The 207,104-nt window shown below is 52.1% G+C and overlaps 10 protein-coding genes across 17 annotated transcripts; 2 read left to right on the top strand and 8 right to left on the bottom strand.

Moving 5' to 3' along the window:
- Positions 1-4,597: 4,597 nt before the first annotated feature.
- Positions 4,598-42,205, bottom strand: FAM222B (family with sequence similarity 222 member B). Of its 2 annotated transcripts, XM_054166635.1 has the most exons (3): positions 42,035-42,205; positions 14,104-14,231; positions 4,598-7,450 (listed from the first exon to the last, which is right to left on the bottom strand). In XM_054166635.1, exons 2-3 carry the CDS (start codon positions 14,183-14,185, stop codon positions 5,865-5,867), a joined length of 1,668 nt encoding a protein of 555 aa, XP_054022610.1. In that variant the 5' UTR covers positions 14,186-14,231; positions 42,035-42,205; the 3' UTR covers positions 4,598-5,864. The 2 variants fall into 2 exon arrangements, with proteins under 2 accessions (XP_054022610.1, XP_054022611.1); XM_054166636.1 differs by lacking the exon at positions 14,104-14,231.
- Positions 42,206-43,651: 1,446 nt separating this feature from the next.
- ERAL1 (Era like 12S mitochondrial rRNA chaperone 1) lies at positions 43,652-50,459 on the bottom strand. The gene is made up of 11 exons (XM_054166864.1): positions 50,297-50,459; positions 49,895-50,047; positions 49,667-49,794; positions 49,502-49,579; positions 49,284-49,330; positions 48,856-48,917; positions 48,368-48,480; positions 47,470-47,862; positions 46,322-46,471; positions 45,966-46,046; positions 43,652-45,641 (listed from the first exon to the last, which is right to left on the bottom strand). The coding sequence occupies exons 1-11, from the start codon at positions 50,382-50,384 to the stop codon at positions 45,519-45,521; spliced, it is 1,416 nt and encodes a 471-aa protein (XP_054022839.1). The 5' UTR covers positions 50,385-50,459; the 3' UTR covers positions 43,652-45,518.
- Positions 50,460-55,880: 5,421 nt separating this feature from the next.
- On the bottom strand, positions 55,881-76,378 carry FLOT2 (flotillin 2). 3 transcript variants are annotated; one of them, XM_054166295.1, is made up of 11 exons: positions 76,284-76,378; positions 68,118-68,199; positions 63,428-63,518; positions 59,043-59,166; positions 58,510-58,628; positions 57,969-58,082; positions 57,767-57,886; positions 57,139-57,353; positions 56,766-56,949; positions 56,445-56,594; positions 55,881-56,277 (listed from the first exon to the last, which is right to left on the bottom strand). In XM_054166295.1, exons 1-11 carry the CDS (start codon positions 76,330-76,332, stop codon positions 56,239-56,241), a joined length of 1,287 nt encoding a protein of 428 aa, XP_054022270.1. In that variant the 5' UTR covers positions 76,333-76,378; the 3' UTR covers positions 55,881-56,238. The 3 variants fall into 3 exon arrangements, with proteins under 3 accessions (XP_054022270.1, XP_054022269.1, XP_054022271.1); XM_054166294.1 differs by lacking the exon at positions 63,428-63,518 and adding an exon at positions 65,332-65,422 and having other exon boundaries at positions 76,284-76,369; XM_054166296.1 differs by lacking the exons at positions 63,428-63,518; positions 76,284-76,378 and having other exon boundaries at positions 68,118-68,202.
- Positions 76,379-77,021: 643 nt separating this feature from the next.
- DHRS13 (dehydrogenase/reductase 13) lies at positions 77,022-79,645 on the bottom strand. Its single transcript, XM_054166655.1, has 5 exons — positions 79,484-79,645; positions 79,279-79,397; positions 78,662-78,785; positions 78,265-78,576; positions 77,022-77,445 (listed from the first exon to the last, which is right to left on the bottom strand). Exons 1-5 carry the CDS (start codon positions 79,608-79,610, stop codon positions 77,141-77,143), a joined length of 987 nt encoding a protein of 328 aa, XP_054022630.1. The 5' UTR covers positions 79,611-79,645; the 3' UTR covers positions 77,022-77,140.
- A 1,914-nt stretch (positions 79,646-81,559) lies between these two features.
- Positions 81,560-112,722, bottom strand: PHF12 (PHD finger protein 12). Its single transcript, XM_054166322.1, has 15 exons — positions 112,266-112,722; positions 111,743-111,924; positions 97,534-97,606; positions 95,677-96,064; positions 94,993-95,113; positions 93,810-93,942; positions 92,956-93,120; positions 92,158-92,319; positions 90,253-91,069; positions 88,274-88,396; positions 86,921-87,064; positions 84,909-85,007; positions 84,291-84,373; positions 82,504-82,642; positions 81,560-81,946 (listed from the first exon to the last, which is right to left on the bottom strand). The coding sequence occupies exons 1-15, from the start codon at positions 112,329-112,331 to the stop codon at positions 81,612-81,614; spliced, it is 3,030 nt and encodes a 1,009-aa protein (XP_054022297.1). The 5' UTR covers positions 112,332-112,722; the 3' UTR covers positions 81,560-81,611.
- A 1,281-nt stretch (positions 112,723-114,003) lies between these two features.
- SEZ6 (seizure related 6 homolog) lies at positions 114,004-128,022 on the bottom strand. 4 transcript variants are annotated; one of them, XM_054166620.1, is made up of 17 exons: positions 127,863-128,022; positions 119,608-120,183; positions 119,402-119,535; positions 118,344-118,536; positions 117,815-118,000; positions 117,572-117,740; positions 117,174-117,340; positions 116,897-117,091; positions 116,451-116,589; positions 116,171-116,367; positions 115,891-116,085; positions 115,617-115,808; positions 115,340-115,534; positions 115,201-115,239; positions 114,986-115,106; positions 114,801-114,903; positions 114,004-114,282 (listed from the first exon to the last, which is right to left on the bottom strand). In XM_054166620.1, exons 1-17 carry the CDS (start codon positions 127,927-127,929, stop codon positions 114,250-114,252), a joined length of 2,901 nt encoding a protein of 966 aa, XP_054022595.1. In that variant the 5' UTR covers positions 127,930-128,022; the 3' UTR covers positions 114,004-114,249. The 4 variants fall into 4 exon arrangements, with proteins under 4 accessions (XP_054022595.1, XP_054022596.1, XP_054022593.1 ...); XM_054166621.1 differs by having other exon boundaries at positions 114,004-114,266; positions 127,863-128,020; XM_054166618.1 differs by having other exon boundaries at positions 115,340-115,537; positions 127,863-128,019.
- A 3,971-nt stretch (positions 128,023-131,993) lies between these two features.
- PIPOX (pipecolic acid and sarcosine oxidase) lies at positions 131,994-134,433 on the top strand. Its single transcript, XM_009903322.2, has 8 exons — positions 131,994-132,146; positions 132,458-132,606; positions 133,031-133,232; positions 133,311-133,493; positions 133,559-133,711; positions 133,779-133,937; positions 134,055-134,130; positions 134,224-134,433. The coding sequence occupies exons 1-8, from the start codon at positions 132,021-132,023 to the stop codon at positions 134,352-134,354; spliced, it is 1,179 nt and encodes a 392-aa protein (XP_009901624.2). The 5' UTR covers positions 131,994-132,020; the 3' UTR covers positions 134,355-134,433.
- Positions 134,434-136,444: 2,011 nt separating this feature from the next.
- Positions 136,445-173,689, bottom strand: MYO18A (myosin XVIIIA). The gene is made up of 41 exons (XM_054166738.1): positions 173,626-173,689; positions 167,695-168,788; positions 159,723-159,758; positions 158,375-158,462; positions 158,128-158,237; positions 157,875-158,051; positions 157,537-157,747; positions 157,170-157,312; positions 156,498-156,598; positions 156,349-156,412; positions 156,084-156,228; positions 153,967-154,143; positions 153,797-153,887; positions 153,519-153,711; positions 152,922-153,008; positions 151,983-152,124; positions 151,742-151,901; positions 151,474-151,660; positions 151,144-151,384; positions 150,129-150,238; positions 149,962-150,027; positions 149,585-149,713; positions 149,004-149,147; positions 147,881-147,970; positions 147,666-147,785; positions 147,477-147,588; positions 147,218-147,345; positions 146,900-147,054; positions 145,634-145,757; positions 145,354-145,554; positions 144,948-145,058; positions 144,524-144,628; positions 144,265-144,411; positions 144,060-144,173; positions 143,765-143,881; positions 143,580-143,663; positions 143,222-143,359; positions 142,378-142,563; positions 142,156-142,295; positions 139,417-139,539; positions 136,445-138,481 (listed from the first exon to the last, which is right to left on the bottom strand). Exons 2-41 carry the CDS (start codon positions 168,706-168,708, stop codon positions 137,299-137,301), a joined length of 7,194 nt encoding a protein of 2,397 aa, XP_054022713.1. The 5' UTR covers positions 168,709-168,788; positions 173,626-173,689; the 3' UTR covers positions 136,445-137,298.
- Positions 173,690-178,254: 4,565 nt separating this feature from the next.
- On the top strand, positions 178,255-183,045 carry CRYBA1 (crystallin beta A1). Its single transcript, XM_054166665.1, is given in 8 exon segments — positions 178,255-178,272; positions 178,274-178,286; positions 179,068-179,132; positions 179,721-179,840; positions 180,088-180,206; positions 181,768-181,909; positions 182,449-182,591; positions 182,736-183,045. Coding segments are annotated over 8 exon segments (768 nt in total). The 3' UTR covers positions 182,884-183,045.
- Positions 183,046-192,483: 9,438 nt separating this feature from the next.
- On the bottom strand, positions 192,484-206,299 carry NUFIP2 (nuclear FMR1 interacting protein 2). 2 transcript variants are annotated; one of them, XM_054166877.1, is made up of 5 exons: positions 206,015-206,299; positions 201,323-203,032; positions 194,017-194,049; positions 193,414-193,468; positions 192,484-192,694 (listed from the first exon to the last, which is right to left on the bottom strand). In XM_054166877.1, exons 1-4 carry the CDS (start codon positions 206,193-206,195, stop codon positions 193,416-193,418), a joined length of 1,977 nt encoding a protein of 658 aa, XP_054022852.1. In that variant the 5' UTR covers positions 206,196-206,299; the 3' UTR covers positions 192,484-192,694; positions 193,414-193,415. The 2 variants fall into 2 exon arrangements, with proteins under 2 accessions (XP_054022852.1, XP_054022851.1); XM_054166876.1 differs by lacking the exon at positions 192,484-192,694 and having other exon boundaries at positions 193,151-193,468.
- Between the last annotated feature and the right edge of the window lie 805 nt (positions 206,300-207,104).

The following is a 207,104-nucleotide window of genomic DNA, read 5'->3' as shown; positions in this document are numbered from 1 at the left end:
CCAGTAAACAGGAGCTGCAGAGACAAACTCTCCTGGAAAAGCTTTGCAGAGGGATTCCTCCTTTTGGAGGGGGGGGCAGATGAAGAAGCCAGATGAACACACCAGACATCAAAGAAGCTTCAGTGATGCTGAATCAAAGGAGCAGAGTATCCCAAAGATTGCCAGCATGGAAGAATGGAGAAGCTGCCCTTGGCATGGTGTTTCCAGCAGCTGGAGCCAGGATGTGGCAGCATCTGTGGGCAGAGCTCTTCCCAGCTAAGCTCAGCTGGGCTAAGCTGCCCACTTTAGCCCAAATTCCTGGAAAAGCATGTGGGAGCCTAATATGTTTCTCAGTATCTGGGGAACACTGGAAACAGTATGAAAGGTATTAGTTTGGCATCTGAGGGATTCAGACACTCAGATGTTTGCAGCAGGCACTGAGGAGATGGGTTTGGACTTGCTGCGTGGCTCTTGGGGATGAGAACAGGCAGGTTAAATTAGATGTGTGATCACTGGGAAGGGCAGAAAACCCTCATGGCTCCTGTCTCTGGAAGGGGTCCACAAATGTTACCAATCCCCTTTAAAATTTTGTATGCAGTTTCATGTTCTAAAGCAAAACTCTGAGTTTGTGGCACACACTATTAGGTCAGCACTTTGAAGGGCAGCAGCTTCACTGCCCAGCTTTTGGAGCAGCTCTGGTTCCCTCCTGGCCAGTGACAGCATGGGCATGGGACAGCACCAACGCTCAGGCAGTACCAAACCCCCCTCCAAGTTCACCTCAATGGGACTTTGTTTTTTTTTCCCTTTATAAATCATTATTTCAGCACCTTGCTGTCTTTCAGATTTTGTCTGTTTCCCCAGACCTCAGTGTCCTTATTGGAGAAGAGCAGCCAGGCTGTGCCCAACTCATCCCTACCCCAGAAAGAGGTGAGAGGCCTTGAGCACAGCCCTGTGAGGAGAGGCTGAGGGAGCTGGGGTTGTTTAGCCTGGAGAAGAGGAGGCTCAGGGGAGACCTTATTGCTGTCTACAGCTACCTGAAGGGTGGCCAGGAGGGGGTTGGTCTCTTCTCCCAGGCAAGCAGCACCAGAACAAGAGGACAGAGTCTCAAGCTGCACCAGGGGAAGTATAGGCTTGAGGTGAGGAGAAAGTTCTTCACAGAGAGCGTTGTTAGCCTTTGGAATGTGCTGCCCAGGGAGGTGGTGGAGTCACCATCCCTGGAGGTGTTCAAGAGGGGATTGGATGTGGCACTTGGTGCCATGGTTTAGTCATGAGGTCTGTAGTGGCAGGTTGGACTTGATGGTCGTTGAGGTCTCTTCCAAGCTTGGCGATTCTGTGATTCTGTGAAGCCAAGAGACCCTTCCCCAAATTCCCTTCGGGACAAGCACCCACCCTGTGGCTCCCCACGCTGCTGGCCGCAGCCACGCAATCCCCACGCGCTCGCGCTGCATGAAACCAGCAGAAGGGGCAGAGGGACCAGGCCTCTCTTTCTCTCTTTTTATTTTCTTCCTGCAAACAAAAATCAAGAAATAATAAAAAGCAATCCTCGTTGGTACCCGTAGCACACAAGCAGCAGCGTTTATAATCAGTCTGTGGTTTAATGAAATACAGCAGCAATTCCCAGTTCTCTCCCCAGTGAGCCCCAGCAAACATTTCTGTTTGGTTTCTATGGGAGCGGCCGAGTCCCACGGAGACATCTTTCACATCATGAGCTTAAAGAAAATTCATCACAAGTGTCTTTATAAAATGTTAACTTTGGGCTGTAACAAACTGGGCTCGTGGTTTAACAGCTTCAAAGCTTCTGCTCGAAAAGACAAGACACGGCAGAGATGGAAGCTTCCTCCTGGGTTGACACCATTTTCATCTTTCTCCCTCCTAGGAGCTATCTAACGTCCACCTCTGGCTGGCAAGGGAGCTGCCAGGAACCATCAGAGCAATGATATCCTGCTGAATCTCTGTGGTGCTGGGAAGGGAACAGATTTCAGTGGTGATGAGGCAGCATTCATAGTTCAGGAAAGCATCTGAAAATCCCTTTCTCCACTGGGGAGACCCTCCTGAAAAGGAGGTTGTAGACAAGAGAGGGTTGGTCTCTTTTCCCAAGTAACAAGCAATAGGGCATGAGGAAACAGCTTCAAGCTGCACCAGGGGAGGTTTAGGTTCAGTGTTAAGAAAAAAAGTCTTCCCTGAAGACATTGCCAAGCCCTGCAACAGGCTGCTCAGGGAAGTGGTGGAGCCTCAATTCCTGGAGAGATTTAACAGATACGCAGATGTGGTGCTGAGGGACATGGGTTAGTGGTGCCCTGCCAGTGCTAACAGCTGGACTTATCTCAAAGGTCTTTTCTAACCTGAACAATTCTGATTCTGCAACAAAAGCTTTATGCTGGAGCCAGAGCTCAGGAAGCCACTGACTCACAGATGAAGAGACAGGGAGGCAGCCAGATGCTGGAAGAGCAGCCCTGTGAACCCCAACAGCATGTGACCATCTTCATGAGGGAGGGCCCAGGGCAAAGGGGGGTCCCTGGCCTTTAGGTTACTCTTATTTCTGGCCCATGAAATAAACCTGCACACAGACAAACCTCTCTGGGAGAGGACAGCTGCCATATCCTAGAGCACCAGGCTCTGCTCACCTGCTCTCTTCCCTTTGTCCTCTCACTGAGTGACAGTGGCACAACTGGATCCCCGTGCTGGGCACCTATGGTGCATGCAGTGTCTGCTCTCAGAGGTTGTCTCTGGGAATGAGGCAGGTCAGTGTGTGTGTTTCTCTTTAGAGAAGATGTGGTGGGGAAGGACAAGAAAGGAGAACAAAGGAGAAGGAAGGAGAAGGAAGGAGAGCCCACCAGCAATAGGTTGCTGCAGAAGTGAAAAGGGTTGGTTTAAAGAAACAAACTCTCACTCCTAGGACAAAAGGAAGTATTTCAGTATAGTTTAATAGTAAAATGATTTCTCTTTTTCAAGCAATGTCCCACCTGGCTGAGTCTCAGGAGTATTTTTGCTTCCCGGTCCTGCTGCACCGGGGCAAAGTCTGCGAGGCTGTAGCTCTCAGAGCAACAAACCCCAACACCAGCACCTCCCAGGCACCAAGCCCACCTCCACAACCACCACAACACAGGATTCTGCTCAGATGCTCTCTCAAGAGAAGAGCAGGAGTTAAAAAAAATCAGCTTTTGGTAACAGTCTGGGTTCAGGTTTGTAGCAGGCTACCGCAGAGGGGAGCTGGCAATGGTGTGTTGAGTAAAAAGGTCTGTGTTCAGGTACACCTTACAGGGACTAACGCGGCAGGACAGGTTAAAGTCACAGCACGGCCCTAGATGGACTGGGGACAGCAGGGAGGCTGTAAGGGAAGCAGCATCAGACCCAAACCTTGGCTTCCAAGAGAACGTGTTCAGAGAAAAAATATTGCATGAAAAGCCTCAGGATTTTTCCTTCTTTCATAGCTGTATATTTACCAGTTCTTCACAAAGACTGCAGGAATACGATAATAAACAATAAATTAGGACTTCATGTTGCTATCATTTTGGCATAACACAATCAGGCAAGTTTCTTCTTTGTTTTTTGTTTTTTTTTTTCCTTTTCTTTTTTTTTCCTTTTTTTTTTCCCCCTCCTTTTTTTTGCTGTTTTTTTTTTTTTTAAACATAAGGCAGCACAAGCCAACACATCATTTAATCCCTCTTCAGTCAAACTGCTTCACTTTGCTAACCAGAGTTACCACTAAAGAACGGCTTCTAGTACACTTTAAAAAAAGAGAACTTAAATAATGACAGAAGTGTACTCAAACTCACGTGAGGAGGCAGGGAAGGGACTCTGCTAAGCTTTGAAACCTAAAAGATTTGTTACAGCCCAGGACTACACCTCTAAACTTAAAACCAAAACCCAAACCGAAAGAAAGGTTTCCTAATTCAAAAAAAAAAAAACCCTTTTTAAGAATCTCTAAGCCAACTATGACATCACTTCAAAACTTGTTAATTAAATTCTTCTTCTTGATTTTTTCCTCCCCTCTCCCTTCTCCATTTTGGATGATGTCTTGTTAATATTGTTTGTTGTTGTTCATTTAAAACCACGCTCGTTAAGGAAAGTTCAAGGAGCAAATACTTAAGGCTTTGTTTTTTTTTTTGTGGGGTTTTTTTTTTGTCGTTGTTTTGTTGTGGTTGTTTTTTTTTTTTTTCGTTTTTGTGGTTTGGGGGTTTTTTTGGCTTTTTTTTTTTTTTCCTTTTTTTTTTTTTCTCCTTTCTATTTTTTTTTTTTTCCTCCAAGGGCTGTGAGGGGAAGGCCAGTGGGGTGGCAGAGGCCAAGTGGGTTCACCCATACACAATGCTACTCAAACCCACACTACCAGGCGACATTCATACAGAAATATTACACTTAAAAGTTACAGTGTAGAGCAATAGTTTTTTAGCCAGTGTACATAGAAAGAATCAATGCTTTTATAGTTTGTGGTTTTTTTTTTTTTCTCTCCTCCATTATTTTCTTTTGTTTTTAATTTCCAAACTTGGTTGTGATCATTACGTTCAAGTATTAAGTCTCGTTAACGGAGATGAGGAAAATTTCTACTTGCAGCGAATTCAGCTGTCAGAAAGGAAAGGTGTGTTTGGGTACACTGGGGGGTTGGGGGGGGAGAAAGAGATGCTGAGGTCACCCAATGGTTAGTGTCCTGTGGTCACTGACTTGTCTAGCTGCTGGAAGTGACGTGGGAAAGGAACAGGAATTAGGCACCGAGACCCTGGGGAAAAAAAAGGATGTTATGAATAGCTCTGCTCTGTTCAATCTGTGGCGTTTGGATGGAGAGGAATACGGGATCCTCTGCCCCACAGCAGCTTGTGAGAGGAGCTTCACATCAGGTTAACTGTGTCCTGTCAGTGCTACTGTCGCAGCAGGACACTGCTACTTGCCCCCCCACACCCTCTTACTGCACTGCAGATGAGCTCCAGTTAGGCCTCCTCACCATGAAATCAATTTTAGCTACGAGAGAAGCAGCTGAACCCTTTTTGGAGTTGTCAGTGGGTCTGGATTCCCTTCACATCAGGACAGCCAGACTCCTAGCAGCAAGGGGGTCCAGGCAAAGTTAGCTCTTATGCTGTTGAAAGAGGAGAGGGGAAGTGAAAGACGATGCAGAAAAAAGGCCGCCCCCTGTGGCAGCTACACTGCCTATGCCCCTAAGTTGCCAATCTCCCCTTCCTCCATACCCTGTCTGCTTGGGGGGGGTAGAAAAAAAAGTGTCAGAAAAATCTGCCAGAGCCTTTTGACTTTGGACAAAGTCTAAATGATAAACACAGGCATCTCAGTAAGAAACAGCTGAAATGCTTCCCTCTTATTAATGCCTAAACACATACCCCCAGCTAGCTCTTCTCAGACGTAGGCTTCTTTTTCAATTAAATAGGCCTCTAGACAGTGCAAATGGTCAATGTTTAATGCATTAATGAAATGGGCTTTCGAGTTGAAAATAAGCCCTGCTTCCTGACAAATTCTGGTGCTCTTAATCTTCAGAGGAAATTGAGATGGAAATGTAAGCAGCTACACTACCTCGCTCTTGACAGAGCCGGCGAACAGATGCGAAACCCTGCAGCAACTCAACATCAGTCCAGCAAGGAGCTACGAAGCAGAAGGCAAAAGCTGCACAAAGGGGGGATTCTGTGGTGAGGAAATAGCTGTGGCGTGAAGTAGTGTAATGAAATTCTCTGACACAGAAGGCATGTTAAATATTTGATGCACAAAGGAGACAGATAACATGTAAGCAAAGCTTTGCAATACACAGGATGTCGTCTTCCAATGGTTACTATAATGATCACACAAGTTTGCAAGTTAAAAATGCCTTGCTTATTAATTAAAATTAAGACTAAACCTATATTTTTTTTATGGTGGTGGTTTTTTTTGTCTGTGAAAGTGACTGCAGCCTATCTATACCCTGGGTGTTGAATATGAAGATTTCGACTATCGGTTGGTTCAGGTGCACGGTTCATGGGAGGCCGATGGACTTTTCCCAGCACGGCCATGCTCTGATCTCTGAAGCAGGACTGCTGGAAGTCCCCACTTAGGTAATCCATGGTCTGCATCACATTATTCTGGCTGGATGGACCAGCTCCAGCTCTGTAATGAGTTCCTCCTGCACAATCTAGTGGTGCTCCTGCTGGCTGTCCCCCATGGAAAGGCATGGCAAGGTCCTGGGACCCAGAGCTGTCACTGTTGGGTGTGGGCAGAATGTTATTCCAGATGGGTTGGAAATAGTGCCCGTTGGTGTATGGCAAGGGTCCCTGCAAACCATTCACAGGTGGAGAAGGTGTGGGCTTCTCGATGGGGGGCTTCAAGCTGAAGGACTGGCCCATGCACAGTTCTTGAGGGTAGTTAGAAGTTTTGCCAGGGAAACTCTGCCCTGCCATCTCTCTCTGAGGGTGCTTCCCTGCGAGTCCAGCAGGCCCACCAGCATCCCCACACATTTGCTGCAGATGTGCAAGCTGGTGCTGGTTCCAGGCGACCGGTTTGATTTCGTTCTGGTAGGCGGGCGGCACCCTGTTGATATTCACCATGGGCACGTTAACAGAGGCAGAAGGAATAGCAGCAGCAGCATGGTCGACAGGGTTTACTACACAGGAAGGCATGGGTGTAGGGACATTGTGAGTAGATACCCTGGTACTTGCATTGATAAGCAGGTTACGACTTATAGGGCTGGGGTTTGCAATCTGTCCCTCGCACACTGAGGTAGTGCTAATGCCAGCTCTGGCCTGGCAGAACTGGTTAATCTGGTGCACAATGCTGCTCAGGTCCGGTGGCTGGTTCTGCTGCAGGGTGGCAGCCATAGAGAGGGGAATGGTTGAGGTAGACACGGTCACATTCGGCGGCGCGTCTGCATCCGGCATCTTTCTGCTTCCATGTAAACCTGGCTGCAGCAAAGGATTCGGGGGGTGCTGCAGAGTCTGGTGTGCCATGGTCTGAGGATGCTGCAAGCCCTGCGGCTGCTGCATATTCTGAGGGTGCGGCAGCGCCTGCGGCTGCGGTATCCCCTGAGGGTGCGGTAAGCTTTGTGGCTGTGGGATCCCCTGAGGGTGCTGCAGAGCCTGTGGCTGCGGGATGCTCTGGGGGTGCGGCAAAGTCTGTGCATGCTGGAGAGCCTGCTGGCGAGCGAGCGCCTGGGGGTGGGTTAAAGTGCTAGGTGCAACGTACGGCGTGGCAGGGGGGTTCATCATTGCCTCCGGCAGCAGGCGTGCGCGCGTCCCGTCAAAGTCCTTGACGATTCCCTTCGCTGGAGATTTGACTATGGCCAGCAGGCCTGTCTTGGTGGTGGCCTGGGACGGGTAGGGACTGTACCTCTGGCCCGAAGTATCGAGTCCGTTCACAGTACGGCGAATGTGTTTCCTCTGGGGAACCTTGACACTGTTTGGGAAAATCTTTATAGTCAGTGGATTGTTGGCGACCTTCTTAGCATAAGCATCCAATTCTGCTGGGGTAGGATACTGTGCAGATCTCATTTTCCGTGTAGTGTCCCCTGTGGAGAAAGGAAATTCGTCAGTATGGATTCTGGGAAGCAAAGGGATCAACCTCAGGGCGAGACAGTTGCACAACAAGGGTAGAAAAATCTCCAAGGAATCAAGAGGCAAGAACTTCATCTTCCCAGACCAGTGGATGGTGTACCAGGTACCTCATTCCCTTTATTACCTGGTGAACAACACAATCCCCAATTCAGCTTAAGGCAAGACCTGCCCAGGGAAGCAAATGAAAGCAGTGTTTTCACCAGAGGATGTTTATAGTTGGACAGAAATAGGTAATACACTAAGAACACTGGATTGTCTCCAGCTTGGATATTTCTTACAGTGGTGGTGGGCTAGTTTCTATTCTCGTCATTTAAGGCTGCCTCCCCAAGGCTCCTCAAGTCATTCTCAGTAGCTTCAATGTGTAACTCGGAATCAGAAAGTTATGAATTAAACATCAAACCTGTGTGATGCTAAAGCGGGAATCATACTGCAGTGGGCAGACCCTGGCTGGATGCCAGGTGCCCACCAAAACAGCTCTATCATTCCCCTCCTCTGCTGGACAGGGGAGAGAGAACAGAATGGAAGGTTCACAGGTCAAGGTAAGGATGAGGAGATCACTCACCAACTACTGTCACAGGCAAACCAGACTTGACTTGGAGAAAGTCCTTTCATATATTACAAGCCAAGGCAGGATAACAAGAAACAACACTAAACCTTAAACCCCTTCCTCCCAGCCTTTCCTTCTTTCAAGGCTCAATTGCACTCTCATTTCTCTACCTCCTTCCTGCAAGTGACAGGGAATGGATGTTGTGCTCAGTTCACCACACATTGCCTCCGTCTCTCCTTCCTCCTCAGGCAGGAGGACTCCTCACTCTCCTCCCCTGATCCAGCATGGGGTCCTTTCCCACAAGAGACAGTCCTCCATGAACTTCTCCAGCCTGAGTCCTTCCCATGGGGTCACAAGTCCTGCCATCAACCCGCTCAAGCATGGGCTCCCCCCTTTTCATGGGTCCACAGGTTCTGCTAGAAGCCCTCTCCAGTGTGGACTTCCCACGGAATCACAGCCTCCTTCAAACATCCCCCTGCTCTGGCTTGGGGTTCTCTACAGGCTGCAGGGGTGCAGCCTGCCTCACCATGGACTTCACTAGGGGCTGCTGGGAAGTCTCTGCCTCCTCCTCCACTGGCCTTGGTGTCTGCAGAATTGTTTGTTTCACATTGTCACTCCTCCCTCCACCTACAGTTGTGCAGGTTTTTTCCCCCCTCCTTCTTAAATATGTTCTCCCAGAGGTGCCGACATTGTCACTGAGGTCTTGGCCAGCAGCAGGTCCATCTTGGAGGGAGCTGACATTGGCCCTATTGGACATAAGGAAAGCTTCTAGTGGCTTTTCACAAAAGCCACCCCCTGTGGCCCCCCCTCCCTTGATTACCCAAACCTTGCCACACAAACCCAATGCACACATGAGGCACTTCAGCTCAAGCCTCCATTTACATCAGAGTTCTTTTCTGGATGCTGACATCTGAGAGCACTTTAAGTGTTTTTTTGTCCATTAGGAAGCCCTTGTCAGTCCAAGTTCAGCAAATGGAAGGAGGCTACAGGCACATTATTTTATGGCTTGCAATTATTTCTTCAGCTGAGTTTTCAGTGTGGCACCTTGATAAAGACAGCATCTTTGTATCACACAGGAAAATTACCTGATTACCTCCTAAGATTAAAAAGACCCCATTTCCCAGACAGACAAAAGATTTCTGGAGACAGGGCTGTGGTCTCACTCCAATTTACTGAATACTTACCTGGACCACAATCTCAAACTGCTTCTGCAAAAAAACTTCAGAAATCTAGGGAAATGCTTGTGCCTCTCTTGCTATAATCCTGTTCCACACAAAGAGCTGGGCAGTTTCCCTGCCACAGCTCTGCTGCCTAACTCCTACAGGACTGCTGCTTTAGAAGTGATTCTATAATCTTCAAATATCGGCTTGTGGCTTCGGCAATCTGATTTTCATTTTGCTTGATCCCCCCACCTCACATCCCTTTGCAAACAGTTTAATGGGGAAAACCTGCCCATCTTTTTCCTAAACTTTTTAGCATCCCTGAGAAGTTTATTAAATTTCCATCATCTGCTGCTGGGCTGAGAGAAGTGGAAATGTGGCAGCCAGCTCCTCCAAAGCCCAAGAGCACCCTGGCCCCACATCTGGCCCGCTGACGCAAGGAAATCTAATGCTCCAGCAAAGAGGTTGATGCTCCCAGGCAAAAAGCTCTTCCTCTTGAAAACCCACCTCTGATTTTTTTAAGCAAATTGCCTCTGAAAGTCTCCTGAACACGAGGAGCAGCTCTCTCTCCCTCTGCATCCTGCAGCTTCCCGTCTTCCCAGGTGAGGGATGGCAGCACTGCTCTAAAAGCACTCACTTTCAGAAAACAAGGGTCAGAAAATGGAAAATAGGATGGATACCCAAAGGAAGGGTAATTGTAGAAATAGTAAAAATACCTTTTGTGAAATAAGAAGCTTTGCAAGAAGGTTGGTTGGCATCTCTAGCACAGCATGTGCCACAATGGTGGTTATACTCTCACTTCCCATGCTGCCCAAACATGGGCACATACCACTCTTTCTCTTAATCAAAGGAAATGCTCATTGGATACTAACCTCAATATTCTCCCTGTTCCTATCCCTGCACCTGCCACTGCAGGCAGGTGGTTCCTATCTGTCCTTTTGAGCAAGCTGCTACGCTCTTAACAGAGAGAACCACCTCAATAGCCAAGGCCTTTGTAAACTCCCAACCTTTGTTTTTCACACTGCCCACGCTCATAAGTTCTGTTTCCTCCCCAAGAGATAACCCTTAGAAACTCACCATGAAACAGAGAGGAACCATCAACAATGAACAAAGGAATCCACACCTGTCTGTAGTATGGTTTATGTTACGCTTATAGCCATTGTCGCATAAAGCTTTTCTTTTCAGATGAAAAATGAAGCAGATGTTTTAAAGACACCTTTACCATCAAAACTTTCCATCCTGGTTTACATTTCCATAGGCATATCAGCTAACTGGCTGGTAAATATAACCACTGAACAGATACACTAAACAGTCTTTTACCCAAGCATCTACTTTTGTGTTATATGGGAGCTGCGATGGAAACTTTTACAAAGCAGCTAAACCACTGGCGTTTGAACAGGCTGGGGCTATCAGTTACAACACATCTGCAAATCCAAATCTGGAAGAACTCCTTCCTCTGACAAGAGAAAATAACCCCTCAGTCCAGCTTAAATGACACATCAGCTTCAAGCTTGGCATCCTATCAAATGGCAAACCATCTTTTAAATCCCTTGGGCAGGATCTTCTGAAACCAACCACCATTTCAAACAGCACCTGTTTTGCATGCAGCCAGGATTATGCTCCTTTACTATGGTCTACCTTAGCCATTCTACTCAGGCCTGAAGGTGATGTATTTTTTACTGCCCCAATGAGCTGCTTAAAATGTGCTTTGCTAGTAGCTCCATAGGCAACTATAATAATTAAGGCAGCAGAAAAAATTAGGAGAAAGGCATTATGGGGCAAGCAAGAGTGAATATCCCATACAAATATCCTACAAACCAGGAAAAAAACATTTACTTCTGGTAACTAAGTGAGCTGAAAGGCAGTTTTAACAGACTGAAAGCAAATGCTGGTGTTGGAACACATTCGTCATTTCTGTGCAAGGATTCTAGGTCTGGCCATGAGATGATGAGGTGGATGGCAGATGAAAGAGTCACGTTAAGAAAACAATGAGATGAGCTCCACAAAGCTACCTAATAGTAAATGTGAGGCAGAGTAGTTTTGTTGAAAGGTAATTATTTTGTGTTTACTATAAGGCAAAGCTGTGCATAGGAGCAATTATCCCAATAAATTGGTGAGCTGCAAGTTCACGCTCCTGCTAATCCCGTGGCAACCGATTCCTCTGGTCGCATTCCGGTGCGCGTCTCACTGCTGGAGCTGTTTTTATCATCAAATGAGATCATTCCCTGTCTCACCTCAGCACCGCTGCAACATCTTTTGAGTGCGTTTCACATGAAGGCTTCAAGGCCCCCCCTGATTTTAAAACTGCCTATGGTTAGATTTTCATTAATGTTAAACAAAACGCAGAGAGGCCTTCAGGATTCCAGCCCTAATGAAAGCATCCACGTTGGGATGAGTGAAAAGCAGCTGTGCCCATCTTCTGCAGGAAAAAAACCCTTCAACTGCAGCACTTTCTCTGCAGGCTTTACAGAAAGAGCTCTCACCCCTAGAAAGAACTTGAGTTCACCAATGACCCCAAATTCAGTCCCAACCTGCTCTTCCCTTTTTGTCCTTCTTGTCTCTTCAGTAAGCACCTTTCACCTTGACTTTACAGCACTGCCACAGAAATTCACCCCTTGTGGCACTGTTGCTCCATCCAACAGTGGCTGTGGACACTGCCCAAACAGTCTTGCCTCAAGTATCCCAACTGACTGGCCCGGTTTATATACTGAAGTCACTGGGAGGAAGAGAAGCATATCCATATGGAGTCAGTGAGAAATCCCCTGTGTGAAGAAGGATGAATTTCAGGGTCAGCCTTTCCTGTGCTGCGGGCTGGAATTCAAAGAACAATACTGAAAACCAGAAGTCCTGTAGTGATCAGCTTCTGAAGGAAAAAATATGTGCATATTAATCTACAGAATTCCTACTGCACAGACCACCCTTCAGAAAAAAAGCCTCTTATTTGAAAGAGAATAAAGAAAGGGGGGGGGGGGGGGGGGGGGGGGGGGGGAAGGAAGATAATTGAGCTAATGTGGATTTTAAAGCATTAACAAAAACTCTGATCCGGAAAGCGACACTTAAAAATTATTAATACAAACACTGTTAGTTTGAATAAAAGCTATCACGTGGAGTTCTGTGCCTTTGATAAGAGCAACAGCACTATTATTAAAGCCTGCTTCCAACCCCCCATCAAAAGTCACAAGTCACTGTTCATTAAAAATGCTCATTAACTCAGCTTTCCCTTGGCCAGGGGGGAGACTCCTTGTGCATATACAGTATGGAGAGCAACGCACCAATTAATCTTACACACATCTGCAGCAGGGGTGAGAGAGGGCTGCACGAGCAGTTTCATTTTCCATATAAATCAGAGCAAACTGGAACAGCTGAGCATTACCACTGCCAGCCAGTGCCTGCCAGCTACTTTATGTCCTAAATTCCTCTAAACGCACTACCCGGAGCTCTTCACTAAGCAGGATACAGCAATGCTTTCAGTGCAGGGATAAGCAGTTCTGAGAAACAGCATCAGGTACCATCAGGTTCAGGAACTGCCCACATACCATAATTCTGCCTCATAAACGTGCAAGGAGCAAATACCTGATCTGTCCACAGCTACCCTCCTATGAACCTCAACAATTTGCTTTCAGAACTAAGCTTTCCCGTTCACCGAAGACACTTCAGGTAACGCAAGGACCTTGGTACCTTCTCACCACAGCTGCCTACCTTTCGAACGAGCATGTGTCGGTCAGCAAAGCTTGAACTGGAAATGGGAAAGAGAAAGGAGGGGAATGCCCAGTTTCAAGTCATCTGTGGAAGTCCTTTAGTGAGTAAAGTTTTTTACTATTACTGAAAAAGCTGTTACAATTAGCAAGCCCATGAAGCCCATTGCTGCACAAGTGGCACGGGGAAGCACATGTGTGTACACAAACCAGCATCATTTGCTTCTGGCAGGAGCAGGGCTTCAAGCATGTCACCCTTAATTGCAAAATTATCTCACCTATTTTCAGTAGCATCACAAGGCCTTAACATCTTAACAACGTAGCCAATCCCTTCGACTGGGAATTACTTGGTTTTAGAGAGCAATGATCTATCAGCAAACTGAGGGTACAGGGATTTCCCAATGTACATTTCAAATACAAAAGGCAGGTCACAGCCCTAAAGAGCCAAGTCCAGAGACCTTACACAGAAATCTTGTTTGTTCAGCTGAAGGTTCAGGAATGCCCATGTGATAAAGAGGAGAGACAGAGCATGATTTAAAAAAAAAATGATCCAGCCAGTAAGTTACATTCCCAAGCATAAGTGGCTCTTAAATACCAGTACAACTACCAAAAAAGGGACTGAAGTTATCAAAAAAGAATTATCAGAGGACTCTGCAGATGTATTTTCAGAGGCACCAAAGAAACACCAGGAAGAAGACAGAAACTTTGAATTTTAGTAATTTGGTCTAGATCACTAAATGTTTGCAGTATATGCCCCAGGTATGTGGAACAACAGAGCCGCTGACCTCAAAAGGTTTACTTCAGCCTGATCTGACTTTTATGGGTGTCTACAAGTAATTAAACAAATGGAAGTGAAAGAGAGTCAGGAAAAAGTGTTAAGAAGCAAGTCAGCTGGCACACTTTTAGCACATGTTTTCAGCAAAGAGGCACGAATCTGACAGAAACCTCACTTGCATTTCATCTTGCTGTGGTTAAAATTAACCTTTATAAAGCCAGGAAGCGGGGGGAGAGAATTTGCTGTGTGCACACAAAGCTCCACAGCGATTTCTCAGAGCCATTATTGATGGATGATGCCTTGAAGGCACAACAAAAGAAAGAGTCTAACATTAAATAGTTTTTCCACCTTATCCTAAATGTTTGTGTCACAGCTGTACCAGAGCCAGATTTAACAGTTAACCACATCCTGCAGACAAAACGTCACTCACATTTCTGAAGTCCAGTGTTCATCTGCGTGTAAGAAAGAAGCTGAAAGGAGAGGTCACCTGGTCCTGGCAGACAGGCCAGCATGGCAGACAGGCACTAACACAACATGGGGCATTCACTCCTCTGCACACTGCAACAACAGAGAGACAATTCAAAGTTATAATACAAGGAGGAACAGAGAAAAGAAAGTGGCAGAGCGCCAGCCCTGGGAGAAGGCCTGACCAAGCACAGATGCACAACCGCTGCTCTGGCCCTCGCTGCACCTTGGAGCAGCAACGGAAATACTTCAAGAAGTGGGTCAGCAGCAGGGTTAAAACTAACCCAGCTGCCTCGCTCTCCTCTGCTGCTTGACACGCAGAGGATAACCCATAACTCTGTCCTCAGATTTCAGAAGGTGGTGGCTGTGACTGGAAAAGAAACCACCAGCGTTCATTTTACTATATATTGAAATGTGCTGGCTATCTACCAGGTATGGCCAGAGCATGGCCTCTGGAGAAATCCTGTCAACTGCTCTCTTACGTTTAATAAAAAGGCATGGCATGCAGAAATGGAAGGCAAAGCATGCAGCACTCTGCCTCGTGGCAAGATTAAGCTGCATGCTACAGCTTGTAATTTCTGTGGTCCATTAGGCTGAAAGATGAATGGCTACAACTTCCCCCATGTCAGAGGAGACTCACTAACCTGCATGGCTCTGGGTTAGACAAACAGCAAGATGTGTCTCCTGCACAAAGGAGATGCAGAGGTGCCACCAGCCTCTACTGTGGGGTTCAGCATTTAGGACATCAAACTGTGAAATGAATGTAGGGAGCACTGAAGCTCTTTACATCCAAACACTGTACAGCTACCCTCAAATCCCATCACGGTGTGTGAAGGGGGGTTCCCAGCACCAAAGTTAACGCAGGCTCCAAGTCTCCCCATCATTACTAGCATGACAGAGAGAAATGTGAGATGGAACAAGGTCTCTAGAGGGCTCCTAATGCAAGCCCCTGCTCAAATCCCCTCTGCCACAGCTACTGGGGCAAGCCACAGCCAGCCATGAGCACTTCAGAAGGTTCTAGGAAACAAAGTGTCTGAGCCAAGCTGGAAAAAGCAGCGGACTTTTTCTCCTTGCCCAGATCTCTACAGGATCAGTGCTGCTACACATGGAGTGCTTTTGCCAAAACACCTGAGCAGCAGCTACAAAGGCCTTGGGGCTTGTGTGTGACCCCCAAAAGATGGGAAGAGTTGAAGGCTTCAAATGTTATAGACTGATCTAACTTCAGTCATTGTTTCACAATCCCCAATAAAAACAGAGATCAGAGGAGGCGAAGCAGAAAGCTTGAGACCGACATGAGAAGCCACGGTTGCAGAAACCCTGCTGAGGCCACTTCTGAAAGAGTCACACTGCTGAGGACTGCACAGGAGATGTGAATGAAACCTTTGGATGACACCCGACACGGCAGCGCTGTGTCCTGGATAGCAGCACCACTGCCTTCATGCTCCAGAAAGCTCTGAAAGCCGATTTCTCTGCAGGGACGTTTTAAAGACATTAATTTGAAACCTAACCTCAGACCATCGTCACAAGTCAGATTGCCCAAGGAATAGCTGCACCACTACAGTGAACAAGCATGGACTTAAAGATTTCCACAGCACAGCAATCACTGGGCAGAATTAGCTCCATGTCTGCCTGCATCTCTGTGGTTCAGCACACAAAGGCTGATGAAACCAATGGCCAAGAATATTCAGACAAATATTAATTTGCAAAAACTTCTTCATCTTCACTCTGTGAGTGCCCTCAAAGGCTGAGTGTTGCTGAGTGAGCTCATTAAGTGCCACTGTGACTAACAATTAAAAATAGTTGTGGGAACTGAATGTCAGCTTGACAACTCCATGCTATTGCCCATTCATCCTACTCACTCGGAGCAGCAGTGACACAGTGCCAGGAGAAACACTCATACAATCCACCACGCTAGAGGGTCTACAATGCAGCTACCAAAAGAGGTTGACATCATTCTCCATTTCAGCCCTAGGAGACAGTAATGATCTGCACTACCAGAAGTTCAAGAGAGGTATTTGCAAAACCTTGTAAAATAAATCCAAACTCTGATTTTTTTCCTCGCCCTCTGTAGGAGGTGGAGTTCTTGGGAGTCTTTCAGAAAGGAGTTCAGAAATGATGACACATCCAGAACTTAAAGGAATTGTTTTAGGAACTGAAAAGTTGCTTGACCTTTAAAGAGGATTTTCATTTGTGAATATAAGCATGCAATGTTCAGTGAAACTCTGCAAACAGCCTGTGGGCAGCAGTTTCTTGCCCAAATTATGCCCAGCAAGACCAAAAAGACAAAACAAGAATCCAGTTCCTTTTAATCAGAGGACAAAACCACTGTGAGTTGCCAGAGCTTTACCTGAGTAAGCAACATAAACACTCTCAGTCAGCAAGAAAAAAACCAGTAATTGTATTTTCCTTTTCCCCCTCATTTCATCAACTTCAGAAGACTGGCAAAAACAAGCCCTATTTCTCAGTGAAAAGCAGACAAACAAAATTAAGAGCCTTCACTACAGTCAGAAAAATCATCAGATCACACACCATTCCCACCTTCACCTACTTTTTACTCCAGTAACGTCTGATGGCAGCCCAAGATTACTTCCCACCTCTGTGTGCCCAAAGGAGCTCAGTGACCAAAACATTACTTAAGTGATGGCAAATTTGTGTGCAGCCCCAAAAGAGTGAAAAAGGGCTCAGCACTGAGCTCAGCATGCTCTGACTGAACCAGAAGCATGTCTGACAGCAAGACACACAGAGGGTTTGCTCACCTGACTCGTCATTAACGCTCATTACAGCCTGAACGCTTCGACTCCTGGAGTAAGCCTCTTGCTGAAGTGCCACAGAGAGGCTCAGCAATAAACAGGATAATGGCACATTAGGAGAGAGAACAAGTGATTAAGCGCGGTCACAGCATTCAACTCGGAATAGCCAGGCTCCTGCCACAGACAGCAGCATTTCTCTGAAGGTCAAAACAGGTATTTACAGAAGCTTTAGCTCCAATACAGAGAGAGATGTTTTAGAGAGGGCTAGAGAGGCAAGATCTTCCCGCAGGCAGATAATCATTTTAGGCAATGCCAAAGGTTCATAAAAGACTGGGTGGCAATAATCATTTTAAAGGAAATCGTGGACACAGAAAACCCATTTTAAGTAGAAGCATAAAATAATTCTTTTAGCTTGATTTGCAATAACCAAATTGATGCCATCTAGGTCACTACTGAGCATTAAAAAAGGAAATTCAGACTTCTATAGAACTGCTGACCATAACTCCACTGCTGGACTACATCTCATAATTAAAATCCTGCTCCACTTTTTCTTCTCTATGAAGTTAATAGTTTCCTGAAATTGAGACCCCAGCATTTGCAAACAAACCCATTTGAAATATATTTGCAAATAAGCCTGTTCATTTCTTCTGGTAGAAATTAATTAACATTTATTCCCTCTGAGACACTCAGCATCTGACTGCTGCTTTCTGACCTGACTCTTCTTTGGCATAAGCCAACACAAACACCACCAACTCAGCTAAAATGAACTGAAATCCCCCCATGGACTGCATCTGGGACTGGGGTGGGCATTAATGGCTGACTCAAGCTGATGTCACGCCGGGGCTCAGATCTGCAGCAGAGGGGTCCTGACACAAAGGCAGCTGGGCACATCATCCCCTCCTGTGCTCTGCTTTACTGCTTCTAATTAGTCCAGAGCAAGAGATAAACTGAACTTGGCACATCAAGACTCCTCACCAGCAGACTTGGCTCCACAGCAGCAACTTGTGTGGGCACCAGCACCTGCAAAGCTCCCCATGGGACTGCTGGCCCAGCCCCTTTGAGGATGGGTAGCATGTTACTGAGGGAACTGGAACAGACACAGGGAATGAGAAACAGAGGGATTTTTTTTTCCACTGTAACAGGCGCTGGAACACTGAGTAACACATCTAAACCAGTCAGCTGCAAACTGGAGAGCAAACTGACCAGTAGGCTTTGACACCAGGGCAGCTGTAAAAGCCTTGAAGATTTTAAATTGTATTCTAAACTGATCCTGTACACTGCCAAACACAGCACAGAGAGCTTTGTCTTGAGAATACATATAAAAGATAAAGTACATTCCTAAAGGAAAACAAACTTTAGACTGGAATAAATAAATAAATACCTCCCTTTGAACTAATTTTAATCTAATCTGGCTGCAGGATATAATCTTAACAGCACAGGTACTGCAGGATGCTCTAGGAAACAGTCAGCAGGTTTAGACACATGAACAGATTTATCTTTTTTTTCCCCTCCTACAATTTATTAATAATTAAATGAAAGCATGTTAAGCTTAAGAAGGATTTGCAGTGCTTGGGATCTGGGGGTAACTGTCACATCCCCCATAATGAATGTTATGTTCAGCCTTACCTGCACATCAGGGTGGTTTTTAGTCCAGGCAGCAGTGCCCCCCTGCACTGACTTTCAGATTAAGTCCTGCCACCACCCAGGCTCACTGGTGGTAGGTAGGACAGAAGAACTCACCTTCACTCATTACCCTGGGAACACCTTCCCTGTAGAGCTAAGAATGACTTCCAGTAAAACTTACCATGATATTGCCTTTGCAGACCAAAAAGATATATACTTCCTGGCTGATATTCAAGGTTTGACTCTGCCAGACTCAGTGCTCCTCAGGCCAAGGGGTATTTTTTATGAGCTAGAGTAAAACCTGGGTGTGAAGCAACTCAGTACTACTAGGAAATTTCTAATACTCTAACAGAGCTTTATCATTATATAAACAGACCACATATGCAGAGTTATTGCCAAGCTTTTAAATACACCAGTCTCTGAAGCTCCCAAGAGGCTTTACACAGTAAGCACACAAAGGAAACACTCCCCACAAACCATGCCTGGCCACTGAAATATGGGAAACTGAGCTGGTTCAGACAAAAGCAAGCTGGTGAAGTCTAAAGTTAGGTCCTGAAAGTAAACATGCATGTTTGAAATTCCATGAAATTCCACGATTAACTGCAGGCTTGTTCACAAAGCCTGGGGCCAAGAGGAAGCAGGAGCATCCACCCACACACAAAAGAAAAGCTCCAAACTATTCCAAGTTTCCAGCACCCTGGGGTCCCGTGAGCCGTGCGCGGGTTGTTAAGCGCTTGTGGCTGGCTGCTACGCCTCGCTTCTCCTCCTTATTCGCCAGGGAGCCCCCGCGAAGTTCCAGAACCACTGATGGGATTTATGGCAACCCCCAAGCGCACGCTGCACATTCCAAGTTCAGCATATATAAATGCTGCAAACAAAAACAAAAACTAACTCGGGTTGTGAAGTTTCTCTGGTACAAATGTCTGTAAGAGCTTGCCAGGAAACATAATTGAATCCGGGCCAATTTTCATGCTCCAAGGGAAACTCAGTGTCTCATTTACCCCCTGGCAGGCTGCTCGAGACCAAATGAGGCTCATTCTTTTCCCCCCCTCTCTTAAAGTAAACGAAAATCTAGGGGTTTCAGAAATTTGTTCGTGTCAACTGCAGAGGCTGAACCCCTGCCACCAACCTCCATGGTCAATATGACTCTTTGCAGGCAGCCGTGCCTTGCTTGACAGCGTCTAGACTGATCCTGCAGGCTTCCTGCCTTTTTTTTTTCCCTCCAGCCCTAAAACTTCCCTTTATTCTTTGGCACTTACCAGAATGGCCCTTTCCCAGGGCTGCTGAAGAGCCAGAGATAAATCTTACTGTTTCCTGGAACAAAATTTCCAGAGCAGCAGTTTATTCATCACCGGCCGGTAGCGCATCCTCTTAATGTAGTATAAATGGAAAACTGCAAAATAACGCACGGAGGGGGGGTGTCTCTGAAATGGCAATAAATCACACCAGCACAGAGTGGACTTGGGGATAAATAAATAGGAAGAGTGAACAATAGGAAGTCGCCTTTTGTAACAAGCAGAGTGCAGAGTCAGCATCTGCCAGCACAGGACCTTTTGGCTTTCCACGTTCAGGTGGACCTTTTGTAAAGCCCCGCAACAGTTTCGATCAAAATCAATTTTTGCTTCTTGCAGTTTAATTAACTATGATTTTGCTTGTAAACCATTTCACCTTTTATGGTGACCTCCATTTAGAATGTTACTGAGGCAACCAAATTAAATAGTTGGAAGGGAAAGGCAGAGAGAATTTAAATGTACGTGGGGTGCTTTGGGAGAGAAGAGGCACCTGCTGCAGCACAGCTCTGCTCCTCTCCCAGAGCTAGGATGGCAACACTCAACAAGGAACAAAATGAAGAAGCTTTGGGGTAGCAGGACTTAAACTGTTCATATCACACTCCTCGTGCCCAAGGGCCACCACTAAAGGCTTCTAGGTGAGCAATTTTGAAGAGGATGTAGTGCAGTAAGAAATGCCAAGGTGGCAGCTCTGGGTACTGCCACGTGTGACAGCAGCTCCATCCAATTTGCTCTTCAGATAAAGCAGCAGTAAGCTCAAGGTTATGATCTTTGAGTTTAAAAAGCCTTTTTTTAGGTCAGCCCCAAGAGATTGTTTTAAAACACAGTACTATGCATCTGCTGAAGAGCAGAACAGTTGGCTTTAATTGTAAGATGGATTTTTACATAGCTTCTGACCTTTCATCTAATTGAGGCCTAAAGAAGAAAAAAGAAAGAGGAAAAGCTATACGTCACTTCAGTTATTAAAATCCATCAAGCTCAGGCTTTAGCCTTGGGATAACCACAGCCAAAAAATTGACTTGCAAGTAATTATCACTGCTATCTGCAATAAAAGTTAATTGGACATAATTGAACTAAAGCCCTAATCTGAATGAAGCTGTTGCTGGCAAGAAGCCTGCTCCTGCCTGCACTCTGCAAATGAAACTGCTTGCAGTAAAATGGACAAACAAGAGGCCAGTCACACAGTCCAGATTCTGCAAGCAGCTCCTCAGCAGGCCAAGATAAAGCCATTAAGAGGAACCTGTCCTCACCAAACACACCCTTCAACACTACCCAAACACAGCCAAGGTGTAGACCTTCAAAAACAAGTTTCAGTTTTACTGACCTCTCAATGACATGGACTGAAACATAAGATTCGTGTCACAAGACGCTGGTTTCATCAGCCCCCGAACACTGCAAACACCAGTACAAATAAGGTACTTTTTGAGCAGGTTGAGACACCAACTCAAAAGGTTTTCAGTGCTGACAATTCACCACCTTCAAGCAGTTCAATAGCTGTTCCTGTTGTAGGACCAGCTTCTTTCATCTCCGCAGCAGAGCAGACAATTAGCTGCTTTTTGTGCTCAGCCCATGCAGGTGGCTGGGGGAAGGGAGTGTTAAACTAAATTCCTGCTGATACATCCATTTATATTTTGCATTTTTGTTAACTAACAGACCAGAAAGCGTCCATCATCCCCAAACTACTTTAGAACTTCCTTCCAATTTTAATTATTAACACTCTGCCCTTCACCAAAGCATATCAAAGCACTTAACAAACATCACTGAAGCCACATAACCACTCTTGAAACGGGCAAAAATTGCAGATGACTCCTTTTATAGTGGCTTCAGGCTTTTTGACCAGATTTATGTTAGGAGACTGGTCTCCTGATTATGGGCTAGCCTATGACAGAAGAGGCTGAAGGAAGTATCTGGCTCACCACAGGTTCCTGACGTAATTTTGGATGAAGCATTTAATTGCCCGATGCCATGGTCGCTCCTTCTTAAAAGGACAGCAGTGGGTGACAGGTTCCTACCACCGAAGATAAATGAAACTGCAGAGCATTCAATACCACCTTGACGTCTCATGTCTGGCTTACAAGGTCATGGTCCAAGCAGTCTCCCTGGGAGAACTGGAAGCAGACCATTCTTCCCTCAGTGCCATTTGCTCACCACTGCTCCTCCACATTTTCACGGCTCGGAACAGAACTCTGTAGCTCAAGAAAGCTTGCAACGGAGAACCAGTGACATCAATTCCATTTCATGACCCAAATCAGTGGCTTATTTTACTTTGCTCAAAGCCCTCACCTCTTTTTAAGCCTATTTTTAGATTTAACTCTGTATTCTGCAGCATGGCAGGAGCTGACAGACAGCACAGGCATAAGTAGGTCTTGCCAGGTGTTGTGGACCACTTCTGAGGCAAAGAGAAGATGGAGAAAAGACAAGTCAGGACAATTATAGGGCCTGGCCAAAGCTTCAAAGGAGCATTTCTGGCTGTGCTTGAAACACATATACTAGTGGTCAGTTATGAGACAGATGAGATGCTACTTTTACCATGGGAACGTACACAAGAAGTAGGAAAATGGACCTGCCTGAAGTCAGAAGCGATTTGAATAACTTTGTATCTGCCTCCTCTGAATTTTCACTACACTAAAGCACCCTGACCTTTAATTAATTTTCTTTCTCCTTTTATATGGTAACTTCCAACTCCAAATTTTTAATGCTCTACTGGGATGAAGAAACAGTCTGGGATGTATTTTAGTTATGTTTCACAGTGCCTAAACCTGGACAGTCATTTCAGAGAGGGAGAAAAGGCAGATGTAGCAATTAAGAGCAGAGGCCAGGTAAAAACAGCATTGTCAGCAAAATCCTAACTTTCTCAGGATGTGAGGCTTAAATCTCTATTTTCAAAATGCAAAACAGACTCTACTACCCATCACTGCAACAGTCACAGAAGATGCTGTTTTCTTCAACAAGACACCAAGAGGTGCAAACAAACATTCCTTCCTCCAAAGAATCCACTATCCTCAGGGCAAACTTAAACCCACTTTCTTCCTACACGCCTGAGCAGCGTTTATAAAATCACAGCAGCTACTATAAAACAGAGAACAGACTTACAGAGATGAGTGTGCATGTTCTCATGTGAACATGATGGTATTAAGGTTAGCTGAGATGACTTCCATCCAAAGCAAACCCAGATCAGCCCAGCGACTAACAAACTACAGGATGCTGCTAACACATACCCCGACTGAGGCACCATGCATTCCCACTAACTGACGTTCTCCATCCTCATACGCAACTTCCTTCTGCCTTCAAGTGATAAGAAACCAAAATACACATTGACCCCTTTCCCACAGCAGAGTCTGCAGTTATAACCTCACCATCAGCAGCAGAAACATGCACTATGTCAGTGCTATGTGCAGCTTTCCTACACATTTGATGTCTGGGAGAAGCATGAGGTGGCAGATCTGGGGTTTACCTCACCACAAAGGGCATGTAAGAGCTGTGAGCTTCCTCATGCAACTCTTAGCCAGAATTCCTCCTTCTTGACTTTCTTGCCTTCCTGCATCTGAAAAGGAAGCTTAAGTATAGCAAGCAGCTGCCCAGGGAAAGGAAACATGAAACAGTTCCCTCTCCAGTGGCTGCTTTGTACAGATCACCATTATCTTCTCTCATTCCACACTTACTCTATAAAAGCCCAGAATTAAAGTCTTAATCATGACTTACAGAAATCCTTGTGGCTGCACATGACAGAGGGATGACAGTTCTTCCTTCTAAAACATCGTTAGAAGTTACAGATTATGACAGTTCCCCGAGTAGAAAAAGTAGCTGTCTTCCCCTGTTTATTACAAGCTGATTATTTCAAAACACTTTTTTTTTTCTCCTTCTTTTTTTTCCAGAGCTAACTTTGAACAAATTTTACCTCTGTGCAACACAGGAACAACAAACCAGACATTTGCTAGATATTGAAAAAATACGCTTCCAGTCCGATTTAAAAATAGATTCACTTGAAAAAGAGAAATATTTGCAAATAAGATGAGGCAGAATGAATTAGACTTCATACAAAACAAAACAAAAAAAAAAGAACTTGCATGTTAAGCAGAACAACAGAAAAAAAAAGTGACTCACTTGTGGAGCAGGTGTGCGGGTGGTGCGGGCAGGCTCACGGTGGGGGTTGAGTTTGCACTGGTTATGCATTGTGCACCACTGCGATCCGTACAATCACGCTGAGAGTTCTTGGGTTTAGTGTTTAGTTCTCTGGATACTGAATTAAGGTCTCATATGTGGTGGAATTTCAACAGCCCATTTACAAAGCAAGTGGAGAAACCAACAGCAGATTTTTATTTCAGACACAGAACTGGAGATCTCTAATTGTGCACAGCCATGGTGCTTCCTGTTGGGCCACAAACACCATCAGCTCTTGGACACACATTTTACCACTTGTAAGTGCAAGATAAGACCTTCTTCTACAGCTGGAGATATTGTGCAGCCTACTGTAAAGATGAAAAGCATTCAAAGAACCTCAAACAGAAGCTGCAACACAAGTAGAAAACACTCACCAGCAGAAAGCACAAGCCATCAGGTGAATACCAAAGAGCTGGACCAGACATTTGGGGATAGTGTTTTCCTGTCAACCTTTAGAACAACACGCTGGTGCCCTGCTGGCTTGTTCTGACACAGACCTAGTGTCCTTATCAGCTTTCCAAGAAACTCAAAGACCACCTCCTAACAACTCAGGACAAGGGAGGACAAAAGATACATTAATTGTGAACTACTACAAAAAGGTCTCTGCTATTCCTGGTGCTTTCTGAGAAGCACGAAAATCAGCCAGTTGCATGGCTGGCAGCTCAGAACAGCCACAAGGAAAGCAGTGTGTTTTCAAAACCTCTACATACCACAAGCACCAGAGGCCTGATAAAACATTTCAGCACGTTCTCACATGATCCCTTCAGAAGCCACCAACATACCACTTTTATCCAAAGTTTACATTTACAAAACATTTTTCCCCCCCTCCACAGTAAGTTTCACTGGATGCAGGTGAGCAGATTGTTTTGTTTGCTTTTTTGCATCCTCTGCATTTGCCTTCTTCTTTTAAAAAACCCAACACACACTCAGAGCAATAGATAAATTGCATGGATAGGACACAGAGGCAGCTGTGGCTGTACTACAGTCAGTGAGACATCCCTCTGCATGGCAAACACAACCTGTCTGTGTGGGCAAGAAGAGAACAAATACTGCTACCACAGCCTGTACCTCAACAGCAAACACAGAATGAACCCTCCTGTACTAACACTGAGCTCAAACTAACCTGGGCTGGAACACCTCTGACCTTCATGGGGCATCTTACACTCAAAGGCAGCACACCCCTCGAGCACTGTGTGCGAGGCTGCTCAAGTGCATACTCCAGACAGTTACTCAGGCAATCCCCAAAGTATCACTTGATTTTCATTCCCAGCCAATTTGTCTTTCCAACCACGGAACTGCTACAGTCAACAAATTCAAAAGGTGAATTTTTCTACCTTCAATTAACTCCATTAGCACTGTTTATAACTACGTGATTGATAAATGCTCTACAGAAGCTCTAATTGATGCATTTTTTTTCCTTGGAACCCATAAGGAACCCCTTGGAGCTCAGACACTTAATGAAAAGCAATTTATCAGCTTGCTTTGAATAGCTGAATCTGACGCCTTAGTGCAGAGAGAAACACACTTTGCTTTAAGCACTACTGCTCAGAAAAAGTAAGGCACACCATGACATTGCGAATGCCATGAGACGCAGTTTGGATTTTGATCCGGGTGACAGTGACCAGAGCGCTCCTCTGGCTCACAAACCTCGTACCATTTAGTACAGCTTTGCTGGCATCCTCTCCCCCAGGAGATTTGCAGATGTGCTTTTCCAGGACAGAGGTCAGGAGTGCTGGATAAAGTTCCAAGTTCTCCTACACTTATGGGGCTGGCAGCCTTCTGACTGCTCCTTGTGCCAAGCGGTACTGGGGGGGATGTTCACTGGGAAGCAGCAGCTCAGTGTTTCAGCCTGGACATGTGTTCAGCTGCTCACAAAGCGGACAAAAATAAAGTGCTTACGGAGTGCTGGAATGCTAATTTCTCAAATTGAGTGTTGCTTTGTATAGTTGACATATGCAAAAAAAAGGCATTTAGAGGGAAAGGCTTGACATCACAGAAAATGTTATGTTGGTATTAACTGGGGGGATTAACCAACCTTCAAAGCCTAAAACCTAAACTCCCATTTCAGGGAGTATAGGCTGGAGATTTCCAGTATAGAAACTGGTCCCTGCTCCATGTGGCAGACTGAACCTAAGGATTACATATTTCCATTGCACACGTGAGTCTGCTTCCCATTCCTGCAGCGCCTTGCTCTCTTCCATTTGTCTTTTGATGCAGATAAAAGCCAATGCAGATTGCAACTGCTGATACAGAGAAAGGCACAAGACAGTGCGCCTTTGGACTAAGGGAAAAAAAGGACTCGGGTCCAGACTGCTCAAGCATGTCAAGAGATTGTCTTTGAAACTACAAAACTCGAAATGAAAGCACTGCATTTTTATTTGATTTGATCAAAGAGACTAGAAGGGAGGGGGAGAAACCACATCCTACAGATGCAGGCTAAAATTTAACTACTTCACACATAATGTGGGACCAGCTCATCCCATACAGACATAAATAAAGAGACAAAACAAAGAGGTAAAGTCGCTCTCGCTCTGAATACGCTGCTGCCACAGATCGCTGCTTCAGAATCTGCCAAAGCGCAACAGGAGCCCATTTCAAAGCCAGAAGGACAGAGGAAGCAGATACCCAGCACTCTCACCAGGGGCACACATTTTCAGTCTCCAGGGAAGAGCAGAGGAGCAAGCAGTCACAGAAAACAGACTCCAAAGTAATGGCTATTTAAATAAATCACCAATTACACCCTGTGTGACACTGCTCCACTGACCTGACTGGGATACAGCAAAACTGTGGCAATCTTCTGGAGCAGAGCTTTGTACTGCAAGCTGCAATGGGACAAAACTGCAATTCTGCTGGAGCGGGGCATCCACTTCAACGTAAGCTCAACATCAGGAGGATGAGGCTTTGCAGAGGTACAGATACAGGTAGCAGCAGCCTTGCAGATCCCAAAGAGGAGCAGAGAAGAAACAGATACCTATTGCTGCCATGCTATTTAAGATAAAGGATTTTAAATACCTGCTGGATAGGCTGTATGCTCCTGGAAATTTTGAGCAGCAGAAGGTGAACTATTTAGGTTGCCTCTGGGCTAAAATGATCTAGGTCTTTGCCTTTCACTAAAAATTAAGCAGAAGTCATTTTAACGAGTGAGGCAGACAACAGCCTTGCACAGGAGATCAAAAAGCTCTCCAGATGTTTATTTTAAATGACATTCAGAAGCCAGTACAAACCAGATTTTAAACACGGAATAATCCTTAGCATCATTTGCATGAGAAAAATGGAAAAAAGGTTCCATCCTGCTGCTCTGAAACTCTCCAGGAACGTGCAGGGTTAGATTTTTCTTCCTAGACTCTTCAGATAGGAATTTGGAACAGAACAGCTCCACGCTGCAATCTGATGGCTGTTAAGTGTGTTTCTCCCCTGCACTATATGCTTTGATGGATGCCTAACACACACACACACACACACACACAGAGGGGCACACCTTGTGATGGGAACCTTTGACCTTCCTCACCAAGACTATTCAAAATTCCAGACTGAAAAGTGTCTAAAAATGTCAGTCCTAAATCTTGAACCTTCTTCTCATCTTGCTGCTTCACTGAATGCCTCCTGATTGCGCCAAGGCAAAATATTCAGGCGTCAATCTAGGTAGCTTGGGTGTTACACTGACAATGTCTGGAGAGAGGAAGAGAAGACAGATTTCCAATAGCTCAGACACTGCTCTGTAAGTAAAGCTGCTACACATCAAGAGAGATAAATAAAGAGGGAAAGTAACACGCTAGAGAACTTTTACCAAGGTCACTTCAGGATGCTGAACACTACCCATCTGCAGGGGAAGATTTAGAAGCCCATTCCACTACAAATATCCATTCACTTGCTGGCAGCAACAGTCCTTGTTAAACCAAACCGGTTCCAACCATCGGAGAAGGACGTCAGGAAGATGATATTAGCTAACAAACAGAAAAGGAAAACCAACAGATCCAGTCCTGGATGGGTGTCCTCTGCAGCAAACCACAGCCCCACAGCCTGTGCAGAGCCCCTGCGTGCCTCAGAACAGGCAACACAGGTTATGCCAGTCAAAAGGATGGACAACTCTGCTCTACCCAGTGCTAACAGCTCCCGGCTTGCAGCATTCCGCATGGTGCAGATTCTGCACCATTTGGGCACAAGCAGAACCAGAATCCCACCAGAACAGGAGGTTTTATGGCTCCACTGACCTACACGTTGCATTTCCTCCTTGCTCCGAGATCAGGGCTGTGGACACATGGCAGATTCCTGCACAGACTGTGCCACGAAGAAAAGCGCCCTGCACCCAAAATATTTTATCAGTCAGTGCTGTGCCCTTAACAAGAGTGTTTCTTGCCTGTTTCAGTGATCTGAAAGACATGCTGGGCAAAATTTCAAGCTACGACAAAGTGATCTTATCAGTTCTGTGCTGTTCTCGCTACACAAGCCCCTGATTCAGCAGCATGTAATAAAATCTTCATTTGCATGAAAAGCACTCTCTGATCACAAAGTCTTCTGTTCAACAGTCCTCTTCCCATCTACAGTGTGGATGTGCGAGCGCCACAACCATTTTGCTGGTGACTAAGGTGGAATAATTTATTTATGCTTTATTTGGAGAGGCTTTCAACATTTTAATACACTCTTTCCCCAAAATTCTAACAGCATTTCTGAGCGACACAAAAGGTGCACACATCCAAAGCCCGCAAGCACTGCAAAGTCCACACACTACACTTTCACCTGCGCTTTTAATAACCATGTCACGTAAAGGACATTTCCTATCAGCACACAGTGACCATAATGTCTCCAGCATTCAACAAGTCCAGTTTTTTCCAGTTTGCATTTACAGTGTTCAGTGTCATGACACAGAGCACTCACAGAGGATCTGTTTCAAAAGGAAGGAAGGTGTAGCCATGCAAAGAACAATGCTCTGCCTGCAGTAAGATTAATCGCTGTCATGGGAAACCAATAAAAACAAGTATCTCGTTATCTTTCTTTACAAAGAGACTGTTAAAGCTTAACTATGTTAGGAAACTTTTCTCCTTTGGACTAAATCATGAGTCTAATGTATGTGGGCCACACACATACCAGCACATGCAATTAACTGGATCTCCTGATGCTGCAGGAGAAAGTCCACTGCTCCAGAGGCAGGTTGAAGCCTCCATACAACCAGCCTGCGCCTTCCCCTGATTAGGGATCTCTCACCAAGGCCAGGCCCAGCTCCCTGCTCCAGCTTAACAGAACTTCCCACTTTCAACTGTTTGCCAAAGTTAATCACATCCCACATGTACACCCCAAAACCACACCAGGCTCTGAGAAAGCTCAGTCAAAACAAAAATACCTTTCATCGCGTCAGCAGCGCAGTCCCCATTTAGAAACGTTTTCCTTCACACTAATCCAGTACCAAAATGTTATGATGTGTGCTGTGCTGATCAAGGAACAGTGCTAATGATGCTGCTGCCTCCTGTCTATCACCAAACATCTAATCTAGCGCGTGGCCACGCAGTGATGGCCCTGTGACAACAGGCACTTGAAATTGGGCAGCTCAGCAGCACTTGTACACTGAATTTTTGAACGAGCTATTCTAAGCTGCTTTGCTTGCAATTTCTGGCCTGTACAGTTTGAAAGCACACGGTTCTGGCCCTCACAAAGAGCAGACCTGTAAATGACATCTTGAGGATTAAGCTGATTGAGATGCAATTTGCCTAGCAACCATTCATTAAGCAGAGTTCAGAAACAGGCCAGCAATCTATTCCACCTCCTTATCTGAGCAGTAAACAGATAACAGTCTCTACTGTGTCCTCCATCCTCCGGTTCAGACACATTGTAAACAGATTTTTCAGAAGTTTAAACTCCTACAGTAAATCTCAGAGAACAATCCTGCCCTCCAAACACGAGGGATTCGGTTTCACCAAGCGCCTCACAAGCATGAAACAGCTCTAGAACGAGGGGAATGCAAATCAAATTGTGAAAGCATCTGCAGTTCCTGCGCCTCTAACATTTTCTCATCTCAAACCCATCCTAGCTGTTAAATAAATACAAAAAAGTAGCAGTTAATCACGCAAGCATTTGGCATTGCTATTCTGATCACTGGAAAAACACTCAATAAAAATCTTATTCCCTTCCTTCATCTTCTGGAAGGAATCGATCGGCACTTCCAAAGTCTTTGACAGAGATTCCCCCCTTCAGAGAAGAAAACAGAAGTCACGTCCTCCCTCCCATTAAGCATTTTTACCTCATAAAATAAGCAAGATAACGTAAATGTCATCAGCCAAAAATCAAACCAGCTATCTGGGCTGGAAGAATGTAGCTGAAAAGATTAAGCAAAATCACGCTTTTGCATAACTGTTTCTCCGCGAGAAACATCTGATAATATCCCATTCCGCTCCAAAATTAAACAACAAAGATTAGCAGGGACATGTTTAAGACTATATACCTGAATGATTTTCCTTTGGTGTACAGTTCTTCTGGGAAATCACTGTGACATACAGCATGCTATCGCAATTAAATATGCAAGAAAGAAGAATTAAACTGACTATGAATAATTAATACCCTATAATACTACTTCATAAGGAAAGTCTGGCTGAGTATTCCCGCAGATGAGCTATACCTAAACACCAGGCACATCAGAGATGGGAGCTTTACTTTTATGATGGAGTCTAAAGCATTGAGTAACTTTATGGCTGCTGCTCAATCCAGGAGAAGGTGCCAGCCATCCGTGCCTCCCTTTCTCCTGCGTGCTGCATGCTGAGCTCCAGAAAAGCTGGAAGAAAGGCAGTGTTGCAATAGCAGCTGCACTGCTCACCTACACCTCAGAGCCAAGAGGCTTCCTAAACTCTTCCCATTAAAAAGCGATTATCTGACGTCCCAATAGAGAGAATAAAGCAAATATGATGCAACAAATACTTACATGATAAGATCGAGCTAACGTGAGAAAAAACAGTTAAAAAGGTTTGCAAGAGCTAAGGAATGCAGCTTACTTTCCCAGAATCTATCTTAACAAGAAAGATACCATCAATTCACAGAGTAGACCTTCCTGTTTCACATTTTCTGCTTTGGAGACTGCAGAACACCAACTGCAGCAAAGTCACAGTTGGGTGGCTGGCTGCAAACTCTCCCACCTCCAGCACAACTTTCCATCTGTAAAGAGCAATCAAAAATATGTTTGGGTTTTCTTCACCAATAGAAAACCTTAAGTCACTTAATATTTGCTGAAGTCCTCATACAATTGGTATTCAGCTCTTGGCATTTTCCACCAGATGGTGGTGGTCAGGTCAGCCTCTTGCTAATTGACACACAGCACACTTGTTGCACACATTAGGCTGGAAATCCCCAGTTCCCCCCAGTTTATCCAAGCAGCACGGTGTACAAACAACACCCCACTGCAGAGCGCTGCTTTAGAGATAAACACTTGAAATCCAACCAACATCTGTGATCACCCAAGTGGAGCAGGGCACCACTGAAGGTATTTGCTGAAGGTGACAGCCCTACCAAGATGTGTCCAGCAGCTCAAAGCCCCATACTGCTCCAGCTACCAGCTCTGCCACAAGGGTCTTGGCTCCTGCAAGATCCACCACTCCTCCCCTCCAAAGCAAACACAAACCAGGGGTCTTTCTGCACACAAAGTCATGCTGGAAGTGTGCTAGCTCAATATTAATTTTCTATTAAAAATTAATAGGATTAAATGAAGCTTGCAAGCCAGCAGGCATCAAGACACTTATTTTGCTGACACACTCATTGCCTGGAGGAGCTGGAAGAGAAGGATGGGCTGAGTGTTTCTCCATGATGGTGGCTGCGAGGTCCCATGTGTCAGCCCGGACAGGGGAGCAGGAGGCTCTTCTCCACACCTCCAATGGGTCTCTGTGTTCCACCAGTGCCATGCCACTCTGCTGGTGAGTGGCTTGTCCTCCCAGTCAGAAACTGGTGGAGAAAGTGGAGCCAGCTTAAGACCGTTCTGGTGAAAACTCCAGCATCTTCTCACTGGAGATCCAGTCTTCTGGGCACTGGCTCTGACCCTCACCCATGTGCATGCATGCCCCTTCCTCACTGCCAGAATTAATCCCCTCACCAATAAGCACCCTGCAAATACCCTGAGTTTACATAAGCCAACTTTAACCTTCACTCCCTATTAATGTTAACAGAACAGAAAAAATTAACCATGTTGCAACAAAAAAACCACTGTATCTGCATTTCTAATTATACAACAAAACACACCACATGGCAATATTTCCAAGCACCTTGCTGGGAATAAAACAGCCAACAGACTATGGCTTCCATTTTGAGCAGTGGATAAAAGAGCAACCATCATTGAGGTCGTGAGCATTCAGGGATGAGGACATGAGAATTAAGGAAATGAAGTGAGGTACACAAACAATGATAACAGAAATGTTAATAATTAGAAAAACAGTCACCTTAAAAAATTCTAAATTTCAAAACCTCTCCTACTTTTTAGTGGCTTAGCCTACTTTTCCCAACCTAATTTGCATGATCAAAATAGGCCTCCTGCCAGGAAGCATTAAAATGGCAGCCCCCCATCGAGACAAAACTCCCTTCACCATACGAGACTGAAGGACTAATAACTATTCCCAAAAACATTTTAAATCCATTAATGTTGTTTAGTAAACATTTATTTAGAATTAGTGCAGCTATCAGAATGGTTTTATCACGCTCTACTAAAGCATTTCATAAAAGCTTTTGACAGAGGAGCAGACAGCCCCACAAACACTTGTACCCGGTCCAAAAAGCCAAGCACCCTCCTGCTCTGCAGCACTCTGAATGTTTTCCACTCAAAACCCCCAAAGCATTGTCCAGTATCAACCAGACAATTCCCAACAGCTCTCTGGGGTGCCTGGCTGGGCAGCTGGAAGCACCCCACACCAAGATGTAGGGAGCAGCCAGATCAGAGTACACCAACCCTGCTGACCTCCACACTCGGCAAATAATTCTATATGCTGAATAAAACCCAGGCTGGTACAATCATGTATAAATCTCCTATTACTGATGTACTGAAGATTTGGATTCTGGTACTAATATACAGTGCTTTACACAAATTTATCTGAGCTATGTGTTATCCTTTCAGTGCCATCTGCACAAACCCAGAGTTTTATCTAAGCGCTGGAAACTAAAATAAATCATTTTCTCCTTAGCTGTGATTTTGCTGGAGACAGACGCCACAAACCTGAGAGTTGGCTAGTGCAGGCTTGTCTAGTTAGAAATAGAATTATATCTGCATCAATATGATATATTTTTAATAAAAGAAGAAGGCAAATCAGACCCTTGATATGGAAACAGTCTTAGCCAGCACCCTCCTCGTCCACGGAGGACATAATGTACAGTGCAAACTGTCCAAATCAGACCAGGATTGGCATTGTCATTTCCCCTAATAAGAATCAAGAGATAAACTTTAATTGCCACACAACATGAAAAGTACCTGCTCATTCTCCACTTGCTGTATTTATGGCCAACCCAATACAGGGCTGGAAGGCTTGGTTAGCTGTTTTCTGGGACTGTGAGCTTTTCAGCATGTCCATGCCCCACCAAATCACAAAGACTGAACGTGGTTCACCACACAACATTGACACATTGGTATCCTTCCTGCACCCACCATCCAAGATTTTGGGATGCATTACCCAAAGGATGGTGACTTGCTGGAACGTGTCCAGAGACAGGCAACAAAGTTGGTGAGGGGTTTGGAACACAAGCCCTATGAGGAGAGGCTGAGGGAGCCGGGGTTGCTTAGCCTGGAGAAGAGGAGGCTCAGGGGAAACAATATTGCTCTCTACAACTATCTGAAGGGAGGCTGTGGACAGGTGGGGGCTGGTCTCTTTTCCCTGGCAACCAGCACCAGAACAAGAGGACAGTTTCAAGCTGTACCAGGGGAGATTCAGACTGGATGTTAGGAAGAAGTTCTACACAGAGAGTGACTGCCCATTGGAATGTGCTGCCCAGGGAGGTGGTGGAGTCACCATCATTGGAGGTGTTTAGGAGGAGACTTGATAGGGTGCTTGGTTGCATGGTTTAGTTGATTAGGTGGTGTTGGATGATAGGTTGGACATGATGATCTTGAAGGTCTCTTCCAACCTGATTTATTCTATTCTATTCTATTGAAAGCCTCTCACCCTGTGAGAGCATCCCCTGTGAGTGGGACACCTCACAGTAATTAGCACATTCTGATACTGGAAGCTCAACTAATAAAGCCCAGGACTTCAGAGATGTGAGTCCTCAAAGACTTGCTGTTTACACATTTTATAAGTCAGTAGTAAATGAATGTTGTTCTCCAAAAGCACTGCAAGCAAAAGAAATTCTATTCTCTTGGCTGAACACATCCTCCAGCCCAGAGCTGCAGCTAAAGGTTCGTGGAGGATCCCTGAAAACACCAGAAGTGCTCTGTTTTCTTATACAGAGCAACTTCTAACATCTGAACTCGCTGCTGTGGGGCTTGCAATGGATTTTCTTTGGCAAATCAAGCTGTCTGAAGCACAGATTATAAAAAATAAACACTCAACATTTTTAGATCAAGCTTTCCTCCACAGACTGCGTTTTATGCACTTTCCCTGGAAATGTTACATCAGAATAAAATCAGATTTAATTGGCTCTTAAATAACTGAACAGCCACTTTAATTTTATTTCAATAGCAATAATTCATAACTCAAGCAGCTGAAATTCCAGCAGAGAATGACAAGTAAATAGAGCAGAACACACTGAAGGAGAGTATGAAAGCCACGCAGTGAAAGGTGATTTCTCTTAAACTTCATGCGTCGCCATTTTATGGGCATCTCAAAGCCACAGCCACATAAATACTCAGAGCTAAAAATCTGTCAGCCCTGGGATGCTACACAGTTCATCAGCAGAAACTGCTCAAAGACCAAGAAATGAGGTGATCCTTGCCCAACTGGAACTGCTGGGAGAGCAGCTGGGATTTTAAGCAGGGATGCAATTTCCCTCGCGCACACTAGATGGAAGTGTGCAAAAATCTTAATTCTTTCCTGTCTCAACTTAATTTTAAGGGGTTGAAACATTGCTTCACACTGTCATATGCTGAGAAATCCCTTTGTTGTTTTTTGTCTCCTCATCAGCAACTTCACTCATGGATAATCAGTATGTAAGGGAATGCCCTAAAATAGCCGTAGAATGGCATAGGTTGGAAGGGACCTTAGAGATCTACTCCAACCTCCCCACCATGGGCAGGGACACCTCACACCTCTCAAGGAGACTCAGCTGCTCAAGGCCTCATCCAGTCTGGCCCTGAACATCCCCAAGGGTGAAGGCATCCACAGCCTCCCTGGTCAGCCTATTTCAGACTCCCACCAGTCTTGTACTGAAGAACTTCTACTATAAACCCACTCTCCCTCAGCTTCAAACCATCCCCCCTTGTCCTACCGCTGGACACGCTTATGCTCTGTTGAGACTGAACAGTGAACATGAGAACATTCATCAGAAATATTAAATCCAGGCTAATTTCTAAAGTACACACACTCTATTTCTAGAGTGCTTAGTAATTACTGATGATTTGTTACAGGTTCAGGATATTTTAACAATATAGCAATTCTAAAAATACCACTTCCTCAATGAATACAAAAGGTGTTAAACACTTCATACACACTGGTGCAGTTTTGGCTGGGAAGCAAACCCCACATTCTGAAGAGATACTGGGAAAGGTATAGGAAGAAAGAGCAACTTGAAGTCTTGCAAAACGAGCTAAACACAGATGAGAGCAGCAGAGCAGCAAACCTGAATGGGATTAAATTACACACAAATCTTCTGGAAACTCTTAAAAGTGACTTGTTCCAAAACAAGCCATTTCTAAATTTAAACACTGAAGAGTTCACAGACAGGAAAACTCAAAATCAGGCAATGGTGTGATCACCAAGAAGGCACTGGAAAAGCTGTTTTCCCTTGCCTGCTCTGGCCTTTTCACATATTGATTTTCCTCCAGGCTCATTCACAAATGCTCAGCATAGTTGTGAACAATTTAGAGTAAAAGCCTGCATGAATTACCAGCTCTAGGAACACATCACCCATTCCAGGCAAAAGCTTTTCTGTAGCTGAAGAAAAAAAAAATAAACAACCACCCAAGAATCAGAACAGACTGATGAGGTAGAAGGGAAGGGCAAGCACATACCTCTTTCCCTGTCCACAATGAAGGCAAATCACACAACATTCCTCTAGCTCAGAAGATTAAAAAAAGCAAAAAAAGAAGAAAGCAGTGAGAGAAAGGAAGGCTGAATGAAGAGCAATGCCGGATAGAATAACCAAGTAGGCATGAAGGGCTCCCCTTTCCAGATGTTTAAAATGTATGCCTTTTCCATTCCAGATTTTAAAGAAAGATTAGCAGAGGGGGAAGTTTACTTTGGAGAGTGGGAGCATCCGTGTACATTTTTTGGAAGAAGGCTCATACAAGGCTGTTTCCAACCAACACAATTTACACTGTGCATACACACACAGCACTGGCTCCAGACAAGGAACTGCAGGGCATTTTTCAAAGTGTGCAAAAACTGCCTATGGAGAGGAACAAACGAGTGGCCAGGCAGCTGAAACAGGAAAGGGCAGGACTGCGATACGCAAGCCCTCCACAACGTACGCTCCGAGTTGCACACCAGAAGAAGAGGGACAGCAGGATGCAGCAGGGGATGCAGCAGGGTCAGGAAATGAGGAAAATATACACAGCACTCAACATCAGCTTATGCAGTATTTCACCAAAGAAAAACATGCACTATTTCCCCCCCCCAGCCCCACCTCTCTTTATTTGTCTGCCAGGAACCCCACACCCACCATACAGGAAGAAGTCACCTGGGAAGGCTGTGCATGGCTCCCATCTTAGCTGCGAGGCACAGGACAGGAAGGTTGCCTGAGCAGGAGAAGTGACATTACAGAAAACAACTGGATACCAGATCCACTCCGAAGAGCCAAGCCTGTCATTTCACCTATTTCCACTTGCTCTCACGTGGCTCTGAAATTAGAAACAATCAGAATCCTGCTGGAAACAATATATGGCACCTTAATTGGGTTGGCTGCACCACAGACGTCAGCGACGTATCAATTGGTAGATCATTTTTTGACTACCTTTTTTTTTTTTTCAAATACTAAAAATAGCTTCACTTTCATGGTTCACCTTTTCAGCATCACATTACTACAGACATTGTAAGAAACAAAAAAAAAAAACCAACCACCCCTCCTCGCTCACTGCACACCCAAGATGCTACAGAGCCTGCTCCCGCTGGAGGCAGGGTCTGCCACCTGATTCAAGAGAATTTTACTTAAAGGTTTCTCTCAGCTGCACTGCCATTTAAAGAAAACTGGTTTTCTAACACATTTCCCTATAGGACACCCATCATTGCATCTACTTAAAAGCCTGCAGCAGTCGAGTTATTGCTAAATACATCAATAACCCAGACGTTCAACTCAACTGCTCCACGCATTCCAAGCACAACCCCGTGCCCAGACTCCACAATGCTGCATGGGGCATCAAAACTGACAATAAAAATCTATCTCAGTTTTCATCCCAGCACACTCCAAAGCACTACACCCCTGCTATTCCATACCCAAGACAGACTACATCCAAACTCCATTCTTGTGAAATTATTCCAGTCAGGAAATGTCACCATTTTCTTCATGAACCCTGGAAACTTGGACTAATCATGTCATATATCGTATCATAGGATAGAGCAGGTTGGAAGAGACCGTCGAGATCATCATGTCCAACCTATCACCCACCACCACCTAATCAACTAAACCATGCAACCAAGTACCCTATCAAGTCTCCTCCTAAACACCTCCAATGATGGTGACTCCACCACCTCCCTGGGCAGCCCATTCCAATGGGCAGTCACCCTCTGTGTAGAACTTCTTCCTAACATCCAGTCTGAACCTCCCCTGGTGCAGCTTGAAACTGGGTCCTCTTGTTCTGGTGCTGGTTGCCTGGGAAAAGAGACTGGCCCCTGCCTGTCTACAACCTCCCTTCAGGTAGAGAGCAATAAGGTCTTCCCTGAGCCTCCTCTTCTCCAGGCTAAGCACCCCCAGCTCCCTCAGCCTCTCCTCATAGGGCTTGTGTTCCAAACCCCTCACCAACTTTGTTGCCCTTCTCTGGCGCAGCTTGAGATATGAACAAGTTAAGCGACGGGGAACACGTAACCTGTGCGTAATTCCTGAGTACAACTGGAGAGTTATACCAACAACACACCAAACTGAGCAGGGAAGCATCACAAGACACCCAGACAGAAGGTACTGAAAGTAGGAGAAGAGTCTATGGGTCTATGAAGCCAGATCAGCCACAGGTCACAGTTGTTTTTGTTTTCAGTGCCCATTTCAATGTCATTACGAAGAACCTGGAAACCAGCAGCTGAAGCCACTGGTCTCTGTCAGCTCCAGGTGCAGGCAAGACTGAGGCTAAGCTACACCTATTTTGGACAGCAAGCTTGGCTTTTGAGGAATAAAGCTCGTTAGCAAAACATCTTTGGACAAAATTAAACCCATCTCTTCTGGATGTCAGTCAGCAGAAGGCCTTTTCAGGATCTCTGCTCCTCAGCAGCTGAATCAGGATTTAGAAGGCAATTTTATTTTTTGGTGGGTTTTTTTTTTTTTATAGAAAGCCAAAAGATGAATAGTGTGACAAACTCATTTCAGCATTCATATTCAAACTAACGATCTGCAATTAAAAGCAAAATTGCTCAAAGAGCGTTATGGTTACGAGTCACAAAATACAATGGGAAAATGGGAATATGGCACACCACACAGGGAACAGAAAATTTAACTGCTCACTTATCTCCCCAGTCTGAAAACGTTTGAAGTGCTGAAAATTGAAAATGGTGGGGGTGATGCACTCCATTACAGATGCAGAAAACTGTGAAACCTTTACTCATGGTCTGGAGCATCTTACCCCATGAACAGCTGTAGAGGAGACAGCAGGCCCTGGTTAACAGGCTACAAGATGAAGGAGCGCCCTGCTAACTCAGCTGAGTGAACGTCGTGTTCTTAAAGCAATTATTTAAACGTTCTTGATCATCAGTGAAATAAATCAAGGAAGTCAGGTTGTGGCTATGTTCTTGATGTATTTAATAATTCCATAAATCCCAGAATCCTGGAAGTCACTAAGCTTTAAAGGAACACAGAATGGATGTTACTTCATCTCCCATCTTCATAAATCAGCGACTCCCCTCACTATTACCTCACTGAAGATTAGTGAGACAGCAATATATAGGATATAAAACATCTCAGTGATGGAGGCTTTGGGGAGGGGGCAGTCAGGGCAATCCCCTTCTACCTCCTCCTCTCCCTCTCCCCACCTCCACATGCTAGCCAGTAATGAGTAGAGGTCAAAACCAAGGAACAGTAAAGATGAATGGACAAAACAAGATGAAAACAAGTAGAATTGCACTGGGGAGGAAACACCTACAGGAGTTTCTATCCCATGCTCAGGCTTTTCCAGGAGTGCAGGTGAGGACACAAGCTGAGGCTCCCATACAGCGTGGAGGAGTTGGTGTTTCTGGGAAACACAGAAAATCCAGTCCTGACAAAAAAACCTGACTCCATCTCTTGATCTGGTAACAGTTCCCAGATGCAAACGTAGCTATAAAAGCTTATCTATCAGAGGACAACTTGAAACAAATACAAATAAAGACCTAAATGAAGGCAAATACCCAAGTTGCAGAGAACATAAGGGTTCCTCAATTTTACATTTGGAGAAGAAAAAAAAACAAAACAAACCAAAACAAAAAAACAATACTACATGGACATTCTCCAATGGATTTTTTAATGTTATTAACAGAAATAGCACCCCAGGCTGTGCTCAAGCAGAAAAAGTGTGAATCTCTTTTGCAGTGTGAAGCAAAAGGGGGATCAAAAATACCATCTTATTAAATGGATACTTATTTGGTGCCAAGCACATTATTTATTCAATTGAGAAGTTCAGAAAATGACAGAGGGAGAGCCACAAACAAGGTCACTACTTAATGTCAGTATCAAAGCTGATCCTTAGCGGAATTTAAACACCTGCCTTTTCTTTTATCTCAGCACAAAATGAGGCTTTTTCTTCCCCCCCCCCCTTTTTTTTTTACACTTCAAAAGCCATGCAACACAACAAAATAGACGCCAAGCATGAAGGAACAGAGAGCATGCCAGCATCTTTCAGCAATCATCTTTCCCTTGTCATCCATTATGTCAGATTTATCTATTTTTGCTTAATTCTTGTTCCAGCAATATGCATCCTTCCTCCCTCTAGACTATCAGGCTGGCTGGGCTTGAACTCAATATGGCTTCTTAAAATAGTTGAGAAATATTGAAAATATTTGAAGCAATGCTTGCAAATTACAGCCTATTAATCAGCCCATCTTGCAGCTCCAGCTCGACCTGCAACTCCCCCCAGAAAAGGGGCAGCCTCTGATTTCTTCACCTCAGAAATTCTACTCAACTGCACACTGCAAAAACCACTTTAAAAAAGAAACAATTTTTTTTTTCTTTTATGGAGGCATTTTTTTTTTCCTAAAAGGATGTATTTACTGCAAATCTTAGCCTGTTTGTTCTGGCACCTACTTGCTTTTGACCCAGACAACTAAAAATTATCTATCAGTTAGTTCACTGTTGCTTGCTTTCTGCTGTCGCTCCTTCTTTCCACAAGTTTTCAGACCCTGTGGACTGGCTCTACAGGACACCAGACCCACCTGGAAGCTCTCCCTGTGTCTTTCACCCCTCAGCAGGCTGCTGGTTGTGAAAGCCTGTTCTCTCCACCTCTAATACCTGCAATATGCTTCAACAGCATCTCTTCTTACTGCTTTATGCATTTGCTTAAATGAACAGACTCCCAACAAGTTCAAACTCTTTAGGTGAAAAAAGACCTGACCAGAAATACATGTGCTGAGAGGAAAAAGCAGCGATCATCACTATCTTCCCTTCCTGCCTACGCTGGCACCCATCACAGAATTTTCTCAGCTGGCTGCTGAATCAGATGAAGTTTCTACAGCTCACACACACACACAAATCACAAAGCCTGACACGTCCAGTAGGATTTATTCAATCACAAAGTCATCACCGTTGCTCCAGCACAAATGACATCACTCAAGAACCCAACCTCACCTACTGAGAGCGTGCTCTCTCCTGCAGCTACCAGGGCAACAAAGAACTGGGTCTGGGCAAGAAAGAGGCACAGGTATCGTGGCAAAAAGTTTTCAACGTAAACTTATGTTTTCTTGAAACGCTGTGATTAAAGAGAAGAAATAATTAGGGCTCTGAGAAAGAGTGAGTGCAGCAAGTTGTGACTGAACTAACTAACCTGCCTCTGTGATTTATGCTAAAACTTATAGCTAGCAATTAGAGGTGATACCAAGAGGAGGATAAAACACATCCGTAAGCCCTCGCAGGTGCTGCTCTGGGAAGATCATCTGCTGCATAACCAAGAGCAGTGAAGTACTCTGCTTGCAGGAGTGGACTGAGAACAGAGAAGTCAAGCTCCGCAGCTTTCTTCAGGCTTTAAGATGCTTGGGAAAAAAAAATGGTCGGTAGGAAATAAAAACGACGCGTCATTTATTAACGATACCTCCTGCAAAACGACACTTTTCCTCGGGAAAAGACTTACACAAAGGATTTGCACACATCGCAATCGCATTTCCAACCCTCCCCCCTTCATTTTTTTCCTGAAGGCACTTCTCTGTCGCGACGGCTGACGTGTTATCGCGATTCCCGCCGGGTATCTGATATCAAGGGAAAGGTATTTCACAGCTCTAGGTGGCGGGGGCAGCCTGCTCCCCACAAGGACAAGGCGTGGAGCTCGGGACTTAGGGGAAGAGGCCTCCAGGGAGGCGGGTGGGCCGGGACCGCTCCCGGGAGGGGGATGAGAGGACGGGACACGGGGACAGCTGAGTCGTACCCACGTCCCGTCCCCTCGCCCACCCTCCCGGGAGCGGCCCCGCAGTGCTATCGCGACAGAGGGAGTATCGCGACAGAGGGGATACCTCACACTGCCTCAGAGAATGGCGGGGAGGGGACACCCAGGAAGGACAATAAGGAAGGGGGAGGGTGGGGGGGTGGGCCGCCGCCGGTCCCGCCACCCTTGTGTGAGAAGGTGGCTACCGCTCCTCGTACTTACTCTCGGTGCCCCTGCCCGGGCCTCATGGCGCCGCCGCCGCTGTGCCCGTGCCGGCCCCACCACCACCGCCACCAGTGCCGCCCGCCGTTGACTCTCCTCGTCCCCGTCCTCCTCCTTCTCCTCCTCCTCCCGCGCCGCCGCCGCCCGCCCGCCCGCTCTCGCCGTGGTGGCTGCGCCAAAGCCGCTCCCGCGCACGCGCGCTGCCCGCCAACGGGCCCTGCCGTCCCGCCCACCGCGCACGCGCGCCGGCCTCCCAGAGAGGAGGGGGCGGGGAGGGAAGGGCCGCGCCGCGTCACACCGCCCCCTGGCGGTGCCCAGTAGCGCGTACAGTACAGCGCCGAGCACCCGTGAGGAGCGGAAGGGCTGAGCAACGGCTGCTGTGATGGCTGCGCCAAGGCGAGGATGGACAACCCCCTCCACAAGCCTTCCTGAAGTCAATTAAAGCAGAGCGGCCGTTTCCACTCAGGCGATTGGCTCGGACTGGGTAAATTAACTTAGTTATCAAAGCTCATTAGAATCATAGAACCATTCAGGTTGGAAGAGACAGAGTTCATTATTAAGAGATCCATTTAAGATCATCAGATCCAACCATTAACCCAACACTGCCAGGCCACCACTAAACCACATCCCTCAGCCCCACATTTACCTGGTTTGTCGATACCTCCAGGGCAGGGGTCTCCATTACTGCCCTGGGCAGCCTGTTCCAGGGCCTGACAAACCTTGGGGGAAGACATTTTTCCTAATGGCCAACCTAAACCTCCCTTGATGCAACTTGAGGCAACTTGTCCTATCACTTGTTCCTTGGGAGAAGAGGCCAGACCCCATCTGGCTCCAACATCCTTTCAGGGAGTTGTAGAGCAAGAAGGTCTCTTCTGAGCCTCCTTTTCTCCAGGTTAAACAACCCCAGGTCACTCAGCCACTCTTAGAATCTGTGAGTTTCAGGTCAGTGCATGGAGACACTTAACTTCTTCCCATCTTTGGAGCATTTCAAGTGCTCTGTGTGCTTGGCTCCATCCCTCTCCTGCCTTGAAGAAAGCTGGGACCAGGCTCAATGCTGGCAGGAGGGTGTGACCTTGACCTTCCACATGCCAAGGAAAGAGCTTCCCCTATGTACCCCCACCTCATGTTGTAGGGAGGTAGGGGCTGGTCTCCCAAGTAACTAGGGACAAGATGAGATAAAATAGCCTCAAGTTACAGCAGGGCAGGTGTAAAGTGGGTATTAGGAAAAATGTCTTTTCCTGAAAAGGTTATCAGGCATTGGAACAGGCTGCCCATCCCCAGAGGTTTCAAACACACCTAGACATGGCACTTCAGGACACTGGTTAATGGCCACGGTGTGTTGGGTTTGACAGTTGGACTCCATCCTAAAGGGTTTTTACAACTAAAATGATTCTGTGATGGAATGCCCCCAACCCCCCAAAGCTCACCTGGCTTTTTACTCCAGCAAGGTGTAACCTTCAAAAGTCACAGCTCAGGAAACAGGATCCAAGCTCCACTGGGAAGGAGGAAAGACATAAAAGTGTCCTGCTTTTAGCTGGAATAAAAGGGATAGAAGGTGGCAGCAGCAAGGTCCAGCTGACAGGGAGGAAGAAAGGAGATGAGAACACTTGCTTCTGCTGGGACCTCATTTTATTCCAAAGGAAAATACAAATTCAGGTAGCAGCAATCATAGGACCACAGTGTCCCCTGCAAGAGGAAAACAAGGCAGGGCACTCCATGGAGGCTTCTCACCCTGGCTTTCAGATGACTCCTGACAGAAGAATCCTTCACAGCTCCAACATAACCAGCAAAACATTTCCCTGATGTTGCACTGGAGAAGAACAGTGAACTCAGGATTTGCTCCACAGGTTTGGGTTCCAGGCAGGAGCATAGAGTCCCCAGCAGCCCCTACCAGATCACTTCAGAGGGAGCAGCAGCCCAGCCTTTCCTTGCTCAGGGATGTCCATTTCTAACAGCACAGAGGGATTTACCTGGATTCCTGGCAAGAAGCTGCTCAGTGCTCCAAGCACCTGAGCATGGCCATGTGTGGAGAGAAAACTCAAGCACTCCAACACCAGGTCCACATGTGGCACAGTCACACACTCATGATGCCAGGCTCCACTAACACTCCATGCCAAGGGCTCCAGAGCAGCACAAGGTGCCCCTGCCTTGCTCCTTCCAGCCTCTGAGCCTTGCTTGCACCCTGACTTGTGCCAGCTGCTCTACAACCCCAACACCCCATTAAACCTGAACTGCAGAACCTGCTGCCATTCTCATGTTGGGCTTCCCTTTAGCTGTGATGACCTCTTTGTTTTCATTTGTGATCTTGGTGCAATAAACTGCTCAAATTCCTAACAAAGGGGGTAGACTGCTTTTTGCATGACAAACAAGTCATTCTGAAGAAGGAAACATCGGTGAGATTCTACTAGTGGCATCTTCAGGTGAAACCACCCCACACTCATTCATTAGCCAAACATCCAGAGGGATGGACAGGAAGGACCTCACTGGGCAGCAGAAACAAGATGTGTAGAGGCAGAAAGATACCTATTCCCTGCTCCAGTTCACTTCCCAATTAATACACTCCAGCAAATGCCATTCCCTGACCTCCTTGCTGGTCAGGGAAGCAGCTCATAGACACACCTAGACTGGACCACAGCTCCATTTCTCACTTCTTCAGCAACCCACTTGGATGAGTCTGTGACCAGACCCAGCTCCCTGGAGTGAGTACCACAAGACAGGAAAGGAGGACAGGGAAAAGAGAAGAAACAAGCATTTCTACAAACTGTAACACACAAGTGGTCAGAATGAAGGCAGCAGCTGGCAGTCGTCTAAGAGGATGGTACATGGCAGCCTGCAGGAAGAGCTCCAACACTGGAGCTGGAAACAACTGGCCTTGACTATCTACAGAGAGTCTGAGAGCTCCCTCTGTCACACCCAGTCATTGTGGGGGTGTTTCTGCTAGCCAGCAAACCCCTTTGCTCAGTCTACCTGGGCAAAACTGGCTCCCTGCACAGCCATCCACTCACACTCCAGATTATCAACAGCTGACATGAGACACCATGTGGGCCAGGGTAGCCTCTTCCTCCTGCACGACCACTGCTGGGGTGATGCAGCCTTCAGAGGAGATGACAAACATGCTGATAATCCTTCACTGCAGAGATGCTCCTGAACTTCCAGGTACAAACACTTGACAGCAAGGACTTGGGACACAGCCCAAAAGTCGATGACAGCTCTATAACTGCAGTACTAGAAGCATGTGTGTAGCTGGTTCTCTCATGTCCATCCCCAGCTTCCACAAGACAAGGTGCCACAGGAGGTCTGAAGATTTTATTTCAGTTTGGGCCATTCCCACAAAGAAGAACACATTCTACTTCAGCCTGCCTTCCATCTTCCTCTGTTTCTGGATTGGACAATGGTTCAATCAAGATACCCCTGGAGGAAAATGGGGCCAGTTTCTTCACCTGACCAGAGTGTTCAGGAGCTGGTAGAACATATGCAAAAGGGCTCAAGTCTTCAAGTCCACCTTGAGCTTCAAGCGAACATCACACAGGAAAGCATTCATCAGGTCCTGGCCAGCCTCCTGAGCAATCCTGCTGATAACCTTACCTCCTCTTCCAATCAACATCATCTGCACAAAACCCAGAGAGAAGATGATCATGTGCACCCTTACATCACTTAACTGCACAGAAGGATCACCCAAGAAAACAACAGTGCAGCCACAGCTGCAGTTCAAGGGATAAAACAGGTACAGAAATCCCAAGATCAAACACAGGCCACCTCAGAAAGGTGCAAGCTCTTACTGAACAGCCTGTGACTGTCTCAGGCACCCTGCTCTTCCCAGCAGAGACCTCCCCAGCTAAGGGAGAGCTGGACACAGCAAAGGTGCACACAGCTGGACCCAAGGAAACTCCTTTCACGCTCCACAGCATTCAAACTCCCTCTTGTTACTCACCATATGAGACTTTCTGGGGACTAAAAGGCTCTGCACAATGAACAGCTCCCCACTCGGTCCTTCCTCCCACAGCTCTGTCACCTGCAACAGCAAGTGCACACTCAGCACTTCTCACAGCACCTCAGGAACCACAACCATCACCCCCTGAGCTGCCAGCTCAGCTCCCCTACATAAGCACACAAGGGTGGCCCCCTCCAAACACACAAAGGGTCACAGCACCCAACATGCAAGTCCCAGGTCACCTCATGGGGCCGGTAAAGAGCCTTGCAGATTGCACAGGTTCCCACGCAGGGCTCCCCTCCCAGCCTGGCATTTCTCATAGAACAGCTCAAAGCCTGCTTGTGCTCACTTCCCACCTGAGTCACACCATAGGGCACTTCCAGTGGCAGGTACTCCAGGATCTTCTCCCTGATGAGATTGTCACAGATCTCCTGAGGTGACTGGCTGGTCAAGACCCCACTGTGAAACTCCCAAGGCCCTGGCTTGGCTTGCATCAGGAGGTACCTCTGTCAGCACAAAGCACACATTGCACCCATCAGCTGCCACAGGCCACTCTGGCAATGCCACCAACCCCTGTGCTCAACATGCAGTAAGTTGGTACAAGGATGCTGCTGCTGGTCAGGCATCAGGGCAGCAGTTTAGCCTTTGGCAGGGTAAGAAGAAAGGGAAACTTCTGCGACTCTGCTCTGCCCTGGTGAGGCCGCAGCTGGAGTACTGTGTACAGTTCTTGGCTTCCCAGTTCAAGAGGGACAGAGAACTACTGGATAAAGTCCAATGGAGGGCCACAATGATAATGAGGGGACTGGAACATCTCTCTTATGAGGAGAGGCTGAGAGACCTGGGGTTCTTTAGCCTGGAAAAGAGAGGACTAAGAGGAGATCTTCTCAATGCAGATAAATATCTGAAGGTTGGAGGTCATGAGGATGGACATGGGCTCTTTTTAGTGATGGCCAGTGACAGGACAAGGGGTACAAACTGGGAGGTTTCATTTCAACTTAAGGAGAAGCTTCTTTACTTTGAGGGTGCTGGAGCACTGGAACAGGCTTCCCAGAGAGGTTGTGGAGTCTCCTCTAGACACTTTCAAACCTTGCCTGGATGTATTTCAGGCAACCTGATCTAGACAAACCTGCACTAGCAAGGGACTTACACTCTGATCTCCAGAGGTCCCTTCCAATCCCTAGCATCCTATGACTCAAGCCCTGCCAAAGGGTCAAACCTCCCTAGAGCTGTTTCTGTGAAGTACAATAAACCACAGTGTCCCTTGTAGCTGATAATGCATTGGGTGCACTCATTGCTATGAGCAACCTGCTACTTGGAGAGCCTCAAATGAGAGTTCTGTACAGAACACTCTGAAGATACCACATGAACATGCTCCACATTGACAAACAACACTTCCCCCAAGCATCCCAGGCCAAGAACAGCAGCTCAATGAGAAGTACCAGGGACCCCCAAGGATAAGAGTACACCAAACTCAAAGCACAACAGAAGTTCAGACTGCAGTTACCTTGAGCGTATCCACCTCCTCCCCATGGAGAGCTGCCAGCATGAAGATCTCCTGGAAGCATGGCCAGCCTTTCATATCTTTTAGATCTCTGGGTCCATAGTCCTTTGGCCCTTGTGCTTCTTCTGTGACCAGCCTAGACTCAGAAGCCCTTTTATCACTGCTGTTGTCCAAGCTAGAGCCTTCTTGAGCTTGATCTGCTTCATGCAGACAGTGGGACTCAGGGGCCCTGTTCTCAGGTGGAGAAGCCCAAGTGATTTGATGAGGAGACTTTGCTGAAGAACTGGAATCCTGTTTAAATGCAGATCTCACTTCCAGTTTCTTTCCATTCACAACTCCCTCTGTTAGCTCAGTTACTAACTGCAGCAGAAGAAATTTATTCTTTAGCAGATCCACCTAAAGTAAGAGAGACACACAGAGGGAGGTGTAAGAAATTTGTTCTAAATGAGGTTGGCAGCTGGGGTCTGGATCCAAAGGAGCCAGAAGAAACCATCCAAGGCAGGCAGCTGCTGGAGGACAATGCTTCTGCAACAGAACCATACTGTTTTCCAAGCAGAGGCCAAGCCAGAGTGTGTCAGCAGCTCCAGCACAGTTTGTCCAAATACTGTCAACTTGATAGTAACACCTTCTTTGGCAGCTCTGCTGAGATTCTTGCCAGCCAGCCCCACTGTGGTGCCAGCTCCTCTTCCCAGGCTGATTTAAACCCCTGTTTGCAGCATAGAGCTTTAGAGATGATTTGCACTACACATACACACTTAAATACTGTGGAGCACAGGGGCAAACTGGTATCCCTTAACACACCCAGACTCAGGGGCCTAAAATCACATCACTGCTGGTGGCAGTGACAGTTTGAAGACAGCAATTTACTGTAGAAGGTAGGAAGAACAAGCTCCTCATTCACCTTGTTCAGAACCAGGACACTGGGGATCTGAGGAAACCGAGAAAGACACTTCAGCACCTCCCTGCTCAGAGAGTTTCGTGTCCAATGATCCGACACATCCACCAGAACCAGAACTGCCAGAAAAGAATAAGGGAAATAAAATGAACCTGCATGTTCCACAACATTCATTTCCAGGTTATGGTCCTTTTCCCCCTGCTGCTCTCTCTCTTCTACAGGAGAGCACACAGAGCATTTTGATAGAACAAGAAAACGCTGCTTAACTCGTCACCCTAATGACATCACACACATGCTAAAACTTAACATCCAAGACCAATTACTATCCCAGGCTGCCTCCCCTAGGCACCAGCCAATTTTTATGCCCTCCTCAGCTCAGTACTTCCAATTTTTTATTGCCCTTCTCTCCTCATCCAGATACCACAGCTACAGGGCTGTAAAATTCTGTGGCAGATAAAGGGTTTGGCTTGATCCAAGAGGAGTCATGTACCCACCTAAATCTGCATGTTTCATGCTGTCCCATGGGTCTGTCAGCATGGCTTTATCTAAATTATGTCTGAAAAACAAATGCAAATGAGTAAGCCAGACACTTTTTCACAATCATCTTCCTTCCCCACACAAAAGGGCAAACCCAGTGTTTTCCATCATCCCAGATGACACAAAGCTGCCTTATGGGCTAGGACATGCTTCATTACATGCACAAATACAGAACGAAACATAACAGGGCTTGAGGGATGCCAAAGGCTCTACATGCTACTGAAATGGCAACAGTAAGAAACACAGAGACCCAAATAAGGCTAAAAATACATGTTCCTGTCACTCTTGTTTCACAGACTTCCCATGCTGGAAATTGTTCTCTGCATTTATCAAACCTCAATGGGCAGAAGTCCCCCCTGCAATCTCCCCAAAACAGAGGTAATACCTTTTGACTTTATAAGGAGTAGTGAGGCCAGGAGTGTCCAAAATTACCTAGAAAGAATAGAAACGGATCTTTTAATTTTGCCTGCAGTTAGTAGTCAAGATAAAACTCACTTTGATGAAATTAAAAGGTGAGCCTGTGGGATACAAGTGAAAAGAAACACCTCACTTTTTGGCTAACACTCCCCACTGCCCCAGGCAGGAGTAGGTCTGAAAGCTTACCAGCTGTGTGTCTTCATATGTGACAACACCCCGGGCTTTGCATCGGGTTGTGTGCACTTTCTTAGAGACAGGGAAAACCTGTAAGAAATCAAACCCATTACACAACCAGAACACATCAGAAAAGTAACTTGGCTGCCTGAACTTACTGCTCCATGCCAGCTTTACCTTTCTGCCCAAGAGCTGATTAGAGAGTGTGGACTTCCCAGCATTAGGTGCTCCAATGATGGCAATTCTTAAAACCTTGGGGTTCTGGGGCTGGTCAGGCTGATTCCGTAACAGGCGCTTTTGTTCTTCTACAAAGGAAAAGAAGAAGCTTCAACACTTCTAAACCCCCACAGGTTCAGGATCGTCAGTCCCAGCGCTGGGACCCAGGTGGCAGCTGTTACCACTCACCTTCGCTGGTGGCAACAGGCGGTGGGTGCTGACCCAGGGTGTCGCCCGGCTTTTCAGCTGGGATGCCCAAGATGCTGCCCAGCGCGGAGTTGCTCCCACTCCAGCGGGTGGGGAGCGCAGCGGCCCGCAGGGCGCCGCTCTCTAGGAGACGGGCTGTAAGGACAGCAACTATTAAATATACTAAAAACATCCCGAGGCCGTGTCGCCCCCTTCCTCCTCGTCTCACTGCACCCGCACAGTATTCCCCGCTTACCCAAGGCCTCTGGGCCAGCCCCACAACACCGACCTCGGCCCGCCCCGGCCTCACACCCGCCCTCCGCTGCGGCCCCGCCTTAGGAAAGCGCCCGCCGCTTCACAGCCCCGGCCGCCCCCGAAGCAAGGCCTCTGCCTCAGCCTCTTCACCTGGGCCCAACAGGAGCGGTCCCGCCGCGGCGACCCTGGCGACCCACCGCACGGCCCGGGCCGCCGCTATAGCTACGGGCGCCGCCATGTTGCCCTGCCGCGGGGCAGGCTGGGAGCGGGAGCAGCGCCCACCCTCATCAGCACGAAGTAGGGGAGCATAGAGAGGAGAGGGAGGGACCAGAGCGTCGCCCTCCGTCTCAGGGGACTGTGGGGAGGAGGAGGGCGGGAACGGGGCGGGAGGGAGTGGGCGACGGGCGGGCGTGCAGCCGCGGGGGCGCCGCCTGCCGGCCTTGCAGTGCAGTGCCACTACTCACACACCGGTTCCAGCAGTGCCCCTGCCACGCAGACCCGAGCGACCAATGCCTTCCTCACACAGACCAGTGCCTTCACCGCACAGACCAGTGCGACCGATATCCCTAGCAATCCCGCCACACAGTCCGAAGCTCCCAATGCCCCCATCACAGACCAGCGTTCCCAGTGCTCCCTGTACTCCTAGTGTTCACACTGCAGACCAGTGTTCCCAGTGCTCCCAGTGCCCTCACCACACAGACTAGTACTCCCAGAGACCCCATCACCGTGAGCCCCAGTGCTCTCTGTAACACACCGCGGTGCACCCAGTGTGTCCCAGTGCTCTCTACAACACTCTCTAGTCCATCCCAGCACACTTCAGGATGCCCAGTGCACGCATGTCACACCTATGTATCCACCTGCTCCTCTGTGCTCCCCAGTGAGCCCCAGTGCTCCAAGTTTTCTGCAGTGCAACCCTGTGCATTCCAGCGGTCCCCCTGCAATACAACCCAGTTCTCCTCAGTGCCCCTTGCGGTACACTCCAATGCTCCCTAAGTCTCCCCAGTTCCCTCCACAACATACCCTGGTGCCTCCCCGTTCTCCCCAGTGCCCCCTGCAATACACTCCAAGCACTCCAGTGCCTCTTGCACCCCTGCCCTGCCTGCACCCTGAAGCTCCTCTACACTCCAATGTTCTCTGCCCCACCCTGCACCCCAGTGCACCCCCTGAGCCCCCTGGTACACCCAGTGACCTAGCCCCACCATGGGCCAGAGCCCTCTCGTGACGCAGTGAGGAAGAAGAGATGGAGCCATGGTGCCTTGACCTCTTTTATTGACCTGTGCCCAATGCCTGGGCTCCATTACCATGTCCATGCTGTGCCTTGCCATGCTGTGCCATGCTGTGCCATACCGTGCCATGCCTTGCTGCGTGCCCAGCCGTCAGCAGAACCGTTACCATTACTAAACTCAGTAATGGTAACGGTTTCCCCGCCGGCCGTGGGTCTCTGGCTGCAGCTGCTTTTCCCCCATCTTGGGGTGCCCTGTGACCCCCCAGCTGCCCCATCCCCCCCCCCCCTCCCCGTGTGTCCCCCAGCCCCTCCGTGCGCAGGCTGTGGTCCCAGGCGGCGGTGGCTCCGGGCGGTGGGGGTGCCTCCCGGGGAGTACATCATCTATACTGTAGTGTCTCATAGCCAACTTACAGTATATGATGATATCCTGCCCGGGGCAGCGGATGACCGGAGAGCAGCACCTGCCTGAGGGGAGAGGACAGTTAGGGAGCACAGAAGCAGGGCTGTCCCCTCCTCACTCCACCATCCCACTTAACCCATCCCGGCCTCTTCGCTCCCTCCACCCCAGAGCAGGATGAAGGTTTCTGAAGACCTCCCCACACCAGCACCCCTCTCATGCCCCCCAATCCCAGCATAGTGGAGGAGGACAGAGGCTCTTGATAGATTTCCCACCCCAATATGCCCCTTACTCCCACCTTGTCGCCCAGGTCCCACCACCACAGAGTAGGATAGTGGCTCCCAGTAGCCCTCTTACCTCAGTACCCCCTACCCCATTTTTGTCCCCTCAGTTCCACTGGCCCAGAGTGGGATGAAGGCTTCTAATAGCCTCCCCACTTCAGCACCCCTCTAACCTCTCCTTATCTCCCCCCCAGTCCCACCACCTTAGACCAGGACAGAAGGTTCCAACAGTCCTGTGAACCCAACATTCTCCCTACCCCATATTTCTTGCCTATAATGCCCCTGGCAGGCCAGCAGCTCCCCAGCAGGTGGCACCTACCTATGTGGGTGGCACTGGGGCTTTGCGGGGTGCTGGCTCTGCACCCGCCTTATAAAACCTGCTCTGCCTCATCTGCATATCTCACATCTGCACTGCACAGCTGGACCAGGCCCCTTAACCCCTTCCTTCCCAGGCAGGGCACAGCCCCAAGCAGCTTCCCCCGCCCCGAGCTAGCCCATGGGGCACTTGGGCACAGGAGGTTCCCACAACCACCCCCCTCCATCCTCTTGCTTTGACCCCTGTGGTCACCAGGGTGGTTCCTCCCCTTAGGTGATGAGACCCCAAAATGGAAGCTACCCATTGCAAACTGTTTTTTAGTTGCTGGACCAGAGCTTTGGACATGGCAGGACAGCAGACACGTGGGGATGAGACCTGGGGTGGTGGGAACATGAATGCAGGAGTTCAGCCTGCACAGGCACACCTAGATGAGGTACATGCATATGGTCCCCTGGCCATATATGGTCTCCTGAGGGACATGTCCCCTAGAAATGTGTCCTCTAGCAGTGTGTTCCCCCCAAAGGAGATGTGCCACTCAGCCTGCAGGGACCAAGTCTCCCCTGACTGCATGTGCCCCTTCCATTGGGATGTGTCCCCTGAAAGGATGGATCCTCCAGCTGAATGTCCCCTAAGGACAGGCCCCAGTGGTGATGAGTGCCCCCAGGAGGGACATGTCACCTCATGGAGCTTGTCCCCGGCCACTGTGTCCCCAAATGGCTGCAGGCCCTGGCTGTGTCACCAGCCTCTGCATGACCCTGGTCATATGTGTCCCCCAGCCATGTCTGTCCCCACAGGGTCACAGCCTGCAGTGATCCCTGCCATCGTGCCCTGTTGTTTGTGCCAGGACAATGTTCCTGGAAGCCGCCTGCACAGAGGTGATAATCCCCTGCCAGGACCATCTGCATGGGGACCTTGATAAGCAGCAGTGTCCAGCTATTAGGGATCCTGCTCTGCCATGTGAGGTGTCCCAAGGCTCAGTCACCTCTGGGGAACAAGAACAGGGGCAGCATCACCCACACTCCCCTCAGTCTGGCCAGATCCGGTCAAGATGTGGCACAGGGTCAAGCCCTGGCACCAGCCTGTGCCCAGTCATTCGGGTTCCAGGACTTGGGGGCTGCAAGGGACCATCACCTCCTGCCTTTGGCCCCTTCTGTGACCCAGAGTTGTCTTATGAGAGCCTGCAGTGGTTCCCAAACTGTGTCACAGGCACCACTGCATCTAAAGCAGGGAAATAAGTAAAGTGTTGCAAAGAGATGCCCTGCCAGCCCCAGATGGACCCCATGGGATTGTCCCCATCCCAGCCTCGCTGCCTGCTGGGCACCTACAGCGCCCAAGGGTGTGGACTGTGGCCTTGCACCCCTTGTGGAAAAGGGGGTGGCCTGAGTGTTCCCTAGCTTGTCATGGGGAGTGCAGGAGGTGCCACAGGGGACCCCTGTGTGCTGCAGCCCTCTGGGCAGCTGTGCTGCTCCAGGGCAGTATCTGGCCACACATAAGGAGGTTCTGGGGGCTGCCAAGCTGTATCTGCAGGGCCTGCTGTAGGGCATATGGGACAGGGGACTTTGTCCTGCCCAGGGGGGATACAAAGGGTCTTGAGAACGCAAGGGAATCAGCTTTGCCCTGGGGAGAGCAGAGCAGTGAGGCTCCCCACATGAGCCCCACTGAAGACTGACCATAAGGACAGGTACCTCCAGTGCCACCCTGTGTACCCCATCACAGGGCTGGTGTGGGCGTCCAGTGGCAGGGCAGGGACACAACCAGCAGCAGAGCAGGGGGGAAAGGACAGTAGCATGACCTGCTGTCTCCAGCCCAGCTGCTGGGACAGAGCCTTTGGCCCACATCAGTCATGCTGCAAAGCCTGGAGTGCCACTGGTTGGGATGTCCTTACAGTCAACAGCTCCCTGGGTTAACATAGGTGATGCAGCTGGATCTCACCTGCCACCCCTGGTGTCTCCTGGCTCCCTACTCACCTGTACTGGGAGCAGGACAAGGCAGGACAAGGCTCTCCCTGCATCCAGGGCCAGCCAGGAGTAGCCCAGGGATGGTGCAAGGAGCTCACAGGGACATGGTGACCTTGGGGAGGCCACAAGTTGCTGGGAATTCTGCAGGAGCAGTGTGAACCAGGACCTCATTGCCATGCACCCCTTGTTGCCCCATCCCACTGGGAGCACCTGCCCACTGAGGGGCCAGCAGCCTCCAGCCAGCCCATGCCACGGCTGGTCAAGCACCAGCTCTGGCACTTGCTGCAGCAGAGGAGGTGGATGCAGGAGGCACAAGACAAGAGGCCAGGTGGGAGGTGACAAGGCTTTATTATCACACAGCAGTGGGGACAGCAGCAGGGCCGGGGCACACAGGCATGCACATGCAGATAGGACCTTGCCCGGCACACCCACCAGCAAGAGCCAGATCTGTGCCGGTGGCCCCACGGCCTGAGCACAAGCTGGGGGCTGATAAAGCTGTTCCTCCCCGCCCTGGCTGCAGGGAAGGGGGGCATGGGGTGCCAGCAGCCCCATAGCACCCATCCATCCCAGAGCAGGACACTCCTGGCAAAGGGACTGGCCAGTACTGGGGGCACTACCAGGAGGGGGACCTGGATCTCTGCTTCCCTGTAATGGCAGGGGTGGCACCAAGCTGTGGTTGAAGGAGCCATTGGAGGAACCCTCACCAACCCCCAGTGCCTGAACAGGTCACCACCCCTCAGCAGCCCCAGGCTGACTTTGTATGTGGGTTTGGGTGCTGCAGCCACACTGAGCACAGGAGTAGGGAAGGGGCACATGCCAGTGCAGGGACCTGGTGGCACCTGTAGGGAGTACAGGACACAAGTAGGGGACAACCTCTTTCACATTGTCACTAAGGGCAGCAAAACCACTGGCCACAAGGGGGACAGAGTGAGGTAGGGGCTTCTGCACTGCCCGCTGGGGTATTCCCTGGTCAGCACTGAGGGCCATGGCACCAGTCCCAAGAGTAATGGTCCCCAGACAGTTATACAGGCCCTGGGTGTGGAGCCTGTCTCAGCCACAGCACCCTACCTGGTCCCTCTGACCCATGGCTTTGGTACTTGTGGGCAGCAGGGCACTCGGGAACAGCAGCCTCCTTCTCAGAAGATGGAGTGGCTTTGGCACAGTGCTACTTTGGCTTTCTTGGTGGTGGGACCTCATCAGGCCTGGCTCAGACCAAGACTGAGTTGGCTCCCTCCATTAACAGCCTCCCCTGAGCTCTCCCTGACTCCAGACCTTGGGTGGAAACTTCCCCAAGTGAATGAAGCACAGGAGTGGGAAGCACCCACTGGCAGTGCATGATTGTCACCCAAGGGAGGTGACTGCCACCTCAGGGAAGCCCAGTTTGGGCAGGACTGTGAACACTGCAGGGGCTCTGTGGGCAAGAAACTGGGATGAGGAAAGCCAGCCACAGAAACGTCTTGTGGGCAGAGGCAGGACTTAGGCAGTGCCAGGAGGGTGGCAGCAGGAGGGCAGGGAGCCCAAGGAAGGTGGGTCCTGGCTGTTCTCTTCCTACACACTCCATGCTCCCCATCCTGCTGAGCTCCTGCTCTGGGCACCCACCCGAGGACAGAGAACAGCAAGGCACCAGGATTGCAACACCAGGCAGCTGCCAGTCTTAACTGGGGATCAGATGCAAACCCTGACCCAATATACACTTAATTACAAAATAAATCCCCTCCCACCCTTTGCAAGAAAGGAAAAAAAAAAGAGCAGCTGACTGGACATGCACCTTTCTGGCCCTACAAAATAAGGCACCAGAGCTTAAAAATGAAACTTCAGTTGTCTCTGATATAAAAGGAATTCCCACGTGTTGAAGGCAGTTGATGTCTGAGTGCATAACAGGGAGTGATCTTCACTAGCTTTGGGTTGGCCAGCCTCATGCTTGGGCCCCGGTGGCTTTCTGGAGCAGGGGGATCTGTAGGAGGGGAGGAGAGAAGCTGTTAAAAGGAGGCAGGGAGCTGCCTGTGCTCTGCAGCTGGGCAGGGCTGGAGAAGGAGAGGTTCCCTAGGAGGCTGAAAGGTTTCATTAAGCCCCTGTGCCCTAAGAGCTACAGGAATTGTTACCTGCTTGTGCCTAGCTCACCTTTGTGAGATCCACACCAGTGATGGCACGCACGGAGGCAGGGATCTCTGCCAGCAGACGGTTCACCTCAGCTGTTGTACTGCTGCTCTCCCCACTGAGAATAACGATCTCATCCACTTTGGAGAGGGGAGCAGCCACTTTGGCAGCAATCTGGAGAAGCAGGGAAGGAAGGTGAGATGAGAAGTGCAAAGGAACTGCTCACCAAGCTGCCAGGCAAGGTCCCTCACACACCACACAGGGACCTGCTGTAACCCCAGGAGACCCGGCCCAGCCTGGGAACTCCTCACCACTTGCCCAGAGCAGGGAAAAGCTGCTTCTCACCTCAGGCAGCGCATCCAACACTAGAGCCAGCTTGGCAGCTTCTCCATACTGCTGGAGAGCTTCAGCTTTCAGCTTCATCCCCTCAGCCTCCGCCATGCCAATGGCCTCAATCACAAACGCCTCTGCTTCTCCGATCTTGCGGATCTTTTCTGCCTCTGCTTGAGCAAGGAGGACTTGCTTCACCCTGGAACGGGAAACCCAGCCCTGCAGCAACGCAGGTCCCCGCAGTGCACTCAGCTCTGCTTCCCTCCCTCTGTCAGCCCCGTGCCTACCCTGCAGAGAGTCCAGGAGCTGGGTCTCAGCACGGCACGTGCTGCACTCTGCTCCCAGCTCAGCCCAGCCCAGCACACAGCGGGGCTCAGGGCTCACTCACTTCTCGCCCTCGGCGATCTGCTGCATGCGGTAGGCTTCGGCCTCGGCCGGCCGCTTCACGGTGGCTATCAGCTCCTTCTCCATCCGCAGGACCTCTTTCTCCTCCACATCAATCTGTTTCCTGCGCTGCACCACCTCGATTTCAATTTCCTCCTGGCGGATCTTCTGCTGCTCACGGGCGCTCTGCAGCTCGTAGGCCAGCTGGGCCTCAGCAGTCTGCACACAGGAGAGACAAGAAGAGGGGTCTTGGCCAGGATGTCCTGTGTGCAGGTATACAGACCCTTGGCAAGCCCTGAAACCAGCCATGGCTCCAACTTACAAACCTTTACCCAAGGGTGACACCACAGTTGTCCACGTTGTACTTTTTGTCCTTCCCTGTGTGCTCTTCCCACAGCACTTGAATCCAACCAGCTCCAAGCTCCCCACCCTTTCCTCTCTTCCTAATTCCAAATAACTGTTGCAAACGGGAGGAATCTGCTGCAGCATGCTCATACTGTGACACAGAAACCTGGGTTCTCCACTTCCAGCTTTATTAACACGCAGAAGGAGGAAGCTGGCGAGTCCCTGAGCTACCAACACCAAAATAAACCAAGCCAGGGAACAGGGCTGGGCTCTCAGGTACCTCTCACCTTAATGTTGACCTCTTCAGTGAAGGCAGCTTTCTGCAGTTCAAAAGCCCGTCTGGACTCTGCTATTTTGGTATCTGCCATGAACTTGACATTCAACATTTCTCTCTTGCACTCCGCCTCCTGCAGAGAAGGAAGAGAGAGCAGAGCTGCAGGGTGTAGAGCTGGAGCAAAGCCGGGAAGCCCAGCACCTCTCCAGACTCACCCGAATGCCAGCATCTCGCTCGGCTTCTGCCACACCGATGTCTGCATCCCTTCGGACAGCTGCAGTCTGAGTCTTCCCCAGGGAGCTCAGGTAATCCACTTTGTCATAGACATCCTGGAGAGGGGAAGAGAGGTCAAAACCACTTCAAACCAGTGACTCCATCTTACTCCCTTCCCACTGAAGCTCAGAGACACCACTTGTGCGGCAAGGTCAGGGTCAGCCATGCTAGCCTGCTGCCTAACAGAACCAGCTGAGGCAGGGAGAGCTGGGCCCTGCCGACATCTTCCCGTCAGCTCCCGAGAGCGGGGCCAGCAGCGAGCTCTCCACAGCCCCGTGTGCAGAGGCAGCTCCGCGCCAGCTGCCTGGAGACAGGACATGCTGCGGCGGCTGTCATGGCAACTCCCCGGGGGGCTGGGGCAGGCTGTCAGCCGTAGCCTCCCAGCAGCTGCAGTAGAGGAGCCAGGGCCAGGCAAGCTCTGCTGTGATGCTCCTACAGAGCTGCCGGGTGCCCCACGGCACAGTGCCCTACACCTGGGTGTACCTTGATGGTGAAGCTCAGGATCTCGATACCCATGCGACCCACATCGGGGGCTGCCACCTCCCGCACCAGCTTGGCAAACTGGTCCCTGTCCTGGTAGATCTGCTCCACTGTCAGGGTACCTGCAGAGGGGAGGAGGGCAAAGTGCTTTATTTGGGACAGATAACACACAATGGTGTGAGTCTAAGCTCTACAACATCCTTATTGTCCTTGAACTCTTCAGGTCTGGGCATGAGGGCAAAATCCTCTGCCCAGACCCTGCAGTGCAGATCATCCCAGTCCCACAACCACCACACCTGTAACCCATGGGGACTCAGACATCTCTTACTGCAGGCCCTGAAAACTCACTTATCTCAACACCCAGCAACACAGCAGAAACTGCTGTATGGGAGGAACAATCTAAGATACCACCTCTGCAGTCAGCAGAGGAAGGAACTGTTGTGGCTGCCACAATGGCAGCAACACTGCTGGGACCTGTCAGCAGAGAAGGGAGAAAGCTACTCAAGATGCCTCCAAGAGCATGAGCCCCTCCGCACCTAGGATGGAGCGCAGGTGCCCCTCCAGAGTCTGAAGGACCACGTTCTTCACATCCTGCACGTTCTTCCCCAAGAACTGTTCACAGGCCACAGCCAGGAGCTCCTTCTCAGTCATTATCTTCACCTGGAGACAGGAGACAAAGCCAAAGGGGCTGAAGGTGCCTGTCCAAAGAGGGACAGGTACTCAACAGCAGCAGCAGCAGAAGCAGCAGTACCACCATCAGGCTGCCAGTTTCCTGTGCTACCGATGCTTCCAAGGACCATACTGAGCTGTCACCACACTGAGCCAGGCCACCAGACCTGACACTGAGCCCCTGCTCACTGCTGCTGGGGAGAGCCCTGCAGGCACAGAGCCAGGCCAGCATCCAGGGCAGACACCTCTCCAAGTCCTCCCTGCAGCCATCAATGCCACTACTGCAGCCACTGGATGATGTGGAGACAGACCCTGGCCCTACGTATGCTACCTGATGAGAACAATCAAAGAGCCCTGAACTAGCAGTTCAGCCACTCCACCGACATCAGACCTAGGAGGAGAGAGGGCTTTTTATTACTACCCCTGGCCAAGAAGCCCTTTTGTTACCTGTCTCTTCCTCCTCCTTCACTGGAATTATTTTTTCTTATATGGGAAAGGCAGAAAACAAGGAAGGGTCTGAAATGCCCAAGCTGCAGCTTGAGAACAGGGGTTCCATTCACTGGGACAGATGAGATGGCCATGCCACAATGGTTTGTCCTGCTTGTGGCTGGGAGCTCCCAGCCACCCTTTGTGGTGACCCCAACGTGCTGCAAATAGGACCCAGCTGTCCTGCTCCACACAGTCAGTCTGGTAAACAATCCCCACAGGTGGGACACAGCTACCCCCATGCCACTTTCACCTCCCACAGCCAGGGCCAGGTGTTAAAGCATCCCCATATCCAGAGAAGCCAGGGCCTTAAGATGGTCCTGCTGGTCATGGGGCTGTTTTTTAAAGGCAAAATGGGTTAAAAATCCATAATGGGGTACATTAGACAGTGGAGATGTGTGCTCATGGAGGTCTCTATAGGACCCAGATATGAGGAGCTACAACCCACCAGAATGACAGCTCCTGGTGACTGGGTACAGTCTGAGAGCTCCAGCAAAGCCTGGACACATGGACCTCCGTTTTACAGCACCAGAGAAGGCAGCAGGGTCATACCAGCCACACACTAGTGCTGAGCAGGTCCCACAGCACCCTCTCATGGAGACAGCTGGGCTGGGCAGTGACTCCTGTGCCATGAGGTGCTGCTGGTGGTACCCTGCACCCTGCCCCAAGGGCCCTGGCTGGACCTGGCTGTGATGCCAGCATGATCATAGCTCAGAGACTGTCAAAGCTTCAGGTGCTGCCCAGGGGCCCTCCGAGGGTCCCAATTCACACTCTTGATGGGCTCTCAGCCTACAGACATCCTGACACTACAAAACTGCTTTTCAGGGTCAAAGTGATGGCACAAGCAACAGACCTATTCCTTGAGAAAGCTTGGTCTGATAGCCTGAGTCCAAAATAATCCCACAGCCTCATCTCAGTACTGTCAGAAGGACAACTGGGACCAGTCACTGCCTTCTAAAGGGACTGGATGTGGTGAGCTGAGCAAGACTCAGCTGCCACAACCCCACCTCTGCTCATGTGAAGAAACACCAACCTGGGCTGAGCCAAGTTTCTACCTTTACTTCTCAGGCTGGGTCCCCCAGTCAAAATGTCAAGCTGAACCTCGGGCAAGCATGGCAATTCTCTTCTGATTTCTCTGGGCTCCTTACACAGCCAGGCCACTGTGGCTTCTTGCCTCTGCACCCTGGGCCAGCAGTGTGCACTTTCTACACAAGGGGGAGTTGAGAGAGCTGCCTCTGGAGCTTCACCTGGGAGTGTGGGCCCTGCACAAGGCTCATCTCACAGCAAATGAGAGGCTTTTGCAAATACTAAACCAAATTAGACTCAGCAGCACTGTTTGTGGTGTGCATCTGCCAGCAATTCCACTTCCTTAAACAACTCCCACCCTTTGGGAGCCACGAAGAGGACAGAGCATGAAGTGGGATGTTCATTAAGAGATCCTGGGATACTTAACAAGAGCAAGGAAGGATTCAGCCTGTGTGACTAAAGGCAGTCAGCCTGTGCAAGTAAGCCCCAGGCAGCCCGAAGGAGCCTGGCTGTTCCCCGACTGTGGGTGTCAGCCTGCAAAGCCAAGGCTGCACAGAACAAACCAGGGCAATTTGCACTCAGCTGCTTCCCAGGGTTTCACAGGGCACTGCCATGCTTGGTGCTTCTTCAAATGTCATCAGCATGAGAAAGAGAGTTCAGCTGGCAGGAATTCAGAGAGTCAACACAAAACCATCCCATCTGGGGCATCAATAGTGCTGCACCCAGCTCCAGCCAGCTGCAATCCAAACAAGGGGTGAGCAAGGACAATTCAATTAGCTTGAGGCTCAGTAAACTTGTAGGCAAGCATACAAAGCCCAGCATGGCCCAGGGCAGCAGCACCCCAAGCACTCAGCCAGCAGAGGAAGGAGGCTACTGGCGATTACTCATTAAAATCCTCTTCAGAAATAAATACCTTATCCTTATGCACCTCAAACACTTCTGGTCTAGAGCAAACATTTTAAAAGGTGTTTCTCTAATCATAATTTCTTTGGGTTTTTTCTTTTTTTTTTCCCCCTTTGCATAAGCCCTTAAAAGTAAAATGTTTGCCTCAAAAGTTCTGCAGGTAACCCTGGCCACTCATGTCACCAATTGCCTCATGCCTGCTTTCTGCATGGCAATTCCTCACTTCTCACAATCCTGAATCTTTTAAATTAATGGACAGTGAGAAAAAACAAACAAACCAGGAACAGTGAGAAGAGAGGATAACATGAATGAGATGAACTGGGAGCTTCATTTTTAAATCAAAGCATCTTGGTGATCCAGGCTTCTGCCACCACACACCAGCCCATTCTGCAGGCAAGGGAAGGTTGTCTCAAAACCAGGGTAAAAAGGGAACACTGGCTTCACAAAAAATACCTTTTCCAAAGGAAAAGTTTATGGATTTATGAGATGTGTGTGTGGGGAGACATGGGTGTGTGCATTCTGCCAACCACACAAAGACCACTGTGGTTATGTGACACATTAGCAGATAAATGGATGCAAGAGCTGAAAAGCTGAAAATGAGGATGCTGGTTCACACCATGAGAGCCAGGATGAGCCCAGGAAGCTGTTTCCTGTGCTGGTGCTCTTGCCCATAGCCCTGCTTCCCAACAGCAGCAGGGCAGTGGATTATCTGCTGGTGAGGCACCACTGTGCCCAGCCCTTCCACCATGTGCAACAGCCCAGAAACCGCTTCTGGCTGAGCTCCTGTCCTCACTTACGCACAGACCCAGCACACAGCTCCTCTGCAAGGCCAGTTCAGAGCAAGCCAATGAATCCAGGGAGGAATCTGTTGCTCTGGAACGCACTGGATGACATCTGTCAAGCACTTGGTCTTAAAAGGGCTGCAGCAGCTACAGTGCTCTTCCCTGGGGGAGCCTTCTGACGCGTGTGGGATTTTGTTTGCATCACTCAGCAGCTCCCCTTGTCTCCACCACTCACTGCAGGGAGCATGGCAGTCACCTCTCCTGCAACAACAGACCTGGACACGCCTTGGACACATGGTGATCACAGCCTTGAGTGCACTGAGAACCACTGTCTTGGTTTGAGAACGTGCTGTCAGGAGTAATTTTCAATCAAAGCATTCAGCTGCCTAGTCAAGGAACCAAATTCTGTTGAAAGCCACTAACATTTTCTTCCCAGCATCCTCCCCAGGGCCAGACCTGGTCACAAGGGCAAACTGTATCAGGGCAGCAGAGTCTAAGAAATGCAGGTGTTGAAGTCACAATCAGCAAGAGACATTTTTCATGTATGAAGAAGGCTTTGAGTGAATTGAAATTAAATTCAAGATAGAAATTTTACACATAAATATTAGTGCCTGGAGGGACTAAGTTCCTTCTTTAAACTTTAACTCACCATGAAGAATTACGAGGTCCACATGCTGATGATAACAATCCACAGCAACATCATGCTTGGTACCATCTCAGGAGTGAGTGGCTCAGTCCCACAGGGTCCCACACAGCTCACAACACAACAGCGTTTCACAGACCGAGCAAGTCAACCCCACACCCCCTCATTTGCCACATGGACAAATGAGACACCAGGAAAAGAGGAATGATTTTGGAGAGGAGAGGTCACAACCCCCTTCATGACATGGGGCATGCTGCAGTGTCAACCAAGGAGCACAGCATGTGTTTGCGCAAGAATTTATCTCAGAGCAGTTGGCTTCTGTTCCTGGACAACAGCAACCTCTTAAGGGGGGGAACACCAGATGTAAGTCAGAGACATGCATTCCTGAAATGATGTTTTGGAGTTACTGTACCTGTGCCACACCTGTGACAGTTAAAGCTACCCCCTCCGCCGTCTCTACGTCCTCACACCTGGGCTGTAACGTCATTATCTCTAGGGAAATCCTGCCAAAAAACGCAAAATATTTGCACGTTTCCAGGTAAGACAAACTCAGCTCTTCCCTTTGCACCTCCTGCCCCGGGCTGCCTGGGGGACTCATCACAGGTAATGCAAGACAGGCACGGAACACAGCCGAGGGACTTCATCTGTGACTGGAGACAGACACTTTGGCCGAGAAGTGGATTTTCAGGCAACACTTAAAGGCAATTTATCAGTGGAGAAAGGCTGGGAGCCGGACTGGAAATGATATCATGACCCTTTCCCTTCTGCTGGGCTAGTGAGGTGGCCAGAAGCTGGCAGCTTTGGGACCCCAAAAGGCCCTCTGTCAGAAGCTGGCTGTGCTGCACTACCCAGTGCTGAGGCAGGGAGTGCTCTTGCTGGCTGCTGTCACCAGTTTAAAAGCACAGCATGGACCTGGGATGCTCCCACCTGCCCTGTGCTGCCACCCCCACAAGTTGGCAAAACCTGGTACTGATGCTGCAAGAAGTAGTCCTGACTTTGCCCATCATTAACACAGACCTACCTCCTGATCTGGTTCACCTCTCCCTCTATTTTTCCTTTGGGTCCTGTGACTCAAAGGCTGCTAGAAGTGAGTCTCTAGCTCTTAAGGGCTATGCCTGCATAGTATCAGGCACCCAGGAACAGATCCTGCAGCTCCAGGGCTGTCTTTGTTGTCCAAGGTAGGCTGAAGGTACTTTGGTCAGACCTAGCAATCATGATTTGGTAAAACAAGAGATACACCTGTCTGTGGTGGGTTCTGCTTCAGGAAGTAAAGCCTGGCTCTTTTATGTCAGCCACAACAAGCCAGGAAGGCGTTGGGAGTCAGGACAGGTTGCCACAGGGCAGGAGAGTTTGTGTCAGTGAACATTAGGTCAAACATCTGAACCACAAAGGGGCTGTGCTGGGCTGTGGCATGCATGTGGAATAGCTCCAGGACTGGCTGGAAGGGTCAAAACATATCTCTGCAAGTTCATGCCTGCCTTGGCCACTGTCCTAATTAAACTGGCACGCAAACTAGGAGCTGCTAGAACTGATCCCACTGTCCAGGATGTGGAAGGCATTTTCTGCCATATGTGTTCAAAGCTTTAATCAGCTAGTGCAGGACTTTAGTCTTCTGGAGACCTAATCTATACTTGGAATTTAATTTCAATACTGTGCTGCTTCTTAGCTGGCAAGTCACAGGGATGGTTGGTAATTACTGATACACCAGTTCATAACTGCTCACAGTGTAAACACTAGTCCTGCGCACTGCAACTCATCCACGGTCTCTATGCTGTGCTTTTGAATGTGACAACATCCAAAATGGGCACTGTCTCTATGAGGAGGAAGAAGGACTGAAGGGAAACCCAAATCCAAAACTGCAGAGCCAAATGCAGTTGCAGTTTCCCCACAGCTGTACAGGTTTCCTTTTGAAATGACACAAAACCTGCCTTCCCACCCACCCCAAATCCCAGACTGAACCCCATCTGCCCTGCTTGGGGCTCCACATAAAAGCAGCTGCCCTTCTGCTCTCCACCAAACAACAGTGCTGTTGAGGAAAGGGTTACAGTTGGAGCAAATTTATCAGAGGAGCCAGTACAGCAATGCTGAATTTGGATTTGCCAAGCACACACCTGTCTGCATTACCTACAAACTGCGGAGTGCACCCCAGGGCAAGCGCCGGAGAAGGGGAAGGAGAGGAGGGGATTGAAATTTCAATTGTCCCATTAGAAAACCATTAGTTTTAATGTTCTCCTGCTGCTGCTGCTGCTGTTGCTGCTGCTCAAAACAGAGGGATAAACAGTCAGACACAGTGTTAGGAAGCTGGTGGATTATTACCTGTGCAACCCCTGTTACGTACAGTGGGACCCCCTCCGACGTCTCAATATTCTCACAGCGACAGAGGATGGTCATAACCTCCAAAGACAGTCTGAGTAGCGAGGAATAAGGGCAGGACAGCAAACACACAAAGCAGTTACCAGAGAGTTAGACACTCATTGCAAAGGACAGACAAGACTTTCAGGTTTCAGCTTTTCCCTGTTCCATTTGCCTTTCTCCCACTGCCCATAATGCAGGGCCTGAGCAGCTTCCCTGGTCATCCATCTGCTCCTGTTAGTGAAGATAAAGAGGCTGGAGGCCTGTAAGTCCCCACAGATGAAACCAAACCGTGTATCCCACCTGGACTGCCATCCTGGAGTCAGCTGGAATTCCCTGTTGGAGTAATCTTCACATGTAAAATTTCCCTTTTTGTAATAAATGAGATGCTTCTGTGACAACATTCAAGAGGGGACAGAAAAATTAAATTGCCAGGGACCTGGCTCCCTACTCCTGGCTAAGGCATTGATGAGAGAAGGTGCTTCCAAGAGCTGTCCTGAGAAGCTGAATAACACCATTTGGTTCCCTCAGAGACATGTGAGACCACACTGCCTCTCTCACCACTTTTAATTCTGACCCTCAAACAGGGACAGGATTTTTTCCCCCCCCCTTATTTTTTCCCAGTTCTCAAGGTTGCATGTGGATAAAAGCCCAGCAGCCTGCCAGCTCTAACTGTTCCTTTTGTTCCCAGGTTAGTGCTACCTGGCGGGATGCCGCTGACAGCAACACAATTGCTCCTGTCTCTCCTGCTCTCAGCACTGGCAGTTCCAGAAAAGATGTCCTAATTTCAGAGGAGGAAATCTGCCTCACTCTTCATGTTAATGAAGCAGGCTCCATCTGTGGCACAGCTTATGGTATTTGGGAAAGGCTCTGATCTCAAGAGGAGAATTAAGCCCCCTATCCCATGGCACGAATCAGGGGGGTTGATTTTAAAGTAAAAGATTAGTTTGGGTGCTGGCATTCCTGTCAGGAGTCTCCATTGCTAAATAATGCACAGACCTCTATCATAGGACAGCTCATTCCTGGCAAACAGCTCTTAGCCCTGGGTGAGTCCTTAACTTAATAAGTCAGCCTCCTGACTACATCTGTTCTCTCCTCCACAGGGCAGGTCAAGGTCTCGAGCTGTTCTCTGGGCTTCTCACACAAGAGGAGGAGCAGGAACCACCTGTTCAAATCAACAGCTCTCCCAGTGAGATGCTTCATAAAAATCTGGGAGTGAAGCTTGTCTGGATCAAAGGCAGTTCTTAAGCATGGAGCCCACAAGCTTCCATCCCTTCCCCCCTCCACAAGCACTGCTGGAGAGCCTGGGTTAAAGCCGTGGGTGTTAGCTGAGCCCTCTTCATGCAGCCAGAGCTCCACAGAAGGCTTTTGTAGCAATCCTGAGTGCCAGCCACCTGGGAGAGGACCAGAGAGCTGATGTCAGTAAGTTGCCAGCAGCAGGCAGGACTCCTTGGAAGCTGCCTGACACCCAGGTGAAGAATAGCTATGGCAGTGTGTCACCGGCAGAGTGAGGGCAGCAGCGTGCTCACTTTGTGTGCTGGTGGCAACACATGAGCAGGGAAAAGAGGTCCAAGATAAGGCAGTAAGGGTTAACTACAACCTCTGGCCATCACTCAGTGCAAAAACCCAAAAGTCCTGTCTTCATCCTTTTCCCCTATTTCTTTCTTTTTCTTTCCTTTTTTTTTTCACACAGCTGGAGGAACCTTGCATTAGTGAGCATGAGGGAGGTGTCAGGAGAGAGGAGCATTCCCAGAGATCCGAAAGACAAACAGCTACATTAGCAGGACAGCAGCACCATCACAGCACGTTCATTCAGAGACCAGCAGGGTAAGAAGCAACAAGCCAAATCCACGACTGAGGAAAGGGAAGAGAAAGAAAACCCCATGGTTCTGAACAGGAACACAGTCTGCTCCCAAGGTGACAGCAGTCAGAGTATCTTTAGAGAGACCTGGGGAGTGCCCCACCGCATGCCACAAGCATGCTTGTGATTGGGTGAGGATTGGGCTGAACTCAGCTCCTCTTGTGCACTCATGGATGAGCCAGTCCCATCCTAATGCCCAGCACCTCTGTGAGAGCCTCGTAGCTGTGGAGTGCTGCAAAGGCAGTGGAAGAGGAGAGCAGGGCTTTTGCCTTCTTCAGCAGAGGAAGAAAAACACTGACCAGGCAGCCTACAGCCCTCTCTCAGCTTGGCAGGGTTTGTGTAAATAAAAAACAACCAAAACCAAAATAAATCTGATTGCTTTGGGTTTGAGGAGAGGACAGGGTGGCCACTTCTAAAGTCCTTCAGCTGAAATCAAGGGATTTCTCTTTTTTTTTTTGCCTTTTGCACTGTGATACCCAGCTGTCCCCACACAGTCAGCACACAACTCCCCTGTCCTGTGACTGTATTCTGCACAGTATTTCCTGCCAGGCAAGCCTGAAATGATGGCATTACCTCCTGCAGGGCCCTGGACATCATCAGCCCCCATCACTCAAAGCAGAAGATGGCCAGAAGCTGTGTGGTTGTGAGTGACCCTACACTCCCCAGGCTTCAAGGCACTACACAGGGCACACACTGCTCCTTCCAGCTGCTGTGCTGCACACACAGAGCCTGCTATGCAGGGACCAGGAGCTGGGCCTGGGCCAACACTCATCCATGGTTACATATGCAATGCTCAATCCCACATTCCTAAAGATACTGCTGACAGCCCCACTGGGATAATTTTGCCTAACTCCTACTCCAAAACATCAGTAATGGAGGGTCTCCTTACCTTTGTGTGTCAGTAATGCACCACCAAGCCCAGGCCCAGCCTCCATACACGTACTGCTTTACATCTGAACCACAGCAGCCACCTGCATCACAGCAGAAAACAGAGATGGGGTCGGGGACCACACATAGGATTTTGGAACCAAAGAATTGTTTTGGATCCAAGAGACCTTTAGGATCTTCAAGTCCAACCATTAACCCAGCACTAGACCACGTCCCTCAACACCACATCTACATGGGTTTTAAATCTCTTCAGCAATGGGGACTCCACTGCCCTGGACAGCCTGGGCCAGAGCTTGACAACCTTTTCAGGGAAGACTTTCTTTCTTAATGTCCAAACTAAACTTCCCCTGCCACAACTTGAGATTGTTTCCTCTCATCCTGTCACTTGTTACTTGAGAGAAGAGACCAACCCTTACCTCACTCCAATTTCCTATCAGGGAGTTGTAGAGTGAGAAGATGCTGTCTGAACTTCCACTTCTACGACTCAAACAGTAAAACACCTTCTGCCTTTTCAGAGAGCACCCTGCCAGTGCCCAGCCCTTGGTTTCATGCCTGGCAATGGAAGAGCTCTGCAGCTCCCTGGCCTGGCCCCTGGTCTCAGGCAGATCATGCCAGCAGTTCCTCCCTCCTGTTATTCAGAATCATGCTCATTACACAGTGCCCGAGGGCCTCAGCAAGGCAAGTGCCAGAGACAGTTTCAGCCCTGCAGGCTGTATCTGTGAAGGCAAGAGAGAGGCAGGGCAGAGGAAGAGCAGGGAGAAGAGCATGGCTGTGGTGCTGTGGGCACATTCCACTAGGCAGGGGAAGGGGAGAACTGTGAAGGGCAGCCACAGAAGAAGCTCTTTCTAAGAGAGTGCTTAGCAAGTGAGCTGTAATGGGTCAAAAATGTAGCACACATCCAGGCCAGAGCGCTGGCAGGGCCCTCTGAACCACAGGAGAGGCCTCTGTCCTCCCCATCTTCCACTTCCTGCTATCAGCTGAAGATATCACCTGCTTCACAGGCTCCCATGCAATGGTTGCTAAACCAGCAGACTGGCCCACAGTTCTTCACCCTCTGATTTCAGCAGGAGATAAACACAAATGGGAGATGGATTTAGATGCTTTCTCAGGTAGCCTGTGCTCCACAGCTTAGAGGAACATTCTGTCACCTCTGGGACAGCTTCTGGATAGTTTCTTCCCATAGTTGGGATGTGATTTCAGCCAGGCAAGGAGTTACAAGAGCTGCTGATACAATAGCCTGCAAGACACCAAATCACACCACCTTTTAACATTTCTTGGAGGACATCAGCATGGTTAGCTCAGCTTTTTTGCTAGGCCTTTGTTTTCCAAGAACAGGAAGGGAGGTGTTCCTGGCAGCTGGGAAAAGCAGCTCCACATGGAAAGGTATTTTATTTCACAGGATCTGAGTGGTCTTTACCAAACCTCTGGTAATTGTTTCATAATATCATCCTGAGAAAACTCCACACCTAACCCCACCAATACCATGCTTCTCCACACAGATGGTTCTTCAGCAGGCAGTGCAAGGAAGCACCTTAGTAAGTATCACACCCACAGCAAGCCTCATGTTTGCTTCCCAGTGCTACACAGCACAGTTGACTAAGCTAGATTATGTCAGGAAGTGTTCAAAGCACAAGAAAAAAGTGGCAAACTAGCACATTAAAGAGGAGCAGGGTGCCAGCTGGTTGCTTTCATGCAAGCTGGACGTCTGAGAGCAGCAAAGCTCTGTCCTGGTAACACAAGTCAGATGAGCTGAGGGCTCATTTTCCATTGCAGCCCAGAAGCCTCTTTCTCAAGTCTCAGAGAACAAGTGAAAAAGGAACCAACAAAGCAAAATCTTTGCAAGACTGAAGAATAAACCCTCTTGCACAATGAGATTTGGCAGGGAAGTTGCCTTTTCCAGCTATAATACACCCACTGTTCCAGCAGCCCGGGTCTCACAGCCGCTTGGCCGTCGCTTCCACAAACATGCTCCCTGCCTCTTCCGGGGCAGTGTAGGGGCCAGGCGAGCCACAAATGGAGGATTCATAGCCAGGAAGCTTCCATCCAGCTTGGCCTCTTCCCAAACAAGGGGGTCCCACATTCAAGCAAGTGTTCCCAGAGCCAGAGCACGTCATCTATTCTGGGGTTGGGTTTTTTTAATGAAGTGAGATTAATCGTTTGGGAGTTCGTAGATAAATGGAGCTCTCAGCTGACGCAGGAAGCTGCTGCCCTGATGGATGGCACACAAGGAAGAGCAGAGGCCCCAACAGATAGGAGGACACAGGGCTAGAAACATGAAAGCTGGGACTATCTGAGGTCATGAAGAAGCTGGGTGTTGTTTGCTCTCCCAAGGTAAGTGGAGGTGTGTGTTGTGGCAGGAAGTGCTGAGCCTTCAGAAATCAGGTCATGGTAAACAGCCTGCTGCAATAACCTGATAAGGATATCCCTGCACAGACTGTTGTGGGTTGAAGACAAGAGCAGAGCTGACACTGCTGCCTTCACCTGCACAGCACTGCCATCTTCTTGCCTTGCTTCAGGGAGATCTGGTGCTGCCCTCTCCCCACCTAGGAGGGCCCACCACCCACTCTGGAAATAAACAGCTTGGTGCAGTCAGACACAAGCTGAGTTTGTTTGAGAAACAGCTCTGTGCTGGGAAATGTCATGGGGTGCTCACAAGTGACTGCAGAAAGACAAGGAAGGAAGTGGTAATTGAAACCAGTTACTGACAAAAGACATAATGGAGAGGAGAGGAAAAGGCAATGGCATATATAAAGAAAATAATGTCACAGAACAGGGTCTAGACTAAAATCAGTGTCTGGTTCATAGGCCCCACTGTGCATATAAATTAGGCTTTGTCCACATGCAGAAATGGCATGAGCTTAATAAAAACTAATTTAAAATGATGCAGGGCTCTGAGCTGAATCCACAAAATCCTCTGATGGTCACCACAGAAGATGAAAGCAGATTATGCTGGCTAGCTTGTTTTGGATGTGATCTACACCAAAATGACTTGGTTTGTGCTATCAATGTCACAGAGCAAGTTTAAAACCACACATTTAGTTTAACTCTTCCTGTAAACAGAAATCCAAAGACAAACTGCAGTGAAGTTACACAACAGAACTCCAGAGATACCACCCCAGAACTCCCCTTGGAACCCAAAAGGAAAGTCCTGAGGCTACTCTGTCCACCTCTTTCTCCTGCTATGCTTTCTGAACAGTAACTTTGCAAGTCCTAGAGATTTACCAAGCACTTAACAAGGGAAACCTTGAGCCCTACCCACCAGCAAAAAGCTGAAGAACTACCCCAAGAGGGTAACACCACAGAGGAGCTGCATAACTTTTGTGCAAGTGGTGAGTAGCTGTCAGCCTCATGCTACAGATTTGAGACAGGCTGCAGTGCTGCACTTTGGACAGCAACCACCAAGCATCACAAGCAGCATGAAACCAACTGCTGCAAAAAAATTTTGGCTAGCCAAAAGGAAGCTCCTAACCCTGCAGAAACACTCACTGAACCTGGGAGATAACAATCAGTGCTGCTAGAAGTGTTCTGCACAGCTTGCCTGGTACTAGAGGTCAATACCTCAGGCTCAACCCTGGGGAACAGTTCTGAACTCTGACTCCAAAGGCATGAGTGCAGACAAGGGCAAAACTTCACCTGAAACCCAGGTGAGGCTGCCCACTCCTTCCCACAAAGTCACGTTGCTTCTAGGACTGAAGAACTGCACCTGCAGTGAGCCAGCTCACACTGACCTGTAACAGGAAGTGGAGGAATGACCCTGCTGGAACCAGCCCCACCATGAGCTTCAGGTCTTCGGCTCTTGCTGCTCACCAAGGACACAACCTGGACCATCTCCTCCCATTCTATTTTCATGCAATTGACTCTTCTCACTTAAGTGGAGCTCTCTGCATTTCTCCTTACTGAATTGCATCATATTTCTTTCAGACCATTTGTCAATCTGTCAAGCTTGTTTTGATTCTAAGCTGGCTCTTCAAAGCTCTCGAATCCATTCCCAGCTCAGTACTGTCTGCAAATTCAATAAGCACATTCTTGGTTCCATTATCTGAACCAGGAAAAGAAACTTACTTGATAAATCCTTTCAGTTGAACAGTGAGCCACTGTCAAGTTCCCTGGCAATGGTTCTCCAGGCAGTTTCACGTTAAATTTATAGCATCTGAGAATCCAGTTCCTCTTTGCACTGTAGGCCTTTTGCAGGAAGGGTTTATGGAGCCTCAAGAAGCTTTTATTTTAGGCTCTCAAAATGTAGAGAAACACCATTAGAACAGATGAGCAGTTGCTCTGCAGAAATTAAAAAGGATGCAGGAGAGGAGAGCTTAGAGCAGCTCCAGAAGGGTTAACTATCCCTGGCTGCTGGGGTGCAGCAGGAAATGTTTACACCAAATTGGAATTAACTGCCAGCTCTTCTTTTATTTTGACAGAGACCAAGGAGCCCCAGAGAGTGAAGCCTGAGAAGGTGGGCTGGACTTCAGAGAAATCTGATGACTCTAACAAGCCTTAGTAAAGGCAAAATATGTAATTCTGCCACTTCCCTTCACCCCCACCAGAGAGGGAGGCCAGATCAGCTGGGCACAGTTCACACTCAGCTAACAGGTGCAGTTGTTTTCTTCCAGACATTTCCAAATGATGGATTTGTTTCCATATTCTCCTAAAAACACGGACAGGTTGATTGGGCTGCAACTCCTCTAACATTTTTTTTCTCCTTTTCACACAGTGAACTTTTGTTAAAACAGCAGTTTGCTCTGACCCAGAAACACAGTGGGATGTGCCAAACCTTCCCCTGTCACCTATCTCCAAGTGCTCATCTTGAAACTCCTCTGGGCCACTGCTGTGTGCTGCCAGCCGGCAGCCCTCAACAGCCAGAAGGAAAAGCTCCAGCTGTGGAGATGCAGGCAACACAATTAGCTTACAGGAACCCCAAGACAAATGCAGCTGTTAGAAATCATTCTCTTCATAATGAGACTGCAGAAGGATCCCAGCCTTGTACTTCAAAACTAGCCAATCCTCAATCCTCAGCTGTGCAAGCTGCACTCAACCAGGCTGTAACCCAAAACCTGCATCACATCCAAGACAACTTATTCAGCTGTTGGGAACATTGGGATATCAGGACCAACAGGTACTTTGTGTGTCTCCCTGAAGACCTTAGCAACTCCAGATGCACTTGGGGAGGACTCTGTGATGGGTCAGGGACCTGGCAAAGCCTCCTCAGAGCTTGTACCCAACTTCACCAAGAGCTTGTACCCAACTTCACCAAGAAGCTCCCAGCACCACTACTCTCCAGCAAAGTTAATCCCACACTCCAGAAGGACCATCACCACCTCTGTAGGACTTTGTCTTCTTACAACACCTAGGCTCTACATTTCACAGACAGGTTGGCCAACTGAATGCAGTTTCTGAGAAGGAGATAGGTGTTGCTCAATAGGGGAAGGATGCCAGTGAGAACACTGACCCATGCTTGGGAAGGAGCTTCCCAGATAAGGCTACAAAGCTCCTGCACACACAGAGGTTCCCAAGGCACGGCTAGCTGCTCCTTGAGCACTGAAGGAACCCAAGTGTCTCACAAGAAAGCGAAAAGAAGGAACACCACTTCTCAGAACAACCCCCCAAGGCAGGGGTGGCTTCCTAATTTGGAGGAGCCTTCCCACAAAGGGAAGTGTTTCACCCAACCATAGCATGACTGCAAGCCAAAAGCCTGCTTTTCATATTGTTTGCTGTTGGTTTATTCTTCCCTTCACCCTCTCTCCCCAGATTCAAACCAGTATCACACAAACAAATGCTGGCTCCCAAGATCTTCTCTGCTTCTTCCTGAAGAGATATGGTTCAAGTTCCTGGATCTACAACAGTTGGTAGTTAGCTGCCACCTCCCTCTAATGCCCTGGCATTCACTCTGCACATCAGCAGAGTGGAGCTCTGCAGCGTTCCCATAACCTCTTGGGCTGTCCCTGAAGCTCACAGAGGGTGCTTTCAGCAGACATGACCCTCTCAGGAGTGTTTGCAGACCACGTTGGGCATCAGCAGAGAAAAGCCACATCTGGTGGCAACACCAAATCCAACTCTGACTCACAGGGCCTGGCATGATTTGCACTCCAGAACACAGCTGTACATCAAGGAGTGTCCTTGGCTTGCTGCTTCCAGCTGTGGGAAAGTGTAAAGCTTGGAACTGCAAGCAGATACCACAAATTCCTGCTGGCTCATTCTGCAAGCCATGGGCTGAACAGAAGAGAAATTAAGCATTTAAGGCTGAAGGGCATCCTGGCAGACCTGAAGCATAGCTTCCCGATTCCTCCTGCCTGGACACGGCATTTCACCAGCTGACACTGATTTTGAGAGAGGGGAACACAGCATCAGCTCTAGATCCCATCTGACAACTGCAGAGATATGCAGAAGGCCAGGAAAACTGCAAGGAATACTGCTGCTCCAGGCAGCTGCTGGGTGTGGTTTGCACCTCCTTAGAAGCTGCAGCCAGAGCACATGGGTTTGTTTCCAAAATTGCAGCATGCTTCTGGCGTCTCCTCAGTGGTTCCTGTAATAGGTCTATGACCCCAGAGAGATGAACTGATAACAGACCAGCCATAAACAAGCCTGAGGCCCACTGGAGGCTTTGGTTCCAAAACTGTAACAACGTAGTTTTACTTGCAGGGCAGAGCTGCGATCGCACCACAGCCTTGACATTCTCTTCCAGGTGAATTTAGGTCTGAGCATCACAGTGCCACCAAACTAGCCCAGTGCTTACTGAAAGGATGTAAGGTGATTGAAGGCACGTGAAACAACAAACACCTGCACCTATTACCTTGTATGTGGCCCCAGCCTGTCACACAAGCAGAGTATCCAGCCCTTACGGCAAGTTGTTACATCACTTGCTGGTAATTACGGTCTGTCTGCATGCAGCCTGGTCTGTGCCAAAGTGCAGCCTGGAGCTTCAGCAGAATCTTGGAGCAGCTACAGGTTGAATCAGCTACAGGGGATTTCACTGCTGGTTTATTTAACCCAAAAGCAACCAGCTCACCTGAAAAGAAAACTTTGGTGGGCATTAACTGCACCCAGTGTCAGCACCACTGGTAAGGCAGGTACTAGTTAATGAAGCAGCAGCAGGACATGACAGATAAGGACACTCCAGGGACAGGCCTATGGTGCCCTGTCCTGAGCTGCCGTCTCTGCCACATCCTGTTACTTACGCCCAGCTCCCCTTCCCCAACTTGTCCCCTCAGGAACAGGATTGCTTCTTGGTATTCTAAGCCTAGGGCTGTTGGCAGTGAACCAGAGCCAAACAGCCTTGACAGTGCCACTGCCTGACATCACCTGAAAGCAGCAGCACCGGAGCGTGCCACTGGCACACCGACCTGGCCCACAGCTGTTAGCTGCAGGGATCCCATCCCAGAGCCCCAGGGAGCAGGCAGCTGTTCCCACCCCAGGTCATCCACTTGACAGAGACAACTGCCTACCCACGCAGGACACCCCTCAAACAATGTTGCAAGGTCACCCCATGACAGGGACCCCCTCAGTGCCGCCTCAAGGAAGGGCTTCCCCCCATCCTAGTGCTCCTTTGGAAGAACTTCCCCAAATCACAGGGCACCCTGCAGCAGGCATCCCCAAACACACCCCTCAGATCCCACACTCCCTCCCAGGGATGGCCCCCACATTCCCCCCCACCTCCCAGGGTCTCCCCATAGGGAGGGACCCTCCCGAGTATCCCAGAACCCCTCTGTAAGAGACACATCCCCTAGAGGGCCACCCAGCCCCACCTTCCAATCGCAGGGTCTGTGTCCCATGCCTCCTCAGCACAGCGACACTCTCCATCCAGCAGCAGATCCCACGACAGTGATCCCTCAGAGCCCTGAGAGCTCTCTCACAGACAGGACTTCCTCAGCTCCCCCTGGGGCTTGCTCCAAGCAGACCTCATTATACAGACACCACTGTAATTCCCCCAGGGTGCCCTCACGACTGCCCCTGGGAGTTCCTTCACATCCAGGACCCACCAATGCCCACCAGGGCCTCCTCCTAGACCCTACTGCAGAGACACCCCAGTAACTCCTTCAGGGTCTCCCCCTGACAGGATTCACTCAGGCTTCTCTGCAGCCATGAAGGCTCCCCCCCCCCCAAGCTCCCCGAGCCCTCATCCCCCGTGACGTGATCCCCAGGCTCCCTACAAGCCCCTGCGAGGCTCGTGCCGTACCTGACACCACCAGCGCCTCGTTGGGCCCCACCGTGTGGCAGTTCCCCATGGTGCCCAGAGCCCCCGCCCCACAACCGCCACCGACACCGCCTCGTTCCCACAACCCCTCGCGCCGAGCAGTCCCGCCCCGGAGCGGCGCAACGTTTCGGGGCCGACCTCTTGGGGCAGCCATTTTGAGAAGGTCAGTGCCGCGCCGCGCCCGGACACACTCCGGGGGTGGGGCCGAGCATCCCCCCCCGCGCTGCCGCCATGTTGGGTGCCGCGTGTCAGCGCGCGCGGTAACATGGGGCGCGCGCATGCGCACTGCGGCGACCGAAGGGGCCGAGTGTGCACTGAGGCGTGCACGGGTGTGCAAGAGAAGGGGGTTGTGTGTGCACTGCAGAGTCTGCAGGGCTGTGCAGGGTTGGGGTGTGTACTGCAGTGTGCAAGGGAGACTCTGTGCACTGCATTGTGCAGGAGTGTGCAAGGGGGAGAGCGTGCAAGGGACGTGCTGTGTGCACTGCTGTCTGCAGCAGTGTGCAAGGCAGGAATACTGCACTGCAGCATGTGTGTGTCTCTCTAAGCAGTGCAGCAGCTTTGCTGCACATGTAAGGCGAGGTATATTGTGTGTCTCGTGCACACGTGTGCATGTGCCAGGACCCATGCACTGCACTGTACAAGGGTATACATACACCCATTGCAAGAGGGACACCCCACGTGGTACCACAGCCATCCAAAGTCCAGCCCACCCCACAAACATGGCTGCTGCCTCTCAGGGCTGTGTCATCCTCATTGTGGCCATCCTCAAACACCTCCCATTTCGCACCAACCTGGCACAAGAGCTGATGGCGGCTCCCTCCCTTTCCCCACCATCACTTTTATTGTACAACAGCTGCAGGGTCTGGTGAAGGGCTCCCTGCAGGCTCCCTCAGTCCCACCAGCCTCTCGCTGGCTTCCCAGAGTGCCAGGGCCAGCCGGTCGTCACGGGCTGGTGGCCACGGCTCCTGTAGGTGACAGTCAGTGAAGTATCGTCCACTGAAGCACTCAAGGCCCTCATACATGGCACAGTGCAGGGAGGTCCTGGCACCCTCGGCTGCATCACAGAAGAAGAGCCAGGCCAGTGGGATAAGGAACGGCTTCAACCAGAGCGGCGCATGACGGAACAGCTCCGTGTTGACGAACCCTGCAGTGAAGGGAAGTCACCATGTCACAGCCCAATAGAATAGAATAGAATAGAATTCAGAGACTGGATGGGGGCTATGGTTTAGTTGATTAGATAGTGTTGGATGATAGGTTGGACTTGATGATCTCAAAGGTCTTTTCCAACATGGTTAATTCCTATTCTATTCTATTCTATTCTATTCTATTCTATTCTATTCTATTCTATTCTATTCTATTCTATTCTATTCCATTCCATCCAGGAAAAAGGATAGAAAAAGGATGATGGTGCACAGGGACACACTGTGCAAAGGCACATTTCATGCCATGGGTGCACTGTGCAAAAAGTGCATTGTGCAAAGGGACATTGTGCAAAGACTGCACCATAGAATTGTAGAATTGTTTTGGTTGGAAAAGACCTTTAAGGTCATTGAGTCTAACCATTATCTAACTACCAAGTCTGGTACTAAACCATGTTCCTTAGCACATCTGTGTGTCTTTTAAACACCTCCAGGGATGGTGAATCAACCCCCATTCTGGGCAGCCTATTAAACATCACAGTATGCAGCATATGCACCAATGATGGAGTTAGTGCATCTCGGTTATTAGAGATGCAAAGGGACGCTCCATGCAAAGGGACACTGTACAAAGGGCTGCTTCACACAAAGGTAGCTGCCAAGCAAAGGCTGCTCCACGCGAGGGGATGCTGTATTTGTAGCAACTCCCTGTGCAAAGGGAACTGCTCCCTGCAAAGCATCCCATGAAGAGGGCATCCCACACGAAGAGACACCTCATGCAAAGGACACCTCACACCGCCCTGCTGTCCCCAGTTGCAGGTCCCTACCTGGGTGCACAGCATAGCATGTCACCTGGGTGCCCTGCAGGCGGGTGGCTAACTCACGGGCGTGCAGTACATTGGCCAGTTTGCTGTCACAGTAGTCCTGGAAGGTGGACCACAGCCCAGGAGGTGGGTGGCCCAGAGCGCCGAGGCGCAGGCGGCCGGCACAGTGGGCGCTGGAGGCGACGATGACGATGCGACTGGGTGCACAGCTCTGCAGCCGCTCCAGCAGCAGCTGGGTGAGCAGGAAATGGCCCAGGTGGTTGACCTGGAAGGGCAGGCTGAAGCCATCCTCTGTCATACCCCCAGCACTCACCCCTGCAAAGGAGATAATGGCAGTCCATGGTGGGTGCTCCAGGAGTGTAAGGCAAGGGGACTGGGTTGGGGGTATGCCAGGGCTCACCTGCATTGTTGATGAGGAGGTGCAGATGGGGCTCCTGGCGCAGAAAGGTGCTGGCAAACGCTCGCACTGATTTCAGGCTGGACAGGTCCAGCTGCATGAACTGCACCTCTGGGTTCCCTGTCTCCTGCAGGGAACAACACAGCATGGGGTAGAGCCCGTGGTAGGGGGCACCCTGCTCAGGGTTGGGGCTGGGTCCAGCCAGAGACAGGGTGATCCTCTAGGGGCTGGATCCGACCCAGGGCAATGAGGCTGCAGGATGCTCCAGGGTTGCACTGTGTTAGGGGTGGATGGGGGTGTCCTGCACCTGGGCTGGGGGTGCCCATGCAGCCCCTATGCTGTAGGGTGCCCTTGCCTCTCAGATGTCCTCTGAGGGTGCCCAGGGTTGTCCTGGGGGGTCTCCTGAGGGTGGCTATGTGATGTCCAGGGATGTCTCATGGGAGTGTCTCAGAAGTACCCATGGGGTGCCGGAGGGAAGGTGCCATGGGGATATCCATGGGGGTGCTCATGTGATGTATATAGGCATGTCCCAGGCGGGTGCCCGGGAAGGTGCTGAGGGTCCCCCGAGGGTGCCGGGAGTACCTCTCGAGGGTGTCCTCTGGGGGTGCCCCGGCGCTCACCGTTCGGATGCGGCAGGCAGCGGCCTCCCCCCGCAGGGCGCTGCGGGTCGCCAGGATGACGCGGGCCCCGCACCGGGCCAGCTCCAGCGCCGTGGCCGCCCCGATGCCGCCGCTTCCCCCTGTAGAGCGAAGCAGAGCGGTGAGCGCGGGGCCCGGGCCGTACCGTACAGTACCGGAGCCGCTGCTCTCGGTGCCCGGCGCTCACCGGTGACGATGGCGGTGCGGCCGTGGAGCGCGGGGCGCGCTCGGGGCGGCGGCGTCCGGCGCAGCCCGTGGCGGAGCAGCGTGTAGAGGGCCAGGAACAGCCCGAAGCCCAGCAGCGCCCACGCCATCCCGCCGCAGGTACCGGCACTACCGCCGGGCCCCGCCCCGCCTTCCGCCTCCCCGAGGTAGGAGGAGGGACCGGGGCAAAGGGGCTGCGCCGCGGCTTTCGCAACCGCAGCGCGGGGTTATCGGCACGGAGCAGGCGGCACCGGCCTTTGTCTACGAGCAAGGGGAATTCACGGCCCCGGGGCGGAGCAGAGAGACCGGGAGAGGACGAGGAGCGGTTCAGGGCAACCTCCTCCTTCAAACCTGCCTGCTTCGCGGCAAACCCTCAGCACCGACAGGTGACAAGACCATGTCCAGTACCGAGCCCCCACCCCAGAGACATGGTAGATGCCATCCCGAGAAACGGCCAAGGTTGGATCAGATCGAACACTGCTTTGTTTGGGCCCCCTCACTCCAAGGTCAGCAAGGTGCTGCAGCAGTTTCAGAGAAGGGTGACAAAGCTGACAAGGGTCTGGAGAACAGCTCTAAACAACTGGGGGGTTTAGCCTAGAGAAAAAGAGGCTCGGGGGAGACCTCCTTGCTCTCTACAACTTCCTGAAAGAAGGTTGGAGCCAGGTGGGGTTTGCTATGTTCTCCCAGGTAACAAGCAACAGGAGAGGAGACAGCCTCAAGCTCCACTAAGGGAGATTTAGGTTTGACATTAGGAAAATGTCTTCCCCCAAAAGGCTGTGAATCTCTGGAACAGGCTGCCTAGGGAAGTGGTGGGGAACCCATCCCTGGAGAGATATAAAAGCCACATAGATGAGGCACTAAGGGCGATAGGACAATGGTGGACGTGGCAGTGTTAAATCTCATGGTTGGACGCAATCATAGTAGAAGTCTTCCAACCTAAATGATTCTGAAGATGTCCCTGCCCAGTGCAGGGGAGCTGGATTAGATGATCTTCCACCCCCCACTCTTCTATGATTCCATTAGTCCCCACCCCAAGCCACCAGCATCATCCCCCATTCCCCTGCAGGACACCATCCCACAGCTTAGGCTCCTCCTCTGTGGTCAGACATGCCAGGGAAGCTCCAGGTTGTGGTGACAAGAGTGAAGACAGACAATCAGAAAACAGAATGTGAAGTATTTTTTTTTTTTTTTATATACAGAATACAGGAAAGTTTCTGTAAAGTCTAAAACGTTACAATTACTATGTACAGTGGAACTAGCTGTTCTGCTGCGGGGGGGAGGTGGCTTATAAACAAAAGAGAGACAGACAGGTTACGACAAACGATCTGCTACAATAGACAATTTGAGGAACGTCATACCACATGTAGCACTGTACACAGCTTTAAAACATTGAAAAAAATGCCATCACTGATGTATTTACACAGAATCCAACACTTTTCCTTATTTGAAATAAAAATAGGATGGACACCAGGAAAAGAACTCGTTTCTCACTGCCCATAATACACAGTAGCTACTTGTAGTGCAACCATAGCAGGGAGGGATGGGAGGAAAAGAAAACAAAACAAACCAAAACTGTGGGAAGAAGAGCGCTTCTTTACATTAAATAAAACAATGATATTGTATAGATTTGCTGTATGAAAACTGTATTTCTCTTTTAATATAAAACTATTGTCACTGGCACAAAATAGAACAAGTTTCTGATTATTTTACAACTGCATGGGAACTATCTGTCAGGGAGAGTCCTCGAGTCAGGCAGCGGTCGCCCCCCTCGCTCTGACGCGTCCTGCTCTCGCTGCAGTTTTCCTTTTAAAATGAAATGTATAGTACAAATATATGTGCAAATGCCCCTAAAACTTGAGCAAAAAAGAAAAATTAAAAAAAGTTAAACGTTCTTCATTTCATGCAAACGGCGTGTGAACAGTCTCTGGGCCGACACAGAAAAATCCCACCTCTGTTTGTACAGTTTTGCATTGCAAGAGTCTGAGGGCCTTGTGTTGGTTGGGTTTTTTGTTTGTGTTTTGTTTTGTGTGGTTTGTTTTTTTTTTTTTTTTTTTTAATTTTGTTAATTTTTTTTTTTTTTCCTTACTTCAAAAGCTCTCTTCCTAAAATTCCTAAGGAACCGAGTTGGACCGCAGCACGGGCACCTGGTGGGGTTTCAGAGAAAGCTTCTCTTCCAAGTCCATGTCTTGTACTAAGGCAGTGTCCCCCTTGGGCTGTTTGGTCGCAAATTCAGTAATGCTGAACACAAACTGCAGGCAGCCCAGCTTGATGTAACTGCCGTGGTGGAGCAGGGCTGTCCCCTCCCAGCCAGCCCCGCTGCCCCCTATTAAGCTGGAGCTGCTGGCTTTGCAGTTACAGGGTTTCCGATGCTGCCCTTGTGCCTGCGAATTCATCACAGAGGCTTCTTCATGCAGCTCCTCTTCTTGTTTTCTGCTTTTATGTCGTTCTGAAAAAGAAGGAAGAACCCAATGTGTAAGATTCAGGCCAGCAGCAGCTTGTATTCATCAACAGGAGCTACTGCTGAGGTGCCTCAGGGGTAAGAGCCTCCAGTTAGAAGGCTGGTAAAAGGAAAGCTGGCATTTCCCCACATCCCTGGAGAGGCAGAGGCATTTACACAGCTATTTTGGCAGTCAAAAGAAGCAGAGGCTGATCCAGTGGAGAGCAGGAGTAAGCCACATGGGAATGGGACGCCTGTGGCACAGCCCAGATCCCCTGCTTGCTGCCTTTGAGGGGAGGATGTGTGTGGGAAGCCCCTTGCTCCAGCTCTGAAACAGAGTTCATCAGCCAGGGACCCAGAGGTGGGTTAACTCCATTACTGGAGGCAGAAGCACGGTTAGCATTGGAGTACTCTGTGGACTGAGGCACTCCCCAGGCCTGGGGAGAAGCTCTCCTTCTGTAAGAAGTGCACCAGCCCCTGCAGAACAATGAGCACCATGAAGGAATTGATTTGCACCCGCTTCTGTCCCTCTCCCCAAGAGCTCCCTGTGGTGTTTCAGCACTCACTTATCACACTCTGCACTTTGGCAACAATACTGCTGGGAGGAGTGGGCGTCATCTTCTCCGAGAAGTCGCACGAATACAGAACGTTGTCCACAGTTGTCCCATGCTCACTGTAGTTCAACAGCTCATAATGTTTCGTATTCTGAAAAACAGGGAAGAGGAGGGAACTGAGAAGTAAGTCAGAAGGGCATCTGCCCATACACCTCTTTGGAGCACTGAAACACAAACCCTCTCTCCCCGCTGCTGTTGATGGTTAAATAAGAGCACTTAAATACCCTCCAGCTCAGAGTCTACCAACCCAACTCTCATGCATGGCTCACTGAATAGCCAGCTTTCCAGCAGAAGCTGCATCCCAGCAGGGAATGAGGACAAAAGCAGCTTTGAGAAGGGGGATTTACCTGCTACTGGACTTGGACTGACAGATCTTTTGGAAATGAGGATTCAAGGAGACTCTCACAAAGCCAGCACACCATTTTAACAGGCACTAGATGCTAACTTGGCCCAAGACCTGTGCCTAGCAGGGAAGAGATGTGACACAAGATGGCAAGAGGGATGCTAGTGTGATGCAGCAGCTGCAAACCAGACAATCTGGGATTTACAGACCCTCTGCAGCCGCTGAGATGCCAGTAGATGTTACTGTGACAGGCAGCGTTACACAAGCAGTGTCACGCTCAGCTGGGCTTTGTGGAGGATGTTGACAGAGTGGAGGAAATTTCAGCGCAGATCACACGAATTATGTGAAGGCTGAGGACCTTGTCCCCCAGGGACCACAGCGCTTTAATCAAGTTACAAAAGCTCTCCTTGCACAGGGGAGTAAGTTTTCAAGTAACCTGCTGGACTGCAGAGACCAAAGCCACACATGAGCTGCCAATGGCCAGAAGCAGAAAGAGCTGAAGTGAGGGAACTTTCCCTCTAAATTGAACACAGCCATGGGAGTCCTTCTGGAGTATGGAAGAGGTTCAGTGCCTAGAGCCTGATTTAGGATTGACCCTTGTGAGATGCTTCAACACAGATTTAAGGTCTGGATCCCATTACCAAGCATGTTCTGTCGCTTGTAGTGCACTGGAGGAATGGCTAAAGCCAGCTGTGGGTTAATCCTGGATCCTACTCAGTAGCTGGTTGACAAATGGGGATATAAAAGACTTTATCTTCCTTCAAAGACTTTTTCCACGCTAAGAGACATCTCCAGTGGTGCTTTTATTGGCAGACACACCAGTCGATTTACTTCAAGAACAAACTAATCTCTTGGCTGTAGTTAAGGAGCAACTGCAGACCTTGGTTTATGGTGAGCTTAACAGAAATTAGAGTCAACTGAATCATTTATACAGAGTACTGCCGATGGCATGAACACTTTGCACCACCACCACCACCCCTAAACGCAAGAGACTTGGAGCAGTTCCCTGGTTTGTTCCAGCTGAGGTTTGATGTCCATGCATGAAGTTTAGTTTCTGTTAGCAACGCAGCTGGATCAAAAGGTATTGAGCCATTTCTATGACTTATTCTTTCCCCAGACACCAGCAGTGACAGTGCTTAGTTTTGGTCAGTCTTTGTCCACCAGCAGTTAGCTCAGAGAAATCATGCTGGCAGAGCTCTGTGCTTCAGAAAAGGCTCTGACAGAAAACGCTGACGCAGACTTCACTGGAGTGAAACCATTCAGAGCCCTGGCTCTTACTTTGTAGTCCACAACGCAGCACCACACAAAAGACAACCTGCTGCCTCCATCTCCAGCTCCCACCGCCATGCATGCCAAATCATAAAAATAATAAAAGCCTAATCCCTCAGGCACTCACCTCATCATAGAATATGCAGGCGTGTTTGCCAGACACATAGTTACAGTGACCATAGCTTGTAAGGCACACATCCATATCAGCTCCTGTCAGTGGGGAGGACAAAATGGGCTCAGTTCGTTTCAGAAAAAAACTGTCAGGCAGCAGAGAACAACAGACAGAATTAAACTTCAATTAGCAAAACAACAGGGGAGCAGCTGCCTTTGTCCCAGCTCCCAGGACTGCATGAATAATGCTTCGATAAGCCACTAAACAAAATTTTGGTGGGGGAAGGGAAGGCAGCAGCTCCATGAAGGCTGAAGAGATTTCAGTTACTGGGTCTACCCCAAGAACCTGAACAAATGAAACCTTCATAGGAGCAAACTGTAACTCTGCTCTCTGCCAGCCAGCCATCACCATGTCCAGGACATGGTATCCCCATGTTGACACCAGCTGGGTTCCAAAGGTACAAGCCACAGAGACTCAAGCGGATGGGGAATTTCCCCGTTTCTTGGCAGCAAAGAATCCTGGTTTCAGTGCCCACAACGGCTCTGTTTTGACACCCCACTGGGCAAACACTTAAGGATGGCCACAGAGAACCACTCTGATTCTGAAAGGGCAGGGCAGGAAAAAGCTACTCACCTGTCCCAATATAGAGGGTTCGATAGCACATATTGACTGCACCCCCTAAGCCCATCAGAGGATAGAACACCGCCCGGGCTTGCACTTCCTTTCTTTGCGCTGCAAGATAAAAAGAAATTGCTTGAACAATGTTATCAGCTCCAAAGGCCGCTTGACCCCAGTGTCCCCAGCACCAGCCTCTCCAGTAAACACAGATCCTGAGGAAGATGTAGTTAGCTTTGGCCCAAAGTCCAATTCCCAGCCCTCTAAATGTTTGTGCATTGAACATCTTTTTGCAAGCCAGAGAAAATTGCTCTCTGCAGTAACCCACAGGAGCCATGCAATTGGGGGAACATTAATACAGAGTGTGCACAATGGAGCCACGCCGAGGAAAACACAAACCTCCTGCCACTAGCTTGCTTCTTAATCTCTTCCACTTTGGGTAATCAAAGTGCTGGGTTTTGCTGTCAAAGTGCCACTTAAAAAAAATTGGTGCTGGTGAATGTCACCAACTTAACAGCTGCAATTCCACTCCTAGTGAGGCCGCAGGAAAAACACACAGGTTGAACAGGGCTTGTCCAGGGACCAACCCAGCTCCCAGGACAGGATGATTGATGATGGACTCCATTACCCTTGAGCCTGTCTCTCTAGCAGCCAAGTCCACATCACACATTAACTGGACAGACTATCAACTCCTTTGGAACATATACCAAAATCCATACCACACAGGCCCAGCCAGGATTTCAGCAGCTGTCTCTTGGATATAAGCCTCTTGTATACAGAGAGCTTAGGTCTCTCTTGGATGCTACATCTGCATGACAGTTTCACACCGAGAGAGCGTGTCATCAAGAACAGAGGATTACAAGAGATGGTTTGCAGACACCTATGTCAAGAACATTTGCTACACCAAGTGCCATCACTGGATGCAGCTGAAATGTGCGAGTTCCCACTCCTGCCCAGTTGCCCTGCACAAGTCCTTTCCTACGTGTGGCTCTGCTGGCTACATGGGGGCTCACTAAGGGCTTTGGATCTAATATTTCATCACCAACGCTAAACAGTCATCTGGGTGTATCATTCCTGCCCCGAAAGGGTGATGGGTTAAGACAGCATCAATCTGCCCTTTGAAAGGCAGACTGCTGAAGCATTTCCAGAGTCTGTTACAGCAGCACAGGAAAGCAGCTCCTATCACAGCCTGGTGCTGCATCCTGCAGCAGTGCTCAAAAGAAGATTGACAAAGCATTCAGAGAATGCCGTGATGCTACTGCAGCAAACACAGGCAAGCACAGTTTCAGAAGGTGGTTACTGACTGCTAGCAGACTTACAAAGATCTTATCTGAGATATTTATCCCCAGGCCTAGAAGAGGGGGAGCAGATAAGCTCCACAACAAGGCTGCCAAACAGACTAGATGGACTTGGTGCCTGTAGAGGAACATGCAGCCACGTCTGCCCTCCAGCTTTAGGTGACTGTAAGCAAAGCCGGTGCTGAATTTAGGAATCTGGAGATTTCCAACGAAAGCACAAGTTGTTTTCCATTATTTGTATCAGTTGCATTTAGCATTTCAGCTTGGCAGTGACATCATTCTGAACAGGCAATGACAGCACCACAGATTCTGTGCCTCAGTTCCTCCTGTTCCTGTACTTGCCTCACAAGCAACATCCCCAGGACGGAAGAGCAGAAATTCAGGTTATTTCTTTTCTTCATCTCAAAGGTAAGGGGAAAAAAACAAAAGCAGCTGAGCCTCCCCCTCTCCTTCTGATTCTAAGATGAATAAAATACAACCTCACTAAAGAATTCCAGCAGAAAAGCAGAAGGTTTTTTTCAATCAACATAATTTGTAAACAATTCAGTAGAGGAACCCTGAGGAGTTTCTGGCCAGTAGATATCCAGAGAGGGGGGATGAGAGGAAAGAAATATCAAAAGGCAGCATCAGACAGATACCAGAAGAAGAGGGAGACCTCCTTCAATGAACAGGAATGGGAGGGCCAAAAAGCTATGGCTCAACATAAATCAGCTATTCTAGGGCTGCTCTTACCTTCAATGTGGTTTCCCACAGGAGATTGCTGATGGGAACTGACACTGCTCGCTAGAGACTGAGCTTTGGAAGGAAAGAGCTGATGTATTCTCTGCAAGGCCAGAAACTTGATCAGCTGCTCATCCAGCATATTTATCTCAATCTCTGTTAATAAACAAAAAGCAATTAGTAAGTTATTCATAGCAAGGGTGCAATCTGAGCTGCAGTGGATTTAACTGTCCCACTTGCAAGCAGAAGTTTAGGGGAACAAGGATTGACAGAAATTGAAAATCAGCTGGTTTGGCTCCAAATTAACAGATCTGCAGTGGTGGACATCATGCCCCCTAGGGTGGCAGGTTGGGTCCTTTTAATGAAGCTCCATTACCTAGTTAGTCTAACCCCACATTACAGAGGGAAGCTGTAACCACCTTTGAAGCTGCTACAGGCTCATTCTGGAGTCACGCGCTTTGCTAGCGGGGTCAATTAAACCAAACAGGGCACTTCAGACAATATTGCTAATGAGCTTTAAAGCAGATCTGTTGCTGATAGCCTCTAAGTATTTATATTTGTAAAGCCCTACAGAGGTCTGATTTCTGGCAGGAAGCAGGCTGGCTAACCTCTTCTTCCAAGAGCCTTCTCCACCTCAACGACAGTTAAAAGAACAAGCAGAAGCAGCAGAACTCTAATGGGCTTTCCTGATGGCAGAGAGGTGGTCTGGACAGGCTGAGCAGTCAGGGTTCACCCAAGAAAAGAAGGTCACAGTGACAATGTCAGAAAGGCTGCTCTTCAGGTGTACAAGTAGTTTCTGGCAACAGCCTCACTATGCTACTGATGATCACTATTCAGCAAGCTCTTCCTCCTTAAGTCACTCCACTACGGTTTGGCATTTCTCGCCAAGTGCAACGACAGGAAAATAAAAGTGGGCCAGTCTAGGAGACTGACAGAAGCTGAAATAAATCAGAGAATTAACTGACCCATCAGAGCATCACCAGCCAGGTGACTGCTTGCCTAACAAGATCTATTGTTGCTGGACTTTAGGCCCTTCAGAACAGCTGTGGATTGCAGCTGGCACCACAACAGGGCAGGGCTGCAGGTTTCTGCATGTGAATTCCACCTGGAAAGCAGCCTGAGCACGAGCTTCGTGATCCTTCCCCAGAGAAGCTTCAGGCAGAAACACCTCTCTGGCCTCACTGCCTTGGCAATGCTGCGAATAGGGAAGCGTGTGACATGTTTAAGGTAATGTATACCCAGCCCCACCCTCACCTGACTGCAACCCTTCTTTATCTGGGGAACTTTTCCTTCAAGCAGAGACCGAAAGCTCTAGGGAAACAAACACGCAAGGCTAGCAGAGACTGAAATGAAGCAAATACTCACCACCATCCATAAATGCTTTCAGGGAACTGGTGAGGTCCAACATAGCTGCAGAGTTTGAAGTGAGTGATGAGGGTAGAGTTAAAGCGCTTCCTATGGATAAGGTGCTGGGACTGACCTTACCATCTAGAGAGAAAGATGGTGCAGAAAAGATATGTCACTGTGACGTCCATGAGGCATGCATCCAGCCCTCAGACTGCATTTCACTCTCAAGCTACTCAGAATGACTAATTCTGCTCGCAGTCATGCCTTGAAAAAGGTCTGAATTGGAGGCCACGAGCTTTCTTCTCCTCACCGAAGGACTAGTGCGTGCCTCTGACACTGAGCCAACTGCCAGCTTCTGCAGCTCACCTCCAGCTGCTGAGGGCATTCTGAGCCTATACATTTAAGCTCCTACTCCTCGTCTGAAGCAGCAGCAATGACAGACTGTAAGTGGTGTCTTACGGAGACTGGCAACATGAGCACCACGTCCCTAGGAGCTTGAGGAGCTCAGTAGATGTCAAGCAACTTGTCTAGGGTTGAATATGCAGAAAAAAAATACAATTGCCACATTTTTATTCCTGCATGATTATCAAGTCTGGAGTGTCCCTCACTGTAGAGTGAGGAAGTGACAGTCATAAGCAGATTTTATTATTTACAAAATAAAGTCCCATTGCTTTGGCAGTGACCATGCAGCTGTAAGGAGCAATGGCAAATGCCAGGAAATAAAATCTCTCTAATGCACTGCTGATACCAGACCTTCCTCAGCTGGTTTACTTAGAACTAATCTACACCTCAAATTTATGGCAAAAAGTCATCAAGTATTTGTATTTCTCTACTTAGCAACAAAACTGGCACACCCTAAGTTAAGATGTGTTATACACTTCTACAGATATGCATTATGTTAGAGAGAAAATCCAGGTATTCAGATCTTTCCCAAGAGATTATGTTTTAAAACAATGTTTTAATGTGCATTTTGTAGAACACAAGCTTTGCACCAAAAGCAATTATTTAACATCTTAAGTAACTGCACAATTAAGTAGGGTTTGCAGCACTCTTCAAACCACAAGCAAGAAGTTTTCTATAGCATGGCCTCATTTCCTCTAGCAAAACTTCTTCCAGCCTTGCATTTTTAAGCAGGGCATGGTCAAACTAGCAGCCTCAGAGTAACCAAGATTGTTCAGCAATAAACAGGGAGGCCAAGTACTCTGGGGACTGCTTCCAAACACAAGTAAAGCTCAGAAGTTACTCATTAAGGAATTTCAAAAAGAATAATAACAAGATGTTGCCTCTGCTGCTTGGAATCGCCAGATCTGAGCCACTGCACACAAGCCTGTCCCACTGAGCAGCCAGAAATTGCAAGAGAAGCGACAGACAGGTCTGTCACATGCTTCTCTGTGACTGCTTCAAACCCAACCTGCACAAAGGGTTTGACGCTGAGCTGGTGTGGGCTAAGGGAAGAAAAGGAGCAGGCTCCAAGGGAAAGCTTACTCCAGTGAGATTTCAGTTATGTTTTAAGTTATGGGCAGTAACTCTGACTTTCAGCTGTCAACATCTTTGACTTGATCTTTTTAAACTGAAGAATGGGTTCTAAAGAGTGCACTTTATAAGCAGGGTATGTTTGGAACAAGTCAGGACAGAGATGGTCTATTCAGTCCATGACTACCTGTGTCAACAGAGCAGAGTTTTCCAAGTCGCTGTTTCTCCATCACCAAGACAGTGCAGCTGAAGGCTTCTACTTTAAAACTACTGCTGCTTTCCAGAGTTAAAGCTACCCTGCTTCTCAGGACAGAGTTCCCCTCTGAGGTATACACCAGCAAAAACACATTGTGCACCTCCCATGAAAGGATCTAAGACAAAAGGGACTTGAGGAACTTCTAGTTCCCCACAGCAGACCCAATCCCCAGCTGAACAAAGGCATACCGCTAAACCCTCAAGGTTCAAAATAACAGTCTGAACGCTTTCCCAGCCCTGGGGTCCAAGATTAGCTGTTTGCTACGTACCTGAAGGTGGTGCTGGTGAACAGAATCTGTTTGTGGACCCGACTGCAGAGATCCCATCTCCTGCAGCCTGTGGAGGGGTGAGAGCCCTGGTGGCAGTCAAAGGGGAGCCCATGGATCGCAGCTCTGCCGTCAGCGGTGGCCCTATCTGTGTCTGCACATTCTTTCTTTGCAAAGTGCTGGTGGTATCCAGGCTGGCACAGGAGCTCGATATGGATGTAGGCAGACTCGTGACCGGAGCAGAACCCCTTTGTGCACAAGAAACGGGTCCTGCTACGTTCTCCGTTTTGACGATGGTTCCGATGGTGTGATTCAGAAGTCCACAAGTCGCCGGGGGCGTGAGGGGCCGAGGCCACGTTTGCCGATGAGACAAAACAGGTACTGTGTTACCAGATCCCATTAGCCTCTGGGAATCAGTCAACTGTGCTGAAGATTCGGATGAAACACCATAGAAATGAGGACCGTTCACTTTAATGTCAGAGGCTGTCGGCCCGTTCGAAGTCCCGCAAGAAGACACCTTCTTGGATTTATCTAAACAAGAGCTGCAGTTGACATCTTCCTGTGACAAAGTCTGCTGGGATTGCGAGGAACTCAAGGAATTCTGGGTGGTAATCCCTGAGGTGCAGGATGACATGGAATAGAGGGAAGGTGTGGGTGCCTTGTCAGCTGCCTGGTAAGGGTTGGCGAGTGAGCCGTCTGCCACAATAACAGGCTTAATATCAGCCTTCTCTGTCTGTTCAGAGTCCCAAAGCGAAGTCATCTGCTTAGCAGATAAATGTTTCAATATGCTGCACTGGAGCGCAACAACACTACAGAGCCACTGGGAGGGAGAAAGAAGTGCAGGTTAGCTCCACAGGTAGAAAGTGCTCCAAACCTCAACAGTTATTCCATTGTTCACCCAGTTCAAAGAAGGGCAGCTGCTGACTGCTCAGATGCAGCCTGGACCTACAGCATCTGCTCAAATGCTCATCCAGAATCAGGAGAAAGCTTTGTCCAGAGGTACAGAAACAAACAAAATTACATACTGTTTCTATCTCCACACTAGGGACAGGTCACAGAGGAGATGGGATTAAAAGGAGGGAGAAGGCAGTAGATGCACTTCCCCACCCTCAAACTCTTCCTTCTCTTCACTTGTTAAGTGTTGGAACTCTTCAGCTAGTTACAAACACATCATTCACCAATATGGGCTTCCAGCCAAACAAAATCCTCCAGTTTCCTCTGTAGCATGCTGGAACAAACATGCTGATCTACCTGATGGTATAAGGAGTCACCTGCCAAAGCTGGGGTGGAGGGCACCTTTCCTTTTACACAAGGTAGAGCAAGACCAAGAGATTTATCTGAAGTCTTAAGCTCCACGGTGAACGTGCACCTGCCACACAGAACCCTGCCCAAGCTAACAGAAGGACTTGACTGCACCCCTGATTGCAGAGCAACATGCCTTTGCATTGTGGAATCTGGCAAGAAGTTTCATACAAGATTGAAACACTCATTTGACCTTGATTTTAAAGTCCAATTCTATCAGCAATAAAAAGCAGCCCAGAAACGTGACATTAACATACAAATAAATGTGTCAGAGAGCAGCCTTACATAATCAAAGTGGAAAGTATTTCCCCTCAGCCAGGAAATAAAAATGACATCTAGACAGAAAGCCTTCGACTCCACTCTTAAGGCCAGAAGACTATTTCACCAGTTCCCTGAAGTGTCAAATGAGGAGTTTTATATTTCACCTGGAAAGCCAAAATGAAGTTTTAACGGCCACGGGTGTCAAAGACAAGACAAGATACCTCCTTCAGCCATGATTTTGAGACTGGTTTCCTAGACAACTGCTCTGCTCATGACTGAAATGGAAGAGGATCTTTGCAGCAAAGCAACTACAGACACAGAGTCCAAACATTTGACTTCATTTACCTCCTGTTGTTCTGTCTGGCTGGCTAAGTGCTCAGTGTTCAAAAGGTGCTTCTGCAAGGGTTCCTCAGGGATCCCGTTACAGATCAGCTCACCATCTCTAATTGCTGCAGGCGCAAGTAACGGGGGTGGAAGTCGGTACTGGGACTTTATAGCATCAGGAACCTACATTGTAGAGAAAGAAGATCACACATGAGAACCATTACTCAAGAATGAGGTGTTAAACAAAGTACCTAACCAGCACTACGCTTCGTGTTTGCTGCTTTCTGACCCAAAGGAGCCCTGCAGCCAAGACATCAGAAGTTTCAAGGAATGAATACTTTAAATTAATAAAGGCTCATATTACTAAGTTTTATTCATTTGGTCAGCACAGCATGGAGGGTACAGCATAAAAGAAGTCACACAAAAAAGGCCAAGTAAGAAGGGAAACCTGCAAGGCATTTTTCAGGCATTCTGGCAACAAACACTCTTCGGGGTTTAACACAGAGCATACAGCAGCCCCAATTCTGACTGTAAGGCCACCTTCAGGAGTTTTTTTTCCTTGTACTTTCTATGCTTGTGCCAGTTTTAAAGGCTTCCTTGTAAAAGCTGAGCCTTGTGGTTGGCAAGAAAAGAGCTTCTTAAATCCTGCCCATAGTGAAAATAACTGCTGACTTCCAGACCTCTCACTAACACATTCCTTCAGACCCCACCCTCTTCCTCCTGCCCCAAGAGCCTATCCCTGTGGGGCGTGCTGGTTTCCCTTCCAAACTAGAATACACAGACAGGGAGTTTCTTTGACAACTACTTGTGTACACATACCTTCAAACCTTTCCTCTTTACTGACTGAAGAACTCTGCGATTCGGAGGATGTTTCTTATGGATTCGGTTTAAGAAATCAACTTTGACAACGTGCTGAGATATGGTGTCCTGGAACCGGTCAAATACTCGGCACCGATTACTCAGGGTCAAGTTCTTCTGGTTCAGCTGAGTGATCAGATAATGCCACAGGAGTTAGGGATCTGTGGGTCACTTTAATGTACACTAAGACTTTCATCAATGCACTGGCAGTACAGCATCATCTCCGCTTTAGCCTACTTGTTTCCTGCAGCACTGTTTCTGTTAAAGGGCACATTGCTGGAGATGAATACAAAAGCATTTAGAGGCCTACTAAGCAGCATCAATGCTCTCAGAAGCAGTTTGTCTGGGCACAAGCCCTTTGTTTCAGCCCCCCGTTTCCTGAGTATTTAGCCTCAAGTACACTGCTTCTCCACAAATGAAAACTCCCTCTTGGAAAGAAAGTTTTTCAGATAAAGCATGCAAAGAATTACTTCCCCTATTTGTAGCACTGTGCTGCTTTGTATCACAGTTCTGGAAGCTCATCTAGATCTTAAGAAGTCCAGTCTGAAAACCAGACAAGCTGTCAGTGAGCCACAATCTGAGCTGTCAGCTTCAGTTACAGGAAGGAGTTCCCCCATCTTTACATTTTATTGCAGATAGCAGCATCGTATTCCTTTGGCGAACGCGTTGCTTGCAGCAGGAGCTTTACAAGCGTTAGAGAGGGAGCAGTAAGAGCTCAGAAGCTGTTTTACATTTGTTGTACTTTGTCCTTTAATGGACCTGCCAGGTTCCACTCCAGCATCCGGTTACCATACTGCAATCATAGTCCTGCTTACCACCACATGTTCTATGTGATTTGGGCACATCCATCTACCCAGAGGCATGGCCGTAAGTGGTGGCTCCAGACAATCCATGTGGAAGAGGAGTGGGCAATAATCACACTGAATGAGAGGTGCCACTCTGCAACTCCTGCAAAGAGAGGGCCAGACCTTATTCCCCATACAGAATACAGAGTAAGAACTGCACAGGGCACAGGTGAACTCTAACCACTTCAGCTCATCTTTCCCCACTAATTCCCCTACACTATGACACTTGCATCTAAAATTAGGCTTCAGATTTGTAACTTGATCTCTACGGACCTTCTGCAAGACCCACTCAAGGCAAAAGGACTTGCCCATGCCCACCAGGTTTTTTTGGAGCAAAAGTGGAAGAGATGCTGTTGGTGGGAAGCTGTAAGCATCAGTCAGATTCACACAAGGAACTTTTCAAGTTGACCTTGTGCATTAGTTCTGAGAGGCTTCGTTTAGAGCAAAATTCAGGCATCAGAAGGAAATCTGAGATTTAAGTTATTACCATTTTCCTCAGATAAGTTGAGTGTGAATTTGTGACATTACTTCACCAAGATGTTCTCAGAACAAGTCTCAAACTCCAAAAAGCTATTAAATCCAATTCCTCAGACCTGAAATCTCCAAGCCTACTTCCAGGAACTCACTCTGAGCGGATTCCTGAAATAAAGTTTTTTGTTTTCACTGACATTTTGAATTGGGATTCATCTGTGCATCTTTAAATGCAGTTATAAAACCCAGCAGTATCTTGTACCCATTTTCAGACTGACTGTTTGCCTTGGGTTTGTATCTCTCTCAGTAGGTATCCATTTCCTAAAGGTCACCTCCTTGCATTCTTCCTTCATGAACCATAAACAAACCTCTCAGTTTTCTAATCCACCATCGCTTTAGAATTTCTCTTAGTAGATAAATACCCAAGGCAAGATGGCTCACCCTCTTCAGGCTACATTTAAAACCCTTTACAGCCACACAGGGCTGCAGAAGCCGCACCTACACTTGCCATGGGTCAACATCTGTTATTCAGCTAAGATGATTATTCCCCATTTATTTAGAGGATTTTAAGCAAGTAATGAAGATAACCTGGAAACAGGTCATCTACTCTTTTTTCAGCAACAACTTTGCCCATGTGAAGAGGGCAGCCACACCAAGCAGCTTCCCAGGAAGAGTCAAGTACCTGTTGCACGTGAAGCAGACTTTCACTGGCAATGGAACCAAACCATTGTGGTCTAACTCGTGTTGTGCTTTCTTGACATTCTTTCCTGTGGTTTCTTCCTTTCGCCTCCTCTTACTAGTACCTGAAAGTAAATTTTAAAAGGCTTTGATTTACTCACATAGCAGAGATTTGCTTGCTGGTAGACACACATAATCATCTCAGGCAGAGGCAAACAGAAAAAGAGGAGAGAGGGAGCTGCTTAAGGAACCCTTATCAATCACTAAATTAAGCTTTTAGTGACAGAGACTGTCTTTAAAGACAGGCATATTTTACTTAATCATTTCAGTGACATTCTGTACATGAAATCATTACTTTGTTACTGGCTTATTATATCATAAATCAAGTTTTTTGACAATTGGAATTTCTTTCTTCAGACTGAGGATCCAGACGAAGGTGACAACAGCAAGCCCTATCCCAAGTGTTGATGGAGGTTGTAGCATGTAGCAGCAGTGTCCCCACAGCTCACATCTGAAAGAGGCCACCTGGTGCTGGACAGCTGGAGGACTACCAGAGGTACACCTATACTCTCTGCTTTCACTGATGAGCATCCCTGGTGCCACAGCTATCAAGGAGTCAAGAAAGAAAAGATGGCAACAAGATGCAACTGCAGACATTTTCACCACCAGCAGACAAGACGCTGCTCACCTGGAAGTGCTGTGGTGCAGGTCAGTTCGTTCGGCAGCTGGAACTGCGTTGGGTTCCTTTCCATGGCAGCAGCAATAAGAAGCTCAAAGGGTCGCTTCAGCTGGGGCTGCCCACAGTCCATTTCTGCAATGGCAGAGTCATCATCCACGTCAATTATGTCCTCATCGACATCATTCTGCTCTGAGTTGGGGGTCTCGGTGCTGGCATTGGATGTGGGAGTGCCAGGCCGGCTTGCTCTCCTTTCCAAGATCCTGGCATGCGCATTAGCCCTGATGCTGCTGCTAGACCTGTCCAACAGGTCTGCGTCACTGGTGGGGGAGGTGGTTCTTTTCCCAGATTTGTCCACCAATCCATTTACCTGCCCCAGCTCTTTCTTCTGCTCCCGCTTCTGCACGACATGAATAGGCAGGCTTATCATGGAGGCCACAAACAAAGCACAGCAACCTTGACAAATACGCAATTGAAGACAAATAGCATCTGCAAAGGCTCAAGCCACTTACTACAACTTCCCCCATGAAGTCATTAAAGCCTTGACACAATAAAGACACTTTGACTGCTGGGGACAAAACTGCCGACGCAAACCAAGCGTGGGGAAGAAAATTAGCATTTCCTCTCCTTTCAACCATATTTGAGTCCAGATCAGGACAACGTTTAGCAGCATCTAGTCCTAAACACTTCACAAACCATACAACTCTGTTTATCTTTCCAGGCAAGAAACTCAACAGGAGAATGCTCATTGTTGATGCAGTCTATTAACCCATCAGAGAACGAGAGGGTCAGCTTGAGAATACAAGCACAATATACAAGCAACACTCTGCTATCTCTTGATGACAGAAACCTTGAACATTGCCATCACCACAAGATCCAGTTTGCAAAAGGAGGAGACACTGCACAGCCTAGCACAGGCAACTGTGCACTGCTCCAGTGCCTGACAGCATCACCAGTATGGCTGAACCAACCTACTTGGTCACTAAAATGGTCTGTAAGAGGAGCAAAGTGTTAACAGGCAATTTTTAACGCAGGAAAAACCAGGGATTTGTTTTCTTTTCTCTCTGTTTTATTATTTCAATTTGCAATCTTCATTTTTACTCTTGGCAGATGGCTGAACAGTACTCTGGAAACAAGGCAATCGCTTCAGGAACAAAAGGCTGAATGTTTTCTTCCAATCTGTTTTGGGTGTCACTTCAAGGGAACAGTTGCTAGATAACTTCAAGTAGTTTCTAAACCCTCTGCTACACAGTCTTACGTAGTCACAGCATTAAGATGTTTACATTGTGCAAGACAGCTTCCTGGAGAAAGAGCATCAAGGGGAAAAAAAAAAGACAAGACAAGCCATAATCTTGCCCAATCATCTCCTCCCCATCTTGTTCAACAGCCCAGGAAACCATAACTCACTGTGATTTCACCCTCTGCTGATGTGCAACTGCTGTGAAGTCACACATCTAAAAAACACACGTTACCCAGAATCACAGCCCAGCTGCATTAACGTGACTCCTGTTTCACCTGTACACAGCTCACCTTCTCAAGCATGGGAGCCATTCCCACTCCCTCTGTGCCTCAGCTCTCTCCCTCCTTTCCAAAACTGGGGGGGAAGGAAGGCACAGCTTGACAAGAACATCAGGCACTTCACTTTTTGTTCCTAGTGGTGAAGTTAAAAATACCAAAAAGGTCTCATCAAGGCCCTTTATTTTTCTTTAAGCTCATTCCTAGCAAAGCCCTTCTGAACTGCAAGCACAAAGAGCAGCTCTGGTGGTTTATATGTGCACATCAAGGGGACAGAAGGCACAAGACACAGGATTCATGTTTCAGACAGACAGTTGGAAGGGCAGGAATCATGTCTGTTAGGAGAGGCTTTACCTTGCGGCGTACAGTGCAGCGGTGACACATCCACTCCCCCGGAGGCAGCATTTCCTCGCTGAGCGGAGGGTTGCTACAAGGGAAACAAAACAAAGGCTTTACTGTGATTTCTGGAATGCCTCTTCTCCCTGACACGCAGCCAAAGTTGGGGCAGCCCTACAGGTTCCTCCTTTCCTTTGTGGTGATGCTCCCATTTTGCTTGCCCAGATATCCACTTAGCAAAACACCCCTAAGAAGTTGGCCTTCCACAACCCCATCTTCACGACGCAGCACGCTCCACGGCTTCAGAAGACAGCCTTAGAACTGAATAGCAAAGATAAGTGGAAGATGCCCTTGTGTCCAACACATACACCTCCTCTCTACCACCAATAACTCTTTAAGCAACTTGATTACTCCATGAAGACTGTAGATTCCCGTGCAGCAAGCACCATCATGGATCTACATATTTCCATCCTGTGAATCTGCAGTGCCATGAAGTTCACCCACTGCTTCTCATGGACTCCATCCCTGGGCACACACTTAATGGTGGAAATCACCTTCTATCTTAAGACAACCCAAATACTCTTAAGAGTGTCACCATAACCAGCTTGCCTTGGCTATGAAGCGTAAGATACATCCTACTCATACGGATCTGCACTTACTATGAAAGCTGTATCACATGGAAATGACATTCTCATTTTGATGCTAGAAATAAACCAAAGCAAATTAGATGGAGTAAGGAGGACTATTTTGAGAAACACTTCTCCTCAGTTAAAGGCAGAGCAGCATATGTCAGATGATACACTTTCCTCACAGATCCTACTACTAGTTCAAGCAGTTTCCATCACCTTTGTAAAGATATTTTCATCATGAAGATATTGTTATTTCAGCAAAATGCTGACTGCTGCAGGACAACAGCCAGTTACCATGCATGTGGCTTTAAGATGTACTTTCAAAAGTTCTGCCTACTGATGCTAGAGCCAGCTATATAGCAAGCCTGCTGTACTGCGCTGAACACTCAACAGAGAAGATTGTAGGACCTGGAAGCTCCATTTCCCACTGACTGGGAAATGGGTTATGAGGGATCCAGCTGGGACTGACCAGGCTACAAAGTCATTGAACAGCTATGTGGTTACACCAACACAGACCTTAAAGACCAGCCCAAGAAACCAAGTAAGCATGGCCAGCCAGACTGTGGCTCATTTCAGGAGTCCCTATACTGTTTACTACACCTACAGACAAATATCAAACCAAACCCAAGTTAACATTTAAGACGTCTCCAGCACTGACAAGCCACAGAGGATAAGATGTGTATTCGTTGGCCAGGAAGAGATGTGCCTTGCAGCAAAGGGAGAGGCTGTCTTCCTCGAGAATCTTGCTCCTAGCACAGGGAAATGGCACAGGATCCCAGCCCAGGCTCCCAAGCTTGAGCTATAAAAACAAACATGCTTCCTTTGTTTGAACAGAGCCCCGGCGAGCCTTGCCCCGAGCACACCAGTGTGCCAGCAGAAAGCCTCCGCAGGTACTGCAGCCATCCGGGGTCACGCTCGCTCTTGCAACACTGTGCCTGGAAGACTGGAGGAAGAACACAGCAAGAACCAAACTGGTAATAACCTCAGCATTTCTGGTGTCAGGCTCTGGGGAATTCAGTAGAGCCAACACATCTGGCAGCCATTTTGAGGAGGAGTGAAGGGTTTGAGAGGCCTCCGTGTTCCAGGCGCTCCAGAAATGCAGCGCTCTGCATATATGTGCAGACATACCTGCAGCTTATGTTTCTCATTTCCTGCAGGACTTGGATGAAGAAGCGATCAGGCTCAAGACAAAAGCACCAAAGCCTCAACTACTGGCTGCTTTACATGAAGCCTCAAACGTTTGACTTCAAGCAGTAACTCCCCCCCTGCCCCACACTAATCTTTTGCTAACAGAAGCAGGGAAAGGGGGTGGAAGGAGGAGAGCAGCAAACGATCCCCTGTGTGCTTGCTGCGGCATAAATCCATTGTGAATCCTATAGAGCAGGCCCTGCAATAGCTCAGGTTTTACTCCTGCTAGAGCCTTGGATCTGCAGCTACAGCCAGTACAGATTCATGTGTCTTATTCCCCCTCCCCACCCAGCACCCCAGGGGGAGGAAAAAAAAAAAAAAAAAAAGAGAAGAGAGGAAAAAAGAAAAACCACCACAGACTTTGATTTGTTCATAGTGAATTTTAGCCCTCTGAAGCTCCCGACGAGCGTGCCTGAACCGCTGGAAACATGTCTGCCCCATTCCAACACACGCGCGGCGTGCCAGGGACCCACACGCTGCCAGATGCCTCTGGTTATTTGCTTTAACTGTTACCTCAATCTCATGCATTTTACAATAAAACAATTAACACCACGGTGAATCTTGAGAGGTGCCTAGAAGAGTCAGAACAGGTTTCTTCTTAAGTGTGTATGTTATCCTACCATTTGTTATGATTGAACTATGTGCTCGGCAGCCATGAGATCCTACGTACAGGCTCCTCTTAAACAACAACTCAGAGAAGTATTTTAATGAATGCTGCCACCCGAAAGCCTGTGGAAGGAGGGGGAAAAGATTAGTTTTAGACCAGCAGCAAGCTTTTAGCTCTCAAACTAGCCTCCTGAGGTTTTTTTTTTGTTTGCTGTCAGGGCCTAGCTGTTATAGCAAGTGTATTAAAAGACTGATTCTGCTTCTCCTGGTTAATGAACTGTTCATCAAGGCAGCTCTCTGCACTAACAAAGACTGATGAATGCTGCTCCTGCACTGCCGGCCCCTCTGCAAGCAGAGAGCATTTCCTGGGTCTCAGCATAAAGCCAGGGAAGCGCTAAAGAATGCTCTTTTAATTAACTAGTTATAACCACATTCTTCAACCTTTTAATGCAAGCATAAGAGAAACTGATTTTTAAATCTGAGCAAGAGACTCCATCTTCAGAACCAAGGTGAGAATGAGCACTTTGGCAGGAGCAGCACCGCCGCTTTCACAGGTTCATTAGCATGCAGATCTCCAGCCTTTAGAGTCCGCTGCCAACAGGACCAGGAATTGCACAGCACCAACTTTATCTTCAGTTACAACACATCTCCTTTCAGCTACACACCAATCAGCTGTCCTGTACCATTTCACTGAATTTCTGTTTCGAAAGCTTCCACTTTTGTCATCACAGGCAGGAGCAGTGGCCAGTGCTGCTTCACCTGCAAGGTTTGGTGTCACCCAAATCAAATTTGCTCAGCAAAACAGGATTCTGATTTTAAGACAAAGACTGCTCTGAAGAACTGAAGCTGGCTTTCAAAATTAGTCTCTGTAAATTCAAGGAGATGTTTATCAGATGTTTATTCCAAGGCACTGGTACAAGATCACCTGCTGTAATAAAGGACTCGTGGCTGCTTCTAAAAACACTTCAGTAGCATCTCCTGAAATTCAAATTGGATTTGTGTTGCCAGGACTTGCTCTTGTAAACTTTTGCACTAACTCCCATGGTCATTCAGTTATGCAAAAGCTCCCTAAGTAAAATTTAAATGATGATGATGAAATAAAAAATCCACAGGGGTAATCTGCATGTTAGGAGTTTTTGTCAAGCAAACAATACCATTGAAGCCACTTAGCTTTTCAATTTCACACTCTGGAGCTCTCCTACCTTAGATCAGATGCCTGTTGTTAGGCTAAATCCCATAATTACTCTTCACTTTGCTGACCTCAATAAATAAGTAAACAAATGCTCAAAGGATGGCACCTTCCTCAATACAAACTGGGCCACAGCTCTCAAAGGAACCAGTTATAAGCAAACCTGAAGTTATTTACACATGACATTCCTGGTGGCCATCTTGCGTCAAAGGCACGTTGACACTGCTCTGGACCCAGCAGGCTACGGCCAGCTTCTGGGCTGGGATAATGGCAGCAGGAAAACACAGTGGTGTCTAGCAAAGCTTTCTTTGATGTCAGCAGTTTTCAACAATCAGACTCAGATATTTTTTCTTCTGTGCAGGGGAAAACAGTATAACTCCACCAAAGGAAAAAAAAATGTAGGCAGGAACGTTTTTCCTTCTTCAAAATCTTCTAAGTAACTTACCATGAGTCAATGACAGGCTTATAATGGAGGATGCTAGTTATGTTTGCCAGTTAGATAAAGGAAGAAGGCTTTTAGCTCTTCCTTTGGACTCCTATTTATCCCCCAAAGATGGATAGAGCTACAGCTGTTCCACTAGCTTCATAAAGAACAAGGCTCCCTGGCTTCCTGCAGCAGGGCCTCTGTGGCAGCCGTAACTAAAACAAACCAGGAAACCAACCTCACTGTCAGTGCATCACAAGCGCCCCATTGAGAAACACAGAGAGTTGCATCACTTACAAATGCAGTTCTTGGAAACAGTTTTACTGCACCCAAGTTACACACTTCTGTCCACAGCTGCTCCAAAACCCTGCAGGAGGAAGACACCTGGAACCCAGAGCTCAGAGCCTCTACCTTATACACACAAAAAAAACAGACAAAAAAAAGCCAACAGCTGCAGCTGGTTTCAAGTTCCTCCCCAGTGAAACTCTTTTACCTTTGTATTTCAACTCCTGGATCAGCAAAGAGTTTACTATTTTCTGAAGACAGAAGGCAGATTTCATTACCTTAGAGATGGTTACTAGGAATACTGTCAGCTGTCTATTCCAGCAATGCCAGGATTATTCCTCAGAACAAATTACTCAGTGAAGGTCTGCAAGTTCTGCTCATTAAGATGGATGAAGTCATGACACCCAGGAGTGCAAGAAAATCTTCCTGATGAAGCTGAAGGTTTCTCAAGTACCACTGCGGAGAGCAGTGAACTTTAGGCATCATTTTAATTCTTTACAGGCCTCTAAGCACAACTTGCTTACACTGCAACTGAGTTTCAGGAACTTCCTGGTCTCAATTAGGCTCCCATGGAAGTTCTACCTACTTGAAGCCAGAAGTGCAGTTCTCTAACTACAGAGCACCCACTGCTATACTTTCAACTGTGTTCCTGAAGGACCTAGTGAAAACAGGTTGATAGCAGCCAGCAAAAGGTTGTCTACATTGAAGTGCAAATCTTTGCCCTGCATATAAAGAGTTCTAAATTAGTAGCATCAGTAAGACCTGGACATCACTGGACAGGTCACTACATGATGATTTTGGCTGCACTGTGCAAGGAAAGAAACTGAAATGAGCATGTCACAGGTCACCAATTATGCCATCACCTGGAACACTGCATCTGCTTAGCCTGCATCTTTCCAACAGCACGGCCAGAGCTGGAAATAAGGGTTCAGCAACAGACAGAGCAGGATTAAAACACTGTTACATGGCCAGAGAGTGAGAAGCAAGATGCATGCAAGGAAAAAAAATAATGTTACACCAACATAATCTGTCTAGTACTAGAGCAGAGGGAAGACCTGAACTCATCAGAGTTTAAGAATTGCCAGGTATGCCAGATCCCAAAATTCATTCACTGCATGCTTATCCCTATCTTCTAAACCAGCCAGTGCTCCACACTGCAAAGGCAGAACACATTGTGCTGATCACAGCTCAAGCCCCTGGCAGCAGTACTACCGTGCTCTGAAGAACCAGGTATTCCTTCACGCGCCAAAGCACTGCTCTGCTGTGAGGAGGAGTGTTTAGTGGATTTTGAAGCCTGTGACAAACTGCTTCTGCTAGTGTCATCCTGGGAAGAGATCTAAGCATAACCTCGTGAAAGTAGGTGTTATCTATCTCACCTTGCTTCCCTCCTTGCCAGGGCTCACCAGGGGTCCAGCCTCCTCCCCAGGCACTCCTACAGGGGCAATCATGAGACTCACAGGGAATCAGAAGAGTTCCCTCCAGCGTGATGCAGGAGAACATTTTTGTCTCAGACCTGACAAGAAGGGCAGTCCAATAAACTGGATAAGCACGTAAACATCTGATCACCTGATCTAATTAGTTACTTCTATTTACAGGAAGAACCTGGCCCACAGAGACCATTTCTTAGGCAACCCATTAGTTATTACCCTCCTTAACCACTGAAAAAAAAATTGCTTTTATAAGATACTAAATTTCAATATAGCTAGAACCACTTACATATCTATATAAACAAATGGGCATTTAAACATTGTATAGTATCACCTGTACTGCACTGAGGGCTTTTGATTTAATTTTCATTAGTTTGGATGGTTCTGAACTCTGATATTGGGGATACAACTGCCAGAGAACTGTCCAGCTTTGCATTTGTAAGCAGAAATCAATAGGAAAACTTGTTGACTTTGAAAAATGTGGGTCAGGCCCAGAAACTGAGGTATTCTGCACATCCAGACTCCTGTTTCTTTCCCATGCACCACCCCTGCCTGCACTGCAGACAATAGTAACAATAGCCTGAATTCAATGTCCAGATTCATTATTAAGTGTTCAGATCTTTACACAGATCGTGACACATGGGGCAGCATCAGGGAAAAGAAAGAAGGCAGAGGAACAACACAGCTCTAGTGAGAGTTGCTTCATCCAATCTTGTCTTCAAAGAATATTAAATGAAGAGACATCTCCAGTGGGGGGAAAAAAATAAAATAATCAAAACACAGGTCTGTGAGGTTTCTGGAGAGTGCACACATTCAGCCCTAGCCATATAGAATGTGTTCAAAGGAGGCAGGGGTGAAAGGACAGAAGCAATATGGTGGAAAAAAAAGGAAAGCAGCACATCAGAAGAGGATGAAGGACAGGCTCATAAAAGCAAAAGTATGAATCTGTCTTCATGCAGGCACAAGAGAAGTATAATTCCGTCATGTACATGTGGACCAGGCATCCCCAAGAACACGGGGGAAAAGGAGGAAAAGAGCAGCAACAGAAATATCCACCCTTAGAGCAGGCTATACATTCTTTTCTGCCTTTTCCAGATCACCTTCATACTCTGCCCCTGTTGTGATTCTAGGCAGGCCACTGGGAAGTTCACGTGATGCCTTGCCCGGAGACAGAGGCTGTACAGGCAGGTGTTTCACACCAATCACTGGTGCTTGCCAGAAATTCAGCATGGGGTTTTCAGCCTGCTAAATTACATCCTCAGGCCACCACTTTCTGCAGGGTTCAAAGTCGGTAATCTCCAGCTCCATCTAGTTTACTTCAAGTGACTCGTGCAGAGCAGACGTCAACAGAAATAGGTTAGAGCTGGGTTCAGGCGCTCGATTTCCCCCAGCTGGCTGAGATGCTCTTTGCCTTCTGTACTCAAGATCCAATACACCAACTGGGAGAGTGATTTACAGGATTTCTTCTTTTTTTGTTTCCTTTTTTTTTTTTGCCTATAGGGAATATTTACTCCATACCCTAAGAAAGTGTTACTGTATTACAACAGATACCTGCCAACCCCATTATTAAAGGGAAGGTACCACACTGCTCTTACTTATCTTACAGTCACTGGACAGTGCAGCATTCCTTTGAGGAAGCTGGGCAGACATCTGGTGAGTGGTGGAGTTGGAGGCAGCGTAAATCGACTGCTGTAAGAAGAAAAAGCTGGCTCTGACAATCTGACAATCACAAATCCCACAAGTTTAGCCGGTAACCTGATGTGGCAAGATGCTTTTTGCTTACACTCTCTTCTTTCAAATCCAGCGCTTCACAGCCCTATCACAAAGCCACAATGTATCCTCAGATAACAGTAGCGTTTTCACGAGTCACTTCCTGACTGGTTGAAAAAAACAAACCCAAACCCCGAAACAAACGCAGGTACATCCTTCCCACACATGATTTATATTCCCATAGGCAGCGCTCCCTAAATATTCAGACTCTGTAACACTTTCTTTCAGGAAGATACACTTCTTTCCTCTGGTGGAAGTAACTGCTTGCTTGCTTCACAGCAGATTCTTGCTGCTTGCTACCACCTCAAGGATTAGTAAGGGCTCCAGAGCACGGAAGAATCTCAAGGACCTGACACGTACTACTGAGTCAGTCTAGCAACAAAAACAATTTAACATCCGCTTATGTGGGTCAATAAATGGAAGAATTTATGTTAGTGCCTCAGCTATGTAGAAAAACTCTTTCAGTACTGATGCTACAACTAAAATCTTGAATTGACTCAGCCTGTCCTACACAGAGAGACAGGAGCCCTGTCTGTGGTGTAGGTGTTTTTCACACCACCACAACATTTACAACCCAAATCATAAAGGTCTGGTTTAGGGGTAAAAGAATAAAAATGTTTGATCCTGACTCTTACTATAGATACAGGGATCTGTCCGTGCCAAGAGCACGGGGACACTCTGCACCCGAGGTGCCCGTCCACCCGCTCCTGGAGCGGCACAGCCATGATTAGCCTGTCTGACATCTGGCTGCTTCCCCTCTTACCACCTCCCTCAAAGCAACACTGAGAAAAGGAGAGAGAGGGAAGAATCACGAAAGCACTATGATTTTGTGTAATAAACACAGTAACCCTCCCTAAGATCCGCAGGCGGCTGCACAATCTAAACAGCACTGAGCTTGTATGTGATAAGAAGACACAGGCAAGCAAAATGAGACTGAATATATTTACAAGATAGTGCCAAGATCTCCATAACAAACAGTCATTAGCAGATTAGTATTACGAATCTAATCCAATTAAGAATTTCCTTTGCAAATGCCTGGAGGAGCTGGAATTCCTCTGGGAAGACCTTTCCACGTTTTGAAAGGCTATGTGAGTCATGCCTGCAGGTCTGACATACCAGGAAAGACCAGCTCCAGAGCAGCACCAACAAAGCCCTAAACCCCACCTTAAAACGAGCTGCAGCATCCTAGGGAACTTGAGGAGTCAATTTAAAAATGGACCCCACAGCAGCAAGAAAGAGACTTCTCCGTTCCACAACTCCCAGTCAACAAACTGGCACCTTCCCAAGCAAAGGGACAAAACAGTGGAGAACTTTCCTTATTAACAGTCTCATACTGTGTCCTTTTAAACAGCTCCAGGCCATTATGGATGTTTGACACAATACTCATCCACACAGCAGCCATGTCTGAAGACAAAGCACAAGATAAGCAGTCGAACATCCTCCTCTTTGGTTTTGCCAGAATCCTAATGCCTTGCTCCAAGCCCTTTCCGCTGATGCTGAGAACAGCAGCAGCAATCCACAGTTTGAGTTGAATGCCCAAGCTCTTGCCCACACTGCAAAATCTGCTCACGCTCAGTTTAACACTAGCAACACACACACAGGTGGGAATAGTGGTTTGCAAGTTCTCCAAATTAGGTTAGCTCATCAAATTCTTACTGTGAATGGTTTGCTGGTGCCCTCAGTTGAAGTTCATAGATTTAGGCTGACCTTATCTGCCTTTGCATCGAGAGATTTAGGACAGAATAAGGAGAGCAAAAGACCTCAGTGGTACAACTGTGCTGAACAGAACTGCCAAGCCTGATCATGTTACCACATCTGCAGACACTGCGCAGTGACCCTTCACACCAAGAAATGAAGCCAGAGCAACTGCTTCCTTCTGGTTTGGGAGAGAGATTATGCTGGCCCCAGTGCTACCAAAATATCAGAAGAAAAGATACAGAAAAACAAATATATACTTAAAACAATATTATTTTAACTAACTATCAGTTAAGACAGATACATTTAAATTAATGTTTGGAACACAAGGGGCTCAGACTGATCTTCAAAATGCAATTGCATAAAAGCAGGGCTTTGCAAGTCACTTAATGTAAAACAACCCAAAACCCAGATAAGCCTCAAAATAAAAACTTTCTGCAGTTAAACCACAAGATTATTTTTCTAAGCTGTCAGAAGTGCCAATGAAAGATGCAATTCGATGTACTAAACTCCTGCTCCTCTGCAGTTCACTGTTAGGTATGCCACTTTCTGGACATCCTGCTGCTCCTTGCAGCAGCAGATGCTTCAGACCATTTGAAGTTTCTAAAGTTTCACCTGAAACCCCTCGGGCAGCCAAACATGCCCCTTAAGAGAAGGATTAGCTAAGACAATAGAGAGCTGATGATTCCCTCTCCTCACACAGAACAGATATCTAAGTGAAAAATCCAAAGCCAAAGACCAAATGCCAAGATAAGGCAGGACATTTTAGACCTGCATAAGGTGGGGAAAAAGTTATTGATGTCCTACCAGTCAAACACAACTTTTTTCTGTTCTTTGTGCAAAACACTTGAAGTGACTCAGAAAATATGCAAACCTTAGGTTAGTTTAGCTTCTCCTCCTCTTTGCAGAGACATCTCTGTTATGCCAGTTCTTCGACAACAGTGCTTTGGCAAAGACTGCCAAATTGGAGGGGAAATGGAGCCAAATGCTCCAAACACAAACACGAAGAGGCAAGTGCTGCAAAAAGCCTGATTGAGCCAGCAGCCCCCAGTAAGGATGCAGCCTACCTCTCCCATCACAGTCATAGGGTGATCCATCAGCTAAGGGAAGTCTTTTAGCTGGGCACTGCTCACAAAACTGACACTGTCTGTTTACCATGATAGGCAGCCGGTCAGCTTTAGGCAACTCAAGTCACTTCGTCATGCTAGCAGGGCTTCACAGCCAGCAGCATGCCAGTTATAAAAGGGACTTGAAGAGCAGCATTCGGTCAGGTTAGCACATTTGGGCTCCTCCAACCACGAACTCTGGCAGTGAGACTTGGAAAAAAAAACAACAACAAAAAAAACACACCCAGAAAAAACAAACACAAAACCGTTCTGTGTTAGTTCTCCCTCCTGTTGTCACTCCCCTCCCCCAGCTTGTTAACTAAACTTTTCCTCTCCCGGGGATCTTCCTAATCCTTCAGCGAAGCTGTAATGAATTTGCAACATCAGTCACTTGTAAACCAACTTCAACGTGAATCAAGTTTACCATGAGCTCAAGAAAATAAAGGGAATTTAACAATCATATAGCCAGAAGGAGGATATAAAGGGGGAAGAATAGAAGTAGAACTGGAAAATTGGTTTTCAATCATTTAAAGGAGCGTACACCATTCCCAGGGGCCCGGGTTGCTGCAGAACATCAGCATGAAAATGCACGCTGCACCATTACCCAGAGCAGCAGATTATGAGCAAACAGCGAAACCAAAAGGCAGACTTCAGAGCTAAAAATCCCATGTTCTGTCTTCAAGAATTATTAAGGAGAGGGGGGAAAAAAAACACCCAACCCTGTACATACATTCAAACTTGAAGACATTCACTTGACTATGACATTAATCCAAGTGTGCTGAAACTAAGTATCTGGATGAGATTTAAAACTTACCGGTGCCCCTCCCAGCAGGCAAGTTCACCTGCAGCAGGGCTGGTAGCCCTCCCGGGCCATGGACGCTTACAGTACCTGCAGGAGTTTTAAGCTGAACTAGCAGTTCAGAGAAGAGACAACACCCTGACAGATGAATTGGGAAGCCACTTCCACCCACATTGACTCAGGAGAGCAGATGTTCCCACAGTATATCAACAAAACTTGTTATTTACCATCAGAGATGTGTAACACTATCAGACTTGGGAAGTTTGGGGAATTTTGGCCTAGTGCTGTCTGTTTTCTGCAGGAGACAAGAGGCTTGGGTACTAAGTTGAAGTTAAGGTGAACTGCTGAAGTTTGAGAATCACACACACCTAATGAAGCCAATTTTCTCACTACAGTTTCAAACATCGTGATGCAGAAGAGCCTTCTCTAGACAGGAAGATACAAGTTTATGGGCCACTGAAGCAACCCACTGCATGACTTGGGCTGATCACACCCTTGCCATTCATTTTCTACTACAGCATGGCCACTCTTACACAGTTTTATTCAACTGATTACAAACCTCAGACCAATTAAAGAGCAGCGCTTCATTTTTCCCTCTATCGATAATAAACGCAACTTGGTACTAAACCAGACACTCACAGAACAGGTAAGCTGTCAGCACAATCCAGCCAGTATGCCTCAGCAGTATATTTAAACTGCTATTCAAATGACTTTAAAAAAAAGCATTGCACTACAGCTGCTATTCTTTAAAAAACAAAAAGAAGAGAGACAGAAAGGAAGTTGCAAGGCCTGCCCTCAGGCTGAAGTTTACAACCAGAACGGAAGTTTACTTCAAGCAAGGTGTAGGAGCTAAAGAGAAGAAAACACAAACACAAAACCTGAGCAGCCCTTTGAAATAACTAGCTCACTGGAAGGACTTGGCTGAGCGATGGACAGAGGTCCATGAGCAGTGCAGAATAACTGGGTCCAGGCCATGTCACCTCTTGCAGCAGGGTCTGGGCTACAGTCAAAAGAAGATACTCTAGGAAAGGCAACAAGTGAAGAAGTGTAACCAGAAGCACTCCTTCCATTTGTGTTCTGAAGAAATGACTAATTAGCCGTATTTTTTTTTCCAATTACAACGCATCTAACTCAAGCAAAGCAAAGCTTTACAGATATGTGATTTACACAACTGTTTCCCACTCAGAAACTGCAAGAACCCTGCCAAATTAAACCACAAGACTTAGCCAGACTTAGATATGCACAGAGCTGTCTCATTTACAGATAGGTTTAACTAGGATCCACAGTCAACCTGGAAACTCTACAGCATTAGTCACTGCTCTTCCACCTCAAAATGGGAAGTTTTAGCCATCACCCCAGCCTCAATGACAGAAGGCTAAGGATGTGTTTGGCAACATCTGAAAGCAAACACTGACTTTTAAGCAACTATGCCTGAGAGGGGGGGAAAAAAAACCAACCAACCGCCACCCTCAAAGCACATCAAGAATGCTGGACAAAAGTAATAATTAGTGTCCACCCAGTAAATATTAAAGGATGTGCACCACCACCAGTAGCACTTCCTCAGGGTAGGAGGGATGATGTCATGGCTGCACGCTGGAGCATTGTCGGGTTCATCTGGCTACACGCTGCTAACGGGACACTCCCTACAAAACTGTGACCGCACAGTCAATTTTCCTGGTATCAGCAATCAGTTTAATAAGTGTTCAGAGACCTGCAATTAGCTTATAAACCCAGCAAACCACCAAGCTGAAGAAGAAGAATCAAAAAAGAACACCCCCACCAAAAAAAACCCAACATTAAATAAATAAAAAGGCAAAGAGAAGACATCTCTAACAGGGTGGCAAACAAAGCTCTAGAGCATGAAAGAGAAAAAGGAATGTGGTTAAAAAAATCTCCCCTAAGGAGGAATACTCTGTACGCCCGAGCTCCAGCTGTTTGACTCGCCCCACTCCCTCCTCCACTCCATTATCCACTCTGGCTGCGCTAATTTAACACAAACCGCCGGCGTCAACTGTTGAAGGGGAGATCGGGGTGAGGTGGCCTCGGGTGAGTCTGGGCTCCCGGTGCACAACGGAAAAAAAACTTCGGGCAGGAAAGTTGAGGTGCCGCTGGCAGGTCGCTTTGTGCTGAGAGCTAAGGAAGCTGCGAGGGAAGGCAGCCAGAGTCCTTCCCTCCTGCAGCCTCTGCCGACCAGGGCTTTGCCACCGCCTCCACACTCACGGCTCCCACAGGGCACCCAGATTTGCATGCAGAAAGGTTTGCCTTCATCAACAAAGCCACGCAACTCCCAGCAAGAGGGGATCCGACTGCCCCCAGTTCACAGCAAGTCAGCGACACGGAGGAAACCAGCAGGTCCACAGAGTCCAGAGGGAAAAAGGAGGGAAAGAATAAAAGCCACCAATTTTAAAGTCTGGAGGCCTGCATTTCCACAGGGAAGGTATTTTCACGTTTGAGATACTGGGGGAGCGCTGCAAGGGCTTGGAAGTTATATATGCAGCCAAAATGGCGCTGAGAATAAAAATATAATTTAAAGGAAGGTCGCCATATTGTAAACAGTGAGGCAGGGAGACACAGAGACAGCAACCTCCATTATTCCCAGCAGCTGCAGCAGCACGGAAGCGCTGGGAACGTCAAGGCCTGGTGCAGAGACGCCACCGCCGCTTCCCTCTCTCTGGACAGGACCCTCGGGAGACCCCTCCGCAAAAGCAACCCACCCTTGGAAAGGGCTGAGGAGGGGAAATCGGAAGCTCCGGAGGGGGAAGGTGGAAGGCCAGGCAGGGGCAGTACCAAGGCAGCCAAGGCCGCACAGGCAGCCGCCTCGCTCCTCCTCTCGGCTTCTGCTCAGCTCCAAAAGAAAGGAGGGTGGGTGAACCCCCGCCCTGCAGAAAGCAGCAAAGGGCCTTTTCACCGCGGATTAGTTTCGGGGGGAAGAACCCGTGTGGGGTTTGCACCTCCTTTTTGTTCCCGCCTGCTATACCCGGCCCCATGTCCTTTCTCCCCTCCTCCCCGGGCAAGGCAGGAAACCTAACGGGAAGCGGGAGCAGTTGGAGCTAAGGTGCTGCCAGGGCCAGGACAGCAAAATCCGCAGAGAGACAGCGCCGAGCCTTACCAGCACTGAAGGTGGAAAGCGGCAGGGCAGTGATCGCAGCACAGCAGATCCCCTCCTTCCTTGCAGCTATCGCAGCTATCGTGGTTAGTGGCCCTGCCACTTCGCCTGGGCTCCTTCTCGGGCCTCCTGCTCTTTTTTTCCCCATCTTCGCTCTTGGGGGGAGCCAAGAGGGCTTGGATTTGCTGCACATGCAGAGACAGATAGACAGAGAGGGGCTCTGAGGGGCTGGGATGGACCCTGACCCCACGTGCCCTTCTCCCAGCTGCCTGCCGCGGGGAAAGCGCCCCGGGCCCGCCGCGGGGGGACGGGGGGACATGGCCATGGCACGGCCTGCTCCGCCCGCCAGCCCCGTGTCCGGGAGGGCCTCTCCCGGGGATTGGGTGAGCTGCTTCTGTCCCTCCGCACTTCCTTCTATGGCCACGGGGCTCCGGGGGGGGTGGAGGGGGTCCCTCGCCATTTTGCAGCCCCACGGCCTCCCCGGTCAAGGCCTCCTCCCCCTCCTCTTTCGCGGCTCGGGCCTCACCTCCATGAGCCCCCCGGAGGTGTCCAGGTCGTAGACGATCGTCTTGGTCTCCATCTTCTCCCACATTCATCCAGCCCGGGAGCGGCCCCGAGAGCCCCCCCCAGCGAGAGGGAGCAAAAGAGGGGGAGGGAGAGGCGACCCCTCAGCGGCAGCGGCTCCGCGTCGAGGAGGGGGGCGGCGGAGGGGCGGGCAGGCGGGCGGCGGGGCCTAGCCCACGGGCCGCTGCAGCTTGCCCGTCGTCCTCCTCCACCTCCAGCCGGGCCCAGGGGCGGCTGCGGGGGACCCCGCGCCCACTGCCATGCCGCGTAAAGGAAGGGAAGGAGGAGGGGGTGCGGCGCGGCCCCGCGCCCGCCGCCGCCGCTCACGCACCGCGCACGCACCACACAGACACAGGCGGCGCCGACGCTCAGGGCCCCGCCGCCGCCGCCGCCGCGCCGCCCGCGCATGCGCAGACCGCGCCCCGCCGTCGGGGGGGCCCCCCCAGTCCACCGCCTCCGCCCCGCGCGCAGGCGCGGCCCCACGACGCCTCCCGCCCTTAGCCCTGGCGCCGCGGGGAGGGGATGGAGGAAGAGGGCCTCCCGTTCCGGACACTGAGCAGGCGCGGCTACGACACCGCCCCCTCGGGCTCCCGTCGCGCTCCGCCCTTTTCCCGCGCAAGCGCGGCGCAGGTGTGGCAAGGAGGAGGGTGGCGCGCAGGCGCGTGGTCGCCGTCACGTTCCTGCGCGGGAAAGGGGGGGAGTGGGGAAGTGCTGCCGTCGGTAACGTCAAAACGCAGGGCGTGAGGGGCGGGGCAGGGGCGCTGTGCCCGCCTGCAGGGGGCGCGAGGCGAGCGGCGCGGCGAAGGGGATCGGCCCGTCGTGGTGACGTCATCGTTACGGAGGCCACGCCCTTTAAAGCGGCAGGGGCGGGAAGAAATGTCATGGGGATGCGGTTTGAGTGCGGGGGCTTCAGGGTGGGGATCCGGGAGGTGGTAGGATTGCGCGGGGGGGATAGGGTGCAGGAGGGTAGGGTGCGGGAGTGCTTCAGGGCCCACCCCGCGGGAGCGTTTGCCGGGATGCACTCGCGTCTCCGGCTGCCCATCCCCGCTGAGAAAGACGCCAGCGCTTCTTCGAAAACACCATTTTTTATTAATGAAACAACCAAAAGATGGGGTGTGGGGTGTCCTCTCCAGAACGGGGGTGCGGCTGGGGAGTGGGGCACAGCTATGCCCGGTGTCTTCGTGCACGTCGCGGCACCCCAGGCTGGTGCCCTGGGTCGGGTCCTCCTGGGGCGTCGGGACGTGTAGCTGGCGGGTGGATACACCGGTGGCAAAGGGGACGCTCCGGGGAGGGCGAAGCAAGCGAGGGAGTGGGGGGACGCTGCATGCTCGGGGTACGGAGGGGACACACACACGTCCCTGCGTGGCTGTGGTGGGCGATACGGGTATCTGGGCAGGTGCCATGCCCTGTGCTGGATGTGGGCAAGGGGTGGGGGCCACCCCCATGGCTACCCAAGCCCTCACCCCCGCGCGGGGCTTTGCAGGGTGTCCTGCTCCCTGTCTCCCACTCCAGCCCCGGGGAGCCCTATCCTTATCTTGGGGATTCCCCCAGCTCTACCCTTACCTGGGGGGGTCCCCACAGCTCTGCCCTTACCTGGGGGACTCCCACTCCTGGGACCCTGTTCCCCCTGCCCAGGCCACTCCTCCATCACAGGGGACAGGCACAGGCTGCTGTGTCCCTTGTAGGACAGAATGTGGCCTAGCACCCCCTGAGCCCAGGGTGGGGGGTCAGGTGACAGTGGGGCTTGGGTAGACCCCATGGGGGTCTGGGTGGTTTGGAGGTGGCAGTGGGGTGGCAGGCGCCCAGGTTGCTCCCACTGAGCGCTCGTCTTGAGTCTCCTTGGGAGAGGTGTGTTAGGCCCGTGTTGGGGGGCAGCGGGCACAGGGGGACTCCAGAGGGGTGGCTGCAGCACCCAGCTCCACACTGCCCATGCCTAGATGGACACCTCATATTCCCTTGTCTCCTGCAAAGAAAACAGACTGCAAGAGGTTGGACACTCGGCGATGTGAAGGGGTGCCTGGGACAGGGACAGGGCATCTTCCATCCCATAGGGTCCTGGGGAGGATATCCCAGACCACAGAGGGCCTTGGAGGTACATGTCTCATCCCCTGTGTGGTCACTGGATGGATGTCCCAGATGGTGCACGGTCCCTGAACTGCTGTGCCACGTTACACATGGTCCTTGGATGGATGTCCCATCCCATACATAGGCTCTAGATGGATGTCCTGTTTAATGTGTGGTCCCTGGGATGGATGCCCCTGTTGATATGTGTTCTTTGGATCCATGTCCCATCCTGTGCATAGTCCCTAGATGGACAGCCATCCTTTGAATGTTCCCTGGATGGATGTGGTATCTTAATGTGCTGTCCCTTGAATGCGTGACCCCATCCCACACCTGGTCTCACTCCACACATAGTCCATGACACACAAGGCCTATGCAATGCAGGGTCCCCAGAGCGCCCAGCCCTGGCCAGGGGAGCACAGGGGCCAGTACTTACTCCTGTCTCATAGGTGGGGTTGTCAAAAGCTGACTCCACGGTGATGTGGTCATAGGGGTGGGAGCCAGTGAGGGGCAGCTGCAGAGATGGCTTCCCCTGGAACCTGTGGAGACAGGGCAGCTGGGGCAGGCAGCAAGGGGGCTATCGGGACCCCATGGGGTGACAGGATCCACTCAGCTACTCACTTGGAGAAGTAGAGGTAAATGCCCCCTATGAGCAGGGCCACCACCAGCACAGGCAGGAAGACAGCGATGGCAACGTTGGTTCCCTCCAGTGCTGTTCCTGAGGGCACAGCCTTGGCCACAGCTGCCCAAAGCATTTGGGAGTCACCAAGGGAGCACCCCATATAGGCTGCACCCCTGGCTGCCCATCTGCCCCCCTGCCCAACTCTCACCCTTACCGTCCAGATTGCGGTTGCTGTAAAACTCATCATAGGAGGCTGGAGGGGGGTAGAAGAAAGAAGCTGGTATCAGTGGTGAGAAGCATGGGGGTGCAAAGCAGTGCTGGCAGGGTGATGGGGTGGGGAAGGGTCCTCTCACCCGCCTTGCAGATGGGAGGTGAGCCACTCCAGCGTGAGGGGTGCCCAGGCAGGCAGCGCAGGTTGCCCTCACCCAGCAGCACCCGGCCAGCGGTGCAGGAGAAGCGTAAGGTGGTTCCTGCAGGGTACAGCCTCCGCTCGGGGCTCTGCCGCCCACCCGCTGGCACACCAGGGTTGTGGCAAGGCTCGTATGTCTCTGCTGCAGGACAAGGGGATAGTGCCATGAGCGCTTGCCACCAGTTAGGGGCATGTCCCCAGGGAGGGGGCACCCAACTCACGGATGCACTTGGGGAGACGGTCGCTCCACTTGGGTCCCCCTGCAGCACGGTCATGGCAGGTGAGGGTTCCAGCACCTGCCAGGACGTAGCCCTTGTCGCAGACATACTGCACGGTGGCTCCCACTGGGAATTTTGGGCTGGAGACCACTCTGCGGCTGTGCTCGGCATCCCCAGGGTCCCGGCAGGAGGTCACTGTGGGTGGGAGGGACCGGTGGTGACAGTGGCCGCCAGGGACATTCCATGGTGCAGAGGTATGCTGCGGGGTAATGCTCACCCCGCTCACAGGAAGGCAGGTCACCACTCCACGTCAGGTCCCAGTGGCACATCAGGAGGTCAGTGCCAGTCAGCTGGAAGCCAGGGTAGCAATGGAAGGTGACCACGGTGCCATGGAGTAGCTCTGGCTGAGAGGATGTCTTCCAGCCATTGGCGATGTCTGGCAGCTCAGGGCAGGTGTCATTACGGGGGACCTCTGTGGGAAGGGAGGGGTGAGTGGGACAGCAGGGACACAGGGGATGCTGGGGACACTGGGAACACCATCCCACTGTGGGGCTTACCAGAGAAGTGGATGACAAAGCCCTGCCGATAGGCAAAGGGACCAGCACCAGGGTCAGACTGGAACTGGACAGTGACATCAGCAGTGGAGGCGTAGAGCTTGAAGCGGCCACGCGCACCAGTGTACTGGCCCAGGATGCGTGCCGTCAGGTCATCCCCATCATAGAAGGTCAGCACGTCCCCTGTGCCCAGCCGCAGCCTGTGGCAGCAAGGTGGTGAGGGCGAGGGAGTGTGGGTTCCCCAGTTACCCTATCCCACTTCCACAGATGTCCCCACACTCACACACGGACATCCAGCATGACGCGCTTGTCCTCCTCCACGTGCAGTCCCCAGATGCAGTCCTGGCCCTTGCCATAAGCCTCTGGCCAGTTGGGTGACAGCACCACTCCAGCTGTGTCTGTCAGCTCCCCACTGCACACCGCTGTGGGCATATGCTGGGCTTGGCACCACCGTGGGGGTACCCACCGCTGAGTGTCCAGCACAATCCCCTTGCACCAGCACCCGCTTCAGTATCCCAGTCCAGCACCCACCATCCCTGTTGGCTCCAGCTCCCACCATGTCCCTCAGCTCCAGCATGTACTATGGTACGTTGGCCCCAGCATCATGACCCATTCCCAGCTTCATCATCCAGAGTAATCCCCAGCTCCAGCATCCACTGCACACCTCAACCCCAGCACCCACTGAAGCCCCAGCTCCAGCCCCTGCAGTCCCCCAGCCCCAGAGCCCACCGCGGCATGCTGGTTCCGTCTCGTTCCACTGCGGGTCACTGGGGTCGACGCACTCGATGATGGTGGAGCCCTGTTCCAGCGTGTAGCCAGGGTCACAGCTGAACTCCACCGTGGTGCCCACAGGGTACTGGGGGTCACTGGTGGTGAAGTTCCCATACTTGACGAAGGGCTCATAGCAATGCCCCTGCTCGAAGGCTGCAGGCACAGGGGCAAAGGTCTGCTGGGGCCAAGGAGGTGTGGGGATGCCCAGGTGCCCCTCTACGCTCCGGTCCCATACCCTCATAGCGCAGTGCCATGCCGGCAGCCGCCCCGCTGCTGTCGGTGGTGAGCTCCACGAAGAAGTGGCGCCCAGTGCTGAGCAGCCCTTCGATGGGCAGGTACTCCACCTCGTAGGAGTCATACACCGGTGGTGCCTCCACATTGTTGCCATTACGGATGATGAGCCTGCCAAGGCATGGCATGGGCAGGGTGCTGCATTAGCTGTGGCCAACAGTACCCACCCTTGGGCATGGCCAGTGGCTAAACAGTGCTCATGCTTGGACATTGCCGACAACGCTAATCCTTGAATATAGCCAACAGTCCCCACCCCCATCCCTGAACATGGCTCTGGGTTTGGTGCAGGGTGGCTCCCCGGTGCCCTCCCTCATCCATTCTCCCTCCGCACAGGGACCAAACCTGTCGTCATCCTCTGCCAGAGAAACCTTCTCAAAGTGGAGGTGCAGGCGGTGGCCAGCGGGTGCCTCCAGCAGCCAGTGGCACGTCAGGTTGTTGCTGTAGTTCCCGGGGAAGCCGGGTGAGATGATGCGTCCCACGGTGACATTCCGGATCACCCCACCACAGGCCGCTGCGGGAGAGTTACCATCATGTGCTGGCTGTGCCGCACTGGCTGTGCCACGTCCTCCTCGTGTCGGTGCTTACCGAGGCAGAGGGGCTCACGGGCGCTCCAGAAAGGACGGGTGGCATTGCGGCAGGCGAGCCGGTGAACACCTTGTAGCTGGTAGCCGGGGGAACAGCGGAAGCGGGCATCCCCGCCAGGGTGCAGGCTGCTGACTGAGACCTCCCCGAAAGCCGGCCGCGCCGGGAAGGGGCAGCTCAGCAGGTAGGCTGCAGGCAGGCAGTGGCATTACAGGGTGGGACAAAAAGCCCCCCCCCCCCAGACTCCATTCCACCCCACGCCCAGCATTCACCTCCCCAGCCCCCCGGCACAGTCTGGGTGACACGGTACCTGACTGTGGCTGCTGGTAATGATGCTAAATGAGCCTGTAATTGCTCATGCCAATTAGAGCTCCATTAATGTTATTCACCCCGTTGGTGCCCGCTTAACCCACCAGCAGCACAGATTAACTCTGGCACACATTGCCACACTCTGAATTTACATCATGCCAATGGTAGAGTGCCCAGGGTAGGTACCGTTGGGTCTGTGCCAGTGGTAGGTGCTGCCCTGTACCTTGGTAGTGGAAGCGATAGGAGCCGGGGCTGGTGGGCTGGGGGCTCTGGAAGTGGAGGGTAAGGAGGTTGGCAGGGCTGCGAATGACCTGACCCCGCATCAAGAAGGACTCGTTGGCCAGGAGGGTGGGCTCCAGGCCCCCTGTGCTCTCCACCGTCAGCGCTTCCCCCTCTGCTAGGCTGATGTTATGCACCTGCAGGGGACGGCCAAGTGTCACCACCCTAGAATCACTTCTGGTCCTCAGGAGCTTTGCCTGTATTCAATAGTGTGCTGGAGCTTGTCTGAGCATGGGGCAGCACCTTTCAAACACGGTTACCGGTGCCATAAATCATCTGCCATGCAAAGAGCAGCAGGGCCCAGCCAGCAGCTCTGCCAGCGAACTGTGGCACAGCTGGGCTCATGCCAACAGCCCCACCAACAGCCAGGTGTGAGCTCCAGCCCTCTGGAGCAATTTGCTATTAATGATGTTAATTAAGCAATGCTGTGTGGTGATGAGCAGCGGCACTGGTGAGCGCTGCTGTGAGAGCTGGAGATGCTGCCTCTGGCTCACTGCTGCCTTTCTGCATGCCATGGCTCTGTGGTGAGCCTGGCAGAGGTGGGGACACACAGCCACGTGCCACCAGTGGGAGCTGCATGTAGCCTTGGGCACTGCAGAAGCTGCAGCCAGCCTCTGCTCCTGGCAGTTTATGTGCCCAGTTGTCTTGACCCTGACCAGTGTTGCACCCACTGGTGTTGTTTACAACTTCTCCATCAGTTCTTCAGTAATTATATCCCCCATTGCTGCTTCTGTGATGGGTGCCAGCCATGCCAGTGAGTGGGCATGGGGCATCCCAGAGCATACCTCCAGCTCATGCACCCACATCCTTCCCCCAGGGACCAAGGGTGAGCAATACCCTGAGCAATTTCTCCTGGTTCAGGAACACAGGGCAGGGATGGGGACAGGACTGCCCACATGCCGAACTGTGCATGGCTACAGAGCCACAGTACAGAGCAGGGGATGGGTCATGCTTGCCTGTGGGCACTTGGCAGCCCACCCTGCCTGCAGTCTCCCAGCTCACCTTAAGCTCCACACCATAGCCTGGGTAAACAGAGATGGTGTAGGTGCAGTCCAGGCTGCCATCGTAGGGAACACCAGCTGGCTCCGGGGACACCAGCCAACCCTCAGGGCCCGCCAACGTCCGGTTACAGAGAGCTGGTGACAGAGGAGACCCCAGCTCAGCCTTGCTTCACCCCAGCTACCCCCTGCTACCTCCCCGGTGCTCACCTGGTCCCTGCAGTGTGGTGACAGTGGTGGTGGTGATGGTGGAGGTGGTGGTGGTTCCCTCCTCATCCCCAGGTACCATAGCAGCTTCACTGTGGGGTCCTAGAGATGTGCTGGGGGTGGCAGGTGCCTGGCTGGGGGATGTGGGACTCAACTCTGGCATGCTGGTGGGAGACCATGAGGGGTCAGCACCTGGCACGGTCCCCCATGCCTCCCCCCATGGCCCTGGGCGCCCAGCTGGTGTGGTCAGTGGGTCAGTGGGGAAGGCAGCCCTGGGCAGGGCAGGAGTACGTGGTGGAGGCTCAGGGGCTGGGGGTCCAGGGTCTGGCTGGAGGGCACCAGCTGGCAGAAGGGCGCCAGGGCCACCAGGCAGGAATGGTGCCTGGCCCAAGTAGTCCTTCTTCAGGAAAGCTTCATGCAGCAGGTCCTCCAGCAGCGGGTGGTGGTTGAGAAGCTTCAGTGTAGGTGCTGTGCTCACAAAGCGAGCCTCTGCCTCCCGCTCCTCCGGTGTGGGCAGCACTGTCGGCTCCGCCTCAGCCTCTGCGCTCTCCCCAGCTTTCCTTGACAGCCCATTGAAGCCTGGGGGAAGGAGACAGTGTAGGGTGCTGTGAGCCCATGGATGACCTCATCACTGGAGATTATGCAGCACTGGGGACTGATGGTTCATCAGAGACCAGTGCTGTGCCTAATGTGATACCTGGGAGCAGCCCTTGGATGTAGACTGGTGCTGCACAAGGGGTGAACACTGCACCAGGGAGTGTTATTGGTGCCATATCAGAGACATATGCTGTGCCAGGGACAAGGCTGCTCTGGGGACGAACACTTCACCATGGACCAAGGCTTCATCGTGGGCCAGTGCTGCCCTGAGGACCAGTGCTTCCCTGCATACCAGTTCTGCACAAAAACTAGGACGGCAACCAAGGACATCAACCACGTGCAGCAGGACCCTGCCACACCTCGCCCCAGCAAACCTTTCCCTAGTGCAGCCCTGGCTAATTAGTGCATAACTGCAGCTTATATCACATTGAGAGATGCTCACCCCACCCATGATCCAGCCCTCATGGGGACAGCCCTGGGCTTGGGTGGCCATGGTCACAGCTTGTCCCTCTCCAGGAAGGTGGCAGAGGGTCCCACCAGGACCTTGCAACCCCTTGGTGCAGCCATGCAGGCGACTGACTTGTCTGCCATGTGCAGCTGCACCAGGGATGCCACTGGAGCCTGAACACTGGGACTCTGCTCCAGTGCATGGACCAGTGCAACAGGTCCATGAAAGCTCAGTTTCTCTTCATCCATCTGCCAGCCAGGCCATCCCTGGTCCCTGTGAACCTACTAGGGACATACAGCATGCCTACACTTCCTACCCACAGCCACAAAGAACTCCTTGCCACGTTTCCTCGTGCATTACTCCCTGAGTAAATCCCCGGCGTGCCCATCCCAGCTCTCTCCAGCCTTTAGACTAAAATAAGAATTTAATTAGCCTTAATGAGACACCCACCATCTCTCCTGGCCAGATCCAGCACAGCATGGTCCCCTTTTTTGGGGGGCCTACCTCCCCATCCCCACCATGCCACAGCAGAGGGGATGCCTTGGCAGCAATGATGCCACAGCAGCAGCCAGTGTCCCTCTGTGGTATTTGTGCCACAGTAGAGTGTGGGCATGTCTTGCCAGCGTGCACAGACGCTGATGACACGATACTGCCAATTACTGGGTAATTACACCGATCGTAGCAGGGCAGGGCCCGGCGAAGATTAATTACTCTGCGACTGCCACTTTTAAGGGACTATTAAGAGACATTAGCTTGGGTGAGCAGCGTTGAGGCAGGGTAGCTGCTGGGTGCTGGCAAGCATCCCCACCACTCTGGCACGCACCCTGTGTCCCCACCACTCCCTTGCCATCACTCTGAGACTATGACAATGCCCTGAACAGAACGGCACAGTGAGGAGGCAAGCACCCAGCTGTGCTGGCTCTGAAAGGTTCACTTGCCCCCCAGCAAGGCCAGAATTATTTTTTAATAGGATCCATTTATTAGAACATAAAAGTTAATGAGTTTATACTAAAGGGCGCCAAAATCTCTTTTAGGCTTTAATAGCAGCTTAGTGCAGAATCCTGTGCTCCTGTGGCTGTCCCACACAGCAAAGGCTGGGGCAGAGAGGCCCACTCTGGCCCCCTACACCTTCCTGCCCACAGTGGTCTCCATTGGGACTGCCAGGTAAGGCAGGACCCTGAAGTAAGACTTCTACTGCAAGTCCCATCCTGATGCTGTGGCACTCTAAACTGGGCAGTGCCTGGGTACCGTGTGCTGCCCTGGGCTCTGTGTGCTGCCCTGCATGCCACAGGATGCTCCTGGCAACAGGGAATGCCCAGGACCGGGGAGGCAAAATGCTCGAGGCACCATGGGAAGGCAGCAGTTGCCCAGATGTTGTCACCTATGCCCCTCAAGCATCATAGGATTAGAGCCTCCACCTCAACAGATGTCTCCAAGCAGCTTATCTCCAGTGACCATGCCACAGCTGTGTCCCTCCCGCGTCTCTGAGGTGAGCAGGGGCTGGTGACACAGGACCCTGCTACCCAATACCCACTCTCCAGGCTCTGTCACTCAGCAGGGACATGGCAAAGCTCGGGGTGGGCACAGACCCTCGCAAAAGGGCCATCAAGTCCCCACCGTCTTGGGTTCCTGCCAAGGGCTTTTGGCATGCGTGGCACGTGCCAGGCTGGGGTCCTAATCCCTCGCATCGGCTTTGCCGGGCAGGAGTCTATTAACGGCAGCTGGGAGCTGGGGAGATGTCGGAGACTAATCCGGCTGCAGCGGGGGCCGCCGCCCCCCCTCCCCCTCCCCCCCCCCCCCCCCCACGTGGGGAATCAATGCTGCCTGCTGTCACAAATAAATAAATAAGATGGCACGTGGCCACCCGGGGAGTGCCGATCGATGCCACCCGCCAAGAAAGCAAAAACACAGCACCCGGCTCAGCAGAGGGGACAGAGCCCCGGCTGCCCCTGGAGCATCACGGCCCCAGACCGCAGTGCTGCCCAGTGCCTCAGTTTCCCCATCAGTGGGAGCGGGGGGCAGCCCAGGCAGGCAGGAGGCGCAGGCAGCCAGGTCGCTGTTGCAGGAGGAGGGCAGTGGTTGGGGCTCACAGAAGTCCAGGTTTATTTTCAATTTAAAATCCAATCTGGTTTTGCCCCTGCAGCCAGCAGCTGTGATGAATGAGCTGTCAGGCAGCTGGTGCCACACTCCCACCTCACGGACCCCAACCACCCTCAGCCCCTAGAATGGGCACAGGAGGGGGCCCCCTGCTCAGTTGGTGCCAGATTCCCCATCTCTATCTCCTGCTCCTGTGGTCCTGGAGGATTGAGACACCCAGCAAGGAAAGTAGCACTCTCCTACCTGCCTCTTACTAGGAACTAGGGGGACTCAGGCAGTGGGTGGGCAGGAGTTGAGGGTGCAGGCAGCATCAGCGTACCGGTAGGGATGGGTGGGGGCAGGCAGTGAGTGGGCAGGTAGGAGCAGGCAGGCAGGCGGGTAGGTGCAGGCAGGAGTGAGTGGGTGAGAGCAGGCAGGTGCACATAAACAGTGTGGGGGGTGCAGGCAGGGCTGTGCAGTCACCTCCTCAGCACGCAGCCCTGCTCCCCCTACTGCCCAGCTGACACCACTGTCACACAGCCAGCCCATCTGCACCCGGTGTGGGCCAGCTGGGTACCCCAATGGCACCAGCTGGTACTTATTCTGGCATCCGCATCCTGATGCCCCATGGCCTCCTCCACCCAGCACCACCTGCAAGCCCAGATGCCCACAACCAAGACAAGACTGGGTAGAGCAGCCGGGAGAGGGGACCTAAGGGGCCACCCCGGTGCCACTGCAGGCGAGCACGGCCACCAGTGCCGGCGGCTGCCGGCGGAGTCCAGCTTTAATATTCATGGCGGCGCTGGCGGGGAAGCGTTTGACCTTGTGTGTTTTGCGATTCTCCTTGAATTGAACAGTCATTTACCCACTGACACATGTCACATGTCGCCGCAGCCGGTTCCCTGGAGCACCGCAGCGGCGGCCCAAAACAGCTGATGTCCCCAGTGCCGAGCCCCGAGCGTCACCGACACCGGCCAGGCACGAGGGCACAGCCCAGCGGGCACCAGGGTGCCCATCCACTGAGGCTTCCCTCCCTCCCCACCCAGTGGGTGCTGCGAGGTTCCAGTGGTGCTCCTGTCCTTTCCTTGCTGCCCCTGGCCCGTGTAATCCCTCTTCCCCTGCTCTCCCTGCGGAGCTAATGCGTTTGTACAGCAATTTCCCTGAGCGGTGGCGGTGATAAATTGCATGTCTGCTGCTATTTCAGACCTGAGCAGTGGAGCCACGTGGTGCCATGTGCCCCCTCCCCATGCTGGCAGTCCCCAGAACAATCCCCCCACCCCGCCTTGCATCAGAGTTCCCACCACAAAAGAGAACCACTCTGTGCCACCCCAGGTGCCCATGGCATGGGTGCCAGTCCCCACTATGGAGCTCTGCTAGCTCTGGGCTTCCCCAGGATGTAGCACAGCTTGTCCACTTGGCACACTCAGGGTGGCAGAGGGGATGCCCTGCCTACAAGGCATTCCTGAATGCCTGGGGGGGGCTGTCCAGTGTGGGGCAGGAGGCAGGCGGGGAGAGCAGAGCCATGCCGCCCTCCTGGCTCCCTTTCCCTCCACCCACTGCCAGTGACAGGAATTGAAATCTGGTTGTGGGAGGCAAGCAAGAGCTGCTTGTCAGGCTCCGTGTTGGGCTGCTCAGCCATGTCATCTTCCCCGCAGACACCATTCCCTCCCAGCAGGCGGGAAGCATGGAGCATCACCACCTGCTCCTGCCAGAGGCAGCATCCCAGGCATTCATTGTAAGCATCCCCTTGACAGCAACCCTTGTCACCACTCTTCGTGTAAGATAACCCATCCAGTTCTGGAAGCCACCAGGTGCTGAGACTACAGCCACATCTCCCCCTCTGCCGCAACCCCACAGGGCAGTTAGGAACCACTGCATCCCTCCTTGCCCAGACATTGCCCCCACACACTGCAGCTGATCTGGCATTTCAAGAACCTCTCTCTGTTTTCACAGGGTCACAGCAGCACTCTTGCAGCTGATTAATATTTGATCCCTTCAGCACAGCTCGTTACTGCATCTAAATTATATATGTAATAACCCCTGCTGGCACAGCAAGTGTGCAGGCTGGCTCCTGCCACTTCTCTTGCAAGCAGGGGACTGAGCACATCCCCAGCCTTGGTCAACAGGACCCTTCAGTGCTGAAGGGGATGTCACAACTGGTGCTGGTTCTCAGCAGGGAGCCAGGAAGACAGAGGTATCCCCAGCTGCCTCTGACAGGTCCAGGCAGCTGGTTCACCCACCCAAGAATGCTGGTGACAGGAGAGGTGCCAGCGCTCCGGCCAGCCTCATCTCTGCAGCAGCAGGAGGAAAGGAGGGATGCTGCTGCTCCCGAGCTGCTGCCTGTGACTGGAGGGAATCCATTACCTCCCTGGTTATAGGCAGCTTTCAAAGGCAATCTTTCAATTGTGCACATTTAAAGAATTGATTGGAGGCAAAATTATCCTCTCCTGCCGAAGCTGTTTGAGACACAACTTCATCCACCTCCCCTGGGGCCTCCTTGTGCTTTCAGGGACCTGAAAACCTGGGTCAACCCTAACCCCCCCCCCCTCCCCCCCCCAGCACGAGGCTGCATGGGGAAAGACCCAGCCCTGGCAAGTCCTGTGCCAGGTTTGGGGTTCCACCAGTAGCACAGGAGGGTATCCTCACTGTTCTGCACTGGGCCCAGGGGTGTCCTTGCCATACCCTTCCCCAGGCTCCTCTGCACTCCATTTTCCCCCCTCGTGTTTAGGCTGCTCCAGTTCTTCACAGAGCTGAGGGTTGTCAGCCCTGCCCGGTGCAGCACTGCCTGCCAAATCCATCCCTGCCAGCACCAACCCGCAGCCAGTCCTGCAGCAAGCAGGCCCTGGAGGGTGTTTGAGGCAGCTGGCCCAGCCTGCAACCTGCATCCCCACAGGACAGCCCTGCCCTCTCACCCTCCAGCTTAGCAGAATTATCTAGATAATCCCAGCCTGGTGACATGGCAGCATGGTGGTGATGAACTCCTCTGAGGCACACAGAGGACAAGCATGCATGCTGTTAATTACTGTAGCAGACGCTTGCTGCCTTCCCTAGCCCCCTCCTCACACTGAGACCCTGAATAGCACCCATGTCTCCAGGGATGTTGTGACCCCAAATGCATTGTCCCTTTGGGCATGATGTATCCAGCTGGTCCCAGCCACTGTGGGGCAGCTCATGGGGGCACAGCCAGGCCTTTGTCCCTCAGACATAACCTATGTTCCTTCCTGTTGACCCAGGCTTACAGGACCCCAAATTACAAGCGTAGTGAAGGTGATGCCCTAGAAAAGCCAGGCCTGCTGTGGCTTTGGAGAGCCAAGGAGAGAGATGTGGTGGGGCAGGGTAAACAGAGCCATGCCTGGCACCATAACCCCCAGCTGCACCAGTGCCATGGGACTCAAACCCTATCTTCTGGTGGAGCAAGCCCTTGTGGGCATTGGGTACTTGTGCTGCCCCAGGGCCAAGACAGGCCTGCAGGTCACCACCGCGGGTGGCAAGAGAGACAGGACCAGGAGTGCATTGCCATTTCCTAGGGGGCACTGCCAATCCCAACACCCTGATCCCCACATCCCATGGCACATCCCCATCACACACCAGTCCAGTGATGCTAAAGCAAGGCTACAGGGACACCAAGTGTGGCAGTGCTGTACAGAAGCCAGGGTGTTGGGCTGGGGTTTAAGGAGCAGTTAGGTGAGCCCTATGGGAAGATCCTGGTATACAGGGGGGTAGAGCTGGATGAGACCCCATGGCTCACAGCCTTGGGAAGAGCAAGTCTCACAGCAACCCTACATCTAACACTCCGGGAAATGCACATGAGGAGTTTAATTAACTTTATTGATATTCAGAAATTAAGGGACTGACTGAAGGTAATTGCTCATTAGAAATCATTAAACTGACATGGTAAGCACCATCCTCCCTCAGGGGAAGCCTGCTCTGCCCAGGGCCCTGCTCCCAGGACACAACCAGGGACACACACCTCCCTACCCTGCAGCCTTGCTGCCCCCTGGAAGGGCAGGACATGAAGGTGCCATGGCCTTAGCTTTCTTGCTGCCCTGCATCAGGTTCCCCACACGTGACCCCCAAGCAAGAGGGATGCGGCAGCAGCCCTAAGTGGCAGATTGAGACGGGAATAGCAGCGGGCACAGGGCCACAGTGCCCTTCCCCAGCTGCCAGATGGGGAGTTTATGTAACTCCCTGCACGGCTGCTGCCTGCAGCTCGGCTGATCTGTGCAGGCAAACCCACATCCCACATCCTGCTGCCCGCATCCTGGCAGGGCCAGACCCCTGCCTGCCCCTTGCCCTGAGCATGATGCCCAGCATCAGCATAGTCGCCACAGACTGGGGCACACCAATCCCTAGCGGGTCCCCCCAAATCCTAACAGCTCCCCAGTGTTGCTTTCTGGGGCAGCAGAACCGCAAAGCGTCGAGGCAGACGGTGCCCCATGGGTGGCAGAGACAACGAGTCGAGCTGGGTGTTGGCTGCTCTCCTTGGGAAGGACCAATAGCCACCGTTCCTGCTTCTCCCCTGCGCCCTCCCTGGAGCCGGAGGGGTCACGCCAATCGAGATGGCGAGGGGACAGCCCGGCCCCCATTGTCCCCAAGCCCTACGGCTGGGATCGTACGGAGGGACCACCTTGCAGCCCGCCGCCAGGCACAGCCAGCCGGGGGGTGGCTCAAAGGACTCGGCGACCAGGGGAGCGGGTCCCACCGGGCAGCACCGTGCACGCCTAGCTCCCGGTGCAGCGCTGCACACACACCACCACCCCCTCACCGCCCCCCCCCCCCCCCCCCCCCCCCCATCGCCGATAATACCGGCAGAGGGGCTGTCTCCGGAGCCCGCGGGGGGCGGCGTTGCACCAGCCCGACTGCAAGCCGGCTCTGCGCGCCCCCGGCAGCTCCCGCTCCCCGCGCCGCCGGAGTGGGGAGGGTGAGGGCATACAGCGGGGAGGGGAGATTGTCGCTTCACAGGGGGAGTAGCCCCGCCGCACCAGAGGCGAGCGCAAGTTGGCAAAGTTTAGCGGCGACAGAGCGGAGCTGGAGCCATCGGTACCGAGGGTGATTGGTGTGTACGAGGAGGGGAAGGAAAGGGGGCGAGGGGGTGACCGAGATTATGAGGGGAGTGACCGAGGTTGTCGGTGCTTACCGTGTGCGGGTGCGCGGAGCAGTGCAGCGAGAAGAGGCAGGAGCAGGGCTGGCGGCGGCGAGCCCATGGCCGGCGGCGGTCAGCACCGCGGACAGCTCCGCGCTGCGGGCACGGCGGCGCCGTAACGCTCCGAGTGCGGCGCCCGCCAATCCCGGGGCTGGGGCTGGCGGGGGCCTCCCCTCGCCGTAATGCTCCGAGTGCGGCGCCCGCCAATCCCGAGGCCGGGGCTGGAGGGGGCCTCCCCTCGCCGTAGTGCTCCGAGTGCAGCGCCCGCCAATCCCAGGGCTTGGGGGTGCCTCCCGCCTCCCCCGCGTCGTAATGCTCCTAGTGCGGCGCCCGCCAGGCCCGCAGGTTAAGAATGGTCGGGGGACTCATCACAGCCAACCCCCCTCCCCGCGCCGTAACTCTCCAAGTGCGGCGCCTGCAAACACTGAGCTGAAGGCTGGGGGAGGGGGATCCCTTCCCCCCACCTCTTCCACCCTCCTCAAAAACCATGGCACCCCCCTAGATAGGAAGCCACCAAGGGCTGTGGGAAGGATACTCGGTGATGGCTCCATCATATCCCACCTCTTTCTTTTTTTCCTGCATCGTGAAGACATCCACTCTAGCCCCACACAGCCCCAGAGACACCTCCCAGTTGCCCTTCCCCATCCTTAAATAGACCTGACTTGGGCTGTGCTCATCACCACCCAAGCAGGGAAACCTGCCGAGAATGGCACAGGTGTGTGGGAGGGCCTTACTCCTTCTGGCAAGGGTCTGACACACCCTTCCCAGACCCCTGCCTCGGGGTCTTGCTCCCCCAGGAGGGCTGGGGGCAGCCAGCCCTGCAGCAGGCAGATGGTGTTGGCACCAGCACTGCGCAGCTCTGCACTGGCTGCCGGACGGCTCTCGCATGTGTTAAAAATAAGAAAATCCAGCTCTTTGTTAACAGCCCCCTCCCCATCTCCATGAAAGCCCAGATGGCTTTGCCTCGCCGCGCTGATGCCGTGCACAGCACAGATCCCCCGCAGCCTGGCCAACCCTGGCTGCAAACGTGGCCCACGCAACCATGGCTGGCTGGGGGTTATTTTTAATCCCGGGCCTTGCTTTGCCAACATGCACAGTTACTGCCATGGAGAACAAGGAGCGATGAGCTGCACAGCTCAGCACAGGGATGATTAGAGCAGTGGCCAGCTCCATGGCATGGGCTGCGTGCCACCAACTCCACTGCACAGGATGTGCACCACCAGCCCCATAATATAAACGGCATACTGCCAGCCCACTGGCATGAGCTGTGTGTCACCAGCCCACCATGGCATGGGCTGCCTGCCACCCAGCTCCACAGCATGGGCTGTGCACTGCCAGCCCCACAGCACAAGCTGTGTGCCACCAGCCCCACAGCTGTGGTGGGAGCTGGGCAGGCAGCAATGCTGCCGTCCTTCTCATCCCAGGGGGGGCTGCGGTGCTGGCAGGGGGTGGTTGGCTCTCCTGCAAAGAGCTTTCAGCACTAAACCCAAAACTTTGATCAGGCAGTAGCACCATCAATGTTTAATGCGCCAAGGCCCTGGTAGAGCTTGGAAGATGAGCATTTTGAGGGCAAATTGAAGTTTCTAATATTATGATATTCAAATAATTTTAATCCTCCTGACACCTCCCCGGGCGCGTACCTGGACTGCTAATGAGGGGCTGCCTTGGGTGGCTGTTGGCTTTGACACAAAGCAAACAAGCCCTTTGCAGATGCCTTCAAAGAGTGGAGAATGGTGAGGGCTGGAGTGGTAAATGGAAGCAAGCGCAGCTGGAGCTGACACACTGTGGCCAGGTGGGGGGGACACGGTGATCCCTGCAGCCATTCAGCCTTGGCTCAGTGGGGAGCCATGGTGCTCCCTAATTCTGTTTTAAGTGCTAGTGTGCACTTGCTGGAGGAGAAGGCTGGCTCAGGCTGATATGAAACATTTGCATGGCTGATGGTGGGCTTTTGGGGAGCTTCAGCTGCCATCCCAGGGCATGTCAGGTGCTGTGGGTGCAGCAAGTGCTGCAGATACAGAGCTCAGCAGGCAGGCAGCCGCTGCTGCAACCTGCCTGGCCTTGTCCAAAGTTCCTCATACCCTGTTTCTCCATACAGCCCCACATGGATCTGAGCCAGGGTGGCTTCCACAGCCCGCACTGGGCAGATCCCCAAATCTGCATCACACACCTCTGTGCCAGTAGCAGCCCTGAGATTTTTCCATCCATCCATCCATCCATCCATCCATCCATCCATCCATCCATCCATCCCATCCCATCCCATCCCTCCATCCCAGCCAGCCCATGCAGGGAATAAGTAGTTTTTACTGCGCTCTTGGTGCAGTTCTCCTGACCCATGCCAGCTGCTTTGGGAAATTAATTTCTTCCCACCATGACCGTTGCCTCTGGTTAATTCAAACCCCAGGGAAGAGGATGATGGCAGGATGGGCACAGGGCTGGGAGCCCCCCCCAAAAACTCCACTCAAGGCAAGACAAGCCCATGCAGCTGCTTTTTTTTGGCTCTGGGGGTGCAGACCTCCCTGCTCTCTAGGATCAGCTCTAATTGAGGCCATCTGTACAATGAAAGTGGCAGCCTGAAGGGTCTCACCAAGCTGTGGGGACAGTCGCCATCTCCTCCAGTGCTGATGACCATCCCTGCACCCCACCTTCATAGCAGCACGAGTGAGGCTGTTCCAGCCTGCTCCATTAACATGCCGTTAACGGCAGAGGAGTTCATTTTTGCCATTTAGCGTTTCATGGATAATTAATTATTCTTCATCTCCCCAGAAAAAAAGGAAGAGCAGGTAAAGGGGCTGTTCAAAGCGCAAAAAAAGCAGACTGGAACCTGGGGAAATCAGGGAATTATTTGTAACATCAAAGGCAAGGGAGGCTGTGCTGATTTAACAGGACGCTGCATGCTGCAGAGCCCCAGGCGCCGCGGCGATGCTGAGACCGACACGCACTCATTGCCTTAGTGGTCCTGAGCAGCAGCGTGGATGAAGGGCCCTGGGTGGAGCCCAGCCTTCACCTGCATTCTCCTTCCTCCTCTCACCTATTTTCTGCCTTTTCTCCCTTTGCACAGTGCCAGGGTGTCCCCACAACCTATCTGGGCACCATGGTTTGGGCTGGAAATCCCCTGTTCCCCCGGCCTTGCACGGGCCTCCTGCACTCCCCAGAGCTTCATCCATCACCAGAAGCGAGCAGCAAAATAAATAATGATATTTAACATTTTGTAATAACAACAATTAACCAGTAAATAATGCTTTTTACACCACAAAAGCCAGAGTAAATTACTTTCCCTAATTAGCTGTCAGGCAGCACAGGGCAGTGGCAGCAGTGGGCAAAGCTAGCAGCCCCTGCTTGCGTTATTCCCCCACTCCTAGGAGTCACTGAGTATCCTCAGACCCCAAATCTCACCCCAAAATTTTGTAGGCTTGCAAAAAACCTCAGCACCAGCAGGGCACAGGGCTCCACACTGCATCTTTTGGTTGCTGTGGCAAGCCCCGAATCACACTTATCTCCTGTTAACAAAAACAGCAGCAACAACAAAAGATGGCACCAGAATAGTTTATGGCCATAATAAATTGTGCCAGAGGGGAAAAAAACCAACAAGCATGTTTGCCTCAAAGCAGGTGGAGGTTTCCCATCCAGCCCTGCATCCTGCTGCAGCCAAAGCTGGCAGTGCCCAGTGGGCAGGGAAAGGGGGATTTATTGGGAAAAAAATGTCCATCATGCTTATCTCACCCACTCACTTAGATGTCACTGGTGGTGCCATGGGGCTGAGGGGAGGTGGTGGGAGGATGTAGAGTTGAGGGACTGGTCTGGGTGGGCCCTGTGCTCTGCGGGTGCCAGGGTAAGGGGAACATGCCACATGCCATGTGCCAAGAAGGGAAGGAGGGGCTGAACCCCCCACACTGCTAGCTGTGCCACTGCTGAGGGGTGAGCTGCCTTCTCCAGACTGGGTGCCAATGTCAGTGAGGTAATGGGGATGGTCCTGGCTGGCCAGTCCCACGGCACAGGAAGGATGTGACCCTCACGTGTTTCAGCCAGCCCAATAGGGGCTGGAGAGCTGCCAATGCTCCACCACCCACTCGACTTGGATGGACTTTGCCTTGTCCCTCCCCTTGGCTTGATTCCTGGCTCCCAGTTGCCTGTAGGAACAGGAGGAGGACAGACATGGCTGCCCTGAGCCAGCCCATCCAGGGCACCTACGATGCCATCGTCATTGGAGCTGGCATCCAGGGCTCCTTCACTGCCTACCACCTGGCTCAACGCCACCGGAACACCCTCCTGCTGGAGCAGGTACTGGTGTCCCTAACCCTGATGTCTGCACCCCTGCTGTGTCCCCTGACATGCTGGGGCAGGCATTTGCAGACCTTTGCACTCTGCCACTGCATGCAGAGGAGCTGCTGCCAGCAGCCCTGGTCCCCAGTGCCAGCACCCTCATATTCCCAGTGCCAGGCCCCCTGTTTGCTGATATTTCTCGGTGCTGTGATTGGCACTGGCAGACTCCCTTCAAGTTTCCACTGCAGCACAATGCCAGTGCACATGGGGCTGGCAGGGTTGGGGTTGCCAGTGGCTGAGGTCACCCCCATGCCCTCCTTGCCCCACAGTTCATCCTGCCCCACTCACGGGGCAGCTCACATGGGCAGAGCCGCATCATCCGCAGTACCTATGCCCATGCAGTTTATGCCCGCATGATGCCCGACAGCTTCCGCCTCTGGCAGCAGCTGGAGGCTGAGGCCAGCACCAGCCTCTACAGGTAATGGGGATGGGGGTGTAGCCCCTGCTGGGCACTGTCCCCTCCCCATGGGACTGGACTGGGGACCGTGGTTGCTCAGCAGACTGAGGCCATCCTGGCAGGCAGCCATCAGCTGGGATGATTTATGGGGCTCCATAAAGGAAGTGCCATTAAGGAAATGAGCATCTAAATGATCCCCCACTGCTGGGGTCAGGGCCGATGGCACTTGCTGAACTTGCAGGGGTGAGCACGATGCTGGTGTCTGGACCCTTCCCATGCATCGTGGCCTGCCAGTGTCCCACCATAGGGTTTCCTGGCACCAGGGCACAGTGCATGCCAAGCATCGCTGATGCTGCCGTGCTTCAGTTTCCCCCAGGGATAAAGCAAGGGGGAGTCTGGGCAAGGAGAGGGCAAGGGGAGAGCTGATGCAGCTGGTGGGGTGCAGGCAGACGGGGCTGGTGGTGCTGGGGCCAGCAGGTGACCCAGAGCTGGAGAGCTGCCGGCGCAATCTGGATGGTGGTGAGGTCCTCGATGCCACGACACTGGCCCAGCGCTTCCCCGGCCTGCGGATCCACGACGGTGAGGTGGCCCTGTGGGATGGCACCGGCGGAGTGCTCTTCGCTGACCGGGCACTGCGGGCAGTGCAGGTGGGTGCTGCTGAGGGGATGGGATAGGTGTGCCCTGGCTCTGTCCCCACAGCCACTCTTGCCACCATCTCTGTCCAGGACGTCTTTTGCCGGAATGGGGGCACCCTACGGGATGGGGAGAAGGTGCTGCGCATTGAACCTGGGACCACGGTCACTGTCACCACCTCTGCTGGGGTGTACCAGGCCTCCCGGGTCATCATTGCAGCTGGAGCTTGGACAGGTGCCCTCGTGGCACCCCTGGGCCTCCACCTGCCACTGCAGGTAAGGATTGGTGGTACTGTGGGGTCTCACAGCCACAACCCCAAGGCTAACGTGGTGATCCTCAGCCCCTGCGCATTGACGTCTGCTACTGGAGGAAGAAGGAGCCAGGGAGCCCTGACATGGGCAGAGCCAGTCCCTGTTTCATCACCACAGGACTGAGCCAACCTCCCCACAGTGTCTATGGGCTGCCAGCCCTCGAGTACCCAGGGCTGGTCAAGGTGAGTGGGACACAGCAGTGGTTGGGGGATCCCACAGCTAACTCCTCCCTAACCAGCTGCCTCCCAGGTGTGCTACCACTATGGCAGCCCTACTGACCCTGAGAAGCGGGACTGGGCCCCCCCAGGTGCCCCTCATCCCAGCATTGCCCTTCTGAGCAGATTCATCAGCAGCTACCTGCCTGGGCTAGAGACCCAGCCGGCAGTGGTGGAGACTTGCCTCTACACGGTGAGACATCCCCAAACAGCAGGACTTTGGTGTCTGGGGTCCCAGCTCCTCCCTGCCCCAACCCAGGGTGCAAGATAGGACCTTGGTCCCCACACCCTCATCCCAATGCTCCCCCAGAACACCCCAGATGAAGACTTCATCCTGGACCGGCACCCCCAGTACAGCAACATCATCATCGGGGCTGGATTCTCAGGTAAGCAAGGGTGACTAGCCCCACATGGCACCCCAAAGCTGGCCAGGGCCATGGGGACAGCTGTGCCCCAACACATCTCCCTCCTCCTCGTAGGCCACGGGTTCAAGCTGGCACCAGTGGTGGGGAAGCTGCTGTGTGAGCTGAGCCTGGATGAGGAGCCATCCCACAGTGTGGCCCCCTTCGCCATCACACGCTTCTCTAGTGTGCTCCGGTCTGCACTGTAAGTGCAGAGTCCTGGCCGTGCCTGCATGGCCTGCAGCTATGTCCCTGCAGCCTGATGTCCAGTGTAGCTAGCAACCCTGCATCCCAATGTACCTCCACCTCCCTGCATCCTAGGCTCTCAATATGCTGCACTCCAGCACCCCTCCACCCATGACAGCCCAGCTCCACCTTGCATCCCTACACCCCCATACTTCACCATCCCAGCACCCTGGATCCTGGCACCCCTTCCATCCCAGCAGCTCTCCATCTGCGCACCTCAGCACTCCACCATCCCCACATCCTAGCACCTCTGCATGCCTAGAGCCTTGCACGCTGACAACCCAGCATCCCTGCATCCCAGCATGCTGATACCCCGCATTCCCACATCCCTGCATCCTGGCATCCCCCATGCTGTGCCATGCCAAGCTGTCTCTGCTGAGCACCCGCTCCCCGGAAACAAATTAAGGAGCTCTGTCAGCCTCATGAAGATGGAGCTGGAACAGCACGGAGAGACACACTCGCTTAGGAGTCAAGTTAAATGTTTTAATGTTAAATGTGCCATTTTATTATCATTAGATCGCTCCCACTTAATGAAAGCGCATTAGCGCAGCGCGGCTTTATGGCAGCAAGCGCCGAGCTCGGCCCATTTGTTTCCAAGGGATGGTGGGAAAAGGGATCAAACGACCTGGTTTGCCAGGGTCCCAGGAGTGTGGGGGCTTCTGGGGGTGCAGGGGCTCCCTGGAGCTGGGAGGAGGGCAGAGGGCAACACTTGGTGCAGGCTGGCGGGTGCCAGAGCTGAGGCTGGGCCGCGTGCAGCGCAGGCGGTCGGCAGCGCCCATCATCATCTCCTCCGTGTTAAATAATTAACGCGGGCAGGCAGCGGGCTCCTGTCCCCACTGCTCATCTGCATATTTATGGAGATTGATAAATGATTCAGTGCTGGCATCCACAAGGGTTATCTCCCACCTCCCCCTCACTCCTGGGTGCAGAGGGTTTGGGGAAGGGGCCAGGTTTAGTCCCTATATGCAGCCCCTTGCTGGGGCTGGATCTGTCCTGCCAGACCCCACCACCAGGCAAACACCCCCACCCCCCAAAAGGGGGCAACTCCCGCCCAGGCACGTGGAGCAGGCAGCAGCTGGTGTCACCAGCCAGAAATGACATTTATTTTCATACTGAACGTAAAGGGGGTAGGAGTGGGATGCACAGCTGGGCTAGTGCAAAACAACCAGGTAAGGGTAGGGGGCTGAGAGGGGGCAGGAGGTGGGGTGGTGATGACAACCTGTGGGGATGTATGGGACTCCATCCCCATGTTCCCTTCCCAGCTGCTGGGCGGCTGCTCCCCAGGGTCTGGCCAGCGAGAGACGTCTTTGGCTCAACTAAAACGGGCTTAAGAGGATGGCGAGGTGCCTGGGGAGGGGGGGTTAAGTTACAAAATAAAGAGCCAGCAGGCACGGAGGAATAAATCCAGGGTGCTGGAGGTGCTGCCTGTGCCGCCGAGGACAGACAGGAGGTGGGAGGCTGGGGGCGGTGGTGGGGCTGCAGCCAATGAACCAGCCGGGCTGCTCTGCCCAACCACGGCCAGGGCTGGGGCGGTGGCTGCGTGTGTGTCCCCACTCTGTGCAGAAGAAATACCGGCTGCCCAGGGCGGCCCCGTGGAGCTGAAGTGTTTCTGGGGCGATGGGAAACGGTAGTGGGGGGCTAGGCGGGGGTCTCTGCGGGCCGGCTCTCCATCTCGCTGGCGCTGGGGGAGCTGCGGGAGGAGCGGCGTGTGCTTTCCCCGGTGTCCTGCTCCTCATCCCATCGATCGTAGGCGAACGCATGCCGGGAGCTTGGGGGGCTGTACAGGAGAGAGCGGGGTTAGTGGGGGCCAGGGGTTGCTCCATGCTCCCAGCACAGCTACACTAGGAGCTGCAGTGAGCCAGCACACTGGCAGCTGGCTGACTGGAGCCTTGATCACCATCTTCTTTATTATTTCCAAGATAGCTGGGGCATACTCCACTGCAACTGACTTCTTGCCGAGCTGAGCTCCTGCTCTGTGGTGGAGTCACACTGAGCCTGTTTGGTGCCACCAACCACAGGCACCTGGCACTCCTCACTCAGAAAAACACAAGTGTCTATGGATGTAAACACCAGGGTTTGTGGACATCACTGCTTGAGGGTTTCAGTTGCACCAGAGCCCATGGATGGGTTCTGGGGGTGTTTCTCTGCCTTCCCTGCCACCTCATAATTACTTCCCTGACCCCAGACAGGTAGCAGGCAGCCCAAGGGGGACCACATTTCCAGAAGGCTTTTCTCCCTTCCTCTAGCCCTCTTCCTATCCAAGCCATTGGAAAGGAGCAAATCTGCCATCAAACAGGGTGCAGAGCTCCAAAGTCCAGCAGGGTGAGGCCATTTGCATTCCAGCTTCCCATCACAGGCATTCTACACAGTGCAGGGTAGCAGGATGTGGTCATCCTCAGAAACACCTCCAAGCCCCGACCTCCTGCCCTGCTGTAGGTGCTGCCTTCCCCCAAGACCACACACTCAGAGGATGCATGTTAGTACCCGTCCCACTCCAACCCACCACCTTCAGGCCCCACTGCCCTCCCTGGGGTGGCAAATGCCCCAAAATGAGCAGGAACACTGTGCCACCCAGCGAGCACTTAACTCTCCCAGAGGAATAAAGTCAGCTGTGTTCTGGGAGCTGGGAAGGGATTAGTGCTTCCCCATGTCCCACAGCTGCTGATGCTGAACATGCTGTGTTCTGGCAGCATGGGCAGCTGCCGGTCCCACTGCAGCCATGCTGGGAATTCTCTCAGCATGGGAATTCTGCAGCACCCCAAAAGTAAGGCTGCTGTGGGATGCTCCATCTCAGGTGCCTGGTGGAGGTAGACTCCATGCCCAGAGCTGGGCAAGGGTTAGGGTGAGTGGTTAGTGGCACACGGGGAGTTTCATGCTGCACGGCACACACTGCTCCCACCTCCTGCCTCAGTCGCTCTCGGGACGGTACAAGTACTTCATCATCAGGCTGTCAACCTGCTTCTTCCGCTGCTTCTCCTCCTTCTTGCCCCGGCCAGGATGTCCTGGCTCCTCGCCCCCCACTGCCTTTGGGCCCTTTTTGACACTAGATGTGCTCCGATAGGAGTTGGTGGAGCCAGAGGAGGAATCAGAGGAGGAATCGGAGGAGGAACTTGAGTCAGATGATGATTGCTGCTGCTTCTTCTTCTTCTTCTTGGATTTCTTCTTGGCCTTCTTGGTGCGCTTCTTAGCACTCTTCTTCTTCCGCTCCTCCTCTTCATCTGAGGAGCCTGAGCTGCTGCGGTGCCGTCCAGAGCGTCGAGAGAAGTCAAGAGCAGACGCGGAGCGACGCAGGCTGCCGGAGGGTCGGTCAGCAGCACCCAGCGGGGCTGCACTTCTCACACTTCTCATGCTCCACACGCTGCGGCCATCATCCCCAGAGTCAGCCTCGGGGCTGGAGACGCCCCTGGCCCGCAGTGGGCGGTAGCTCAGCACCTCCTGGATGGCAGCTTCCAGGTCAGGGTCAAGGTACGAGCGGTGCCCCACGGGGTGGGCATCCCCAGGACCCCCCTCCTCAGAGGCAGCACTGCGGGGCCGAGGGGGCACAGAGAAGCTGCGTGCCAAAGGGAGCTGCCCGCGGGACCCCTCTTCTCCCTCATCTGGGCGGCTGCGGATCAGGGAGCGCCGCGACTCGGGACGGCCCTCTGGTCCCCCACGTCGGCTCCGCAAGCTCCCAGGGCTGGAGAGTGCGAAGCTCAGCACCGAGTACCCCTCGTCTCCCTCGTCCTCATCCTCCAGACCACGCCAGGAGGTGGAGGAGGCCCGGCTCACCGGGGCAGAGGCGACGGAGGCTTTCTCGCCATCAGCAGCCGAGAGGGACCAACGCTTGCCCAGCCCTTGCCGAGCACGATTGCTGGCGTCAGCGAAGGCGCGGGCGATGACGGCCGCCCGGTCCTCGGGCTCACCGCCCCGGGCTGCTCTGCGGGCAGCACGCTCAGGGGAAGCCGGTCGCTCGCTGAGCGCACTGAAGAGCGTCTGCTCATCCCCATGGCCACCTATGGAGTCCTTGAGGCCCGGCCGCTTCCTATAGCTGAGGCAGCTCAACACCGACACTGGCCGCTCCTCGCCCTCGGGGCCGTCTGGCAAGGCTGACCTGCGCCAGAAGCACCACGGCCCCGCACACGCACCGGGGAGACAAGAGAGAGAGCGAGATGAGCAGGGAGGGGCGGGCAGCAAGGCAGCCTCGGTAATTTGCATCAGCAGGAAATGGCATTGTGGAAAAATAACATGTAAATGGGGGAATTGTTCTAGCCTGGCACTTTGATTCCCCTTTAAAGTGCTGCGTTCAATTTATTTCATTGTTGGCTACCTAAAGCTGCTGCGTTTGATTCCCGACTTCAGAAAAGGTGGAATTATCTCCAATAACAAAATGTTTTACATCTGCACTGCTGAATAAATTAAACCAATTAAGAAAAAAACAGCTCAGATCTTTCCCCGCTGCTTGGCAGAGGAGGGGGGAGTCCCCTGGGACTCTTGGAGACCTGCTAAGAAATTGGACTTGGATAAAAGCAATCTGCACTCAGCAGTCAAGGGCTTTCTGCAGGGAGGAGGAGTGGGGCTGTGTGCCCTAGGCTCAAGCTGGCCCTGTGCCATGGGGGCACCTGGGCATGTCCCCCACTGCTGCTGCATGTGTGGAGATGTGTGGGGCACCAAATAAGAGAAGGACAGAGCAGGGATCCAGCCTCAGAACAGAGGGACAATGCACAGGGCTATAACCTACCACAGTGAACCCAGGGGAGGCAGAAGGGGTAGGGGCTGTGGATACTCATGGGTCCTGGTGCCACAGTGGATAAGATGATGTGGAGGAGGGCTAAGGAGGTCATCTTGGTCTTCACTGGGGACGTATGTTCCTTCATATGAGATACTTGCCAGTGTTAACCCTTCTCTGGCTGGCCATGCAAGCATTGAGCAGGAGCATGCCACCCAGACTACCACATCTCATAGATGCCCACCCCAAACCCTGGCTGTTCCTCAGCACAGCTCACTCTGTCCTCTGCCAGCCAGCCCTGCGCCCAGCCCTGCACCCACCTGCTGCCCTTCAGGCTGCCATCATCTGAGAGTGCTTTGGAGGAGCCTTTGTTCTTAGAGAGCCAGGACTTCACCTCATCCACACGCTCCTCCAGCTCTGAGTCCACGTCCGAGTCGCCGTCACTGCCAGAGGAGCAGGTTGGGGCAGAAGAAAGCAAGAGGTGAGCATGGGAGGCTGAGAATTTGGGTGCTGGGGAGGTGAAATTGCACCAGTGGGCACCAAAGTCCCCCAGTACCCACTGCCTATGTACTCTGGCACAGCCAAACCCCCATTCCATTTCCCTGCTCCATCTCCCAGGATGCAACCTGCATGCAAAGAGTCAACCTGCATGTTAGGAACTCCAAAATGCCTTGACAAACCACCCCCCTTCCTAGCCAAGGGGCTCCTGCACCCTCTTCCCAGTGTCCCTCCCTGCCTCTGCATGTCTCCAGAACTGGAAAGGTAAGACAGTGGTGCTGGCATCAGGGCAGCAGGCTCCAGAAAGACGGGAGATTTCCAGCTCCAGAGCTGGGAAGGAAGTAAGTGGGTTCATTTTATAGGCCACCGTCGACTGCAAAATTACAGCGAGGAAGAGCGATGTTGATGGCCCTGGGTAAACAGGAGTTTAGCAGGCAGAACTGAAACGACTCCAGCAAGGCAGGCAGAGGAGCGTGGCAGGCAGATTTACAGCCCTGCCGTGCCGGAGCGGCCCTGATTTACATCCCGGTGTAAAAAAAGCCCTATCTGGCTTAAACCGTCTAATTTATAATGGCCATTCGTGGCCATATTGATTGCTTTTAGAAAGAAGGTGCCGTATGCATTGCAAAATCCATTCCTCCACGTTAAAAGCATCCCTGCATAAATCTCCCTTAATACCTAACTGCTTACTGCTTTCATTAGGGTTATGGCAGTACCGGCGGGATCTATAAGGAAATCGAAGCAGCACAGCCCCCTCTCCTCACCCCGCCGCCGGCCAGCCGGAGGTGAGGGCTCCCCCTGAGCCGTTGCTGGGGCAGGGATAGATCAGATCATCCTAAACAGCCCTTTTATCTGCCCAGCTTTGGGCTTATTCCCTGCCTGGGGACGGTGGCAACTAGCAGAACGGACAGGCTGGGATAGACCCTGTATATGAATTCTCCTCACTACACTGAAAGCAATGAGCTGCACTCCATCACGCACGTCTGCCTCCCCTGCAATACATCCAGGCAACGCTCGGCTTGGAGATGAAAAACCACAACCAACAACAACCAAAAAAAGCACAAAACAACAAGAAAAAAAAATCCCCCAGTGAGCCCCGTAAACAAAGTCTGGGGGCAGCTAAGGTTTTATAACTGTCAGAATTAAATTCCACATCAGATGCAATTCCTGTCCGGGCGAGCGTGCCGTTAGTTAAGCAGGGCCTGGGGTCGCGGGGGAGCGACCGCGGCAGGGATATTAGTTGTGCGTGGCAGCAGGACTCCATCACTGCTCCACACTGATGAGCTCAGCATCGGCCATGCCAGAACAACACCCCCCACCCCGGCCCAGGGGCTCAGCCCCTTTCCCCCGTGTGGGATGCAGTTATCTGCTGTGCCGTGGATGCGGTTAGGGCATGCGGAAGTGGGCCAGTGGCATGCGGGGCCCCGGCCCATGGGGGTGAGGTGGGAGTTAGGGGAGTCGGGGGAAGGAAAGAGAAGCTCCTCACACTTTACTCTTTCTTTTCTGATACTTTGCCACCATGTCCTGTAAACTGGGAGGGGGTGGAGTGGGGTCAAAGGGAGAAGAAACAAAACAGAAAGGAAATCAAATGAATGGGTAAAAAAAACCAAAACAGACCAAGCAGGTAGGGACAAATGGGGACAAATTAAGTGGTGGGGAAGGGCCAGGAGAGGGGATGGGGCTGCCCTATACTCCTGGTGTGGAGCTGCACCCAGCTGAATCCCAGAATCCTGGAGTGTGTCCAGAGAAGGGCAATGAAGCTGGTGAAGGGTCTAGAGCACAAGTCTTGCAAGCAGCAGCTGAGGGAACTGCAGCTGCTTAGTCTGGAGAAAAGGAGGATGAGGGAAGACCTTGCCCTCTACAACTATCTGAAAAGGAGGTTGTAGCAAGGGGGAGCTTGGGGGTTGTAGCAAGGGGGAGGACAAGAGGAAATATCTCCAAGTTGTGCCAGGGGAGGTTTAGGTTGGACATTAGGAAAAATGTCTTCCCTGATAGGGCTGTCAAGCCCTGGAACAGGCTGCTTGGGGAAGTGGTGGAGTCCCCATCCCTGGTGGGATTTAAAAGACATGTAGATGTGGTGCTGAGGGGCATGGTTGACTGGTAACTTAGCAGGGCTGGGTTACTGGTTGGATTTGATGATCTTCAAGATCTCTTCCAACCAAAATGATTCTATGATTCCATGATTCTGTCCTGGGCTGGATCCCACTGTCCTGAGCTGGATCTCAGCATCCCAGACCTCCAGCCAGCCTGCGCTGCCCTGGCTCCTGGGGCTTCCCAGCTGCATTTCAGGCACCTCCACAAATGGGAGAAGCTGCACGGTGGCCGTGGGTGGAGGGAGAGATGGATGCACAGGTGCACAGACTGAGGCACGTGTGCACAATGCATGGATGGACGGATGCACGGTGCATGGATGGATGCACGTGTGCACAATGCATGGATGGACAGCATCCTGCTAGGGCCAGGCAGAGCTGAGGGGTCCTCACTGCATTTCAGAAGTGACACGGAGAAGCAGTGACCCTGGTGACATGCCTCGTGCAGGAGCCAGGCCCAGGTGCTCTTACCTGTTGATGAGGTCCTCATTGCTGTCACTCTCCATCTCATCCTCGATAGCTGCCTGCAGGTCCCCGATGCGCTTGAAGGCCAGCTTCAGGTCCGACTGCAGGCTTTGGTTGGCGGCTTCCAGGCTCTCCAGGTCCATTTCCTGCAGGGAGGGAGAAGGGTGAGCTGAGTACCTTGGGGAAAGCCCCTTGTCTCCCTGCCCGGCCCTGTCATGGGTGCCTCACCAGCTCGTGCTTCTTGCGGCTGGCCTCTGCCTCTTTCTTGGCCAGCTCACCCATCTCCTCCTTGACGTCGCGGAGCTGTCGCTGCAGCCTCTTGTTCTGCTCCTTCTCCCTGTTCTCAGCGGCCGCACGCTGATCCCGCTCCTCCGTCAGCTTCTCCATGTTCTCCTTCAGCCGTGTGGCCAAGCTCTGCAGGGCAGCAGGCGTGGGGTCACCCCACATCCCCCTCACCCTGCCGCGACACGCACTGATGGCTCACGTGAGGATGGATCCCATGCCAGCCCTGCGAATTTACACCAGGAGACGGAGGAGAAAACCACCCCCAGGGCCAGGGAAGGGGCAGAAGAACCGCAGGGGTTTTGTCGAATCGGAAAAATAGATTTAACTGTGTGTGAAGTAATTACAGCATGTAAGGTAGGGAAAAAATAGCTCCCATTCTCCCCTGGCCGCTGAGCCAGCCACTGCATATTTATGGTCCCAGCAGAGACAGCGGGGAAGGGAAATAACAGCTTGGAAAATATTAAGAGGAGAGCTAAGCTGCTCTGCTCCCCGGCAGAGCTGCAGAGGCAGAATATAAAGCAGGCTGCGTTCAGCGGGGCTGGGAGTCTGTAATTTCCCTCAGTCAATGCAGGGGAAGAGCTGCTCTCCGCCGAGCTGGGCGCTCGATTACTGTTATCGGTGTCCCTGCGGGGATGGGGGCTGGCTGCTGGCAGGTGAGGGCAGCGGCATGGGGGGTCCCACAGAAAGGGTATTGGGGATGAGCTTGGCAGATCTCCTGGGCAGCTTTGCATCATGGTCCTCCTTACATCCTGGTTCCACTGGAGCAGAGGGAGAGCCCAGTGCCTACCTCCAGGCGTTTGACTTGTGTCCGCTCGAACTCCAGCCTGTTCTCCAGCTCGCGGATCTTGGCCTCTTGCCGGCTCACCAGCGACTTGTCCACCATGGATTGCTCCAGGAACTCCAGCTGGCTCTGCAAGCCTTGCAGCTGCAGTGGGGAGCACAGCCTCAGCCTTGACCACAACCACCCTGGCACTCCTTCATGCTGTCCTGGAGTGGAGCTGCTGGCCACGCTGCTCCCATTCCAATGGAGAGCCCCCCGCTAGGACTGCTTTGCACTCCCCATAGGGCAACAGGTCTCTTGGGTGTCCCCTGTCCCTTGGCTTCACTTGGGGTGCATGTCCATGCCTGATGTCAGTGCTCCTCACCTTCTCCTGCAGTTCCTGCTTCTCCTTGCTGACCTCCTCCAGTTGTGCCTGGAGGTCGTTCATCTGTGCCAAATCCCGGGATGCCTGCAGGACAGGACAGGGCCATCAGCAGGGTCTCTACCGTGCTGGTTCTGAGAGGGACACTACAGGGGGTGGGGGTGCTGCAGCTGCTGCTTTCCCCTCACCTGGGCCACAGCTGCCTTGTGCTTCTTCATCAGCTCGTTCATATCTTCCTGGTCCTCTTCCAGCCGACTCTGCACCTCGTTCTTCTCCCGCTGCAGCCGGCTCAGCTGCTCCTCCAGCTGAGGGAAGCCATCTGCATCTCCCACTGCACCCCAGGGGTGGGGCACCCAGCACCCAAAACCACCCCGAATGGTGTGCTTTCACCCTGCTGGCATGTGCTGCAGCAGTAGGGTCTCCCCTCAGGTGCAGGTGGGGCAGAGCCCCATCATGGTGCATCACACCCCAAAAAACACTTACTGCTGCCTTGGCCTTGGCGAGATCATCAATCTGCAGGTGGAGGTCTTCAATCTCCACCTCCATGGACTTGCGGGCCTTGACGGCAGCTGCACAGGTGAACTCTGACTCCTCCAGCTATGGGGACAAGGCTCAGCACTGGGCTGGGGCATGGGGACACCCCATGGCCCTCGCGGGCTGTGGTTTTGGGGAGGGTCTGGATGCACACCTGGTTCTTGAGCTGGGCAATCTCCCTCTTGCTGGGTGCATTGTTCTTCAGGTGGTCCAGCATTATCTGTGCATCGGCCAGCAGTGCCTTTGTCCTCTTCAGGTCCCGGCGCAGGCGCTTCTCTGTCTCAAAGTCCCTCTGGTTGGCCTGTGGTAGTGGAGACTGTGCCAGGACACTGTGCCAGTGGGGTGCCCACCCCTCCACAGCCACTTTGGAGTCCCCAAAGTGAGGCATGTGCCTGGCCGCCCCCAACTTTTACCTGCTCACTGACAGCAGACAACTTGCTCTCCAGCTCCCTTTTCTCTCTCAGAACCTTCTGCTTGTCCTCATACTCCTCCTCCAGCTGCACCTCCATCTGCTTCAGCTGGGGGACAGTTCAGGCAATCTGGTCAGGGTGGGGGAAAGGGGCCAGGATCCCCCTCTTGCATGTCCCCACATAATGAGGACACCAGGTGACCCCACCAGCCAGGTATTTGCGCAACCAGAAGGCGCAAAGCCCAGCGCACACCGGCCAGGGCAGCAGAAGGACTGGTAGGACCTGCCGGGCGAGCAGAACCGGGCTGCGGCCGCGTGGGAGCCGAGTGCTGCGTGACAGTGCCCAGCTGGCAGCTCCCAGCACCTGGCTGAGGCACAGGGATGCACCTTGGCCCACCCTGGGCAGCAGAGCTGTAGCTGAGCCCTACCTTTTTCTGGCATGACTGCCGAATCTCTTCCACCTCCTCGTCGCGGCTCTCCACCTCCTTGGCATGCGTCTGCCGCAGCCGCTCCATCTCCATCTCCAGTCGCAGCTTGGCCTGCAAAGGGGAAGATGTGATCAGAACAAAGGGGACGTGGGGACTCCCATATGCCAATCCCTGGGTGCCACTCACCCACAAAACCCCCTGGTCTGAGGCTGGCCGGGCTGCACGCCCCACAGTGACCTGCCGGGCCATGGCACAGAGAGCCAGGAGCCGTGTCAGCAGCAGCTATTGCCTGGCCTGATGCCGGGCTGAGGACTACTGACTCCTCTTCCCAGGTAAGCCCAGCCCAGGTAATAACAGCCCTGCATGAAACCACCCCGCCCAGAAACCTCACCCCTCCCCGCTGTACCTGCTCTAGCATCTGGATGGTCCCAGCCTGCTCATCCAGTTCCTCTTCCTGGTCTTTGACCTTCGCTTCCAGGTCCCTCAGCTGTTTCTTCACCTTGGCCAGGGAGGCTTCATCCTTTGACTCCTGGGAGGAGATGTCCTGCAGCTCAGCCTCCAGCGCTTCTGCCTTCTGTGTCAGCCCCACGATGTCTGAGTCCTTGTCCTGGCAAGAGAGGGGGTCACTGTGAGCCCTGGGCACCCACCAGCTGGGGAGACTGGGGAGGGAACTAGGGGCTGCTCACCTCCAGCAGCTGCTTGAGGCCAAAGACTTCGGCCACCAGCACATCCTTCTCACGGCTCAGCTTCTCCCGCTGCAGCCTCTCCCGCTGTGCCTCCTCATGTGCCTGCGAGAGTTCACTGTCGAACCTGTGTGAGGACAGTGGGGTGGGCACTCAGTACCCCACAACAGGCACTGGTGCCACCACCACTGAGCACCTTCATTCCATAGCAGCAAGCACTGGGAATGAGCGTAGGCACAGCGCTCACTCAAATTGTGCTGTTGATAAGATGGAACTGCCAGCGCAGCAGCATGAAGCCACTCAGAGAAACCCCTCCCAGCGCCATTGCTCAGCATCACAGCACAGACACCAGCAGCCCCAGCAGCCTTCCCATGAGGCCAGGACATGCTGGTAGGGACCATGGCTGCTAACAGTGGGGTCTTGGCTATGTGACACCACCAGAGACACCACCAGATCCTCCGAAGAGGATGTGGAGGGGCTGCAATGCATTGAAGGGCCTTCAGCAGGGAAGGGCTTTTGCAGCAGCTTGGCTTCCGCAGTCACAGCCCAGCGTTGTGATGCCATGCGAGATGGCACTGGTCCCATCCTCGGAGGGGACATGAGCCTGTGAGTGGTGAGCACTCAATACAGCCCGGAGCAGCCTCTCCCAGTGCCCCCAGGATGGGATCAGCTGGGTTTGATCTGAATTGCTGCCTTTGGGGCTTGGAAAACAACCCTGCGCTTGAGTCTGCGACCTGTGTTAAACACCTCGGCAGCTAATCCCCATTTTCCCTCGCGCTGGGTAATAAACAGCTGCATTAGCAGAGACTCCAATCCGCGGAAATTGAAATTAATTAGATTGGATTCTCTGGCTGTATTTGTGTGTGATCATTACCATAATGAGATGAAAGCGTCCCCGCTGCTTAATAACGTTAGTAAACTTTGGGGCTGGGAGAGGGGATGGGATGAGATGAGTGCCAAGCAGAGCTAGGGGGCATCAGCGGCCCCCACCATGGGGCATAGCCCCACACTGGGAGATCACTCGGCTTCAGGCCCCCAAAGAGGGCACTGGGATCCCCCCACTGCAACAAACACGTCCAACCTGGACAGTGTTGTCCTGCTGGAGACACCACCCCAGCCAAGTGGGAACTGGTGAAGTGCCCAAATCCCTTCTAAAATGGTAATGCCACTTTGCAAGAAAGCTTGCCACATGGCAAGGATCCCATCCCCTCTGTGGCAAAGATATCATCCCTTGCAGGTCCCCTGTCACCTCCAGTGCATGGTCCCCACCTCCGCTGCTTCTTCTCCAGGTCATGGTTGCGTCCTTGCTGGCCCTCAAGATGTAGCTTGGTGTCCTGCAGCTCTGCAGCCAGGCGCTGGCACTTCTTCTTCAGCTGCTGCAGCACCCGCTGGCTCTCCTCACTGTCTGCCTGCAGATCTGTCAGCTGTGGGCAGGGGCAGGAAGGCAGTGAGGGCTCTGGGAAGCCAGCACACCACTGTTCTCCAGGCCATGTGCAGTCTCAGCCCCGAGCAGGCAGCAGCTGCCCACCCCTTGCCTGTCCCGATATTGAGAGGACCAGGGAGTCCCCAGGGTTGAGACCCACTCACCCTGCGCTCCAGCTGCCTCTTGCTCTGCTGCTCCACCTCCAGCTTGTCCTCCAGCTCCTGCTGCAGTCGCTTCTTGGTGAAGTCGATCTCCCGCACCGCCCGCTCATATTTCAGACGCCATTCACCACCTGGGTGTAGAAATGGGGTCACCAAGGAGCTGTGCAGAGTGGCTCAGGACAACAAGGAGAAGGGACCATGGCGCTGTGCCCACAGAGCACCCAGGGTGTGCTGGTTGCAAGCACTGGAAGCAGGACTGTACCTGAATCATCGTCATCAAGCTCCCCATTGAGCTCGGCTGCCCGGATGAGCCGAGCCTCCATCACCTCCATTTCCATCGACTCCATCTGCTTCTTCAGGGCATCGTATTTGGCCTGGGAAGGGATGTGTCTGTGGTGAGCACCAGAGAGGGACTGAGAGGCACTGTGAGACCAGGGAGAAAAGCACATACCTGCAGGTCCTTCATCTCCTTCTCAGCCCGCAGCCTCTCAGCTGTCTCAGCATCCAGCAGCTGGGAGGCCGACTCGCCGGTGTTTCGCTCGTCTGTCAGCTCTGATGTCAGCTCTGTGATCTGGGGTGGGGGTGGTGGGGGAACAGGACCATGGGGCAGGTGCTGGGTAAGCCAGCACTACACTGCACCCCATCCCAGCACCGGCAAGGACCTACCCTGCTCTCCAGGCGGTCGCTGTTGAGCCGTAGCTCGTTCCGCTCCTTCTCCACCTTCTCAAGTTTGCTCTTCAGCTGCTGGATCTCTTCCTGCAACAGAGGGGCAGTGAGGGAGGGGGCAGGCGCAAGGCAAAGAGGTTGGCAGGCAGGCGGCTGGCAGGTCTCTGCAACCCCCCCAGCACTCCCCCAACACTGGGTGGGCAGGGTGGGGGCTCCCCGGGGAGCGAGGGCTGCTCTTCCCTGCCAAGGGCTGGGCAGGGACTTTCCCCAACCGGCTCTGCCGCCATGCTGACTCCAACCCCATAAATGGTGTTGAAACACCAGGCAGCCCTGGCAAAACTGGAGGAGGGTCCCACAGCTCCTGGGAGAGGAGGTGGGAGCTAACCCATCAACTGGCAGCTTGCTGAAGGGTTTGGGTGCACCCAACCCACCAGGATGCCCAGGGACCACCAGCGAGCACCAGGGAGGCGTGTTCAGCTGGCAACTTCAAGTACATCTTTCTCTCCTCTCCTCTGGACCCAAACAGGCTGGCAGGGGTCAGGAGGGGGCCTGGGCACCCCCACCCTGGGCACCCATCCTCAGTGTGTCAGGGTGAAAGCTGAGCCAGGCAGTGGCTCCGTGCCGGGCAGGCTCGGCAGGGGCACGAGTGTCTGGTTGCCAGCGTGGTGCGGAGCCCCCACATATGCCTCTCGGCACAGGGTTTCATTTCCATTCTCCACGCCTTGTAATTGGGCTCAGGCAACAGCCGGCACTCGGATGCTAATGACATGCTGATTCGCAAATTAGGGAGCAATTCGAGCCTGCCGCTGAGGGCAGGGGGCTGCCACGGTCCTGCGTCGCATCCCACACTACCGTAGGGTCCTACATCCCACCCCACTGTGGGCTCCTGCATCCCACACTACCGTAAGGTCCTACATCCCACCCAACTGTGGGGTCATGCATCCCACCCCTCTGCAGGATTCCGCATCCTAGCCCACCAAGGGCTCCTGCATCTCATCCTGCTGCAAGATTCTGTATCCCAACCCAGTGCAGGACACTGCCCACAGCCGACACTGCCCACAACCAACACTGCCCACAGCCCCCCCCTGCCCCATACAGCACCCCCTGCCACAGAGATACCCACGTCTTTGCCACGGATCTGATCTTCAGTGAGCTGCACCTCGATAAGGGGCCGCACGGTGGTGAAGAGCTTCCACCAGGGCCAGTCCTTCACCCCCTTGTTTTTCTTGATGTTCTTCTGCACGCACCGGATGGCCAAATCCTGAATCTGTGTGGGGCATGGGGTGCCAGCAGAGGGACAAAGTGGAGTGGCTGGGCTCTCAGCACCCTGGCATGCTCCCCTTTGTTAGCATTTGGGCTAATCGCACCCAGCTTAGCTGCTGTTTGATTCCCTCCAGCCCCTCCAAATGCTAATCTTGCAGAAGGCGAGGAGCTGCCGAGATGCCTATTTTACGCCCTCTTTAATACTAAAAGTAGGAGCTGAGATGTTGCTTCATCCCTCTGCAGCAATGCCCAGCACCCTCCTTGCCAGTTTCCCCCAGCCCCCAGTTTCCCCTGGCCCCCCACGGCTCCCCACAGCTGGGAGTGTGGGGGGAGGTGGGAGGAGGAGGAGGTGCTGGCCCAGGCGGCTGCAGGAAGGCTGCACTGCCCATTTTTGGTGAAATTGTGCTGCAGAGCGGGGAGGGGAGAGCTGCTGGGACGAACCTTCCTCTTCTTGAACTGCTGCCGTGCCAGGAAGCCCCTGCACGCTGCCTGGAAGAGGGTGATGTTCCTGCTGGTCTGGGTGTCGCGCTGCTCCTCCAGCCTGGCCAGAGACCCGGCCCGGAAAAATACCTGCGGGAGGGCAGCAGGGAGAGATGCCAGTGGGTGCTGGCATCCCTCCGGCCACACCGTACCACCCTGCTGCTGCACCAGCCAGCGGGGATGTGGCTCTCCCCTCTGCAGCCGCCGGCCTGACACGGGGGTTTTATTCCCCAGGCACGAGAGGAATTCTGTAGGCGGAACCAAACAGTGCTGCCCTTGTGCCACCCACACCTGCCCATACCACTGCTGGCACACACAGCCAGTGTTGGGCATCATACCCGGCTCAAGCCCATGTGGTAGCTGCTCTTCTCCAGGTCCAGGGACTCCAGGAGCTCCTCCACTGCCTGTGGAGAGCGAGAGGTGTCAGGGGCAGGCTCGGTTTAGGAGACCCCCAGAGTGCAAGGGATGCCAGGCCATAGCACTGGCCCTGGCACAGGGTATGTACCCGCTTCTCATCCACCACAATGTAGTTGCGCCCATGCTTCTTGGTCAGATGCGGGGCCAGGACGTCAAAACGTCGCCTGAACTCCGCAAACACCATGTGGTCAGGGTATCCTGGGGGAGTAAGAGGGAGATGATCTGTGGGGGCAGCCAGGATGCCCAGGAAATGGCCAGGGACAACCCCACATGCCCTGACTTGCTTGGACGCATCTTTTGGAAGAGCTGATGGGGTCACTCCATAAGGCACGAGCTCCCTGGAGGGACAGGCATGCATGGAGTGATGGAATTCTCCAACCCTCCTTGGGAGCTTTTCCTTGGCTGTTTAGCAACTTTGGCTGGGATCTGAGGATAAAGTGGCCAGATCCTGCCTCAGAGGGAGTGCAGGGACACGTGTGTCACCCATGTAAGCAAACAAGCCCTGCTCCAGCTCCACTCTGAGCTGCAGCCAACTTCTGCAGCAGGCTCACAGTGCTGAGCTTCCACATCTTAATTAAGGACAAGGTATTGATGGGGACACTGACCCCAGCACAGCCAGCTGGCCATGGCCATCGACCCAGGAGGTGTGTGGGCAGCATCGATTGTCGATCACGCCAGGGAGGGTCTGGTCTCCAGGCAATAAAACCTCAACTGGGTGGCTGGCCATGCATATCGATAAATGCTTTGCTGAGCACGACCCAAAGTCCCTCACTCCGGTGGGACAGGAGCTGGCTGCCAGGAGGAGAGCTGCCAGGAGCCAGCAGCACCAGCCAAGACACCCAATTAAGGCCATGCCTGTCCCCAGCACAGATAATGGCTGCGTGGAGGACTGGGGTCAGGGACAGGATCCTCCTGGGAGGACAGCTGGTGGTTGAGAGGCTCAGAGCACAGGCATGTGCTGGAGGGGTTCTCTTCGGGGGGTGTGAATCCTCAGTGAGAAGATGCAGCTGGGACCCCCAGAACATCCATCCTAACAGTGGGATATGCACCACAGCCCTGGCATCCCCGTCCCCCGTGCCAGAGGTGCCAGTGGCACAGCTCACCTTGGCGATACATGCGGAGGGCATCAAGCAGGCGGGAGCCGCGGAGCTGGGCACGCAGCAAGGGCACATCCAGCTGCATGAGCCCAGCCTCACAGTGCTCTGCTGCAGGCAGCTCCAGCTCGCTGCCGCTCACCCGCCGGCATGGCAAGGCCCGGGGGTCCCCGCTGGCCCCCGCAGCCTTGGGCAGGAAGCAGTGCACGAAGTGGAGCTTGGACTTCTTGATGCTGTCAATGAGGGCATCCTGCAGGCATGGAAGAGTTGGATGAGCTGTGACATGTTGCGGTGCCCTGGCCAGACCTGGGAAGCCCTCCTTGGCACTTCCTCACTCACCACTTGCAGCTTGATCTGTATGCAGAGAGACTTCTTCTTGACGGCAGCCACGCCGGTGGTGAAGGTCTTGCGCATGCTGGTGGCCCGGCGCAGGGCTAGCTGGGAGCCCCCCTCCAGCCCTGCCACCGAGCCTGACAGCACCAGGGCTGACCCTCCACGGCCAGCAAACAAGCTGCTAATGATCTTCCTGCAGGGCACAGAGGGGATGTAACCTCCCCATAACCACCTCTTCCCTGCAGAGTGTTCTCCACCCCCGAACCCCACTCACTTCTGTGACTCCTGCAGCAGGATGGAGGCATTTTGGGAGGCTGGGTTGTGCTTGACATGATTGAGCCAGCCTGTGGCATCGTACTCGACCCAGTTGGTCCCTGAGCTGTGACCCAGAAGGAAGTGTCGGGGCTTGTCACTGGGGAGCAGCGGGTTGTGCCCTGCAGGGAGACACAGCACTGATGGGCATGGGACTGGTGCTTCACCAACACACAGCCCCACGGCACCAGGCCCACCCTGACCTTTCTTGCCCCCTTCCTGGGGGCCATAGTAGGAGAAGAGCCGCTCCAGCAAAGTGTCCTCGTTGCCACCTGGCTGCAGTGCCTCCTCCTCCAGCAGCCACAGCAGCCCCCGTGCTTCATCTGTGCGGGCCAGCGACCGGACCTGCAGGTTACACCACAGTTGTACCCAACCCAGCATGCCAGCATTCCCTGGGCAGAGGTGGGAGGATACAGGGAACCTGGAAAACCCAGGGAGCATGGAATGTCTGCCACTGCCTGCAGCAAGGCAGTGCCACACCACATGAGAGGGTCTCTGCTTAATGGAGACCCAGCAGGGCAAGAGTCCTTATGAAGTACTCTGGGTAGCAAGATGCTCACCGAGGTGGAAAAAACTGCTCAGGGACCCACAGGATGGAACCCAGCACAGGGCTAGTGCTAGCAGCACCCCTTGGTCTCTGCAGCCTTCTCCAGAGGGAATGGAGTATCCCAAGGACTGGTGCACCTTAGGGACCAATGTGCCCTGAGGACCAGAGCACCCCAGTGACAGAAGCAGCATGGGGATTTGTGCACCCTGGGGATCTGAGCACTTTAGGGACCAAAGCACCCCAGGGACTGGAGAACCTTTGGGACCCATACACCCTGGGGACCAGAGCTCCTTGAAGTCCACAGCACCCTGGGAACTGGTGCACCCTAGGGACTGGAGCATCCCAAGGACCACTCAAGGGCTCCTTGCAGCACAGATGGCTCTCAGGGTAGCATGGGACACTGTACCAGGGCACACAGCACAGACAGAGGCTGCACACATGGTCAGAGCTGCGCTCTCATGGCCAAGACTTCAGTCCAGCCCTTCTCCTCCCGCTGACTAACTACTACCAAAGAAGCAAGAAAGCCACCTGGCTGTTACCTCATCTGCTACAAACCAGTGTCATGCAGCCACGAAGAAGCACAGTGGATGCTTACCAGTGCTTGGTGTGAAGACTGGTCTACAGCAGCTATAGAGCCAGAGGAGCTGGGCTCAGCATCAGCCAGGGCAAGCTCTATGTTCTCCTAGTGAGGGGTGAAAGGTTCAGTTAGTGCCTGCATGGTGGTAGGGCAGCAATAGGAATCACCAGAAGGTCAGGACACTGGTCTCAATAGGATCTAGGCAGGAGGCAGGGCTTTCCCAGTGTCCCATTGCTGCACAAGCATGGCATGGGGCAATGCTGGATGGTTAGAAGGAACCAAGGCATGTGAAAGGGTTCCCCTGGGCTATTGGTGGTGACATGGAGCAGCTGCAGTGATCTTCCCCACCAACAACAACCACATCCATCCCATCACCTCCAAGCCTGGCACATTTGCAGGCAAAGATGCTTAGCTAGGGCTGGAGCCAGAGCTGTCAGCAAGGGCACTGCAAATGGTGGAAGCCCTGGGGAAACACCTCCAGGATCAAGCATTGTGTTGGGGCTGCTTTGGTTGGACTGGTGCAGGGTAAGAAATCAGGGTGGGGAATGCAGGAGATGCTCATGAAGAGAAGAGGGCAGGGCAGGAGGCAATGGCAGCCCTGGATGCCCCCATTACCTCCTTGTAGCGCTCCAGCTCGCGGGCGAAGGTGCGCTGGTGGAAGAGGAGCTGCAGGCGCTCCTGGGTGTAGTTGTGGCAGAGCTCCTCAAAGGTGGCCCCACGGCTCTGCCCTGCTAGCTCAGGGTTTTGTGCCCCAGGGGTGTCCACCACTGTCACTGAGCACACTGAGTGCTGGCTCGATTTCAGTGCCCTGGTGGGGACAAAGGGACACAGCACAGTGAGTGTGTGCTGCCAGGTCCCCCTTTCAGCTCTCACCCCAGCCCCCTAGCACGCACCTGTTGAGGAGGGAGATAAGGAGGGTGAAGAGCTCAGAGTACAAGCCGGCTGCCATGCCCTCCAGGCACTCCAGCGCTGTCAACTTGGTACCTGGCCAAGGTAACTCTTGAGTGTCCCCAAGCCAGCATAACCTGGGGCCATCCTCCGTCCCCACTATCCCTCACCCTACCTGTGCCACTGTCACCCAGGGGAGGCTCATCGGGACCCTGACGGAAGGAAGTCGATCGCTGCAGGGAGGCCTTAGGCTGGTGTTTGAAGATGGAGGAGGAGAGCTCCTCCAGGCTGCAGCCCAGCAGGTACGCAGCTTTCTGAGCCCACTCATGGCGTGCAAACTGCTTCCTCCCAGCTGCAGGGTGGAGAACAGAGCTCAGTGCTGGCCAGTAAGTCATCCCAAATGGGAGGTGCTTCCAGTCGGACTTGGGACAATTTCAGGGTCCCCCAGAATAAGGCTGCAGATGCTGTGCACAGAGGGAGCACATGGCCAGAACTAGAGGGCCCAAAATATGTTTTGGGGTCTGATTAGGAGACAAAGGGTGAATGGCTTTGTGCCTCTGTTAAGTTCAGCCCAGAGCCATGCCATGGGGCAGGGGGATGAGGGGCGGCCCTTGCCACCACTGTCCAGGGACCCCTGGGGCCTGCAATGGTGCAGGGCTCTGAGCCACCCCATATGGGAACGTGGCCCTGCTCAGCCTCATGCACCGAGCAGCCCCGCCACGATGCAGCAGGACAGACTGCAGCTGCCGGACACAAGTACATGGGTGCCAGGGGAGGTGGGAGCAGGTTAATGGTGAGACACAGGGACATGACAGATGGGAAGGTGGTGGCACATGGGAGGGGGAAGCCAGAGACACACGTGGAGAACAGGACTTTACCTTCATCGGCGTCTGCATTGCCAAAGGGCAGCATGCACCATGCAAACAGAGACAGGGGTTAGAGACAACGGCACGGCACAGGGACACTCTCCTGCTGAAACACCCCGCATGCAGCCACCACCCATGCACATGCCAAGCCTGGTCTCCCCAAAAGCATTGCTGCAGTGAGGCATGGGGGCCCTTCCCCTGTGAGTCCCAGTTGCACAGTGGGCACTGGTGGGGAGCAGTTCAGCACTGCCCCAGAGCATGGGGAGCTGCTGTTGGATCCAGCCCAGTACAAGGGAGCAAGGAAATGCGGGCTGGTGCAGCTGAGCTGCCTATGACCATCCCCAGCATCCACAAGATGCAGAGAAGACTCCAGGTGCAGTGAAGGACTGGGATGTTTGCTCCATGCAGGATGCAGGGATGCTCCCCGCGAGCAGGACCTCAAGATGCCCCCACAGCAGACCCCCATCAAAATGTTCCCAGCCACCATCCTGCCAGGGTGGCTGCAGCAGATCCCTGCTGCCCCCTAGTGCCTTGAGCACCCCATGGACCGGCATTTCACCTGGTGCATCCCAACATCCCTCTGCTCTCTCATCTTTTCTCCCCAGGGCTGCAAACCCTCTCAGTGCAGGTCCCAGCTCCTGATGCCCGTTTCAGGTGTGCCGTGCCCAGGCACTCCCACCAGCATGTAGCATCACAGTGGGTTTCCAGCACCATGAGGAGTTAGGTGAGAGCTCCATGGGGAGAAGAACAGCCCCATGATGTCAAATTCACTGTGCTCAGGGATGGAGAGCAAAGCCAGTACACATCCAAGCAAGACCCGCCACCCATGAGGAGCTCTGGGTGCCAGGGTAGCCCTGCCCCACACTACTAATTGTGCTAACAGGACCCAGCCAGGGGGGCCTGATGGGCAGCAGGCAAATTTAGGGCTGCTAAGACCCAGACAGGGGTCAGGGTTAGTCCTGGCACACCATCAGCATCCCAAGCCCCCACTACAGCCCCAAAACCAGCACCGTGCGGCACCACCCGGAGCAGAGCCCCCCGCGGCTCAAATTACCAGCTCCGTCTGCCAGCGGCTCTGCAGGGAGGACAGCAGGGAGAGTGTTATACTGGGGACAGAGGACACCCCCCAGCTCCCCCAGCCCCACTAAGGATCCCTATTCCCCAAGTTCACAAGGGCCAGCCCAAGATCTGAGGATGTTTGATTCCCATCAGCCAGTGGGACCGCCCTGACCAAGGGGAATGAGCCAGGTGCCCCAAGGATGGCAGGGCACTGTCCCTCAGCTGACACAGCCCTGGACACCCCCCTAAGGTCTGGCCACACTGGGGTACCCATTTTCAAGGTGCTAGTAGTTGCTCTGGGACTCCATGCAGCCATCAGCCTTGAGCTGAACTCATTAATGCCTCTCACCCCTGAGCAGCTTGTTACCTTTTGTGGCTCCAGCTGCCCCCAGATGATAGATGGCCCCCAGGATGAGCCAGAAGGCTTTTTGCTCATCACCAGAGATGCCCATCACCTTCATGGCAGCCTGGAGCTTGTTGAACTGCTGGGTCGCCTTCTGCTTTTCTTCTGGCTGTGGAAAGCAAGGGGAGCCATTGGTGTGGGAGCCTGGCTCTGCCACCCCCTGCATCCAAGTGGGCCAGGGAACCCTGTCCCTCTACCACAGCCCCCTACTCAGACCCATAGTTGTGACCTTGGAGAGGGGCACGATGCCGAAGACATTGTTCTCTGCCAGGTGGTTGAAGTGAAGCTCAGTCCTGCAAGGATAAACACTGAGGTTGACTCTGCATGGGAAACCCCCACCCCAGGCTGAGGGCCATGCCCTTGCCTGCCCCAACTCACCGGAGTGCACTGTCAGAGCAGGCCAGCAGGTAGTAAAAGATGTTGAAGGTGGCCTCGTTGGATGGACGCCTGGCAACACGCAGCTTCTCCAGCAGCAATGTCTGGTAGAGATGGGAGGGCTGGGAACCATCCCTGAGGGTCCTGCTTCTACCAAAAGCCCCACCCCAACCTCATCCTTGCTCCCTGCCCAGGGTCTCCACAGCAACATGAGGGTCTCCTGCCCAACACAGGGCATTGCATTAATGCAAGCAACATCCAAGCAATGTGTGGGCATCTCCTCTCCTGGGGTGTCCGCTACTACAGGAGCACAAAGCAGCTCTCTGGAATTTTAAGGCCTCTGCTTTTATTGCACCAGGGCAGTGTCTGGAAAATAACCCCCTGATCTCAGGGAACTGAGCTCATCTGCACCCATCTGGGTGTGAACAGAGGACAGCAGGATGCCTGGCTGCTAAATGCTGCGGGCATGGCTGGGCAGCCAGTGGGGGTCTGCAACAGAGCTCAGGGCTTAGCACATAGCCAGGCTGCCAGCATAAACACCCTGGTGAGGATGGACTGGCTCTCATGCCAAGGGGGAGCCCTGGTGAGGATGGACTGGGTCCCATGCCAATGGAGGCCACCTCAGTGAGGATGGACCGGTTCCCATGCTGAGGGAGGCCATCCCGGCCCCCTCACCTGTATGGAGGCAGATGCCACCTGCCCAGCCTGGTCGAAGTCCATAGAGATGATCTGGGAGAAGCGGGTGGCGTTGCCGTTCATGCCAGTGCTGCTATTGCCAAAAGCCTCCAGAATGGTGTGCAGAGCCTGCCACTTCTCCGCTGCGGAAAGAGAAGCAGGGCAGTGGGGTGCAGGGGCAGTGCAGTGGGGGGCTGGAGCCAGCACCACCAGCCAGGCAAGAGCTGCTGCTCCTGTGCCATGCCCCACGACACAGCAGCTCTGGGGACCCGCGTGAGAAGTGAAAGCGCTGCCAGCTGGGCTGTGAACGCAAAGCAGGGGGCGTGAGTGAGCGGCAGGGATACCCCGCACCCCATCGGAGACTCACCAGAGAAGACCTTGCCGGTGCTGCCAGCGATGGTGGCGAGGTACTGGACGAGGTGCTGGCAGTTGGTGGTCTTGCCGCTGCCGCTGGTGCCCAGCAGCACAATGGCCTGGTCCTGGCGGCTCATCAGCATGCTGCGGTAGGCGGCCTGGGCCACCGCATAGATGTGTGGGGATGTGTCCTCCCTGCGGCACCCTTTGAACATGTGCATGACCTGGCAGGGATGGGGGAAAAGCGGGTGAGGGTCAGCACCCTGCCATCCACACAGTCTCCTTCTGCATGCAGTGGCATGGCTCCCAGCCACCTGTCCCCTCCAATCCATCCCAGAGCAGCAGGGTCACCTTCTCAGAGTACATTGAGGGGGAGCTGAGCGGGTTGATGACGACCATGGTGGGGCCGGCGTAGGTGTGCAGGAGGTTGCCACCATAGCGCTGCCGCAGTGTGTGCAGCACGCTGGACTCATTGAGGTAGAGGAGGCTGGCGAGGTCCTCCACGCGATCACAGGAAGGTGGATTTGCCTGGCAGCAAGGTTGCAGGGGAGTGTCAGGTGGGGAACAGAGGTCTGCCCCACCATCCCCCACCCTGTGGTCCTACCTTCTCCACATCATCCTCTTCAACCTCCAGGATTGCTCCATCATGGTCCAGCTTCACCTTCACCTTGCCCTCAGGCAGGGGGCTGCCTTCCTCTGGCCGCAGCTGGCTGCCTGTGAGGGGCACAGGGTGCTCAGAGAGGCCATGCTGGCAGCTTCCCAGGGACACCTCAGCTGGGCTGGAGCTCGCTGGGCTACAGGAAGGATCAGGTGTCCCATATCCCCCACGGTGCAGGGCTGACCCAACTCACCCAAGGAGAAGCCATCCCTGTGCACCAGCCACACCTTCTCAGTTTCATACCAGGCCTCCTCAGCTGCTATTTGCTCCTCTGTCTTCGCCTGTGGGACAGTGGGACATGAGGCAGTTGTGGTCACCTGCTCCCCAGCTCATCTCACCCTCTCCCCATGTCTCTGGAGATGGAAAGAGAAGGACTGCCTGGCACAGGGCCACATGCCAGGCAAACATGACCACCCCCTGCAAGACACAAGCCCTCCCAGAACATGTGCCCAGCTTGCCCACTGTCCCTGGGGACCCCAGTGGTCTGGGGGCTTCAGAGACCAACAAGGCCCTGACACAGCTTGGTGTAGACATGAAATAACAGTGGCCTAGGAATGCATTCACCACAACCCCCCTGGGCAAGCCTGGAGGAGCCAATTTCCAACCCCCAGCCCAGAGAGCAGGCACCCATGCCAGCCACGTGCTGGGACACAGGCGACACAGGAACACTGAGCATGCTGTGGGGACATGGGACATGCTGCAGGGACAAGGAACACTGCAGAGACATAATGGAGTGACACAGGACATGGCACAGTGATGGTAGAGAACCATGGCAGGGGAAACAGTGGTTGACACAGCCAGCACAGTGAGGACATCACCACCACCCAGGAGGTGGGCAAATCCCAAAGCCAAACCTGAGCTGCAGCAGGGACAAGGCCAAAGGGGGCTGCTGGGGCATCATCCACTTGACCCTGGCAAGGCCAAGAAATGGGGTGTGAAGGCAAGAAGGGTTACTTTCTGCCTCACAGACAGCATGGAAAGTGGCAGGGGGAAGCGAGCAGGGGCAAAATGTCAGTGCCAAACCCTGCAAGTGCTCTCATTGCCACCCACCACTGCTGTGGCCAGCATAGTGGCAGGTCCAGTGCAGTGCTGGGGACAAAAGGAGTCCAGAAGGATGCTGGCCATGAGGCCATGCTATCAAAGTCGCAGGGCTGGGGGCCACTGTGCTGACCTGATGTGAGCTCTGCCAGCACCATGTGCCACAGCTGCTTTGGCATGAGCCATGCATCCTGCCTATGCCAGCTGCCCCTTTCCATCCTGCTTTGCACCTCTGCCCACTCTAGTTATGCCACATCCACCAAGAGTACCCTTCTGGGATGCCCAGCTCCCCAGCATGGCCCCAGTGGGGAGAGGCACCCAGCCCCGGCCACCCCGGCACCCTCTGGCCCCGTGGGTGATGTGGGAGCCCACGGGGCAGGGCAGGACGGGGAAAGCCTTACGCTCCAGCAAGAGGCGCGGGCACAGACGCCAGCCCAGCGGCAGACAGATGGCGAAGGGTCGCCGGCGGAGGCAGAGGGCTCCTGAGGACAGGGGTACAGTACCTGGCTGGGTGCTGAGGTGGAGGCGGCGGGGTCCAGCTAACAGCAGCAAGGAAGAAAGAAAGAAAGGAGAAGAGAGAGGGTGAGAGGAAAAGAGCAGCAGCACTGCCACGCACCACAGGGCCCAGGCATGGCCCAACCCCTGCCACAGCACTGCCTGAGCAACCCCCAGCCATGGGCAGCTCTGCCCAGGGGAGACTGCTGAGCATTGCAGTTCCCCATAGCTGGGCACGCTGGTCCGGGCAGTGACCTTAAATCCACTGGCATCCCTGATCATTCATCCCCTGCTGCAGGTGCCACCCAAAGAGGGAGTCCAGGACTAGTAGCCAGGCACAGGGGTACAATCACCCTGTGAGGAGCACATGGCATGGCCAGGACAGCCACACACTGCCCACATATCTCCATGCCTGGGCAGGCAGCACGCGAGCGCCAACACCCCTGGATTTACAGAAGTGGTGAAGATCCTCTCCAGCCGGCGCTGGGCCTCCTCCTCTGGGCTCAGCTGGGACGTAGGGCCAGGGGCAGCCTGGGGGCAGAGCACCGTTAGCACCAGGCTGGCTGCCCTACAGCCCCTGCCAGCCCGGTGCTCATGGCACACAGGCGTCAGAGGGGCTATCGCAAAAGCTTTCCCAGCCCTGCAGCCCAACAGAGCTTAGGGTGGGTACTGGGGCAAAGGCTGGTGCAGACCCAGAGGTACCAAGGCCAGCAGAATCGGGACACCAGCAGGTAGCCTGCAGTGCCCGAGGACCCAAATCCCTGCTCCCACACACCTTCTCGGGGGGTGCCGGGGTGGTTTTCGCGGGGGTCGGCCGCTTCTCGCTGGGCTGCTGCTTCTTCTCCATATGAGCCGGGGGGAAGACAAGGGGCAGCATGATGGGGAGGCCGTAGTGCACACCAACTGCCCCGAGAAGTGACCCCCCCCAACCCAGCACTGCACACCCCAAAACCACTGCAAACCATGCGGGTGAGCGCACACCATGCTGCACCGGGCAGCACAGCCCTGTTGCTGTGTTAGAGCATCCCTCAGCGTGCACACACTGATACCTTGTGCCGCTCCAGGGCCATGGGTTTCAGAGCGGATGCCTTTGCTGGCTCCACCTTCCCTCCCGAAGGCTGCACCGGTGGCTCCGCCTTGGCTTCAGCACCCGGGGATGGGGATGGCTTTGCATCCCCCCCGCTTGGCTCAGGGGACTTCTCCTCCCGCTTGTCCCCTAGCCGGAGCCGTGGCCGGTGCTCTTTGGTTTTGCCCTTCGCCATGAGGGTTTTGAGCCCTGCTGAGATCTCATCCTTGGGCTCTGGCTTGGCAGGGGCTGCTGGCATGGCAGGGGGAGGTGGCACAGCTGGGGGAGCTGGGATGGCAGGACGGCCTGTGTCCTCCTTCCTTGAGGGTGGCACCGTCTCAGAAGATTTGGCATCTCGCACTGGCTCAGGACACTTGCTGTCTTGCCCTGGCTCCTTAGCACTGCTGGTATCCTCCCCCGGCAGGACTTTCCGGACCACCTTGCGCACCACCCGGACCACCTTATGGCGGGACAGCCCCTGGCCATCATCCCCCTGCGGCTCAGAGGCTGGGCCCTCCAGCCCATTCACGGCCGCCCCATTCAGGACCGGCTCCGGGCTCCTCCCTCGCCCAGGCTGAGGCTCGGGGCTCTTAGAGGGCTCAGGATTCGGGGCTGCAGGCGCCGCCTCCTTCGGGCTCTCTGACTGCAGCCACAATGACACTGGTGTGAGTTGAGCTCTGGTGGTGTGCTGCCTGCCACCACAAGCACCTACCGTGTGGGACACGGTGATGTCCAGGGCTTTGTGCCCTGCCATGGGAGCACAGTTCCCAACCCGACCTTGGACCAAAGGACACAGCAGCCAGTCCCCTTCCCCAGCCAACCTACAGCCTCCCACCAGACCCTGGGGCAAGGAGTGAAGGTGACCTCCCCAGCCAAACATGCAAGGACCCACCAAGCCTCAGGCTGCCAGTAAAGGGGTAAAACTCAGTGCTCAGGACCCTGGCAGCCCCACTGCAGTGTGCAGGGCAAGCTGCAAGACTTCCTCTGCCAACAGCTTTGGTGGCCCAGCACCATAACCACTAAGGTGGGCACCGATTGCCAACAGGCTGGCATCCCTGCCAAAAAAACTTGCCACCCTCCACAAGCTGCCTTGGAGCAGCCAGCAGCACTCCCCAGGGACTGGAGTGGGTGCATGCTCAGAGTATGCTGAGCCCATGACCCTCTGTGAGGTCCCCAAGCCCTGGCAAGGCATCTGTCCCCGCCAAGGGTGCGCCCCATCCCCAACACAGCTCCACCCTGCCCATGCCCTGCAACACTTACAGCCCCATCCTCCTTCCCGGGTCTTTTCACAGCTAAGGATTTGTCCTCGTCCTTGACCTGAGGGTCAGACAAACAAGAGGAGCGAGTTTCAGCCCACCACAGGGCCCCACTGCCGGAAGAGTCCCAGACACTGGGAAAAGTCCCTGGGACCATCACTCCATGCATGCCAGTGGGGCAGAAGGCTGCTGCATGAAAACAGCCCCAGTTTTCAGCCTGCTGCAGTCCCAGGGGACAAGGACCTGTGTCCTTCCAGGCTTCCTGGCAGCCAAAAAATAGGGGAAAGCACAGAGATTAACCTTGGTTATGGCAACCCCAAAGGGAAAAGTGCTTTGCTGGTCTGGCCCCGGCCCCCTCCTCGTGTGCAGCAGGTGAGGGAGCTGGCACATAAAGCTCCAGCACCGCTCCCCACAGGGGCTCTGCCTTTCTGCACGTCACCCTATCAGGCGTCACAGCACGTTTTAAGTGTCACTGGCTAATCTCTGTGGCAGCTACACTTTGGAACATGCCAGCTCCCTGCTGATTGGGGTGACTGAGGGTCTCTGGTGGGGTGGGCAGTGAAACCCTTCAGTATTTTGGGCCATGTCTCTGAGCTGCAGGGCTTGGCCACAACACTGCAGTGGCAGTGCACAGAGCACTCCATGGGCAACACTCTGACTTGCCATGGCACAGCTCCTACAAGCATTTGGGGCTGGCCAGTGGCACTGAGGTGGTTCACACTGTGTTAGAGACTGGACCAGCAAAGCAGTGGTTAGTGACGAAGTTAGTAACGGCATGCGTGGCCGTGCCGGTGACCACAGCCCTGCTGCAGCAGGGCTCAGGGCAGCTCCTTGTTTGCTCAGTGCAGCCCCTGGTGTGGAAGCACAGAGAGAGGCTGAGAGCACCGCTCTGAATGTGGCACTGGGCAAACTGGGGGAGCTGGTCGGCAGCGTGCAGCGATGTGACCAGAACGTGTGGCACAGGCAAACATGCGAGAGACTTCCCTTCTGCTCCCAGAATGCAAACCGGGATGAAAACGCCATGGCGATGTCTCATGGAGCCGCAGCCCTGGCTGGGGAGAGAGGGAGAGGTGAGATGGCCTGGGGCTGGCACATGGGGCACCGAGCCATGGCACACAGTACGAGCACACATCCTTACCCATTGGCCCTGGGAGCCCGGGACCCTCAGGAATGGGCGCCTGAGACCACTGGCTCTGGGGACAGGCAAGTGGCCAGGCTAAGACTTGACAAAACTCATTGTGCAAAAAAAGTGCCTTTAGTCAGGCCACAGGACTGTGCCCCAGGTTCCTCTGGGCGGGCCAGTCCGCTGCAGTAAGCAAATGCCAGAGTGAGGGAAGGGATATTTTCTGCCCCGAGCACCCTGCTTGTCTCAACAGCCCGGGTTATTCTGAGCCTGAGCCTGTGCCAGCCGCTGGGCAGCTCCGATGGGGACCCACTGCCCTGGCTAATGCCATGCTCTGAAAACCAGGGGGGTCGCAGCCAGGGGTGTCAGGGGGTTCTCACCCTCCCAGGGCCAGGCATGGTATAGAGGAACACCTGGCCACCAAAACAACCTGCATGTCTGGGGGTACATCACCCTGCCCCCCAAGAGGTCCCCCTGTATTCCCGTCATTGCAGTGTGTAATGCCAGCACCCAGAGCACAGGCTGGGCACCAGGGTCCAGTAACAAACTTGCCCACGGGTCAGAGCCCCCAAAACCTCTGTCCATGGCGCTCCCACCTCCATGCAGCCTGACACCACTCCAAAGATCCCTGGAGAGCACCAGCACTGGCATCCCCAAGGGGGCTGCAAGTAACAGGCCCTGGCCACCAAAGCACCCCAGGGATGGGTGTAGGCTCCTCATGGCCCCAAACCCCAGTGCCAGGACTGGTTCCCACATGCCACCCTCACGATCCCCCATGCCGTGCTGGTCACGCCGGGGGTCCCCACCTTACCACAGGGTCGAGGCGAACGGGGAGCAGGGTTTCCGCTGAGGCGAGCGTGGCACAGTGCGGTGGGAGAGGCACTAAGGGGGCGGCAGCCAGCAGCGCAGGGACAGCTGGGCTGATAGGGCCACCCTAAAAATAGCCGAGGAATGCGAGGGCCCCGGCGGCGCGCGCAGCAGCTGGAGGGATCATCGCGGGGGACACACAGGCAGCGAGGCCTCGCCACCGCTACCGCCACCGCCGTCACCGCCGGAGGAAGTGATGTGGGCTGGCAGCGGCCGGACACTGCCGCGGGGGAACTGCTTGGCCTCTGTCCCACTGCTTGCTCTAGGGGAAGTGAGGAAACACTCCCCAGGTCGAGCACAGCTTTGGGGCTGGGGGAAGCCAGGGAGGGTCCTGTGCTGCGAAGGATGGGGTTGCACATTCCAGCACCCTGGGGTGCTGCAGCGGGGTGCCTGGTGTCAGAGCGGGATTCTTGGCATTGTGCCAGGTGGTGCAGCCCTGACACCACTTACTCCTCCCTTTCCTTTCTCATGAACACAACAGTTCCCCAAAATGCTCCCGGAGACAGATGGCTGTGTGCCAGCACAGCAGCCCACCAGCATGGTGTGATAGCCCACGGTAAATCTGCTTTCACAGCAAAGCTGCTGTGAAAAGCTGCAGGTCCAAGGTCTCTCTGGAAACAGTGGGAGTGGGGCAAGGGGCTGGGGGCCTCCCTGAGTGGGGCCTGCTGGGAGGAGGCCAGCAGCAGGGAGCCAGGAACACCAGTGGTGTGGAGAAGAGATGGTGACTGCCTAAGCATGGGAATGGTGGGGACCCCAAGCCAGTACCTGAGCAGGTCGTGCCTGACCACAGGTGTGTCCAGAGACAAGAACTACTCCCAGAAGGAGAAGAGGGTCCTGGCCAAACACTCTTGGCAGGGCTGGCACGATGCAGTGGAGGGTGCTGACAATGTCCCCAGGTAGTGCTGGCAGCAGCCACTGGCTTATTAGCAAAAAATCACAGACACAGCCTCTGACAGAAGGAACAAGAGGCTTTGATGAGGGCACTGGTCCAGCCCCAGCATGCAGATCTGCCACAGCCCCCGCCGTAGTGAGCCAAACCCACAAAGATCCAGGCAATGTGGGGCTCCTGCATTAGTCCTGCCTTCCTGGGGGGTCCCGAGCATCCCTGAGGCAGGGCATGGAGCCACCCCCCAGGGAGGAGCCTGGCTCCCATGGGCCATCTCCACCAGGACCCCAGCACAGCTGCGCAGCCATGGCAGTGCGTCTGCCTGACCAGCACATTCTTCTAATTCCTCCACTGTGAACTTCGGTGGAGATGCACCAATCCCACAGGCAAACTTGCTAGACACAACCCCCCTTCACATGGTCCCATGAGGATGTCCACACCAGAGGTGTGCCACCAGCCCCATCCCTGTGATGAGGCTAGAAGAAGAGCCAACACAAGAGCTTCCCCTGGAGAAAGCACAGACAGAAGGACAAAGTGCCTCCAGCACAATGGGAGTCCTGCAGACCCACCTCACGTGCCCCCTGGCTACCCACAGAGTCCCCCAGTGGGATACGTGGCACAGCAAAGAGCCAGCACCCACCCACACCGTGGCCTTGCACCCTGGAGACAGCAATCTCCAGTGACCAGGGCACACACGGCTGGTGGGCAAGCAGGGTCTGCTGGCATGGCTGCCAAATGCCTGTGGTCCCAGTGAAGTGCTGGAGCAGTCAGAAGTGTTTCTGGAATATTTCTGCCCGGCCGGCGCATGCCGAGGCTCTGCCAGAGGAATTCTGCCGGTAAATAAATAAATACAAATGTGGAGCCAAGCCAGCCTGGCTGCCCCGTGCCAGGAGCAGGGCTGGGACATGGTGGGGGGGTTTCACCTGATGCCCAGACATGTTGTGACACTGTTTCACTGCCTGTGCACTCCACGGTACTGAGAGCCCCCCCAGACACGGCGGGTCTGCTGTGCTGTAGGTCTGTGGGGATGGGGGTGACTTGGCATGGCCCTTGCCAAGGTGGTTAAACGCCACTCAGTACGCAGGGAGCCTGGCACTGCCCCCACTCCAGATGGGGAGGGGCTTTCAGAGCAGCAGCCCAAAATATGTCTATAATTTCCTGTTTCAAAAAGGATCATTTTTATTTAAATTAGGACCAGAAACATTCCAGGGAGCTTAGTGGGGCCTGGGGGAGAGCTGGGCCTCCCTGTGTGCCAGCACCTTGCACTGCCCCGTAGGGTGAGGGACCCTGGACCATAACCTGCACCACAGCCTCTGTGGCCCAGCACTGGCAGAGCCTTGATGCATCCTCCTGGTACACCCCTGCACCACACAGGAGGAGATGACATCCTGTGCCAGGAGGTGTCTGTGCTCTGGTGGCACCCAGAGATGCCATGACCATGGTCAATGATACATTTCCAACCTGTTTCCTCCAATTGATGCCATCTAACCACACTAGGGCCCAGAACAAAGAGGTATGCTGCAGCCTCTCCCCTGCAGCCTCAAGGGCACTGGCATCTCTCTTCTCCCTTCCCAGCCACAGCACTGTGCTCTTGGTTGGCAAAAGCACCTCACCAGCCCTGAGCACTGGCATCAAACACACACGCCTGCTCCTGTATCCAGGGCAGCAGCCATGCTCCCCAGCCCCATGGGGTTATCCAGCCAGGGGTTATCCCAGCAGCACAGCCAGCATTGCCCAGGGTCCAGGGATGAGATGCTGGAAGCCATCACTGGAGGTTGGTGTAGACTCCACCCTGCAGCACCAGCACCTGCTCAGGGAACACAGGGAGCCCCATGGCCACAACCACAGCCTGACCACAGCCACCATTGCTCCACCCTGGCCACCATCCCATGGGGACAGGGCCCTTCCATGCTCAGCATGGCTCTCCCTGGTGCAGGTGACCTGCTCTGCAGGCACAGGCACCACTCCTCTCCCTAACGAAGGCTTAAAAATACACTAAACAAGCGCAGGTATAAGCTAAACCAATGCCGCACTGCTGCACCCCAGTGGCACCACGGAGGGAGTCCAGCCCTGCCAGCTGTCAGTATTCTGGGGGGCTTCCATGGGGATGCCAGTTGACCAGGGTGCTGGTTAGCCTGCAGCAGGGTCAGCAGAGCTGGGCAGCTCGTGCGAGGGATGTGGGTCACCCAGCCATTAAGTTTCTATTTATACAGCATCAGTCACACGCCCAGAGCTGCACACACCATCGGCAGTTCCTGTCCCCCAGCACGCTGCACTGCCCTTCCTGATCCCCAGGGAGAGATCACAACATGGGGAGGCTGATGTGGGCAACACGGCAGGCAGTACAGCAGTCGGAGCTGCTCCTGCAAAGCAGTGTTAGGGAATTCCCAGCGGCCAGGAGCAAAGCTCCTTCCTCTGCCAGACCATGCTGCCCTGGTGACCAGTGAGGGACAGTTTCCACAGGTAACAGAGCCGGGCTCTCCCAGAGCCCCTCTGGCAGGAGGAATACCAAACCCAGCAGCACAATGAACATTTGGTAGGGCAAAATCTACTCCTGCCAGACTGCAATCCCTTGGAAACCCACCCTTGAAGCTGTTCTGCCATCTCAGGCATCACCCCTGCATCCAAGGCTCAGGTTCCTGCTCCTCCCCGTGCATCACTCCTGGCCAGAGCAGCCCCAGCACCCATCGGTTCCCTGCCAACTCCAACACCCACTGGGAGGACGCTGGCAGCTGACAGAATCTCAGGGCAGCAGCCCCACGACATAGACCGAGTTACTCACATCCCAGGCAGCGTGGCGGGTGCCCTGGCCGCCCCGCAGCCAGCAGCGGCTCAGCTCGCTCAGCTCCAGGATGGGCTGCACCTTCAGCTGCACCGTCTCCCCTGACTGCCGGATCATCTCCACGATCTCATCGCGGGATTTGTTCTCCACGTTTCGCCCGTTGATCTCCACCAGCCGGTCACCCGGCACCAAGCCCAGTGCCAGGTCTTTGGTGCCTGCTCCGGGTTCGGCAAAGTGCACGATGCGCCGGTACACCTGCCCGTCGGGGGCCCGGTCCAGCATAGTGGTGCGGCGCAGGGAGAAGCCAAAATCACCGGTGTTGCGCCTCTGCAGCTCCAGCTGCCGCGGGGTGGGGGGCTGTGGGGGCACCAAGGCAGGCAGCCGCAGCTCAGCAGGGAACCTCTTGTCAACGAGCTCCAGCACCCTGGCACGCAGGGAAGTAGTGGGAAGGTTACAAGGGTGTCCTGGGGGGACCCCTTGCTTGGCGAGCTGAGTCTCTAGTGTGCGCACCTCCACCTGTGGGGAGGGGGCCGCTGAGTGCTCAGAGGGTGTGGATGTCTCTGAGGTGCTCTCATCCCGGCTCTTCTGCGAGAAGGAGAAGCGTTTGACAATCATCTGTGAGTTCTGCTTGGCCAACGAGCCAAACTTGGCTGCCCGCTGCAGCACCGAGCCCTTGAAGTTGGCATCATCCACCTTGAGATCGTCACTGGAGCTGGCTGTGCTCAGGTGGCCTGAGTCCAGGATGATGCTGCCCCGGTTGCTGTCGGAGTCAATGTCCGTGAGATGCAGGTCAGATCCACTGGCCACCTTGATGGGTATGGGGTTGGAGATCTCCAGGCGGGTCTTGGAGTCCCGCTTGGAGGCACGGTTCAGGTTGAAGAAGCCCCGGCGCATGCTCATCTCCTCCAGGCTCTTGAGCTCAGCTGCTGACATCCGCTCCTTCTTCTCCTTCTTTTCCTTCTTCTCCTTTCGGGCCCCATCCTTCTCTTTGTCCTTCTTCATCAAGTTGAACATGGTGCGGGAGTGCTCGGGGTACACTCCCCCGCTGTGGCAGGGTGCTGGGTCAGGGTGCTGGTCACAGCACAACCGCCTGCCTGCAGAAGGAGAAACAGGTGATGGTGTCATCAGACAGTGCCACATCCAACACCCCACTCCACGCCACTGGTCACCTCAGCTGTCCCACATCCTCAGCCCCAGGCCATGTCTGAGAATCCCAGAGACAGCAGCACAACAGAGTTCTGAGACTGCCCCAGTCATTGTGTCCTTGCCCTGGCTGGGCAACAGGCCCCAGGGGTGCAAAAAGAGTGGCCCCACATCCTTGGGGATGCCCCAGAAGAAGCCCAGAAGCCTGCCAGCCCTGTAAATTGCCATGCCAGCCAGTGCCCCCATCATCTCCTACAACGCAGGAGTCATTTTGGAGCAGCATAGGTGGGCAGGGCAGGAAGGTTTCCTGGTTGCATTTCCTGCAGTTCCCATCCCCACGAACGCTCACAGGGCAAAACCATCCATCTCTGCCGGCTGCAGCACCGCCGGCATCTCGCCCACCGGCTCAAAAGCTCCTTGTTGGAGAAACAGAGGCCTCTCTGCCGCCCGCCCCAGCCCCAGCCACCGCAAAGCCGCCAGGGACAGCTGCGGGCAGTGTCCCCACTGGGGAGGGAGCAGGAAACACAGCCCTAAGTGAAGGCAGCTCTAATAAACAGGAACCTGTAAAATCACATCCCTCCCGAACACTGATAAGTGTCTAATTTTAGCCGGGGAGAGGCAGGAGCCCACAGTGCCACCGGCAGCCTCCAGGAACAGTCACTCTTTCATTTGGGCATCCCGTGCAGGGCACCCAGCCGGTGGCAAAACCACAGCCTGGCAGAAACCCTGGCCCCCTTCCCTGGAAAATCCTCTGTGCTCTCAATGCCTGGGGGCACCCACAGCCTCGCCTCACACCATGGAATCCATCTCCTCCCCAAGGAAATCAGTGCCCATCACCCCCCTCAACTTCCACCAAATGCTTAGGATGCAGATAAACAACTCCAAGCTGGAGTTGCTGGCTGGCAGCACCACACGGGCCGGGTCGACAGCTATATATAACAGGGCAGGAAGCTGCACAGGAACTTAACCTCAACACAAAGGACAACAGGAAAACTCCCCACGTTCGAAGCATCTGCTTTAGAGCTCTCCAGTTGGTGCAAGGACAAGGTTTGGGGTACGTGTGGAGTCAGGCAACGCTACCCATGCTGGCAGTGAAGGGTCTGTGTGCACCCTAGAGCGCATAGATGCCATGTTATGTCACACCAAGCTGCACCTTGGCTCCAGTGTAGCATCAGTACTGCATCACTACCCCTGCCTGGACCATCTCTCTGCAAGGTCACATGGTCCTTACTGTCCCTGAATGCATCCAGTGGGACATGGAGAACCCAGCTCCCCTTGGCAAAGCCACAAGGGCTCAGGAGACAGCAAGGGACTGCTCAAACTCTGCTGCCCCTTGGGACTGTGGCAGGAGCACAAGCGTCCAGGAGAGGCCTGGCCACAGAGCAGGCAAGGACAGAGCTCAACAAGCAACAGCATGGTGCTAGTGCCAGGTGTGTGATAGAGTCAAGGCAGGGAGGGGAAGCAGTCAGAGGGCCAAGATCAAGCATGCAGTGTGGCTAGCCAGCTGCATTTACAGATGGACTGCTATGGCTCTGTCCACACCACTTTGCCCCAGGGCTTGACCTGTTCTGCCCCCCCCTGCAGTACATGGGCTGAACAGGACCCCAAAACATGAAAATAAGCCAGCTCATTTCTCATCTCTCAGAAATACCAGCTGTGGGCTGACTGCTGACCTGAGCCTGGGGACAGCACAGCTCCTTCCCATGACCTGCAGCAGGTGCTGCTGGCAAAGGTCCCCCTGCCCATGCTGTCACAGTGGTTGCTCTCCACTGGCTCCTCCATGATGGTGCCAGGGCCACAGTACAGACAATAGCAGGGAAGGAACCACTTGTACCTATTCTTGTCCCCTTTCTACTGGTACCCCAGCTTGCTTGCATCCCTGAAGCAGCATTACTTGGGGGATGCAGAAAGGACTGCACTCCCAGAAGCATGCTGTGTTCAGCCCATGGCCGGGAGGGGGTTGCTGGGACTCCTTCCTGGGTCTGTGGAGAGGGACACTCGGAAGCAAAGCCATTCGCTGGGCAGGTGCTGGTTAGAGCTGAGGCGCAGGGAGGCAGCCGGCTGGCGCACTCTTTGTCCTCAGTCGTTTCTCCCCCTGCCTCCCAGCCTTTGTACGCTCAACAAAAAGGGGAAACAAGCGTTACCATCTGCATCGCTAATCAGGCAGAGCCGGAGGCTGGCTGCTCAGCCACATGTGCCCCACACAAGGCCACCGCTGGCAGGAGTGGGGATGGGAGCTTCCTGGGCTGGGGCAAAGAGCTCAGTACCCTCCTTGCACTGGCATCACCAGCCCACCCGTTGTGGTTTGCTCCCTTTTCCCCAAGGAGGCTCCCGCCAGCACCACAGTACGCACCAGGGATGCCGGATGGGTGCAGCCTGACGCAGTGAGCAGGAGGCGGCTGCTGAGCGTCTCCCTGCTCCTGAATCAGACCCAACGTGCCTTCCCTGACTCAGCCCGGGCTCGCTCTGGGATTACCCCTCGACAGGCGTGTTCAGAGTAGTGGCATGTATGGGCCACAACATGGGAGGGAGAGGCACCTGTGGGCACCAGCTGTATCTGGAGATTGCACACAAGGACACTGCTGAGACACCTGGGCTAGCAGGTGACAGTGGAGGTCACCTTGGAAAGGTCAGGTGGCAGAATAGAGGACCTAGCTCAAGGTGTCCAAACGCAAAAACTCTCCCTGAGCCTCTCAAGCAGAAGTGTTGTATCTGCCTCATCACCTCACCACAACCGTGCCTCTGCCAGGGCACTCAGGAGTTTCAGACAGCGAGGAAGGCGTTCACTGAAACTCAGAGCCACTCCTTCCCTTCCCCAGACGCAATCTCGTCCGACACGCTCCCTGCGCAGGGACCTGCACTGCAAGTTTCCAGGTCGTCTGCTCTCTCCCCGCCACGGTGCCGGCAGCAGGGCTGCACTCACCTACCCCTTCAGCACAGGAGCTGGTGGCCATCGCCTCCTTGGGCACCCCACAGGCAGGGACAATGCCTGTGCCAGGGAGCAGGTGCTGCTGGCAGTGACCAGCCCAGCTCCCACACAGGGCAAAAGGGTTTGACCTGGGCAATGGCTCTTCACCTCCTTGCCAGACACAAATTTTGCACAGAACAAGGAAGTTTAGGGGGTTTCCAAATCCCTCTGCACTGCATACCCTTACAGACAACACCAGTATGCATCAGGAGGAAAACAGTCCCCTATTTACCCAAGTCACAGCCGGGATGTGTCTCCAGGCTGCCTCCAAAGAGGGATTTTGGGGCCTCTTGCCATGGGAACTCTGTGTCCAACAGCGATGGGGAGACAGCCTGGCTTTGAAGTGTCACTCTGGGCTGGTGACAGAGGCCAGAAGGGTGCATGGGGTGCATGTGTGTGGTTCAGGCACTCACCCCGGCACATGCCTCACCCCAAAGATGGGCAATAAACCAGCCCAAGAGTCCTTACAAAGCAGTGGCTATCAGGGAGGTGACACTGCCAGGCTCTGCCAAGTGGGAGCAAAAGCAAGAGGCAATTTAATGACCAGGTGGGGGGAGGACAGGTGAGTCACAGCCCTGTCACCATCGGTTATATGCCCACCCCACCACCCATTTCTGGCCCCAAATTTGCAGCCTGACCCCTTGCATAGCCCAGCCCACGGCAAAGGTGAAGGGCCGAGACGTGACTCATCAGTGGGCAAAGTTCAGGACTGACACAGGCGCTGTGGGAATGCTCAGCTCCCAATGGGTGACAGGGCAGTGGGTGCTGCCTGGTAGGAGTCCCCCAGTGCCAGGGCCAGCCTGGGGCACAGCAATGCCATCTGCTGCACACCCACCATGGGCCCACGGTTTTCTGTAATTGCCCTAAGTTTAGTCCAGGCGCTTGCTGGCCAGAAGATTTGCATCTCACAGGCTGGCTGGAAACCACACTATTTCTGGACGCGTGTCCCAGCCCTCGCCTGCCGCTCTATATATTCCTCCCCAGGCAAATTAATGTGCTGACAGGCGCCATGGTGGCCGCAGCCCTGCAAGCCCCTGCCACCCCCAGCCCAGCAGCTGGCTGCAAGGCCACCCACCCACCTTGTGTTACACCAAAACGGGACCCAGGTGCCAGAAGCAGTTAACGGCAAGCTGGGCTAATGGCTAATGGCTTTGGCTATGATTTCCCAGTGATGTGGAAAAGGCCCAGACCACTGTTTTCTTGCTGGAAGCTAGTGCTGGCCCTGCCGCAGGCACCGGGGCACCCAGGGCTGGTGCCACCCAACCTGGAGCACCCTGCAGGGACAAGCTGGTTGTGTCCCCAGAGAGGGTGTGTGGCCAGCTCCGACCCCATCAGTATCCGCAGCAGGGTGCACACACACCTCCAGCACCCCACGGAGTGGGTGGTAAACACACAGGTGCTGCGGTGCAGCGGGGAGAAGAGGGGTGGTGGTAAGGGGCACGCAGAAACACACCCCGCAGTGCAACAGGGGGCAAGCACAAGGTGACACAATAGGGTTGCCACACACACGCACACAGAGGCACACTCAGGCACACACATGTACACATGCAGTGCAAGTCAGCGGGGGATGCACCAGCACAGGCGCTGCAAGCCAGCAGCGGGGCTATGCGCATACACGCACCCCACAACGGCACCAGGGAGGGGACACACACGCGCACACCCACAACCCCCCCCACCCGGCTTGTGCAACGCCTCACGGGCACCCGCACGGGCTCGGGCACCCGCACAGCCCGGCCAGGCCCACCCGGGTGGGCGATGCCGAAGCGGTGCGCGCCCCCACGCCGGGTCTGGTACCGGTACCGGTGGCGGTGGGTACTCACCCAACAGCGGTGGCGGAGCGGGGCCCGGTGCTGGAGGTGGCGGCAGTGCCGGGCCCCGGCGGCGGCGGCGGCGGCGGCGCGGGGCGGGGCGGGCCGGGGCGGGGCTGCTCCGCACCGGGGCGGGCACTGCCGGCTCTGCGCGCGCCGCTCCGCACGGCACGGCACGGCACGGCACGGGGGGGGAACGGTACGGAACGGTACGGGACCCGGGAAGGTTCAAGCTCTGCCATGAAGCAGCGTTGGTGCGCACTGGGCACCCGCCCACTGCCACAGCACACACTGAGAGAATCACAAACTGGTCTGGGTTGGAAAGGACCTTAAAGATCATCCATCTCCGACCCCCCGCCATGGGCAGGGACGCCTCCCACTAGACCAGGTTGCATTAAGTCAAAGATCTCAGGGTGTTCCTGCAGCACGCCCGAAATATACACACTGCGGGTGCACACGCGGCCCGGTGCGCAGCTGTGCACAGCACCGTGGCCTGCCCGCGTACTCCCAGCCGGGGGTACCCGGCAACACCCCTCCCGGTTCATAAACAGGAGTCCGCCCCCCCTCCCCCCCGCACCCTGCCGTACACAGCGGAGCACACCCACCTCGCACAGCTGATGCACACAGACACATACAGTGTCTCACCCCCGTCCCGGCTGATTAAAAGATTGAAAAAAGGAGGGGGGAGGGAGCACATCAAACCTCCAACTATTGATACAAGGGTTTGTAAGCTCTACAGACCATCTAGCTATAGTTGGGGACAGAGGGTCGGCAAGATGTCCCCAGAAAAAAGTTCCCCGACCTATGCCCGTGTGCAGTCCCTCTAGCACAGTCCTGCAACAAACGCACCCCCGTTGTCCTCACCCTGCAACACAATGCAGACACATTGGGAACCACTGGGATGCTCTGCACTCACACTGGCGCAGACACAGCCCTGTGCACTGCACCAGTGCACCCACACACTCCTGCGGTTCCCCTTTTTGGAAGGACACGATTAGGAGCAGCCACTGATCCAGCAGAGGGAGAGCTGCTGGAGCAGGGTAGCTGACCCTGCAAGTAGCTGCACAGGCCAGGCCTGGGGAATCTAACACAGGACGTGGCACAATCACCTACAGAGCCATTTTGGGCCCAGTGTTTCTCCCCGGTGGCAGGTGGTTTCAGGACAAGCCCTGCAGTCTCTGTGCTGGGACAACGTCCCTTGCCATCAGATGTGAAAGAAGCTGGGCACCTCTGGGCCCTTCACAGGACATGGGTAGCCCAGCATCCCAAGGAAGTTGGAGCAGGACTCAGAGACCTCAGAGACAGACAACCATGAACTCTTTCCAAAAGAGCCTCTCAGAGAATGCCTCCTTTCTGCTGGAAAGTTCAGGATGGACAGAGGGATCTACAGGGACAGGGGTCTGCCCCCAGCGCCATCCTTGATGCCTCCCATGGCTCCTGCTCTGCCCTGGGGCTCCAAAACCCTGCCACTATCCACCAGAGGTTGAGCCAGGATAAGCTGCATAGTCCTGGCTCTTCTGCAATGAGTGTGAAGGGGCAAGAGGGACTTAGGTCTTCCCTGAGGCCACAGCCTCACCATCTTTCCTTGCTGAGCCTGATCCTTGCCATGCCTGGGGGAGAGGCCACAGAACATCTGTGCAGCAGCGAGAATCACACCCAGGAGTGCTGTGAATCACATGGAGGTTTGCTCTCCATCTTTGGACACACTTGCCTGGTTGTCACAAGCTCTGCTCCCTCATGGTGGTAAGGCTAGGTGTGATTTTCTTCCCGCAGTACAGGCCCAGGACACAGCCTCAACACAGCAGCAGAGCAGCACACATCTGCAGAAGCAAGGCAAGAACAAGCTGGCAGCCATGCAAAGGGCCCTGCACTGGGCTCAGGGACGTGATGGAGGAGACGCAGCCTTGTCGTGGCAGAGGACGGCAGCAGCAAGCACAGCCTCCTGCTTTTGTCACAGTTTCCTTTGTCTCAGGCACGTGGCACCCAGCACAGGGAGATGCAGCCATCTGGAGAGCAGGGATAGGGACTGTTGAGCCAGAGGGAAGTCTGAGCCCCAACTCTGCTGCCAGGAGGGTTTTCCAGCTCTGGTGTCAAGGGAACATGATGTGACTGTACCTCTGCCCTGCTTGCCCAGTACAGGCAGGTGAACAGCCAGTTACAGCCTGTGGCAGCTTCTGCTTCCTTATCACAGCAGGCAGGCAGCAGCAGGGCTGATGCTGCTTGGAACTGCTGAGCTGTAGAACAGTGCAAGTTTCCTGATGTCTCACACAGCCCTGCCACCAGCAGCCACCCAGCAGGGCCAACTTCCTGCCGCCTCCCCAGAGCTAAATATCTCCCGTGTGTCCCAGCAAGGAGGACAGAAGACCATGCTTACAAAATCCCATCTGGCCTCACCAGCCCCTCGACCAGGACCAGGCTGCCCTGAGCCATTCTACCCCAGTATAAGGTGCCACAGGCACCAGCAAACCCCATGCCCAAGGAAGGTCTCTGTGTTCCCCACAGCTCTCTAGGGAGAAGCAGGACAGATGTCCAGTGCCAGCAGTGTTTTCACTGCCCCTGGCAGGTGCTGACTCCTGGCCAGAGCAGGGAGGGCCCTGAGCTGGGAGGGGAGGCATCTGTTTTGCAGTACCACAGGGTTTCCTAAATAGGTCACTGTTTTTTTATAGTCTCTGGGATCTAGAAAAACCAGTTGTTCCGGACAGCTCGCGGACCCACCAGCATTATCGCAGTGATGGCTCCCCAGGCACTCAAGGCCATACCCCCAGGTCCTCGTGGAGGAGGACCTGCTCCATAAATAGTGCTCAGCATGAGCTGGGAGAGCATCTGGGAAGCCTGAAGAGCCCTGAGCTGTACCCTGGGGTCTCTGCCAAGGGTGACCTGTCCCTGGCAATGTCCAGCATGGGGTGTGCAGGGGGACTTTCCCCCAACCCTGCTCCTGGCCTGGGGTGATTGCTGGCCCCAGGCTTTACCCTGGGACTATTTGTAGCCAGAGCCAGAATTTTCCCTTGGTGAGGGGAGCGAGGTGCCTGTGTGGGGTGCACTGGAGCAGGCAGTGCCTTGCAGTCCTACATGTCTACAGGTCCAGTACAGCCGCATGCGCTGGCTGTGGTGGCCTGCTTAGGGTGAGCTCTCCCTCTAGTGGCATCAGGCTCCTGGCAAAGCCTCTACACAGCCAGGGTGGGCAAAGCCAGGGCCAGAGCATGGCCTAGGGTCTGGGGGGGCACAAGCTCCAGCATGGCCTCCCCCTTGCAGCCAGGGATGCACATAGCCAGATGCACAACGAGGGTGCCTGGGGGCATTGCAGAAGCGTTCCCACCACCAGCCCCACATTTTGGCAGCCCTGCAGTGGGCAGGTGATGCTGTTCCTCCCTTTCCCTAACCCTGCCTTTGCTAGGATGTGGTGGCATGGTCAGCCAGCATGCCTGAGGAGCTGGTGTCAGGCCTCAAGGGTACAGCCCCACAGCTCTACTTCCCAGTGATCCTTACAGGTTTGCCAACCCTCTCCCCATCCCTGTATGCAGCAGCAACTGCAATGGGGAAAGACCCTCCCGACCAGGTCCTGGTTTCCCCTCACCATAGCTGAGCCTTGGGTCTGCAAGGACCCCACTAGAACCCCTGGGGCTGGTCTGGGAGGGTGCCATCCCTGCAGCATGGCCCCGCCAGGGTCCCCTGGGCCGGATGCCAGGCCTTGCCGCAGGCAGCGCTGACGGGGCGCTTTGTTTTGTGATGGCTGCCCGGCAGAGAGACAAAAGGGTCAGTCAGACGCGGTGGGCGCATTGTGTGGGCAGCCATGCGCTGAGGCAGCAGCCCACGCCGCCTCATGACCCCCCATGGCCCCAGGGCCTGTGCCCACCATGGCACACCAGTGCCCACGCCCCACCATGAGGGAGCCATACTGTGGGGAAAGGGGGAGAGGGACCTGGTTGCCATGGTTACTGCAAAGCCCGAGGCCTGGGGGTGGGGGGTGGGGGGGGGTGCCTTGTTGCCATGGTTACTGCAGGTCTGAGGCCTCCCAGGCTCATGGCAGCTCTCTCCAGGCATGGGGCCAGGACAGTGGCAGTGCTGCATGGAGCTTGGTGTACACCTTCTGAGGCCCCACAGCAGCTCCTGCTAGGCAGGGAGGAGCAGCCTTGTCACTCCCCTTGCCCACCATGGGGCCATAGTAGATATCCACACAGATATGGAGTTAGGGACCTGCCATGGCCAGTGGAGCAGGGTGAGAGTGATGCCTGGTAGACACCCAGGTGAGCCCACCAGCTGCAGGGGCTCACTGGAAGGGTGCTGCGCCATCCTTACTGTGCCAACAAGTGCTGGGGCCAGGCCAGCTCCCACACTCGCCCCGTGATGGCGCAGTGCACTGCCCCTGGAAAATGCCAGAGCAGTCAAACTGTTGAGTCATTTGTGCCCAAGATTATCTGTGCAAACAGTCGCCCTGATTTTTTTTTTTTTTATTATAATTTTTTTTTTTTCTTTTTCCCTAAGAATGTGGCTCAGACCATGGGGATGAGCAGCTGAAATCTCCGGGGATCAGCAGGACAATGCCAGAGCAAGCATTGTGCTGACAGCTCTGCAAACGCTGGCACCAGCTCCCGGCCAGCAGCACCCTATAAAAGCTGAGCCGCTGAAGTAGGCAAACATTACATGGGCGAAGCAGCAGTAACCGCCTGAGCTAGGTGAGTCCTGGGACCGATTCGCACCTCTCCCACCTCGCCCCCTGCTTGCCCCTGCTGCTGCCAGCCAGGCAGACACCCTTCCTCCTGCCTGGTGGCAAAAGACACCCAGAGGGATCGTTGCCATTTCCCCATGGCAAAAGACAGGCTTACACATCCCTGCTTGCAGCCAGGGTGGCCAAGAGCCCCTCTGCTATGGCGCACTCCACTCCTGGCATCTACCTGGCCCTAGCCCCCGGTGCAGCCTACTGGTTGGCATCTCCCACCATTAGCTGAGGCCATCTATGGGAGTCTCAGTGCCTCCCAAGGGAGGCATGGCAAGGATGCTGGGGAAGAGAGAGAGGAGCAGTCAGGTCTGTTGAGCACTGCCAGGTTCCAGGCAGCTTGTGCCACCACCACAGGTTCCCACTCTTGCTCAGGGGTATTTTCCTAGCAATGGCCTAGCCTCAGGGAAGGAGGAAGGGGAGCCAGACACTGTACCTCAGTGGGCATGCAGGCTCTATGTCATTGCCAGGAGGCGGGAAGGGGCACTGGGAGATTGATAAGGGAGCACCCTGCTTTGGATGCTTCTTGAAGCCCCCGCCATGGTGTCCTCCACTCCCTCCTGCAGATAGCATGAGTGTCTTTCTGTGACTGGTATGGCTTGTCCCCAGCAGCAGGGCAGCTGCCATTGAACAGGCAATGGGGGCAGTGGACACAGAGCCATCCCCCAGCCCCATGAGCAGGCACCAGGTAATGCACAAGGGCACGCTGCAGTACAAATGGCTTTTCCTTCCTTCTCCAGACACTGTTCCAGCAGCAAAGATGGCTCAGACAAACCCTCTGCCTGTCCCAATGGGCCCATGGAAGGTATGTCCTTACATCCCTCTATCTTGCATTTCCTTGTGTGCAGGTGGGAGCTAGGAAGAGGGGCTAAGCCAGTTCTCTGGGGACGGGAAAGCTGCATAGCAGGCAGTGAGGCAGGAGGGGAACACAGGAAACAAGGCATCCTTGTCCTCCGCCCACAGGAATGTGCCTCTCGCCTACTCCAACATCTCCCAGGTGTTTTTCACACGCTTCTTTGCAGCACCCTGGCCCAGCTGTGCCCTCCTCATACCAATTGCCCCGTGCCAGGCAGTTACAACCGTCCCTGAAAAACACACACTGTTAATTCATCTTCCTGTCGGTGCGGGCAGGCTGGCAGAGTGGGCAGGGGCAGGCATGAGGGCTGCAAAGGGGGCATTGGACACGGCAGAGCAAGGTAGGAATCAGCCCTAAGGGGTCTGGCAACAGCTCCGGGGAGACAGGTAGAGGAAGCTGAAAGGGAGAAGAGAAGCACGTGCGTGAGCAAGACAGAACCCGCCGAAGCCTGGAGCTGTCGCGGGAAAGCAGAGCATCAGCCGCAGCCCCCCAGGGAGTTCCCCCTCGCCCTTTCCCCGTTAATCCTCTTTGCCCTAGAGCGTTCGGAGCAGAGGCCGGGAGAACCGTCAGCCACAGCCCTGCCACCCGCCCGTCCCAGAACGGCTCCGCTCCTCTCTCCGGACGGCACCGCTGCCCCGGGAACTGATCTCTGCAGGGGTGAGCAGGAGAGCGGAGCGGGGCCCAGCCTGCGGCTCCCCCGACACCAAGGCAGGGCGCCGCGGGGCCAGCAGTGCAGGGACGCGCGGAGGCGTGCAGGGCTGTGTCCCAGCCCGGAGGGGTGCCCGGTGCAGCCTCCGCCGGCTCTCCCCCGGACGGAGCGTGACCCTCCGTCTCGAATTGGCGCTGAATCGCCTGGGGACACTGACGGGCGGTTCCTAACTCCGCAGCTTGCTCTCCCTTACAGATCACCGTATATGACCAAGAAAACTTTCAGGGCAAGAGGATGGAGTTCACTTCGGCCTGTCCAAACATCATGGAGTGCGGCTTCGACAACATCCGCTCCCTGAAGGTGGAGTGCGGCGCGTAAGTATGCAGCTGCCTGCAGCGGGGATGCCTTCCCAGGGGGGCTGCCAAGGCAAGGGGCGCCTAAGCATGGAGTGCAGGCAGCTGTCCTTGCTCTGCTCACCTGGGGAAGCCAGGCAAGGGGGATCCCATCCTCTCAGCGTAGAGCAGCCAGCCCTGGGCAGAACTGACACAGAAGGCCAGAGTACAAAAACACCGCCTTTGGCATCATTCAAAACTGCTTTGCACAGTCTGGGACCAGCAAGTTTGGAGCTTACTGGTGCCTGGCAGGAATGCCCCAAAGAGCAGTAGTAGTGCTCAGCAAGTGTCTCTTGAGCTCAGCCCGGTCCCCGTCCTGCCTGTGTAATTCCAATGAAGCCCTGTGCCTAGAAAACCACCTTTCTTGCCACAGGGCCTAGCCCTGCCCTGCCTCATGCTTTCCTGCACTGTGCCGCTCCGCAGTGCTGGCCTGGCCCAGTCAGTAGTAGGGGGTAGGGAGCAGAGACAGGCTTCTGCCCGTGCAGGGGAATCTTCCCTGGCACAGGCAAGACATCTCCTGAGCTGCTCCGAGACGCTATGTGTGAGGAGCGGTCCCCACAGCAAGCATCGCGCTGGGGCCAGGGAGGCAGACGAGATAGATTTGTGCTGCTATATTTAGGATTTGTAATGCTAATGGGATTATGGTGGCATGCCTGCTCATGCCATAATCAGCTCACTGCTCCAGTTGACGCGTTCCCAATCAGGCTGGTCACCTTGCACAGGGGGAGGTGGGATCGGGGCTCACTTTGGGCCATTAGAAAGAGACCATCAAGCTCACTGTGCCACCCAGCACCCCACAAGTAGGGGGACTGTGGGCTACAGAGCCTGTGCCATCCACCTTCCAGACTTCAGCCCTGTCTCTGCCTCCCAGCTTGGCTGCAGCTGTCCTGTCCCCAGACCCTCTTAAAGGGATATGCTCAGGAGAGGTCCTCACCTGGGGGACAGATAGTCTATCATGTGGGCATCACCAAGGCTTGCAAGATGTGTCTGACAAGGGTAGTAACATCCCTCTCACCATCGCTTGTTTTCAGCAGAGGGGGACCCAGAAAGGGGAAAGGCAACAGCTCCCCAACCAGAGCCACACAGGTTCTGCCTGCCTTGGGCATTAGAAATTGTTTTGTTTTTTTTTTTTTTTCCAGCTGTGCCAGGTTGTAATTGGGAAGCAAGTAAGAAATGAGGCCTCTGGGAGAGAAGGGCAGCCAGGGGTGTCCTGGGGCATCCTAACATGATGCTGGTCTGTGTAAAGTTCAGGGAAAGTGAGCCACCCTCATGAGCTGGACCCCTTGGAGGAGGGACCCCATTACCCAGTGCAACTGGAGGATATTGGTGCCATGCAGACTGCCTCTCAGGCACCAGACACGGTTATGCACTCCCCGGGTTCTCTGCCCACATCCAGCACCTTTTCCTCTCCTCCTGGACTTGTGGTCAGAGCCCAGCCCCTAATCTCTTCCTCACACCTACATCTGTGCCTCGGTGCCAGCCCCAAGCAGGAGGCCCAGAGCTGCTGCAGGAAGCCCTGGCAACCTTTGCTCTGTTTTTGCAGCTGGGTTGGTTATGAGCACACTGGCTTCTGCGGGCAGCAGTTCATCCTGGAGAGGGGAGAGTACCCGCGCTGGGATGCCTGGAGCGGCAGCAACGCTTACCACATCGAGCGCCTGATGTCCTTCCGCCCCGTCTGCTCCGCTGTGAGTGTCCCACGGAGCTCGTGTCTCTGATCCCATTAAAATGCCTCAGGCAATAGCACAGGCCAAGGGAATGAAGTTAGGAAGGGCAAATACAGCTATGCCAGGGGCTCTGCATGTGGCAGAGGCTGCTCAGGGCTCTTCTCCTCCATGCCCAGCAGGATTCCTCTTTCTGTCCTGGTTTCTAAGGCTTTTAAGAGACCTTCCAGGCTAGCTGTACAGAGCCAGAAAGGGACAACCAGCCTGACAGTAGCTGTGGCTTGGCTTTCAATGACACCTCTCAGGCCAATCCCTACCTTGTCCTGGCCCAGCATCACCTTGCTGAGGAACTCCACACTACCTCTGTTTTGGGAAAACTACCCTCCCCAACTCACCTCCTTTCCTCCCCCCAAATAAAAATTATCAGCTCAGGGTCTGAACACCTCCTTCACCAGAAAAAACACCTGAGCAATGCCATAGTGAGGGGCATTGCCCTGCCATCCCCACACACACTGGGGAGGGAATGCTGCCTCCCCCTCAACCCCTGCTCTTTTCCCCCCCAGAATCACAAGGAGTCCAAGATCACTGTCTTTGAGAAAGACAACTTCATCGGCCGCCAGTGGGAGATCAGCGATGACTACCCCTCGCTGCAGGCCATGGGCTGGGCCAACAACGAAGTGGGCTCTATGAAGATCCAGTGTGGCGCGTAAGTGACAGGGAAATGCCCACAGGCAGCAGGGCCAAACCGCTGCCTACACTGGGTTACCACAGCTAGAGGAGGGGCACCCCAGAACCCCCTCACTTACCTCTTGTCCTCCTTATTGCCGCCTGACGACTCCTTTTCTTCCAGCTGGGTTTGCTACCAGTATCCTGGGTACCGTGGCTACCAGTACGTCCTGGAGTCTGACCACCATGGAGGAGACTACAAGCACTGGAGAGAGTGGGGTTCACACGCCCAGACCTCCCAGATCCAATCCATCAGGCGTGTCCAGCAGTAGCTCCCCACTTTCCAGCACATCTCTGCAAGGTTTCTAAAGCTCACTGGCTCCCTTTTGGTGCTAATACTCCCCTCCCAAAATAACCACCCCTTCTTGTACTGCAACTGCTTATGGAACAACATTCCCAAACGGTACCAACTCCCACAAATTGCCAATAAATGTGACTGAAAGAAAAAGATAAAACAGCTTGGTGTTTGCTGTTGTGTTTGGGATTGAACTCCCACATCCCCATCCCAGTAGCAGGGAACTCTTCCCTACCTCCTTTAGGCAGGACTGAAGCGCACTAGGCTTCACACCAAGGCAAGTTCAAGCCCTCGACAGACACCCCCAAACATAGCAGCCAAACCCTTGGTGACTGCAGCTCTGGAGCCAGGGGCCTTCCTTTGCTCCCTGCCCTCCCCTTCTCCTGTCATCACACTCCTGGTCGGCTGCCCCACTGAACACCCACATGGATGCAGCCACCTGCACCACATAGGCTTCAGGGCCTGAGGGACTGCGAGTGGAGCTGTCACCCACACAGCATCCCTGTGGCTAAGGGACACTGCCTGAGAACACAATGAAGAGTCACACTGACACCCACAAACTTTAAAATTTTTATTCAACAATTTACATCACTTATCGTCTGTCTTAACATATTTGATCTACACAAATTTATTTCTTTATTTTTTATTTTTTATTTTTTTTTAATCTTTCCTGATAAAATAATAAAATTTGGATAAATTTTGAAGACCTGTTGGTGCAGGATAAAACAAAACAAAACAAAAAAAATCAGGTAACTTTTTTTTTTTAAACTTTTTTTTTTTCCTGTTTTTAAAATATTTTTTCCCTTTTTTTTTATTTTTTTTTTTAATTTTTTTTTTTTTCCTTTTTTAAATTTCAAACATTTAGTGTGAAATATGACATCATTGGTAAAGATACATCATGCCATTACAGCTCATGGACATTGCCTATCCTTACAGTCCGTAACGTCACCCATACCGGCGCAAGGGGCTGCGCCAGACACAGCTACAGCAGGTATTACACAAACTCTTCTAGCCACCCTCTCACGACCAGGAAAATGCCTAGGCTTTTCCAGCTGGGCACACAGAGTGCATGAACCTCATCAGAATTACCAGGGAAGGGGAGGGAAGGAAGGAGAAACGACGACTACCTTTACTGATCCATGTGGTTGCACACTATGATATCGACGACAAAGAGGGGCTGCCCCTCTCGGCAGGTCAGAGGTAATTCAGCTCCAGCGCGGGCAGAGCACAAACCCTTCCCCCCCCCCCCCCCCGCGGCGATTTTAATAAACACCAGGAAATTGAAAGAAACGAGAACGGATCGACGGGAGGGAGGCAGGAGGGCAGGCGGCTCCGGCAGCTCGGCCTGGAGGGACCTCTCCCACCCCAGCTCGCGGCCGAGGCGTGCGGCTGCGTTTTGCACCGCCCTTAACACTGAAGTATTCAGGGGAGGGGGAGAGAGGGGCATCCGTCCCCTGCAGTAAACAAGTTGAGGACCTTCGAAGGCTTGCAAGCCACCGAAGGTGTGTAAGTACACGTGTGATGGTTGATAGAAAAGCAGCCCTGTTCTGTATGAAAAAAGCTGTCAAGTTAGTACAAATTTCTGCCATGGTGAAGGGAACATGAGGAAAAAGCTGTTCAGGGTCCTTCTCCCATCACAAAATCCCAACTCTCCTGCACAAGGGCTCTGGGCTAAGCAACAAGTTTCCAAAGGTGGGACCTGCAACCCAATGCACCCAACTCATGAAAAGAAAACTGAAATAGAGCTCTTGCTCCAGAGACCAGCGGGAGCCCACCCTCCGCTCCAGTGGGCCATGGACCACAGCAAGGGAGGCTGTGCCTCCTGCCTCACAGTGGGAATACACAACAGTATGGTTTCTCTTCGGTTAATTTTGTCATTACAAGACTCAAGTTTGCCCACAACACCAGGCTGCAGCGCAGCAGGCTGCTCTCTATCCCCTCCTCAAGGCTGTCTCCATCCCCACTGCCACCCGCACGCCCAGCAGGATGCCAGCAGGTACCACCACCACACTCCCAACTAGAGAACAAAAGGGCATTTGCTCATCCAACAGTATGAAGTGTATCTGAAACACAAGCCAGCACACCCTGCTCCCTCCATTTCAATTACTAAAGTAGGCTCTTTAAAATAAAAAAATAATATATATATTTATATAGCTATACAGAGAGATACAGAGAAAGCAAAGGAGAGAGGCTACTAAAAAAATCAAGGAGCGCCAGTTTTCTGCTACAGCTGTCAGCAAAGAACTGTCACCTTACATCATACCCTCTGAGATGGTGAAGATAATGCAGGCAATGACAGCACAGGAATGCAAAAAGAGGGCAGATAAGTCACTTCTGGTAATGAAACACAAATTAAACTTTCAAAACATGTGCATAGCTTTATTCATCTGCTTCAAACTAACCTTTTCACGGAGCTTCAGCGAAACCCGAGTGTGCAAAATGCATTTCTAAAAAATAATGCAAGCAAGCTTTCACATTTACAGTGGCAGAAGTACAGAAAGACTTGGGACAGAAATCACACCTTGGGGCAAGTGAGTTGGGAGAGAGATGAAGGAACAAGAATTGCACAGCTTTGTATTCGGAGTCACTGACTGCACACAAGCATTTCTATTAACTTTAAGCAAGGCTTACTTCTCCTTTACAAAAACAGAAACCAACCAACCGAACAAGACAAAAAACCCCACAGTAACAAGAACCACAACCTGGAAAGGAACAAATCCCCAGGGTAACAGGAACCCTGGTGCTGCAGAGAGCCCTAATTCCAGAGCAAAGCTGGTTCCAGAACTTCCTTTGTTTTGGCTTTGCAGGCAAAGCCTAGCAATGCTTGATTTTGTCTGCAGGAAAACAGCAAAGCAGCTTCTCTTTCTCTCCCTGCCCTCCTCCTTCCCCATCAACTCCCCTCCAAAGCCACAGACAACAGCTTGTGTTAGGAAAGGAAAGGTGCCACCCCACAGGACACCGTCCCCGAACTGTAAGACAGCCACCATGCAGGCTTGAGTCCAAGCCTTGTTTTGATCCAGTGGGTCGCGTGGACACCGCCAAACCCTTGACTGCCAAGGGGCCATGGCCATTGTGCTGCCAGCCGGGTGCCCAGCTGGCCCATGCCATGTCCCAGCAGCTCGCACCCCAGCACAAACACTTCAGAAAGACTACGCACACATGCAAGGCACATTTAGTCAGATGTACACACACACATGCAGGTGTGTAAGAGAACAAATGCTGACCAAAAAAAGATTGATACCGAATAAAGGAAATCAAGAGGCAGAGTTCTGACCTATGCTATTTGCAGACTATTTTCCAGGCAGCTGTAATCCCCAAGCATTTTTTTTCCTATGCAACTTCAGACCTTCCTTACTCTTCCCTCACTTTAACAAGATACTTAATTTTCCTAAAGGATCTTCTATAAATAGTCAAGTAAATTGCCTTTTACCCCCTCCAGGAACCTCTTCCTTCATGGTTCACATCCCCTGCGCTCTTCTGAGTGTTACCCAGGAAGACAAGAGGTTCTGGACTTGCTCATGCCCTGCAGCAGCACCTTGATGCATCCAGACCTCCCTCTGCCACTCCCCAAGCCCTGGGCCTTCACTCCCCACCTGTTGGTTTTGGCTGGGAGATGACCTGGCCCCAAGTTTTTCTTGGAAAACATCTGACTGTGGGCACCAGCCGCTCCCTGGCAGCCAAGGGCAGCTGGAGAAGGAGCCTGTGACTCTGCAGCGCTGGGGTGCAGGCAGGGAGGAGGCCATGCAATCCGTAACACTGCTGGTTAATTTCACATTGAGATAAAGCACTGAAAAGGCCTTTTTTTGCAGAGATGAGCAATTTCCTTCCATAGACTCAAAAAGAAAACAAAAACACTAAACCCAGAGACGAGACAACACTTGATTGAGATTTTTCTACCTTACAAGTTACTCTGGCACCTTTCCCACACCACCAGCCATGGAGGAAGGAGAAGCTGAAAACCTCGGGGATTCGCACTACCCTTCCAATAGCAGCTTGAGAAAAGGAAGGAGGAGGGGGAAAAAAAGAACAAAAGCCAAACCCCCAAACCAACAAGAACAACCCCCCCTCCCCAAACCAACAATAAAAAATAAATGCACAGTGTTCTCTCAAGTTAAGAGTTCTCCTTTGCTTGCGTTTGCATAGAAAGTCCTACTGTAGGTCAGCACCAAAGTCAGGTACCCTCCTCTTCTACACCCAGCTCCCCCCATCTGACACTACCTGCAGTTAGTGGCTGTGTTACAGGAGGGTTCAGCTATCTGCAGAGGAACTACACGGTCATGTAAAACAAAAAAAACCCAAACTAAACCAAAACCAAACCAAAAAAAAAGTGCATCACACATTCTTGATTTTTTTCAGGGTTACTTAATAGCAGCAGCAGCATTAATCCAAGACAACAAAACCAGTTGTAGGTACGTTCTTAAATGCAGCAACACTTAAATGAAATGTCTTCAAGGGAGGTCATCACTAAGAGGGTCCTTCTCAAAAGGATTAAAAAAAATAAAAAAAAAATGGAGACTACTCAATGTCAACCAAGAGAAAAGAAAACAAATGTAAAGACACCATCTTATTTACATTAAAAGCAAAAAAAAAAACCCAAACCAAACCACATTCTTGTTAAAATATTTTTTTTTTTGTACAACACCTAAGCAAAAAAAAACAAAAACAAAAAACAACAAAACACCACCAAAAAAAAAAAAAAAAGCCCAAACCAACAAAGTACTTTTAAGAATAAAGCAGAAACTCCTAAAGCAGTATCCATTTTTGGAACCCTTATTTAGCACCTGAGGAAAGACCTTATGGAAAGCAGAGAGGGCTTGGGGGGGTGTGAGATTATTTTTATATATTTTTATTATTTTTTTTCATTTTTTAATTTTTTTTTTTAAGAAAATTCTAAGTTTGTTTTTTTTGCTAAACCTTCCCCCTGTTTGCAGGACACAAGTTTCATACCACAGAAAGAAATGGACTTGTTTTGTTTGTTTGTTTTTTTATTAAGAGATACTCTACTCATGAATAAGGCTATAGAAAAGGGATACTGCTATCTTACAGAATGGCTTGAGAGCTCTGGACACAATAGATGAAGCTTTCGGATTAACAGATTAACAGTCGAGATAAATCTAGCTCAGCACCCCCTGGTGAAAGCAGAGGTGTGACTTTTGCCCCTGTCCCAAGGCAGGGAGCAGCCTGACACCCCCCAGCAGTGTGACTCCAACACAAGGACACCATGGAGCTTTCCTGTACCCACCCCCCCCCAGATGTCACTGCTTCGGTGCCACGCTGCTGAGCGATGCTGCCACTGTGGAGGATCTCAAGCAGGATTCAAGGAAGCCAACCTTACCCTGTGGTGTAACGTGGATTGTGCAAATGTCTAAAGCTCTGTAATCTCTGGAAGGCAGCATGTCTGGCAGCACAGACCAAGAGCTGCTCCTCTGCACGAGCCCAGGGTCCTGTTTCTCAGCTGCTTGTGCCAAGGCTTTTTCACACAGAAGAATGCTCTCGCAGTGGTCAAAGCTAGAGCTGCTCTGTCTTCTTCAGCTACTCCACTACACCGGTGCTCCTCCAGCCCTACCCCCTTCCTCCTGCCTTATACACCAGTGTGGAAATGGGTAGCAGCTTTAAGTTAGGTGTAGCCTTATTCTCTCCCTTCCTGTGCTCAACCATCTCCCTTGTGAACAGTCTCTGTGGGGGAAGGCGGGGGGGGAAATCACTAAAGATTGATGGACAGAAAAAATCTTCTAGGGACAAGACTCCTGAAAGCTTCAGATGCCAAAGCAATGCACTGAAAATGCTGAACCAAGAGCTAAAATGGAACATACAGGAAAACTACCAGCAGTTCTGAAACACGTCTGTGAATGCCACTGCTCCCAGATGTCCCTGAGGTTACCCACTGGCCACTTCTGGGAAGGATGCCATTGTCCTATGGTAGCACTCTCTAGGAGGTGAGACACGCTAATTACATATGCAACTGAGAGGACAACTGCTAGCTTTCTTCTTTTCTCTTTCCTACCAGGGAGTGATTTTCCTTTCACTTTACCTAGCTGGTTCACCCTGTCACCATTCCCAGCTAATAAATAGCTGGCATACTCACAACCTGATGAGAACTGTTTCCCCCACTTCCCTCCCCCCCGCCCCATTTCAAAGAGGTTCACAGCAGCTACAAAAAGCAAACAGCAGGATTTACAGTTCAGAAAGGGCAACGGTTTTAAGTGAGTTAGTGACAGAATTCATGCCCTGGAGCTATCCACATTGTCAAAGAGCTGAAAACGGGGTTTCATGGACAGTCAAGGTGGGTTTAAACCAAAAATCAAATGCCAAGCAAACCTTGAAAGCCATCAAGTTGCCTGGGCAGGAGCAGAAGGTCTGCAAGCCACCAACATCAGACATAGGAGAACGAAGCAGCTTTTGAATAACCTCCTGAAGTGGATGAAACACTCTGATCCACCCAAGAACAAGCAGATCCCACATGCCAGCCCCCATGACACGAGACTCTGTGAAAGAGACACCAAGCAGGGCTGGCTGGCAGAAGAGAAGTGGTGGGGAAAGACCAAAGGAGAAAGGAGAGAGCCCCTGCCTCTGGAGGAATCCTCACTCCAGTGAACAGCCAGCCTACCAAAGGAACAGCAGAAAAGGGACTCATTGGACGCATGACAGGAACAGAAGGGAGAGAAGCCTTAACCTGAATTAGTATCTTCAGAGCTAATAAAAAAATAGGTCATGATCTCACCACTTCCCAATACTACATGTATTTAAGGGTTTTTGTTTGAAAACTTAACTCAGGGTAAGGAAAGCAATGGCACGAATAAACAGACACTCGCTCTCCGTACGCAAGATGCTCGCAGACGCATCGCCAGCTCCTCACCCCCAGCCCACAGACACCCTTGGGTGCAGACCCAGGAGAGGAGGCTGCTCACCCCCTCTTCCTAGGCTGTTATTTGGTTTATGCTACAGTACTAATACTCTGAGTCAAACAAAAACAAAACATGAGACATATCAGTAACACCTTAGCATTATTTAAATGTGCTAGATTAGTCACAGCTCAATTTCAGTTTGTTTCTAAGTTTACACAAAAATAATCAGAAAACAGATTAAATCTTAAGATATTTTTAATAAGTGCTCAGTAAAGAATTGCGTGAGGACTTTTGAGAGGACTGCAGACAGCAACGGGGTGAGTTACACGACAGCTCAAGGAAGCCTCTTCCATGGTCCTGCCTGGCTCTTGGCAATAGTCTACCACCTGGCACCAGCAAGCCAGAGATACAGGAACTCACACAGAAGATTTCCTAACTGCTTAGCACTGAGCACACACCGTGGAGCTCATGGAGACAGACAGACATCTGGAGAGAGGATGGTCAGAAATATAGCAGAGAAGCTGCAGAGGATATTTGTGGATGGGTCCCACTGGCAAGGGGCCACATGCAGCAGGGCGAAGCAGCAGGAACAAACATCAGGGGAAGAGACAACCCATCATTTGAACCGTCTTTCCTTCAGCACTTCCTTTGTTATTTAGAAGACAAATTGGACCAGGCCAACATGAGTGTCCTCAAATACTCAGCAAGACTGGGATCTTCCTGAAGGTGCAGGGTCAGACTCGGCACAGGGTATTGCTGTTCTGCTTCTGCATCGCACCAGCCCTGAGAGCTGATCCAGGGGCAGGGGGACCAGAACAGCACAGACCCCAGGGAAACAAAACAGGGCTTGTCTTTGTATTTTTTTTTCTCTCTTTTTTTTTTTGTTTTGTTGTTGTTGCTGGTTTTTTGTTTTTGTTTTTTTTTGTTTAAATGGAACCCAGCCCCTTAAGGCGACAAGTGACTACACAAGGCAAATAAATAACACAGCAGAGCCTTAAAGTCAGTAAAACAAACTGGAAACTTTGCTATTAGCCTTCAACTTTGTAACAATATCAATAAAATAATAACACCACCAAAAAAAAAAAAAAAGAAAAAAAAAGAAAGAACATTTCTTCCACCTCAATTCTCCCATCACCAATCCAGTTTGTTCAACACTTTAAAGCTCAGGAAAGCCCCAGCTCTTCCACAGCGGAGCTGGAGGCTGTTCCAACTTTTGGCAAGCAGAGTTGGGAGACTCAACAGAATCAGAAATAGAAAGGTTGGGGGGAAAACTAGCTGTGGGGCACATCTGTAAACGTGTTATACATCTGAAAGTTACACACACGTGCAGAGGTGGTACAGTTTAGAGGTGAAACAGAACTATCTGTGACTGGCCAACCACACATTTCTGAACCTGGACTGACACAACACATGATCACTATATAGTATCACACTACAGTATTATACTATATAGCATTTGATACATAACATGGAGCAGGGAATCCATAGGCAGACTTTTAAAACTAAGTGTGTGGCAGAAAGCTAGCCATCTTACAAAAGGTACAGAATCAAGTTTCATTGTCCCACTGTGAACCTAAGATTCAGGAACAATTTTACTAAAAAGAATAAAAACAATTAAAACCAAACCCATGTGCTACATACTCCTAATTAAGGAAGAAAAAAAAAAAAAAGAAAGAAAAGAAAAAAAGTGGATAAATCTAAGCAAAAGGGGTAGGCAAAAGTTTTGGGTTTTGCTTCCTGTAATGCCCCATAGGGTCCAGTCTGATTTTAGGAGACACCATCTGCTGCTGACCTTGATACCCAGACATACATGAACCAGTATTTGGCCACAAACACCCACGATGAGCACTGGGTGGGTCAGAACCCCCATTTTCACTTCAGTCATTGCTTGCTCTTCCACTGGACCCTGTGAACCTTCCACATGAAAAAAAACCACCCAGAAGAACTACCCAGCCCCAAGATGATTTGGATGCACTACAGGAGCCGTGATGGGACAAGAGCAGGTTACACAGTGGGGCTGCCCAGCCCTCTCTACCACTGCCAGGAAACTTTCCTTTCCTTGGGAGGGTATTATTTTTTTTTCCTTTTTATATTTTTTTCTTTTTTTTTTTTTTTTTAATTATTTTTAAATTACTATTTAATTTTTTTTTAATTTCTAAGTCCTCCATTTTTTGGTAATAAAATATATATTTTTTCTTTTTCTTTTTTTTTTTTTTTTTTATTAAGAGATAATTAGAAGCAGAGCCCAGAAATACACAGACTGCATTAAAATATAAAAGAACATTTCCAAGGGGCAGGTGCAGGGAGCCCACCACTGGCATTCTATGGACAAATTGAAAAGGATTCAAATTCCCATTTTTTCCTCTTTCCTTCTTATTATTTTTTTGTGGTTTTTTCCTTTTTTTTTTTTTTAGTTTTCCTGATTTTAAATTTTTTTTCTTTTTTTTTTTTTTCTTTTCTTTTTTTAAGTTTTTTTTTTTTCTTTAAGAGAAAAAGAGAAGTCAAGAGAGGTGAAAGTTAGCAGAACTCAATTCCTCTTCAGTTTTCCAATGAAAATGGGGAAAAAAATCCGGCACATTTAGTGTTAGACAGAGCAAATATGAAGCACCTACAGTTGAAAGCAGAAGGTAATTTCCTTTGTTCCCCCTCCTGCTCCCAGTAATACAACAGCATTAAACTGTGGGAACAGTGGGGTTTTGTTGTTTTGTTATTTCCCCCCTCCCCCCCCCCCATATTAAATGCCTAAACAGATTGCTTATTTTTGCATGTTGTCTCTTAAAATGAAGTTAACTCTTCAGCTGCAATAGTCCAACGTGTAACCGGAGCCAGGTCAACTGTGTGACTTCAACCATGCATCCTAGAACTGCAGTATTAACCAGCTTTTCCCCCAGAAGAACGATGCTTTAAGACAATTTTCCCCAGCATAGGATTGCTGCTTTACTCCTGGCAAAAACATGCAGATTTAGAATGCTCTGGAACAACAGGAGGGGAAAAAAAAAGGGAACTCTGCAAACTTCAAGGCGTTTCTCCAGCATTCGATGGAAAACAAACCAAAGAAAATCACAAATAGGGGAGGTTTAAGGAAAGGGGGAGATGAAGGATGCTGAATCATCCCGATTTCCCTGTGATTAGTGTGTGTCACTACAGTCACAGAACGAGAAACAGAAACCTTGTCAAGTGGAAATGCCCCTCCAGTGGGTTGCTGTCGCCCGTGCGGACGGCAGCAGGAACTTTAGAACCGAGCTTGCAAATCGAGTCTGTATTTGTTAATCACTTGCATTCACTCTTTCAACAACAACAACAAAAAAAAAGCAACCCAAAAAAAAAAAAACAAGGCAAAAAAAAAAGGCAAAAAAGAAAGAAAAAAGAAAGGGGAAAAAAAAAAAAAGAAGGAAAAAAAAATGTTCTCTATTCAGTACCGGAGATTAAATAATCACGTGTGTAGTCTCGTTGAAATAAATTTTCAGATTCCTTAAGAAGTCTAATTACTTTCAGTTGCCATTTTTAAATAACTATATATATATTTGTATATATTATCCTGTGATTCTAGTTATGGTTCCTCTGCTGCACTGAAGATTTAGAAGGAGCATAAAAGCCTTTTGTCCCCCACGAACAGCACAAATGCTGCAGAAAGGTTATAACAGGCAGTCTCGTCTTGCTACCTTCATTGATCCGGGCGATCCATGGCTTCATTGTAAGTGATTATCCTTTTGGGATCTGGAAAGGAAGCAAAATCCTGAATTATTGACAAGCTACTTACAGGACCCATGGCTGATGATATTCACAAACTACCTGCCAAGTGCTCAGCTCTTAAACTTTCCTGTAGGACCCCAGTGACACTTTCTCCTGAGCCACGGTGCAGCGGCACAAGTCTCCACATACAGCCCTTCCCATAAGCTAAATTAGAACATCTTCACAGGTGACTTGTGGGTAAACACCAGAACTGAAAACTTATTCTTGGGTGTGACATCCAACACCAGAAATAGAAAGCAATTGTGTGCACATAGCAAAGACTCATTAAATCTCATTTGACACAGCTTTTACTGCTCTTTCTCAGACTCTGCTTCTCTCTGAGCACCCCATTAGAGTAAAGCTTACTGTCCTGACTTAGTGATCCAAACCAAAATAAAGCCAGACTACAAAGAGCAGGCACTGAGAAACTAAACTCAGCATCTCCAGACACCAATCCACTCTCATCACCCATCCCAACAGTGCAGGACAGAACAATTCAGGGCTTTTTTTTTTACTCTTCCCAATATTCTTACCTTGCTTCTGCAAATTCCAAACTGATTCCATTTCTGTGGAGGCAAAACAAGAAGGCCATTGTTACTATGCAGACTGATACTGCCATTAGACAACTCCAAACATACTTTTATTTTCCAAGCATGGCACAACACTGCTGCAGTTCTGCTGACACTGTCAGACAAAGCCCATCCCATCCAACCCTGGCCCAGCCCACAGGACTACTCAAATTTGACATGAATGGTCCAGCAAGAAGAGGCAGTGAGATGTCTGTGACATGGTCTTAAGGGTCAGAAGGCCAAACTGAGCATCAGAAACATCATTGCTGTTCTCAACTCCTACAAATCACATTGTGACTTAAGGCTTTACAACTCTGGCTCCAACGCTGCTTCACACATTACAGCCTTCACAAGTAGCCTGGAGAGATGATTTTTACAAGTTGATGCCTAGTGTGTGTGAAATCAGAACTGCTGGACAAAGTGAGTTTCTCATGGTTCACAGCATGCATCTGCTGAAGCACACCAGGCACAGATGACTCTCCCAACATTATTGCAAAACTGCTGCCAGCATCATCCAAGAACAAGGTGCAATGCTCGAGACACCCAGCCGCCTGCTTGGCTTGCAGTTCTTGCCCCCATTTACCTCTACAATACACCTGTGGGCTAAAGACAAACACACCTCCCTCCCCCAGCTCTCTCTGCAAGAACACAAGCTTTTGTTTACCTAAGAAACAACAGCAAAGTAAAATGCTCTTGTAATTGACAGTAAGAAACAGAAGGTTCTTCCATTCAAATAGCCCCAAATTAAGTCACATCTTCAGAGATCTATTTAAAATAATCACATTAGCCACTATCAAGTTGGAATTTTGTGAGCTAGAATATCTACAAAAACACTGACTGTACCCTGTGCCCAAGTGTACGAGACCAAATTACAGGAAAGGTGCATTTGGTAGGAACACAACCTACAAGAATAATCTTTCAAGTCTCTCTTCCACCAGGAAGAAGGGTGATTAGACCTTGCAGGGGCTAGGAATGGAGTGAAGCAATGAATGAAGCAGCTACATGGTATGGGCAGTAAATCACAAAAGGAGGCAGTAAGTAAACTAACCAGCATGGGAAAGGAAGAACAAAAAACCCTACAAAACCCATGGCCTCAGCATGGTGTGTGCCAAGTGTCACCTCAATCAATCGCTTGCATGTTCACGTCCCTTCTCCAACCCTTCATCTGTCCTTTGTCCTCCACAGCCTCAAGCTCCCTGGGGCAGGAAATTGCATGCAAATAAATATCCCCAGCCCTCTCTGCACAATTAAGCCCTTTGTAAGGAAGGCCTTGGCAAAATTTTACAAGGTCTTATTTTTGCCTCATGATAGTAAGAGCAGTACCTTGCACTTTCGTCAAGGGAACCCAAAGTGCTTTGGGAACAGTACCCAGCCTCTAACACCTCAGGGATATAAGCAACCTGGCAAGGGACTAACCTCCCTCCCTCTGCCTGATGCAGATTCCCCCAGAAGTAAAATGAACCAGCTACTAAAATTACCTCCAGCAGAGCTAGTTTTCCATTCAGTGAAGTTAGATGCATCATTTCCTAACCACTAAAGAACATCACCTATTTTAACAGCTCTCCCCAAAGGCAGAGGACAGAACTACTCAGGTTGGTTCTTCCTCAGTAGAGCAATGTTCAAGCATCAAACAGAAGGCAGAGGCTGACACTGCCTGCTGCTGCATCTCCATGCAAAAGACCATTCCATTTGGTCCTAACTTCACTGGACATGAACTGCTTGCATCAAGATGTGCCTGGCAGTAAGATAGGCAGCAAGGCCACACCAAAACCCTTTTTAGTTGTCACAATTCTGTTTTGAAAAACAAACAGCAAGCCAATCTCCTCAATCTTTTCAAACTTCAATCTTCCCTTTCTTTCTTCAGGAAGAAAAGTTAGGAGACAGTGTAAAATGCCTTGTAAATCACCTGGAGGTAGTGGATGGCAGATGAGCACAACTGGATGTGATACTGACTGTTGTCTGTCATCAGAAGTGCAAGACCCCCTTCTCCTCTATCTGGCTAGACAGACCTTAGAGACCAGTTTGGTAGACAGGCAGCTCTTTTCCTGAGCCTGCTTTCCCAGGGTGACTTTGAGCAAAATCTCTTGTAACTGCTCATTCCTGCATGGGAAAAGAGGTGTCCTCTCCATGAGTCTGAGTCCACCCCCCTCAGGTACTGACCCCAAACCTAGTACTGCTGCTTTCCAAAGCAGGTGCTTGAGACCTGATCAACAGGCTGTGGCCACCGTTCCCAACCAGCACACGTGGCCAAGGAAATGGCATGCTTTGTTCTCAGAGGACTCCAACCCTGCTGGAGAAACCTTTGCACAACTCAGCCTTGAACAGAACTAGGTCACCTCCTGTGCCCCTTCCAAATCTCATGTTTTCCAGGATTTTTTACAATTAACTGGCTTCTCCACTGCCCTCCAGCTCAGAGTTTGCTGAGGAACTGCCCAGAGTAGACAGCCCCAGCCACATCCACCTAACAGGCACCAGGGAGAGAAGCCACTTTTTCTGAGGACTGTCACCAAAACAAAAGGTCAGTTGGGGAAGGCTTTGATGTCAGGAACAGACTACAGCACACTCTGGTGAATTGTGCTGAGATTCCTTCTAAGTCAATAAACTTTATAGCAGACTGGTACATAACCTTGGAGGGAAAAACGACATCTCTGCGTGCTAACTTGTTCAGACAGGCACTTTCATACACAGTTTCCTTGCTAGAGAGTCTGCCCCTGCAAACAGAAGCGTCTGCATCATGACATGGTACCAGTTCTTTGTTCTTACAAATCTAACATAGAAACTGACAATTGTCCCTAAAATGAAGCACTTAAAAAAATAAAACCACAGGAACGAACAAACAAAACACAGGACACAATGATTAAGTTAGGGGATTGCCCCAGAAACAAAGCAAAGACTAAAAATTCAGTGCTGTGGAAACTCATCACTGCACTGAACACACTGCACTCATCCTGACAACTGGAAAAAGCAGAGACTTGAGGAGAATTAAATCAGCTTTTGCTCTACAGCTGAGGCTCCACAAGACCATAAGCCCCCTTCCTTCCATCAAGGGGGATGGGAACCCAACACTTCCCCCCACCCTGATGTAAAGGATGAAAATTGCTGAATTCACAGCTCTGCCATTTCTTCTGACCCAGTTAACCATTCCGGCGAACGCCACTCCTGGCTGGCCCACGCTGCCTTGCTCTATTTTCCATGCTGTTCTTCTGCTTCTTCACGCGAGCGGAGATGCTGGTGCCATGGAGATGCTGAGAAGGAACAAAGTGGTGGCACAGCCAGACACTGGGGGGGGGCAAGGCAGAAGAGGGGAGCACTCCAGCTTCCTCTTCTCTACCTGTGTGGTCTTTACTACTGTGTAGCTGAACTGGAGACCGTTAATTATTTGGGGGGTTTTAGCCAAGGACAAGCAAACCACTCAGTGAGCTTCCCACCACCTCTGCCATAGAGATGCTGGTGCTAGTGACAGACAGCCTGGCTTGGAAGACTGCAACTGCCCAAACATGATGGAATTCTGCAAAATGTTGACAATTACTCTGATATGAGACACTTCATCAAGTTATCTTTAAAAGAATGAGTAAATCAGTAAGAAGATACTGATGTCAATAGAAGTAAAGCCGAGATACACCCACCCTCCTCTTTTGAAGGACCTAAATCTCCTCAAAGATCACTTTTCTCTCAAAATAATGAGGATTTCGGTAATGCCACACCAAGGCAGAGGCTCTGTTCCAACCTAGAAAGGGACAGTGTCCCTATACTACTGTCTCTGTCTCCACCCACATAAGCAGTTGGTCACCAGTGCTCAGCTAATCAGCTCCACCTTGCTAAATCAGGTATGTCACCTGCGAGTGTTTCAAGGCACTGGCACAAACAGCGAGTGGCACATGCTGTCACTGAAGGCAGCAATGGTGAAGGATTGTGTTTTAAAGTCAAGCAGATCAGATTCAAGAGAATCAACCTTTCTGCTTTTTCAAAAGCAAAAATGAAAAGAAGGTGCAGAGCAGGGCCATAGAGGAAACCAGCACAAAAAACATCCAAGAGAAAAGAAGGGTGCATCATCAGCCTTGCCAGCACCTTCCCACCGCTCTAACTTCTGGGGGAAATGCAGCTTGAGCACACAGAGATTCCTCCACCAGCACTTCACTCCTTGGCCACCCAGCACAACCCCAGCAGCAGTGGTTCAAACAGGATTACCCTACCAGAGCCAGCCTGCCCTGTGTGTTACCTTCTCCATCCACCCTTTCCCAAGGAAGCTGGAAAGCAATTGCAATCTGTAATGCTCCTTGGAGTCACTGGGCAAACCACACACGGCAAAGCCTGCCTTACTGGAACAAAGCTACTGCGTAAGTTGGAGGCTTTCCCATTGCCTATCAGCAGTCCAAACCAAGGATCTACATAACCTGGTCAAAGCTACAAACAAACAGAGCAAAATAGGGTGCAAGCCTGGGTCAGACACATCAAAGCACTTCAACCACTCCTGCTAGTTTTTCACTCAAAATACAGAGCTCCATCCTTGCACCAAACCAGCGCACCCAGAGAAGCTCAGGGCAGGGAATGCACCAGGACTACCCTAGAGCTCGACACTCACCCATCACTGTGCCCACAATCGTTTCTCTTTGTGCTCATAACCCCAGGGGCAGGGCAGATCAGATCCGAAGAGCAAACTATTGAGCCTTTGCTCAAAAGCAAACAGATCAATCTCAAGAGGGAGAAGTTCACCCTCCTCTCGAAATCAAAACCAAACAATCTGAGGATCCAACTGCCCAGACCACCCTAAGCCTGGCAAACCCCTATACTCTCCTGAGCAGGGAAGACAGTTTGTAAAAAAAAAAACCCAAGTGAAACTGGTCCTTTCCTATTGCAGAGGAACTGGTTGGATAAGAGTAGAACCTGAGGAAGATGGCCCAAGATAAACTGAAAGAACGGTGTGGGAATTAACCACTGCACAGCTGTCCTGCAAACACTCTGGCAGCTCTTTTGTGGAGATTTTGCAACACACTGTGCCACAGGAGCTCACCCATAGGATGATCATGGCCATGAAGAGGAGATAGCATTTCTATCTGCATGGGGCAAAGGAAGGTGCTGCGGCTCCTCCCAACACCCCTTAACTTACCCCAGGGAACTTGAACACATACAGAAATGCAACACCCAACATTATCACAAAAGACTTGCCAAAACCTGGGACTGATCTCCTGCTTTGTAAACTAGCAACGGTATCTGAAGGCTAAGTAGGAGAAAAACAAGCTCCAGCTGTTTGGAACACTTCTATCACTGCACTAACAACACCACTGATTAGAAACATCCATCATCTTTCACCCCTAAGTAACACCTTAAAGTTGGCACAGATAAGACTCGAAAAATACATCAGCCCACAGGAGGGGTGGGGTAGGAACCCATCTCCTCGGGGCATCACAGAGGGGCTGGCTCTAGATGCTCAAAGCCAGAGCATTCACATGCAGAAGCACGGAAATAGTCGAAAACAGTATTTTAAAGAGTGCTTTAGGTGTCGGTTTCTGCCATTGAATGTAATTAACTCTGTTTAGGAGAACCAGACTTTGAAGTTAACACCTCCTCAAGAGGACACGGGAAGGGAGTGTTCTTTATTTTCCTGTTGTTTCCATTGTTCTACTGAGGTCTGTCTTTCACACAGCCAGTGAGAAAGGGAGACCTGATGGGTTTGCTATACAGAGCTGCAGCAATGTCCAGACTGACAAAAATTTACGAACTCAAGTGCTGGGAGAATTTACAAACTTAAGAGGAGGATTGCCTAGAACTTCCCTTCTACACTGTGCTTGCTGGTACACCCCTCCTCTGATGGAAAAGGGGGGTTTAGGCTGTAGGGAGATAGGAGGGATGAGAATGGACAGCTTGCTTTAACACTGATAGACTGAGCAAAAGGTAGAAGACCCAGATAAAACCATCTGATGAAGGCTGTTCTGAAGAACACTGCAGCTTAAGATGTTAACATCATAAGAGTGAAATGACCTGGAAAAAAAAATATTTGGAGCTATTATTTTTTAAACGACTGGGCTTGCTACTACTGAAGGAATGCATCTGAGTTTCTGCATGCTATACAGAAAGTTTGTGATCATGTAACTTAAGAACCCTGCAGCGGGGGAAAACACAGCAAATTTGCCAAAGCTAACCAAATACCAACCTCTTTACAGAGATTATCTTTGCAAGCCATTGTCCACGTATGCATGTGGAACAGTAAACAAAAAATAAACGCTCACCTTTTCCCTTCAGGGCAGGGGATGCAAGGGGAGGGGAAGTGGGGGAGAATGAAAAAGGAACTGCCCTGTGTTCGTCAAGAGTGGGTAAGTAGCACCACACCAAAAAGGAACATGCAGTCAGGCTCCTGTTAATACTGAGCCAGGACCAAAAGCCAAGAGCTGCCACAAGACTGCAGAGCTTCTGGGGCTGAGGCTAAAACAGAAAGCAAAGCCATCCCACAGGCTTCCCTCTCTTCATTCCCACTTTAAAGAGTCTGTGTTTGAGTCATTTCAATCTCAAAAAAAAAAAAAGGGGGGGGGGGAAATGAGCTGGACTACAAAGGACTCCATGAAAGCAACAAAATCATCTGAAAGATTTGGCCTACAAAGACAACGAGAGAATTCAATCTGCAGCTTGCAGAAGGGCTGATAAGCAAAGATTTGTCTTGCCCTTGCCATAACACTCAAGAAGGGCAGGCAGAAAGTGTGTGTGAGGTTTGCTTAAAAAAGAAATAAATATAAAATCACACCATGAAACATCATAGGAATATTTTTCAATTCCTTCAAAGCCATTTCATGGCCTGCTCTGCCTAAGGGAGAACTGCAACACTTTGGCAGTAGAGGTGTGAGTAGAGTCAATGGAGCCTTTTCAGTGAGAGAGTATCACCTGGTAAAGCTGGACAGACCAAGTGAACCCAGACATTTAACTCTTTCCAATGCTGACAAGCTTAGGAGTACCTGCTCCTTCCACTGGAATGAAGATGTAAAATACACTAGCCAAGTATCATCCCTAGCAACATCTCTGAGACTTGTCCACAAGAACAGGGGGGAAAAAAAGAGCAAAGCAAAACAAAAGTCAACATTAATTAAACCCTTGGAATGACTTACCCATGCTGTTACTGCCAACAGAAACATGCAATGAAAAAATAAGAAAGCTTGCTTTTAAACCAATCCAAACTGCTGTAAGGAAGATACCAGGTTAGGATACTGCATGTTAAAAACCCAATAAAGGAAAAACAAAATAAAACAAGAGCATGCCCTTAGGCAGCAAGTTAAGCCATTACCTTTAGTGTGATATAGAACAGCAGCCCTCAGGTCAAAAGAACCCCAGCTATCTTTCCTTTCTAGGCCTCTCTGGTACCTCTGTTCTTTGGCGGAGGCTAGCAAATTGTTCGTAGGAGAGGCCAGAGGATTCTCTACTTCATAGTCTTTTGAAAGAAACAGTAAAGCACCTTGGCTACTGGTGTCTGCCTTTTGTAGGTCACCTGTGTGATGCGACTCCAAAGCTAAGACACCACCCTCAACGGCAGTCCCAGGCTTAAGAATAGCACTAAGAATTTGAGGGCTAGTCCGTTTATCCAGCTCATAAGCCTTAGGAAACACAGGTTGTTCAGTTCCTGAGGGGATGATTTCAGCACACTGTGAAACCAAAGTGGCAGGATATTCCCCTTGAAATGTCACTTCCATTAACTGATTATCCGCAGATTTCCCCACAACGGTTTCGGGTCCGGCGCTGGGTTCGTTTATGAAGGACAAGCCCCACTGATTCTGGAAGATATCTCCCAGGTTCTGCTGATTTGTCTGCGATGGGAAATCAACCTGTGCTGAACCCAGAAGTACAGTTTGCATATTTGAAGGGTAGATAAAAAGGCTAGATTTCTTTTGTTCCAGAGCTGCTGAAGTTGTACTCGTGTCCTGGGGTACGGATTCAGAGGAGGTTGTGGGTACAGTACTAGCAGCAGATGAGAGCAGTGGCTGGGTCCCTGGAGAATAGACACTTCCATCAGTCCCTGCTAGAATTGGCCCATTTGAGAAGCTAGCAGAAGTCACAGATTTCATCGCAGACATGGGGACCTGGGACAGTCGACTCGATGTCTGGGCCTGAGTCTCCCCGGCAGATGACGAAGACGACGAAGATGACGTGGATGGGGTCTGAGCTGCTTTGTTGAGGTTTTCTTTAACTTTACTTGCATAACTTATCTTAGGAACGATTTTAGCGCTGCTATTGTCCACTGGAAAAACCGGGGGTGGTTTAAACAAGGTCCATGAGTCTTCTTTAGACGTAGCCGATGATGAGTGCTTCCCTTTGGGCCGGTCATCAAACTTCTTGCTGCTAATCCCAGGTTTGGCATCGGAGTTTTTTCGCTGTACATCTCCAAGGCCAGGCTTTCCCCGGCCTGCTCCACCTGCCCCAGCCTCGTATTTCCAAACAGGCTTAGTATTTTCAATTCGGTTCCCCTTTTGTTCACTATAATCAGGCTTGAAACTTTCAAGTTCCTGTTTCAAGGCTGGTGCACCGACCTCCTGCTGCATTATCTTGTCCTGCACTAGGTTCAAGTTCTCACAACCCTTGGCGCTGTTGCGCCTGCCTTTCCGTTTCTTAGGTGTAGTATACCCACTCTCGGAGCCGCTGCCATCGTTGTCGGCCCCTTTGCCTACGTAGCCATTCGTGATATAGCCAGAATTATTGGTTACCACGCCGTTGGGAATAGACACAGCCTCTGGCTTCTCTGAGGACTGGCCTTCCCTAAGTTTATTTTCGTAGGACTTCTCATTCTTTTTGTCCATGCTATTTTTCTGAATGAAGTTCTTGGGTTTGATTCCAGCCTTCCCCAAAGCACTGGCCTTCACAGGCTGCTTTGGGGTCACGTTAGTGTCTACGAGCTGCTGGCTGCCATTGGGTACCCTGGATCCTGGGCTTGTGGTTTCATCAGAGCACAGGCCCTTTAATGACACTTCTCTTTCTCCTGCGTTACCATTTAGCTCGCCGTAGCCTAGAAGAAAGCCAAAACCAACAAAAGGCAAGAATTAGAACGTGAAATGTTAAACTTCTGATTGCAGAAAGCTGTAATCAGCCCCAAACATATCCAGTTTCCACAGGCATTTTAAACTAGGAAAACATCCAGTCTCTGACATACAAAGGCACATGCTTATTTGCTGGAAGCCACAGCAAGAAGGGTTAAGAAGAGAGTACCAGCAGCTGCTGACTCTCACATACAACAGGGTGATGTACAGCCAACAAAGCAAGGCAAAAGCACATACAGATACTGTGCAAAGAAAATACACTGCACTAAAGATCAGTGGCAAGCTGGAGAGCTATTTCATCAGCTACTATTTCCAGGTCACAGCAAAAAAAAAATAATTCCCAGGATGCTTCAAGACAGAGAGATTTGCTGCTGCCTTTGCTACAGATCTGCTGGAAATTCATACTGTGAACAAGGGTCAGCTCCTATCATCTCCATCAGCTCCTGGGCCTGCAAAACCAGTGGCCCTTCTTCCTGCCCTCCTCCCAAACACCACATTAGTAAAGCAGGGGAGGAGGGAAAAGAAAAAGGCGTTTTCCAGAAGGACATGCTCAAGTCCAGTTGGAAGTTCCATCTCCTCACTTAAAAATAGCAATCAGCACTTCCCTACACAAGCTCTTTAGTTTTGCAAAGGTGATGAAAGTGGCAAGAAGTGCATTCCTGCAATCACACACCACCACTAGCAACTGGTCTCCTGCCCACTGAAAATAATCAGCATTTCAGTCCCTGGGAGACCCAACACTAGTTTGAGAGCTGAGCAGTACATTTGCTGAGGGCTCCGACTCACCAAACTCTGAGGTTATGCTGTACCACTCAGCTCTTCTTTTTGCTTCTCAAGTTCATTACTAGGTATTGCTGTTCTGAAGTGAATCTTGGGAGTGTAACTCAAGCAAAGCTGGAAGCCCAGGACAGTCCAGACTGAGCTACCTCTTTTTTTTTTTTTTAATATTTAATAAAAATCTCTGGCCAGAGACTTTATTGCTTTCAAGGACCCTGGCTACAATGTCTCAAGAGAAGCCTTGAAGCCCTAGTGAGAGACAGGGGAGCATGTTGTACCCAGCCCAACAAAGAGACTCCAGCTGTAGATAGAGCAGAGGGACTCCCTCCTACTGCACCAGCTCCTCCTCTGACTCATCCATTCTCCTTCCTGATGATGGAAAGCAACTGACCCACCTAAGGCTTCTTCTGCAGCCACTGTGGCACAAAGCCCCCCAGAAACAAGAGCGGGCAAAACTCCAGCTTGAAAAAGAATGTTTTTGCTGTTGCCAAAGTTGTTGAAATTAACTGCTGTACAAAAATTATTGTTATTCTCACATCCTGAGGCCTCAGATGTCTGGCAGATGTAACTGCTCAAGCTCTGTGCAAGTCAGCAACACAAGAATCCTTATAAGAACCTTTACAGAAATTCCACAAGCGAGTTTGCCGAGAGGGATCAAAAAGGATTTTACTACACACAAGTATCTGTAACCACCACCAACTTCCACTGTAACTTTCAAATGTGCTATTAAGAATATTAACCATAAATACTTCATCCCAAAGGAAATTGATAGGATGGAACTCTCAGCTGAGTCCAGGACTATGAATTAAGTATTTCAAATTAATGTGCAGAGGAAGCCTTCTCAATAGCAATGTGTTATAGCTGACCTTGTATGACTCAAGACTTCTGACACCACTTGTTAATGAAACAAAACAATAAGAGTGGTCATAAGACCATTGCAGATGAGGAGCAAGAGAATAAAATGAAGAACAAGATCCATTTCAGTAAGGCAGTGTGTCAGCAGTTTCTACTTCCAATTTTCAAGTATTCAGAACACTCAACTGCCTGAGTTTTCTTCAAATCAACATTTGGCACGGTTGGCTCTGGCCTGGACACAGAGGGGCAACAACCAAAATTTAGGGAAGAGGACAAAAAGAAAAGTGAACAGGTGAAGATTATTTGGTAACCTCACAAACGGGTTCATCGCTGGAAAGGAAGGAGTGGTCAGATGAAGCACATGTTAAAATCTCCAGGCACCCTGTGAACGGTGAAATAACCACTCCACTTATTTTTGCTCAGTAACTTATTTTAGCATGTGACTGGCCAGATTCCCCCCTAGCCTGTTCCGAAGGCTGTACGTGGGGGCACCGTGCCTGGCTGTGGGGCACCACCAGCCCTATTCCGGGTGCTAGCCCATCTCCTGTCTCGTTATGTAAATCAAAATTTCAAGGAAAAAAAAATAATAAAACAAATAAAAAGTCCACAGCGTTCCGGCTGTACTGGCAATCACGCACTCGCTCTGAACTCACGCTAATCCCCAGTGGGGTTTTTAAGATGCAGCAGCCGGGCAGAACCCCAGGGCTGCGATGGGGTCTCCAGCCCTGCCCGAGAGCAGCTTCCCCCGCCCTGCTCCCCGGTAGCCAGGACTGCCCAGCCACCGCCTCTGCGGCGTGGCCGCCCAGCCAAGCCACCAGCCCGGCTCGGCTCAGCCCCTCTCTTGACCCGGGAAGAACAGGGAAAGCAGACCCAGCCCCTGCGCTCCCCCGGCTACGGGCGGCGGCTGGGCAAGGCCCGCGGGCCGGGCCAGGCCCCACCAGGCCGCACCACCTCCTCCCCGCTGCCGCCGGCCGGGCCGGGCCCCTCTGCCTTATCTGACTCATTGATTTTTACGCTCATCAATTTTTAACCAGCGCCTCGTCCCCCTCCCGCCACCGCCCCCGCTCCCCGGCAGGGCTCGGTGCGGCCCCGACTCGGGGCAGCACGGCCCAGCCCCACGTGCCCAGCGGGCGGCGACGGTGCCGGCGGGCCCCGAGGTTCCCGCAGCCGCGCCGGCCCCAACATGGCGGACAGGAAGCGGCCCCAGCGCGGCGGAGAAGCTTCCAGCCGGGCCGGGGGAGGAGGCGGCAAAGGAGGAGGGCCCCGCCACCGCCACCCCACGAAGGTCACAGGCCCCAACCCGCCGCCCAGTCCCGGACCTGTTCTCCGTTTCGGCGTCTCCTGGTGCGGCGGACCGCCGTGCTTGTGCTCGTGTCGGAGCGGCGGCTTGGGCTGGGCTCGGCCGTCGGACGGCGACAGGTAGGCGCTCTGCGGGTGGTGGTGGTGGTGGCCGTAGTAGTAGTGGTGGTGATGATGGTGGTGGTGGGGCTGCTCCTCCATGGGGGGTGGCTGGCGTGGCCGGGCCGGGCTGGGCGCTCGTTGCTGGGCCGTTGCTGGCTCCGGCGCGGGGACGCGGCTGGCGCGGGGGAGGCGGCAGCGGACTGGCAGCGCCCGCCCTGCAATCAGCGAGCCGCGCCGCCGAGACCGCCCCCTGCCCCGCCCCGCCCGCCCGGCGGAAAAGGAAGCGCCGGCCGAGAACTGAGTTGCGGTAGTGCTGAGGGACTGGGCTTCAGTGTCCCTGTTCTTTAAGTGGGCAGGGGCAGGTGAGGCCGTGCTGCCGGAAATGGGGCCGCCTCGGAGCGGGTGGGTGTAATTTCCCTCCCTGCACAAGCGTGGCTGAAGCAGGCTCATTCCCCTCCCTCAATCCCGTAGGAGCCGGGTATTTCATAACCCGGCGCCGCGGCCTCGCCTGCCGACGCGGCGTGGAGGGCAGCCTGGGGCGCAGCACAGTCCCGTTTCACCCTAAATGAGCGCATAAACTGCGGCCAGGCGGTACGAGGCGGGTGCCTGTAGCGGGCAGGGGTTACTGGAATAGTGTCCAGCAGGGATGCGTTGGAGGATATTCGAGCAGACACGAGAGGCGAGAGCACCATAAGATGCCCGGTCATGGGAAGCCCGGGAAGGACGCCGCTGAGCCGCAGAAGCTCCCGCCGGAGCCCCGCTTTGCTCCCGGGCTCCCCCCGCAGCTCGCCCGGCAGTAGCGCAGCCCGGGCCAGACCCGCTACTCCCTGGGCCGGAGGCTCTTGGCGGGGCGCGATGCGTGTTTGGTACCGGGTTTAGGAGGAAAAGGGAAACTCAGGAGCTGGTCAATCCCCACTTCGGAGAAGCTCTAACCCTTTAATGCTAACAAAATCACAGTTGAGTTGTTGCAAAGCCTTAGAGAGAAGCGGGGAGACGCCTTGAAACCTT

The sequence above is a fragment of the Dryobates pubescens genome, chromosome 13 (genome assembly GCF_014839835.1).
Source record: "Dryobates pubescens isolate bDryPub1 chromosome 13, bDryPub1.pri, whole genome shotgun sequence".
In the NCBI taxonomy this organism is placed as follows: domain Eukaryota; kingdom Metazoa; phylum Chordata; class Aves; order Piciformes; family Picidae; genus Dryobates; species Dryobates pubescens.
The sequence above is the reverse complement of the archived record's forward strand: the minus strand, read 5'-3'. Positions and strand labels throughout refer to the sequence as shown.

Bases quoted from the DNA above. Each gene is read 5' to 3' on its own strand.
- FAM222B (XM_054166635.1), bottom strand. From the start codon at position 14,185: ATGCTGGCCTGTCTGCCAGGACCAGGTGACCTCTCCTTTCAGCTTCTT. The intron at 7,451-14,103 runs GTGAGTGACGTT...CTTTCTCCACAG, and splicing joins GAACACTGGACTTCAGAAAT to GGGACACTACACGGAAAATG.
- NUFIP2 (XM_054166877.1), bottom strand. From the start codon at position 206,195: ATGGAGGAGCAGCCCCACCACCACCATCATCACCACCACTACTACTAC. The intron at 194,050-201,322 runs GTAATGGCTTAA...TTGCCTCCACAG, and splicing joins TGTTCTATATCACACTAAAG to AAATGGAATCAGTTTGGAAT. The intron at 193,469-194,016 runs GTAAGAATATTG...CTTCCTTTCCAG, and splicing joins TTGGAATTTGCAGAAGCAAG to ATCCCAAAAGGATAATCACT.
- FLOT2 (XM_054166295.1), bottom strand. From the start codon at position 76,332: ATGGGGAACTGCCACACGGTGGGGCCCAACGAGGCGCTGGTGGTGTCA. The intron at 63,519-68,117 runs GTAAGGAGACCC...GTTTTTTGGCAG, and splicing joins TGCATTACTGACACACAAAG to GATTTCCCTAGAGATAATGA. The intron at 56,595-56,765 runs GTGAGAAGCAGC...CTGCTTCTCCAG, and splicing joins TGTTGGATGCGCTGCCTGAG to ATTGCTGCCAAAGTGGCTGC.
- SEZ6 (XM_054166618.1), bottom strand. From the start codon at position 127,929: ATGGGCTCGCCGCCGCCAGCCCTGCTCCTGCCTCTTCTCGCTGCACTG. The intron at 117,341-117,571 runs GTTTGGTCCCTG...ATGCCTTGGCAG, and splicing joins CTGGCAGAGGATGACGACAG to GCTCATCATCCGTAATGGCA. The intron at 114,904-114,985 runs GTGAGTAGCTGA...CTGTCTCCACAG, and splicing joins ATTTACCTCTACTTCTCCAA to GTTCCAGGGGAAGCCATCTC.
- MYO18A (XM_054166738.1), bottom strand. From the start codon at position 168,708: ATGTTCAACTTGATGAAGAAGGACAAAGAGAAGGATGGGGCCCGAAAG. The intron at 145,758-146,899 runs GTGGGGACCATG...GTCCTCACACAG, and splicing joins CTGGAGAAGAAGCAGCGGAG to GTTCGACAGTGAACTCTCGC. The intron at 144,412-144,523 runs GTAAAAGTTGGG...CCACTACCACAG, and splicing joins TGTCTGCTGTCAGTGAGCAG to GCCAACCAGAGGGACTTTGA.
- PIPOX (XM_009903322.2), top strand. From the start codon at position 132,021: ATGGCTGCCCTGAGCCAGCCCATCCAGGGCACCTACGATGCCATCGTC. The intron at 132,147-132,457 runs GTACTGGTGTCC...CTTGCCCCACAG, and splicing joins ACACCCTCCTGCTGGAGCAG to TTCATCCTGCCCCACTCACG. The intron at 132,607-133,030 runs GTAATGGGGATG...GGTGGGGTGCAG, and splicing joins GCCAGCACCAGCCTCTACAG to GCAGACGGGGCTGGTGGTGC.
- ERAL1 (XM_054166864.1), bottom strand. From the start codon at position 50,384: ATGGCGGCGCCCGTAGCTATAGCGGCGGCCCGGGCCGTGCGGTGGGTC. The intron at 49,331-49,501 runs GTAAGCTTTCAG...TATTCTTTCTAG, and splicing joins CATATGAAGACACACAGCTG to GTAATTTTGGACACTCCTGG. The intron at 46,472-47,469 runs GTAACTGCAGTC...TTGTGCTGACAG, and splicing joins AGGAGGTGGATACGCTCAAG to AGGTACCTCCTGATGCAAGC.
- DHRS13 (XM_054166655.1), bottom strand. From the start codon at position 79,610: ATGGCGTGGGCGCTGCTGGGCTTCGGGCTGTTCCTGGCCCTCTACACG. The intron at 79,398-79,483 runs GTGAGCGCCGGG...TTCGCTCTACAG, and splicing joins CCGCACCGCCATCGTCACCG to GGGGAAGCGGCGGCATCGGG. The intron at 78,577-78,661 runs GTGAGCCCTGGC...TCTCCTTTGCAG, and splicing joins CCTCCTCATCAACAATGCAG to GGGTGAGTGCTGGGGGTATG.
- PHF12 (XM_054166322.1), bottom strand. From the start codon at position 112,331: ATGTGGGAGAAGATGGAGACCAAGACGATCGTCTACGACCTGGACACC. The intron at 97,607-111,742 runs GTAAGGCTCGGC...TTTCCCTTGTAG, and splicing joins GCTTTCCACCTTCAGTGCTG to CAACCCTCCGCTCAGCGAGG. The intron at 93,943-94,992 runs GTACTTGACTCT...CTCTCTTTGCAG, and splicing joins GTCTGCTTCACGTGCAACAG to GAGTTGCAGAGTGGCACCTC.